The sequence below is a fragment of the Rattus rattus genome, chromosome 4 (genome assembly GCF_011064425.1).
Source record: "Rattus rattus isolate New Zealand chromosome 4, Rrattus_CSIRO_v1, whole genome shotgun sequence".
NCBI classification, from domain to species: domain Eukaryota; kingdom Metazoa; phylum Chordata; class Mammalia; order Rodentia; family Muridae; genus Rattus; species Rattus rattus.
Genome location: NC_046157.1, coordinates 133,168,987 through 133,412,779, shown reverse-complemented (window position 1 = coordinate 133,412,779; position 243,793 = coordinate 133,168,987). Strand labels below are relative to the sequence as shown.

Genomic DNA, 243,793 nt, shown 5'->3' with positions numbered 1-243,793 from the left:
TCACGTGATAGAGGGCAGAAGTATAGAACTGACCAAGTCCTGCGGAGTCCTACAGGAATTTCACCTGCCTGGGTCTTGATTTGGTCAGGACATGATGTTCCGAATGGGGCAGAGTGCCCCCTAAACCCCCATGGTGTGAGGAGAATTGACCCCCACAATTTCTTCTGATCTTGCTATGCCCATCCACACATGTACACAAAAAAGAAATGGATATTAAAGAAACTTAAATTTAAAACTCAAATATGTAAGAACCAAATGAAATATGATTTTATTGTGCCAGGAAGCATTTGTGAACCCCAAAAGACCACCACAGAGCCATCCCTGATGTAATAGCATTAGGGTCTCTTTATTACAAGCTCAGGCTTGGGCTCTCCTACAACCCAACCCTGACACAGCAGGATGGGAAGGGAAGGCAGAGCAGCCCTGAACCCTCAACAGGATAAGTTTTTATAGGAAAGTAGGAGCAAGTGAGGGGTTGTCCAGTCTGGCAAGCAAGTAATAGAATGACTGTAAGCCGACAGGCTCTGAAGCAAAACCATATACAATCACAAACAGTCTGAAGGTACATCTGAAACAATCAGACTGATCTTAACTAACTGTTGCTAGGGAGGATCTAGGGAGTAACTCTGGGCTATGGGCAAGGACAAACCCCAGGGTCCTTCCTAGTACTTGGGTGCACCTTGGATTCAGCTGTAGGTCAAGTTCTCAGACTGTTTTTGTTTTGTTTTTGATTTTTTTTTTTTTAAGATGGAGGCCAGTCCCAAGATGAAGTAGATTTGGTCTCTCAAATTTCATCTGAGGGACAACTAGAAAAATTCTAAAAATGAACTGGATCTTAAATATTGTGGAATTATTTTTTCTAGTTGCTTTAATGATACTTACTGTGCATTCCTAGAGATATGCCCCCCAAGACTTAGAATAAATTTCCCTTGAAAAGATTTTGAAAGAAAAAGAGTTGGGGGCATTCAAAAGTTTAACATTAAGCCTAACCTGATATCTCACAACCCTGTGTTTTTAAAAAATCTCCAAAGCTCCAGTGAGGAGGCTGGGACTTGGTCGAGAGCCCCTGCAGCTGTCTCAGAGGACAAGTTCAGCACTCAGTACCCACCCTGGACAGCTGACCACGTCTTGTAGTTCTGGGAGTCTAACACTTCTAGCCTGCAGAGGCACCCACATGCATGTGGCGTGGACACACATTCACGTAAATAAAAATAAAGCTTTTTTTATTTTTTTAAATTTTTTTAAATCGAGCTGAACTGGTGAGCTGGTTCAGCAGACAAACATCCTTGCACGAGTCTGACGACCCAAGTTTGATACCCAGAACCCATATAAATGATGAAGGAGAGAACCAACCGCACAGAGTTGTCCTTTGACCTCCATATTGAGTCTGTGGCACAAAACCCTTCCCTATCATTTATACACACTGATGATGATGACTATGAAAATGAAAGGTTTTTTCAAGTTCTAAGCTCATTCACCTTTCTGGCTTTTTGGTACTCATCTCTACAAGGAAATGATCCATTTTATAAAGCCTCTGCTTACATCTAACTTCACCTACAAACCTTTTCTAGGTCCTTCCATTCCCAGATCTAAGTAGATTAAGAGCCTCGTCCTCTCTTCCCGCTGCTCCCATAAACCTAGGCTTCATCCTCAAAAATTCCAATTTGACAGGTCTGATATTCTCATCGTAGCAATTGGCCATGAATTAACCAATGGGGCTCTTGTAAAGAACTTTCCTAATCACGGTCAAAAGAATCTTTGACGTGCACTGTTGAGTTGTGGTGGTGAAGGACTTGTAGATTCCGTCATCCTCTCAGACCTGACAGAATTCAAAGATCACTCTCCCACTGTCAGTTAAGACGTTATTAACACAGTCAGCTTCCTCCAGCCGCAGTGCAAGGCTGCATTCTCCATGCCATTTGGAGCAAACCTAGCCACTTGGCTAATACGAAGCTGTACCTGTCTGTATTTCAAGTCTGGTACAGATATAACTGAATCCAAACCAAAGTACCACAGGGACGGTACCACTTCCTGGAGGACTGATTCCTTGCTCGTCCTTGATAGAATTCATGAATTCCATCTCTGTTGGCTACTGGGTAAGAGTCTGTTTCCAGCCTTTCGGGTCACTAAAGGACCCTCCTCCTTTATAAGCAGAAATATCACAATTGACCAACAGCTCTTTGATGAAATATAAAAGGGTTTCTTTAATCCTTTAGAAAACATCAGCCACCTCACAATGGAGGATACTCTCCCCATTTCAGGGCTCTTATCCCTACTCACATCTGCAAAACCACTTTTGATGTGAAAAGTCATATTATCGTGGACTCCAGGAATTAGAGGGCCATGACTCAGTCAGAAACAACCCCACACTGAGAGCGCCTTTCCCCATTTCTCCTTGATGACACAATTCAGATATGGTCAACTTCAGCGCATCCCTGCAGAAGCTGCAAAACAGACTATGAACTCCTACACTTCCAGCTGCTGCCGACATGAGAACCACCGCTAATCAGTGAAGACTAAAACTGGCAGGAATGTCAGAACTGCATGTATTTAATATTCTATAACACGGGTAAATACCCGTTCAGCAACTCTGGCCTTACAGATAGTAAAGGACAGTTTCACTATGGTGCTGCAGAGACAAGAACACCTCACTTAACAATCCGTCCATCATCTTCTATACAACATTCAGTTGTGTGCTAATGTGGGAGGCCCAGTAGTTTCGGGGATGTGTCCAACAGCCTTTGAGTCACCTTCTCTTCTAGCAGGTCTTCTCACTGACTTAAGCTGTCGGACTTAAGCTCACAGACACCAGCTGAAGAACCATTTGAAATGTGTTAGGGCAGCGTTTTTTTTTTCTATGCAGAACCCACCCCAAGAGTGGAATTTTCCAAAAACCTGAGATATCCGATAGAGAGTGAAAATGAGGACGGTGACCTTCCATTCATGTTTCCTGTGACTCACAAGAAGAACCCCTTGATCGCAGCATTCAAGAGGCTGGGGAAGGAGGATCAAGAGTTTAAGGTCAGTCCGAGAGACAGCACAAGACCCTTTCTCAGCAAACTAGCAGAAACAGAAGGACTGGGGAGGGGGCTCAGTGGTAGAGTCCCTGCCTTCCAGAATAAAACCCCAGGTTTGAAACCCATCAACTGTACGAAGTCAGAGCAGAGACTCAGAGGTCAGCCCCCGATCACACGCCTGAGCTGGCTATTGGTCCAGCTTCTCCTTGCTGTCTGACTTTGTTGTTGCTGCTTTTGGTTTCGGAAATGGGCTCTCAAGTCTCTCAGGCTGGACTCAAACTTGCTGAGTAGCTGAGGGTGGCAATGACCTCGTGATCCCCTGCTTCTGCCTCCCACGCCCTAGGTTACAGGAGGTGTGACCCATTCTCCCAAAGCTCCCTACATGATTCTGAGGGGCAAGCAGGAGAATAACTGGTGCCGATTTTAAAAAGGAAAAATCTTCAGTTTATAAAGCTTCTCAAAGATAGGTATTTCTGTTTTATTAGCTATAAAGCATCTTTCAATTCAAATGGCAAATAATTATTACATGAGCTATAACACTAGCCAGATTCAGAGACAACGAATCACATTCTGCAGCGTGTTCCATAGAAGACATCAAAAATATAAAATGAAGACATTTTCCCATCTTCCCCATCCACTAAATTTACATTTAAACTTGGTGTATATTTTATAACACTGAGGTTAAGGCTTTTCTAAATTGGTGCTCTTTAGCTAATAATAATCATGAATTTTGCAAATTTGAAAGGACAGGAAACAAACGTGTTTTTTTGTTTGTTTGTTTGTTTGTTTGTTTTAGCTCATCATCTCCTGTGTTACTAAGGTGAAAATAATAAAGACCCTAATGTTTGGTATAAAGACCAGATATAATTTAAACATTTTTCACAATCTACAGTAGCATTTCAGCATTATGTAACAAAAGCTCGATTATAAATACATGTATCTTATAAAAATACACTTAAAAACGGGAGTGGGGAACGCAGGCCGTCACTGCAGGGACGGAGCCGGCCGGCGCTACGGAGACGCTTTGATTCCTCTCTCGGGGTAGTCGTCCACATCAGAGAAGAACATCAGCTCTGGAGAAGAGAACGAACACATCATAATTAAAACATTTCAGATTCTCAGAATGGTTTTGCAGCTTAGTCGCAGTCTGCTGGAATACAGATTTATGCATAGTACTCATACAAGTATGAATTATTCAGGGAGTTTTTAATCTAAAAGCTAAGCTAGTAGCAAGTGGGCATGTTTCATCATTTTTTTTTTTTTTTGGTTCTTTTTTTCGGAGCTGGGGACCGAACCCAGGGCCTTGCGCTTCCTAGGTAAGCGCTCTAACCCCTGAGCCAAATCCCCAGCCCATGTTTCATCATTTTTAAAAGTTCAGGCATTAAATTTATTATAGACCCCTTAAAAATAAAATACACATAATGAAGACAATATTAATACATTGTACCAAGAAAATTAAGTCACCTAGGGTCATTAAAAGAGCTAAGAGATCTAATTCTACAGTGATCAGATGAGTTAAGATGCAGGGGAGAGGGAAGGATTCAGAACCAACACTAAGTGTCTACAAGAGCACCTCCACTACACTATCCCACTTCGTCTCCAAAAGTCCCAATAAGCTAGGCATTATCCTCATTTGTCTTCACGTTTAAAATCACCATCCTTAAAAGACAGCGGGTTTCTGGAATTCTTACTATGTATCATGCACACTGCAGTTGAGATGAACCCTGCACAAGTCAGCAAGGGACAGTGTCAGTCCCAGCAACAATACAATGATTTTCATAATTAAACTATTATTTAACATAGAAATTCAATTTATTATTAAATGCAAGGAAATATAAAAATTAGACCTTGAGATTACAAACAATAAAAGTCCTCTGATAAAAACCATTAGATTAAAAAACCATACCTCACGAGAAAAAAAACTAGCAAAACACACAATGTGCAACATCTTTGTGTGTGAGCAGGTATGTCGTATATACATGTTCATATGAGTGTGTGCACATACACATAGGTGCTGATGTCAGGCAGTTTCTCTATCACCCTCCACATTATTCTTGAGATGGGGTTTCTCACTGAATGTGGAGCTCATCAATTTGGCCAGGCGACCGGCCATGAGCTCAGGGATTCCCCCTTCTCTTCCCTCCCTGTGCTCAGACTGCAGGTGCACAACACTGTGCCTGGTTTTCACACAGGCACTGGAGATATAAATTGAGCTCCTCATGTTTTTATAACAAGCATTTTGCCAGCTGACCAACTATCCAGGCCCAAAGTCCACGATACCGCAAACTGAATGAAGCACAGGGCATTTAGTGGGAGAACATGAGAACTGCAATGTAACAAGTACAATCCTGAATGAAATGCACAGGGAATGGCACTTTGGTTTGGTATAATGTGGTACACACATATGTGCATACGGAGAATGCCACCTGGGCTCAATAGGCTGTATGTCTCTGTATATACCTACATATATACATTTACATCTATAAATGGAACAAAAACTATAGGAGAAAAGATCCTGGGATTGGAGGAAGGGACATGAGAGCAGTTAGAAGGGGAGAGGGATCGTGGAGACAATGCAACCACAGTGCTCACGAGTGAACAGACGACAGCAAGGAAGCCCTGTAAGGAAGTACAGTGCACAGTGAAAACCAAGTGTTCCTAGAGCATTTGCTGATGAGCTAGCTAGTCTGCTAACGCGAGTGTTCTAAAAGACTCATGGGTCTAGAGATTAGTGACTTCACTGGGCACTGGCACATTAAAGGTAAAAAAAGAAAGCGCTGTTAGACAATGAAGTGAGAGTCTGGGTCAATGTGACAAGAATGGCTCGCTTCTCTGAGTATGACAGAGGCTGTGCTGATGACGACTTAAATAATTGGATGCTAGTGTCTTCTATTCAATTGCCTTTCTGATGCTCATCTAAACCTAGCTACCTCTCTGAAGCCACTCCAGAACTTCAGGTCTCTATGTGTCTTATTAGCACAGAGAGGAAAAGATCTGATCAAAACGAGCTTCAAAGATGTAGGGAATATGAACTGACTTGAAAGTGTATCTTTTGACTAGCCAAGATTACATTTTTATTTTGTTGTCCACGTTCATAAAACTTCAGTCTCCAAAGCAAAGGCTACACTTCTGTGAAATCAGCTCCATTTTGAAGACTAATGTTTCCTATTTTTGACCTTCTTCAGCTGTGACACAAACATTCAGGGGACGTGGCATATACCTGGGTGTCTCTCCATCATCTGCATGCAGAGCAGAGATGAATAAGGTCAGTACGCAGAGTGCTCTCACACTGCATCTTAAAATGTAGTAGATAGTAGTTATTTAATGTTGTACGAAGTAATGGAGCAAATTAAGCCCAGCACTTGAGGTCATATTCAGCAAAATGGTTAAATAACTAGGTTGTTAAGTGGAAAATAAGCAAAAAATATCTAAGGCTTAAAATAGGGAAGTGAATATTATTAAGTGGCAATTCTCCATAGCCTCAGGTCTTTTTCCTTTTTAGTGGTTTAGGATGCAGGGAAATTCCCTAGCTCTTTATTACCAAGCAATGTGTTGAGAACATTTATTATTAAAGTGAATTATTTGTTTTGTAGTATATATGTCAAGATTAATTTTACATAGTTTGGTTAAATTGTTTACTGTCATATATATGATATACACCTATTTTTATATATCATATATATATAAATATATGATAGAAAATATATATATCATATATATCGTGAAGACATAACTTGATGAGAGCAGAGCCTTAGCAAACCCTCAACACTCCCAGAAGGCGCACCTTCCGGGAGCCTAAGGATCCCCAGGAAATGTTTTCAGGCTCTGACTCTAAGTCCTCTGTTGGTTGCAGCCCGTACCGCGCCCAACGTGGGGCCGATTTCCTGTGAGTGAGTCAACAGGGCACAGCTGTTTTCCACCCCAAAGGACGTAGTGCGCATGAGCCAAGCATGTCACAGCCCGCTCTCGGGGCATGCAAATTGGGCATTGGGGCTTGCACTAATCGGGTAGCGACACGAGTCTCCTAAGCATATATAAGCAGTGCCTTTTCCTCCCTCGGGGTCCCCTGTCCCTGTTCAAGAGAGCTGTACAATAAAGGCTTGTTTGCAGAAGAATCCTGTTGCCGCGAGTTGTTCTTGCTGGCGAGACGTTGGGCACTCGACAGTCCTCCATATTCCTTCTGTCATCCTGAGACCTTCTTAAAATAAGGTCCTTCTAATTGTTTATTTTAAGTGTGCTTATTATTGAAGTATTATGGCAAGACTGATCATGAGAGAAATTGCACAATACCCCTATCTTTTTTAGTTCAATACCTTCACTAAGATCCATGCCTGGCCTGTAAGACAAAAAGAGCCAGGCTAATCCAACCAGAAGCGCCACCACCAGATTCACTATGACCCATGGCATGAGAACCGGTTCCTCCACTTCTGCTGGCCTGGAGATGAGAAGTGCTCATTAGAAATGCCTTCGTTTTTGCCCCCAAGTCCAATACAACTATTTTATATACTTTTAAAAAGCAGTCCTCTCCTAGAGGAATACCAGGTGTGACAAAGCATGATCTTCCTAAAACAAGCAACAGAAGAAACCCAGCACACGTCTGCAGACGTGTGAGTTCTACACAGATCTTTGTAGAGCAGTGTAATGAAAGTTAAATGTTCCCCTCAAGAGTCCAAACAATTTCCCTCACAATATCACGGCAATATTCTTCAACTGATAATCTCCTTTCTCTCTTAGACCATACCTATTCACTCTCTCAAAAGAGACTGTCATTCATTTAAGCTGGACTTTCAGCCATCTGGTCAACCCATTAGCTGGCTTCTTGTCTGTGAATGCTGCTTCTCCCACACTGTCTTCCTAGTACTTCTTGCTCAGTTCTTGGGCTGTATTCCAGCCACCCTCTCACCACCATTCTGTGATATTAGGCTCTCTGCATGGGGTAGAGCCATAGAGCACCTCCAATCCATTGTCATACTTTTTATAAGAAGATAGCTCATTTAAAAACCTAGGTATAAGTGGGGTATAGGAGCTCATTCCTATAATCACAGCACTTAGGAGGGACAGGCAGTATGATCAGGAGTTCAAGGCCAGTCTCACCTACATAAGAAGTTTGGGCTACTTGAAACTACATGTCAAGAAAAACAAAAATATAAAATATAAAAAGGTCATTCTCCAATAACCAACGGAACAGTTATTTTCTTCTCATGGTTTATTATAAACAGAAATGTATCCTTGGTATGATCTATGAGTGAAAATGTGGAAAGGCATCATTACCCTCCTGCTCCCCCATTGCTGCTGTTAGCATAACTGCTAACATTACTGTGGAGTCTTACCAGAGGCTTCCATTGACAGAAGGTTCGTAAAGGTAGATTCTGTCACTTGTCATTTGCTGACTCAGAGATAGTGTTAAAGCAGTAAAATACACTGAGGGGGAAGAAGTGAAATTACTAATAAATTTAACTGTTGTTTATATTTAAATTTAAGACCAAAACAATCCACACTTTGGTGATTGATTATACAAATAAATTCACTTAACTCCAATACGCAGTTTTATTAAAATGTGGGCCTGGATACAATGTAGAGTGTAATAGATGAGCACAATTTTATCATCAGAACTGGCAAGGAGGAGCCTAGGTCTTTTAAAAATTTAAATGTTCAGGTCTTCAAACTAGCTTTAATAGAATCTTGTAACCTACAACAAAATGTATTGTAGATTGCCAAAAATACATAAAATGGTATGTCATGCCAGGCCATCTGAGTCTGCCAAGGGGAAACACAGAAGCTAAGTAAGTAATGAAGGCTAGAAAGTTTAACTTTACTTATTATTTTTGGTGCGGGGCATTAAACCCAGGACCTCTTAGATGATCTTCAAATGAGAAACACTTGTAAGCCAGGCACAGCAGAGGATGGATGCTTGCAAATCCCAGCACTTAAGGGAAAGCAAACAGAATGAGAAGTTCAAAGCTATCCTCAACCACACAGAAAGTTCAAGGCCAACCTGAGCTATGTAACAGATCCTGCCTCAAAAACAAAAACAAAAAACAGTTCTTAAAAATTACTCCTGGGTTGGGGATTTAGCTCAGTGGTAGAGCGCTTGCCTAGCAAGTGCAAGGCCCTGGGTTCGGTCCTCAGCTCCGAAAAAAAAAAAAATTACTCCTACCACATTTTAAACTATAAATTGTACAATATTTTTCTTCTCCTCAATTATAACATAGTTATTAAGGTAACTATTACTTACAGAAAGAGGCTAAAGCTGTTGGCTCCAGGGCCAAAAAGTTCCGGGTTGCTACTGAGGTTTTAGCAAAGTCGATCCTAGAACGAGATGAAGACTCTGTGTCACTGTGCAGCTGAAACACAACAATATCTTCCCTTGCTGGGTCCCCTTCTCTATTCTACCGCCACCAGTTCGTCTGTCCCTTACCAGTCTCTAGTTAACGTCTGAACTTCAACAAAGAAAGTATCTACCTGATTTACAAAGCCTACGAAGAATATCTAACACGAAGATGAGTATTAAGACACATGAGGAAACAGTTTAACCTTAATTGGCAAAAATCATTAGCTTCCTCCTCTTCCCGGTAAACTATTGGACTACAGTGCTGCCTAGTTTTTATCAACTGGTCTTTACCTAGAGTCATCTGGGAAGCTGAGGGAACCTCCACTAAGAAAATGACTCCATAGGACTGGGCTGTAAGCAAGTCTATGGGGGCATTTTCTTGATGTGCTCAGGGACGGGGTGGTGCACACCTTTAATCCCAGTCCTCAGAAAGCAGAGGCGGGTGGGTCTGTCAGTTTGGGGCCAGCCTAGTGTACAGAGGGAGTCCAGGAAGCCAAGGCTACTCAGAGAAATTCTGTCTCAAAAACAAAATAAAACAAAAAAACAACCAAGGAACAAATCAAGACTGTGGGAGGGCCCGGCTCACTCTGGGTGACACCATCGCTGGGGCAGGCCCGTCGCTGGGCAGGTGTACTGGGTTGTATAAAAAGAAGGCTGAGCAAGCCATGGAGAACAAACCAGTACGCAGCACCTTCCAAGGTCTCTGTTCACAACTCCAGGTTCTGGCCTTGGTGAGTTCTAGCTGTGTGTTCCCCTGACAGGGGACCATACAATATGTGGTAAAACAAATCTGTTTCTCCCAAAACTGTTTTTGCATAGTGTTTTATCACAAAAACAGGCTAGTCATGACAATAGGCAGGGTTTGTTTGGGTTTTTATGAGGGGGGTGTGATTTTATGTAGTTTGTATGGGCAGGTGGGTACACGCCCATGCACTCACACACACAGGAGCTATGTGAGGTAGGAGTTGGTTGTCTCCTTCCATAGCGTGGCTCTTGGGTAGCAAACTTAGGACAGCAGGTTTAACAGCAGCATCTTTACCCACCGAGCCATCTCTCCAGCCCTGCTGATATTTTTAAAAATGGGTTGACCTGTGTTCTCCAAAATAAGTGGTGAAGGTCTAACCTTAGTCCTTATGAAAGTGACTTTATTTGGAAACAAGATCTCTATGAATACAGTGAAATGAAGACAAGGCCATACTAATCCAAAGACTGGTTTAAAAAAGGGTCATTCAACCTTGAAAAGCCATAGTGACATATATTGCTTACTATTTCTTCCTGAAGGAAGGTTAGAAGAGCCCGCATTCACAACAGCCTTACCTGTCAAATGCTGAAACTGTACTTAGAGCCAAAAGCAAGTAAAGAAGGCTCTGGAAGGGATATGCCAAGGGCTTGTACTGCTGCAGAAGGTTGGAGACATTAGAGAACTGGTCTCCCGCGAGAACACAGATCACAACAATATTCCACACAGCACAGCCAGCCAAGAAGCCGTGAGAGAAGAGGCCGATCATCCTGCACAGAAGATTTTAGTTATGTATTAGCCACTAAAATAAAAAGCTAAGGTATTTTTAAAACCTCCTCAAATATAATAAAGTTGAAAAGCACAAATGGAATGTCTACAAGAATAAATCTACATTCCATTTTAAATTGTTTACAAAGTATGGAACAGCCAAACATTTTTCTTTTAAACGATGCTATCCAATTAACATTTGCTTAATGAACACCAACAAAAGGCAACCACCTGAAAGCTCGGTGCACGGAAAGTGCCACATCGCGGGTAGTCCAAGTTGGCTTCATGTCCATTGACACATCTATGTTTTCTGTGGTCTTTATCAACTCCGAACGGTCCGCCGCCTGAAATCTCCCTGGGAGTGTGGAGCAGACAGAACACAATCACTGAAGGCTAGCAAGCAAGCGCCTGAAGCTGCAGGTCCAGAAGGACCTGGCGCCTTGGCCTCCACGAGCACGCACATGTAAGTGATTGGAATAAAATAAAATCTTAGAAAACAGACCAGGAGCCTGCAGAGTGGAGTAAAGGTGCTGCCTCAGATCAAGTCTGCTGACCTAAGCTTGGCCCTAGACCCACAGAGGCAGCAGGACGGAACTGGCCCCACAAAGTTGTCCTGACCTCACACTAATGTCACTCGTCTACCTCACACCTACAAGCACATGTGCTCAAAACCTAAATAAATAAATAAATAAATAAATAGAAGGGGTTGGAATTTGCTATTTTTTTTTGTATTCTAAAAATTACACTGGACTGTAACTTTCCTTTTCTTTCACCTTTGACTACTTAGATATGTAATTTCTTCATCTTTATTTTTAAGATTTATTTATTTATTTTATGTATGTGAGTATACAGTCTCTTTCTTCAGACACACAGAAGAGGGCATCAGATTCCATCAGATGGTTGTGAACCACCATTTGGTTGCTGGGAATTGAACTCAGGACCTCCAGAAGCAGTTGGTACTCTTAACTGCTGAGCCATCTCTCTAGCCCCAATGTATTCATCTTTTAAAAAAAAAAAAAAATATATATATATATATGCTATTTTTTATTTACATTTCAAATGTAACCCCTTTCCTGGTTTCCCATCCATAAATCCCCTATCCCATTCCTCTTCCCCCTTCTACTATGAGGGTGTTCCCTCACCCATCCACCCACCCCTTCCCTCCTCCCCGACCTGACATTCCCCTACACGATGGGGGTAGGGGGTGTCCGGTCTTGGCAGGACCAAGGGCTTCTCCTCCCATTGGTGCCTGACAAGGCTATCCTCTGTCCATGTGTACTCTTTGGGTAGCGGTTTAGTCCCTAGGAGCTCTGGTTGGTTGGTATTATTATTCTTATGGGGTTGCAAGCCCCTTCAGCTCCTTCAATCCTTTCTCTAACTCCTCCAATGGGGACCGCATTCTCAGTTCAATGGTTGGCAGAGCCTCTCAGGAGACAACTCTATCAGGTTTCTGTCAGCATGCATTTCTTGGCATCAACAATTTCGTCTGGGTTTAGTAGCTGTATGTATATGGGATGGATCCCCAGGTTGGGCAGGCTCTGAATGGCCTTTCTTCAGTCTCCATATCTCCTCCTATGAATATTTTTGTTCCACCTTCTAAGAAGGACTGAAGCATCCACATTTTGTTCATCCTTCTTGAGCGTCATGTGGTTTGTAAATTGTATCTTCGGTAATCTGAGTTTTGGGGCTAATAGCCACTTATCAGTGAGTACATACCATGTGTGCTTTTTTGTGACTGGGTTACCTCACTCAGGATGATACTTTTCTATTTCCATCCATTTACCTATGAGTTTCATGAAGTCATTGTTTTTGATAGCTGAGTAGTACTCCATTATGTAGAAGTACAACATTTTCTGTATCCATTCCTCTGTTGAAGGGCATCTGGGTTCTTTCTAGCTTCTGGCTATTATAAATAAGGTTGCTATGAACATAGTGGAACATGTGTCCTTATTGTATGTTGGAGCATCTTTTGGGTATATGCCCAGGAATGTTATATAGCTGGGTCCTCAGGTAGTTCAATTTTCTGAGGAACCTCCAGACTGATTTCCAGAGTGGTTGAACCAGTTTGCAATCCCACCAACAATGGAGGAGTGTTCCTTTCTCCACATCTTCGCCAGCATCTGCTGTCCCCTGAGTTTTTTATCTTAGCCATTCTAACTGGTGTGAGGTGGAATCTCAGGGTTGTTTTGATTTGCATTTCCCTGATGACTAAGGATGTTGAACATTTCTTTAGTTGTTTTTCATCTTCTAAAATAATAATGCAATGCCGATAAGCTTTCCTCTTAACCCAAGGCCAACATTAAAATAATAACGATTTTAAGATCAACTATATTTAAATCAACAATAAACTTTCAACTCAGAATTAAATTTAAAAGCAAGACAGTCTATAGAAGTAATTTAAAGACTTTAGGAATATTAAGATGAAAAGGTTGGGGACTAGAGAAATGGCTGAGAAGTTCAGAGTACTTGCTGTTCCTGTAGAGGACCTGGGTTCAGTTCCCAGCACCCACATGGTGGCTTACAGCCACTGTAGTTCTAATTCCAAAGATTAGGTGCCTTCTTCTGACCTTTGTAGGCACAAGACACACATTTAGAACACAGAGGCAAAACACTCATACACATAAAATAAAAATAAATAAGTTTTTAAAATATATTTTTTAAAAATTATTTTAAATGTTTACACTATGAAGAAAAGCTATTATTTGAAAAATTCTTTACAGTTCTTGAGAAGAGATGCCCAAGTGTGCCGCACAGACTCCTGTGCTGACAGGGAAGAGAACTTCAAAAGGCTCTCTTGAGACTCCGGAGTCGGCCTGGGGCACCGCACATATGCACTGTGGTCACTTTCTTCTTTAGGTGTTGCAATCCAGAAATGGGTCAGGAAGCAGGCTGACGCCATCTCAATTACCTTCACAAAACCCATTGCTCAGATATTTTTTTCTTTTTTTTTTTTTTTTTTTTTTTTTCGGAGCTGGGGACCGAACCCAGGGCCTTGCGCTTGCTAGGCAAGCACTCTACCACTGAGCTAAATCCCCAACCCCTGCTCAGATATTTTTAAAGGATGAAAGAATAATTAATTTTCTCAAAAAAAAAAAAAAAACTTTCCTGGAGAGCCAAAAAAAAGCATTTGTGGTTTTCTTTATTGGTCAGTCAAACAGAAAAGTTTTTATACCAAAGGAAACAAGAATAAAATAACTGTTCACATCGCTCTAAAAAAAGAGGGAGTCGGGGGGATGGCCCAGGTAGTACAATGCTTGTCTTACAAGCACAGAGACCTGACTTGGGTCCTGACAGCCTACCTAAAATTGCTGTGCATTTTTAGCCCAGTGAGTGGTCCTGTCTCAAAAGAAGCAGATGGTAATTACTTCAGAGTAACACCTGAGTTGGGGGTAGGGAAACTGAAATCAGAATATACTGTATAGGAAAAAATAATCTATTTTCAATTAAAAACAAAATCTAGTTGGGAAAAAAAAACAATAGTATAATGACTAGATTTGTCTGTCAATTTTCATTCATATTTCTTTATTATTTCCTTCATTCAGGTCATCAGAACTATAATTACCAAGTTAAAGATATCCCTTGACAATATTCAGAGCAATTGTATTCCAAAACAAGGAGTTACTTACGGCTTTTTTCCACAAATATTTTGCCAACAGGCTGGCTAACTCCGGTGGGTGCGGTGAACCTAGAGTGGTGTTCTAGAGTGCTCTGCTCATCCGTAATTACGTCTTCATCTTCTACCCCTAGCTCGCTGGCATACTGTGGTTCCGCTGGCTGCGTTTTCCTGAAATCAGGGGAAATCTTTGAAACAATAAATAATTCTTGAATTTTTAAAGACCCACGTAAGAAATTACCCATGAATATAATAGACAGAATCCTGAACTTGGAGTGAAAGAAATATGCTGTTAATAAATCTAATTAATAAATCTAATTATAAATCTGTTATTAACTGCACACGTTCCTGTGAACCTCGGACTTCTCATTTGGAAAATGGACACTCACTGGACGAGATTTCTCCTGACTTCAAATTATAAAATTCTAAACATGACTGGTTATTGTTTGCAGTAATTTTTATGTACAAACATTAATGTTATGTAACTTCCAGCATATTTTAAGTATGCTGTTGTATTTTATATGATTATAATGATATGTTATTTATAATAAATAAAGGAATAACTATATGATAGTTAATTTCCTATATTAAAACACAATGGTTAGGCTTATTTCCTACTTCAAATCCATTAACATGGAGAAATGAATCACAGTACTTATCCTTAATGACGGGTTTTGTAACTTATATGAAAATATTCTCTCTGATTGTGCTTTCTTCGAGATGACCCCTTGGGCTAGTTCCATACATTACTCTTCTCTTTTCTTTAGTGTTCTAGTCTTTTCAAATTCCTCATAGCATCGGTTCATTTCTGTACTACTGCTTATCCTGACACAACACACGGTGTGGTGAGACCCAGCGAGGACTTAACTAAACACAGCACCAGCTCCGAGGAGGAGCTCCATGGATGAATAAACTATTACTTCGCCTTCCTTCGAGGTTTTGGAATAACCGCTTCCTCACGAGGCTCCACGTCCATGCCGTTTTCATTCCGTAGTAAAGACGGACTGGATGGCTTTTCAGTGAAGGAAGTCTCCGACTCTGAAAGTAAGATGTGTCACGTGACTACAAGGTAGAAATGAAACAGTACACACCTTTGCGAGATAAGAGAACTGTCAGACTTTTGGTTGGACCAATTCTTTCGCCAAGGGCAGTGTTGTTTGAGACGGAGTCTGACTATGTCGTCTCAGCTTCCCTGGAATTTGTTCTGTAGACCAGGTTAACCCTAAACTCAGAGAACTGCCGGCTAAAGGCGTGTGCCAACATGCCCACTGGGATTAGATTTCTTAATTTTTTTTCTATACTGGTTGACAGTAAAACTTGAAATTCTATATTTAAAATAAAGAAGTGTAAATTTTTTTATCTGAAAAATTTGGCTGGTGTGGTGGTGCATGTTTTTAATCCTAGTACTCAGAGAGTGGAGACAGGCAGATCTCTGTCAATTTGAGACTAGCCTGGACTACACAGTTAAAGTCTAGGCTGGCAAGGACCACATAGTAACACCCTGCCTCAAACAAACGAAACCAAACACTAGCCTCCAAGTTTGGAGTACCTCCAGGTTTGGCAACTTGTTGGCAGGAGTCATGGAACTCAGATGTCATTACACTCGCGGTTAGTTTATTAGCAAAAGAACAAAAGCAAAATCAGCAAAAGGAAAAGTGGAGCGGACCCAGGTGAATGACAACAGTCCTTCGCCAGAGCAAACCGTGCCACGAATTCCAGCAGCAGGTTATGCCAACACAGGGCAGGCAGATCCGACAAGGAAGCTCATCACTCAACATCAGTCACACAGACCTACACTTACCAAAATCCCAGAGTCCCAGAAGGGAAGCGGGTGTTCGTCATCAAGTGCGAAGGCACAGTGAGCCGCCCTTACAGGTTAGTAAAGGTTTTCGTGAGTGGGGGGAACCGTTCGTCATCCAAGTTGCCCAAAGCCACAGACAACAGGCTTTCCGAGAGTGCAGGGATCTCAGTCATATGACCTCTGCTCTCCTGCACCCAGTGGAGCCATTAAGTCCAAACAAGTCGACAGGGCCACCTACCCATTAGCTAGTTTTCCCACCTGAAAACACTAGATCCCGAGACAGCCTCAACCCTTCAAACGTTTGACTAAAATGCAGCCCAGGCCTGAAACACAATATAGGCAGAACAGTACACAACGGTCATTCTGGGTAAAGCAAAACCAGAACCAGAGCTTTAAACTCCTAGAAGTCAGAGCAACAGACATAGCTCAGATGGTACAGTGCTCGCCTAGGGCACAAGGTTCAGTCCCCAGCACTGGAGAAAAAAAGAAAAACAGGCGTGGTCACCATAATCCTAGCAGCTGGGAAGCGGTGAGGAAGGAGGAGGCTCACAAGTTCAATCCGCAGCTACACATCACGGCAAGTGTGGGTTACACAAGACCTTGCTTCAGAAGAGAAGAGAAAAATACTACACCACCAGACCGGCAAAGCTGGTGCGTTTAGAATGGCTAGAGCAGGCTCCCCGGAGCGCAGATCTCCTTTGGTCTGATTCTTCTCCGGCTTGTTTTGCAGTTTGGGTTTTTGTTGGTTTGGTTTTTCTTTTCTTTTGTGTTTTGTCTTTTTGAGACACTTTGTCCACACTGACCTGGAACTCATGGACCTTCTGCCTCAGCCTCCAAAGTGGTGAGCCTAAAGGCACGCACCACCGCTCAGCTGGGTCAAGAATGTTCTGAAAATGGCTAGGCCAGTTTTATGCAGCTATTCTTTACAGTCTAGGAATTGGTATCATCTCAATTTTCAAATTCTTATCCTGACCAAATGATCAAAACTTTATTGTCATCAACCTACATTCATGCTGGTGATTCCTAGGTCGAACGGAGGGTGGGCTCTCCCCTGGGAGTCACCTGGGTCTCCTTCCAACTGCTTCTGCTCTTCCAGCGCCCAGGTACTGTGACACCCACTTCAATGCTTCCCAAAACTGGCCTGTGTTCTCCTCAGTCCTAAGTCCTGCCACTCTGCTCCTGTAACTTTAATCAGTCAGTACCTGCTGCTCTCTAAGAGCACAGTCATTAATTAGTCGGGAGAAACACTGTTAAATTCTCCTCAAGGGCTAATCTGTGATAACAGTGACCAGCTAACCTCACAGTTACTCCTTCCTCTCCTTTGTTTAATATTAATAAAGTCAGTCCACTGTCCCTTTCTAATTACCATAAAACTAATATACGTTCTTAAATGAAGAAAATTAAAATCATATTTTGTTCTTCCTTGTTAAAAGACAATCTAGTCAGTTAGCACCGCTGTTCTCCACTGTCTTCACTGTGCTCATGTGTGCCTATACCTATGGTCTAGACTGAATCATGCTCCTGACACACATGCAAGTCAGACATCCAGGACCTGCCAGCATAACTTTATGTGTAAACAGAGCATTTGCAGACATAAACAAGTTAAGATAAGGTCATGCTGGGCAAGGATGGACCCTAAATCCAATGACTGGTGTCTTCAATGAAGAGAATCAGGGAAAAGGCAAAATGAAACATGTGAGATGGGCAGAGATTGGCATTATGTGTCCACAATCAAAGATGCTGAAGATTGGCCATCCTGCCAGAGGCTGCAAGGGGCAAGGAAGGCGCCTTCCTCAGAGCCTCTGGAAGCAGTCCAGCCTCTGAACACCTTGATTTTGAACTTCTATCCTTTATTTTGTCTTTTTTTTTTTTTTTTCGGAGCTGAGGACCGAACCCAGGGCCTTGCGCTTGCTAGGCAAGCGCTCTACCACTGAGCTAAATCCCCAACCCCAACTTCTATCCTTTAGACCCATGAAAAGAATAAATGTTGATTGTTTGAGGTCTCCGAGTTTATAGTAACTTGTTACAGCAATCACAGGAAAACAATAAAGTATATTTTGTGAGAGTGAGGTCCTCTCCATGCACACTGTTTCATAACCTTTGTCGTTCACTCAACAATACTTTGTAGATGTCTTCCCAGGATACTAGTTCACTGGAACAATCCTTCTAACCTATACTTGCTTTATGCTTATTTAGATAAATTGTCATTATTTAACCAGGATCACAGTGTTCTGGTGGTTACCCGTTTTTAGCTAATATCCTTTGTTTGAAATTATTATAGCTGCTTCCATTCTTAGACATCGGGACAGGCCAAGGCCATTTATGCTCCTATTTCTGTATTTCTGTGTTTCTGTGCCCATTATCAGTAGATTTTATTTTTGTACTATGGTCTTTTTTGAGACAAGATCTTGCTTTGTAGCTCAGGCTGGAATTCATTATGTAGCTATCCTACACCTTGCAATCCTCCTGCCTTACTCAGCGTTGTGAGTGCTGATTACAGGTATATACTATGCTCAGCTCAACACTAGATTTTCAAATTTAAAAAGCAAATAGCACTGCCAACTTGATACTCTCTCTCTCTCTGTTTACATTGAGAGCACTAATGTAGGTCACAATTACACAATAAATGGTGACTATTGCTTTATTAGATCCTTGCTAGTACAGAATTCACCCTATCTCTACTAATCTGAAATTTTCATTTCACTAATTAAATTCTTGCATGAACTAGGAACTGAGCTTTCTGGTTTAGACCTGATATCTATCTATCTATCTATCTATCTATCTATCTATCTATCCATCCATCCATCCATCTCTATCCCTCTCTCTATCTCTCAGTTCTTCTCTCTTAGACTACATATTAATGACCAAAGAGACCTGAAAAAGGGTCTGAGTCATTGGACTTGAAATGGTAGGTATTTTAAGGAAGAAAGCAAGAACCCACCTATGGGAACAAGGTTCAAAATCACAACTTCTGTCACAGTCTAACAGTTTCCTCACGTACCAGGAGGTGGTCTTATCTTCTTCTGTTTCCTTTGAACAGGAGCCTCTGGGTACTCCTTGAGTTCTGCAGCTGGTGGCTCGCTGCCCTCAGCCCTCCTGTTAACAACGGGCTCAGCAAGGCCTTCTGAAGAAGCAGGAGCTACCGATGGACAGGAGAAAAACGTGTCAACTCGAGCAGAGACCATTGAGTTAGAAAAATGGGTCAAGGGTCCCTACAATGTTTTCTGTACATCAACACCCCTCTTCTGGATTGTGCTTCTATACTGACTTCGTGCCTCCTCTCCTCTCACTACAGGCTCTATGCTGAAAATGAAATAAACATGGGAAGAGGCAAGCTGAGAAGGGGGAGGGCTGAAAAGAAGACCTGTTTAATGCCGAGGACAAGAAATTACTTCAGAATATTCAGAGCTTTCAAAAGGGTACAGAGAAATTAAAACTGACCTCATAGACAACACTGTCATCTCCGACCCTAAGAACTATAGCTCATTCTTTCACATGTAAGTTAACACATGGAGGTGACAGGTCATTTAGGAGTTTCAACTTTTCCCCTAATAACCAAATATCAACATTATTTGGGAAATTGGAAACATTCTTGACTACTTTCCCTTGCCTACTGCTATTCCTTGAAAAGGAAAAATATGCTGAAAACAAAGGGAGAATGTCCTTAGCCTCACTGCTATTCCAAAGGCCAACTCTGGGCTGCAGATGAGGGTTAGTGGAAGACATCGGCATAGTATATGGTGGCCAGGGTTATCCTAGAACTGGGGAAAAATGGCTGAGAAATGCAAACGGAAGATAAACTACCTTTCATTCACTGAATCAGTGACTGACATTGTCCCATTTTGTCAGGGACTTAGAGAAGGTGACACTCCCATGGGTCATGGTGACAGAAAATAGGAGAAATTTTTCCTTGAAGGTGAGTTAGCAGAATCCATATGATCAACAAGATAAATCCTTCCACTGCTAGCAATCTACACTGTACCCTCGCCATACCACCCACAATTTTATGTTGAACTGTAACACTCTTTAGAATGAAATCTTTACGTAAATTAAATAATATTAAGTTAAAGATTAAACAATACTGTAACATCACAAAATCACCACTTAGGTATTAGGGATCCCTACAGTGCTCTATAAAGAGCCAAGACTGTGCCTATAGCATATGGTTCCTTTACATAAGAGAAAACCAAACAACATCAGCAACAAAAATCAAACATCACCACGACAGACCTTTTAGGCTTGGGAGAAATGTTAAGTAAAGAGTGAAGTTAAGAGCCCAGGACCAGTGGGTTCAGTATAGAATTCTATCAGTCCTTCATAGACCTCATACCAATACTGTCCAAACTATTCCACAAAATAGAAACAGATGGAGCACTACTGAATTCCTTCTATGAAGCCACAATTACTCTTATACCTAAACCACAAAGACCCAACAAAGAAAGAGAACTTCAGACCAATTTCCCTTATGAATATCAATGCAAAAATACTCAAGAAAATTCTTGCAAACTGGATCCAAGAACACATCAAAATGATCATCCATCATAATCAAGTAGACTTTATCCCAGGTATGCAGGGATGGTTCAATATACGGAAATCCATCAATGTAATCCACTATATAAACAAACTCAAAGAAAAAAACCACATGATCATTTCATTAGATGTTGAGAAAGCATTTGACAAATTCAACACCCCTTCATGATAAAAGCCCTGAAAAGATCAGGAATTCAAGGCCCATACCTAAACACAGCAAAAGAAATATACAGCAAACCAGTAGCTAACATTAAACTAAATGGAGGGAAATTTGAAGCAATCCCATTAAAATCAGGAACTAGACAAGGCTGCCCACTCTCTCCCTATTTATTCAATATAGTACTCAAATCCTAGCCAGAGCAATCGAATAATAAAAGGAGATCAAAGGGATACAAATTGGAAGGGAAGAAGTCAAAATATCACTATTTGCAGATGAAATAGTATACCCAAAAGTTCCACCAGAGAACTACTAAGCCTGATAAACAAATTCAGCAAATGGCTGGGTATAAAATTAACTCAAACAAATCAGTAGCCTTCCTCTACTCAAAGGATAAACAAGATGAGAAAGAAATTAGGGGAATGACACCCTTCACAATATTCCCAAATAATATAAAATACCTCGGTGTGACTTTAGCCAAGCAAGTGAAAGAGCTGTATGACAAGAACTTCAAGTCTCTGAAGAAAGAAACTAAAGATCTCAGAAGATGGAAAGACCTCCCATGCTCATGGATGGGCAGGATTAATATAGTAAAAATGGCCATTTTGCCAAAAGCAATCTACAGATTCAATGCAATCCCCATCAAAATTCCAATTCAATTCTTTATACAGTTAGAAAGAGCAATTTGCAAATTCATTTGGAATAACAAAAAAAAAACCCAGGATTGTGAAAACTATATTCAACAATAAAAGAACTTCTGGGGGAGTCACCATCCCTGACCTCAAGCAGTATTACATAGCAATAGTGATTAAAAACTGGTATTGGTACAGAGACAGGCAGGTAGATCAATGGAATAGAATTGAAGACCCAGAAATGAACCGATACACCTATGGTTACTTGATCTTTGACAAAGGAGCTAAAACCATCCAATGGAAAAAAGATAGCATTTTCAACAAATGGTGCTTCAACTGGAGGTCAGCATGTAGAAGAATGCAAATTGATCCATTCTTATCACACTGTACTAAGCTTAAGTCCAAGTGGATCATGGACCTCCACATCAAACCAGATACACTCAAACTAATAGAAGAAAAAGTGGGGAAGAGTCTTGATCACATGGGCACTGGGAAAAATTTCCTGAACAAAACACCAATGGCTTATATTCTAAGATCAAGAATTGACAAATGGAACCTCATAAAACTGCAAAGCTTTTGTAAGGCAAAGGACACTGTCACTAGGACAAAACAGCAACCAAAAGATCTTTACCAATCCTACATCTGATAGAAGGCTAATACCCAAAATATACAAAGAACTCAAGAAGTTAGACTGCAGAGAGCCAAATAACCCTATTTTAAAAATGTGGTACAGAGCTAAACAAAGAATTCACAGCTGAGGAATGCCGAACGGCTGAGAAACACCTAAAGAAATGTTCAACATCCTTAGTCATCAGGGAAATGCAAATCAAAACAACCCTGAGATCCCACCTCACACCAATCAGAATGGCTAAGATAAAAAAATCAGGTGACAACAGATGCTGGTGAGGATGTGGAGAAAGAAGAACACTCCTCCATTGTTGGTGGGATTGCAAGCTGGTACAACTACTCTGGAAATCAGTTCCTCAGAAAATTGGACATAGTACTACCTGAGGACCCAGCTATATAACATTCCTGGGCATATACCCAAAAGATGCTCCAATATACAACAAAGACACATGCTCCACTATGTTCACAGCAGCCTTATTTATAATAGCCAGAAGCTGGAAAGAACCCAGATGCCCTTCAACGGAGGAATGGATACAGAAAATGTGGTAAATTTACACAATGGAGTACTACTCAACTATCAAAAACAATGATTTTGGGGTTGGGGATTTGGCTCAGTGGTAGAGCGCTTGCCTAGGAAGCGCAAGGCCCTGGGTTCGATCCCCAGCCCTGGAAAAAAAAAAAAAAAAAAAAAAAAAAAACAATGATTTTATAAAATTCATAGGCAAATGGATGGAACTAGAAAATATCATCCTGAGTAAGGTAACCCAACCACAGAAAAACACACATGGTATACACTCACTGATAAGGGGATATTAGCCCAAAAACTTGAATCACCCAAGATACAATCCACAGACCACATGAAGCTCAAGAAGAAGGAAGACCAAAGTGCAGATGCTTCAGTCCTTCTTAAAAGGGGGAACAAAAATATTCATAGGAGGGGATATGGAGACAAGAGTTTGGAGCAACAACTGAAGGAATGGCCATTCAGAGCCTGCCCCACATGTGCCCCATATATATGCGGTCACCAAGACTAGATAAGATTGATGAAGCTAAGAAGGGCATTCTGACAGGAACCGGATATAGATGTCTCCTGAGAGACACAGCCAGAGCATGTCAAATACAAAGGCGAATGCTAGCAGCAAACCACTGAACTGTAAACGGGAAAGGACTGAAAGAACTGAAGGGGCTTGCAACCCCATATGAACAACAATGCTAAACAACCAGAGCTCCCAGGGACTAAACCACTACTCAAAGACTGTACATGGACTGACCAGCTCCAGCTGCATATGTAGCAGAGGAAGGTCTTGTTGGGCACTAATGGAAGAAGTCCTTGGTCCTGCCAAGGTTGGACCCCCAGTGTAGGAGAATGTCAGAGGAGAGGAGGGAAGAGGGGATGGATGGGGAGGAGAACATCCTTATAGAAGAAGGGAAGGGTGATGCGATAGGGGGCTTATGTCCAGGAAACCGGGAAAGGGAATAACATTTGAAATGTAAATAAAGCAAAATATCCAATAAAAAGAAAGAAAGGAAGGAAGGAAGGAAGGAAGGAAGGAAGGAAGGAAGGAAGGAAGAAATCAACTAAGTGGGGTTGGGGATTTAGCTCAGTGGTAGAATGCTTGCCTAGCAAGCACAAGGCTCTGGGTTCAATCCTCAGCTCTGAGGGGAAAAAAAGAAATCAACTAAATGTTACTCTGAGGTCTCAAGCCCGCTAGGAAAATAAAGAAAACCCCAAACTGACCATTGAAGGTTATGTACTCCAGATGTGTTGGGTCTGAGTTACTAATAGGCCACCCAAGATTATGGGGATGGCAGAAGGGCTTCATGGGCTTGCTTGCTATTAAAGCTTGAAGACATGGATGATGTGACCCTGCCTTCAGGGTCTTGCTCTAACACAGAATGGGAGAGTTAAGAATCCCAGGTCTCTAAATCTATTAATGTATGCAAAGGTCTAGAACCAAGTAGAGCTTCTAGGGACAAAGACCCGAAGAACCCAGCAACACTGTAAACGTTAAGCACCTATGCACAGAACTTTGTTCTATAAACACGTGTAGTTAGTCTCAGGTTACCATGGTCTTGCCCCACTGATCACAACACATGGGTGATGTGCTGCCCTGGAACCTGTCTCTCTGTAATTTGTAATGCTGATCATGCTTAGTGCTGGGAAAACTTGTCATCTCCCATAATACTGATATCTTACCTGGGGTGCTCTTTGTTCTGGATTTCTTTTTCTTAGGGTGACTAAGTGGAATCTCATCTATAAAACAAAGAGCAACAACAAGAAAGGCAGACAATCAGCTAGAACAGGATTTCTGGTAAGGAAGGCTTTCCCCTCTCTTCTCTGGAGTCGACCAATGTTTACGTATAAGGGGAAGAAAGGTAAGAGGCTAACAAGCCAAAGGCAGCCACACACGGTGTCAGTATACACCTGCTGCCCAGCGGTGTTTACAACTGTCACTTAGAAAGCTGGCTCAAGGCATCATGGACCATGAAGAGGCAAGACAAAAACATACAGGAGAGAAAATCCTGGGATTCTTAACTGTAAAGTGTAAATAAAAAGCCTCTGTGAACTGTGGGGAAAAAAAGAAGAAAGAAAGAAAGTTGGCTCAAGAAATGTCCACATGGTCCCATACAGTCTCCAGTCCCTGGCACTGAGGTACTATAGTCTAGACTGGTTCTGGCCAGGTGGCTGAATAGATGTGGCACGTGTCTGTCTGCAGCACATAAGAAGTTAAGCAGGGTAAAGTGCAGTCAGTGCTTGGATTGGTGCCTAGAGGACGAGGACTTTGCAATTAACCTACTTGGATTTTTCCTTTGGAGAAATAAACTTAACATTTATTTATGTTATGTATATGTGTGTGTGTGTGTGTGTGTGTGTGTGTGTGTGTGTGTGTGTGTGTGTGACAGAGAGAGAGGGTGGGGGGAGAGGTGGGTGTAGGTGTGTATGCCTGGAAATGTGCACGCCACATCTTGTATGTAGATGTCAGAGGACAACTGCAGGAGTCAGTTCTTTCCTTCTGCCTTATGGGTTCTGGGACTCTAACTCGGGGTTTCAGCTTGGCAGCAGGTACCTTCTTCACCCACTAAGCCATCCTGCTGGTCCAACCTTCAGTTATGTCCAACACACTTGGAAGACGATAAGTGAATAAAACGCTTTGAGTTGTTAGTGCAGCATAACCTTGCTTATCCTGACTAAATGAGAAAAGTGCAGTCTATTACAGAGTTATTAGCAAGCCAAGAGGACTACAGAGAGCAACCTATTACGGTATATCACACATAACTTCCAAATGACAGTCACTGGAGATGGGGAAAACAAGTAAGCACTGCAGATTTACAGACTGTACACTTAGATTCAATTCTAAGTAGAATACTCTAAGGAATCAAAGAAAGTATTATTATTATTATTATTATTTTGAGGCAAGGTCTGACTGTTACCCATTCTGGCCTTCAACTCCTGGGCTCAAGCAGCTCTCCTCCCTCGGGCCGTAAGGGCCGGCGATACAGGTGTGTGCTACTGTCCCCAGCTTGAGACCTACGTAGTCCAGGCAGGCTCGTAAGAGCCAGTGTGCTCATCCTCATACTTACTTTACAACACCAAACACATTTAGGACTGTTTACACTAAGAGCAAACTAACTTGGGGTTGGGGATTTAGCTCAGTGGTAGAGCACTTGCTTAGCAAGCGCAAGGCCCTGGGTTCGGTCCCCAGCTCTGAAAAAAAAAAAAAAAAAAGAGCAAACTAACTCACCTTGGATAGCACTTCGAGTGACCCCGGCCAAGTTTAATCAGAAGGGGGAAAAAGAGAAAGAGAGAGAAAGAAAAGAAACTATTAATTAGATATCTATTTTATTGTCTGGCTAAAAATCAACTTACATCATTACATCATTACAACCTTAAAAATAAAACTAGCTTCTGCATACTCTTAGTCAGTTTACAAACTAACTACTTATTCGTCAATAGTATGTTGTTTAATAGCACTGCTAACAAATATTTTGAAAGCACAAATACACATTCCCTACTGTCTGTTAACTACAGGGACTAAGCAGATTAAGAATTCTCCTTTGTCTCTGGTTATAATCAGCTCAAGCGCTGACAGAATATCCCACAAACACAAGGGCCTCGGAGAATCCTGGTAAGCAGGACGCTAGGACACTCAGAACAAACCCATTACTCTATCGTGCTAGATTAAGGGGTTTCTACCATTTTTCTCATTGCTCGAATTTAACTTTTGCCTCTAACTTTTTAGGAAGACTTCTAAAAATTCCAAAAAGGTTTTTATATGAAGTATTGTAGGTTTTCAACCATACTATTCAATTTTTTCCTACTCACTTTACATTTTTAAAGTTCAATAATTAAATGACGTAAACTGTTTTTACCTTGGCACAGGTGGAAGTGCTCGTGGAGGACGCTAGAGGGGAAGGGGAGAGGCAAAAATCTCATCAATAAAAGCTGGGTGATTCTTACCTTCAATTCTCTCACGTGCCACAAAGCTACTCTTTTAAAAGCCCACCATCCAGATGTTATGCAAATAAGATGGGTCAGCAATTATCTTCAAATCGAAGATTGTTTATCGGTGAAACCTGGGAGGTGGTGATGGAAACTGGACTGCTGGCTTTAGATCTGTTCTGCCATTTCTACGCCCCATGTAAAATTCTTTTTTCTTCATTGTCAACCAGGCTGGCCCATTATGAGCATTCAGACAAGGATTTGAACATATATCGCCTCCCTTTTCAGGCCTTCCGTTAGTGGTCAAGTATTGGCAGATAATGTTGCATGCACAGATAAAGCCAGACCATGCCATATAAGTCTGTGTGTGCATGCCTGTGTGTGTATGTGTGCATGCCTGTGTGTGTATGTGTGCATGTGTTTACGTACGATAAATAACCATATGTAAGGAATGAAGAGTGACACTTTTCTTAGGGAAAGCCTCTCTGATGTTATCTGAGCTGAGACCTTTGTGGCAGAGGAGCCAAATTAATAGGCAATGATGAGTAAATGTTAAGGCTTGGACACGAAGTGCTCCAGGTAAAGGAGAGCAGCAAGGCAGAAGCCACATTAATTAAGGCCTTGCAGACTAAGAGGAGTATGGATTTAGTTTTATTAAGTAGGAAGCCACCTAAGGTTTTATGCCACAAAGTAACATGCTATTTTAAAAGTTACCTGGAATAGAAATAGATAACATATTTAAGAACAGAAAGCATTTGGGGTTGGTGTAATTTACACTGTCCTACCAGAGTAAGAAAAGTTGTGCTTGTGAGTTCAGGGAGCATTAGTTTAAAAAGCATTCGGAAGGCTGGAGAGATGGCTCAGCAGTTAAGAGCACCGACTGCTCTTCCAGAGGTCCTGAGTTCAAGTCCCAGCAACCACATGGTGGCTCACAACCATCTGTAAAGAGATCTGATGCCCTCTTCTGGAGTGTCTGAAGACAGCTACAGTGTGCTTATATATAATAAATGAATAAATCTTTTTTAAAAAAGCATTCGGAAATTTTCAAAATAGAATGCTAATCATTGAAGAGATGGCAGCCGACCTGGGTTTAGTTCCCAGAATCCACAAAGCAGCTCACAGTCATCAGTAATTCCAGTTCCAGGAAAACGGCCAGCCTCTTCTGGTTTCTTTGAGCAATAGGCAGGCACACAAGTGGTGCTATACATAGATGAAGGCAAAACACTCATAAAACAAATACATCTTTAAAAGAATTGAACACTAAGAGCAGTGTCTAGATGTTGATTTATTATCTCATATTTCACGCTGCTTAAAGAAGGCACTGATTCCAAAGGTTTAAATTTTAGATACTCTTGCTTATCCCACTTAGCAATCCATGGTTGTAGTCATTCAAACAGATTCGTGAAAATGCTACAAAATTAGGACACTATGATGGCCTAATGGTATCCAGCAGTCAAAATGACAACTGGGATAGAATAGTGGCACTACTATTCTCAAGATGCTATGAAAGTGGGACGCAGCGCTGTTGATATTTCATAAGTCTTGCAAAAATGAGACATCTCACCCATCTGAAAACCGCAACTCTAAGCCCCTCAAAAGCGGAACGGCTGAACAGAAGGAAACTAAATTCCCAACAGCTCAAAAGTACCTGAGGCTCGCTAACCACTTGCTTCTTCCCCATCACGTCTCCAGGGACGGCGGTAGAGCACAGAGAACAGCGGCCTCCCGCCCCGCCCCGGCCTGTCCGCCCAGGCGCAGGCGCAGAGCGTCATCGGGCTGCGCCTCCCTGGCTCCTGGACCCGAAGCGTCCCCACCCCTCCCGCCAGAGGTTTTGGGGCTACCCGGGCCGAACCTGGTCTGACCCCTTCAAACTAAGCTCAAAGGAAAACCTCAGCGTATGTCGACGTCCCCAGGAGCGGAGGGGGTTCACCCAAAGTTTCCCGGGAGGTCATCACGGTTTGCGTGGGGATGAGCACCGCTTGACCAGACCAGGATTCAAGCTCCCACCGGAAACAGCCTCCTCTCCCGCTTTGCCTGCAGCCGAGAGCCGCCCAGAGGTGTCGTCATGGCAACGCTGACGGGCACTGGGATGTTGGTTGGGACTGATCGCCTTTTGGGGGGCCGCCCAGCCGTACCCCTCGGGCACAGCTGTTCTCCGACTCAGGGCTCGGCGGTGGTCACTGCTGGTTAGGACACCTCCACAGTGCCACACTCCGGGTCATGCGCCCCTCATCGCTCACCGCCTTGTCCTCTTCCAGCGGAGGCCCTGAGTCGTCCCTCATGATGCTTTCCTGCGGGCCTCCTTAGGCTCAACCGCTGGAGCCCGAGGCCAGCTCCCCGCGACGCCGGGCCTCCGGGGACCTGCAGGAGGAGGCGGCTTTGTGGAGCTGGAGAGGCCGCTGTTCCCAGGCCTGGTTCCGGCCTACCATGGTGCCTCCTGGAGGGAGAGCCCTGTGACTGACATAGGGAGGGTCGCTTTCACTGGCAGGCCCAGGGTCCCTGCTGGCCCAGGAATATCGTTTGAGTGATCAGTTCTGATAGTTTCCTCAGTGGGAAAAGTTATAGTTAAAAAAATAGATAGGATGGAGGGAAGTGTGGATACAAAGATGAACAAGGAATCAGGGAAGCTTCAGATCTAGGGAGACCAAGACTCTGTACCAACATCCTTATTTTGGAGCACATATACAGGCCTCCAGGACTAGTCCACTGCCCTTTGCTAATTTGGAAATAACAATGTCATAGGTTTCCTTATTAGACCCGTTCTTAACTTAGTTGGTCAACTAGGCACTTTTGTAAAAATAAAGAGAAATAAGACAAAGTATTTTACAAAGTAAAATACAGCTTCTGTCATTAGTCTGATTTATTTAGAAGAGATTTTTGAAAGCTGTCTTACAACATATGAAATCTGTAATATTCTCACATACAGAGACACCATTGTTCACATCCCTACCTTTAGTTTATATGGGGAAACAGCGGGGAAATGCCTGAGAGCCAAACGAGTAGCTCCCTATAAGTATACGATGCTAGTTAGATGCTAGTTAAAGCCGTTCCATAAGCTGCAGCCTTCGTAGTTGCAGTTGTCGTGCTCTCAATGGCAGCTGTTAGTCTGGATCTTTTAAGATTCAGCGCCAGGGGACACCCATGCCTCTGGTACCCACTGCAGTTCTTCCTGAGCCTTCTGTATGGCGGACAACAGCTGGGCACAGGCATCTTGCAAGTTGTCATTCACAATCACGTGATCAAAAAACTGGCCAAACTGACTCTCCATTTTCTGGGCTAGCTCCTCCATCTCTTGTAGGTCTTCATCCTTCCGGGGAGATTGAAGAGTGTGAGTGGCACGGGCAATAAGACATCAGGCGTCCTACTGGCAAAGCCGTGAGGGTATTTATAAACAATTATGTCAATTACATATCCACTCTATTCTTTGTGTGCCCCACCCCTTTCTCACTGTGGGTTTTTTTTTTCTTTTTTTCTTTTTTTTTTTTTTTTTTTTTTTTTTCGGGGCTGGGGACCGAACCCAGGACCTTGCGCTTCCTAGGTAAGCGCTCTACCACTGAGCCAAATCCCCAACCCCTCACTGTGGGTTTTGGAGGCAGAGTCTTGCTGTCTAAACCTGGCTTTCCATCTGTGATGCTTGTGCCTCACCCAAGTGCTGGGCTTTCAGGTGTGCACCCCCGTGCCTAACAAGGACACAAACTTAAAAGCCCCAGAGACTTAGAAAACAGATTGTCCTGTCCATAGACGTCAAAAGGTCAAACCAGAAAACCAGAGTTTCATGGTAATTGAAAAATAAAGAGAAAATACTTAAGGGTAATATAAAAATACTTTCGACTTGCTTTGACAAGACATCCTAAAACTGGAACAGTATGGAGATTAGCAGTGGCCTCTGGCCGAAAAGGACATGCAGATTTGTGAAGCTGTCATATTTTTTTTTAGTTTTCAAGGCAAAAATTCTATTTCACAGCAATATAAATATAGTCAGTACTACTGAGCTGTACAGTTACTATAGTGGTTCATTTCTAAAATGTATACATCTGTTTAATCATGCATGTGCAAAAAACAAAGGACAACTCCACTATGTGGGTCCTAGGGATCAAATGTCATCAGATGTGGTGACAGACACCTTTAACCAGTGAGCCAGCTCACTGGCTCCAAGACAATAAATCTTGTCTGTCTGTCTGTGTGTCTCTCTGTCTGTTTCTCTCTCTCTCTCTCTCTCTCTCTCTCTCTCTCTCTCTCTCTCTCTCTCTCTCTCTCTCACACACACACACACACACACACACGGGGCTGTAATGTCTGGATGATTATCTAGGGGCATACATATAAAAATTCACTGAGCTATATGCACTTAAGATTTCTACATTTTGGGGCTGGAGAGATGGCTCAGAGGTTAAGAGCACTGTCTGCTCTTCCAGAGGTCCTGAGTTCAATTCCCAGCAACCACATGGTGGCTCACAACCATCTATAATCAGGTCTGGTGCCCTCTTCTGGCCTGCAGGCATACATGCAGGTAGAAAGCTGTATGATGTATACATAATAAATAAATAAATGTTAAAAAAAATAAAAAAAAAAAAAAAAAGATTTCTACATTTTAGTAAGTCATATGCTATGGCTTAAATTTTCCAAGTGGATTTAATGTATTTAAATACACATCCATTGATAAATAGAAGACCTCACTTAGAATTAGTTCTCCTGACTGCGCCTCTTGTATCATTATTAATAAACATTTTTGTGAATATCTTATTTTACAGATGAGGTATACTCAATACAACATTTTACAAATTATTTTAGTAAAAACACTTCAAAAATAGAAATAGGCTATACATATATTTGTTTAGCTTTGCAGTGGCTTCTTTTGCTAAGCTAAGAAAAAAATAGCATTTATTAAACCTTATTTTAATAACCGTAAATGAGATCTAATAATAATCTTGAGGGGTTTTGTTTGGTTTGGAGTTTGATTTGTTTGTTTTTCAGGTCAAAGTTTCTCTGTGTAGCCCTGGCTGTCCTGAGACAGCCTGTACAGACCAGGCTGGCCTTGAACTCAAAGATCTGCCTATGCCTCCGGAGTGCCGGGATTAAAGGTGTGCACCACCAATGTCTATCAAGGAAGGGGAATAACATTTGAAATGTAAATTTAAAATATCCAATAATAAAAAATGGAAAACAAAAAATTAAGGATAAATTGAAAAGTCATTACTTGTTAAAACTTTCAAAGGATTCTGTGGAAACAGCAGTGGTTTTTATTTTTTTAAAAACCATTTCCTTGAAGTGCTCCTGAGAAGAGGGTCAAACAAAGAAAACAGAGAAAGGCCTTCAGCTCAGCCGGCCCGATAGCTCTCCACCTCCCCATAATGAAAGGAACACCAGGATTCTGGTGTGATTTACCTTGAACTTCATGTCCACAAAGTAGTCAGTAATAATCTTAGCATTCCTCCTAGAGTGTCTCATGGAGCTCATGCTAGGTGGCTTAATAAATATGACATAGGGCTTCAGTTCACGGGTCCGAGTCAACTGAATATCCTACATAGAAGAATTAAATGCACAATTAAAAGACAGAAGCGGGCAGGAGGGTGGCTCAGCTGCAGAAGCAGTTACCAGGCAGGCCTGATGGGCCCAGGCCAGTCCCTGCAGCCCACTGTAGAGGAGAACTGACTCTGACTCGTGAACATCGTCCTCTGGCTTCGACACCAGCACATTCAAATACCCATTATACATTCTTAAAAATTAAAAATAGAGGGCTGGAGAGATGGCTCAGTGGTTAAGAGCACCCGACTGCTCTTCCAGAGGTCATGAGTTCAATTCCCAGCAACCACATGGTGGCTCACAACCATCTGTAAAGAGATCTGATGCCCTCTTCTGGTGTATCTGAAGACAGCTACAGTGTACTTGTATATAATAAATAAATCTTAAAGAAATCTCTCTCTCTCTCTTTCCTTCTTTCTTTAAAAAAAAAAATTAAAAATAGAAGTCCTAGCTTCCTATACTCAATGTGATCATAGTCTCATGTGCCCCCAAGTCCTCAATGTAAAATCCAAATACTTTAATTATGGTTCTAGAATCAAAATCAAGTTAGAAGCCTGGCTCTTCCTCTTTCCAGCTATTGATATATTGAAATAGGTCTCAAATATGACAAAATGCTGTTCACTGAGCATAGACTCCTATATACAACCTCATGACAAAAACAAAAGTTCAGGAAAGGTCCAGTCTGCCCTCTTTCCCTTTCCTCTCTAGCATGTGACCTTCGACACTATTTCCATCCTGCTGACCACCAGCTCTAACCCAGGGAAGAGCAAATTGCTTTTCCCCTGATTTTCTTTACCACACAAAGTATATTCTTAAGTGAATAAAGAAAGGGCAAGAATCAAAAAACTGGGTCTGCACAAATAGTATTACTCATCCCTGCTCTCCTCACGCGTGGTTCAAACGTGTAATTTTGCCAGCACAGAACATTACCTTTTTTTTTTTTTTTTTTCGAGCTGGGGACCAACCCAGGACTTTTGCGCTAGGCAAGTGCTCTACCGTGAGCTAAATCCCAACCCTTACATTACCTTTTTATATAAAGTATCTGCCTCTGCAAGAAGTTATCTTGACAAGTCTGTGCTCGGTATTCAAAGCAGGAGCGATTGGGACATTTTCTTTTATGACTATCCACTCAAGCTCTGGTTCTGGGTGTGAAAAGTAAAACTTTCTCTCCAACTTTAATAAAATTTTCCCATTTACATTTCAAGGAATGGCCTGAGATGTGAGAGGCGGTCTTATTCTTAAACATAGAGCTGAATAGGATGTCTCAACTCTAGCCTTAGGCATGTGCGTAACATGGATGGTGTTACATGCATTTGTGACTTAGCATGATGGGAAATGTGCTACTGTAGACCTACCTGAGGCTCCAAGTCCATGACACAGATCTTCCCTTCATCAAGGACTGCAAGTACAGCGTTCACACTGGTTCCATACAGGTGGCCTTTGTACTCACCAAACTCCAGCATCCTAGAAGAACAAGACAAAGGAAACGACTTTCCCAAGTAAATTACAGTGATCGGCAGTAATTACATGAGTTGTCCTGGTTAGTTTTGTCAACCTGACATAAGCTAGAGTTACCTGGAAAGGGACTATCAGCTGACGGATGGCCTCCATCAGACTCCCTAGGAGGCAAGTCTGAGGGTGAGCGGTGTCACCTCTGAGCAGGTGGTCCTGGGTTGTGCTAAGAAAGGTGGCTGAGCAAGCTAGGAGGAGCAAGCCAGTAAGCAGCACTCCTCCATGGCTTCTCCTTAGCCTCTGCCTCCAAGTTCAGGCCTTGAGCTCCTGTCTAGACTTTTCCTCAGTGGTTGCCTGTGATGTGGAAGTGTATGCCAAATAAACCCTTTCTTCCCCGAGCTGCTTTGGTCATGGTGGTTTTCATAGCAGTAGAAAGCAAATTTGGACATAAATGTGAATGGTGTTAGGAAGAAATATGCCGATCTCGACAATACGAAATCGTTTCTCTGAAGCTTGCAGCTCTGGCTCTAGTAAATCAATACATGCTGCTTTCTCAGCCCTTCAGAAATGAGGACTTAACTGCTGAGAGCTTTGGCTAATGCAAAAAAAAACAGACTACTGTCAAATAACCAGAAGTAAGAATTGACTTCTGAATCTTACCTGTGTCCATACATGAGGCTTTCAAATGTTTCCCTTGACACATAGTGATACTCACGCCCGTCCATTTCATAACTCTTTGGGGAACGGGTGGTATCTACCAAGGAAGATAATGAAAACTTTCAGAATCTTCTATTTTTGATTACTTGGATAGAGATGCCAACTAAAACAAATAAATGAACACCTAAACAGGTAAGACGCTGGGACCAGGAGAGGAACCCTGAACTGTAGTAAGAAAGTGAGCACCCCCACGTCACATTCCACCAATTACAAACCTTTACTGGTTGCTCAGTGTGGGAAAGAACGTATCACACTATCAGACAGGACACCTGCTGTTATTTAGGAAATACGGAACTAAACGAGAAGCTCAAAGTGCCCCCTTGTAGCAATAACAACGTCTGTGTTTGGACAATGTACTTCTGATGATCTCGCTGTCTCTCTCACACTGCTCGCCAGATAGGATGTTATTTTACTGAGAAGTAGCTGCAGCTTTTGAAGAGTAAGCGACCTGCTCACATATCAAGATGGATGCTTCTCCTAAACTGCTTTTATTACAACAGATTGTCTCAGATTTGAGAGAGAGAAAACCCAGGACATCTGCAGTGTTGGCAAAGCATGAAGACCAGAGGAGAGGTTTTGGAGATAAAGTAAGGGGGAAACTTGCCTAATATGTTCAATTTGACTCTTTGATGTGGACTATTTAATTTAGACCAGATGTTTTCAACCTTCCTCATGCTGCGGCCCTTTGACACAGTTCCTCATTTTGTGGTGACCCCCAACCATAAAATTATTTTCATTGCTACTTCACAACTGTAATTTTGCTCCTGTTATGAATCACAATGCAAATGCCTGTGTTTTCTGATGGTCTTAGATAAGCCCTGTGGAAGGGTTGTTCAGCCCTCAAAGGGGTTGTGACCAAAGGTTGAGAACCACTAATTTAGATTTAGACTCCTCAATGTTATGTTTCAATGGCTTTGGTATGGAAAAAAAAAACACACGTTCCAGCAAACATCTAAAAGTGACGTATTGTCTATTAATAACAATGAACACAACTATGTATCTACTATTTTCCAGTTATTAGTTTGGGTTCTAGAACTTAAGAATGATACAATGGTGTTCTCCCCACCCTCATGTATTGTCAGCTGATAAGGTCCATGAGGGCAAAGGGAGCAGAGGCTAATGACAGGGCAGGGGAAAGGGTGGGGAAGGGGGGTGGGAGGTCAGAAGCCCTGTGAGTACTTACTGTGAATAACACACACCAGGACTAGCTGGTGACTCAGAGGATTGTGCGTAGAAACATCCGGGGAGGGCAAAGGTCATTATTGGCTGAAGGCTTAGGGTACTGAAGTACCTCATTAGTGTGGGGAAGCATTTCAGGAATCTCAGGTGCTAGCTGAATGAGTTATCAGGAAAAGGAAATTGATCCTGTAATATAACTGAGGATATGTGACATTCCCCAGGTTGAGGTGTGTATGTGTGCGGGGGCGGGGGTGAATTCCTCAGACAAGCTCAGAGAAAGCGAAGCCCTGTAATTAGGAAGTCTTCCATTACACTCTGAGTCCAGAGACTAGCTGGTCACTGGTGGACTCCGACCTTCTTTCAGGAGTTTTCCCACAGTGCTCCTCTAATTCTATATCCTACATGCTGTAATGCTCGATCTTACTCTCTTTTACAACAAATTCCCCTTGTTAATAATAAAAAAAAATCTGTTCTTACACTTGACAAAGTTTCAGGATAAAACAGATCAATGAAATTACATGTGAGGAGCTTGCAGCAGGCCCTCAGTGACCAACCTCCAAGGTTGGTAGATATCGCCTTGGGGCCATTTTGTTTTTTCTTTATTCAGATCACTCTTCAATGTCCTTAGACATCTGTAAGTATGCAATTTCTCCTGCAGTTTCCTACTGAGGACAAGGAAAGCCAGCAAAACTTAAGGCTCCCAAGAGGTAGTGAGTTATATACTGTGCATGGAATGACTCCACCATTGCCCCAGTGGGAATGCCATTTCTTTTTTTTTTTTTTTTGGTTCTTTTTTTTTTTGGAGCTTAGGACTGAACCCAGGGCCTTGTGCTTCCTAGGCAAGTGCTCTACCACTGAGCTAAATCCCCAACCCCGGGAATGCCATTTCTTAAGGCGGGCTCCTCTGTGAACTACAAGGTATCCATTTTTAAAATGTTGGTGATTAAAAAAAAATACAAGCAAGTTTTTTCATGTTTTTAATGATGGCTATCTGTGCACTTAAATGTTCACATTTTGTAGGTATTCTACTTTTATCTAGACTACTGAAATCATTCATTGTTTTCTCTGAAATTAATGCCCATTCTTATATAGGTAAGCCATACTTGAGAAACATAGCCTAGCAGAAGGGATCACAGGCAACAAGGTTGGTCTTCCTTCCTTGAGACAAGATCCTTCCACTTTCCTGCCTATGAAAATCTGACAATTCCCATGATTCTCTTTCCTTTCCTTCATTTCTTCCATTCCTCTATCTGTTTTTATCTCTCTAAGGCTAGAGGGTAGGAGAGGAGAAAGTGGGGCAGGAAGGTGTTCTGACTTGGTGATACCAAGGCCTCTGTGGTGGTTTGAGTATCTTGGCCCATGAGGAGTGGCACTATTAGGAGGTGTGGCCTTATTGGGGAAGGTGTAGCCTTGTAAAGGAAGTGTCACTGGGAAGGCAGGGCTTTAAGGTCTTGTATATATGCTCAGGTCTGGCTAGTGTGATCTAGACCCTCCTCCTGGCTGCCTTTAGAAGACAATCTCCTCTTGGCTGCCTTCTGATCAAGATATAGCATTCTTGGATCCTCCAGCACCAAGTCTTCCTGCATAATGCCATGCTTCCCACCACAATGGTAATAGACTGAGCCTTGGAAACTGTAAGCCAACCCTAATTAAATAGTTGGCTTTCTAAGAGTTGCCTTGGTCATGGTGTCTCTTCACAGCAATAAACTAATAACTAAGCCTACAATTGCTTCCTTAGATTTGACAGATAATATAACTGGCTCTTTCTCTCTGAATGCTGTATGAGGTTATGCTGTAACCTCTACCACATGATCAACAAGTGACCATTTCAAACCTAATCTCTACACAAGTCAGTCCTTTCTGATTCCTTCCTGACCTCTTGAATCTGGAAGTCCACTTCTGGTGGTGTTTGCTGGAACTTCCTTTTGAACAGGTGCTATGATGACCCCAGGCCGACTTTTCCCACATTACCTACTCAGATATGATCCTTGCAAAGCATCTCAGAACTTTCACTGTGACAAGCTCTGAAAGGGCAGTTGCTTTCCAAACCCCAGCCATCGGCCATACCCAGGAATCTTTTATCCTTTAGAGTTTTAGTTATTATTCTGACAACAGTCTTATTCTTCCCCAGTGAGCAGGGAACACATAAGAAGTTCTATAGTCTCCCAAACATCCTCGACTTCTTTGAAGCATGCACACTCACTGGAAACCATCCTGCAGAGTGGCTTTTTCTGATTAAAAACAAACCTCCATGAGTATGCTTATTAGGTTCTTTCCCCGGGCCTTTCATTCACTGATACATCTCAGTAGTTGACAGATTTTTCACATTCCTCTTTTAAAGAGTTTCATCTCAGTGCCTCAAACAAAATGCTAACCTCCTTTATTCTACAGACATTTGCCTAAAATTAGGACTCTTGATCCAAATCTTCTCTATTTTATAATAAAGTAAGTGTTATTGTGCGATTCTTAAATTATTTATTGAAAATTAAACCCTAGTAGAAATACACAATAATGGAGCTAGAGAAATGGCTCAACAGTTAAAAGCACTGACTGCTCCTCCAGAGAACCTGGGCTCAATTTCCAGTACCCACACAGCAGCTCACGACTGTCTGTACCTCCAGTTCCAGGGTATCTGACACCCTCAGATAGACATGTATGCAATCAAAACATCAATGCACATAAAATAAAAATAGATAAACCATTTAAAAATACATGGTAACATAGACTTGGAGTTTTCCAAGGCCTTAAAGCTTAGAAAGACATACATAGATCTCCATGGGCAACGGAGGAGCAACAGGAAAACTGTTTCTCAGAAGTCAGGGTGCTGACAAACTGGGAATTCAGTAGAAAAAAAGTAAGTAAAAGGAAATAAGAAAACATGGCTTTCAAAGACCAAGAGTATGTGATAATAATACTTAGAAGTTTATATAAAATTATATATGGACATATTAAATTTTTAGATGAAAAACTAAATAACATAAAGGTGACAGAAATAGTGTGAGGAAGACGATAAATACTATTCTAACCATTATTACAAAAACCCTGACTAGTCACAGGTTGTAGCGTGTGGTCCTTCCTTTCACTCCTTGCTCAACCCCTTACATCTGCATTAGTTGCAGTTCTAATCTCCTGCCCGGAAGGCAGCCAATGGCCCCTCCACCTCCATCACATGGCTGGTGACTCTCCCTCCTGACAAAGCATGGCAAATTCCTGTCCTCCTGCTGCTTCTTTTAGCCTGCCTGTGGGAACTTGGAAGTCCTGCTTCTTCAGTCCAGACATTGGGTGCTGCCATCTTTATTGATTGATCAACAACCAACTGGGGAACAGGACCTTCAGTGTTCACATGCAGATTCCTAATCAAAGCATCACAACCACCCTCCTCAATACAACTAAGAAAAGAAGAAGAGCCATGGAGATGGCTAAGTGTGGATAGATGCTTGCCACCAAGACTGACAACCTGTGTTTGAGTCTCAGAAGCCAACGTGGTAGGAGGAGAGAACTGACTCCCACATATTGCCCATGGCCTTCTACTTCAAAAGGAAAAGATGTAAGAATTATCTTTTGAAAGCCTAACCTAGCACACTATGCTATTATACTGACATAGTTAGTAAAGCAAATAAAGGTAGAATTGCTTAAGGACTGGTCCTTACACTTTTACAAGAAAAGATGTGACAGAGTAAAGTGATACCAGCACATTCAGAGACAAAGTTTTACCAAAACCTGAGCCACCAAGAAAGACAAATTAACATACGTGGCACAGCACTTTGAAAACAGCTGGGGTTACATCCAATGAGTTGTCTTCTCAGTTCATTGACTCCAACACCAGAAGGTCCTGAAGACAGAAAGCCACAGCAGAAATTATGAGACGTGGATGCACAGGATTGCATGCTTCAACCATCCCTGCAGCTATGCTGCTGCAAGAATGTGACAGCAAAGGCATTTTTAGGGAAACTTTGTAGTAACCCTGCTTATGAACTGGAGCAAACCCAGAAAACATCATTCTCCCAGTGACTCATGAAGTAACCCACACCACTCCAACCTTCAGAGAATAGGTGCGGAATCACAGGATCTGTCACTTCCAGAACATTCCACCACTGTTGATGCTCTGACTTCCCTAGTGCACTGGCTGGTTCTGTGTGTCAACTTGACACAAGCTGGAGTCATCACAGAGAAAGGAGCCTCAGTTGAGGAAATGCCTCCATGAGACCCAGCTGTAAGGCATTTTCTCAACTCGTGATCAAGAGGGGAAGGACCCAGCCCATTGTGGGTGGTGCTGTCCCTGGGCTGGTGGTCCTGGGTTCTATAAGAGAGCAAGCTGAGCAAGCCAGCTCACCTTGGCCTCTGCATCAGCTCCTGCTTCCTGACCAGCTTGAGTTCCAGACCTAACTTCCTTTGGTGATGAACAGCAATGTGGAAGTATAAGCTGAATAAACCCTTTCCTCCCCAACTTGCTTCTTGGCCATGATATTTTGTGCAGGAACAGAAACCCTGACTGAGACACCTGGATTGCAACAGATAATCAGAAACATGGCCCTTCTATTTAAAAGTTTCCATCGGAATGCAACTCTGTCACCCATGGATGTGGTAACATTTCTTTTCTTTTTTTTTTTTTTTTTTTTTTTTTTTCTTTTTTTGAGCTGGGGATGTGGTAACATTTCTAATAGGTGGTTGAGTAAGAACCATCAGGCCCTGCTGGAGGTGTGATTCAAGCTATCACTGCTTCAGAGAGCCAACTTTGCAGAGATCTTGGTCAGGAAACCAGATCACCCAAGTCCTTTATAGTCCAAGGCACATCCAGAAGATTTAGACAGTTTATAAAGAATGTGGTTAAATGTTTCTTAGAGAAATGGAATTTCTCTTAAGCTGTTTTCTTAATATGAACTAGTGATGAAGGCTGGGGTAGACCATGCATGCTTCTAGACTAAATTCTAAACAGATAAAAGTATAAATCCAGTATAACCTTATTAGATTAGAGACTGTTAATACACAGGTTAATGCACATCATAGCACACCATGTTCAACTGTTGGTCAAAGGAGAAAAAGAGGCAGAGAAGACAAAGGAAACTTGCCTTTGAAAGCTTTCTTATAAACACTGACAAGCAGGCCTTTAAACCATTTCTAGATGAAACTCTACCAAGAGTCCCACCTTACTGTTACTATCAACACAAAACATTAAATCCAGGAAAACTCCCAGAGCTGAGCAGAGCATGACATACCCACAAGCACTATGAGGCGGTGTTTGTCTGCCGGCTGACGCTGGTACCTCACGACCTCCTCGTAAGGGGCACCCACAGCACTGTAACAGCTGCAGGTGCAACGCATGTTGGCATGCAGCTGGCTGAAGTGAGACTTCCTGCGACACAGGCGCATGCTGCGGCGGAAGCCAGCTGAAGAGGGAGAAAATGCATGAAATTCCAAAGCAAGGATGGGACAGATAGCTGCTTTACAGCAGATAGTGAGCAGGGCATGGCGGGGCACACACCTCTAATCCCAGCACTCAGGAGGCAGAGGCAGGAGGCTATCCTTGAGTTCAAGGTCAGCCTGGTGGACAGAGTGAGTTCCAGGACACCCATATTGTGAGACCTTGTCTTGAAAGAACAAAATAAAACAAGAAGCAGCTAGTGATGGCCCATAAGGTATGTGAAGCCGCATCTAGCATCCACCGTATGTCAGGGATTATGCTGGAGAGATCAAATAATCCAGGTCATCTTCTCAGGAAAAGTGCAATGCATGGAGGAGGAAACACAAAACAATCAACAAGAACAATAAAAGTAAAGGCTTGGGAAAGGGTGAGTGGTCAGAGAGTGGCGGTGGTTTATTAGGATGGGCAGTTCAGTAAAAGGATCAGAAAAGCTGACCGTGAGAAACTGCCTGAGTGCAGAAGGGGCCAGCTAAGGTGCGGTCTACAGAGTAGAACAAATGCCAAGACAGTAGATGGTTTGAAGCTGCAAGGTAGTGAGCAACGGGAAGGTGGTGAGAAACGGTGCTGAGGGAGGAGTCAGAGCCAGATCACAAGGGGGACAGGGGGACTAATGCTGAGTCAGCTGTGAGCGGCCGGCTGTGAGCGATGTGTGAAGAGGCCTTCCAACAGTAAGGCTATGGTCTGCCTTGTTTCTGAAGGATTCCTTTGGTTGCTGTAGAGAGGAAGCAGGGCCTCGGGGAGAGCAGTGGTGTCTCTGCAGAAGCTCTGTGGCCAGGGTGGGAACACTGGGTAGTCTTATGGCTCCCACTTGTCAGGATACACAATCACAGACAGTTCAAGTGACTACATAGGATGGTAGCATTGTCTGCAAAGTTAGGACCCCTTCGTCATTCAGTCCCTGGCTGAATTCTTAGAATCCTTTTCTTGCCACAACATCAAAAGTGTTTTTTGTATTTCCATAGCCATTTTCAGGTCCCCTCTGAAGAAAGAGTAGAAACCATATGTGTATCTATAAACACAGAGACACAGTGCTATTCGTATCTATCTACACTGAGAAACCATGGACCCTCACCAGCATCTACAATAATGCCACTCTACAGAATCCACTGTAAACGTCCCTCCTCCTCATGTGCAGCTCCTTCCTCAGCCTTGCTCTCACTGTCCTCAAATACTCACTTATGTCAAGCAACAGTCCCAGAGCTAGGGTGCACCTCGATGAAGGTTGTGGGGTATCAGAGGCTGATGATCAGCTGCCGTTCTCGCTCCTCTGGCGCTGACCATGGTACCAGGTCACCACTGTCCACAGACTGCCCCCCTGCCCCGCTTGGACTCCCTATTCACCACCTTTGTGCAGCGGCTTCCCATGCTCAGCCTTGTTCAATGGCTTAAGGGTCAATAATCCTAGAAGCAAGGCACAAAGGCAGCCCCTTGGGTCTTTAATCTCCTCCGACAATCCCAAAGTCCACCTAGGCTTGGCGCTAACATTCTAGCTTTTAGACTACAGCTCTGTGCTGCTCTCCTGCCCTGTGAAAAGGGAGCTCCAGGGCGATTTTATCAGGGAGGTCTGCTCCTTTAGAGAACTTTTCTCAGGTGACAGATCATAGAATCTGGACAGAAAAGATGGTTTTAATAGCCATGAAACTGATTTTCTTTACAGTAAGACAGGCTATAGAATGGTCTGGGGAAGAAACGAGCAATGTATGTTTGACCAAATAATTAAAAGCTATCCAAGTTAAATTAGATCAGTAACAATGAGGAATCAATAGGTCAGATTACTGATAGGAAAGTCGGACAGAGGGAAGTGAGAACAAGAAACAAGTTGGAGAGATTCATCGGCAAAGGCATCTTTCAGCAAGGCACCCAGATAGTGGGAATAGCACTCGAGAGCAACAAACACGTAACTCTTACCGATAAAAACCTGCTGCCCATCGCCGACAAATTCCTCTTTAGCTGGAACAGAGAGAATGGGAGATTATGTGAGAACCAAGACAGGAATGCAGCAGCACCCAGACGCATAGCATCATCTTCTGGTTTCAAGTGATGGTCTCCACAGATGGCAGAGCAGCCCCTGTGCCCCTGGCAGCCTCTAGTCCTCTCTGCACTCCCCACCCCACTGCTCTTATGCCATCTCTTTAGCATTGCATCATAGGGTTTGTCTAGAAAGACTGAGAGTTGAAAACTAGTTCAGGCTTGTTTAAAATTGTAAGAAAGAAGCTAGACATGGGACACACCTGTAATCCCAACACTCGAGGGACATTTTGTGTCCAGCCTGAGCTGTATATTGAGAACTTGTCTTTAAAGAAATATGGTCACAGTAAAAGATATGATTATGCATTCTCAAACACACCCTTTAAAAGCTGATATTACAAAAATAAGAAACAAGCTGAGTTTGGCTTGCTCTTGCGGACCCTGTAGTAATGCTGGGATGTAAAGTTTCCATTGTCAATGTGAGACAATCTAGTCACCTGGGAGGAGCATCTGGCCTATGGGCACATTGGGGGAATGATCTTCACTACATTATCTGAGGTGAGGAAACACCCATCTGGGGCAACACTACTCCTTGGGTTTGGGTCCCAGACTATGAATGGAAAAGTAGGCTGAGCACAGCAGACACATATGCATGCATTTTCTCTCTGCCCTTGACTAGGGATGCGATCAGCTGCTTAACGTTTCTGCCTTAACTTTCCCACAATGATGGACCGCAACCTAGAGTTGTAAGCTAAATGGATCCTTTCTCCTGTAAGTTGCTTCTGACAAGATATTTTCTCATAGAAACAGGTAATGAAATGAGAATAAAGGTTTTACTAGACTCTTATTTCCTAAAAAAAAATAAAATTAAAACTGTTCATTATAGCATTACTATAGAGTCTGCAAGACCACTGTCTTCACAAAAGCCAAAATTAGATTATTTCCACTAAAAAAAAAATCAGCACTTGGTCTATGGAGGCCAGGAACACCTGAGAAGAAGAGGAGGAGGAGGATGCCCAGCCTCACAGCCTTGGGGGCTGGCCAGTCTCTTGTTTCTGCTTCTACTCAGAAGCCAGAAAAAGTTATAAAATCCTTGTAAAGAGAGCTGTTCTGATTATTGATATAATGAATAACAAACATTTGTTTATAGGATTAACTCACATATATAAATTTCTTTAACCTTATTTTTGAGGTTTTGTTTTGTCTGTTATGTCATGGTCTCATGAGGTCTAGGCTGGCATCAAACTTGCTATGTAGCTGAGGGTGACCATGAACTGATGATCCTCCTGCGGCCACCTCTCAAGTGCTTACGACATATGCTACTGTACCTGGCTTTAATAATGCATTTGAAAATACAAAGAAAACACCAGGATCTGGAGAAATGATTCAGCGGTTAGGGGAGATTGCTGCTTTTCCAGAGGACTGGAGTTTGTTTTCCAGCATCCATGTTGGTGGCCCACAACCACCTGTAACTCCAGGTCCCAGGGAGTTGATGCCCCCTCTGGCCTCTGCAAGTACTCAGTATATAAATGGAATACACTCCTTCAAGCATGTACACATAAGTAAAGCATTCAAGTAAATCTGAAAAATTACCAGCACCAACTCCATCTTCTAGAAATTAATCACACCTTTCTACGTTATGTAAATACACTCACAAGGAAATACTCACTAACATATAGACATAAAGCTTAATTGCCTTGATTTAAAATGTATCCTATGGGGCGGGTCCGTGTGGGCCTCAGTGCCACCCGCCAGGCGTGAAGGTGTAGCCGCTGTAGCCGCGCCCGCTCCCTCTGCGAGCTGGGAACGTTGAGAACAACCATGTCCTACTGCCGGCAGGAAGGGAAGGATTGGATCATATTTGTGACCAAAGAAGACCATGAAACTCCTAGCAGTGCTGAGCTGGTGGCTGATGGCCCCAATGATCCCTATGAGGAGCACGGGTTGATACTGCCTAATGGAGACATTAACTGGAATTGCCCATGTCTTGGGGGAATGGCCAGCGGCCCCTGTGGGGAGCAATTCAAGTCTGCCTTTTCCTGCTTCCACTACAGCACAAAGGATATCAAGGGATCAGGCTGTATAGACCAGTTCCAGGCCATGCAGGAATGCATGCAGAAATACCCAGACCTCTATCCCCAAGACAAGGAGGAGGAAGAGGAGGCAAAGCCAATGGAGCCAGTGGAGGAAATGGCTGACACTAAGGCCTCTGCAGCCAAAGAACGGGGGGCAAGCTCCTGAAGGCCTGGGGCCCTGGCTGCCACTCACCATGGGACCTTCTATACAATGCCTTTTGGTCACCTCTGTGAAAGTTCTTTCCCTCTGTGCACTGTAATATACAAAATAACTTATTTTAATGATCAAGGGTCTTGGCTACTTGCCGTATACACTGAAGAAAAGGGGGTGTGCGCACCTGTGTCCTGCATGAACCTGTCCTTAAACGTTAGGCCACTCCTGGATGTACTCTGTGATTGCCCTGGATTTTGCCACTTTGAAATAATGTGCTGAGGCTTCTCAGCAACCAAAAGTTGTTACTCAGGAAAGTTTATTGTGAGAAAGCTGATGTATTCTGGTCCATGGTATGTATCCCTTTTGGTAGATTTTTCACCTCTTGGGAAAATTAAGTAGATGCCAAAACTCTCAAGAGTAGGTCCATCCCTACTGGAAGAGGCTGGTGGTCAGGTACTGGAGCTGGAGGATGAGGCTGCTGCCGTTCCTGACAGCTATGTTTCTGTGTTTGTAGGCCAGGCTCCAGGGCCTATAGCTGCAGGTGGGATTGGACTCTGTGACTCCCAGTCCCTCCTAAGTGAAAGGAGAGGCTGGCTCTGCAGTTTATTGTTTTGCTGTTCTGAGAGCCCTGGTTTGGGGCCCATGTTGACTCAGTTGTGATATCGAGGTAGGGACCTAGCTGCTTTCAGAGCAGAAGCCAACAGAGGAATGTCTGAATGAAGTACTCAATTAAAGAGAAACAATTTCTATTTAAAAAAAAATAAAATGTATCCTATGAAAACGCGTTTCTGAACTGGGCTTAAAAAGTCGTCTCTTCTAGGAAGCTGTGCTGTTGCCTTGTGGCAGTGAGAGACCTTGAGCACAGCACTCGGTGGTATATGCAGGGGATAAAAATGAACGCTCACCTTCTGCGAGTTCCTCTGGACATTTGAGCATGCGAAGAAAGAGACACGAAGAATTAATCTTGGCAAAGATCAAGCTAACCATTAAGGAACGGGAAAGGCACACATAGCAGGGAAGTCATGCCGCCATTTTAGCAAAGCTGGTAACTTGGCATGGCAGATGAAAAGCACTCTGTTGGGACTCAGAAACTTGTTTGATCGGACTCTACTGCTGGGGGATGGTGATTCATTTGTCTTGCAAGTTGTGTGTCCCTGAAGTGTCATTTATCCATAAGACTACAGAACTGTACTTGAGAAATATATACAGGAAGGCAATGGCTGAGCTTCCTTCTCGTCTCTCACGGCCGTGCCACTGCATTCCTGGGAAGGGTGACAGGCGGGGGGCACACTATCCGGCAGTCCGACACCTTCCCTCCTTGCCTGTGGCCGGCCTAACATACCTGCTTTCTCTCCAGCTGCTCCTGTGAAGACTGGGGTACTTGGGTGGGGGTTGGTGCTTGTTTGGGTATTTTTGCTTGTTGCTATCTAGACATATTCAAGTGGCTGGGTTTTCTGCTAATGTTGTTACAGTTTTTCTAGTTAAATAGACTGTATCACTGACGCTGGAGAAATCCAAGAAGGTCACATTATATCTCACTCAGAGAAAGAGAGGAAACTGAAGAGCTGTAACCATTCACTAAGTGGTCCAAGTAACAGGAGTTAAGTGTCATGAACGACTGCCAAGGCTTATCTACTCAGAAAACACGCCAGCTGGACACTAACTGTTCTTAATTGAGCTCTTATGAGAGTCAAATGGGAAACATTCTTGAAAGCTTTGGGACAGCTGCATGTTTTCCCCAGTAGAACTGGTCTTAGAGAGCCAGCGGCTGGCCACCTCCTATGAACAATTTCACAAGCACAGCACCAGTCAGCACACATATGGTGCTTACTGTATGCTCAGCTCAGCTCTGAACACCTTATGTGTGTACAGTGCTACCATATGCACAGTTCTGAACACCTTACATATGTAGGGTGTTCACTGTGTGCTCAGCTCAGCTCTGAACACCTTACATATGTTCAGCGCTTACTGTATGCTCAGCTCTGAACACCTTACATATGTTCAGCGCTTACTGTATGCTCAGCTCTGAACGCCTTATGTATGCAGGGTATTGCTCATCTTAGAAGTATGGGACCTGATGGTCAGAAAGGTGAAAGACCACAGAGCCCACAGACACCCTTGGGCCCCATCGCTCCAGTGTGCAGTGTACCTACTCCACATGCTCACCGCTTCTCCTTTCACAGACACTGTGAGTATCTCTGGGTCTCGGGTATCACTTTGGAGTGCAGAGCATTTTCCAGAAAAAGTGATGAGATAAGCAGAACAAATAAAGACGAATATAATCTAAAGAAGAAGTCAATCACAAGCTCTGAGCCAGAAAATTAGAATTATCCCAAATGGGTTAGCCATCTGAGGGAAAATGGGGATATAGAAAAAAATATAGTTGGTAAGTAAGTTGATTAGGTCCCAACACCATCTGTCTCCATGCTATCTTTTAATGACGAGTTCATATGTGGCATCTCTAGTTGAAATGATTTACTCCTTTATGCATATGACCACTTGCCTGCATGTACGTGCATGCACCATGTGCAGCCTTGTTGTAGGGGGTTGATCTGGTGTGGCTGGTATTCTAATGCTAGCACTGGTTCCTCAAGAACTGGTTGTCCCAGAGACAAAGAGAGTCCCCGAGACCTATGTTATATCTTGCCCCCAAGTTTATTTATGATTGGTGAATAAAGATGCTGACAGTGGAAAAAGAGACATAAGTGGGGTTTAGGGTTCCGGGGCTTGGGGGGTTTGGAGAACCACAAGAGAGGGGAAGGTGAATGGAGGAGAAGCCTCCAGATACAAAATAGTTAGTAATAACTCGGGGTTGTCGATAGGAAAATAGATTCTCATGGCATAGAGGATAGATATCTGCCCAGCTCTTGTGCTGATTAAGGCTTATAGTAAATAATAAAAGTGCCTTTTATCCGGAAACTTAATGATCAAGGCAGGGTAGAAACCCCAGGTTGAGATTAAAACTTTCTACAACCTGGTGCATGAGAAAGCCAGAAGCGGGCTTCAGATCCCCTGGGACTAGAATTACAGATAGTTGTGGGTCATCATGGGGTTGTTGGGAATAGAACCTAGGTCCTCTGCAAGAGCAGCCAGTGCTCTTAACCTCTCAGCCAGTCCCAGGTCTCTCTATATGTATGGAATGAATTAATTGGAGAAATAATCTGTCACATATTTCAATGTGTGATACAGTGTCCTAACTATTGTAAAGGAAAAATTAAACAAGAAAAAATTTAAATGCATGCATATCAAAATATAAATTCTTTGAGTTTTCTAGGAGACAGAAGAAACTGCTAGACATTAATATCTACTTCGGGTGATGAAGCACTGGGTTTAAAAGAGAGGAGCTATGGCTCTTCCTCACGGAAGGACAGAGAAGCGAAGAGCAGAGGGGCAGGTGGGCTTTAACATCCAAGCGCTGAGTGACACTAGTCTGGTTTGTGTCCATGGTAAAAGAAGGAGCTACAGCGGAGACAGTAGCCGAGACCCTAAACTTCAGCCTAGGAGACTCGGGTCTCGTCGCCTGCCCATTTAAACAAAGAAACCAAACATGCTATAGACTCTGTTCTGCTACCAACACAGTCAATGATGTTCTGAAGAATAGACACTGGAAAAGTGCCATTGTTATAACAAGTAATGTGCTAACAAAAGAGAAAGCTTATTCGGCATAAACACTGGATGTATTGACTCTCCACATGGAACAGAGTGTGGGAAATAAGGGCTTCAGAAACTACAAGACAAGTCTTTATTCTGTGTGTCTTCCAGCAGAACTGGCTCTGTGTGTGTGTGTGTGTGTGTGTGTGTGTGTGTGTGTGTGTGTGTGTGTGCTCGTGCCACAGCCATGTGTGACCATCTGAGTATAACCTCAGGTGTAGGCCCTCACCTTCCACCCTGGTTGAAACAAAGTCTCTTCGTAGTTCTCCACTATGTGTCAGGCCAGCTGGTCTGCAAGCTCCCAGTGATTCTCTTGTCTCTGCCTCATGCCTCAGTATAGGGGCAGTTGATTACAGACGTACACCACTGTGTACACCTGGCTTGACATGGGCTCTAGGGAGTCAAACCTAGGTCCACACTTATACGGCGTTTACCTTATCCATGAAGTCATCTCCCCGGCCTTCTACACATATGGCTTATAAAGTTTACATCACTATCATGTATTAAAGAGCTACCTGGGTTGGAAAGATGGCTCAGAGGTTAAGAGCACTGACTGCCCTTCCAAAGGTCCTGAGTTCAAATCCCAGAAACCACATGGTGGCTTGCAACCATCTGTAATGGGATCTGGTGCCTTCTTCTGGTGTCTGAAGACAGTGACAGTGTACTTATATATAATAAATAAATCTTTAAAAAATAAAATAAAGAGCTTCCTATTTAATCTTCAATTATCGTTGCCCAGTAGGAACATAGATGGTTCTAGAACTGTGGTTCTCCACCTTCCCAATGCTGAGACAGTTCCTCAACCATAAAATTATCTCACTGCTACTTCATAACTGTAATTTTCCTACTGTTATGAATCATAATCTAAATATCTGATATGCCGGGTATCTGATATGAAACATCCAAAGGGGTCACAACCCACAGATTGAAAACCACGGGTCTAGAGACAACCCTTCATAGTGAAAACCACAGGTCTAGAGATAACCCTTCAGAGTGAAGACCACGGGTCTAGAGACAACCCTTCATAGTGAAGACCACGGGTCTAGAGACAACCCTTCATATTGAAGACCACGGGTCTAGAGACAACCCTTCATAGTGAAGACCACGGGTCTAGAGACAACCCTTCATATTGAAGACCACGGGTCTAGAGACAACCCTTCATATTGAAGACCACGGGTCTAGAGACAACCCTTCATATTGAAGACCATGGGTCTAGAGACAACCCTTCATATTGAAGACCACGGGTCTAGAGACAACCCTCATATTGAAGACCACGGGTCTAGAGACAACCCTTCATATTGAAGACCACGGGTCTAGAGACAACCCTTCATAGTGAAGACCACGGGTCTAGAGACAACCCTTCATATTGAAGACCATGGGTCTAGAGACAACCCTTCATATTGAAAACCACGGGTCTAGAGACAACCCTTCATAGTGCAAGCTGGTTGTGTACTCTTCAGGATATCGGCATCCCTAATCCTATCATGTAAAGGATGCTACGCCTCTTACTATATGAAACTATCAAACACTGCCCCTGCAGAAATCCAAATGCCCACCCCACCCCTGGACAGTCCTGGTCCTAAGAGAAGTGACTGGCTAAATGAAATTTACAGTAGCTCAAAAATAAATCCAGTGTTGATATATATGTGAAATCTGAAGTATATTTGGGGATATGCATAGGGAGTGAAAGCTGCTGCAGTGAAGGAAATGACCCTGTCACCTCACATGGCTAGGATTCTTATTTTATAATCACTTTGCTATATCTCTACATATGCTTAAATTACACCAAACCATGGAAAATACATTTAAAAGTTGGTACTAAATATGCATTTTTTAACTTACCAGATTCAAAAGTTTCTTCATCTGTGGTTTTCAGTGGAGGTGAAAAGCAAAATTATCATTACATGACTGTCTACACCAAGTCTATATCTTAGCAGTGCATGCCTAGTCCATGCTTCTGCTCACACACTGCCTTTAAAATGTTTACATTAGATCAAGAGCAAGTCAGCGTCCGCTCCATGGCATACGTATGTCTTTAAGAGATGAATAACATTTGATAGATGGGCTGTGATTACCAAGAGGGATGAAGCAGGGTATTAAATAGATAACAGGAGAGAAGAGAATAAATTAAAAAGTGGAACATGGACTAGAGAGAGGGCTCAGTGGTTAAGAGCACTGACTGCTCTTCCAGAGGTCCTGAGTTCAATTCTCAGCAACCACACGGTGGCTCACAACCATCTGTAATGGGATCTGATGCCCTCTTCTGGTGTGTCTGAAGACAGCTACAGTGTACTCATATACATAAAATAAATCTTTAAAAAGAAAAAAATATTCCTTTAATAAAGTACTTAAAAAAATTAAAGGTCTGAGGCCTAGTACCACTGCCAAATTTGAGAAAAATCTTTTCAGAATTCACAAAAACCATTAAGTACAGAAATATAAAATATCTTATTTATTTATCCGAGGTTTAGAGCCCATGACTATCTACCTACCCTGAAATCATTACATGTGATAGCAAAAGTACATTTTGCATTTTAAGTATTTGGTGTCACCCTCTTCCCATCTGTCTCACAAAGAGCATGGGTGTCCCCACTGTCCCTCAGGCGAGACACTGCTTATCTGTGTCCCGAGATAATTTCCCAGAGGACGCTGGAGACACCCCCAGCTTCGCTTCCCCTTTCAAGTGTGGAGTCACAGTAAAGGCACACGGGCTGGACTCAGTTTCCAAGCCCCGGGACACCTCTGCTTCTGGTCATCTAGGGCTGAGGTGCCTCATGTTTCTTCTGGTGGTGACTCAGTCAGGAGGAACTGTTACCTGCTTCCACACACTTCTCGTCAATCTTCATGCTATCTTCTACAAAAGAACATAGACAGGGGGCTTAAAATATGCCCATATTACACGCAAAGCCCTGTTGACAAAACTCAGACTACCTTTCAGTGTCACTCTTAGAACTATTGCTCACTTGGAAAGATAAGACAAATTCTGCTGCTTCGGAGAAGAATGCACTTTGTGAACCGTAGAACATAAAAAGCTATGCTAGCAGCACCGGCCAGAGCTCACAGTGCCAGATGAAGTGTGCAGCCTGCTGGAAAGGGAGCGCATCAGGGGCGTTGCCCAGCGTGGATCTTAAATACTACGGTACTGACAAGATGGCAACCACTGGGGCACAATTGTTTGGGGTTGGCCATTTACTTTTTGATTGGATTTGAAGACTGGTCCTTGGGAAGAAAATGCAAAACTGATACTGACACAAACCAATAGCTTGGAAGCCATAGGTCCTAGGGCATAATTTACTCCTGGTATATGGCCAGACTGCCTTCGAAATATTTATGTTTATACCCTAAGGGTGACGCAGCTGTTCATCTTTGCCACAGGAAAACACTTAATACAGAGACTCATCCTTGGTCAAAAGGCAAAAACCACTTCCCTCACTGCAGCTGAGAAGAGAGACAGAGACAGGAGATGGAGACAGACAGACAGACACATAGCATTAACATGCACATGGCTGAACATAAACCAATGGGAAGGCAATCCCTGAAGGTCCCATTTAACCTCCAACATGGGGCCCTCCAGAAGGAAGCTTGAATCTCTAGACTGCCTGTTTTCAATTTCAGGCAACCATTCCCTTTTCCAGAACCTCAATTTTTTCTACACACAAGATAAGAATAATAATTTCCTTACAATGTCATGAAATTTGTATAAACACTTGATTCAAAACCCTGCTGAACTGAACTCCACTGAGGTCTTAGCCTGTGCTCCTGTCAGACTCTAGAGCTGTGAATAAACATTGCGTTACCTCCTTGATCTCTTAGATCAGAATAAACACCCTTCGTGTGCTACACACCGCAGGTAGAAATAGCTTCACAGAGCTGAGCGAAGCAGAAGTGGGGTTTGAGGACTGAGGAAATTCCTAGGAGTATTTGGAGATAAGGGTGTCTTCCTGAATCCCATTCCTTACCTTCTTCCATAGACAGTGCTGGCCACAGGGAGAGAAAGAAACAGTAGTTCACATTCTGTGCCTTTCAAAAGCACGAAGCACCAACATTGTAATTAGTGTTCCGGGAATTCCTGGAGACACCTAGTGACCGCCCTTCAGAAATAAATGCATGTTCCAGAGTGGCTGGAAATGAGGAATTGCTTGCTTCTAGCAAATGCACTATCTGCCTTCTTAACACGCTCTGTAGGAGTCGTGGTCTTCTCAAGTCTGAGTTAGGGCTGCATTTCTTAGGAACTCAAATCTAGGAGGGAAGGGAAGGGGAGTAGGAGAGGTGAGGGTGAGGAGGGCACGGAACAGGGATGACAGTAAGTGCACTACAGTAAACAACTCTTTGCTGACCATGCATAATCTAATTTAGCACCGGAATTTTCAAAACCTTGATTAATTAAATGGCCTATTCCTCTTCACTAGTAGCCTGTCCATGTCCCCTGTTTCTACACGATAAGATTTAAACAGAGCAAAAAGAAATAAAGTAGTGTTATCATCGCATCATGCATGACAGCTAGAAGAAATGATCTAACGTTTCAGGGCATGATGTCACTCAGCACTGCCTGAGAAAGGTGGTCCGCTAAGTCATGGCTCCAGCCTCTCTGTTCCCAGATTCAGGGCTGCGTGCCAACACTAACAGGGCCAAGCAAACAACTATCTATGTGAACTTTCCAAAATACCTAAAATAAAACATATTTGAGCACACGGGTAGGTGTCACATCAGCCTCTGTCACTCTAGATCAATAGCATCTCCACAACCTTTGATAAATGAAACAGGAAAGTGAACTAAAGGATTCTTTTCATCTACATTGGTTATGTATTTTTTTCAAAATAAACTATTACTAGGCAGATTATGATGTGAAAATGCTTCTGAAGAAAAGCTAAGAGAGAAAAGGTGGTATTACACTTGTTGCTGGAGCCAGGCAAACAGGCATCCGTAACTGAGAGGTAACACAGCGTCAGGGAGTGGGCACTGCGTGGACCACTCCACTAGACCAGCCTGGGCTACCCGAGACATTGTCAAAGACAACAGACAAACAACGGCAACAAAAACCATTTGTGGTCATCGAGGGAAACAGTCTTTGGCTTGGAAAACATGGGAAATAATATTCAGGGGCATGTGCTGCTTACACATCTGTGATACTGGTGCTGCTGTCTGTGGTCTACACTGGGTCTCCTCTGTGCCCCTTCTGTCTCCGTAGGTCCCCCCCTCTCTGCCCTGCCTTAACCCCTACAGGGCCTGACAGGCTTCTGCTCGCTTCTGTTGTCTGACATTCTCCTTTGGTCTCTGTCTCCCAGTGTCGGCAGCTTCATTAAGCCTTAAGTAGTTCACAAGCACTCATGGCCACGGACCCCTTCCTGACTACCATTTGAAGAGTGGTATCATGATCACGGTGAATTCCTTAAATGGTAACAGTCTCATATTTAGTCAGAAAGGCCCAGGACTGGAGCTGAGGACAGAGCCCAGTGAAAGAGTGCTTTCTAAGCATGCACCAAGCCCTTGGCTCAATCTCCAGTACAAAAAAGGAAAAGAAATGGGAGCTGGAGAGATGGCTCTGCTAGCTAAGTCTGCTCTTGCAGCACTTAGACGATCTTATCTACTGTCTCAGGGGTTCTTCCGCCCTCTTCTGGCCTCCTGGTGTACTGCATGCATGTAGTGCAAAGACATTCAAGCAGGCAAAATCCACCCCCCTCACACACACAAAATAACACAAAGAAAATAAATCTTAACATTAAAAAAGAGAGGACACGAGGAAGACTATGCATCTGTGTAGCCACAGATATCCGTCGAGGTATGGCACGCAAGAGCTGTGGGGGTAGGGGGCCTTGGAGGACTTGAGTTTGGGGGGAAATGACTTAAGCCGTGTTTAACCCAAGGATGTATTTAACGTCTGTGCTAGCTGGTTCCTGTCAACCTGACATAAATGTAAATGTATCTGAAAAGAGGAACATTTAATTGAGAAAAATGCCTCCATCGGATTGGTAAGTACTGGGGTACTGTTATGACTGAGAATTGATGTAGGAGGGCCCAGCTCACTGTGGGTAGCACCATCCCTAGGCTGAGGTCCTGGAATGTATAAGAGAGCACAATGAATAAGCCATAGGAGCCAACAGCATTCTTCCTATGCTTCAGTACCTGCCCCCAGGTTCCTGTCTGACTTCCTTCCATGACAGACCGTGATGCAGACGTCTAAGCAAAATCACTTGCTTCCCTTGCTCACTTGCTTTCGGCCATGGTGTTTGTCACAGCAGCAGAAATGCTAATGGAAGAGGAAATGGATGCCTGTAGGAGGATTTCGGATGGCTGGTTGTGGAGGAGAGCATCATGGGACAATTAGGATATTTAGGGTCCTCTCTCAGGCAGGATGCTAGCCTGAGACATGGATGTGGGACATTGGGTGTGCAAGCTGAGTTTGAGGTCTCTGCACACACTCACATACGCACACTCACATCGGGTGGATTTGAGGCAGGTATGAGGCTGGTACGGCTGAGACCACCAGAATTCCCGCTGTTTCCTAGGCAGAGAGAAAGCAAAGACTGGCTGACTCGTCCAGCGTGGGCTCTCCCGGGGCTGTGGCACTGGCAGTGCATTTCAGGAGAGACACGGAGGGGGGACTTTGTCATCTGTCTCAGCACACCATGGGTGGCCGAGTCCACTGGGCCCGGGGCAGTGACTGTCCTGGGTCCCCCCCAGTACTTCCAGGACACCCTTCCTTTCCTTTAGGAGTCCCCCACTTGGGATGTTGAGCCCCATTCTTCCTGACAGTTGCCATGTTCTCAACCCTGGCTGTAATATTGGATGGTTTTATTAAGCAGGCAAATGTCCCTTCTAACACCTCCATCTCTTATCCAACGGACTTTGATTCACCCTTCCTCTGCCGCCACGCCCCAGGGCCGTGCACGCCAACTGCTGCAATCTCTCCAGGATTTTCATTTCTCACTTCTCTGTTTCCTGGCAATACCCCCCTCTCACAATACCAATATCCTGCTGATGCTGTGATCCATGGATCTTCATGACCTCATCAACCCCTAAAGGCCTTGTTTTCTTATACAATTGCTCTCTCTGGGGGATTGGGTCAACATATTCAGACCATAGAATACTTAAGTTTAATTTAGTCTCACAAGCACTTTTCTACCTGACTAATATAACTCCTCTGGTCCCCTTAGTGTTTAAGAAGCTGAAAAATCTATCAGTAAGTAGACACTTTGGTTTATAAACCAGGGTGTTTATGTTCTTCCATTTGCTTGTATCAGAGACTTGATGTCCCAAGCATTGCCTAGTGATCCCCCTGTTGCCAAAAGTGGCCTTCCTTACCTCTTCAGAAGGTGGTTAGAAGGGATTAGCCCAGCACAGATTGCAAGGTCTGAGATTTTCCGGGCCTGCCACCAGAGGGCATCATTCTGGTCCACAATCTGGAGAATATCCCCTTTCAGGAAAGGCAATCCGGCATCCATGCAGGGGATGTCAGGGTCCTCTTGGGGCCAGTAATCAATCATGGCACGAACATAAACCTGGCAGCAAGTGCAGGGCGGTACAATCAGAAGAACGCTGACCAAAACCAGCACGGCTTAAAACCGTTGCCCTTACTCCCCTGCCTGCTGCTCTCCTCTTTCTTTTCTACCCGAAGCATAAAAGAGAGTTGTTCTTCTAAACCAAATGCTGGAGGAGGAGGGATGCTGTTGGCATCTCAGTCACAGGGCATAGAGAACTCATGCTGGAACTAGGCTGGAAGCTTCCTCCCTGCTGGCCAGCACTAGAAGGTGCTAAGAAGACTGCTGGGGAAGAATTATCATCAACAGCCTTACCTTCTTGTGGACCTGTGTGTAGTAATACCAAACAAGCAAGCAAAGTGAGCTCTTTGGAGCACCAGTGGAAAGTCCGTTATGGCCTTAATCAACCACTTTCCCCTTGGATGCGATGCCCACTCCAGAAAGAGAGTTCACGTTCAGTACTACAAACACAGTTGAAAGGCCTGTGGCTGAGGAGGTCATGGGCCCTAGTAGGAAGCTCCTGATGATGTTTTGCTAAGTGGGTATGATGTGCCTGACAAACTGCTTTCCCAATACCCATAGATTAGTGATGCTGTCAGCTCTGGCCATAGGAGTTACTGCAAAGACTTTAAGTAGTTGAAGTGCTGAGAGCAGATGATTCTGAATGAGTATGCACAAACAGGACACCTGCACCTATCCGCTCCAAAGCTCAGAGAACACTGTGGAGGAAGAGGCAGGATAATGTAGTGATGTAGGCTAGCAGAAGGGCGTGGTGTACACTGACTTATACACCCGATGCAGCTGGTACACTTGAGCTCACAGCCACTGTGATTACCTACACGATTGGACAGGTCAGCGCCCTGTCAGAGGACTTATGGGATCCCCCTCCCAACTCAGGATTTAAAAACAGTCAATAGTTGAGACATTTGCTTCAGTGTTCTTGTTAATAGCACTGATGAATCCCATTCATACACACACATACACACACACACACACACACACACGCAAGCATACATACATACCCACACGTGTTCACATGTGTGTGCACAGACACACATAAGCAGAAATGGGGCTAGTTGGAAAGACTAAAGGGAAGACTAAAGGGAGTAGAACATGAGAGAGTAATGAGATGGACTTAATATGATCAAAATACAGATGTAGGTATGAAAATGTCATGATGAAACCCATTATCACAGCACTTTAAAATGTGTCGTGGAACAGAATTACTTAGTTTAGAACTATTTTTGTTCAATGTTCACTGTTTTTGACACAGCTTCTTGATTTCATGGTGGCCCACTCCCTTTACCCATTCTGCATTTCAGATCAACAGCATTGAGAAGCACCCCGAATACTGAACCCTTGGCTAAAACAGTCTAGCGGCTAGGATTGTCATACACCATACTGTTGTGTGTTCTTACTGTTGTCTGGCTGCTCACAGGCGGGGCAGAGACTGGAATCACCTTGAACATGATTGTACCACACGACATAGCCTAGAGGACAGCAAAGAGGAAGAGTGGTGAAGCATGGACTCCACAGTGCATTAGATAAGGTAACATCTCAGTGTATTCAGCCCTGAGCTCCAAGGTGCAGGAGACAGAGTAACATTCTACCCAAGCTCAGTTTTCTACTAAACACAGATGAGGGATGCGTGCGTGCGTGCGTGCGTGCGTGTAGGGGAGGTGCTTGGGAAGGGATGATTCCCAGCTTGGGCTAGAACTCCTGGAGGTTAATGAGGAAGCTCTTTGGGTTACAGCAGTAGACAAGTCTGGGACCTGAGATGGGAAGCTGATGTGAGGGACTTAAACACCGTCACATGATAGTGCGCACCACAGGCACGGCATACCACTACATCACTAACAAAAAGCACAAGTAAGACAGTTACCAGAATATGGATCACTTGCTCAGGGTCCAGGCCCTCTACGGGAACTCCATTAACTTCCACCAGTTTATCTCCAGCATAGAGCAACCCTACGTTACAAGAACACAGAGGAAGGACCAAAGAAATAAAACAGAGGCCACTATTCCAGTGTCCACTAGCTCATGACCCCAAGCATGTTTCAAAGTTTTAAATTAAAAAAACAAAACTGTTTACCCCAACTTATGCCACCATAACTGTCTGTGAGCACTGTATTCTCTACCTCTTTGCCAACACCAACAGTGATCTGTTTGTTTTGCTACTCTGGAGTTGTAAAATGGAACCAAAATACTAGCCAGAAGAACTCTAAAGGGAGAGTTTGGGCCACAGGTGGAAGATAGATGTTCCAATGCTGTAAGGAATAGGGGCTGTCCAGGTGGTCAGCTGTCTCTACCACTGTTTAAGTTTTAGCAGCTGTGTTTGGCGTGTCCTATACACTCAGGTAATATTTAATTCCTTCTCAGATCTCTGACGAAGTTGAAGACTAGTTATAGTCTCGCAAGTAAACTTAAGTTATTTAACGTTAAAGACATGATATACAGCGGAAAGCATGGTTTTCAGACGGTGTTACAGGCTAAAATCAAACATAATTCTGGTATAGAATCCTAAACTCTTTAAGTTAGGAACAATGGTACAGTACTTTTATCTAGTTGACAAATATGACAGACTGGATGTTAAATGTATGTTATACTCTGATTTACATCATTGTTGTGGTGGTATTCTATGTGTGAGAGAAGTTTTTTGTTTTGTTGTTTTTAATTCAGACAGAAAAAGTGAGATGTTGGAGTTGGTTCTAATGCTTTGATTCAATTAGGAATCTGTGTGTCCAGACACTCAAGGTCCTTGTCCCCAATTGTTTTTTGATTGATCAATAAAGATGCCAGCAGCTAACAGCTGGGCAAAGGGAGGCAGGGCGGGACCCTTAGGTTGGGCAGGCTGGGATGTAGTGGGGAGGAGGATCACCATGATGCTGTGGGAGACAGAAGAGATTTAGAGCTGCAGGAGAGAATGCCTACACGCCGTGTGAGAATCCGGGTGAGTGGCCACTTTCCCAATTGGGCCTCAGGTAGCATGGGGAAGGTTTAGGAGTGCCTAGCCTCTGAGGTAGCCAAGGCATTTCAAAATTAAGCTTAGGCAGGGGTGTGTGTGTGTGTGTGTGTGTGTGTGTGTGTGTGTGTGTGTGTGTGTGTGTCTTTCATTCACAGATCTAAAGGTTCCCTGGATGGGTGGCTGGAGGTTTGACACCGCTGGGAGCAAACTCTCCACTACATTCCAATCTTGTGTTTGATGAATTTTGCTTGTGTGCTTCTTATGCTTTTCCTTTTTATTTATTTATTTATTTATTCCGGTTTATTTTCTTTATTTGCTTGTTTGCTTTCTAAAGAAAGAGATAAAAAGGCATGGAGTTGGATGGGCGCAGATTGGGGAAGGATCTGGGAGGAGACGGGGGAAACTGTGGTCAGAATATACTGTATGAAAAAAAATGTTCAATTTAAAAAGAAAGAAAGCAATGTCTTGATCTATTACTACATGTTGTGCACATGAACTATATTTTCACACTGAAATTTGTTAATGTGTATGATTGCTGTGCGTTGAGGCTTTTAAAAGCCTTGAGAAATACGAGAGAGATGGGAGTTTCAGAGAGCGGAGACAACAGCAGGATGAGCATCTGGAGAAACATCGGGGAGAGGGATGGCCCATCAGGGAAGAGCCAGAGAGGAAAGGAGGCCGAAGGCCTGGGGCCTTGCAGTGAGGGCCTCCTTGGGATTTTCCACCGGGTGTCAGGGGCCGCATGCAGGAGTCAGGAGGCTGTGGGAAGCAGGGGACGGGGCAGGTGTGGATGCAGCTGATGTCATGGAGGGTGGAAGCACAAATGAGAAGCTGCTCACGAGGAACAGAGCTCCGCCATTTTGGAAGCAGAAGAGGCCGGGTCCTTCCTTCCATCTGTAAAATGTCATGACAATGCTTGCTTTGTTTGGTAGCCTTAAGGATGTTAACAAGAATGTATCCTCATGGGGTCTAGCACGTAGGCTCTGGACCAGGGTGCTGGCATCCCTTGAAACGATTGTTCCTTGTTCCTTTACTGCTTTGGCCAAGCAGGAGCATCTGAGTGCCTTGATCTAAGTGGAGAAAGGAACCTCTCTGCTCCTGGAAGAAAAGCTGCAGCCATCATGTTCCCTGTGCCTCGCTTACCCCTACCTGAAACCCCAGCTTACCACTCCTCTCCACCAGCCCACCGTGGATGACTCTGGCCACCAGGATATCCCCTGTTATCTCGTGACGCTTGATGGTAGCTCCCTGGAGAGAGAACACAGTAGGGCGTCAGTTAGTTCTTACTTGCCTTCCATTAGTACAAGAGAAGAATGTGGGCTAGTGTATTAGAACTGAGTAAAATGCACAAAGGCCAAATAAAACATGTAGTACAGATGTCTCGCTCGTTTTCACCAAAAAGAGTTTATATCTTGTCTTCTCATAAAAGAAAGACACTAAATAGAAGCCTTTGCATCGTGAGAACATTATGACCTGAGTGAGTGTGAACCACAGGCAAAGTTATACGGGCTCTCACGCCACCACCCACTCTCCGTGTGACTGAGATGAAATGGCCATTCAAGCACCTATTAGCTATCACTTACATCACAACGAACCCTGGTGTAACCATAAACAAAAGACGAAATGATTTCCTCACCAGGGGCTGTTGGTTTTTCACCAGACAGACAGTCCTCATTGCTTCTTCACTGTCGGGGATATTGTCTGGCAGTGGAGGGAGAAGGGGTTCAAAGTCTTTCTGAGCCACTGTGTCATGGGCACTCAGCAAAGCCTGGGGACAGAAGACAGAGGTGAGCAAATGTCTCGTGCAGCACCCATGCATCTCCAAGTGGTGACTGGATTCTGTGTAGGACGTAACCGTGGACGTCTACCCGCCAGCCTCAGCTCTAAGCAGGCTCACTCACACTCACTTTCTGAGATAGGGATAGTTGTTGTCCCTTTTTTATAGACAAGGAAACATAGAGGTTAAAATATAGATGGGGGCTGGGGATTTAGCTCAGTGGTAGAGCGCTTACCTAGGAAGGCACCCTGGGTTCGGTTCCCAGCTCCAAAAAAAAAAAAAAAAAAAAAAAAATAGATGGGACACAGAGGTTTAAAAGTACTCAGTAATCTCTTTTAGGGACTGGAGAGACGGCTCAGAGTTCCAGAGATTAAAAAAGATCCGGCTGCTCAGAATCCAGTGCACCTGGACTCTGTTCCCAGCACCCACAGCGAGCAGTTGCCGGGGATCTGATGCCTTCCTCTGACACCGTGTTCAACATTCAAAGCCTTCCCCGCATGAGAGAAAGCATGCAGATTATTTATCTATAACCAGATGCTACCCTGGATGCTACCCAGAGTTCAAGAGGGATCGTATCTCTTTAGGAGCACAAGACACCGAGAAGGTTCTGGGTGCCTCCTGGTGCATGTGGCAGCACCTGCTGTGTGATTAGTCAATGGCCTGTGAGCCCCAAATCTTCAAGGGAAATCTGTTCATGTACAAAAACAGAATATACATCCAGAGACAATGTTTTCCATCACTTTTATTTACTCTTCCTCACTCTGTCTCTGATAAAACTTTGTCCATTTTAGCAGGTGCTTACCTTGCAGTGCGGAGCCTGGAGGACTTGCCTTAGCTCTTGGATCTCAGGGGAGCTGGAGGCTTTGGGTAACAGCTCCAAGACCTGACGCATGATGGAAAAATATGCAGCATAAAGTATTTTTAAGCCACGTGGCTCATGCCTGTAATTCTAGCCCTCGAGAGGCTGGGAAGTGGGGATTACCAAGTTTGAGGCTAGCTTGGCTACAAAGTGAGTTACAGACCACCCTTGGCCTGCAGGGGAGAACCTGTTTCCAAAAACCGAAGTGAAATAAAATAAAATACTTAAAATCTTCGTCGCCTGGGGCTGGAGCGATGGCGCAGGGCTATGAGAACTTGCTACTCTTTTAGAGGACCCACATCTGGTGGACCCACTTAGGTGGGTCACAGCTGCCTGCTACGTAAATTCAGCTGTTACATGTGTGTGAGGGAACCAGCACACATGTAACATACACTTAATCTTTATCCCACAGCCAGCATCACACAGGTTGAAAAGTAGATGCTCCAATGTGATGTTGACTAAGAGATAGATGTAGTTTCCTTTTCTGTCTCCAGACACAGGGCCCGGTATGTTTCCTTAGCTACTAAACTTTACCACAGCAGGCAGAGCCAAGGCTCAAGGCAGATGAAAACCCTAACAGTCTTTGTAACAAGGTCCAGACCTGTCATTGACTGAGACAGGAACGGCTAGGAGAGGCGTGAGTTCAGGGGATATGTTGAGGACAAGCTAAGTTTGAGGTGCCTGTCCAAATTTGAGTAAGAGGAGGAAGTTGACTAGCAGAGACTGGAATCCAAACAGGATCCATGTTAGGAACTAGAGAATCATTGTTGCTGAGTCACTGTGTTGACCAAAGGTCAGTTAAATGCAAAGGGGCAAAGGGAGAGACAACCATGTGGTAAAACTGTGTTCATGCACGCCTATGTATGTACATGAGTGTGTTAATTTTGGAAGACAAGTTTCTTTATATATTTTTTAATTTTTAATTAATTTTTATTTATATGAGTACACTGTAGCTGTCTTCAGACACACCAGAAGAGGACACTGGATCCCATTACAGATGGTTGTGAGCCACCGTGTTGTTGCTGGGATTTGAACTTAGGACCTCTGGAAGAGCAGCCAGCGCTCTTAACCACTGAGCCATCTCTCCAGCCCCAAGTTTCTTTATATTAAGTTCAATTAAGAACTCTTATTAAGGGCTGGAGAGATACCTGGTGTGTTCAAAGATAGCTACAGTATACTCATACATAAAATAAATAAATAATTTTTTAAAAGAGAGAGAACTTTTATTAAAATGCATACTCATTGACCAAGTTTTCCCAACAGAAACTTCTATTCATTTAAACAAACTGTACAGGTCAGAGGACATCAGCGAGGGCTCTATGACTCCTGGATAGAACTACCTTACCTCACAGGATAAGATCTGTGCATGAGTTGTAGCAGGAACAAGCTTCTTCTCTTTAAACTTCTGGAGGCAGTCATAGACCTGCAGAAGAGTAAAAAGGGCAAGTGATGGAAGACGTGGTCAGGAGCATTTTAAAGTAAAAGTTCTCAAAGGAAGAAGCAGCCTAAGGCAGCCATGCAGACAACCCAACAAGCAGCACTGCGTGACTCTAGGCAGAGTGACGTGTCCCCCCCCCCCTGCCGGAGGGCCCAAGGCTTCAGAAGTGTCACTTCTGGCTGCTACCAGGAGAAGAACAGCCCTAGAGCAATTTCATTAATGAAAAGTGTGCACATTTCCCTCTTTTTAAAGTGAGGGAAATAAAGGAAAGATTCCTGGGACCGACCCCAGCAGGGATCCATACACAGTGTACACAAGGGCTTCTCAAGGGAGAGTCTATGGAGTAGAGACCTCTGTGCTGGGCAACTGTGCAGGGCATGAATTCTGCAGCTCACAACCCACCAAGGGTCCTGAACAAGAAGCCAGATATTCAAAACGTGCTCATCCACACTCTGCTCTGACCTTCGAAGCTGCTCCGTGCTCCTTCCTCAGGCAATTCTCCAGAGCCAGTTTACTCGAACAAATTCCAGCTTCATCCCTCCCTATCCCTGGGGATCGTTCTTGTACAGGATGAAGTCAGGCTAAGTAAGCAAGGCTTGCTTTGCTTGGCTTCACAGTGCTGCCCCTCATCTTATCTGGGGAATCAGATTTCTCTTACAGATGGAGAAAGGAGGTCCAAGAGGCGCTTTAGCCTTTCCCATCTATATCTGTGATGCGTGAGCTTCCTGCTGTACTGTAGGGCTGGTACTCAAGTATGTGGACGTGATCTATGCTGATTGATGGCTGAAGGGAGCGCTAAGTAAAAGAACCCGTTGAGCATTTATAATGAGAATAAAACTCCCTGGCACCGGGAAGGTGTTGGAAGGGGGTGGAGTGTAGGCAGCAAGGGCTAGCTAGGTATAATCTACATCCTGAGTTCCAGGCTAGCCAGGGCTAAACATGAGACTCTGGGTCGAAAGCTGTAAAACAAGTGATGTGTCCTTGGTCATGCAGAAGATGTTACCACTTCAATTCTATAGAATGTAATATTAGCATACACCGTAAAGTTGGCCATATTTCATGCTTAATTAGAAGAAACACTCACATTCCCAAAAATAACTTCAAATGGGTTTTTCTTAAGAACATTTTTTCAGGAAATCTACTTTATATGGTGCACATAATTTTAATCAAACTAAAAGGATTCTATCAGGGTAAGGAAATTGTGAGTTCCAACCAAAACTATGGGTGTTTTACTTAATGATTTTAACAAAAGACAAATGATGTTTTGTTATATTTTTTTGTTTTGTCTTGTTTTTAGAGACAGGGTTTCACTCTCTATCCCTGACTTGCCCGAAACTTACTACGCAGACAAGGCTGACTTACAGACACACCTGCTTCTGCCTCCCAAGTGCTGGGATTAAAGGCAAATACACCATTCCCAGCCAGGAGTGACTTTTTATAAAAGCATTATTTGTCCAGAGTTGTTGGCCTTAAGGCAAAGGATTGTGGGGCCATTGCGGATATAGTGGTCAATGTGGTGACTTATTTGTGATCGTAGGGGCCTCGGAAACCAGTTGGGGGCAAAAAGAAAGGAGCAGACATAGTTTTTCATTCTTAAATGTTTCCAAAGTGAACAGGGGTATGCCCATGTATGTCTGTCTCTGTCTCTCTGAATGTATGTGTTTGTCTGTCTCTGTCTTTCTGTGTCTGTATCTGTGTGCACATGTGTGCTTTGGAGACATGGCTTCACTGATTCCAGGCTGTCTTCGAATTGACCTTGCAGCCATAAATGACTTGAACGTCTGATTATCCTGCCTCTGTCTCCTAAGTACTGGGATTGTAGGTGTGCACCATCTCACCTGGGTGAGTGGTTTGAATGAGAATAGCTCTCGTAGGTTATTGGAAATGTAGTCACTAGGGAGTGGTATTCTTTGGGAAGGATTAGAAGGTGTAACTTTGTTGGAGTGGGTGTGGCCTTGTTGGAGGACATGTGTTACTGGGGTGGGCTTTGAGGTTTCAAAATCCCATGGCACACCCAGTGTCTCCCTCTCTACCAGGATATAAAACTCTCAGCTCCTGCTCCAGTAACATAGCTGTCGTCTCCCGTCATGAAGATCCTGGACTAACCATCTAGAACTGTAAGCAAACACCCAGTCTGCTGCTTTGTAAGAGCTGCCTTTGTCATGGTGTCTCTTCACAATAGAGCGATAGCTAGCACACCAGTTTCACAGTGATGGGGTCTAACCTACAACTTTGTGCAAGTCAGGTAGGGACTTCACAGAGCTCCCTGTACCACCAAAGTGAGCCCAGACAGAACAGAGAAGAGTCACCCCATTGCAGTGCTGGGCCACCCCATTACTCTCTGGAGAAGGAGATCAATGATGATGAGGCCGAAAAAGAGAAAGGAGAGAAAGATAAGGACAATGGGAAAAGACCTAAGCTTGAAGATGCGGGATCAATGAGGTGTCCCCAGCAAAGATAAAGAGAAGAATAAGGACAAATGCACTGATCAGAAAACGGAACAAGGCAAAGCCCATTTGGACCAGAAACGGAGCTGATGTCACTCAAGAGGAATATGAGGAATTCTGTAAGAGCCTCAACAATGACTGAGAAGACACTTAGCAGCCAAGTGCTTCTCTGTAGGCTAGTTGGAATATGCGACATTGCTATTTATCCGTTGGCTAGTTGCTCCCTTTGACCTGTTCACAGCCATGATAAAGTGATAGCCAAGTATCTCAGCCTCATCTGTGGCATGATTAATTCTGCCCTTTATCATCTACAAAAACTGCTCCAGCATAGCAAAGTCTTCAAAGCCATCCAGTTCTTTTTTTTTTTTTTTTTTTTTTTTCGAGCTGGGGACCAACCCAGGGCCTTTAAACGCTTGCCAGGCAAGCGCTCTACCACTGAGCTAAATCCCAACCCCGCCATCCAGTTCTTGAAGCTGGAAGAAAACCCACAAGTTTTATGAGTATTCTCTAAGAACCTAAAGCTTGGAGTCCATGAATGATCCACCCACCAGCAGTGCTTCTTTGAGCTACTGAGCTGCCATACCCTCTTAGCCTGGAGAAGAGATGGCTTCCATGACAGGGTGCATGTTTGACATGAGGAGACACAGAGTCTGTCTACTCCATCACTGGTGAGAGCAAAGAATGAGAGGCCAACTCCACCTTCATTGAGAAGGAAGGGAAGAGGTCTTTGAGCCTGTTACCAGTTTGACAGCTCCAGCTGCTGATGAGAAGAGCCTGGACTCCTGAACAGAGATGTTCTGGAGCTAACAGGAAGAAAGTGGAGGGCAGTAAAGCAAGTTTTGAGAATCTCTGCAAGATCATGAAGGAGATCTCAGAGAAGAAGGTGGAGAAGGTGACGATCTCCAATAGGCATGTGTCCTCACCCTGCTATATTGTGGTGAGCACAGTAACTAGACAGAAAGGCCCAAGTACTGTGAGACAACTCTTCTGAGCCAAACAGCACTTGTAAATCAACCCAGACCCCCCAGTTGTGAAGACCCTGCAGCAGGACCTGGTGGTGATGCTGTTAAAAGCTGCATTCCTCCTTTCTGGCTTCTCACTTGAGAATCTTGAGATCCACCCTATCCATGATCATGGTGGGCCTGGGCACTGATGAAGATGGGTGACAATGGAGGAGTCCAGTTCCTGTTCCTGATGATGTTGAGAACACATCTCATGTGCAAGCAGTTTAGAGTTCCCCCTGGAAACCCTGTGACCTATGCACAGTTTTTCCTATGGCTCCTCAAGCAGCCATGATTGGCCTTGGTTCATCTGGCTCTCTGTTGCTGTTTTCCTCCTTCCTGTTCTTTTATAGTAAGACAGGAAGTCCTCCCCACCCTGGCAGTAAAGTTTGATGTGCTGAGTTGGGCTTTTATGGAAGTTTTTTTTCTCAAATTAAAAGAATGCAAAAGGGGTTGGGGATTTAGCTCAGTGGTAGAGCGCTTGCCTAGCAAGCACAAGGCCCTGGGTTCGGTCCCCAGCTCTGAAAAAAAAATAAAAAAATAAAAAATAAAAAAACATAAATAAAAGAATGCAAAATAAAGAAGATACAATTTTATTTTTAAAAGCAAACAAATAAACCAACACTTTTTGGCATGCTTTTATAGCAACCTGAATAGTCCAAGACACTGGACTATTTTGCTAGCCAGAGTGAGGAAAGACTTTAAGCACTCACTTTTAGCAGAGCCTGTAGCCACGGTGAATGGAGGAGGTCATATAAGAGACACAGACCATGCACATCCCGGCTGTAGAAAAGACTCAGTTCCTGCAGTAGGAGCCTCAGGATCCCAGAGAGACCTAGAAAAGGTCAGAGGCCAGCTGGCGGGTAAGGTCAGCAAGGAAGATGTGCTGGGGCTTCTGGGACTGCTGAGCTTACCAGGCATTCCGTATGAGGGGACAACACAGGATTTAAGGCACAGGGGTGGCTCCACACCCTGCCCATTATTTATTTACTTCAGAAGACTGTGTGACTCTGTGAGAAAAAAAATTTTTTTGTAGATTGCAAATGAGCTAGCTTTCTCACAGGGCTGTGACTAACAAACAGGAGATACCAGAATAACGCAATGGTTCCTCTCTTCCACCTCACCAGACGGGAACTTGTCCCTAAACCATCAGGTGTGTTCAGGACCTTCTTTTTCCAACTCAAACATAGTTAGTTTTGTTCACCTTTTTAAAAAAAGATTTATTTTATTTATATAAGTACACTGTCACTGTCCTCAGACACACCAGAAGAGGGCATCGGATCCCACTACAGATGGTTGTGAGCCACCATGTGGTTGCTGGGAGTTGAACTCAGGACCTCTGGAAGAGCAGCCAGTGCTCTTAACCACTGAGCTATCTCTCCAGCCCCCATTGTTCACCCTTTTTAAAAACACTTATTGAAAGTGTTACTGAAAACCTCCCCCATTAGACTTTAAAATTTTAAAGTTACGCTGCTTTATTTATTTGTGTGTGGCAAGGGACATGCAGGCCACAGCCATTTGGGCGAAGGTCAGAGGACAGCTTGTAGGAGCTAGATCTCGCCTTTGGCCACGTGGATCCCAGGGAGAGAGTTCATGTTGTAAGTCTTGGCAGCAAACGTTTTTACCCACTGAGCCATCTGGCCAGCTCTTCTATTAGATTTTCATTCGTTCGTTCATTCATTCATTCATGCATTCATTCACTTATTTACCTAGTTTCTGGAGATCAGAGGACAATCTGAGGGAGCTGATTCTCTCCTTCTAACTCAGGTCACCAGCTCTAATGATACACATCCTCACTCACTGAACATTCTTGCCATTTCCTCATTAAACTTCCTGATATAAATATCAATATTCTACTGAGTAAAGGAACTACATGTACAGTAAAGCCTTGACTTTTTTCATTATAAAACACATCTCCTTTAAATGTTACTCTGGATGCGAACAAGTTGTGTAGTTCTGAGTTTGATAGAAAGCAGTGTGGCCTGGTGGGGCTATGTCTCCCTTGCACTGACAGTTGCTTTCAGAACTATCAACACTAAAGCTAAGGGTAAAGGTGCAGGGATCACAGCAAGCTACGCCATGTACCTGATCATGTGTGTATTCAGGTATTATGGAAAGTCTCTCCCAGTCTAGACAAAGTACTTTGGAAACACATACCGTTCTCAGGATTGGGTGCTGTGGAAAGAGCCCTGTCCTCGTCGGTCAGCTCTGCTCCTCTGTCAGACTGCCTCATCCTCCCTGCTGGAGCTTGGGAAGGAAAGTTAGGAATAAGACGCAGATTGACAAATGGCATTATCGTTACTTGGCCACACCAGCCAGTGTTCGGCATGCTGGAGAATATTTTCAACAATTATTCTGCAAGCCTAGCCCTAGGACACACACACTAGGAAATGCATCAGGTAAAACAGCCATGTCCTATATTTCCTCTCCAAATCAGCCACTACTAGCTGTGTGAAAGAGAAAACCATTATTCCACAAAACATTCCCCTACTCCACCTTTTTTCTAAAATATATTCTTTTAAATAGTTTACATACACACTCTCACTCATGTGTATGGTTCAGTTCAAGCTTGGAGGTCAGAGGCTAGGGCAGCAATCAGTTCTTTTTCTCCACCATGTGGGTCAGCCTTGAGGGTGAGTGAGTGCCTTTACACAGAACCATCTCAGCAGCCCATCCATCTTGTACAATAACGGACAGGTCATGTTCTATCTACCTGCTTTCCATCTGGTTGCCTAGGTGAATTATCCACTGTTGAGTGCTCAGAGGGTCTCCCTGGTCTGAATACACGCTGATGCTCCATTCTGTATATTATGCTCTGTGGTTCTTCACGGAACCCACTGATCAGTCGCACAATTCCTGTTAGAGGACTGTATGGAACTCTGTGACATCCAGGTCACTGTCCTGGATGACCCCTGTGACACAGTTTACTGTCCTGGCATAGTCTTCTAACCTGGAGACAATGTAACAGTGATCTGGCTTTTCCCCCCAGTCTTCCTGGTCCACCTTACAACCTGTCTAAATCCTAGGTGACGGTTCCTAGTATATTTTACATAGGTTGAAACACGTGGTAGCTCATTGTATCTTACCCTGTCAATTTCAATACTCATCTGTAGCAAACAATTTGAACTACTTAATTTTTTAAAAAACACTGCTCTAGATTTATTTACTCTCATAAAATGAAATCCAAAATAAGAGTGGCCTAGTGGAACAGGAGTCTTTGCACTGCCCGACTGACAGCGTTGAGGCAGAGACAATCCAGACTTGGGTCAGCCCTGCCCCTGCCCTGGGGTGCACATAGCACTGGTCTATCTGCTTGCTCCAAGATGGTGCGTTTCCCGCTGTCGTGATTATACCTCAGCCAGCAGGATGAGGACAGGGTGAAGAAAGGGCAAAGGGAGGGTAGAAGCCCCAGGAACGTCTTAGAACTTGATAAATAACCACTGTCCCTACAGAACACGTGAGTCAAACATAAACCAACCCAGAATGACCTGTACGTAGAGCTCAATTTTGCAAGCAGTGGTGGCACAGGCCTTTAATTCCAGTACTCAGGAAGCAGAGGAAGGTGGTTCTCTGTGAGTTTAAGACCAGACTAGTCTACAGAGCAGCTGGGGTTCCACAGAGAAACCCTGTCTTAAAAAACACAACCCCCCCCTTTCTTTTACAAACACAAAATAGTTTGCAATTTTGATTGAAACCAATGAGTTTGAAGAAATGCTATCACCATAACTGAAGAATTAATTTAATTCAGCTAAGCCTTACCAAGTCAGAAAATCATTTTATCAGCGCTAATCCTGCTTGTGACTCAGGAGACCACTACAACACACCGCTCTTGGATTTTTATCTACACCACATTCAAAGTCACTACATTCTTTCAGGGTTTTGTGTAGATTCAAATGTATGTTATGATGTTATTCCACATGCTCATGCTTAAATACACAGTATCTTATGATCAGCTCTTTTGTTTTGTGGTTTTCTGTTCGTTTGTTGTTTGTTTGCTTGGAGACAGAGTCCTGTGTAGCTAGCCCACGCTGGCTTCAGACCTGCTGTGTAGCCAAAGATAACCAGATGCTCTCATCCTCCGGCCTCCACCCCCAAGTGCTGGGATTACAGGCATGTGTGACCACGTCTGGCTTATGTGGTGCTGGGGACTGAACCCTGGACTTGACACGTACCAGACAAGCATTCTACCAGTTAATCTATATACTCAGCCCTGTACCTTTCCTCTCTACCTTATCCTTTTAATTACTGGTAGGGCATCGTGTGGATTTAAATAATAACCTTACATGTTTAAGTGCCTTGGTTTGAACTGACCCGGAATGCAGGATTCTAGACAGGTAGTTAATAGGGTAAAGAGGCGGGGAATATGAAAAGGTAATTAAAAGCTGTGTTATAAAGCAAGTGATTACCATGAATACCTGGAATGTACGCAGTACCTTAAAACTCAGCTTTGGGTCTTTGCGGTGGCTCAGCAGGAAAATGCATTTGTTGCCAAGCCTGATGACCTTGAACCCACATGGTAGGAGGGAACTTTTCGGTTCTCTCACTTCCACAAGCACTCTGTGGCACTAGGGCTTCCACAAACATTTGCACACACAATTAATTAAATTGTAGTTAAATATTGTAATTAGAACATTTTAAGTATTTCCTTCTGCTTTAAAACAATTGCTATTACAAGTGCTGACCTCCTACCCACTTGGTTTGTTTTCTAAAATATTTTTCAATATGGAAATCCTGTAAAAGCCCTGTGCAACCAGGAGAAAATGACTGCTGGCTTCTGCATCCAAGGTCCTCAGGACACTTAGTTTCACCTGAACTCCATGGCTCTACCCTTAAAAGATGGTACAGTCTGCTAGTGGACCACTTTGAAACAGACTACCCAAGTTTATCTGTGCAGATGCCGCAAGTGCCTTCAGAAATGCAGGATTGCAAGCAGACTCTTACCTGCAAGGATGGAAATACGGTGTTGCTCCTGTCAAGAGAGAAGCAAGCAGGAAACACGAGCCGGCCGTTAGCTGTCACAGTCACCTGATGCTCTAGATAAAAGCTCTGAACATCCTCTTTGACGTAATCCTGCCCTTGCAGCCTAACCGTGGCCCTCTAAGCCTGGGCAGGGCCCTTCGTATCCCTTCGTGGGAACATCTCATTTGTGTTATCCTCACTCACACTGGACGTCCACACTAGTACTATGCTCTGCTACAAGTCCTTAATATCGTTGACTGTTTCTAGATAACGAACACCAAACATTCCTTCAAGTTTTCTTTCCTACTTTAAATGTTTCTTTTTGAGACAATCTCACGTAGCCCAGGTGAGCTCAGACGGTGTGTACGCCCACGCATAGCTGAAATGCCTTCGCCCTCCTTTCAGGGACTCAGATGACAAAGGTGTGGCGCCATATTCACTGGTTTGTTTTTAACTTCAGTTTTTCAAGGCCTAATGCAGAGCTTATATGCGGGGCATATAAGAAAGAAGTAGGGGAGTCAGGAAGCTCTGGGTTGGAGTCCCAGCTCAGACACAGAGCAAATCACAGCTATTCACTGACAGGAAATGGGGAAGGGCCTGGACTGGTACATGAGGAGAGGGCTGATGTGAGCAGGATCTCCTCATCAGTTACATGGGTGCTGGGCTTTCTAGTCACCAACAGTGCCTGGAGATTTAGGGGTTTCCACACACACGACCTGAAAATGTATTGTTTTAACTGCAGCTGAAGAACTGCATGGAATAAGGAACACACAGTGGTCAGCAGCTTCACTTAAAACCGAAATAGAAGGTTAAACTTCTCAGAGATGAGATGGCGTGCTGCCCTTGGAGCATTTCTCTGGTTCTATTGTCTGAGTTTCCGTCAACTCTTTCTCTGAAGGAGGTAGATGTTCAATTACTTTGGCTTTACTAGCCAAATCTGGCATTTGTGTGTTGATTCACAAACTCAAAAATATGGAAAATGTGCAAAGGGAGAAAGAGTTGGGACCTCTTCACAGGGAGCAGCTCATTCTGGAGGAAGGTGGTTAGCAGAGATGTGGACAGTGCAATCCTCCCACTACCCTTCCCAAGAGACAAACAAAGCCCATGACTGTTTTCCTTCAACACCTTTGTCCTTGGGTTATCAGGATCAGAATTCACTTGCTCTTTGCCAGCACACTGGCTTGTAGGGGCCTGACTACTGAACTTAAGTGAGCTAAAACCCCATGGGGTCCCGAGTTCAGAGGCATGGATCACAATGTGGACAAAGAAATTCTGTGAGCTGAGCACCCTTTAAAGTTTAGTCTGTCCCATGCTATTTCTTCTACAGTCATAGAACAGCTCCGTAGAGATGAATGTCATTTATTATGAAAACTGCTGTTACATTACAGCCAACATTCCAAAACAGTATGTTAACAAATGCTTGTCTTGATTATAAAGTAGCTCGGAAATCATGATCCTTTTCAAAAGTAGTTCCCACCTGCTGAGCATTTCACATGAGTCAGGACACTGCTCGTCTAGAGTCCAGCAGATGAGACACAAGAGCACCTGTGACATCCACACAGCTATGAGTGTTACTGCTACAACGTAAACCAACAACCCACGAGAGGATGTTTGTAAAGAAGCAAACCGTGGCTATGCTGTGTGTCAATACTTTTGAGGTGGGAGAATCCCAAGGGCCTCTGTCCTTCCTTCCCCTCTGAGTTCAGTGAGAGGCAGAGGGAGGGAGGACACGCACACTGGGCTGAGGACCACTGCAGCTCCCTGCTTCCTCACACTTCCCAATCTTCAGTCTCCACACGCAGCTTGTGCTAAGCTCATGGGCCTCCTGGGAATGAGTGCAGTCCGCCTCGGGTCGGTGAGGTTTGTAGCAGCTCAGTGCGTCAGTGTTTGCATTCCAGTGTTCTTTTCAGTCAGCAGGCAGAAGACCCTATTCGGATGCATTCCACGTGGGGACCAGGATGTTGTTGGCACCCTGTGGGAGGTCTCTGACCACAAATGCCCTGGTGGAGGGGCTTACAAAAGGTTAAAATTACAGTTTAAAATTTCTCCTTCTTCCCCCTAGCAAAGTAGCATGCTGCACATGTGCCTGCAAGAGGTCTAGGAAGGCAAGGTATGGCTGCTTCAGCTTCAAGTAAAGCCTGCTCCTTGCCAAAGGGTATGGGGTAACTGCAAATGGATTTAGACAAACCAGGAGCTTAAAAACAGTCAACTTCTTTTCACCTAAGCAGCTGTCCTGGAAATGTTTCCTGGAACTCCATGGAGCTGAGAACTTTCACTATAGGAAAGGGTAACCGGTTTCCTTTTCCAAGTAGAGGTGTGGATCTCAGCACAGGTCAAAGACCGTCTACTCTGACCCTATTCCCTTTTCCAGTCTCCATTTGAATGATACCGTATGTTTCCTATGCTGGGCTCTAATTATTAGTAAGGCTCAGGAATTACAACAGAAATAACACAGAAGTCCATTCCAATCTCAACACTGTTGTCTTTTGCCCCCATCAGACTCCAGATGGTGCTGGAGCTTCCGCAGCGGATAATCCGTCCTCAAGCTGTCAGGTGCCCTAGTTAAGCTTCTCACGCTGAATCTGGTAGTAACAGGCCTGAAAAATCAAAACAAATTCAAATTCACCTTTTTAAGACTAGGGAAGGAACAATCCCTCACTGCACCTCACTGTCTTACTCACCAAGCTCTCCCGACCTCATTGCTCCAGCCAGTGGCTATGGGTAGCCTAATCGTAATGAACAAGAACAAAAGCTTACACACCTCCCCTCTATTTCGAAATGGAGACTATTATCAGCCATGTGCTGGTCTTTACTGATTAGAATGAGACCACCCAACCACCTACTAGTGACTGGGAAGTCTGAAGGCACACAAGGACAATGTGATCAGAGCTCCTCGACTTTTACTAAGCAGGGGCTAAGCCTCACCACACAGCAAGTCAGAATCTCCAAGACTGCATTTCTGAGAAGCATCTTCACCGCCCCCACAGTTCTTGTGTGCTTAGGACTCACAAACCGCAATGAACGCACACCAGGGTGGTGCAATTTCCACTCCACCTCTAAGGATAAACGCCAGGGAGTGGGACTCCAAGTCAACACACCAGCACTGTGCCAAGACAACCTTGCAACTGTTCTTAAGAGAGCAGCCTAACTACTTTCTGCCCTGTTACCAGCAATGTGGGAAAGGACCCCCTCTATAAACCGGAACAGTTCTGCTGGTATTTTAGGCCCGATCTTCAGTCTGGACGTCTATGGTCTTGAGTGAGCCCGAGCATCTGTCCTCATGGAGGTTTACTGATTTCCCTGGGAACACTTCATAGCGACGCTGTCAAGTCAGTTGTACACATGTTACCACTGACTTGCTCTTCACCTCCTCCTAAAAGTTACCCTGGGCCATGAACCTGACGTTCAGTTCTAAGGTTTTTGACCCATTTCAATAGACACGTCTTTCCTTTGCTCATCTAATCTCTACAGACCCCAAAGAACACTTCTCTACCTCAGCCTACATCTCAAACTGCTACACACTACAATAATACCTTTTAAAAAATCTATTAAGTAATTTATATTTTCTGGTTTTAGTTTGCATCTTTCTTTTCTGGTATGCAAATTGCACTACTGTATAGTTAATGTGAACATTATCCTTCCCATTAGGGACTGCCTATTCATGTGACCATAACACGCTACTTCATATGAAAAATATATTTTTATAAGATTTTATTACCTGGCAAGGTAGGGCTGACTTGCCCTAATTTAATACATGCTTTTAGAAACAACAAATATTCTAAAGGTATTTAGTCTACACAGAAAGGCAACTCAGACCCAGAAAGACAAGTATGATATGTATTTGCTTATACGTAGATGTTAGCTATTAAGTCATTGATAAGCAGGATACTTCTCCACAGATTAAGTATAGAGGGACTAGGGTAGGGATGGATCTCCCTGGAAGGGGAGATAGAATAGTTATGGATGGGGGAGGGGGCTAGAACAGGAGGACAACACAGTAAGGGATAGAAGGGACTGAAATAGGGGTACAGGAAGGACAGCTAAAACTAAAGGCCATTTGAGGGTCCCACGGATGGACACACACACACACACACACACACACACACACACACACACACACGAAGGCAATTTAAATGAAATCACCAAGTTACAGGGGAGACAGAGCCCCAAACGGACATTTCTTGTCACCAAATGAAGCTTCCAATACCAGGAATGGCTCCAGGCCAGAGCGACCCATGGGAAGGCCCCAGCCCCTTCACAACTCAGGCAATTGCCAAGGCCATTGGAAGTTCTTCACAACCTGAGGTTAAGACCCTACTGCTCAAGACAATACTTACACAACTCACTGAACATGGAGGGCTTGAGCTGGTGCCTACCTAGAGCTTCCCCTAGTGGCTAGTGTTCAGGGTTCTGCACACTCCCAAAGGAGAAAGGCAAACACCAACCCTGCAAACCCTCTGGTCAACAAGAGTGACCTGTCTGTAGGATATGCTGGTGCAATGGTGGCACAAATCTGTGGGAGTGACAAGCCACTGTCTGATCTGAGTTGAGCCACTCCATGGTGCAACCCACGCACAGTGCTGTTTGGTGGCTGAGAACCTGAGCCTACACAGGCCAAGCCTACATAGGTCCTCAGCCTAGAGAACACCAAAATACAGCTGCTGGCTGAAGGAACATAGTAATAAAATGAGTCTCAATGATATGCTGCCACACTCATGATCTGTGCCTTGCACAGCCACCATCACAAAAGCTTCCTCCTGTAGCAGATGGGAACAAATATAGAGACCCACAGCCCAGTGTAGAATATAGAAACTACTGTTATCTAAATCAAGGTGTGTAAGCTATAAAAACATATAACCAACTGCCTGTTATTCCCTAATTAACTACATGCAGCTGACCGAATCCTTTGTCCCCTATCACTGTGAGCTCCAGACCTAATGTCTACAAGAATAAATTAGGAACCTTGAAGCCATATGCCCTGGATACAGCCAAATCTCCAACGGGCACTCCCTAGCCTAACCCGTAATGTCCAAATACAAGTGGGTAACCCTGCAGCTCCCCCTCACTTTGTGTTCAAAATGCTGTACAAACTCCCTTCAGGAATGAGGTTCAGATCCAGAACTGGACACCATCCTGAGCTTTCCTTTTTAAGTTTCCACTTCTAAAGTGAGTTTTCTTGGCTTCCACCCCAAACCCAACAACACCTGCTTGATTTCTAACAAAGACAGAAACTATGTGGCTCTGGATGGAAACTGGAAAGAATAGGGAGAGGGGAAACCATAATCAGAATATATTGTATGAAGGATCTTTTTTTAATAAAAGAAGAAAATAAAGTCTACACTGAATTTTTCCATAAAGAAGAAAGTAGGTCCTGTATGGCAGCTCACACTTGCCATCGCAGCCCTTGGGAAGAACTGGCAGGAAGGTGACTAAATGTTGCAGGCCAGCTTGGAAATAACAACCCCCCACCAAAAGAGAAACCAAAGAATAACATACAGAGAAGGTTCCCGAGCGATTTACAGTAGGTAAAGAAAGGGGGACAGACTTAATGAGAACTGCTCAGTGATGCGCTCACCTTCAAGGTGGTGAACATTATGCCTTGCTCCCCGTGCTGGAGATAGGGGTCCATCAGATCCTCAATGAGATGAACTTCAGAGCCTAAATTCCGAATCCTGTCCCAGACAAAAAAAGGATGGGAAGTTCATTCTGCCTCTAAGTGGACCGTCCTTTTGAATCAACTGATGATGGCAGACAAAGACCAGCTTAACCCAAGTGAAATTCTGTTCTGATAGGAGCAGACGGTTACCATCAGTTCAAGAGGAGCGGACTTGGTAAACAACAAAGACGTCAGAAAAGACTGGATACCTGGCCCGCAGCACCACGTATAAGAAGACAGGGAACAAGTCATCCATGGACCAAAGGAAGTCCTCCTGCAGCGATGCCAGCACACTCTGAGAGATCTCTTCGAAGGTCTGCTGGATCACTTTAAGTTTGTCTGATGGAGTAAATGTTGTGCTGTTGTGAAAACAAAGTGTAAAGAGATATCCTATGATTTTCCTAATAGAGTCATCTCTTACTTATTAAAAAGAAATAGCTCCTCTAGGTCACATGCCTCAGATTAGACACACTAGACAACCAGAGTGTGGAGGGATGGCCTGGACTCCTACAATGTTTGGGAAAAGGAGCCTGCAGCTGTCAGAGCTCTGGTGGGAGACCCTGACTGTTTCCTTTGCCCTGGTGGAATCCCTCTTCAGAATGAAAAGTTGGCTAAACATAAGTGTACACAGACAACATAGGCTCATCTTAGAGAAAAGGAACCCAGATGTTTCCAAAGACACTTTCTGATCTGCACATTATTCTGACAACATTTAGGAGTGGGAAGGAGAAAAATACAGCAAGATTCTGTCTGGGAAAAAAAATGGAGAGAAAGGGGGTGGGGATTGTGTTCTTTCTCCTCTCCCAGTACAGGAAGCACTACTTTCATTTGTCTGACTGTTCAACAGCGTGAGGCCATTACCTGATCTGCTGCAGACATTCTACTGCAGATGCAAAACAAGCATCCTTTGTGGATGGCAGTACCTGCATAGGGAGAATGAGTGTCAGAAGAGAGGCACCTTCCATAACAAGAACATGAACCATCCTGGGGAGAACCCAGCCTGCTGGGGGGGACCCAGCCTGCTGGGGAGGTCAGGCATTAACATGAGCACTGCTCACACAAAATGCAATCCTTCACAGCAAAGAAAAGCACGTTTGATAAGAAACTAAAGTCCACACTACCTTTTTACTCTCTCCAAGGATTGACAAGGTTGCTGGCCAGAATTTCCTACAATGAAACCATAAATTGTCAGCATAAGACATCAGTATGGCAGACGCACCCCTTATAAAGGTGATAGTTATCTTAGTTTCCCTGCTGTCATCAACAACAACAACTTGTCTCCAAATTGGTTCTGGGTTTTATGTTTTTTACTTACCTTTCCCCTAAGTTTTAGTAAACATCCTGGAAATGGCTTAATAGTATGAACAAGAATTCCTGAGAAGAAGCTGTATCTGGCTGTGAATGAGAACTCCCGGAAGGAGTCTATGTCTGCAGAGAATAAGGGCTGACTGGAAGTCAGTGCCAAGAGATTGGAATTTGTAGGTTCAAAGGCTAATTACTTTATCTTGGCTAATTTCAGCCTTCTAGAATAGCCACTCCTGGCTCTAAATCTGAAAAAACACCTAATGATAATAAATAAAAACCTCTTAGACGCTTTTAACTTAGCAGAACACTTTTCCAGAAATCCAAGAGTTAAGAATGTCATGAGATGGTATCTTGAGCCTATACAATAGTTGTAAGATAGCAGCACATCCCCAGCCCCCTCCCACACTGTCTCAATGTGCCTGCCTCTCTGGTGTACCCAATACATTTTAAACTCTCCTCCACTGATGACCTTCTTTGTTCTGAAAACTATAAAAACCGCTTCCATGTTAGAGCACAGAATTTGGGATAACCTAAGTCTGTGTTCCTAATGCATGGTCACTTCTAAAGGCTCTAGAATGAACTATCTCTTATTCGCTCTAGGATGAGAGCTGTGGTTTCTAATGTTGGTAATAGCAGCTACTGTATCCAAGGGGCTTTATCATAATATAATCTCAATCCACATCAATAATCACACGCTACAGCCCAGAGTATGTCCATTTACCTGTATCACATTTTTATTACTAAATTATTAAATTACTAAATTATTCCATTGAAAAAATGGCTTCCCAATAGAGACATACACATTTTTTGATAGTGCGAGTACATGGCTCTGGAGTGGGCTGCATTACCACTCTAGGAAAGGATGATAATCATTCCCTAGAACAAGAACCCGTGGTCTGAGACAATAAGAACACTTTTAAATCTAAAACTTTAAATTGCAAATGATGGGTGGGGGGAGGATAAAAGACAAGAAACACCAAAGATTTAAAGCAATTACCTTTTTGTAAGGAATGTGAGTATAAATTATACATCTTTATTAGGTAAGGTGAGCCATTTAGTTTATACATGATAATGTAAGAAAAAGCATGTTCAGATGGATAAGCGACTTCATAACCATCTTGGAATCCTCTCAGAAATGAAAACCACTAGTCTACTATGTGCTGACAGGCAGAAGAGCAAGCTGAGAAACCACACAAGCCCACATAAGTAGATGCCGATAAATTCTTGGCAGTGCTGAAGGATTTTTCAATTCAAACTTTTGGTTCTGCTCACCACTACAGTACCTACCTCTGTACTCCAAGAAAGCCCAGGAGAGCAATATCTGGCTGCTTGTTTAGTCGAAGCACACATTCCCAGTAAATGTCTTCCTCTCGGTCATTGTCCAGGGCATAGAGCATGAAGAGAGGCGGGTAGAGCCGAGGCAGCAGCACCGGAAGCAGTAAGCCAGAACTTGTTACTACATAACTACAAACACGAAGTGGGAAGGCAGGCATATTAATACTCATCAGAGATGGAGCTTCCGTATGGACTGCAAGGTTCACAGGACGTGCTGCTCTATATGCCTGTCCGGAACCAACTGCCAATTCTTTTAGATGACCAGAAACCAAACTGAGAATCTCTCTGGAGTCCATCTTGAGGCTGCTCTGGAAGGGTCACCTAACTCAGCACAAGTTGCCTTTGCTCAGCAGCCCTCATGAGTAACCATGTGTGGCTGTTCCCTTCCTGAGAGCAGCTAGGACCGTGAGTGACCTCAGAAGGGGTCACTGAGGAAATGGACCAGGTCTGGGGAAAGCAGCCATCTTTGAGGTTCTCTGGGAGTCCATGCAGCCTGCATACCACTCCTTCACCACCTCACCCGGGTCAACTCACCCTGGCTCTGGTGACTCGGATCTGGAATCTGATTTCCCAGTGCAGAAGGATCTTCTTCCAGTGGGCAGAGGAGCAGAGAGAGGAACTGTGCTGCCCTCTTCAGGAAGCTCAGGAAACAAGAACCTAAGTGAAAATAGAAAACAAACCCTAAGCTCTAGGTCCCGGGCAGTTGAAAACAGTAAATATGAACTTCCAACAGCTAATCTACCTAAGGGCCTATGAAAGGAGTTTAGCTATTTTATTTTAGTTCCTTGGGAGTTTCAGATGATGCGTCCTACAGACTGGGAATGGAGTGACTGAGAAACAGTTCCAAAACCCTTCCCAAGCAGGGGTTTATCTGCCTAAGGAACTGTCTACCCAAGGTCAACTTGCATCAGCTCTAATCAGAAACTCAATATAACCCCAAGTGAACAACAGAGATCTCAATGTAAATTTCAAAACTCTTCTAAATGCAGACTTGCTGAAAGTTAATTCTTCAAATGATAAGGGACTAAATTATTGACTATTTCCTGGGTTTGCTTTTTGTCCATGCCTTTATTTTTGTTCTAGAGAAGTGGTTCTCAACTTGTGCGACAGGAGTCTCACATCAGATAGTTATGCTACAATTCATAACAGTAGCCAAATTACAGTTGTGAAGTAGCAACAAAGTCATTTGGGGGTGAGGGAGGGGTCACCACAACAGGAGGAACTATATTAACAGGTTTCAGCATTAGGAAGGTTGGGAACCAGCCTTCGAGGGTTTTAGCTCTGATTTCCAGTACGTTGCTGGGCCTACCATGTTTATTGTCTGGTTTATTTCAAAGACTTAAGACTTTCAAAGGCAGCTTGCAATTTTCTCTGTTTTTTGTGGAGTTACATCTTGCCATCCACCTCTGATCTCTTTATAGTTGGGAATACCAAAAGAAACAAAGTAAAGAAAGTTCTTTTTAGGGCACATACCCAGCCAAGGCTGGAGCTGAAACACTCCATTGCAGGGATGCTTTTCACAGACATGCTGCTCCTCAGAACCTGACACACTCCAGTGTGCGGAGCACTCTGAACTTGGTAATATAGGGCATCTCTGGGGCAAATTCCTAAGTGACTCCGTAGGGAACTCGTTCATTAGTTTAAAACCCAGCTCACGAACTGCAGCTGGCTGCTGCCAGAACCTCTTCTCTACGACAGTCCCTGGCACATTTAGCCATGTGTCGTCTCTCAGTACTTCCTGGTCAGTCAGGTGCCCAGACCTGACCCAGCAAACACTTCGTTCCAGCTTCTGCCTCACTGTCTTCCTTTGCTGTTCTTGACAGAGATAATCTCACTGATATACTGCATGTACTCACTGATATACTGATATACTGATATATCTGCTCTTCCTTACACTAGTTCATTCGCTGAACTCTTCTCAGCATTTTTGTTTGGTTTAGACTGTAGGGCTCATCTGGCTCCTGCTGATTAGATGAATGTATGTGGTGCTGTTGTGAAGGGACAGGACTGGATATCACTAGAGAATGAAATGTAATGAACTCTATTGTGTGGTTAAGGTTTTAGAGGCATGGTTAAGCCTAGAAGTTAAATACAAATATAACTACTATATTTTACAGCAAACTAGACTTAGAAAACCAGAGTTTATTTTAGCCTTCAGTTATATTAAATGAGAACACGTATAAGGTAGTAAGTATCACATGAACAATTAAAAATGCACTTCCACTATTGAGTCTATTTATGGATCTGTAGCATAACGCCATTTTTGGATGACTACTTCCTATGATAAAGGGGGACACTTGAGCACCTCACAAGGCTGCAACATCTAGACTCAGGTTAAAGCTGCCACAGTATTAACAGAACACCCTGCAGCTTTCGAACATCAGTGTAACGATCTTACCTCACAAGTTGGAAAATCCTCTTGAGATAAGACTTAATCTCCTTCACAGCTTCCTGCAGTAACCGACGGTTGGCCCCTACGCCCACATAAGTCATTCTGTACACTGCAACCAGGGTCTCCACAAGCCTGCCCAGTGGGTGCAGAGGAGTGTCACAGGCCTGAAACCAGATGCAGGGAACACGATCAACAGGCAGCAAGAGCAATAACGCAGAAACCAGTTAATAATAAACCATTTCCACAGTGTCAGGAGTCAGTCTGGGGTCAGGAAAGCCCAAATACCTTAGCTTTCCAAATCTTTAGTCTATTGGAGTTGTATGGAGCTGGGGTTGGGAATACTTGCTGTGAGACGGGTCCCACACTGTGACCAGCAGAGGCAATGTCAGTTCTTGTGTTTCTTCAAGGTAATATCGCATACACATCCTATGACATGTTTTATTTTTGCTTTTCTTCTTATATATTTTAAAGTTTCTTTAAAAGTGATGTGTGTGATAGCGTGCAGACACCCAGAGAGAGGCCAAGCCTCAGAAGCCCGGGGTAGCCGCTGCGGGCAGTTGCAGGCAGTCTGATGTGGGTGTTGGGAGAACTCAGGTCCTCTGCTCTCAACTACTGAGCCAGCGCTCCAGCACCTTTTGTAGTTTGCTTTGGAAACAGGGTCCTGATATGTAGCTTAGGTTAGCCTCAAACTTGTGATCCTCATGCCTTAGCTTCTCACGGCTAAGATTACAGGGATGTGCTTGGCTGATCTGTGTTGAGTTTGATGTTGAACTCTTTCTTGTGATGGTACTCTACACCAAGAATTCCGGTTTTGGCCTTTTTTAATGGCTCAGGTATTTTACAGAGGAGGATTATGGCTAACAATATTGTACAACTCAATACAGACAGAAGAAAGGACTTTGTTTTTCATCACAAAGATATCTAGGTATCCTGAATTGATCAATATAAATAAAATACATAAATCTATGAGAATGTTATACTGTTTCATACAAAATGTAATTATTATCTATCAATTACGAACAAACTAAATTAAAGCATAGTGGCTAAAACCTATAATCTCTGCATTTGAGAGGCTCAGGCAGGAGCATTGCCCTGAGCTCAAGGCCAACCTGGGCTACACAGTGAGACCATTTTTTTTTAAAAGTCAGAGATTTAGCAAATGAAACAGAGAAAGTAAAACCCACATTAGGTTAACACTTGAATGATGATTGTGTTTGTTTTGGAGAGTCTACAGGTGGAGTAGAGATGAGACAAGGCTTCATGTAGCTCGACCTGGCTACGTATTTTTTTAGCAGATGGCCTAGAAGTCCTGGTCCCTTCCATGAGCTGAGATTTCAGGTGTACATGACCACACCCAGTTCTACAGCTGTTTGATCACTAATTCACAAAGCCGAGGTCGTTCTGACTTGTTTACCTTTATCAAATACTTCTTGATGTCTTCATATTTCTCCACAGAGAAGGCGCCAACGTGCTGGGGAATGTACTCCAAACTCTCCAGGGTCTGAGTCTGTGAACGGCTTAGTATTTCTGGACTGTGAAGAGGAAGAGAAAAGGCCAGCATCACGTTAGAAAGCAGAACAGTTGTAAGTGTGCACCTCAGTCACCAACTGAGGAGGAAGTGGACCCACCTCGCTCACCATGAGCATCCAACTGACCTAGCACGGGCCTAGCACGCTCATCACTAGCAGGTGACCTGAAGTTACACAATCCACTCAAAATGTTACTGGCTGAGCTGCTACTCCGAGCATAATATTCACCTGAGGTACTTCCCATATCTGACCTGCTACTCAAATGTGAATCAAAGAAGCATAAAACCAAAAGATTTCTACAAATCAAATGTAGCAGCTATACACAAAGATCAAAGTAAGCACTTCGTGTTTTAAATTTTTAGGTATATTTTGTGTTCAAATGTTACCTGAAAAAATATATGTCTGTATGTCTGCATGCATCATACGTGCATATGACCACAGGTGCCAGAGGAGGATCCTATCCCTGAGAACTGGAGTTAGAGACAGTGAGAGCCACCATGGGGTCTTACAAGAGCAGCGTCTTGTAGAGGCTCTGAGCTCTTGCAAACCTGTGTCCTCTCTCCAGCAGCACACCCTGGTGTTTTAACAGTAAGGTTCAGAGCACACTCGGGACTGTTCCAGGGGGACTCCGTGTACATGCTCAGTAAGGCTTGTGAGTTAGGAAAGGCTAAGACAGTCTGATGGAGAAAGGACAAAAGCTAAAGAAGAACGGTCGAAGTCCATCCGTAATTTTCTCTTAGTGCTTAGAAATGTTGGGCCATTTCTCCCCGGGCTGCACACGCCCACTGTGGGGGCTCTGTGCGTGGTGCCCACTTTTCTCTAGCCACTGTCACGATCTTCCTCTTTGAATGTGACTGTGCACTTCTGAACACACTTAGCTCCTGAGTTTGCAGGTTCATCTTTTACTGAACCTTGAGCCTTTCTCAACCATTGTTGGGAAATTGAAAAATGTTCACATGCCTTATCATTATTATTTCTCCTGTTCTAGAATTCTGTGGGTTTTGTATCCTCTGGAAGCGTGTACATTGGTCTTAACCACTGAGCCATCTCTGCCGTTCTTCTCTTCTAGAATTCTAAGTACAGACATTTAGGCCCATCAGTTCTCTAGGCTCTGCATTCATTCCCACCCCACCCCGGTTTTTCCTGAGGTTTTCCAGACTGTCCTACTGGCCTACTCCCAAGTTCACCGCCTTCTCCATTAGCACCTCAGCTCTGCTTCTGTGCCCATGCTGAATTCTTTAAGTGACTGTGCTTTTGAAATCTAAAGCTTATTTGGTTCTTCTTCATGTCCCCTACATCTGAGGGTAATTCCATGTGAAGACCTATTTCAAGGATGGCTGTGGCTGCTCGTTAGTTAGAGCATCTCTGCCATCGCTGTGCTAAAGTTTGTGCCAGCTAACTCCAACACCAGCCACCTCTTGCCCATGCCTGCTGAACATCCACTCCCCAAGGAGCGAAGCTACCTCTCCAGAACAGTGTTTTGGCCTTTAAGCAACCTCGGCAGTAAAACTGTGAATGCCAAGGCAGTAATGCACTTTCTCTGTTTTCACACAGAAAGACTCAAAATACTGACTGGGCTGGAGAAATAACTCAGGGGTTAAGAGCGTGCACCACCCTTGCTAAGGCTCTGGGCTAGGTTCCCAGCACCCACATAAGGTTGTTAACAACTGCCCGTAACTCCAGCTCCAGGGCATCCAAAGTCCCTAGCCTTCACAGGCACATGCATTCACTTACACACACACACACACACACACACACACACACACACACACACACACACACACACCCCAAAAAATATATCCTACCAAAAAAGAAGAGCCCAAAATATTAAGTAAATATAGTTCAAACCAATTCAGACTAAAGATTAAACCACTAAGTCCTGTGCACAGCCCTTGCTTGCCACTCTCAGAAGAACACATTCTGTGCATCCATTCTATAGAATGCAGTAAGGTGTCTCCATAAGTAGCCTATAGAGTCTCAGGATGCCTAAATCAATACTCTGAGAATATCTAAACTAAAAATGATGCAACTGAGGCAATCCAAGGAGAGAAAGGGCAGGGTGGGAAGGAGAGAGGGAGAGAGGAGGAGAGGGAGAGAGAAAGGGAGAGGGGAGAGAGGGAGAGCACATATGCATGTTTGTATGAGAGCTGGCATAGTGACCCATGCTGTATCACACATGAACAAACACTAAAGTTCAAAAGCCTTGGAGGAAGATTACCAGTTTCTCTAAAGAAAACTTACATTTTCGCCTTATGACTCTCTGCAAGGTCTGAAGAGAAACTCCCTGACTATGCCCCTGTCCTAAGTCTGTCAGTAGTGCTTGGATAGTTACGTCTAGGTGTGCACACTGTCACCTTTGCCCAAGCTCCAGGCATTTCCCCATCAAGCTCCTTGTCTGAGAGAGTGGTTCTGCAGACAGCCTGCAGTGCTAATTATCCCCTGCCTAGTGCACAGGGCTGGCAGAGCCCAGGAGGGACAGAAGAGGCCACTACGCCTAGCACACTAGGAAGTTCTGCCACCCTCGTTTCTCTTATAACTGGCAGAGCTACAGCTCCCCAGATCGCCTACATGATTCAGCTGTGACTGATACTGAACTTGGTTCCAGGCCCAATATATGCAAACACATTTTCTTCCTTCCAAATGAGGGTCTTCTGTTAGGGACAAACCAGTCCAAGCTACAATTCACTCTGCCTAGGAGCTTCCAAGCTCACTGACTTTCAAATCATATTACACATTGCAATCATATTACATCTGTAGTGGAATATGGCAAATGTGACCACTGTCTGGTTTCAAGTTCCCGACTCAGCATGCTGTGCCACGTGCTGTGCTGTGCTGTGCTGTGTGTGCTCACCTGTCTTTATGCTGGCGACGGTTGGTGGTCAAGGCCACAGCAATATTATCCCACGCTTTCCAAACCTCCCCTTGACCTGGGCTCTCACAGCCCAGCTGGCGCCAGCATTCGTCAAACACTGCTTTCCATTTCTCATCGGCGGCCACGGCCAGGTTTCCCAGCTTCCTGCTGATAGAGCCGCACCAGAAGTCACCATTTCTGCTTTGTGAATAATCATTCCCAAGGATAAAAATGGCCTACCATAAATTTCAAATACTTCCATAACCCAAACTGTGTGTACGTCGTATGTGTGCACGCACTCCCACACATGTGTATATGCACTGTGTGTGTGCATGCCCATGTAACGTCTGAGCTTTGCCTGACAGTTCAGTTCAGAATGCTTTTCCTGTCACCACATCTGTACCCTTCCAGCAGGATCATTTCCACATCTGCAACTTTAAACACCTGTGCACTAGGGCGTAGACTTCAAGCTAGGGCTACAGATGTGGCCATCTATATAGGTGGCAGCCGACATAACTTCAATGGAAGATATAACTTCATAGAAGTTATATAGTGTCCAGTCATCAGAAAATTCTCCTAGAACTTCACAGAAGTTATATCTTGTTTAAAAAGAACAATTTTTAAATTTTGAATTTGCTTTAAAATAGTAGCCTGCTTTGATGAAAGCAAGACAAGTCAACATTCAGTAACCACCACCCAGAGTCAGTACTCACAAGGCTTTGGGCCTGTCCTTATCGCTCTCATATAGGCTAGGTTTGAAGTAGGTCCCAGTGATTTTTATCCCAGATCCCCATTCTCCACTAAAATAACCTTCAATATAATCTCCATTTGGCATAGTCAGTGTTCCCTGGATAAAGCAAAAGAGAAGCGGCGTTAGACAAATGCTTAAATTTACAGAATTAGGAGGAAAAACAGTATCACACACTTAACATTTTCCTTTTTAACCTGCTTTTTTGCCATTCTCAGTTCTGATAAAATAACAAAAATGCATGTGTGCACATGTCCAGGAAGAACACACGAAAACAACTCTGGGTAAGGTAAAAAGAAAGAATAGGAGATGGGAAGACTAAGTTATATGAAACACACTACCCAGTTACAGGCCACTGCTGGCAGTGCTCAGGTCAGAGGTCACAGCTGCTAACATCTATCTGTCTGCCTTAGAAAATAGGTCCCTGCCAAAGGTTCTAAATCACACTCTGAGAGTCTATCTTGGGAAAGGGGGGGGGGAGAGGAGCAAATTAAACCAGCATGAGAAGGAACAATATGAAGAACAGACACCACTGAAACAGAAACCCAAGTTCTGCAGGAAAACACACATACACTGAATCATACAAAGCATTTGAGTATTGTGGTACATTCCTTTAATCCTAGTTTGAGGAGATGTGGGCTGAAGGACAAGAGGTAAAGGTTATCTTTGACTACATAGGGATTTATGGCCAATTCCTTCTAAGAGGTATTAGAGATTTAATGGGAAAATGTAACGAGGCAATTGAATATTAATGCACAAAATGTATTTAGACTTTTTTTTTCTTTTTTTTGGAGCTGGGGACCGAACCCAGGGCCTTGTGGTTGCTAGGCAAGTGCTCCACCACTGAGCCAAATCCCCAACCCCTGTATTTAGACTTTTAAAAAACTTTCTAAAGTCAAGAAAAATAAACGAGAGCATGGAAACAGAGAACAAAGTTGTTTCTGACCTTTCCACAAAGTGTCCAGTCATCAGAAAATTCTCCTTCATAGATAGTATCATCTTCCGAAAGCAAAACCCCATTTCCCTGTGTGAAGAAGCAAAACACAAGTCCCAAGACAAACCTCAGAAGACCTGCAAGTGAACACAGCCATACCCAGAAAGCCTCCCACCATCTGCAAAGTAGAAAATAGTACTAAGAAAGTCACACAGGGCCAGGCATGGTGGCTCAAGCCTGGTGACTCAGCCCTGGGATTCCAGGATCAAGAGGCAGAAGCAGTTTTTCCACAGGGAGTCCCAGCCTGCCTGGCTTAGAGTACAACCTCAGCTCAAGAAGCCACAACAAAAGTAGAACATTAATTAATTAATTAATTAATGAAAAGGTTAGGGACATAGGAGAGTTCCAAAGCTGAGGGGAAACACATATAAACAGCCCACTCACCATCATTTTATTAAGGTGGAAGTTGCCTTCGTAGTATAACCCAAACTGGGTGACCACCACCCCGTTCCCTTGGCATGCATCGTCCTGCCACATTCCCATGTACTTTTCTCCCCTGCATAGAAATAAGAAGAAAGATGAAAGCCAAATAAAACAAGGACAAAGCGAGAGAAACTCTTATAGGGCCTGAATTACACTCCTGGTCTGCACTGCTGCTGTCACCTTGGTCAAAGCGGCTCAATCCACCTCCACAGAGAAGGCGGTATGACGGCGAAGGACACACATGTGGCACTTGCACAGGAGCCTGACGCACTGCCCAGCAGACTGAGAACACGCTACATGCTTCTTTGACAACTTCAAGACACATTATTAAGTCGGGTATCCTGGCATGTCCTTGAATCCCCAACACAGGAGGCAGATCTCTGAGAGACCGAGACGAGCAGAGCTACACACTATGACTCTGTCTCACAAGAAAATATGTAATTAAAAAAGAACGCCACTGGGGTTGGGGATTTGGCTCAGTGGTAGAGCGCTTGCCTAGCAACCGCAAGGTCCTGGGTTCTGTCCCCAGCTCCGAAAAAAAGAAAAAGGAAAAAAAAAAAAAAAAGAAGAACGCCACTAAGTTATAATATACTTGAATCAAACCTTTGATTAATTAATTTTCCTTCCCAAAGTTCCTTGTCATACAAGGTTTAAGTTTTACCCACTTGAACTTAGAAGGTTTTTTACCATCTCTACTAAAAAATAAAACATGTTGTTACAGTCCTGCCACTTGGAAGGATAACTCAGGAGGATCAGTTAGAGCCAGACTTGGGTCAGAGAGAGAACTTTTTCTCAAAGAGAAGAAAAACATACAATAAGGCAGGCCGTAGCTTGTGGTGCATGCTCAAAGCCCTGAGTAGAGACAGGAGATAGGTAGGAGGGGGCAGAGGTGTATAAACTACTTGTTAAATCACAGTTTGCTGGGCATGGTGGAGCACACCTTAAACCCAGCACTTGGGAGGCAGATCTCTGAGAGTTCCAGGACAGCAACATCTACAGTGTGAGTCTCAGGCCACCCAAGGCTACACAGTGAGATCTTGTCTCAAAAAAAAGAAAAATATCTATAGTTTAGAGATTAAAAAAATAAAATTTTTTACATTTTATATATTCAACTGGGGTGGGGGCATGAATGCCACAGCATATGTGTGGAGATCACAGGACAATCTGTGGAATCAGTTGTCACTTCTACCACATGTGTCCAGGGATGGAACTCGGGTCCTTAGGCCCAGTGACAAATGCCCTTACCACGGAGTCATCTTGCTGGCTCATAAAGGTAATTTTAAAAATTTCACATTATGACAAGACTAGGTGGCACATGCCTATAATATGAGAGGAAATGCTGGAGGGGATCAGGAGTTCAAGGCTAGCTTTAAGGCTATCCTCAATTCACTCAAATAAACAAACAAACAAAAACACAAAAAATTCCCATTTTATAGAAGCTGTGGTGCTTAACATAAAGGGGGGTAGTGCATTAAATCCAAAGTAAATTAGACCAAATCAAACATGAGACCAAAAGAAATGATACTGCTCTCTAAGGCCTGAATTTAAGGAGGTGGGCTCAACTCCTGGCTTGTGAGCATGACAGGAAGACCTATTACTTAAACATAAACACAGTATATATCCTGCCCCAACGGTGCTGCCTGTCACTGATCCCTACTGCCCATTCCCACTTCCTATCGACTTTCACTAAAGGTTTTCTTCCATACAATAAAGATTTGGAAGGCACGGGATCTAAGTCAGGTGGTACAACTCTTGTCTGGTACCTAAAGCTGTGGTTTTGAGCCTCAGGACGGCATAAACCAGGCATGGTAGCACACGCCTGTAATCCTAGCAGGTTTACAAGTTTTGTCTGGATTAGAGTTGAGTAAAAATTTAGACTTACAGGTAAGACTTTTGTAGAAAATCAGGATATACACAAGAGGGTCTGAAATCTAGGTTCACCCTTGACTGTATAAGGAAGGTTTTTTGAGGAAATAAAACTTTTGTATATGTAAAAATGTTGGAAGAACAGTACTCATGTGAATTCTGAATGACCCTGACTTTGTGAAGTAGTCTATTGTTTGGCCCATAAGAAAAAAAAAAGATTCCTGAAAACTGTTTGCTTATGGTAAGTTCTTTTTCTTCTAATTTGTGTGCTTCTAATTGTGTGCGAAGTGAACTAAGTCTCACTATGTAGCCCAGGCTGACCTCAAACTTTAAATCTCCAACTTCCTGCCTCAGCTTCCCTCTGCTGGGATTACAAGCACACACCTCTAAGGGCCACCATCCCAAACCAGTAAGTTTCCGTAATGCTGTCAGATTAAGAAAGCACAATTGGTGCTTCTCGGACTTCCGGCTAAGACTAAGTGTAAGACGTTCAAGTCTTCATAGTCAGGGGGCTAGAGACGCAGCTTAGCAATAAAGAGCCTGTGCTGCTCTTACAGAGAACCAGAGCTCAGTTCCCAGCCCCACATCTGCAGCTCACAGCCACGGCGATCTCCAGCTCTAGGGGATTATCCAGTGCCCTCCTCTGTCCTGCTGAGACATGGCACTCACGTTTATACGCACGCACGCACACACGCACACACGCACGCACGCATGCACGCAAGCACGCACGCACGCAAGCACGCACGCACGCAAGCACACGTGCTCAAATACGGGTGTGAGGGGTAGGAACCTTATCTGCTCACTGTACACACTGAGACAGAAGCAGAGCACTGTACCTGGTGATATCATCGAAGACGCCATACCCTGCTTTCTTGTCCATTACCCACTGGCCAATGAACATGCTGGGAGAAGAAGAAGTCAGTTTTCCACTCCGGAGGAGACCGTGCCCATGGCGCATGTTATCTTGAAAGCAGCCTTCAAACACTTCACCAGAGGCATAGCTGTGGTTGAAACGGACAGAAAGATAACATGCACATTACAAAGGGCTTATGGGTAGCTATAATTATGTTTACTATTACTGAGCATTAAAGAAATAAAAACCCTCTAGTTTGAAGAACTGAGCCTCGAAAATTAAAGGCAATATGAATAATATTTTGCATTAACATGAAAAATGTGTTTGGTCTCATAGGAAATAAAATGAGCTATCAATGAGAAGAAAGGAGGCATAAGGTTTTGTCTGGATTAGAGTTGAGTAAAAATTTAGACTTACAGGTAAGACTTTGGTAGAAAATCAGGGTTTATTCTATAGGTAAAGAGGAGTTATGAGCCACATTTAGTAATACTATCATCATGCCACAGAGGGGATGCTCTTTCAGTGAAGACTTTGCACACAGTTTTGGTTATTAAAGACAAAACCTACTCCTTAGAAACTGCCCACACCAGCCTCTAAGGAGGCAGGGAGAGCCCAGAGCCTGTGCGACACGGGTTATTACCTGTACACTCCTTGCCCACACATTTTCCCCTCCTTCCAATGGCCCACGTAATGGTCTTCTTTGTTCAGGGCCTTGTTTGGGATTCTGTATTCACCATATCTGCCAAGGGAATGAACAGCATGAGGAGATGCCCAGACGCAGAGTCTGAGAGGAGAGGACTGGACCACAGGCTGCCCTGAGTCACTGGCGAGAAGCTTTATTCTAAAGCTAACGAAAAGCCAGGCATCTGTGTCCTCACCTGTCTCTGTCACTAATTCCCAGCATCCCTCTGGGCAAGTCATGGTAAACCACAGTTCGTGCACCCTTCTAGTAAGTAGGGCAAAGCAAATAATACAAAGTCCCCTTTCCTTCTAAACCTATTTAAGATCTTGAAATCACAAAATTTGACATTATCGCTCATGTACATTTATGTATATTTTTTTTCTATTCTTTTTTTTCGGAGCTGGGGACCGAACCCAGGGCCTTGCGCTGAGCAAGCGCTCTACCACTGAGCTAAATCCCCAACCCCCAAAATTTCCCTTTTAACAGGGAAACAAATTTGAAGCTACTTAAAAGCAGGCCTAAGGCGCAGCACAGTGGTAGGGCAGTTACCCAGCATTCCCAAGACCCTAGAGTCCATCCTCAACACAGCAAGTCGGGGGAGCAAGGAGGATGAGATGGGGGATGGGACTATTTCTGTAAAACTGAAAATAAAATTCCTCTGTGTCCTCTGCGTAGAGGTGACACTGCTGTGTCATTGGCTCGCATAAGTATCATCGTCAATGTCTATGAGCCCGCATATCTTCTGCATGGATCCCAACACAACAAATGCCTACACAACAGAAATCAACCGCTTGTTTGAAAAGCAAACAAGACTTAAACTCATCTCCTCCTCTACACGTATCCTTACCCGTCTTCCAAGCCATTCCTGAACGTGCCAGAATACACCTTCCCATCAGGCCACTTCAAAACACCCCTGCAAGGCATCAGCAAAAAGTAGTAACTGTCAACTAATGGTCCAGAAAACCAGAGCTCTTTCCATCACGTGAAAACATGAAGCATCTGTCACCTTCCGTGCGGCTTCCCTGAAAGCCAGCGCCCATTGTAAGTGGCGTCCTTTAGGCGAGTATCCTTGTAGAAAGTGTATTTGGCACTTCTTGAGATGGGTGGTTCCTGCCTCTGAACAGTGCTGCTGCCTCCGTAAAGTGGGAAGTCGGACGTCCCCCTCAAAGCCTGGTCCACAGCTTGGCTGATAGCCCGAAGCCACTTGGTCTAGAAGCAAAGAGTCCATGTGAGGAAGCTTAAAGCAATAACCCATCCAGCACCACACTGAGTGCTGCTGGCTCTTCTGCAGTTCCTTTTCTATCGCCTATCACTGTGCTTACTGAGAGATGTGAACCAGGTCTTAGAACTTACTGTTCTTAATTTTAACCCACACGCCTATGGTCCCTTGATCTTTGACAAAGGCACTAAAACCATCCTGTGGAAAAAAGCATTTTCAACAAATGGTGCTGGTTCAACTGTCAGTCAGCACATAGAATGCAAATCAATCCATTCTTATCACCCTATATAAAGCTTAAGTCCAAGTGTATCAAGGACCTCCACATCAAACCAGACACACTCAAACTAATAGAAGAAAAAGTGGAGAAGAGTCTCAATCACGTGGACACTGGAAAAAACTTCCTGAACACCAATGGCTTATGCTCTAAGATCAAAAATCAACAAATGGGACCTCATAAAACTACAAAGCTTCTGTAAGGCAAAGGGCACTGTCAATAGGACAAAACAGCAACCAACAGGTTGGGAAAAGATCTTTACCAATCCTACATCTGACAGAGGACTAATAGCCAAAATATACAAAGAACTCAAGAACTTAGACTCCAGAGAATCAAATAACCCTATTTAAAAAAAAAATGGGTTACAGAACTAAACAAAGAATTCTCAACTGAGGAATATCGAATGGCTGAGAAGCACCTAAAGAAATGTTCAACATCCTTAGTCATCAGGGAAATGCAAATCAAAACAACCCTGAGATTCCACCTCACACCAGTCAAAATGGCTAAGATAAAAAACTCAGGTGACAACAGATGCTGGCAAGGATATGGAGAAATAGATGTTCACAGCCAATCATTGAACTAAGAATGGGATTCTCCAATGAAGTGTTAGAGAAAGGACTGAAGGAGCTGAAGGGGTTTGCAACCCTATAAGAAGAACAACAATATCAACCAACCAGACCCCCCCAGAGCCTCCCATGGAATAAACCACCATTCCCAAGAGAACCCAGGAATGGACCTATGGCTCCATCCGCATATGTAGCAGAGGATGGCCTTGTCAGGATCAATGGGAGGAGAGGCCCTTGGTCCTGTCAAGGCTCGATGCCCCAGTGTAGAATGCTAGGAGGTGGGAGTGTGTGGGTGGGTGGGGGAACACCCTCATAGAAGGAGGGAGGATGGAATGGGTGTTTTTGGAGGGGACACCGGAAAAGGGGATAACATTTAAAATGTAAATTTAAAACGTCCAATAAAAAAAACAAACAAAGCAAGGAGGACTACTGTGAGAGTTCCAGGCCAGCCTCGACCACAGAGTAAGATTATAAATTAAAAAAAAAAGAATAGACTAAATAGAGTAGAACAGACTAGACTAGACTAGACTAGAATTACAAAGAACCATCAGGCATCATGGAGTATTCCTACACTCCTGACACTTGAGAGGTTACAGCAGAAAGAATTCAAGGCTAGACCGGGCTGCTACACGACAAGATTGTTTCAGGAAAACAAAACAGAAAGGCAAAAATCTAGTTTTGATTTAGTGGTCATTAATGAAGCAACAATGCTTATGTCTTTTTTACTAACAATAAAGACAGAAATGGCCAAAGTTAAGAGCAATCACTAACCTTTTCCTGGGGTGTTGAAGAAATGAGCGTGAACTGTTCTTCAGGTGTGGTTATCTTTAAGCCATTCCTAAAATGTTCACATGGATAAGCACCAATAGATACGGCAACCTGTCCTTCTTACTGGAGGACATGCTCCCGCACTCCTGCCCCACCCCACTGGGAGGAGAACTAGCTCCTGCTGTAATCTCAGCTCCACAGGGGACAAGATGCTGAGTGACAGTTTTGTCACCACAGCACAGAGCCATGGGGATGCCCACCTGCTGCTCACCATGGTCCTCACAGGACATCCAGTACCAAGGGGCACTTTGCTATCTCATGTGCTGGAAAGTGAGGACGAGAAGCCAGCTTCCTAAACCCACCACCCCACTTAAGGAAATAAGAAGAGGAGGCACTTACACGCCACCAGTTTCTTCGGAAAGTGGCTCTGCCCAGAGTGTGGCCAAAGGGAACACGTGGTGTGTGGAGAACTGAAAGAGAACATGAAGGCTCGTCTGTGACGAGTCCGCTCCACCCTCAGGTCTGCCCCCTGAGAAGCTGAAGAACGGGTGGGTGGCACCGTCTCTGCTGTATCACTGTAACACTGCCACCTCTGGTGGGTCTTCCCCCTCTGATGCAAGGACCCCTCACATGGCTGACATTCTCAAACTAGAAAAAAAAACCTGGCTCAGAGAGGAGGTGTCTCTTATTTAAGTGTTCCTGGATTCAATGGCAACTAGCAACCACAAAAACAGAACAAAACACCTTGAATACAGCGAAACCAGAGGAGATAATTAAACATTCTCTTTTATTCAATAATTACAAATAAATCACAGCAGTGCTTAACATAAATAGACAGTATACAGCCATGTGCTATATAATGACATTATCAGTCATGAAATTCCTTCTGCCTAGTGATCTCATAGCTTCCATAGTACACCACACACTCATGTGTTTATATATATATTCAGATACACTAATGTTTACCATTGAGTTATGGCTGCCAACAGTCTTCAAGAACAATGACCCGCTGTGTGGGTCACAGCTTGGAAGCGCTAGGCTATACTGGATAGCCTGGTCTACAGTAGGCTAGACCTTCCAGGTTTAGATAAGCACACTAACATTCGTGTAACAGTGAAATTGCCCAATACCATATTTCTTGCAACACAGCCCATCATGAAGCAGCTGACTACTGTCCACTTTCCAAGGTTTCTTTTCAGCTAAGAATCCAACCTACCTGAGCATGGACCAGGGCATCATTGAAGAGAATGAACCAATTCACAGAAAACCTGCCAGCATGCTGCAGGGAGAGGGCTCGGTTACTGCTCTCACACAGCAGCCGGCGCTCTGGCTTCCTCAAGGAATCCTACAGCAAGTGAACACAAACTTCAGTGAGCCAGAGGAGGATGAACTAGATTCAAGGAATATTTAGGGGAACTTTTAGCCAGAGCTTACTGCTGCATCAGATGTTTCCTAAAACCAGACTTTAGGAACACACAGGAGATTAAAACAGGAGCAAGCATAACAAAGGGCAAAGGCTGCAGAGCACTCCTGGGAACCAGGGAAGGTGCTGGGATTCAGAACACTCATGACTGCATTCTCAGAAGGGCATCACCCAGGGCTACTGCTACCAACAAGCGAGGAGCAGAGAAGGAGGGCTAGAGCAAGCAGCGACAGTGGGCAGGGCTACCGTCATTTTTCCAGGGAAGGTCTTCCAGAAGCTCAGCGTGTACTCTGCTTCCTTCCTCTTCTTGCCAAGATGGAGAGCAAGAGACTCATAACAAGAACTGGAATCCTGCAGCTTTTGATACTCTGGCGATGTCTAGAACCAATGAACAAGGGGGTAAGAGCATAAAACACTGTCCATGAGCTTCAGCCTATGAGCAGTTCAGATGAGTTACAGTCAACACAGGAAGACAATTCAGCCTGAGAACACAGGTGGCACAGGAGCCAGGGAATGGGCTGATCTCAGAGAACTCCAGTAAAGTACATGTGAACAGGAGCAGACACTTGTGGCAGTCCTGGGAAGAGAGCTGCAGAATTGCAGGACTCAGAGAGACGCCTCCTGCTTTGTTCTCAGGGTCCTTTGGTGTTGGACAGGTGGACTGGATCTATCAAAACTATCATGTTAGAAAATACAAATATAAAAGGCTTATTGACTTCAAACAAGATTATAAATAACAACTTCTTCATGTTTCCATTTCCCAAAACATGAAGAACTCTTACTGAGAAACGTGGCATTGGCTCACACTATTTAAAAGTCCCATTATGACCTGGCTTCTGAGACAGTAGCTGTGCTTTTGCTTTTAATCTGTTACACCGCTTAGATGAAATAAACATAGAAAATTTGATTTTATAAAGATAGTTTGAAAATGGAGTATCTTAATAACCATTTCAAACAACTGTTGATATTCTCCTGCTACACATTTAAAAAAACAAAAAACAAAAAACAAAAACTTGCTAAAGGGTAGTCTCCTAAAAGGTATTGCAATCTGTAATCTGGAACACTGGCAATCAATGTTTCCATGTTAATTAAATTAACTAATTGAGCTAATGATATGGTACAGTGGTAAAAGTGCTGCAGCCAACCCTGATACCCTGGAACCCACTTGGTAGAGAGAACTAACTCCTGCCAAGTTGTCCTCTGACTTCAACTTGCACATGTGCGCACGCGACAGACAGACACACACACACACACACACACACACACACACACACACACACACACACAGAGTCAAACAAATTTAAATGTCATTAACAATTAATATGATACAAAAAATTTACTGTGTTAAAATTTACAGGTCTACCTTGGCTTTGAATATGTGATTTTGTAACACTGTGGTCTGAGAATTTGAAAATTATATACACCATCCAAATGATACCTTTTATACACCAAAAAATAACATTGGTACTTTTCTCATCAGAAAAATATTCTAAGTATTGAGAAACTGTCAGGCTCAAATTACAAACACATGTCTCCATGTATTTTGCTCTTAAAAGTTTGACAGACATACACTTCCAGCACTTTGGAAGCTGACAGAGGGACTGTCACAGTGCAAGGACAGCCTAGAGTACAGTGTACAGTCATTTGTAGGATTCCTCCTGAACACATTTCAGGAATTAGTAGTGTTGGTCTTAACTGCAGGCTTAAGGCTGGTGTCACTTGCCTCTGTTCCTGCTTGTGCATTACCAATGTGTACACCACAGAGAAAAAGCAGTGTCCTCCTGTGTCAGGAAAATATTCTGACCTTGCAAACCCTCAACAGTATCTGGGGACTGTATCTGGGGACAGTATCGGGGGACAGTATCTGGGGTCTACATGCCAAGCTTTCAGAGCTAAAGCATCTGTTAGCTCAGTTTCGGGGACTCTGATGCCCTTTTCTGACTTCCACAGTCCCCAGTTAAGCACACAGTGCACATACATACATACATACATACATACATACACACACGTGAGCAAAATGCTCACACACATACTATCATTTCTAATTAAAAAAAAAAAAAGCAAAGCCTGAGCTGTGATGGCACACACCTTTAACTCAGAAGGCAGAGGCAGACAGATCTCTTAGTTCAAAACTAGCCCGGTCTACAAAGTGAGTTCCAGAACAGCCAGAGCAATACAGAGAAACCCTGTCTCAAAAAGCTAACCAAACCAAACCAAACCAAACCCGAAGCAAAGCAACTCCATTAGAAGGTGCAAGTGCTGTGCATGTGTGATGAAAGGGCAGTCCCTCCCGTAATGAGTAATTACATTCCAGGGCCTCACAGTTTGACACATTCATTTAAGAAACAATGAGTTTCTAAGTGACCAAAGGCCATGATCTTTGTCTCCTGGGAATTTATAAAGACACAAAAGATGGTAAGCACACCAAGACAATGCAATGTTCTTGTTAGTAGCTTGCATAAGAGAAAAAATAATCCTGTAGGTAGAGTGGTTAAAAGAACAGACTGATGTCAGAGTGCCTGGATGTAAATTCTAGCTTGTCACTTCTCAAGTGTGCCTCAATTCTCTCATCGGTACAGTGGGATAAGGGTCACACCTATTCTACAGAGTTGATGTGTGGATTAAACGAAAAGACAGAGCACACTCAGAACAGTGACTGGAAAGATGGAGTTGACTGCACATGACTTTAATCCTGGCACTGGAGAGGCACAGGCAGGTACATCTCTGAGTTCAAGGCCAGCCTGATCTACAAAGCAAATTCCAGGATATCCAGGCCTACACAGAGAAACCCTGTCTTGAAAATCCAAATGAAAGACAAACAGAAAGACAGGAAGAGGGAGGGAAGAACAAATGACAGTGACCAAAGTGTGAAATGCACTAAATAAAACATTAGGAATAATTAACATTAGATATGGAGAAGCTTTATACATACACACACACATATATATTCTACATGCATACAATATACCATCTACCTTATACCTCAGCCTTGTAAATTATAATCTGCAGTGATGGAATGTGAGTGTGCTCCGTGCTAACAAGGCTTTCAAAGGTGACTCTGATACTTTATGATGAAGACAAAGACCGAGGATGGACCATGAGTGAAACTGAAGAAATAAAACTGGCAAAGCACAGACAGGGTAGCCACGCCAGAGACGGGCAGGTTGGACCCCTGACTTCGTGAAGTGTCCATGGACATAGCGTCAAAGGCTGCCAGACTAAAGGCAGGGTTAGCTGTGTTTCCAGAGGATATGCCAAGCACATAAACACAACACGCTGGAATGGGAACTGACAAATCAGAGGGAGGGAAACAGTAAAAAACAGAAGAGGGTGTCTACTATGTGGGGCCTTGATGGCAAACTAAACGAACTCATCAGTCTCTGGAATACGCCCTTCAGACTAGTTACAGGTCTTTTTGGACAAGGTGTTACCATGCCTGGCCTCAAAATCTTCATCCTTCTGCCTCTCAGCCTTCCATGTGCTGGGATTGCAGACAAATTCCCCCACACTCTACTTTTCCTGAATAATTCTTATCTGGACTAGTACAGATTTTTTTCTTTATTGACTGAGATGACGTCTATAACCCACTGTGTTCAGGTCCCTCAAACTTGCATAGCCAAACTACATCAGTTTTAAATTAAAACTGGAACCAGACTGAAAAAAAGAAAAGATCAAGATCACAGGAGGATCTCATGGAGAAACTCTTATGAGTGCCTCCACCCTGTGATCTGAAGTCTGCCTAGGTCAGGAGGCAGGCCAGGATGTGAAGGTTTTAAGGAACCTTGGGGTTGGTACAGTTTCTCTGGAAACAAAGTGAAATCACATTTCTTGGCATGACTCTACCAAGAGCCCAGGCCAGCTGGCAATTCTACCTCAGCAATGCCTTCTTTCCTCGCCAGATTTTATGTGACCCGTAGTCAGCGTGTACTCCACACACCCTGACACAAGGAAGGAGCAGCTCTCACAGCTGCACAAAGTGAGTCTCAATAAGGCCCTGAGCAGAAGTGAATCCACAGCGTGGAAAAAAAACCTGCTCCAACCTGCATATCCTTTCTACATCCACTACTCCACAGAGAAAGAAATCGTAATTAAACACACAAATACTAACTTAATGGGGCCCAACATCTTAAGGTGACTTAATCCAAACTTTTGACTCTTGGCTTCCTGAGTATTCAAAGGGGCACAGAGGACCTACCACTTCAAAGCAAGTGGCGAGCTTTAGCAAAACTTTTGCATAATTATGAAGTCGTCTGATTGGCAAGAAAAACAGCGCATTCAGTATTTCCATCAACTGAGTGTTCTCATCATTCACTTCTGACAAATCTTGCAAGAGTTCTTGGTTTTTATTTAGGAAATCACTGGAAAAGAGGGAAAAAGAATCAGTGGATCATCTGGTTTGAACGATATGCCACAGAAAGTTTCACTGCCGTAACTTCTGAACACACGCACACTGCCTAGGTGTTATAAATGAATATAGATGCAATAACAGGACTGAGGTATGAATAGCAATCGTAACATTTTTACCTATAAAACAGGATTTTAAAGTGCAAGCTGTAGCACTAGTAGCAACATAAGAGAAATGGTTAGTAACAGATCTTTCCCCATGTTCCAGGAAAGGGGATAAATGACAAATGGCACCATTCTATTATTTTCACAGATCTGGTAGGTCTGGCCACTGCTGAACAGAAATACCGGTGGAAAAGCAAGCTCCTTGTTCAAAGCACTAGCATGGACCTAAATCCTTCTAAGCTCCTCCTTTCCCTTTGCGACGTCAACACGAGTTGACCACTGGATTATAATCACAGGACTAAGACGAGCCCGGTGTGGTGGTGCACACCTGTAATCCCACAATTCAGGAGGGAGAGGCAGCAGGGTCAGGAGTTTAATGAGAACCTCAGCTATAGAGCAAGCTAAACCCAGCCTAGGTCACTCTGCCTCAGTAATAGTAATAATAATAAATAATAATAAATTAATGAGCTCTCTAAATTTATGAATTGGGAAGACTAGTAGGTGAACACAAACGAAACAGCAGAAATTGATGAACTATAAAACAAGAGTCTCCACCCTTCACCAAGGACTCTTAATAACTAATGGTTGGTTAATATGGAAGGAAGAGGCATTTTCTTCACTGGAATAGTCACTAGTGTGATGCCCTGGAATAGCCCTGCTCCTGGGAAAAAACAATAACGCTGGGACAAAAAGAAAGACATGAAAACATTAAAAGTAACATTTAAAGGAGCCACAGAAGAGGAAGGGTAGTAATTAAGAAGAGGAACTGATAGAGGGAGTGAGAAGAGAGGGCAATTTAATCAAAATACATTCTACACGGGTATGTAAATATTGTAATTAAGCTTTATTATGTATAATTACTATATGCTAATGGACATTTTACAAAATGAGAAACAGCAACCACTCTTTGAAAATATTAAAAGCAAGAGAACTTCTGATTAAATTTGAAAATTATAAATAAATAGACTAGACTCTATCCAGGAAAGCAGATCACCCATGTTGTCAGTCTCCACTCACAGAGAACAAGTGACTGTTGCTGGCCTAATTTTTACCTGTAGGTGGATATCTATATATATAGTCGTCCCTCCAAGTTTGAGGGATCATTGAAGAGGGGACAGGAAGAAACTAATAGCTGAAAGAAGAGAAAAGTGTCACGTAACAGTTTCCTCTGAGACTGAAACATTCCGTTCTGCAGGGAAGGTCCTAAAGCAGGAAGGTAAACAAGTCCAAATACTTGCAGGAAGTTCCTGAAACTGACCAGATTCTCCAGGCCCCTTCGTGCCAAGAGTAAATAAACTTAGCTGCAAAGAAGACTCTTGAGACCAGACCAGCTATCTAGAAGAGGCTTAGACCAGAGTCACTTGGAAGGGACACTCTCCAACCTGCTGAGCTGTCTGCAGACTATGTAGTAAGCTCTAGGTTCCCAGCTTTGTGAACTGTCACCCATGCTGGGAAGGGCTTTGGTGATGTAGCTGTCTTTCAGTCATTTCTGCTTCTGTACGTAACTCCTCACCCATATTTCTATTAAGTAATCCCTACAAAAGTCATTGGTTCACAAAAATAAGCAACTAAAGAAAAGATAAAGGTCTAAGTATGTGACAGCAATGAACAAAGTAGGAAAAACTGCACCCGGGACAGTGCCAGAGGTTAGCAGAGCTGAGTGGATGAAATGAACAGCTTCCAAAGAAGTAAGCCCCAGACAGACCTACTCCTTACAGAACCACACCAGTAGTTTGAAAATCCCCATAGTAAACACTGCCATTGCAGAGTACACAGTTTTTTACAGATACATTCTACCCAGTCTTCATAATATAGACAATCCCTGATTTGTACAAATTATTCCAGAAAGCAGAAGAGGAGAGAATGCACCTCAACTCATTTTATCATGTCTAGTGCCATCCTTTGCTAAAAAGTGGCAAAGTTCAGCAAAGAAGGATATCCACACTCCATCAGCATCAAAGAGTAACAACGACCCTGCCAGACACAACTAGTGAGTGTGGGTGGTGAGTGAACATTTGAAGTATTTTCTTTTCTTTCTTTCTTTTTTTTTTTTCCGGAGCTGGGGACCGAACCCAGGGCCTTGCGCTTCCTAGGCAAGCGCTCTACCACTGAGCTAAATCCCTAACCCCTTGAAGTATTTTCTATTAAAATATAGAACGCTTCAGTTAGCCTTATTATTAGGTCAGTGTACTATATCAGAGGCTTTTGTATTATCCATCTAAAAGCTACAATGCAAATATACTGTGCGAGCTAGGTTTTTCTGGGACCACCACGGACATCTGCTCTTTACCAAAAGGTGAGAAAGCATTCTTGCTTTCCAGATGGAAATAAAGTAGGCTTCCTGCTGTGAAAAGAGTTGCTCAAAGGGTGAGGGCTAACAAAAAGCAGTGCTTCAGAAGGACCTGGATCTCACACCTTTGACTTTAGTGCTCTTTTAGAACTCTACTATACCTAATGACAGTCAGGGCTAACAGAGCCTGTCCTAAGAGTCATGGAACTCTACACTTTGGTTCAATGGGTAAATGACCATGCCAACACTTCCGATGGCACTCCCAAATATCCAAACTATAGAACATAGTTTAAGATATGGAAACCTACTACTGTAGAAGTTTCCTAATATGTACAAAAGGAGTCCAAATGAAGTTATCATATAGTGGGGGAGACAATACCCCAACTAGACATCATATTCTACCAAATGAAACCCCCAGTATCAAGAATAGGTTACAACTTTTGGAGTTTTGGCTCAAGAGGTCTTACAGATCCTCCTGGACATTATAGGATATTGCCAATGTTATTGGTTATCCTTCTACAACCTGACAGGAAGACCCTATTGCTGAAAACAATGCATTGTGTAGGTTACTTACATTGCAGGCTTAGCAAGAAGCTGGGATCCTCCCATAACCAGAAAATTTGAAACTGATGTACAATACCTTGGGTGGAAAAAACAGACACATAGGCATTAATTAGTGAGGGGTTTCAAATGCATATCTAGACACTTTTGAAATCTTCTTCATGAACTTGAGAATGTTGTGTCACTGCCATTGGAGAAGACAACAGGCCGATGGATGCAGCAAGAAAGTGAGCAATGCAAGGTCAATAGGAATATTAACATAAAGGGATTTCAAAAGCACTGTGCCATTCAGACCTGCCTGGCAGGTGCCACTTGCTAACCTGCTGGAGAAAGCATGGTGAAACTGTAGGATTTTTAATGACAATTGAATCTTCATTTCAAGTTCTCCAATTAAGTCTTCAGAAAAGGAGTGGTGAAGGCTAAGAACACTTAGGGGGTGAGGGAGGCCGACATTAGAGCATCCTGATTAATGCTACCAGTGCTCTGGGGCAAGCAGAGGCAAGCTGCTCTGAGCAGGGACGCTCCATACACACTCCTGGGCTAGCAAGCAACTGATACGGACAGAGAGAGTTTTCCGAAAAAGGAGCCACTGTGGAGAGTCCTTCAAGATGCAAATTAGTTTTATTTATCCTACCGATAGGGAAACTAATCTGTTTCAAACAGTAGCCCAAGGCATCAAAAACTGCTTTTTAAAGCAAAAGGACAAAAGTAATAGAAAGAGAGATGGAGGTATAGTAGTAAACACAGGACAAAGACAGAAAACTGCACAGGTGAAACCTTCACACAAATAACAAAGCCTAATCGTACAAATAAATTAGTGTCAAGTTCTATCATCTATCAATTTTATGTTGGATGAGTTAGAAGAATAAAGCAAAGATATTTCTTCCTAGACAACGAATTCCAATAAAATTTTGCCTGAGGCTGAAGTCACTTAGACTAAGTCTGAAAGGAAAATACTAAGGTAATTGCGGGAGGCTATTTCAACTGGTGTGGGGAAAGGGCAACTTTAAATAATCTTTTGATTAGATTGCCTGTAGCCTTCGATAATAAACACATGTTCATTATTAGTCCTTGGGATATTTATAACCCAAGGAAAACACTGGCATGACAGGAACTCCCTGGCAACAGGTGTTTCTCGCTGACCCCAGGCTGTAACTCCGTGCAGCGCCTGGCACGTGCGGACACTGAGTCAGTTTCTGTCAGATGGTTGGAGATTAAATAAAGTGCATATAAAAACAACACACATTTCAGACCAACATCGTCACCTGGTCTACATTAAAATAACACTTAAATTAATACTTTAATCATGATACCAAAATACAAATCAAGAAAAAACAAGAAATACTTTAAGTTTACAAATATACTTGGTATATTTTTCTTACAAAACACGAACAGATCCTTGAGTAGACAACCATCCATGGTGCTATTCAGAAAGCACTGTTATGTTATATGTAGCTAGAGTGTCCCATCACACAGCAGTAACAAGCAGGCTCAGAACAGCTTCAATCTCACAGCTGCTCTGTAAATAAGTTTGTTCTTTATTTCCTCATATTTTGGTATAATTTACTTAAGTAAACAAAATAAGCAGGCTTAGGACAGAATATTGTGTGTTAATAAAGTATGCTATCCCTCACTGCTGGACATAGAAAGGAATATGAGAACTCATTGTCATTATTAGCCTTTCCCCCTTCAGGAGGAAAACTGATCTTGAGCACTGCAAAACTATCGCTGGCTAAGGTTAAACACTGCTTTTCAGTCCTACTGCCTAGCGGCACTGTCCCCGTCCACTCTTGTGATTGAGGAGTGGCTCCCCTTGCAAATTCCCCTTGCCGAGGCTGAACATGACCTCAGACTGATACTTGCTCTGTGTAACTGTCCAAGAAAAGACTCGAGTGCTTCATGATGACCAGGTTCCTGGCTTCCTTCATGCCCTGCAGGTAGCTGCTCAGTGAGGCTCCATGCTGCCCAATGAGGTAACACAACTTGCTGAACCGGCTGGCGACTTCCTGCAACAGCTGGACAGTGGTCACAGTGCCCAAATGTTCTGCAACAAAATGATAACACCATGAAAACCAAATGCTTTCTTACAAGTTTGCCCTTTCCGAGAATACTTATTCTGTTGAAATAAATTCTGATCTATGGAACCCAAACCACTTCCAAAATCGTTACAAAATCAACTCCAGTAATCCCTGAGATGGCTCAGTAGGTAAAAGTGCAAGCAGGAAGACCTGGGCTGCAACCTCAAGTGGGAAATGGATGTTGGAGACAAGAGGAGCCCAGGGCTTGTTGCCACCAGCCTAGCTAAAAACTGGTGAGCTCCAGATTCAGTATAAGACCCTGAATCAAAGGTGTAAGACAGATAGTGACAGAGAACTCTGGCTCAGTACACTCATGCATAGGCCACGCACAGCTCTGCACACATGTGCACATAGGCCACACCCACGACCTTGTCAATAGGAACTGTCAGGTCTCTGATTCAGCAGGTTTGATATTAGCTTCTCAGGATGAATGCTTCTCTTAAAAGTTTCCCAGGTGACTTTTTTTTTAAAAATAACAAACTGGAGACCCAATAAAACTAATACCTGTTAAGTTTTGAAAATAAGTAATATAAAACAGAGAGAAATGAATTATTTAATTTCACATAGTAGTAGTAATAAGGCAACAGCCAAGAATTAAACTCACTCCTACAAATAGATGTTGTTGTTTTTGGAGATGACTTTGAACTTACATATCCTCTGACTCACTCTCCCTCCCTCGAGCTAGGTTACAGGTATATGCTGCCATACCCTGTCCTATGCAGTGCTGGGAACTGACTCAGGGCCTCAGGCATGCCAGGAAAGCACTGTGGCAAGTAAGCTCCACCCCAGCTTGGCCTTAGCGCTTATTTAGCATCTTAAACTCTTTGCACTGGCTGCTGACCCAATTGACCCAGGGAGAAGCCCAACTCTTCAGCACCCGGGGAACCTACACTTCAGGTGGCCAAGGCAACTCTCAATTCTAGAGGGCAATGGTGGATTTTCTGACTTTCCCAGGCTGCAGTTCCTCATTTCTAGCAATGAGGCTGACGAGAATAACCAAGACCAACAGAGAAATCAAGACCCGTTCAGACAGTAGTCTCCCCTTTCTTCAGAACAACCCAGGAAGTACCTGCTGTATCTTTTTCTTGCCTAAATCCCGTAATTCCTGAGCCCACCCTAGGGAGATTTTACACAACAGGGGCTCTACAACCCTTACAAAGCAAACCAGATTACAAACAAAAAATGCAAATCCTCAGGGTATATGGGGACCGTATTCCCAAACCTGGTTACATTAGTCAGGAGTGGTGGTCCAAGCCTGTGGCTGCAGTACTGGGGAATGTGGAAAGGGAGTACAGGCATGTGGAAAGGGAGTTCAGTCATCTTTAGAGATTTGAAGGCTAACCAAGACTACATAAGACCCTAACTCAAAACTATAAAACAAAATCCAAATCAACAAAAGCAAATTGGACAGTAGGTATTTCCTATTAGAGACAATGAGCTCAGCACACAGGCCCACATTTCCTTACCGCGGTAAAACTGCTATACTGGACCATTAGCCTAAATCCTGAACCCTAGCAGTGGCTACAGGGTAAGAGAAGAAATCTCTGATTTCTGTACACAGGCCAAACCTAGAAAAACTGAAGGGCAGGCAGGGAAAGGTCGTTTTGCTGGCTGAGAGGGTTGTTTTTGAGACAGGGACGTATCATATAGCCCAGCTCCCAAACCTCACTATGTATGCTATGCTAATGTCCTAGAGACCCCAAAAACCCTAGACACAAGGATGGGGCAGCCCAGGGACTATGGGAACTTCTTCCTCTGCCTTACTGCATCATTTCCAATGCCTCTCTGTGACTGAATAAACAGCAACTTAATTGACTCACATATATGAATGATAGAATTCTAGCAAAAATTAGGGGGAAAAAATTCCTGGAAATTATACAGTGTGTAAGGACTCGGAGTCAGAAGTATTACTCAAGTCTAGTTCCTAGGGACAACTTTCCCAAAGAATCTACTTTTCTCTTCTGCCACATCTTCCAAAGCTCCAGTCTCTACAAGTATAGGAAGAAGGAGCTCAGGGGACTATGGAAACAGAGCTTGGGGCCTGGGAATGGGATGTGGGAGCAAACCATTACCACAGTTTCCTCAGAGCAAGGCACAGCGGTTCCTGCTTATGGTCCCAGGTAATGGTGAGACTGATGGTTTGAGGCCAGCCTGGGCCTTCAACAAACAAACCAACCAACCACGAAAAGGACAGGCATGGTAGTTTACACTGCAATCTCAGCAATTGGATGGTGGAGACAAAAGGATCAAGAGTTCAAGATCTTCCTCAGCTACATAGTGCATTGGGCCTAACCTGGGCTACAAGACACCCTGTCTAAAGCAAATGAGCAAACAGACAGATAAGCCTCTTGACAATGCAGAATCACAGCTAAACCAAGAGCCCTGGTAAGCTGGGGAGGCAGGCAGTGGAAGGTGTCAACTTACCCAGACTGAGAAGAGGCCTAAGTATCTGTGACTTGATTTCGCTTAGTTTTGAGTAAAACCGTCTTTCTGTGGTAGCCAACTCATGGAGGCTGGCGATGTATCCCATGATGTTCTTATCCACCAAGGCTAGGTAGCTATCTTTTCCTGCTGTCACTCTGCTGATATATCCAAGCTAAAACAGGTGGAAATAGAGAGCGAAGATAAAATATCATTCATAAACAGTGATCTGACATGTTGTATGGGTCACAGTGGCAGACAGGAACCTTTCAAAGGTTCGGATGCCCAGGAGCTGGTAAGCAGGTTATTAAACTGCCAATCGCTTACAAGTGCAGATTAACAACAGTGCATGTTAGAGCTCTTCTCGTTTGCTTTGGAGCTGCTGTATTCATACACCACTGTTCAATGTGAGTAACTGTACACACCCACTTCTATTCATCTCCAAGATACCTTAGACATACAAGACCCAAATGATAAGTTACACATCTCGGAGCCCTTTAATCCCAGCACTCTGGAGGCAGAGGAAGGCAGATCTCTGTGAGTTTGGGGCCAGGCTGGTCTACAGAGCGAGTTCTTGAGGGGCCAGTCAGAGTCACACAGAGAAAATCCTGTCTCAAAAAAGAAAAAAGAATGAAAACAAAAATTAAATAAAAGAAAAAGAAGAGCTAAATATCTCAAGCCTCACTTTACATGAACAAGATTAGTGAGGAGGAGGAGGAAGAAGAAGAGGAGGAGGAGCCCTGAGCCATATCGAGGCCTCTGCACTATCTCGTCTCTTGTAAGTGCCAACACGGGGCCAGATGTGATGGCTCAGGCCTATAATTCCAGCACTCAGAGGTGAAGCTGGAGGAATGCTGGCACCTCAAGGCCATCCTGGCTACACAGTGTGAGACCACACATCAAGAAAAAAAAAAAAAAAAAAAAAAAAAAAAGAGCTGGGGTGGTGCAATCCCAGACAGATAGAGGATCGAGGATGGATCTGAGGCTGGTCTTGAATGTGAGACTCTACTTCACAAATCAAATCAAGAAACAAAATAAGGAAAACACAGAAGTGCCTCAGGATACTGGCCTGGACAAAGAGTTTTCTGCATATGACCCTAAAACACAAGCGGCCAAGGAAAAGCTGACAAATGAGACTGTATTACACTAAAAGCTTTGGGGAGGCTCAGCAAAGTGAAGAGAATCTACAGGAGAAAATGCCTTTGAACTGCTTACCCAACAAAGGGGTAATGCACAGAGTATAAAAGAACTGACTAATCTCAGGAGCAAAAATTCCCAAATAATCCAATTAAAAAGTGGGAAAGTGACCTGAGTAGAATCTCCCAGAGGATACTCAAACAGCCTAAGAAAGAAACACTTAGGCTGGCCATTACCCAAAAGACAACAATAAAGTGCTTACAGAGAAAAAAAGAGGGCCCTATGCCTTGTTGATAGGAACTTAAAATAGTATGGCCAGGAAAGAAAACAGGATGGGGCCCTCAGCGAGACAAACAAACCTATAAAAAGAACTACTACACCCCAGCAACCCCACTACTCGGTTATTCCAACAGAGCAAAAACCAGTTTGTCAAGATGACATCTGTAGTCACACGCTACTCACAATGGCCAAGATAGAGAATCACATAGGCATCTCTTGGCAGAAATATGCATAAACAAAGTAATGTATATATAATGGAACACCATTCAGCCCCACGTGAGCTTTTGATATTTGTAATAACACGGGCAGGACTGAAGGGCAGAGAGTGAAACAGTCAGGTGCAGAGACACAAGGCATGGCCTCAGAAACTGACTAGAAAGCAGTAGTTACCAAAGGGAGCAAGGACAGAGGGACAGTGCGGGCAAGGACGAAGAGACAGTGAACGTGAGCAAGGGAACTGCAAGAAGGGAAGAAAATGTCTGATGTTGAATATGGTAGGATACGTATTAGGATGATGACAATAATCAGATAAAGAGCCAAGCATTGTGGCACATGCCTTTAATTTCAACACTTGGGAAACGGAGGCAGGAGGATGTACACAGTGAGCTCTGAGACAGCCAGGGCTATGTAGAGAGACCCTAGCTCACAAAACAAACAAAAGAATTAACTGAATATCTCAAGATAGCCAGTAGAAAAGAATTCTGAATGTTCCTACCACAAAAAGAATGTCTAAGGTGATGGACATGCCACTTACCCTGCTGTGGTCATTAACCATTGTACATATGTGATGAATGTCACGTGTAACCCACGACTGTCTATAGTTAGCATGTGCTAAGGTTCTTCTCTGCAAGGAACTTTTTTTTTACATTTGCCCTTCCTAGAATGAACAAAATTAGTTGATATCTTTATTCACATTTCTTCATTAAGTCGGGCAGGCAGGCTGTACACTGTGGCTATTAACTTTTCAAGGAAACTGGTGACATACACCAGAGCCTCATCCTTCATCTACACTGAAGTCTTCCAGAGGGCATGTGGTGACAGGCCAGCTACTGCCCAGGGCCAATCAGCACGCCACAAACAGACTACATGTAGGTCAAGAGCCAACGCTTGGCCAATGCTGCCCTTGGTAATAATTAAGGTCTTGTCTCAATACATTCAGAGCTTACTAACAAGAAAGCTGAGGACTAACTACAGCCCATACAACACTTTTCAATGAGAACAGAAAATCCAGAATGTACCAGCACTGAGGGCTATACCCCGTTGACATCCTCTATGAAGATGTGAGGAAAGCAGTATATAAGTAAACGAGGCAGGAATTAGAAAAGTAGACATGAATATGGACCTTCAAAAGAAAAAGCAGCAGCTAAGCTAGCAGAAATGAAAGCCAATGGGCCCCAAGGTAAGTCCTGCCAGCGACTTGTTGGGACCGTCTGTCTCTGTGAGCTCAGTTCAGAAGCCTCAAGTTAGTACTGTCCCCAATAGAAAGAACTCCTGATATAATTCACCTGAGGGCCCTGGGAGACTAGGTTCCAGTCCTAGCATGGCAAAAGAGAAATGAAGAAAAACAGCTCAGAGGGCAGGGTGTGGGAACTAGGGGTTAGTTCAGGAGGTGAGTTCTTGTCCAGTGCACACAAAGCCCTGAGTTCCAACCCCAGCATCACATCCAAAAGCAAGCAAACAGAAAGCACAGCCTTAGTATAAGGCCCCTAGAGTGCTGCCTCAACACTGTGTATAAAGTATGCACCGAGCAGAGCATGAGGGCACACACCAGGGATGGATCCCAGTTCCTCAGGAGAAGGAGGCAGAAGGTCTGCACAGCAAGTTCCAGGTCAGCCTGGGCTGCATGCTTGTCAAGACCTTGCCTCCGAAAGGTAACAAAACAGCATACGCAGACACAGAGGTGAACGGGGGACCCTACCCCATGGCCTCACATTACAGTATGGCACAAAGCAGACAAGAACATCACACCATTTTACATGGTGACAGGTGCCATGGGGAGAGTACAGCAGAGAAGGAGAAGAGGAGGGAAGAGTGAGAAGGGCTTTGCGCTTTACACATAGTCAGAGTGCTTAATCAAGGTAAGGGACATTATAATCACAGCAATATTCAAAGACTCTCCATGCTACAGAATGTGGGCCTTAGGATCCAATTCCTACTGGAGTTCACCTTACTACAGGAGAGAAGTACCGGAGTCTTTGTACCACTGGGATTCTCTGGCAGGGTGTCACCTTCTGCACGGTCCTGTCGGCCACTGTAATACAACCCAGGCTGGAAGTCTTCCGTATCCACTAAAAACAGGGAATAATCTTGGCCTGCAGCTATACTCCAGACTCCATTTTCATTGCTAACCTGAAATGACAGAAAGATACCGTCCATCCAAGGGAACCAAGGAGAACTCAAGTTGCACGGAACGGATTACTTAAGCCAGCATGAGGTAGTTAGCCATGACTGTGAGAGAGGACCTCTTCCAGCAATGTGCCCATCTACTGCAGAAGACAGCAAAAGAAAGATACCTCATGTTCAGCTTTTAAACTGACTCATAAAAATCTGAAAGAGTAGAATATGGAAAGGGAAAAGCACAGCTCCTGGTTTTTAACGTTGTTTTTGTAGGTGTTTATAACAGGCTATTTTACAATGAGGAGACTCTAGAGCCCTGCTCTAACAGTAACACCTAGAAAGTACCTTTGCCCATCCACATTCAGTCATGTGCCAAAAATCTACCTAAAAAGAAAAAAAAATCTAGATAATGAAAAGGCTAGATGTCATTATTGCCAACTACACCCTTAGATTCAGTTTCCCACTTGTAACTCACTATCTCTCTGATGCCAGTTCACTGTGCCAACTCCCAGGATGCTGAAACAGGCAGGACCCCTGAGAAGCCATCTACGTGGACCTAGACCAGTGGCTCTCAGAGAGTGGTCTTTGCAGCAGCAGCAGCAGGACCTGGAAACGTGTTAGAAATGCAAACTCTCAGCACAGATTACCCAGGAGGGATCCGGCTTTCAGGTGATCCAACAAACGCAAACAAATGCTTGAGAACCAAGCTCTGAACTGCTGGTTTTCAAACACTAGGACCCCCACGTCGTAATCTAGGAGCTTCCATCAAAAGGCAGTAGCCAGGGTTCTAGGTACCCTGCAATCTACCACTTACTATTATTCATCACTGTCTGTCTGATGCACAGCCTTCCTCAACAAGACTTCATTAAGAAAGTGTACAACAAAATACGGCCCCCAACCTCCAGCTTCCTTCAACCTCTATGCAGGTAAACCCTGTGCATCACCAGATGACTGTGAGTGTGCACACACTGCTACTACTTATGTCTCAGCTACTGTCTCTGGACATGGCACTCTGTTCTCAAGATCAAGTCATGCAAATAATGGACTTCCAGTTCATTGTGAGAAGAATGAATTAAAACATTTACAAGAATCACCAGTCTGTGCGTTTGAGATAGGGTCTCTGCTGTCTAACCTAGGCTGGCCTTGAACGCCCCCACTACCTAAGTACTGGATTTCAGGGGTATACTACCAACTCCAACCAAGGCCAACAAGCCAGCAAGTGTTGACTGCACAATCTCCAGTCAAAACAAATTCAGGAGGCTGGAGAGATGGCTCAGCTGTTACGTGCACTTGCAAAAGATCCAGAACCGGAATGATGGCTGACAACCATCTGCAAGCCCAGTTCCAGAGGATCTGAGACATGCATGCCATGCACTTACATACATACCCGTGCAAACCATTCACACACATAAAATAATTTTTAAAGAGGCTTACATAAGAGGTCCTACAGGTCCTACAGTGGCTCAGAGGACAAAGATGCTTGCCTCTAAAGCCTGGTGACCTGAACTCAATGCCAGAAAACCAAAACCAAAACAAACCAAAACAAACCGAAACAAAACACCCAACAACTTCAGAACTGGGCATGGTGGCACATAGCCAGGAGTAATGCCAGTAGTCTGGAGGCTGAAATAGGGGAATCAAGAATTTAAGGCCGGCCTGGGCTTTATGAGAGAATGTCTCAAAAAATCAAACCAAAACAAAAACTCTAACTCAAATCTCACTAGACTTTTAGCTCTCATAGATTAAGATGATTTCAAACCATCTGTGATCATCTCCAGACCACAAGAAACAAACAGATACACACCCCATTTCCAAACACAACCAACCTCCATGCTGTATTTTGTATACAAAGTTCTGAGACTAACCTTGTACCAAATTCCACAGTGCCAAGGCTAAGACAAGCCAGACTTTCAGGTCCTCTGACCCCATAGTACAGCATTTTCTTTGGTGAGATTTCCATTTGTTTGCCTTTTGTTACTCTGCTGGGAATGGAACTTGCAGCCTCAATGATCGCTGGGTGACTAGTCTAACAATGACCTCGAGCTCCAACCCTTTCTGGAGTATGTCTGAAATAGGCTCTCTGCATTGTCCAGGTTGCTCTGTAGCCCAGGCAGAACTTGAATTTCAATTCCCCTGCCTCAGTCTTCCCAGAGGCTGGGACTGCAGGCTTGTGCCACCAGGTCTAGCCCCAAAACCTTTCCCACATTAGTAGGGGTGCTTCTACTTTGTTTTTAAGATGACGGGGCAAGGAATCTTTGTGTTTAAGTAACAGGGGCTGGGATGCATATTGAGGAAATGCTATATGCTAAATGCCCAGCTGGAGAGATGGCTCAGCAGTTAGGAGTACAGACTGAGCATGTACAGACCACCTAAGAACCCATGCCCAAGCTCACAGTTCCCTGTAAGTCAAACGCTGGGACATCAGATGCCCCTGTTGGCCTTTGTGGGTACCCATTATATATTCACAATTAAAATTTTCTAATTTAAAAGGAAACATTTACTACTGAAACTAGAAACAGTAACTTAACATTCCCCAATGTTTTCTTCAGTCTTTTCCCTGGAGTGGAATTGAGCTCAGGTAAGGAAGAGTCAGCACTGTGGGCCTTAAGCAGAGATGCATGCATTTTGGCTATTTGAACCACATTCCCAAAATTAAGGCAGCTACCCCCTCCTCATATTCTCTATTACTCTCAGCAGGGAGTCTGTCCTGGACAGGGAAAGGCAGCTCTAGTACCATATCCCATTCTGATGTGCTCCTGCCTCACACCATCCTGCCTCTCAACAGCATAGCAGGAACCAGCACTACTGGTTGGTTGTATACAGGCCTTTCTTCAAGGTGTTAGAGCAAGGGAAAGGCTGGGAAATGCTGATCTGGACAGAAATAGAAGGAACTAGAAACTACTACTCTCTCAACAGTGTTACATAAATGACAACCAATTTATGCAACAGAGCCATCTAAACCTTTAGCTTTGCTACAGAAAAGGGTTAACATTAGGTCTATTCTGGTCTAAGCTATAAAATAAACATATAACACCAGAACATTATGGCTTGTCAAATTTAGGTTTAGAGAGAAGCCAGAGAAGACATTATTTGATGGAAGAAAGAAAAGAATATACCAAAGAAATAAACATTTGCTTAAAAGGAGACATCTTTTTATTTCTTTACTTAAAAAAAAAAAAGACAGATGTATTATAAATATTCAGTTAACAGTTAAAGCTATAAAGTAAAAACATTTTTAAAAATTGCATTTAAGCCAGGGGGTGGTGGGAGAAGAGGTATGGGATGTGGAACAGTCAGGGGGTGGACTGGGAGGGGAAGAAAATCTGCAGGGTAAAAATAAATTTAAAAAAAATTTATAAATAAATAAATAAATAAATAAATAGAATTACACTTAAGTAGAAAAAGAATGACTTTGTGTCATAAAGCCTTTTTTAAAAAAAATCAAAAAATTTTAGGAAAATTTATAAACTAAATTTGGCTACAGAAACAATTTCCCTAAACGTATAAAGTGCTACAGCACAGAATCCCAGAATATATTGCTATTAGGTTTACAAAAGTACCTTCGAGAGTCGAGGAACCGTTGTTGGAAACTCAGAATGCCCCAGCTGACCGAAGGTATTACTGCCCCATGAGTAAACCTATCAGAAACAAGAGGGGAACAGAATGTAAGTTTAATCTTAAATGTTTATTCTGAACCTTCTCAAGTACCTAAAATCACAGAAATTATTCACACTAATTTTCTACTCCTTAAAACGACAGGTGTTAGCTGGACACAGGGGCTCCTGAGACCCCACCACTCAGGGGGGGAGGAGGTGGAGGTTTATAGTCTGAGCTAACTTTTCAGTGCAGGCAGCCTGGATTACAAAGGGAGAGCTTGTCTCATCCCATTTCAAAAGAAGAAAACTGAAATGAAACCTGGCCTGCTGGTACAAGCTTATAAGCATAGCACAGTCAGGCGGGAGAATCTCAACTTTGAGGTCAGTCCACCTCCACAAGACTCATAGCATAGAGAGGAGGTCATGGGTCCCATTCACAGACACCTTTTCCTCAGTGGTGCAGCCACTGGTAAGGTGCATGTGTTCCTGTACTCTAAATAACCCTACTGAAACCCACTGGGATGTGTGTATGTATACATGTTATGTATGTTTATGTGTGTATACCCCATATATACTTCATACACAAACATTCAACACACACATCACACATTATGCAGATACCCCTATACATATATCATACACATACACACAAATCATAGACATTCCACATATCATACAGATACCCCCACATTACATAGATACTCACACACATATACTTTCCCATACACATACAACATATACTGACATCCCATATATACTCACAAGAACAATACATTTTCTTAAAAAAAAATCCTTGAATAACTGGTATGTATGTATGTATATATGTATGTGTATATGGATGGATGGATGGATGGATATTTTTTTCCTAGAAAATTCATGAGCAAGGAATTCTGAGTCAATGAATATGTACATCTTTCAGCAAGGTCCCATTTAGATTTCTGCCACCACTGCTTTTTCCTGTGTCTTGAAGATATATGTGATATCCTCTATTAGGAGAAAGTAGTTTTAAATTTGTTGGCTAAATTATCTTTTGTCACTAGCCATCCTCCTTTTAAATTCTTCACATGTGAACATCAGGGTGAACATGTGGAAGTCCAGAGACAACTTTCAGGAGTCATTCTCTCCTACCACCGTAAGGAGGCACCCAGAGGAAGCCAGGTTTCAAGCCTGAGGATCCACGAGGACCTCTCCCTCTCCATCCCTCCCTCCCTCCTCCCACTGCACCTCTCTTCAACCTTGCTATGTAACAGAGGATGGCCTGGATTCTTGCCCCTCCTGTCTCCTGAGTGCTGGGATGACAAGCATGTGCCACTAGGCCTGGTTTACGAGCTGGAGACAGAAGCAAAGGCCTTGAGCACTCCAAGCACACACTCTGCCAATTGGTAGGTATTTGGGGGCCTGTTAATGTTTGCTGGTTAGGACTGCTGAATTATTATGAAGACAATCATATCTTGTTGTGATTTAATGTCAAATCTTTTTTTCTACTTTTAAGGTTTCCGGGGAAAAGTCACCAAATATTTGTTCTTAAACACTTATGATTCCATTTGTTCGTTTGAAGTCTCTGCTCCATTTACAAATAGAATATACCAAATTCTAATTCTTGCCCTACAAAAAAAAACCAGTCAATAACTCTGAAAGCGTCTACTGCATACTTGGTCTTGCTTCCTAAACTATTACAACACACCTGTCCTGAAGACATCCAAAAGACTCATATACGTGGGTCTGTTTCTACTGTCAGGGTATTTCTGTTCAACTGAAATCTTAACATCTTAAGGCAATTTCTTTTCTTAAGGTTTTGTATAAATAGTATTCAAAACAAAATTGGCTTTTTTTTTCTTAGTGTCACACTAAGAATCTCCTTCATGAGGGAACTGAGGCCCTACTCTACCTGGAGACTCTGGCTCCATTTAAGAAGGGCCCTGGTCTGGCAGCTAGAGTTAAGTGGAAGCTTTACTCCAGCCAGACCAATGCCCTTCAGATGAGCTGGATAACTTCTCTTGCTCCCTTCTCCTCATCTATAAAATGGAAATACGGCTCTGCCTGACAGTACAGTAGTTCAGAGACAGTCTAACCAGGACAACCTCCCGTCAAACCATGAGCATCACTCACTTAGCCTCTCACCTGAGATTTCGCAGTCAGTGCGAGAGAGTGGGAGCCACCTGCCTCCAAGTGGATGACCTCTTTACCATCCAGACACTTGACACACAACGGCTGAAGCCTTAAAGGAAACAAATGTGCACAAACACAAAGTAAAAGTGTTTTCAGCATGAGTCATAGCCTTTATCAAATTATACAGCCAGTACTGTTAAATAAAAATAAAATGTCAAAAATAGTGTACATATGCTCAAACTTCTTCTGAATATTATACCTAATTTCCATTAGTTTTTAATTGCAGTGTTGTCTGTCATCACTAATTAACCCCTGTAATGCAGAATCCATTAGGAACCATAAAATTGAGCTGGAAATGGTACACCTGCAGACAGGAGGATCACTGCAAACCAAGCCCAGACTAGACCACACAGTACAACCCTATCTCAAATAAAAATAAAATAGAAATGTACAAACTGTAGAACTGTGAAAGAGAGAGCACCACAGGGAAGAAAGACAACTTCTGATTTCAGTCCCCTTCGCTCTGCTGAGGAACGTTAGCCCACCGCTTCAGACAATCTACTCATACATCTTCACTCTTCATATATCAAGCATGTTAATACTGGGAAAGCCTATTAATCAAAATGACAGTCTCCCTGGTGTACATAGACTTTAATGCTTTAGTGACAGTTATCTTAAGGAGCACAGCTACATCTTTTGGGGTCAGAACCCTGTTAAAATGTAACTACTCAAATCTTTCAGTGACATACCACCTTATCCTAATAGCATGTTCTGCATTCCAAGATGAACAAACATCAAAACAGATATGTACAAGTGTGCACAGACACGCCAGTCTTTTATTGTTTTTTGTGTGCCACCAAGCCCAGCTTCTAGTCCTGTATCATTAGGCACTGAGGGCTAAGGTGACAGCTTTTTTATCAGCACTAATGGTACATGGTAATCTGTCCTGTTGGAGGAAATGGGTGTGTAGAGACCTCAAAAAAAAAAAAAAAAAAAAAAAGGCTACTGTGTAAGCTGATCGCCATCAGTAAACGCTGGCAGCACTCACCTGGGCAGGACATCGCCGTGCCCCAGCTGCCCTTCCTTGCCTTTCCCCCAGGTCCACACCTCTGTTCTCAGCGAAGGCAGGAGGGCATCTGCTTCTCCACTGTACGTGGGAGTCAGAACCACGGTCCGTGTTTTCACCCTGGCGGCCTTCCTTAAGAGCCTGGGGGAAACTGAAGACAAGCAGGAGCCAGGTCAGGGCAGGGAAGCAGAAGACCCCGCTTTCACCAGAACACCCTACAGCAATCACCAGCGTGGTATTTATAGAAACACTCCTAGCTCCTTTGCAGCAGAGTGGCTCTACTGGTCAATGAGGTCGGGAACGGCTCATGAGACCTACAATCAGAAGCCTGTTTAAAAGTTTAATCTGTCACACTGCCAAACATTTGGCTGCAGAAACCCTCTCTGTGTAGCATTTATCAACATCATAGAGAGCGTATATTCCAGAGAATATGTTAAATAAATGGGTGTTGTGCTGATGCTCACGTTGCTTGCTGAGCGAGAAGACTGCTGAGGCCCATCCTGAACTACACAGAGTTCCAGGCTAAGACCTTGTCTCAGGAAAACAAACAATAAAAAACAGAATATGCTCTAAGAAAACTACTGCAAGGTTCACAAATACTTTTCTTTTTTAAAACATAGTTCAAAGCTAATGTTTTCTATGCCAAGTTTTAATTTTAAATATATAACAAATAAATATAATAATGGTTTAGTTTTAAGACATAAAAACTTAAACTTCTAAGATGGGAAGAAAGTTTTAAAAGGGGGGAGCTAGAGAGATAGCTCAGCAGTTAAGAAAACTGGCTGCTCTTCCAGACAACCTGGGTTTGATTCCACATGTAATCCCAGTTCCAAGCCATCTGATACCTTCTTCCTGCCTCCATGGGGACCAGGCTTGCACATGGTGCAGACATAGATGCAGGCAAAACACCCATACACATAAAATAAATTAAACAACAAAGCTTTTACATATTTGGATGACTACATAGATTAGTGGGGTTTTTTTTCCCCTCGGGTGTGTTGTTGTTATTTGTTTGCTATGAGACAGGGTCTAGCTATGTGGCCTTGGCTGTTCTGAAACTCACTATGTAGACCAGGCTATCCGGCAACTCATAAGAGTTCTGACTGCCTCTGCTTCTAGAGTGCTGGGATTGAGGTGTGGCTCACTATACCTTACAACAATGTATAACATGAAGTAAATCTTAAACATCAATGTGGTATAAGGCCCCAGCAGGACAATTTAAATAGTTGTTAAAAAACTAAAGCTAGGGGGTTGGGGATTTAGCTCAGTGGTAGAGCGCTTGCCTAGGAAGCGCAAGGCCCTGGGTTCGATCCCCAGCTCCGAAAAAAAGAACCAAAAAGAAAAAAAAAAATCTAAAAAAAAAAAACTAAAGCTATATCCTGTAACTATTTCTGAAGCAGAGAAACTGGTAGCTTTCTCTCAAAGCCAAACACCATTATAGAAACCTCAGAGTCAGAATATGCCAGCCCTGATAATTAGGAAGACTAACTTGCTATATCACAGCATGCAATGCTGGAGCACTCAGGACTCTCCGGAAGTCAATCCACCAAGGCATTACCTTGCGACAACAATCCTGGGAGGGAGAGTCTTCGACTCCCTCCCTCCGACTCCTCCTCTCTGATATCCATGAGGCCTGATCTTTTCTTCCCTTGTAGGGGTTCCTGTTTCACCTGCTCTGCTCTGAGATCTTTCAGACTTTCTGGGCCTGTGGAAGCAGTGCCTGACGGAGCTCCTGGCTCACAGGGGGCAGTGCTATAAAAGTTCATAACTTTCTTGAGAGACAAGGCCCCTGCTTCATAGGTGGCGGCCACTCTCACACCAACAGCAGATGCACAGGAGACCACCAAGCTGTTGAGGGCTGAGGTGCTTGTGGTTGGTGGACTGTGAAGATCAGGAACTGCTTCTTCTACAAGAGGCTAACACATATACAAGCATAAGCAGTCAGTAGTAGCCATCTGCATAAAAAAAATCTAAAGCGGAACCAATGACGAGGTGCCTGTCTGTAACCTTAGCATTAAGGAGGCTGAGGAGGAGGAGGAGGAATGAGGCCAGCCTGGGCTACACAGCAAATTCTAGGACAACGACAATAGAACTGCTTATCTTTGGTCTCAAACCATCCCCTCCTGATTGCGGAGTTAACATACTGTAAGGAAATGGTGCTTGAAATACAGTTCTTCACCTATGTGCTTCCTCTTGTCTCAGTGTCATGCTTTTTAGTGGCATGTTAATATGATCTCTAGCCACTTTATAAAACCAAGCACAGAAAAAGGAGAGCAAGACACAGAAAGTTTGAAAGGTCCTGGCTGCGGCCCTGGGGAGGCTGAGGCAAAAGGAGCTCAAGGTCAAAGCCAGGGAACCTGGCCTTTCATAGTAAGACCTTGTCCCAAAAAATAAATAGACATAAAACAAAAACAAAAATGAAACAAAAAAACTGGATTTAATGCAAGATGCCCTGAGTAGAAGGTTGGAAAAACTCAAATTGCTATTACTTGAATACTATTAGGAAAATTTAAACTGATTACTTGCTACTATGAAACAGAAGAAATAAGCTATTCAAAAAAGAAGGTTTTTTCTAAAACACTTTATAATGAAGATTTAGATGTAGGCTATATAGGAGAAAATTGTATTCCCTGGCCTACTACCCCTCAAACCACATTCTTAGGCTAAGCCATCCGTAACTCATCTCCTATAACTCAGTAGCTGGGCAGGCTACAACCTTTGCTCTGGTTACCACAGAGGATAAATGGAACAGGTTAATAATTAAATACATGGAGCTAGTGTTCTTAGCATGCTCTGTGGGACTATTAGAAAGTTCAACAAAAAATTCCCAGTATCAGTGAAAAATTAGGTTGAAATATCAAATACTGTTTACTAAAAAGGAAAAAAATCATTAGATATACAAAAAAGCTTTTGACATATAACCATAGTTACACTGAAAAACTATTGCTTCTTATAGGGGTTGATGGCTGAAAAGATAGCTCAGTGGTTTAGAGCACTTGGCGCTCTTTCAGAAGACCCAAGTTCAGTCACCAGGGCCCATGCCAGGCAGTTCACAATACCTGTAACTCCAGTTCCTGGAGATCCAACAACTCTGACCTCCATGGGCACCTAAACTCACATGCACATACTCACATGCAGAAACACACACCTACACATAATTAAAAATTATATAACTCTTTAAAAAATGCTTTTTATACCTGAAGACCCCAAAGATGTGCACATTGTTTCTTAGTTTATCCTGAATTCAGAACCAAATGGCAAAGCACGGTTGTAAAGCTGCAGACCAGCCTGGGCTACACAGCAAAAGGCTATCTCAAAAACAACAACAAACCAAATAGAAGTAACATTGGCGTCTAATCTTCTTGAAGTAATTCCCAGTGCCTACCACAGTATCTGGCACGCCGAAGGTGCTCAATATAGTTTGTCAAATTACAAATTTACATATTACAAACATAGAAGTTATTTCTATGCAAATAAGTAATCTAATGAAAATATTCAGCAGAGGCTTGAAAACTACATACAATTAAAGGCAAATACTCTGAAGACTTAGTTCTCATGACAAGGTGTTCAGTGCTACTGGGATTTCTACCCTTTGTTCATGCTATCTCTGTAATGCCCCTAGCAGGTGCCTTGATGGTCTCTGAGAGGGAGATTCTTACCATTAAGGAAAGGCAGAGATCACTGCCAATAGACTTAAGCTACTGTTAGTGATGTATTATATATGTGTGTGTATGTATATATGCATGCATGTACATGTATGCATATGTACATGAGTATATGTGTATATGTGTGTATATGTATGCGTGTATGCATGCATATGCATATATACATGGATGTGTGTATATATGCATTTTTTGTATCTTTCCTTATTTTAGGTGCTGAAAACCTCAGACATGCTTGGCAAGTGATCTACCACTGAGCTACATTCTAGTCATTCAATTGTATTTAAACAAATAAAGTAGGGAGAAACTAATTACTAGCCGTTTTGATTGAAGATATAATTTTAGAATTTACAGTCAACCAATAATAAAGACCAGCATATAAATTTTCTGTTTAGTGTAAGGCTAAAATGTTACTTACATAGATTAAGTTAAATTTAACAGGAACACAACTGCCAAAACCAACATATATAATAAAAACTTCATTTAGCAAAGTAAGTTCAAAGGAAAATGTTGGGGGTCGGGGAATACAGACTTTTAATAGTGGTAATTCGATACCCAAATGAGCTGTATACAACAAGTGTTTAACCTTACATTTAATAGAGGAAAGACTTCTAAAGGACAAAAAGGTCTTCTATGTTTGTTTTTGAGACAAAAACCTCTGTAGCCAGGGGTGGCCTCAAACTTGAGATGAGACAAGGTCAAATTTTTTATAAACACATACAGTCTAAGAATTTTTTATAAACATTCTTGATAAATTAATGTTGCTTTGTTTAATCTTTTTCTTATAAACAGTTTACTCTTAATTGAAAAAGAAAAAGAGATCAAATACCAACAAGTTCAGAGAGTTTGTGTGAAGCAGAACTGTTTCTAAAAACACCCAGCTTCTTACTCAGACAGTAGCTTTGGGAACAAAGAACTCAGAGTTCTCCTGGCTGTAAAGACCCTGCGTGGAAGAACAGAAACAGCTCTTTCCTGAGTACACGCTTTGCTTCTTCCCCACCACCACCTTTGGCACAAAGCAAATCACAAGTAATTCCAAGAGAAAACCAGAAAACTGCCTTTTTGGAACAATGTGTCTCCAGCAGTGGTATCACCCCTTCTGAAGTCTTCAATGAGAATATTTTAAATAAGACAATAGAAAATATTTCCCCACCTCAAATAAAGCCCAGTAAGGACCAGTTATAACTGAAAACAGCAACTAAAAATAGAACAAACCTGAAACATAATGTAAAACCTCTAAGTTTCTTTTCTCTCTTTTTGTTTTTACTTTTGTTTTCGTTTTTGTTTCCTTTTATGAGATAGAATGTTAATTGTTGCCCTTGCTAGCTTGATACTATGCAGCATAGCCTAGCCCCAAACTCGTAGCAATCCTCCTGTTTTGACCTCCTAAATCATGGGCATACACAACCTAGTCCAGAAACTAAGTTGTTATATGTCTGCTTACAACTACATTCTCCACAACCTAGTACCCTCACTTGATGGGAGAAAACATCTAGAATAGTCCAGAAGCAGCCCTGTAAGCCCCTCCTTATACTGGTTATATTCCTCTGGGGACTTCCAAAATGTGGTGACTCGCCAGGATGGCAAAATACAAGCAAGGAAATAAACAAACAGCAGTTGGCCATTTACAGAGCAAGCCAAGCATGATATCTTTCTGAATTAACACTCTCCCTCCTCTCTAGGCTTGCTTAGAGCCTAGAGACAGAATTAAATAGCAGCCTGATTTTGGGTGCACGCCGGGGGTGGGGTGGGGGGGACACCTGCTGGCCTTAGGACTTCAGTTTCCTGAAGGAACACAAAAACAGACTTTTAACTCCAAATAGCCTTTACATTATAAAATGTAGCAGCTACCTGGACCTGGGGTAGCTTTTCTCCATGCTCATGGTTCTCCTTCACCGAATGCTCTGATAGCTTCTGCAGGTATGCAGTTACCGTCTGGGTGTCTGGGTATGAGGGAGCTGTTCTGGCAGAAGACACTTCAGCCATTCCCACGATGTTCTGCTGGGCGGAAATGGCACTGCCACTTGTGGTCTGATCGCTTCCCATATTCAGTTCAGCTTCTACTACTGTGTTCTCAAACACCTCTCCTTGCCCATCCAGCGTCTCTGGGTGAGGGCTGGTCGCAGTGCTGGCGTGCTTTTCTGCTTGAGATTCAGACAGTGTCACACCTAAAGGGCAGCAATGGCTGTCTGATATTATCACGTGGTCCTCTTTGTCTGTCATGGTGATGAGCAGCTGGCTGCACTGATTGCATCTCTCTGGGACTGGCTTCAGATCCTGGGGAGGGAGGCACTGCACAAGTGCAAGGCTGTGGAACGCACCACAGGCCACCTGGAGCACCACTCGTCCAGCAAGGTGTTCCACCTTTTGTGGCTTTGTCACTGGGAAGGTGGTGGTGATGAGACCCAGCTGACAGCCGGTGCCCCATGCCCAGATCTCTCTGCTGATTGACAATGCCAGTGTATGTTCCTCGCCACATGCCAACTGCAGAATCCTAACTGCTAGCAAGGGGCTGGTCTCCGAGTCAGAAATGCTGACGGGACTTGGTTCCGACACATACTGCTGGTTAGCTACCGCACACTGCCCAGCAGCGTTCTCCCCCCACATGTACACCACTCCACTTTCTGTCACCGCTCCACTGTGGAAGCTCCCTGTTGCCACAGTAACAACATGATGCCCAACCAGGGCACTTTCTAGAAGGGGGCTGCTTGGACAAATTTCTGCTGCTTCACTTTTCCAGGGAAGGGTCCCAAAGCTGTAGACCTCACCATCTACGGTTCAAAGGAGAAAGAGGTGAGGTTAGTGAAGTAACGGAGCATTTCACCAGCCAAGACCTTCAGAAGCATGTTGTAAAGACTCAGACAAGCAGACGGCGTTTCGCTCTGCTCCTCTCACGGCATTCTGGATTGAAGTGAGAATTTACAAACCAACCTTAAGGAGCAGGGGCTCACTCACAGCCAGCATCACAGGCCACTACAAAAGCAGCCAGCAAACCTGAGACAAAATTCCTGCTGTGACAACCTGGAAAACACAGCTCCACATGCCATGCTGTGAGAGGATATTTTCTTTCTTTTGTAACTACAGATTGAGCCTTTCGTGCTAAGCATGCACTGTACCACTGAGCTCCATCCACCCCCAACTGAAATGAGTGTGCACTCTTTTTGTAATTTGGACACTCAGAAACATGACACTGCTTAAACATGAGAACAATGAGAGGCTTTCCCTCAGCTACCCCAGCTTTTGTGAGACAGGATCTCCCATTGAAACCTAGGCTGGCTTGGAACTAGCCATGCAGCCCAGGCTAGCCTCAAACGTAGGGCAACGTTTCCTGTTTCAGCCTCCTAAATGAGCAACAACACTCTGGCCTCAATTCTACATGATTTTTTTTTATTAAAAACATTATTATTAATGTGTATGTGAGATGTTGGGGGAGGCTCAGTTCACAGCACGTGTGCAGGTCAGAGGACAACTCCAAGGAGCTGGTTCTCTCCTTCAACCTTCATGTGGACGAGGGAAACCAGACTCAGGTGTGACAAGGGCCTTTGCCTACTGAGCCATCTCACTGGCCTAACTCTAGACTTCAATGATGCCATGTTAGTAAAAGGCTTCCAATATCTTACTTAATAAAAGTTTTCAGGTATCTTAATTAACATATCCCAAATACATTACTTACAATGAGGGCTAATTCTATAGCTCGATGCCAGAGTATTTTCTTAGGCTTATGTGAGACCCCCAGTTCAATCCTCAGTACTACCAAAAACGAACAAACACCAGAATTCTCCCAGATATTTTTGAGAATTATACATTTTCAAATCCATAGTATAGATATTGAACTTATAGTTCACATTTTTCAAGTATTTCCCAAAACCTTAATAAAATATATCATCTTATTAAATAAAATATTAATTTAAAATGTGTCATAATAAAAGCAACATAACAATGCACTGGAAAGAACTCTCATATGCTCATGTTTGTTTTATAACTCCTCTAAATCCAGATTTAAACTGTTTCCTAGCGTTTTTCTTCTCAGTTCCTACAATAAAAATATAAAACATTATTAATACTTAAATGTCTACTATTCAGAGATTTAAAATTAGAAATCAATGAGACCCAAATCAAATTCTCTATGACGAGGTTGATAAACTGGCAACTTTAGATGGACGATCTCCACACAGCTTTTCTAAGCTGGTTGTTCTGTCCTACTGTTCTGTTCTGAGACACTGCGGCCTGTGGCCTCAGGGAGTAGGAAGAAAGCTCTGACAAGACAGAGCTCCATTCGGGTCTGTGCTAACGCAGCTGAGCCCCATGGGGAACGGTCAGCCCTGGCACTCCACTGTGCTCAAAGCCCCAGCTCTTTCTATTAGCATCACTGTTCTGATAAGCCAAACAGTCTCTAAGAAACTTTTCATGAGGTCAATTATGTGTTGCGCACCATAAAAACTTTAAACCACAATTCTCCCTTTTATTCCAGTTCATAGAAAGTGTTAACAAATGAATACAAGTTTTGTGGAGGGCGTTGCAGAAAGAGCCTGCAGCCGTCAGTAACCCTTTCCTGATCTCAAGCACAGACACGAGCAGGGCTGTCAGCAAGGCTAAGCCACCTCTCACATACCTTCAGTCAGAAGAACTCCATGCTTCACGCCAAGAGCCGCCTGAAGAACTGATTTTCCTCCCCAGCCTGGCAACCTCTCTGGTGTTAGAGAAAAGGATCCTGCCTGCCAGACATGGACTAGGCCTCTTTCTTTGGATCCTTCTGCCTCTGCTGAGCTACAAACATTTAAAAACAAAATAAAATAAAACAATTATCCCCCACAACTCAAAGCTGTTATCTTTTGCCCTCAATAATTCTTGAGACTGTATCTTTCTTCTTCTTTATGTCTATGTATGCACTGGGGGGGTTGGAGGATGAATTTGATATTGCACCTTCTACCAGCACAGACATAGGAATAGCTGCATCAGGTAGTTTAATTAGCATTTGCTTTTTTACACTTTGGTTATGTATGACACCAGAGCTGGGATAATATCTCTTATATAAAAGGCTAGAGGATAATCTAAACCCATAAATTACTTGCCTCTAAGCAATAAATAAGGCCTGAGATTTTTTTATGTTTTATAATTTGGGAGCACAGACTTTCTAACTTGATGGAAAAGATATGAGGAACTGAAATCTTCCACTTTATGTTGACTTTAAAGCTAAGGGATTTACATCTGTTTGTGTGCTGGGGAGAGAACCCAGGGCTTGCATGTAACAGGCAAGTACTGTACAACTGAGATCTGTCCTCAGCCCAGTACTTCTTACAGTTTTTAAATATTATTATTTGTATCTGGCATGTACTTGAACATGTAGAGTACAGCAATGTGTTAATTCTACACATGTATGTATATGTTGTGGTCAGTGTAACTACCATATTCTTTACATCAAACAACTATTTCTTTGCATTTGGGACATTCAAAATCTTTTCTACTAGCTATCTGGAAATACACCGGGTGTGGTGACACTGGACTGCAATCCCAACACCAGGGACACACAGGGCATGGAGAGAAGGAGAAGGAGGGAGGCAGGGAGAGAGATCATTCACCCTACAGCCTGACAGAACATTCTAAGGTCCCTATGCAAAGACATTCAATACATTAACCACATCCATTCTTACCATGTTCTGGAAACCATTGTTTTGCCCTCTAGTTTCAAGAGATTGGCTTTTTACCTTCCACATGTAAGGAAGGAGATGTGGTAGGTGGTGACAGGCTTTTTATACCTGACTTACTTCACTCAACAAAACATCCATGCATGTTGCTGCAAATGACAAGATTGCATGTTTTTTTTGTGGCTGAATATAGGCCACTGACCGTATACACAACTTTTTAAATCCATTACTTAAGCTGACTTCATAATTTGCCTACTGACAGGAATGCATGTTCCTTTTCAATACACGGATTTCCTTCTCTTTGGATATATGCCCCACAGTGAGGCTAATTTTGATTTTACAGCAATTCCATGTTGGGGTGGGGGGTGGTGCTAGGTGTTTGCTTTTGAGACAGGGTCTATGTACCCAGGCTCGAATCAAAGTCCTACTTCTCAGGCCTTCACCTCTCCTGTGCTGGGATGACAAGTGTATGCCACCATATCTACCTATTTAAAGTTTTTTCAGGACCCTCTATTATTTTCCATTATTTAGACCTTTTTAAAGAATCAAATTCGTAACTGACAACAGTCTTCTCTGCCTTATTCTGTTAAGAAAGAATCTCTACACCTCCCACTGAGACAGGATCTCAATGTGTAGCCCTGACTGGCCTGGAACTCTCTATATAGACCAGGCTGGTCCCAAACTCGGAGATCTGATTGCCTCTGTCTACCAAGTGCTATGATCAATGATGTGGGCTACACATTATATTTTTGTTTGCTTGTTTCTAGCAAGCACATATTCTTCTATTTTAGTGAAAGCAGAAAATATTGTTTAAATGTCTCTACTTTTGCTAAACAGTATTTCCTTACATTATAATTGGGCTAGCTGCACAGTGGTGGCCTATGCCTTTAATCCCAGCACTTGGCAGGCAGAAGCAAGCAGATCTCCAGCCTGGTCTACAGACTGAGTTCCAGCACAGCCTGGGCTACACAGAGAAGCCCATCTCAAAAGAAAATAAATAAATAAATAAATAAATAAATAAATAAATAAATAAATAAATAAAATATAACTGAGCTTAATAGTCTATGGAAGAAAAGACACAATTTAATCTTCTTTTTAGTATCTTCTATGAGTAGTTTTTTTAATTAATTTATTTATTGTATACACTATAGCTGTCTTCAGACACAGCAGAAGAGGGCATCAGATCCCATTACAGATGACTGTGAGCTGCCATGTGGTTGCTGGGATTTGAACTCAGGACCTCTGGAAGAGCAGTCAGTGCTCTTAACCACTAAGCCACCTCTCCAGCCCTATGAGTAGTTTTCTAAGGAGAGATTGAAACTTAAAATAAAAAGGAGGGGTTGGGGATTTAGCTCAATAGGTAGAGTGCTTGCCTAGCAAGCACAAGGTCCTGGGTTCGGTCCTCAGCTCCAAAATAAATAAATAAATAAATAAATAAATAAATAAATTAAATTAAATAAAATAAAATAAAAAAGGGTATCTACAAGAGTTTTAAGATAGTAAAATACCTTTATAAGCATAAGAAACTAAAAACAAGACTTTTCTCTAATCACCTTTATTTAAATAATTTTGTCTCTTTATGTACCACCTATAAAGGCAACTGTGTGTTCCTACTTAATATCACTGAAAAGAATATCAATCTCAAGAAATATTAATTTCAGCCACGTGGAGTTGTTTGTTGTGCTTTCCTAGAAGGACAGGGGAGGGAAAAAATGTACCTTTTCTTCTTTGAGTCCATCGGTCAGGAGGAATACTCCATCACCAAATCATTCCATTAGCAGAAGCTCTCTCAAAACCTAAATAGAGAACACTAGGTAAGCACAAAGAGTAGCGGAAGGATACTGGACTACTCTGCCAGTGTATCTCTGAAAGGAGAGGAAGAGGCAGGGCAGGCCTCTAACAAGTGTACATTCACTGAGTGACAAGTATTCAGAGAAACTATTCAACTATTCCAAACCCCGCCTACTCAAAGTCAAATACCAAGCCTGAGTCTGCCCACTGAGCTTATAAAGCGCCTGCTGGGGGTTGGGGATTTAGCTCAGTGGTAGAGCAAGGCCCTGGGTTTGGTCCCCAGCTCCGAAAAAAAGAAAAAAGAGAAGAAGAAGAAAAAGAGAAAAAAATAAATAAAGCGCCTGCTGACCATCAAGTGTACTGTCAATTAGAAAAGGCTGGAAGCTAACTGTTCCAGAAAACAGATATTTCAGGTTCTTAAAACTATTATAAAGGAGGGAATTCAATTTGAAAATCAATATATTCACTACAAAAATGTCATATAGATTGTGTTGTTTTCAAAGAGATGTTCCCCATTTATGTGAATACCTGGTCCCCAGTTGGTGGAACTATTTGGGAAGGATTAGGGGGTGTAGTCTTGTTGGGGGCAGGCTTTGAGGTTCCAAGAGCCAAGTGGCATTCCCAGTGCAGTCTCTACCTTCTGCTTCCAGTTCCAGATGTGAGCCTTCAGCTGTTGCTGCCACTCTGCCTTTGCTCATCCATCATGAATTCTAGCCCTTTAAACCCTAAGTCCAGGGGTTGGGGATTTAGCTCAGTGGTAGAGCGCCTGCCTAGGAAGCGCAAGGCCCTGGGTTCGGTCCCCAGCTCCGAAAAAAAAAAAACCAAAAAAAAAAAAAAAATTAAACCTGTTCCTGTTATAAATAAGCTGCTATAATCACAGTATTTCATCACAGTGATAGAAAAGTAATACCCATATTAAGGTTACTTTTTAAGTACTCTGGGACACATAAAAACTTAAATTCCTACTGGGAAAGATTTTTTAAAATCTCAGTAATGTATCATATCCAAGTCATTCTAATTTTCAGTAATGAATACAAATGTTAATTATTAAATTTCTTTTCGTGTTTAACTAAAATACAACATTTTCCATTTATGGGAACTTCTGTGGTAATTTCCCCCAAGTCAATCTCAATATTAACAAGCTTCAAACCCAGAAGGATTAGAAGAAATGTGAACTTTAAATGAGCTGTTTCTAGGCCCACCATTTGCCATTTGATCTACACAGGCTAAGAGTACTGGTGTGGCAGAAGCCCTTCACCTAACCAATCACCAGTCAGCATCTCTGTGACATTACTGATGCCGGCATGCTGGCTGTAGGAAGCACTGACCACTAGGCACCTGTGCCCACAAGCTGACCATTCACCAGCATTCACTGCTACTTCTTTCTAACAGCAGGCCACGGTGCCTGGAATGCCAACCAAGTTCCCATTTTAGTCTAATAAACTAAAACTGCTGGGGATGTAGTTAAATGGTAGAGCACTTGGTACACATGGGCTCTGGATTAGTTCTCTGGTAGCCATGCCTCCAAATAAAATAAAATAAAATAAAAGCCTCTACCCAAAACCCAGGCATAGAATCTTATGACCACAATTCCAGCTCTAAGGAAGCTGAGGCAGGAGACTGAAAATTCAAAGTCAAGCTGGTCGTGGTGGCACGAACCTGTAACCCCAACACTTGGTGGCTAGAGGCTAGATGATCTTGAGCTCAAGGTCAGCCTAGGCTACATAAACACTACCTCAATAAATAAATATATTAATTAGTAATAAAGGAAAAGTTCAAGGCTAGCCTAGGTATACAAGACCTGTCTCAAAATACAATAATCATCCAGTGAAGAGAGCCAAATGAAATCATTGTATGAAAACAATGCCCACAAGTTTAAAACTCAATGTTTAAAAAACATGGAAGTAAAACAAACAAGCAAAGGGAATGCTGGGTCCATTTCAGTGTAACAACTTCAAGTCTCAATAGCACCAAAATTTCAAAAAACACAAGCAACAGCGCCCTATTTCCGTGGACCTTATAAAACTTGAACCACATTTATAATTTTCTGCAGAGGGTATAGAATGGTCACTGCTCTGCAAACAGCCCAAGCTGGCAGAGCCATGTAGGTCCATCTGTTTATTCCGGACTGCCTGGAATTCTCACTGCTTCCCATCTGTGTATCCGGAGGAAATTACTTTCTACCTTGTAAGTGTTTAATTTAGAACAGTTTGGGATCAAATTTGGATGAAAGGTACTATAAACAGATGGTACATTTGAATAAACTTAATGTTACTAGTACACAGAGTTATTAACTGCTACTAACTCTCTGTCTGTGATGGTAACTAGCTTGAGTAGGATGCTCGTTTCCTAGTGTGCAGTGGAACGTTTACTCTGGGTTCCTTTGTACAGGTCAAGGGCGCACTGCAGATTCCGGTTTAGCACTATCTAGCAGGAGCCAAGGGACCCTTCTAGGAGGGCATGGGATTGTACAGCCACACCTCATTTCCTGAAAGAGATCTACCACATCAAGACTCAACAACCAAAGAAACTGCTGTAAGCTGAGTATGAGAGTACCTATGATCCCAGCTATCAGGAAGCTGAGGCAACAGAGCTGTCATGAGTTCAAGGCCACCCTGGGCTGCAAGAGTGAGTCCCAGTCTAGCCTGAGCTATATAGAATAAGAAGCCGTCTCAAAAGGACGTGGTTTTTTAAAAAAGAAAAAATATCCAACAAAAATGGAGGCTCATGAGATGGCTGTGCAGTTAATAACAAGCACTGCTTTTACAGCACAGGACACAAGTTCCGTTCCCAGGACCCATGCCAGGCACTCCTGCACACGCATGCACACGCACACACTTTCCTAATAAAAAACAAAAAAGGAGGGCTGGTAAGATGGCTCAGTGGGAAAGGTGTTTGCTGCCAAATATGTCTGACTTGACCTGAGTTCAGTCACTGGGACCCACATAATGAAAGGAGAAAATGTACCCCTGCGAACTGGTCCTCTGACCTACATATGCATGCATGTCAATGCATGCATACACAGGAACACACAGAATAAGTAAATTAAAAGCACATACAAAGACATTTTTTAAGGAATGAAAGAAAGAAATGATAACGAAAGCTGGGTGAAAGACGCTACACGGCTGACCCTCAAAATGTGCCAAGGCCAAGGAAGGAGGAATGGCACTTAACCAATGTGGAGAAAACCTGCAGTCAAAGAGCTTATTCTGGCCTAGTTAAGCCCATAGCAGATGTTTAGCGTACAGGCCAGTATGGCAGTACATCAGTAGTGGTGCAGGCCAGTCTGTAGCAATGTGTCAGAGCAGGAGTAGAAAGCTAACACACAGAGCTGGGGAGGCAGCTCAGGTAGAACAGGGCTTGCATGTTTTATCCCCCACAGTGCACAAAAAATGGGCATGTGCCTCTAATCCAAGCACACACAAGGTAGGAGCAGAAGGTCAGGGAATTCAAGGTCACCTTCAGCTCCGTAGAGAGTGAGACTAGCCTGGGTTACAAAGGTGGGGGTGGGGGAATTGTTTTATAGACATTTTTCTTTATTAATATTGTTATAGAAGCCTTTCCCTTCTTTCTTCTTTAATATGGTTTTTCTATGTATCCAGGCTAGCCTCAAACTGATCATCTACCTCAGCCTCCCAAGTACTAATTATAGATATGCACCCCAAACCTGGCTTCCTCCTTCTGAAGGCTTTGAGATGTTTGACTTTTTTCAGGAAGTCATGTATGCTGAACGATGAAAAGAAATGACAACTAAGGAGAACATGCCATCCAAAGCTCCACTAACACCTTTCCTCAGTTATGCACTAACAGTAAAAAAGCGTAAGCCAATAACAACGAGAATGCTGTTTCTCTGGTGTTTCTATGAATGCTTCTCCGTTCACACAGCATTTAAATTGTGCTACATGGAGACAGGAGCCCTGTACCCTGTTGTTAACAGTATCTCTTCCTCTGGCCTGTGCTGGCTTAACTAACTCTGATACGGACGCTATATAAACAGTACTTACCTGAAGTTAGAAACTGTGGGGTTGACTTACCTTCAAGGCCTTTCCACAGATCAACATTCTCCATAAGACTGGCAACTAATGATGCTAGCTGTTCTAAGTTCTGTGAGCAAAAGGCCAAGGCTATACTAGTAGATAACACTCTGCAAACTATACTCTCCTTCACAACAGAAAGATGCAACCCGGAGAAGGAGAAAAAAACAAAAAAAGAAAAAAAAAAAGAAGAGAAAAGAAAAGAAAAGAAAGGAAAAGAAAGAAAGAAAGAAAGAAAGAAAGAAAGAAAGAAAGAAAGAAAGAAAGAAAGAAAGAAAAGAAAGAAAGGAAGGTAGGTAGGTAGATACAACTCTCAGATGATACAATAAAACTAAGAGTTTTGGTTCTCAGAAAAGTGACAACACATTTAGGTTCCACTGGCTACACAGCTTCCTGTGAGGAAGAAATGGGCTGCACACAGTTAAAGATGCTATTTTAATATAAGGATCTGCAAATGTCCAAAAAGAATATCATCTAGTCTAGAATCCTAATCATTGCTTAAGAAAGTGAGGAGGAGAGGAGCACTGTAAGTCACCTTGGTGGTATATGCCTATAATCCCCCATAACTTGGGAGGCTAAGACAGGAGGATTGCCTTGAGTTTGAGGTCAGCCTGAGTAATAGTGCAAAATCCTGTTTTTAAAAAGAAGAGCTATGAACCATCTATTATATAAGAATCAAAAATCTAAAGTCCAAAGACTCTGAAAGCTACCTTTCTTTTTTCTGTTCTCACAGCAAAAATCCAATATGACCTCGATTCAGTCAACTATAAAATCCGACCTGAACCAATGAGGGGCTGTCATTTGTCTGGGGCAAATACTGCCCTGCCTCTCTTATTGCAGAACTATCAATATGATCACAAGCTGGCACAGCTCCCCAGGGAGGGACTACATAATACAGTTTATATACTGTGTTCGGAGAGAAAAAAAAGCTCAGTTCCAAAACATATCCCAACATATCCAAATAAGGAACTTGGAACCTATATTCTTTTTTTTTTAAATCACTATAATTTTTAGTACACATCTCCCAGATTTTAACTTCTTGTAGACTTCATTCTGCTTCTTCAGAATGCCTGGTTTTTATTTAGGGTAGGGAATGTGGATAGATGAAGTCTTACATGTTGCCCAGGCTAGCCTCAAACTATTGAGCTGAAGTGATCCGCCTGCATCCAAGGGTCCCCTGTACTATCTTAAGTTTTTCTAATATGATAGCACTCTATAGAGCAGACAGTATCAAGACAAAAGGAAGCTAACCTGTGTTCTCTCTCCTCCCCATCATCTTCTGCGACTCTTTTAGCCCTGGCTGGCTTAGAGTTGGCTATGTAACTAGGCTATTCGCACATCTGAAGAGGCAATTCTCATCTCTGCCCAAAGAGAAATGAGAATACAAGAATGTGCCACTACGCCCAGCTACTTCTCCTCACGTTGGTTTCTAACAGGTATCTGGGTATCTGGAAGCAGGAACATAATTCAGAAGTAGTTGTCTAATAAGTCCAAGGCCATGGGTTTGATCCCAAGCCCTGCACAGGGTATTTTGATTAAAATAATAGCAACCATTTTTACAAGAGTAATGATAATTAGTGGTTGAAACTGAACAGGACCAGTGAGATGGTGAGTAAACCTGCTACCAAAGCTGACAACCTTAGTTTAATTCCTAGAGCCCACAGGGCAAAAAGAGAAGCCTGGCTCCCAAGAGTTGTCCTCTGATCTCTATATGTTCACCATGTCACACACAGACAGACATAAAAATACATACACATACAAAGAAATAACATACAGAATTTAATTTTTTAAAAATGACTACATATTAAGATAGTAAACTGGGCGGGTTGGGGATTTAGCTCAGTGGTAGAGCGCTTGCCTAGCAACCGCAAGGCCCTGGGTTCAGTCCCCAGCTCCGAAAAAAAGAAAAACAAAAACAAACAAAAAAAAAAAGATAGTAAACTGGGCACGGTGTACACTCCTTTAATCCCAGCAAATGGAAGGTGGAGACAGGTAGATCAAAAGTCAAGACCAGCCTCAGCTATAGCAAGTTACAGGCTACCCTGGGCTACACCTGACTCTTGACCTTGTTCTAAAATAAATAAGTAAATAAATAAACCCAGGGACAGGAAAGTGGACTGAGCAAACTGTATCCTGAGCTCTGAAAGGGATTCCCAGATTAACTAATGGCACTAGTGACTTGAATACAAAATTACCAGATTTTCCAGTAGCCATCCACAATTTGTTTCTTTTTGTCTTCATAGGTAGGGTGGAATTAGGAAACAACACTTCACACTGTAGCCCCAGGTTGCTTTGAACTCTGCAATTCTCCTGTCTTAATCTTGTAAATCCCAAGATTTTATATATATATATATATATATGAGTCACTACACCCGACTAGTGTTTCCTTTTTGAAGTTTGAGTTATAATTTGTTATAATGAAATAAGCCAGAGTTCACACTGTGGATTGAGAAATCATGAATCTGATATTTTACACAGGGAAAATACTTAATAATTATTTCCTTTAAAGTCTTGGTCACTGTGTTTACATGTACGCTAAGGTGCTCTTGGACTCTATTGTTTGACTACAAATATTCTAGATACCAACAGCTTCTTTCCAGACACCCTGTCACTGACACCTTGACCAGGCATGCAAGGCTAAGGACAACTCACCTACAAGAACAGACATGCTAACCAACTGCAACTGTCAAAGCCACTTCAAATTCCAGCCTCGCCTCAAGAAACCCTTTGAGTCGCCAGAGTAGGGGAACTCAGTAAATTAAAGCAGGAATGAAGTTATTATTTTTAACTTTGTACTTACAGGATAATGCCCTTACTAAGTCTTGGCTCATTTAAGTCCCTGAAGGTCAGAAAGCATGAAGATTTTATGCTTTGTACCCACACTAACCACTACAAACAAGCCAACGACACTTAAGGGAGAACCTAATGGGAGGCACAGCCCTTGACCTGAAGGTTGCCCCAATACTCAGTTTATAGTTTGCTTGTTTTTCTGTTTTGTTTTGCTTGCTTTTTCAACACTTATTTAGAGAGATCAAGAATGTGTGTGTGTGTGTGTGTGTGTGTGTGTGTGTGTGTGTGTGTGTGTGTGTGCGCGCGCGCGCACGCGCGCGCACGGAGTGGAGAATAGTGCATGAAGATCAGAAGACTAATTTTGGAAGACGGTTCTTCCACCATGTGGGCAGGGGACTGAATTAATGTGGGCAGGCTTGGTATCTTTACTCTTTGAGCCTCTCCCCACAACAACCCTTCTCCCAATGGCCTGCTGCTTACCTAGACCTGCCAGACCTGAGCACACTTCTGACTGTGAGAGTCCTCTAAGAAGTAAGGGCATGTGGCCATTGCACAAGAAATGCCCACCAACACCCATTTAGTTCCTTTTTGTACCTACTGTGCAGCTTTAAAATTTGAGTTTTCCAAACCATAAAAAGTTCCCATGAAATATTTTAAAATATTGCCATGGTATAAGAGGCATAAGTTGTTACAGTAGCTTGAGAATTTGACATTTAACTGTTAGAATTACAATATCTCAGGATAATGCATTTACTAACTAATATAATTAACTCAAATTAAATAAAGAGCTTATTACTTCATGACCATATAAAATCTTGATAAAGTCAGTCTATATCCAATTCCTTCCTTAATGAATTTGCTCCCTAACATAAGATTTCAAGATGGTTTTATGCTCGACTCTCCCCAGAATCCCTATCATTCCCACTCCTCTGCAGTCCGTAAACAGGGCTCACTCCTTCCTGCCTGGAGAAAGCACGTCCCAGGACAGAGTCTGGCTCCTGTCTGCAGACACCCTGCTGTCTCTCTGCAGGAGACAAGAGCTGTTTCAGACTCTACTACTTTAAAACTACAACGCAAACTATCATATATACAAGGAAAGAGCCCTGGTTATAAATAAAAAAAATTAAAATGTAGTTCCCCAAACCATCTTAGTCATTTATAAAAATAAATTATCAAACCTGTCTTCACCACCTGTTTTTTAATAATAAAATATTTCAAATTTGTTTTACTCCACCACTGAGGGAGGCCTTGAGCTTGCAATTGTGTTTAAGCCTCCCAGGAGCTGGATTAGAGGTATGAGCCACTGCCTAGGAAGCTCCTTTTCAGTTAAATTCCACATGGGGCTGAAGGCAGTGACCCACCATCTCTATAAATACGCTCTTACAGTTAGGTATATGCACCACACCTAGCTCGCCACTCCTGTTCACTCTCATTAGCTAAATACATACACGTGAACGATGTCCCCGTGTGCAGCTGAACAGGAGCACATCTTACTGTGCGTAAATACCCTCTGGCCCTTGCTTCCTTCACTAAACATGTCCTTTCGGTAAGTACAGACAGAATTCATTCACTTTACTCGGGGATAAGTACATTCAAGTGCATGAACAACCAGTTTACCTGTTTTCCTACTGGTGTGCATTGGACTGTTCTACTTCACTGCTATTTTAAAGAGCTCTATCATTCCTGTCACCTTTGTTAGGAAAGCTGCCCAAATTTAAATTGAAAACTTGGCTCAAACATATTTAGATGGTCGAAGAAAAAATAATACTGAAGTTAGCACTAGCCAGATGGCATCTTCTGGTCAGAGCTACCAACAACATCTAACACAGGGGTCATGTGAGCAAGAAACTGGGGATGATCCAGAAGGAAAGCATTTATAAATACCTGACAATTATGAGAATGATCAGTCAATTTGTGGACTCAGAGAGACAAAAGCTAATCTCTCTAGGTATAACTCACTGGCAGCAAAATGAACTGTCCAAAATCCCATCTTTTGGAAGGAAAAAAAAAAAAAAAACAAACCTGTGTATCTTCTTCAAACTTAAAAAGATTATATAACCACTCAAAAAAGTATCAATAACTTACTGATTTAATTATCTGTTTTAGCCAGGCATGGTGCTGCATGCTTACAGTCCCAGCACATAAAAGGCTAGGCAAGAAGATCATGAGTCTAGGACAGCCTACACTATCTATCAAAAAACAGCAAAATCAAACAAAGGGCACAAACTAAACACATCCATCCCACGTGCAGAAGACTGGAGTCCAGACAGGAAACTGAGTGCAACACCAAGAAGAACAGCCTCTGGGGCTGGAGAGATGGCTCAGCGGTTAAGAGCACCCGACTACTCTTCCAGAGGTCCTGAGTTCAATTCCCACCAACCACAACCATCTGTAAAGAGATCTGATGCCCTCTTCTGGTGTGTCTGAAGACAGCTACAGTGTACTTATATATAATAAAATGAATAAAAAAAAAAGAACAGCCTCATGCTTTGTTGTGGTTCACCAAGATTCTCTTAAGGACACACGAAAGCTGCCACTTTCTATTACTTTAAAAAAAAATTGTTTGAGGCTGGAGAGATGGCTCAGCGGTTAAGAGCACTGACTGCTCTTCCAGAGGTCCTGAGTTCAATTCCCAGCACCCACATGGTGGCTCACAACCATCTGTAATGGGATCCGATGCCCTCTTCTAGTGTGTCTGAAGACAGCAACAGTGTACTCATATATAAAATAATTCCTTTTTAAAAATTATATATATATAAAATAAATCATTCTTTTTTAAAAAAAAAAAAACTGTTTGATGAGAAAGTAGTAAAAAAGTCTCCTAAAAAAGAGAAACACCAGGCTAGGGAGAGACTATTCAATGGGTAAAGCACTGGTCACACAAGCACGAGGGTCTCAGTGCAGATCCCCAACACCCGTGTGGAAGTCAGCTCAGCCACACATATCTAAAACCCAGCTTTGAGGAGGCATGAGGGGGATGTGGGGAAACTGCATACCATGTAGACAGGAGGATCACTGGGCCTTACTGGATAGCCAGCCTGCTGTAATAGTGAGCTCTGGATTCAAAGAGAGACCCTATTGGATGGATGGATGGATGGAAGGAAGGATGGATGGATGGACAGATGGACAGAAGGTCAGGCAGACAGACATGGAGGAAGACAAATGATGACCTTTAACCTACACATACACACACAAGCTAGGTGTGGTCCATATAACTATGATCCAACAGTTGGGAGGTAGAGGCAGGAAGATCAGTCACGAAGCTATATAGCAATCTTTTTAAAAAAAATTCCTACCAATAACAAGCTGCCTTTACTGTAGTTGGAATCTGCAGTAAATGGAATTCTGCAGACACTCTGAAAGGAGCTAATGGTCTGGAAGTCAGGATGTGTCCACAGCACTCCTCCCAGTGACTATAACCAGGTTCACATGTGCCATCAAAGCAGGCCTCCTATGCCATCTCCCCACCTCCTTCCTCCCTGCTTGCTCACCTCACACTTACCAAGTCTCACATTAACACTGAGGTACATTCTGGGGTTAGGTATAACAACCCCAAATGCTTTACTGTTTATACAGCTTTATGTCTCAGGTACTGCCTTCTTATCTCCCAGATTCCTACTGAAAATGGTCCTCCAAGCTCTGAGCTCCACGTTTTCATAAATCCCTGAGATCATGTAGTTAGAGACCATCCAACCTTGGATGAGCAGGATCTACAACCCTGATCAGCACCAGGAAGCCTAGAAAACAGAACTTCCGGAGGTGAGAATACATCTCGGTCATACGATGGTTGTTCTCTAAGCTCACTTCCACTGGCAAACACGAGCACACACCATAAATAAATATAATTTTTAAAATGTTTAAAACATGGTCTAGACATTCTTGTGCCTGCAGAAAGGATTCTTTTGACCTTTTTATATTACCAAACTGCTAACCACTTTTAATCTCATTTGCCAAAGAAAAGTTCTTTAAATGAAGTAAGTATATGAAAATGCACTTACTTAATTAAAAAACTTTCTTGAAAGTTGAGATGTTATCTTGTGTAGCCACAGGCTAGCCTCAAAGGGCTATATAACCAAGAATGACCTTGAACTCCTGACCCTCTTGCCTCTATGCTGGGATTACAGGAATGCCTGGATTAATATTTTTTTTTTTTTTTTTTTTTTTCAGGGGGAAACCCTTTTGCTAAAGCTCTACCACTGAGCCAAATCCCCAACCCCTGGATTAATATTTTAAACCCTTTGTAACTTCAAAAGCCAAGATTATACACACACACACACACACACACACACACACACACACACACACACACACACGACACTTAAACACAACCCTTCTTACTCTGTAACTCGACTCAGGCTGGCCTAGAACTATGTTGTCCTGGCTGCTCTACCACTTGAAATCTCCTAATTAGTGCTGGGATTGCAAACAGACACCACTGTGTGCCCAGCTTGAAAAGCTGTTTTCTTTCTTTTTTGTTGTGGGGGGAGGGGGTCACTACGTAGTTCTAGCTGTCCTACAGTTCACTTTATAGATAGACCAGGCTGCCCTGCAATTCACTATGCAGACTAGACTAGGCTGTACAAGATCTGACTAATGCAGGCTAGGCTGCACTGCAACTCACACTCTGTAGATCAGGCTGGCCTTGAACTCACTAGGTTATCTCTCTCAACACCTGTACCTGATTCTCCACTAAAATCCTTTCTTGAAGGCAGGCAATGGTGGGACACAGCTTTAACCCAGCAATCAGGAGGTAGAGGCAGGCAGATCCCTGAGTTTCAGGCCAGCACAGAGCAATTTCCAGGGCAGCCAAGGATTACACAGAGAAACCCTGTTTCAAGAAAACAGGGTGTGCTGGTCCGTTCCTGCAATCCAGCCCTGGGAGACTGAGGCCATCTTAAGCTACAGAGTGAGTCCCAGGCTAGCCTGGGTGACAGACTGAGATCTTGAACTGGTTGGTTTTGTGGGAGGTGCCAGCCCTGGGCAAGTGTAAGATCTAGGAGATGTAAGAAAGGTAGCAGAGGGTGAGCCTGAGCAAGTCCGTGAGCAGCTTTCCTCCAAGACTCCTGGCCTGAGCTCTTGGTCCTTTTGCCTCTGGAGTGTTGGAATTACAGGCCTATACCTGCCCATGCCGCCAGTGCTGGCCAGGCTCCTGACTGCATCCCTGCTCTGACTGCCCTCAAGTGATAAGGTGATGTGAACCACACAAACTCTCTTTTCTCCCCAAATTGCATTTGGTCATGGTGTTTATCACAATAAGAGAGAGCAGACCAGGAGAGACCCTGTCACAAAAGGAAATATCCCATTCTCCAACATCACTTCTGCTTCATTAAAAGAAATAAGGACCATTGAAAGCTCTTACAGGCTGCTGCTGTTCTTTAGAAATACTGTTGGAAGGACTGTGGCATGGACGGATGTAGTCCTGTAATCCCAACACTCCAAAGACAGAGGCAACAGAACCAAGAGTTCAAGGCCAGCCCGACTACTCCACTGTATAGCAAGTTTCACACCGGTGCTTAAATCTGTGTTGTAACCTTTTCTTGGCCGCCTAAGACCTCAGACTCAGCAACATTTACTACTTACTTTAGACTCAGCTAATCACACAGAAACTAAAATCAGAACTCCAGCAATATTCTCACTAATCTCTTCTCTTAAAGAAGACAATCCAACTGCCTAAAGTGGGGGTATGTACAGTGGGACACAGGTGTAATCCCAGCAGTCCAGAAGAATTCAACACTGGTCCAAACTACAAATCAAGACCTTATCTCAAAAATAAATAAATAAATAAATAAATAAATAAATAAATGTAGTTTTTGAACATTTTTTAATTTTTCTTCCCAAATTACCTGTCTAGTAGTACTACACTTATTTATGTGCGTGTACTCTGGAGGTCAGAGGCCAACTCGCTGCGGTCCAGTCCTGTTATCGAGGGTTTCAGGAATTGAACTAAAGTCATCAGGCTTGATGACAAGTACCTTTACCTGCTGAGCTACCTTAGTGGCCCATGCTTTCAAATTTTAACAATATAAAACAGCTTTGAATTTTTTTACTTAACTATGAACTCTAAATCTGCCAATATAGCCATAACCTATGAAATAATAAATTTAACTAGGTATAGATTATATCAGCGTATTTTTCATATTAAAATACCTTTATGAAATACCAAAGCTACTAGAAACAGCTTGAAATCATGTTTTCTTCTAAATATAAGTTATAAAACTATGTCTGAAATGAACTTAGTAGTTCTATCAGAGACTGACAATAGTAGCCTGTGTCTACTGTAGGGTCCTACTATCTATTGCTGACTACAGAGAAGCTTGCCTCATTCGGGTGCTAGCTACCACCTTCTTACCTGTCACTCTCCCACTCTTTTCACACCGGTGCTTAAATCTGTGTTGTAACCTTTTCTTGATAAACCCAACTCTGCCTCATTCAAAATGTCTTTCCTACTTTTAAAAAACTAAAGGTCACTATGTAGCCTGGTTCATGATATACTAAAAGAAAGTAGTAACTATAAAGGGTTAATATATATCGGTCACCCCAGGATCCAGGCACAGTAGTAAATGATACATAAACCATACCATAGGTACTAATACCAGAAAAGCCCAGTATAGAGATAAAGAAACTGAGGCAAAGAGGCTCAAAGAAAGATGTGTTCAAGGCATTTCCAGATCCGAAGCCTAGGCCTCATACCACTATGCCTGTATTAGTAAATAGAATAAATAGTAAAATATTACAATCCACTCTTTGTATGGAAACACCCACTTGTAACCCCAATACTTGGGATGTTAAGGCTGGGCTACACAGTGAGTTAATGAATCAAAAATATAAAATAACCAGCAAATTCTTCACTGATCTCACTACCAATGACTACGGTGATGGCTATTCCTGGTTGTCAACTTGACTACATCTGGAATGAACTACAATCCAAAAATGGATGACACACCTGTGATCCAGATCTAGAGGCTAGAATACACAAGCTTCTGACCCAGTTCTTGACATGGGACCATATAGATCTTGAGGCACAGTGGCCATGAAAAGCTTAAGGCCGGGCAAGGTAACACACGCCTTTAATCCCAGGAGACTAAGGCAAGCAGATCTCTGAGTTCAAGGCCAGCCTGGGACAAAGCAAGTTCCAAGTCCAAGTGTGAAGGTGCACACCTTTAATTTGGGCCACACCTTCTGCTGGAGGCCTACTAAGGACACTGGAAGAAGGAAGGCCCTCTCCTTTGCCTGCTTGTACTTGTTAGCTCATCTCTTGGTACCTACTTCAGGATTCCAGCTTATCCGAAAGATCAGCTGAAACAACTACCCTCATGGAACTGAGAAACTATTAGATTCTTGGACTTCCCATTCACAGCTGCTCACTGTTGAGTTAGTTGGACTGCAGACTGTATGTATATCTTACAATAAATTCCCTTAATATGTAGAGACATCCCATAAGTTCTGTGACTCTAGAGAACCCTAATACATACACACAAATATATGACAAAAACAAAATAGTATGACCTACAGCTTTGTTGCATTTTTGTACCTGCTCCGAATAAACCTACATCACACAAGTTTGTCCTAGACAGCCATTTAAAGAACAGGTACAAATATAAGAGCAATAAAGTAAGAACCTTAATGTGGGTACAGCAGTCAGTTAACCCGTAAGACAAGTGCTGTTCTTGACCAGCCAAATTCAACCAGTGTTGTTTTCCCTCTTTGGTAGCCACAGAAGTACTAACCAGTAGCTTGCTTCTACAAATCTACAGTTGCACATAGTTGTCTGCAAATAGCCCTGCTGCCTGGAGGACCAACATCTATATTGAGGACCGTTTCCTCAAGATCGCTCCTGTGTTCTTTCCTGCCTTCACGATGCTTATCTCTCCTTTGATGGATCACTTGATACATTAAAGGATTTGGTCAAACTGCCATTGACCGATAATACCAAAGTCCTTTTCATTTTCCGCAAACGCAGTTTCAAGCCACTAACAACACCCCCCACCCCCTTCACTTTTCACCGGGATTTGTATCCTGGGGCAAACCCACATAGGACACTCAGCAAGGTTCACTGTCTTGCCAGCTGGGCGCCCAGTGTGGGCATTCAAAAAACCCTCTGAGTGAATGGGCGGAAAGCAGCGTGGGTGGAGGCGGGAAGAGGGGACCCGAAGGAATGCCACACAGCTCGGACCACGGCAGTGGCGCCGGGACCCGGAGGGTGGGACCGGGGCCGAGCCACCACGTCCGGAGCTCTTCCACAGGCAGGCGCCATCCCCGCATGCCAACCCAGCGCAATCCCGCGCCTCGGCCGACCCGCCTTCGAACCCAGGGACCGCCCGGACCCGCGCGGGCTCACCTGACGCTCCCGCAGCTCCGCGCTCTTCGCCCGGCGCGAGCCCGACTGCACGGCGGGTACGCGAGATCAGCTGATTCACGGGGGCGGGGCCTTCAGTTAGGGGCGGGGCCTCAGGCGGCGGGCTGGAGAACAGGCCCACAGAATGGGTAGGGCTAGGCAAGAGCCTGTGACGGTGTCCGAGAAGGATCAAGATTGCTCCGAACGCATCAGCAACTGCAGGCAAGCCATTTAGTCATTTAGAAACAATTATCCTAGGGCGCACTTTAGAAGCAACCAAAGACTTAGTGAAAGGACCTAGCTCCATGAGCGTTTCCATGGTAACGATAGGCTGCGCTTGAGTATGGAAGCCACGGCAAGTTTTGTTATCTCCTCAAACTGCGAGAGATGAAGAGAAAAATCTTACCTCTTAGAACATGACTGCACACGTCTGTAATCCTAACGTTTGTAAGATGAAGGCAACAGAATCAAGAATTCGAGGCCAGCCTTGAGACCCTGTCTCAAGACAAAAGTGAAAATACGAACAATCTTTAAGCTGCATGTTCATGAATTGTTCCCTAATGAGGATAGCTTCCTCCCCCTCCCCACCATGACGTCATCTCTTCCCGAATGTGCGTTTGCCGCGTGTCCACCCCAAACGGTAGAGTGAGGTAGGAAGAAATTATTTCCTCAGGGCTCTTCAATAAACAACGTTAAAATTGTTGTGTTTGATTCACAGTCTCACAACAATCCACACTTGTCATGGTCGCAATCCTCCTGCTGAACCCCTAACTCCTCCCTTGAATATTTTCTGTAACAGCTGCTCTTGGAACACAAGCAAGAGAGAGAAATCTGCTGCTACAGAGTGTGCATCGCTGAACCTACAAAGTTGCATTTACTCCATTAAAGACAGATATATTCCCTGGATCTAATGCTCCTGTGTACAATTCCTCCAACTCAGAGTCCCTCACCAGAGCCTTATCAACTTCAGAACCAGAGCAGACAAAATTTTGTACAGCCTTGAGAATGGCGCCACCAAATGGTACAAACCAGAGATGTCTTGCAGTGAATGGTGCCTGGGCTCTTACCGCCCTAAGCTACCTGTCCTCCATACCACAACTAAAAAAAGACAACCGTGAAAGAGATGTATTCAATGAAGCTGCACTAGGAAGAAGAATAAAGGGGCTGGTCCAGCAACCCCCCACGTCTATCTCTGGGGTCCTGACATGAGGTTTAAATAGCCTCAAGGTGTTATCCTGCCCGTGGTAAACACATCTTGGTTGGTCCTGCAAAGCAAACTGTCAAGTTGTCAGAACCAGGAAACAAGTTCTCCCGGGAATCCCAATCTTTTCCTTCCCCAGAGAGACTCTTGAGGAAATTCTAATTCTAATTATCCTGCTAGTCCAATAGTCAAAAGAGGGGCCCACGTGTCCTCTCAAGATAGTCACACAGCTTCTGCTGAGACATCCGTGTAGCCAAACATTATTTCAGAACCTAAACCAGTCATTTGTACACTAATACATTATCTCCTAGTTCTCTCCCTGAGTAACCCCATTGCTACCAAAATATCTACCTGCAACCAAAATATCCACCTGCAACCAAAATCTTCCTTTTCCTGTCCTGGAGAGAAAAAAAAAGAAAGACATTTTGTCCTCTCATGCTAATCCTGCCCCTTGAATTAAGGCATCACCCTTCTAATCCACTTAGAGGCTCGCCCACTCTTTTTTTTTTTTAATCAATTCGATTCCTCATTCTTTCTCAACAAAATAAGTCTCTGTTGTTTCATTTTGGTTATTTTTCTTCTACCTCACCTCCTGTGCAACCTAACATTCTACCTCTATGTTTTTGTTCTGTTGTTTTTCAAGACAGGGTTTCTCTGTGTGGCTAGACGCTTAGTTATGTTAGTTTGCTAATTATGTATCACCCATGTGGCCTTTCAGAAATTATACAGAGTGATGAATATCACACTTATCCTTATAAAGTACATGTCTTGGCCCTGAAAGAATAGGTTTAAGAATGGCCCCCCCAAACAACCAGACTGTTGGCATTGCTCTTGGTTACCCACTCACAGAAACAAGCTGGTAAGATACTATGGTTGAAGACACTGTACACTTTCACCACAAGAAATGAAGAAATCAGTATGGAATTCATCAGGACACTTATTCCCTAGTGGCTAGTTCTCAAGGCATCAGGACAGAATTCTACTTATCTTATTATATTTATGTGCAGGTCACTTCAGAAGAAAAGGTACCGGTTTTCTTACTCATCACTGGACCGTGCATGCTACAACACACATTTGCCAGGCAAGCTATGCCCTTGGTGTAGCAGTGGCATTGCTGTTTAGGGCATAACCAACTGCTTTCTGGTTTGAGTTGGAACCTGCTCCAATGGAGGGAGTTCGTTTCTCATACTACAAAGCCCATGGCTGCAAAGGTAATAGGCCCCGAGGGAAATCTACTACTGTTGTTTTCCTGATTGCCAAAACCTGCCTTCTGTGTTTGTGTTTATACCCCTAGATTAGTGGGTCTCTTAGGTAAGAGAAGCCTCTCTTTGCTGAGAATTAGTAACCATTGAAAGCTCACTCTAAGTGGGATGTCTACCCAGGTGCAGAAGGAGCAAGAGCCCGAGGATGGTGAGGATGCTGTGAAAGGCTCTTCTAGACATGTGGCTGCCTTCATGAACTCACAGCACGAGATCAAACAGAATTTTAGCACAGATTGGAGAGAAGCACACAAGGCTCCACCCCTAGCCTAAGACTATTGGAAGCTGATGGCTGCTGAGGGAAAGAGGGTTATTTTTCTTTGGGGACATAGCCACTGGTAGATTGCCCATTCTCTAGTGAAAAGCCCCCATGCCCATGCCCATAAGAGCAGCACCAGTTGGACTCAGTGGATATATATAATGTTTATATATATATATGTATATATATATATATAATTTATATTTTAAAGAGGACATGCAGTTAGGAGAAGGTCCAAGGGGAGTTGGAAAGAAATGAGGGTGACTATAATCAAAATACAATAATTAAAAATATTACAAGAAAAGGGCAATAGGGCTAGAGATGCTCAGTAAAGAGTGCTTACTGCTCTTGCAGAGGACCCAAATTCACTTACAAGAACCCACATGGGACAGCGCACAGCTGCCTCTTCTGGCCTTCACAGGGACCTTCATACACATAACATTCATACCCAGGGATACACACATACACATAAAATAAAATAAACCTTACAAAAAAATGGCCACCCCTGAGAGGAGGACCGGAAACAAGAGCATCAAAAGAACTGACTTTGCTCATTCTTTGACTTAATCATGTGCTTTTTAAAAATCTTTCTTTTGAGGATCTGTTTGTTGGCTTTGGTTTGCTTTGGTTTTTGGTTCTCTAGACTGGGCCTCATACAACCCAGGGTGCCCTCAAATTGGCAGTGGAGCCAAGATCGGCCTTGAATTCCTGGTCCTCTTGCTCCCTCCTCCTGAGTGCTGAGATTAGAGATGTGCTCTGCCTCGCCCTACTTCAAAACTGGCAAACATGAAAAAGATGCAGTAGCTCAGTGACACAGAGCTTGTCTGTTGCCCATAGGGCTCCGGTTTTTATCCCCAGTGACCATGTTCGAAGGAAGCCTCACTTGTGTGACGGTCTGAATATGCTTGGTCCAGGGAGTGGCACTACTAGGAAGTGTGGCCTTGTTGGGCTAGGCGTGACATGGAGGAAGTGTGTCACTTTGTGGGTGACCCTCCTCCTAGCTGCCTAGCAGTCAGTCTTTCCTTAGGAACAAGATGTAAAACTCTCAGCTCCTCCAAAACCCTATCTGCCTGCTTGGACACTGCCATGCTTCCCTCCTTTATGATAATGGACTGAAATGCAGAATCTGTAAGCAAGCCCAAATAAATGTTCTTTATAAGAGTTGCCTTGGTCATGGTGTCTGTTCACAGCAGTAAAACCCTAACTAAGACACCTTGCTTTAAATAAACAAGGAGCTATTTGAATAGAGAGGCCACAGGGAGGATCCCTGAGGTGCCAGGTATGGCAGTGGAGCCTTCTGAGACCTTCTGTGCCAACCTTGTCACCAGCTGAATCAACGGAAAGACACCAGCTAATGGCAAGTGATCCAGAAAAAACAGCTTTGTCAAGACGTGTCTGAATTCCTGACCAATTCTCCAGACATATCTTGCTTCTCTAAGTCAGTACATTTGGAATGTTTGGTTATGCAGCAACAACTGAAACAAGGGCAGAGTGACAGCTAATAAACAAATAAGGTGGTGACAAAGACTTCAGATGTGGGCGGCAGCTTTCTAGCTATTGTCAAAGACTGGATGGAGCCTAATTTCAACTTCAGCACTTGTCTTTGTGACCTTGACTTGAGTCATTTTAACCTCAGTGTGCCTTGATTTCCTCACCAATAAAACAGGGATGGCAGCAGGCCTAGCTTATTAGCAAAGCGAAGGTCAAATGATTCACTGAATATATAGAGTTCATCATTCACCACGGTACAGAGCAAAAGCTATATGTGACCAGACATAATGGTACTGACCTATAATAATACCATTAAGAAAGACTGAAGGAAGAGGATTATAAATCTAAGACAAGATTATATAGCAAGATTATATAGCAAGACTTTGTCTCAAAGAGGGGAAGGGCGAGCAGCCAGACATACACCTGGGTAGCCTTCCTGAGGCAGAGGTAGGAGATCAGGAGGGTCACATGCCTCAGTCACAAGTTGGAGGCTAGCTTAGTTCCACATAGTGTGAGACTCTGGAGAAGGAGGAGGAAGAAAAGGAGGGGGCAAGGGGAAGAGGAAGAAGAGGGCAGGGAAGGAGCGATGGAGTATTGATAAGTCGGGCTAAGTTCTTTGTCTACTCAAACTTGGAACTTGAGGTGGGGGCCAGGGGAATGGTGTTGCAGGGACCGCAGAAGACTTGAGAAAACACAGGAAGGCTCTTCAGCACCGCCCAAAACACATACGTTACAGAGAGAATAGGAGGGGAGGAGGGAAAGGTATTTCCTTGGAGAAGGAGTGTTGTGAAGTATAATTTTTTAATGGAGTAGCAGTTAACAGGGTGTGAGGTGAAAGTGTGGAACAGGTTTCCAGGACTAGGAGTGTAGCTCAGCGGCAAAGAGCCTGCCTAGCGAATGCGATGTTCCAGAGCCCAGGAAACAAACAATAACATCCCAAAACCAAACACTAAAAAACAAAACTGCTCTTCCAGAGGTCCTGAGTTCAAATCTCAGCAAGCACAGGGTTGCTCACGACCATTTGTCGTTTTTTTTAAAGATGTATTTATTTACTTGTTTATTTATTTACCTACTTATTTTATGTATATAACCACACTGTCCTTGACACACCAGAAGAGGGCATTGAAAAGTTCTCAGGGAGAACTTCTCCTCGGGATGGAGGTCCTCTAACTCAATGACCAGACCGAGACCACCGGATGTAATTAGCAAGAGGATTTGGTTTATTGTCGGGATACACAGGCACAGACACCTGTGGGCGCTTCAGTCACTCGGGGGACTGGCGCGCCCCACGGAACCAAGGATGGGCTTTTTATAGGATTCTGGGGAGCAGAAGCAAGCATACAGAAGCAGATGCATGGTTACAGGGATATAATTGGTGGATTCTAATGTGGCAAGGGTTTAGCCCGGGGGCAAGTTCCCTAGCTACCTTTTTGCTAGCTACCTTCCTGAAACATAACGGCTGACTCGGCCCCCCACCAGGGTGTGGGACCTCTCCCGGGGCTTTTCTCCTTGTCAGGTGCTCAACCGCAGTCGTCCTGTTGCCATGCCTTCAACCATACACATCTTGCTTGGCAGCCGCTGTGTACTCAGTGTTCTAACCTTTCTCTGAACCAGTCATCTTAAGTACAGCCTTGCAAAATGGCGTTACTGCTGCTAAGCTGGGGTCTTTCATTCCCCCATTTTCTTTTAGACTTGAGTAAAATCCTTTACTCAAATCGAATTCTAAGGAATCTCTTCCTGTTGTCTTACCCTCTGGTATTGTTGGGTGAGAACAAGCGTCTGAATGACTGAGAGTCTGTTCTTTATGAACTGCATCAATCTGTTTAGAATGCAGGGGCCCAAGAGGAGGATTAGGAGGAGAATGATTAAGGGTCCCATCAAGGTGGACACCAGGGTAGCAAACCAAGGGGATCTACTAAACCAGCTCTCGAACCATCCCTGATGGGCTTCTCTGTCTGCCTTTTGTCTAACCTTTCTCTAAGTTTATTCATGGAGTCTTTAATTACTCTTGAATGGCAGTTCTGAATTCTCTATAAGCCTTGTATTGCAACAGCAGATGTCCTTGTGCTGCCCTTGCAGCACCTAGATAGCCTTAGCCCTAAGTAATTCTCAACTCCTCTTTTGTGGCTTACTAAGTCTTTAGCATCAGGATTCTAATCTGGACACTATCTAAACCTATACACCAAGGTCATGACCAGCTTTTAGAACTTCTAAACTTATACAGATTGTGATCCCCGAGGCACAGTCCCAAGAAGTGTTAGGAGTACTAGCATATGCAATGTTATATCATTTGTAATGGAAATCAAGCCTATCCCACACCTATCTTGATAGAACCCAGGACAAACATGACTGAATTTCCCTCTAGGTCCCAGCTCTCAGCCCCAACAGCTAGTACACGGCTGGTGAGGGCTGAGAATTGACAGCTGTCAGTGTGGTCAGCAGCACCAGGTACAGTCCTTTCCAGCGAGGCTCGAATGTCTGGGCTCAGTGTAGCTGCAGTCTCCGACCTGGAACTCAGGGTCTCCGGGGCATAGGCTGCTGTCAGCTGTGAGCAGATTTCTTTCTGTATCACCTGTAGGTCTTTTAGCCTGGCACACAAATCATTATTACTATGGCACTATGACATGTTGGTTCAGTAACATCATCTAATACAGTCAGGGGGGCTGAGGCCCCATTTAAGATCTCAAAGGGGTAAGGCTGAATCTGGAAGGGGTATTTCTTGCTCTGAAGAGAGCAAGAAGGAAGGAGTATCACCCAGTCTGTGCCAGTCTCCATGGTCAATTTGGTCAGGGTCTCTTTTAGAGTTCTATTTATTTACTCTACCTGTCCTGAACTTTGAGGTCTGTAAATATAATGTAATTTCTAATCGACCTCTAAATACTTGGCCACACCCTGGCTTACCTTGGCAACGAAAGTAGGGCTGTTGTCTGACCAGATTACCTTGGGCATTCCAAATCGGGGGAAGATTTCTTCCAGTATCTTCTTCATGATTGTAGAGGCCATCTCTCGTTTGGTGAGGAAAGCCAGTTGTTGGCTTCACCAGGGCATCCAAGAGATGGCAAAGGCATCTGCAGTGCTGATGTGCTGGGGGCGTAGAAGTTCAGCCATCCCAGATGACATCATTTTGTCCACCATGGCAGCACCCACTTATCTCTGACTTTTATTCATGAAGAGAACTGTAACGAGGTCCTCGGTTTTCAGCAGCGGTCAATCAGCCAGTCGCAGAGGTCTTTTTTTTCCACTCATGGGCTTCTGCCAGTGCTTGACACTTTCGTGCTGTGGTGGCTCCAGGTCCGGACTGGGCAGCAAGGTGACCAGATTGTCCCCACCCGTGGAGAATCTAGTCCATGGCAGCTGACCAGTGGTCCCATCTTTTGGGACACTCTATTCAAAGGCAAACATCAGCCACTCTATCACAGTTTAAGTCCTGGATTGGGTGATGATTGTTGTGCCCGACTGGCAGGAACAGTGTATTCCAGGCAGAATGGCACTAAGCCACACATCTCCCAGCATCAGGTACTGATACACTGAGACAGGTCTTAAGCTCCACATACACAGTCTGTAGATATGCATATACATGGCCTCACCCAGCCATCTCAGCCCACACAAGCCATTTTGGAGAGCAAATTTCTCATGAGCAAGGGATAGGGGCAGGCAGGGATGACTATGAACTAGTGGGTTACCCAGCCCACGCCAAGGTCCACTGTTCTTGGCAGTCCATAAGTATTGTTCGTTGTCAGTCCTTTGCACTCAAGGTCTTTGGATATTGGCCCACTGGGGGCATAGGAGCACAGAGCATTGGGTCCCTGTATCCACACTTCCCTTTTATCTCTGTACATAGCCAGCACTCTAGGACCAAGAAGCTCTCCAGTGGCCCCTCTTGTTCTTTCTTGGGCAGTCCCTGACCCAGTGTCCTTTTTCTTTGCATTAGGCACACTGATCTTTAGCCAGGAATTCTCTTCTGTTGCCAGGTACTATCTTCCTAGGTTCTCTAACTACTGTGGCCAGTATATGTTCTTCTCTCGTCTTTTATCTCTCTTTAGCTCTCTAACTTTTTTTTTTCAGCAACTTAGCTTAACTCTTTATATCTTTTCTTTATCTTAGCCAGATTGGTGGGGCATTTTCCAGCCCCTCAGAGACCCACCCTTGAGCCTGGCGCAGACCTGAGCACTCCCTACCTTCAGGCGTCTGAAGAGAGCAGGCAGAAGTGAGGGCCTTCCATCCGTGTCTGGAACCTTCTTTCTGGCCTCCAGTAGGATTCCGTCTTTCCTCAGTGGTAAAGAAGACTTGTAACAGTTACTAACAAGCATCTCAAATGGGATGGTGAGAAAACAAGAGAATCTTGAGAATAGAGGTCTACTGAAGAGGGCAAACAGCATTTAGTCACACAACTAAACCAGGAGGCTCTCTTGGGACAAAAAGGCCATTGTAAATATAAGCACAACTTTGTCTATGAAACAGAAAAGGCGAGCAGAGGGCAGCCTATCTGTTACCGGGCTGTCTCTGACTTAGATTTTCCTTCAGGAGTACCTCTCTTCAGTGTCAGCTTGGTGGCTTTGCCTCTCAAGAGAACCAGCCTCCAAATGACACTAGGCTTCTCAAAAAGATTAACAGACAAAAAACAGAAGTGCACACAAAAACAAAAACAAGTCACCACAAGACTGAACTGATTCAGATGGGAGCTTCCATGAGCTCACCAAAGAAAGATGAAGGGGAGCGGATTCCACATCACTCTTCTTTCCCAACCAGAACACAAAACAAAGACCTAAGACACACAGACAAAAACCACTCTGAGAGTACAGATGGCCAAGAGGGCAGGTCTTTTCTCCAATCCAGGAGAACCACTGAATCCTCACAGGCACCTAGATGGGAATCTCCCAGGCGTCCCTGGGGTCCCTCCTCACCTCCTGGGACGTCTCCCAGGGCAGTGCAATCAGTGAGCCCCAGGAACGTCTACCGCTCACACTCGCTTCTCTCCTGAGAAACAAGCCTCCCTCTCAGCCCGAGATGGGAGGACTGCAAACCAGAACTCCAGAACTCGAGAGCAAATACAGACCCAGAGTAGCAAATACAGACCCAGAGTTTAGCCGCACAAAACACAGACACAGACAAAGACACAGATGTTATCTCACCTCCAAGTGGGTCTTTGGAGACGAGGGTGGTCACCCATCCCGGATTTGAGCCCCCCAAATGAAAGACCCCAGAGTGGGGAGACCTCACCAAGTCTCTGGATGACGCAACCCCCAAGAACTCACACAAGACTGTCCTTGTTGTAATTACATGAGGTTTATCGAGGCAACCAGTGCACTGGGGGTGAGACTCGTATCCCACACAGGGGCAGTGGAGTTCGACCCTGAGAGGCTGGGAGAAGGGGTATTCAAAGGGAGAAACCACAACCTGAGGGGGCAGGGATGGCGTCATAGAATAACAGTGAAAAATCACAAGGAAGAACTCTCTGTCTCCCAAGATTGTTTCCTAGGAGAAGCTGTCTCTTACTTCTCAGATTGTTTAACTTCATGGTCCGCTAGTTCTTAGGAGACGTTGTTTCCTGCTTCTCAAAATTGTTCTCTAAGATTTATGGTCAGCTAGTCTCTGGGAGAAAGCTGTTGAACTGGCCAATGTAATTATAATAGGGCTAGCAGATAAAAGCAGGCTCCTTAAAGAACTTTTCATAATGAACACTCTCCTTCTGTGAGCAAGTGTTGAAGGTCTGGCTACTGAAAGCAGCAACTGGAATTATTATTATTTTTTTTTAGGGCCAAAAGTCTCATAAAACAACCACTAACTCCACGCTATCTTTTTGTTGTCAAAGCGTTAACCCTGGCAGGCCTCATCACCTTGAAACTCCTCTTACACTGACTTGGCCTGAGCTGCGCCACTGCCCACGTGCAGCCCGCAGCTTGCTAGCAGGCCTGTATGCTCACCACCCTCAGCCCCTACATTTTTCTACTCTGTGTTGTCCTTTCCTTAGAAGCTGTGAATGTTTAAGCAACAGGGAGAAATTTTCTTTAGGATCTAAGGTAAAGCTTTCAGGCTCTTGTTAATACCTGTTGTAGACGGGGGGCACTCACTAACCTGGAGTCCTTCATACACAACTGTTAATAGCAGCTCGACTGGACAAGGGGAGCAAAGGGAGGGGCATCTCTCCTTGGGGAGGAGGCTCAAGAGAGAAAGACAAAACTCCCTGGCAGAAAACAATTTCTCTCAAGCAAATTATTTTTAACTTTTAACTTAAGCACCAGGAGGACCAAGTAAAACTCTTTGATGAACAAAGCAAACAGTTTCATGATTTTCAACACAGTCATCGGTACAAGATTTTAAACACAGTCGTCAGTCCAAATTCAAACACGAAACAAAAGTCAAAAAGACACTAACAGACACCAACACGTCCAGAAAACCACAGTCAGGTCACAAAGAAGACAAACAATTCCAACAGTCAAACAAGTAACAAACAGACGCGCCGCACGGCTTTGGTACCAAACTGAAAGCAAAAAGTCAGATGGAGGTGGCAAAGGTCCGGGGCCCTCTGAAAGCAAAAAATACAGACAGAGGTGCCGTAAGTCCGGATCCTCCTCCTCTAACCAGAGTCCCAGATTGAGCCCCGAAAAGTCGGGCTCCTAACACCCTTGGAACGTCTTCCAGGGCTGCGGGGCGAGAAGTCCGAGCTCGTCAGCTCCTTCTTCGTCCCGCCCAAATTCCAAACAACCTGGCTGAGCGCTCACAGAAAAGACAGAATAGGGCAGAACGAGACAGAATCAGACAGACGCCGGCCGGCTTACCTCCCAGTGGGTGGTCGGTGGTCCCTGGGTAGAGGATCTCCTTTCCCGGCCAACGCACCAAATGAAAAGTTCTCAGGGAGAACTTCTCCTCGGGATGGAGGTCCTCTAACTCAATGACCAGACCGAGACCACCGGATGTAATTAGCAAGAGGATTTGGTTTATTGTCGGGATACACAGGCACAGACACCTGTGGGCGCTTCAGTCACTGGGGGACTGGCGCCCCCCACGGAACCAAGGATGGGCTTTTTATAGGATTCTGGGGAGCAGAAGCAAGCATACAGAAGCAGATGCATGGTTACAGGGGATATAATTGGTGGATTCTAATGTGGCAAGGGTTTGCCTGGGGCAAGTTCCCTAGCTACCTTTTTTTGGAACATAACGACTGACTCGCCCCCCAAGGGTTTAGCCCGGGGCAAGTTCCCAGCTACCTTCCTGAAACATAACGAAGCTGACTCGCCCCCCCACCAGGGTGTGGGACCTCCCCGGGGCTTTTCTCCTTGTCAGGTGCTCAACCGCAGTCGTCCTGTTGCCATGCCTTCAACCATACACATCTTGCTTGGCAGCCGCTGTGTACTCAGTGTTCTAACCTTTCTCTGAACCAGTCATCTTAAGTACAGCCTTGCAAAATGGCGTTACTGCTGCTAAGCTGGGGTCTTTCAGGCATCAGATCCAATTATAGATGGTTATGAACCACCATGTGGTTGCTGGGAATTGAACTCATGACCTTTGGAAGAGCAGCCAGTGCTCTTAACCATTGAGCCATCTCTCCAGCCCACAACCACTTGTAATGGAATCCAATGCCCTCTTCTACTGTGTCTGAAGACACCTACAGTGTACTCACATAAATAAGTAAATAAATATTTTTAAAAGTTATCCCACAGGGAACAAGAGAGATGGTTCACCAATTAAGAGCACTTGCTGCTCTTGCAGAGGTTTGCTTTCCAGGACCCATATAGTGACTTTCAACATATATCTGAAATATCAGTTCCAGGATGTCTAATGCCCTCTTGTGGGCTCTTTGGGCACCAAGCACATACGCCATGCACATACGTACATGCAGACAGATCTTGATATATGTGTCAAAAATAAATAACCCTGAGAACACACACATTGATTCTCTTTTTTAAAGACAACTCGGGGTTGGGGATTTAGCTCAGTGGTAGAGTGCTTGCCTAGGAAGTGCAAGGCCCTGGGTTCGGTCCCCAGCTCCGAAAAAAAGAAAAAAAAAAAATAAAAAAATAAAGACAACTCATTATTTATTTTTTGCTTTTTTGTGCATTGGTGTTTTCCCTGCATGTATGTCTGTGTGAGGGGGTCAGATCCCCTGGAACTGGAGTTACAGATGGTTGTGAGCTGCCATGTGGTTGCTGGCATTGAACCTGGGTCCTTTGCAAGAGCAGTCAGTGCTCTTAACCACTGGGCCACTGCTCCAGCCCTAATTTTTTTTAAATATTTGTTTGTTTTATGTATGTGAGTACACTGTCAGTGTCTTCAGACACACCAAAAGAGGGCATTGGATCCCACTACAGTTGGTTGTGAGCCACCATGCTGGGAATTGAACTCAGGACCTCTGGAAGAGTAGTCAGTGCTCTTAACCACTGAGCCATCTCTCCAGTCCCTGTGGACTAACTTTAATAACAGTACAATATACATTTTATTACTAAAATACAGACAGGATTGAGTGATTTGTTAAATGAGTCCAACATTCCTAAGAGACAGAACACAATCTATGTTTCCCAGTTCCCTAGACACAGTTTTCTCCTTACTCAAGGTTTTAACAGCATTCAGAATTAGCACTTAGAAAGGCTGGAGACAGCACTGCAGAGAGGGCTTAGCTGGCAAAGTGCTTCCCTTGCAGGCCTGAGGACCTGAATGTGGATATCTAGCACTTAAAAAGGCTCAACACAGCATCTGGGTGCTGTCATCCCAGGACAGGGAGAGGGAGACAGGACCCAGGGCTTGATGGCCAGCTGGTCCAACAAAATTGGTTAGCTTGGGGCTGGGGACTTAGCTCAGTGGTAGAGTGCTTACCTAGGAAGCGCAAGGCCCTGGGTTCGGTCCCCAGCTCCGAAAAAAAGAACCAAAAAAAAAAAAAAAAAATTGGTTAGCTCAGGAGTCAGTGAGAGACTCTGTCTCAAAAAACATTAAGAGGAAAACAACTGGGGAAGACATCCATTGTTGACCACTGCCTTTCACATGCATGTGCATGGGCACCCTCCAAACATACATGTGCACAGGTGAACATTCAAACGCAAAACAGAGTGAGATTGACAGAAGGGAAGAGCGTGGTGCACAGAGCTGCATCTCAGGTGGGTCAGAATGACAGACAGACAAACAGCTCCGGCCCATCTTTGCTGTATCTGTATTTGTGATGTGCATTCATGTTTGGATATAAAGACGGTTATTTATTACTCGAGTCATTTTATTAAGACTCTGAAAGTGGGCTGGAGAGATGGCTCAGCGGTTAAGAGCACTGGCTGCTCTTCCAGAGGTCCTGAGTTCAATTCCCAGCAACCACATGGTGGCTCACAACCATCTGTAATGGGATCTGATGCCCTCTTCTGGTGTGCATGAAGACAGCTACAGTGTGCTTACATATAATAAGTGAATAAATCTTTTTTTTTAAAGACTCTGAAAGTATATAAGATATAGTGCAGACCCTGAACATGACTCTAAGTGGCTGACACTTTGGAGGAAGGATACACACCTCTCACTGACACCAGGAAGCACTTTCCTTGCAGCTGATCTTTATACAGGGAGACACTGACTAAGACAAGGAGCTAAGAGCCCCTGGTGACATGTGATAAAGTAGGAACTGACTTAAACAGAAGCAATTCCAACTCATCTCAAACCCAAGCCTAATCAGGCAGTGGATCAAGGAGCTGACTGCCACATGTAGGTAAGCAGAAGTTCTTTTAGAGAAAGCACGTGCAACATGAGAATACTTAATTCTTATATTCAAAAGGTCTACATTATAACATCTGCATAATTAAATGTTAGTGATCACAAATGTTAATGAAATCTAAATAAATGTCTGAATTTCTAGGGGGAAAGGTGTTTCAAGACAGGGTCTCTCTGTATAGCTCTGGCTGTCCTAAAACTCATTTTTTAGATCAGGCTGACTTTGAACTCACAGCTTCTCCTGCCTCTGCCTCCCGAGTGCTGGAATGAAAGGTGTGCACCACTGCACCCAGCTTTGTTCTGAAAATTTTTTATACAGTCTGTACTTTTTTCTCTTATTCTTTTTATGTCTTAAGGGGTTTTTTTCCCTGACAAAATCCATGATATATCCTAGCATTCTGAAAATATTTTTAAAGCACTAAGCTCCAGGCTACCAAAAAAAAAATAACAATAATATATCAAAGATGTATTGGCAATTGAACTTATTTAAACTTAGAAATCGATTTCCCTTGGACCACCAGGTTAATAATGGCTCCTTCCCAAACTGACTTACGAATGTTTTTGACCTATGGTGCCATTCTGAGCAGTGTTCTGTGATCTTTTGTAGTAAGCAGTCATTTTTTCATGAATTCTGGTTCTCAGAGAAGAGCATGGCTGAGGAGACAAGATGAGGTCCTCACAGGAGCTGTGACAGAGAGGAAGACTAGAGGACAGAAAGCAGTGCCCCTGTATCCCGAGGCCAAAGGGAAGAACGTGTGCTCCATACAGTGTGGACCAACACATCTCCTAGGGGATGGCGAGATGGCTCAGCCAGGAAAGGTGCTTGCTGCACAGACCTGAAGACCATGAGCTCAAGACCCCATTCCTACTTTAAAGTGGAAGAAGAACACTGACCTCTGTCCTCTGACCTCCACATGTTATTTTTCTCCACACTGAAGTTTTATTATACACACACACACAAAAAAAAAACCAGAAATTGATACGCAATATACACAACATGATAAAATCCATATCCAAGAGGTAATTCAGTGGTAGAATGTTTGTCCGATATGTTCAAAGGCCCTGGGTTCAATCTCTGAAAAAAAAAAAAACCATAAACATCTAAAATGAGTCTGAAACAGTTTACCAAGAAGCTAAACTCTAGGAATAAGACACTAAGAAATGGTGTCGGTTTAACCAGAAGCAACCTTTCTCCTCAATGGGGCATGAAGCAACCAGGCAACTTAAATTCAGTGAGAAGCAGCCATGTGCCTGGCTCTTAGAAAACTCATAGTCACCTTTTTAGGTGGAGATGTGGGCAACAAAATCACTCTGTTTTCACAGGGCTGCCTTGACACCTAGGTGGAGCATTCCTTTGCTGTTTCTTTCAGATTAAAGTACATGTGATTTAAGTGCAGTATTATTTAATTTTATTAGTTTGTACTAGTTGTGGAAAATAACTGATTATGCTATGACATTTGCACTTATGCACATAATCACACCTCGATCGCGTCCACTGTCCCTATCACCATCTCTCGTCTGTCTTCCTTGCACTGGCCATCTGCCTTCCCAAATGGCACACATTGCTTTCAAGTTGTATGTTCATATGCCACATGGATTATGTACAGATGTATGTATGTATGTATGTACATACATACGTACGTATGTATGTGTTTTGGTTGGGTTTGTTTTAAGTCAGAGTGTAGCTTTCTGGCTAACCTCAAACTGATCATATCCCCCTGCATCCACCTCTCCAATGCTGACAGGTGTGAGCCACCACACTTGGTTTAACGTTTATTTGTGTATTTAATTATTTATTTATTGCTGAGATATAACCTCAGTATGTAGCTCTGTCTGTCCGGGAGCTGCAGCAATGCTTCTGACCATCCTCCTGAATGGTTATTTTTTAGTCCCCTGAGTTAATGAGCTGAGAATCATCGGTGTCTGCTTACGCCTCTCTTCAGTTCCAGTGCTGTAAGCGCAGAGAGGACTCGGAACGTGCCTTCCACCAAGGAGTGAAGACCAACCGTCCTTTCTTTGCCTGTCCCTCCTTCGTTCCATTTTCACTCTTTCTCCCCCTTGTTCCTTCTCTTTTCTCTCTTCCTATCTTTCCTTCTCCCTTCCTCTCCAGTTGTATCTTCTTTCCTTGTTTCCCACCTCCATCTCCCTCCTTGGCTTTAGAGATGATTGTTATGTCGGGGAACACACTGAAAGGGACTGTATCTGAGAGGAGACTTGCATTAAAGGTTTCACACAATGCTTTGAACCGCTTGGTTCTCAGGGTCCTTGTTCATGTCCGTACATTTCAGGCACGGTGGGGTGCATCGGGGGTGGTGTGGCATTGCAGCCACCGTGGCTGGGTTGATTCTAGTGGCAGCACACGCTGAAGACAGTTGGGAGAGTCAGAGAAATTTAGGAAGCAACTGAATAAGACGAAGAAGAGATTTTTAAAAAGATACATGTAAACGTGGAAAAGGACTACAAGAGGTAGGGTCAAGCCAGCTACGAGAAGCAAAATTCTAGGAAAATTGGAGTTCGTGCTGAGACTTGGAGTTTGGAAGAAAAAGTTGACCTGGTCAGGTCTGGTCTTAGCCACCAAGTGGCGCTGTTGGAACGAGGCTGTCCTCGTCCTGTACCCAAAGTCAGCAGGGGCTCAGGCACTGGAGAATGAGATTGGAGCCTCCTACGATCTCACACAGGGTCCCTGGGGATCAGATTTGACGTCTGATTTTTTAAAATCTGCATTTATGCATATATATCCACAATACATGCATCCTAGAAAGCAGCAGTAACTTCTACTGTATATTTTTAAAAACAGACCTAACCCTACTGCTTACACTGGAGAGTACACTCTGGTGTCAAAGACAAGAGGCTCCACGCTAACCTCTCTCCCTCCACAGAGCAAGAAGCTTTAGGACAATGCTGAAGACAATGGGAGCATTTTAAAGCGCAGAAATTCACTAGCACACAAGCACACCAACACTATTGGTTTTGTTTTACAGTTTTCACATTATTTAATTATGTATTCATTTAGTGTGTGTGCGTGTGTGCACGTGCGTGTGTGCACGGTGCTTGTTCATGCCATTTGACTCATCACAATGTAGTATAAAGCTGTATGTTTTCAAGGTTATTGGAACCTGTTTGACAAAACCAGGTGCTTGGACTGTACCTAGGGAATTTAAGTGACCATTGCCTACCTGATGGGTAAGTATCTCAAAATGTGTGGCCAGTCTTTGTCAGATTAGCAGACAGTTGCTCCCACAGTTTCATGCACAAAATAATGTTTCTTCCCAGTATTAGAGAAACATAGCTTGTGTGTCAGCAAAATCCACAGCAACCAGAAAGAAAAAGCTCATGCTCCTTTTAAAAATATTTTTTTCATTTATTCTTTGATATTTTCTCACAAGGATACAATGTATCTTGATTATATCCACCTCCTACCCCCATCTCCTCCTGGACACCACAACATGTGCCCTACCCCCCACCAATCTTCACATCTTTATGCTTCACTAAGTTCAGTCAGATCCAACTACAAGCTCATGGATGTGATCAGTTTACCAGCAGCCACGCCCCCAAAGAGAACTGACTCCCTTCCCCAGCAGCCATCAACCACCAGTGGTTTTGTTTCATTTCAAGTAATAGCCCATGTGTATATATGTGTTTATACATAGCTTCATATATATCCTTCATATATATATCCTATAAACATGGGATATGGATAGAAGGATAGGTAGACAGATGGATGGACAGGCAGACAGACAGACAAACAGATGAGATATAGACATGGGATTGATTAGAATGGTTTACAGGCTATGGTTAAACAATACCTGTCTCCCAATGGGAAGCAAGGGCAAGAAAGCGAAGAGCATGAACTTCCTTCTTCTATGTCATTTCTGTCGTTTGCCACCAGAAACTTCCCACCTCAAATGATCTGGATTTTGGGTAGGTATTCTATTTTCAAGTAATTCAGCCAGCCACTCGAGTTTAGTTAATTCTCGATGTGGTCAAGTTAACATCCATCACACTCAGGGTCTCCCTTGTACCTTGGCTCGCACGTGTGCTTCATGTTTTGTATTATTACTGGATATTGATGTGCTGTTTACTTGTGCTTAGTTTTCGTTGTGAAGTTGGTGTTATTACTTCCCACACTGTCTTTTATTCCACTACCTTAAATAAAGAGTAAGATACCCACTGGTGGTGTTCAAAAGCATATGTGAGGCAAAACGACCATGTTCCGCAATTCAGGAATTCTGAAGTATTGGACATTGTTTGCACAAAAATGTCAAATATCCAATACTATGTTTAGTTTTATAGCTTTAAATTCTATTTTCACAGGGGCTAGAAATATAGTTTAGGGATAGCCCCTTACTTAGCATGCACAAGGCTATGCAGGAAAAATATATTCCATGTTCCTTGCCCTGATAATAGATTCCTGCCTCCTATTCTGGCTTTTCCCATACTCCGAATCTCACCTCCAAAACAATATTTTACCTGTTGAGGGTCAACCATGTTGGGATGCCCAGGAAGGAGTGCTAAGTGACTCTGTGTGTGTAGATCCACATGCTAAAAGGACTGGAAAGCAATGGCCTAAAAATCACCTCCCAGGCAGGGAAGTGTGCTTACAAGGTGTTGCTGTGAGAGATAGCTTGGTTTATACAACAGTGCAGTTATACAGGACCACGGCCTAAGGCAGTAAGGGACCCTCACAGAGATCACAGAGATCTGCCTGCCTTTACCTCCCAAGTGCTGACATTAAAGGTTTTCACCCCCATGCCTAACTTTGATTTTTTAATTACATTTTTTATTTTGTGTGTAAGGGGAGGGCTGGGGAGTGGGGGCGCAAACTGACTTTCATGGAAGTCCGGAGGACAACTTTTGGTGATTGTTTTAATTTTATTGAAAGCCTACCTATTATGGTCAGAAATGGACAGGGAGATAGATGCTAGACAGACAGACAGACAGACAAATAGATGTTATATGATACATAGCTATTAGATGGTAGAGATGATAGTGATAGTTGATATAGATAGATAATTGATAGGTGAAGGATAGATAGATAGACAGATAGATAATAGATGTGTATAGACTCTGGGTGAATGCTTTTAAGAAATATTGCTTTTTAATTCAGGACATTCTGGTTTGTTTGTTTCTAAGTTGTCGTTGGTTGGTTTTGTGGTTGTTTTTGAAACAGGGTCTGAATATGTAATCCAAGTTGGCCTTAAACTGGAAATCCTCCTGCCTCAGCCATCTTGTGTGTTACAAACTTGCACCACCAGCTCCTTTGTGTCATTCCCCACCCAAGGTCTAGTTATTTATCCAGGCTGTCACCAATCTTATGAAGATCATCCTGCCTCAGCTGTTCCACTGCTGGGGTTGCATGCATGAGCTGCATGAGAGTTTTTGTCTCATTCTTTTACGACAAGAGTAAGACTTACAGGCATCATTCTTGGTTTTGCTTCTTCACTTCACCGTGTACCCTGGTCATCACTCTGTCATTAAGATATCATTCTATTTGTATCGAAGTATTAGCATTCCATTATGTGGGTACTAGGGCTTATTTTCATCCTTTCTGATAGTATTTTTTTAATGTTAGTACTGTGGAACATCTGAGATTACCCACATATTAGAGAAAAATTATTAGATGATATTTGTTATGAAATATAATGCAATATAATGTGTCGGGAATGCTTGAGTACCTGACAGGCCCGTGCTAAGGTGTTCCCCTGAGAAATCATACCAGCTAACAGACCTAGTATAAAAAAGATTTAGAGGGGGAACAAAAATACTCACAGGAGGAAATATGGAGGAGACAAAGTGTGGAGCAGAGACTGAAGGAAAGACCATCCAGAGACTCCCCATCTGGGAATCCAGCCTATATACAGACATCAAACCCAGACAATATTGCTGATGCCAAGAAATGCTTGCTGACAGGAGTCTGATATAGCTGTCTCCTGAGAGGCTCTGCCAGAGCCTGACAAATACAGAGGTGGACGCTCACAGACAACCATTGGACTGAAAACGGAGTCCCCAATCCAGGAGTTAGACAAAGGACTGAAGGAACTGAAGGGGTTTGCAACCCCATAAGAAGAACAATATCAACCAACCATACCCCCCCCCCCCCCCCCCCGCCAGAGCTCCCAGGGAATCAACCACCATCCCAAGAGAACATAGGGATGGACCTATGGCTTAATTTGCATATGTAGCAGAGGATGGCCTTGTCAGGCATCAATGGGAGGAGAGGCCCTTACTCCTGTCAAGACTCGATGCCCCAGTGTAGGGGAATGTCAGGGCGGGGAGGTGGGAGGGAGTGCATGCATGGGTGGGTGAGGGAGCACCCTCATAGAAGCAGGGGGGAGGGATGATGGGATAACGGGTTTCTGGAGGGGAAACTGGGAAAGGGGATGACATTTAAAATGTAAATTAAAAAATCCAATAAAAAAAGATTTATTGTGGGGGAAGGAAGCAGGGACCTGGAAAAGGGATAGAGGCAGAGAAAGAGGGGAAGAGAAAAAGAAAGGAAGAGAGAAAGAGAGGCTAGCTAGGAACACACAGGAACAGAGGGAGAGAGTGGAAGAAGAGGAGGGAGAGAGCTGGAGTAGTAAGCAGTCTTCTTCTTTTTTATAATTTATTCACTTTACATTCTGCTCACTGTCCCCCTTCTGCTCCTCCTAATCCTTCTCCCATCCCTCCTCCCCTTCTCCTCAGGAGGTGGGGGACGGTGCTCAGTGAGTAGCCTTTTTATAGGTTGCCACATCTGACTCTTAGCCTGACCTGGCCACTGGGTGATGACGAAAGCCGTTGCTAGGTAGCTGTTGGGCGGAGCCTAGCGGATTTGTCTGAAAGTCAATAATACCCCCCCTCCGAATATTAAATTTAATAAAAACAGAGCACCCAGGAGAATATGCAAACTTCCAAATAAACACAGTGGTTTGAATTTGAGAAAGGAAAAGTACCGCCAAAATGTGATAGAAAAACTAAACTGAAATTATCAATAACCTATAATTATATTGCTAAATTAAAAAAAAAAAAAAAAGCAGAGTGGCTGTGGTGCACACGCCTGCAATCCTAGTACTAAAAGGTGGAGGCAGGAAGGTCAGGAATTCACCTGCATCCTTGGCTACAAAGCGAGTTCCAGTCCAGCCCACGTGACACTTTCGCAAACCATCAAATCGATAGATAAATAAATAAGTAAAAGAATGAATGGATGAACCATTTGTATCAACCCAGCTTCTCTGCAAAGAGGCTGAGAAGAAAAAGGAGGGACGGTAAATGCAAGCCCAGGGAAGGCCGGGAGGGGGGGTAGCGCAAGGGTGGGGGGATGAGGGGGAGGACGAAGCGCGGGGGAGGGGTGGGGGGTGGCGTCGATGCAGTTAAGAGTGAGCCGCGCTGAGCTAGCCTGAGGGATCTTGCAGCAGTCTGAATGGAGCTACAGTCCGTGCCTGTCCATTTAAGGGGCCGGATGAGGGGGCTCTCAATTCCAGGAGCTTCGTTCCAGCAGTTCTCCGCCGGCGTGGGCGTGTGGGGGAGGAGCAACAGTGTGCAAGCCCCAGGCGGGCAGGGCCTAGGATGTCCACCAGGCTACAGAAGGCACAGCTTGGTTGGTCTCAAGTGTGAACTGCTATGCTGCAGTTTGCAAGGAAATCATCTCGATCTCTGTCCTTTTTCAGAAATCTCTGGTAACAAAAATGATTGTTCTGGACATAGAGCTAAAAAATAATCTTAAAGAGGCATCCAATGTTTCTCCTTGACCTTCAGCAAACCATGAATTATTAAATTTTGAGAATTCTGAAGAATATTTTACAGTTTCCCTTCAGGTGTCCTCTCTAGTTGGTAAATAACAATTTAATCCTTCAGAAATAAGCCATCTACACACACACACACACAAAGAGAAGTTAATTAAAATAATCCTCTATTCAAGCATGTTTGTGAGTTAACTGCAAAATCCCTTCAGCTTACACAAATGCTGGCCATTTTGAATTTTTAAAACTTCTTTGGTATATGGTATGCCATCTGTAATTCTGGCAATTGGGAAATTGAGGCCAGAGGTTTGCCACAAGTCTAAGGCTTCTGTGAGCTACATAGTGAGTTCTGCTAGCCTGGGCTACAGAGTGAAATACTCTCCCACCACTCCCCACATCCCAGTCTAAAATCCAACCTAATCTTTCTTTCTTTCTTTCTTTCTTTCTTTCTTTCTTTCTTTCTTCCTTCCTTCCTTCCTTCCTTCCTTCCTTCCTTTCTTTTTTTTTTAGTAAGGTCTTAATACGTAGTCGAGGCTGGCCTCAGACTTAGGATCCTTCTGTCTCAGGTCTGTGTCACCACATCCAGCTAGGATGTAATTTGTCTATGATAAAATCTGCCATCTTCTTTGAGGAAACAGTCAGCAGGTTGCGTATGCCATGGCGTGCATGTTGCACTCAGAGGACAGCTTGCCAAAGTCAGTCAGTTCCCTCTTTCTACCTTTGGGTCTCAAGGCAAAGTCAGGTCAGTAGACTTGGTACAAAGACATTTACCCAATGAACCATCTCACCAGATCCAAAATGAGCATTTCTGACAAATTTTATTGTAATGAATAAGTGAAAGTTTATTGTGATAACAAATAATTTCTCTCAGTTGTATGTCAGTCAAAAGTTTAACTGTTTCCCTGCCTACTCCTTGTCCTTTGTGCATCATTGGTCTCTCTTACTTTCTATCTCTCTCCTTTTAAGTGTCTCAAACGTTAGTAAATCTTTGAATGGACTTGTCTTAGATAGTATGTAGCAATTTGTTTCTCTTTTTGTCTTTGTTTTGAAATACAGGCTCACTCTGTAACCCAGACTGACCTCTAATTCATGGCAATCTTCTTGCTTGCTTCCCAAGTGCTGACCATACAGGCAGGGACCCCATACCTTGCTTGCTTGTAGCAATTTTGAAATAAAACTTAAAATATATGCTCAAGGTTAGTGTCTTAAGGTTTTTTTTAGAAAGATTTATTTATCTATTTTGTTTATGTACACTCTAGTTGTCTTCAGACACACCGGAAGAGGGCATCAGATCCCATTACAGATGGTTGTGAGCCACCATGTGGTTGCTGGGAATTGAACTCAGGACCTCTGGAAGAACAATCAGTGCTCTTAATCACTGACCATCTCTTCAGCTCCCTTAGTTAGAGTTTCTATTGCTGTGAACAAACACCATGACCATAGCCAACTCTTACAAAGGAAAACATTTAAGTGGGGCTGACTTGCAGCTTCAGAGACTCGGTCATTAGCATCAAGGCAAGAAGCATGGTGTCATGCAGGCAGACTGGAGCCAGGAAGGAGCTGAGAGTTCTACATTCTGATCCACAGGCAGCAGGAGACTGCTCTACTGGGGCCAGCTTGAGCATATGAGACTTCAGAGACCACTTTTACACTGAAACACTTCCTGCAACAAGGGCACACCTACTCCAACAAAGCCATACCTCCTAATAGTTCCACTACCTATGGGCCAAGCTTTCAAATGCATGAGTTTATGGGGGCCATTCCTATTCAAACCACCACAGTTAAATCACGTAAAAGTTAAGATTTAATGTCTGAAAGTTCGGTTGTTAAATATCCATGATACTGTTGTGATAACAGACTTAGCCCTTTTTCTCACAGAAATTGTTGTGCATGTTATTTGTGTCACGGAATAGGGGATGGGGGTGAGGGTGGGGGTTAGGGGTGAGGGTTAGGGGTGGGGGCTGGAGAGATGGCTCAGTGGTGAAGAGCACTGACTGCTCTTCCAGAGATCCTGAATTCAATTCCCTGCAACCACATGGTGACTCACAACCATCTGCAATGAGATCTGATGCCCTCTTCTGGTGTGTCTTAAGATAACTACAGTGTACCCATATAAATATTAAATAAAATCTTAAATTAAAAAGAAGTAATGCCATATATGTATATATATATATGTATATATTTAAATGTGCCACCATACCCAGCTCAAACTCCTCTCTCCACCATTGACTCTGCACTGTTTGTAGAGTTTTATCAACACAGGTATTTATTATATAGTGTTTGAAGGAATGACTGCTCTGTCAGACTGAGACGGACTTCTGTTTGGAGGCAGAGGTAGGAATCCTCAGCTCCCTTTCCATCCCACCGTTCTGTGGTTCCTTTGACTCTAAAAGTTGGCTAGGTTGCACACTCGTTTTAATGTTGGAAAACCAATCTGAGTCAGATGGCACACATCTGCAATCCCGGACTGGGGAAACTGAGGCAGGAGGATTACCTCCACTTGGAGGCTAGCTGGGCTAGCCTTGTGAGAGACAAGGACTCAAAAGAAAAACGTTTGAAAACTAAGAGGTTTCAGGAAAGCAAGGGATAAGACACCCCTCGGCATGACCACTTTAGCGTGGGGAAACCCAATAGACACTAGTCGAATTCTGGAAAAGTGAATGTAGCCACAGAACTGACTGGTGGCTGGGGTAAGCTGGTGTACCCAGTTGTATTCTCTCCGTAAGAGCCTCCTTGTTTTCGGGTGTGCACACATGAGCGCCAGCCGCTGCGGTTCTGATGCATAGTTCTTTGCACTGATGAGCTAAAACTGCTGAAGTCATGAGGCTGCTCCAGGCAGAGCCCTCGTGTGAGTCACACGAAAGCTCCACTCTGCTGACCTCTGGCAGAGCGGGGAGCGAATGAGGAGAGAAGAGACGGATGGGAAGAGGTTCAAGTGCGGGTTTTCTCCTTGAACCTGGACTAGTATGGGTCAAGAGCTGTGTGCAAAGAGCCGGCAGCCAGGATGCAGTTGCTACCACCGTTCGGAGGGAGGCGAGGCGCACAGCTGTCGGAGGAGCCAGCCTGGAAGCACCTCGGAGCCTGCTGTATTTGAGGTACTTGTATCCCGGGAGGAGCATCTTTAGTAAACCAAGCGATTCAGACAGACACTCCCTCTTGTAGCAGGGTCTGATTCCTCTGCGGTAGGTCTAAACTCATAAAAAGAAAATTCTATTAAAGTCACAGAGGATTTATGACTGTAGTTATCAAGTTTGGGGATGTACTTGTAAACCAGACGAGGGGAATAAGCCTTGGGTTTGGCCTCTTTTGACTTGAAACAGAGAAAGTGGTTCTTCTCTGGACATCTCTGAGCCACTAAATTGTAGGGCTGAACTGTAGAGGGCAAGCCGCCATACCGGTAGGTCCGCTGTGGATTCTCAGTTTCAGTAATTAGCTCGTGATCATTAGCAGTGTCTAACTAGATTCTTCTAAGGTGTTACATTAAGTACCCAGGAAGGTGGGCAGGTATGGGGCAAACTGAGTTAAATGAGGAAAATGGAAAATACCCTCAAGGAGACTGGGTTAAACTGTGCAGGTGAAGGAAAAATTTAGTATTTCAGTAATTGGTACCATACATGGTTGTCTCTAAGATCTGACTTTCAGGAAACCTGCTTTTCATGGGTGTGGGAAGCCTACACAACAACAACAACAACAACAACAACAACAACAACAGCAACAACACAAGAAAAAACCAAAACCAAACAAACAAAACCAGGCAAATAAAAACAAAGAAAAGGTTTGCCAGCCACCAAGTCTGACTGCACACATTGTGCGCGTGCTTTCCTCTTCCTCCAGCTAACAGACCTAAAAGAAGCATCATGTTCCTCGGCTTCATTTCACCCCAGGGGACTCCAGGCTGCCGGAGTCCAGAAGTTGGAGAGTAAAAGGCCACGGAGTAACAGTGATTCTTTTCAGGAAGAGAATCTGAGGCAGGGGCTGCCATGGGTGAGTGAACCGCTGACAGGCATCAAGGAGAATTTCATGGGTGCCTGTCTAGGGAAGCTAGTCTAGCCTTTACCTTCCAGGGATGCCTGTGTGGGCTTGCATGTGCTCTCACACATACACACACACACACACACACACACACACACACACACACAAAACACACACACACACTCAGGCATACACACACACACAAGACATACACACACACACACACACAGAATACACAGGCACACATGCTTGCACAGACACACACAAAGACACACACACACATGGACACATACACACAGATACACAGACACACGTGGTCATTCACATACAGATACACATACATACAGACACACACAGAGAAATACACACACACATGTACACAGACAGACAGGTAGACAGACACACATGCACAGGCACACATACATGCACAGACAGACAAGCACACACAACATAGACACTTACACACACACACAGACACACACACAGACACTTACACACACAGACACACACACACACACACACACACACACACACACACACACACACACACTCTACTGTCTAATGTCCCCGGGGAAAAGATAAGTCAACATATTTTTTATATGTTCTTTCTATCTTCCCACCTCTCCACCTCTCACCCCACCCTTGGAGCAGAAGAAGAGCTTCCCTTTTGGGGCAGCCTCATCTTACTTGAACTTGGAGAAGCTGGGTGAAGGTTCTTATGCCACAGTTTACAAGGGCATCAGCAGGTAAGTGACTTGCTAAAGACTTTTGATAAGGGCATCTCCCTATTTTGATAAGGGCATCTCATCTATTGTATTATAAAGCCAACTGACATAGTAGAAACATTCACAGCTTTTGGGACTGTGGCAGGATATCTGGGCCAACGGGATGGTAGACATGGTGTTTTTTTGTTTTTTGTTTTTTAGATTTTATTTATTTTATTTATATGAGTATACTGTAGTTGTCTTTAGACACATCAGATGGTTGTGAGCCACCATGTGGTTGCCGGGAATTGAACTCAGGACCTCTGGAAGAGAAGTCAGTGCTCTTAACTGCTGAGCCATCTCTTCAGCTCTAGACAGGGTGATTTTAGCAACCTTGAAAAACAAAATAAACAAACAAACAAAGCGACATCAAAGAAAAAACAAAACAACAAAAACCTAGCTAAAATCAACCACTGACGAGGGTAGACTTTCTCCACTGTTGACCTCCAAATCAGTCACTACCCAGTGAGAGCCAGTTGGTGTCTTTAGAGCTTCTCTTAGCCCTTCCTGACTCTCACGGTGTGGGCTATCCAAAGGCCAACGCTCTGCATTCCTAAAACATACCGAATGGCTGGGAAAAAAGAATGCGTATCCAAAGCCCAAGTGGACTTGGTTTGAAGATGAGGTTCTGGCCGTCCATCTACCCTCTAGTAAGGGTAGGAGAGTTGGAAAACCTTACCCCTTAGCTTAAATAATCCAATGAAGAAAATAATGACTACTGGTACTCATACTTTAAAAGTGCAAGTACCATAAAACTAAATATTTGTGTTTATCTTAGAGTGTGTGCATTTGTGCTGTCTTTGTTAAAATAAGATTATCAGGAAAATACAATTTTAATTGCATAGAACCAGGATTTGATTCATGACCACAGATTACCCTGGGAACTAAGAATATAATATATTGCTTTCAAGAAACTCAGTTTAGTAATAGAATGGAAAATTGTGTCAGAAACACTTCCCGACCTGAGTTCAAATCTCCACACCCATGTAACAATCCAGGGGAAGCTATGAGTGCCTTAACCCCAGCGCTGTGAGGACAGGAAGGAGTGGAGACCGGAGGATCAGACCAGTGGAGCTTGCTAGTCACTAGGCTAGCCCAGGTGTGGTGAGACCTTGTCACAAAAGGACTCCAGGTTCCCTTTTGATTATCCTGTGAATCTGCATCCTGTGAGCCCAGCCCCTTAATTCTTAGGAGATAGCAAGCACACATTTTCTTTAAATATTGCAAAATAATTCGGAGGTCTGTCTGCCTCTGTTAAGCACAGACAATAAGGTAGCTGGGTGGGACCCCATCATGAAATTAGCATTTCTACCACACCTGAGTCTAACCCTGCTCTGTCCCAGGCCAACCCTGAACTCAGCAGTCTGTCTGCCTTTGTAAACATAAAGAAAAAAAAAAAAAAACCTAGCTGGGAGGGACCTCCAGTGACCACCTTTCCCTAAAGCTCTTTTTCTCCTTTCTTAGTATATGAGTACTCTATCTGCATGTACACATGCATGCCAGAGGTGGGCATCAGATCCCATTATATGTGGTTGTGAGCCACCATGTGGTTGCTGGGAATTGAACTCAGGACCTCTGGAAGAGCAGCCAGTGCTCTTAACTGCTGAGCCATCTCTCCAGCCCCCTATTTTAAGTTCAAAATTTGAAAGACAAGTGAGCGCAAAAATCTGGGTAGAATGTTCCTGTGAAAAGGAGAAATAAAGGTGAGATAAATAGAGACTGGGAAATGCAGTTCCAAAAGTAATGAAGTTGAAGTTAAAATTGATACCCACAGAGAGTGAACTGTGAAGGAAAATCCAATTTAAGCCAGCACTTGGGAGCGGTTTGGCGAAGCCACAGGGGCATCAATGGAAGAGTTTCCAAGGGGCAAACCTGCCAAAACCGGGGCACAAAATTAAGTGGTATTGAGTTATAACCCGAAGAATAAAATATCTATGAGTTTCTGCAGCTACAAATGAATGGCTCAATAAATTAATAAAGAAGAGAGAAGAAATAAATCTCCCATGCAAAAGAACCACAGATACCTTACGTGGATCTACTCTCTCAGAAGTGGATCTCAATGGATCCATGCTCAAAGTGCAGGTTATACTTAGCAATGTTGATCCTAATATAGGGGTGGTGGATAGTCGCTTCACAATAGACACTCAACAAGAACTACCTCAGACAGGCAATTTCTCAAGTCATGACAGATGTCCCCATGATAGAACCTGGTCAAGATGCTCTGGGCCTTCCCCCAAACTCAGAATTCCAGTTTAATCGTAAGAGAAACATCAATGGGAAATGAGTGTCATTGGGGTGCATGATGTGAAATGCCCAAACAATCAACACTTTTATGGAAAAATCAAAAGAAATATCAGGAAAACACTCTAAGAGAGGGTCATCCTTCAAAGTTCTTAACCTGCACTCCTCAAAACCATCCAGGAGATCAAACCCAAGGAAAATGTAGCAAACCGTACAGCCATGAGGTCTAGCACAACTCAACAACTGAATATCGTCCTGCATAGAATCTGGACAATAAGAAGGACATGAAGTAAAAGTTAAAGAAATCCTGACTAGAGAGATGTCTGAGCAGTTAAGAGCACTGACTGCTCTTCCAAAAGTCCTGAGTTCAATTCCCAGCATCCACATGGTGGCTCACAGCTATCAACTATCTGTAATAGAATCTGATGCCCTCATCTGGTATGTCTGAAGACAGCGAGGGTATACTCATATACGCAAAATAAATAAATCTTAAAAACAAAAAATCCGGGGTTGGGGATTTAGCTCAGTGGTACAGCGCTTGCCTAGCAAGCACAAGGCCCTGGGTTTGGTCCCCAGCTCCGAAAAAAAGAAAAGGAAAAAAAATCCATTAGATTGGAGTGTTAAAAAGTTTAAAATCCTAATGAATTATGAGCTGTAATAATAATGTGTCAGTTGGTTCATTAATTATCGTTATTGTACAATCTTTTAGTTTAGGTTTTTTGTTGTTTTGCTTTGCTTTAGGATAGCAGCTTGGTGTCCTTCAGGCCAGCTGTCCTTCCCGTGTAGCTGAGGCTGACCTTGAACTCCTTGGTCTCCTGCCTCCATTTCCCAAGTGCTAGAAGTCGCCATGGTGTGGGTTGCCATGCCCAGTTTGGTTCACTAACTGTAACAACTGTGCCTTCCTAAGTCAACAGTCTTAAGTCAACAGTCGAAGAAACAGCAAGGATACAGGAACTTTCTATACTGTCTTCTTAATTTTTCTTAAGTTCTAAACTCGTTTTTTCAAACTGAAGTTTCAATCAATAGAGCTGAGACTGAGCTCAGCAGTGCAATGCTCTTCAGGAAGCACTCTGGGCATGGCTTCACTCTAATGAAGACATGTGCAATGCCTATTCTATGACTTTGCAATAATGGAATAATTCTCATTATTCCAGGAAACAATGGGAGGCAATGGAACATATTTAACTGCAGAAATGATCACCATGGTTTTTCATTGAGAGAGGCTCATGCAAGCCCAAGTTGGTCTAGAACTCACCATGTAGCCCAAGCTGACCTTGGGGCAACCTTCCTCTTACCTCAGCCACTCAAGGGCTAGGGTTACAACAGGAGCCACCATGCCCAGCACAGTATTCTTAAAATAACTGCAAACTGCAGTTTATAAGAATTTGGAATTGGCAAAACACATTGTGATGTATTTGTATGATAAGATACTATAACATTGTTAAATTCCGCATTCTGTAAGATGGAAATGATAAAACCAACCATGGTGGCTGGCACTTGAAAAACTGAGACAAGAGCATTATTATGAGTTCAAAGCCAGCTGGCCCATTAAAAAATACCAGGAAAGATAAAAGAAAATATGGAACAGAGAGAGAAGAAGCCATGATATATGGATCTCACAGTATTAGAAACACCATGGTTGTAAAGAACTTGCACAAAATCTTCTTGGATAAATAAATATAGAATTAAAGGAGGGAGGGAGAGAATAGGAGAGGGAGTGGGGAGACCAAGGCAAATCTGAGGGTGCTTTGGAAGCTACTACATGACTCTGGCTGTTAACAGGTTCACCCAGGAGAGTTGAAAGTTGGAGGCCAGCCTGGGCTATATTGCAAGACCCCGTCTCAACAAAACAAAAACTTGCATCTCCTCACCCTCTGCAAAAACAAAAATTAACAACAACACAGAGAGAGAGAGAGAGAGACAGAGACAGAGACAGAGACAGAGACAGAGAGAGAGAGAGAGAGAGAAAACAAAAGAAAAAAAAAAACAAAAGAAAAAAAGAAAAGAGAAGGTGGCTGTTACCTGACATGAAATGTGGAGATTCTGAGGTCTGAAAACTAATGAGGTGTTGACTCTCACTTTCAGATGATGTCCCCAGCTACTCTACTGAGAGTAAAAAGAGGTACAAGTGTTCAAGCAAGGGGACAGTTATGAAGTCACAGCCAAAGTTAGGTGACACACAAGGCTGGCTTAAGTGCACCAGAGGGATCAGAAGGTATTATGAAGGAGATGGTCACTCTGTGCCTCTCTGCTTTCTCTGGTTGTTCTATAAAGAAAACATCACACCTTAGCAAAGAGAAGGATGTTTCAAAATACATATGCAACATGTTTTATACATAATGAGCTTTGTGTTTTGAGAAAATTCTAGGTTTAAATAGTAGGATACATTGTAAAGGAAAGGTTTTTGTTTGTTTTTTAATAGAATCTCTACTCTAAGCTGTTGCTTTGAACCTCTCAGTGAGTATGTGTGTCTGCCCCACCCCTTTCTAGGATAAATGGACAACTAGTAGCTCTAAAAGTCATCAGCATGAACGCAGAGGAGGGAGTCCCTTTCACAGCCATCCGGGAAGGTAAGAGGGGGACAATATGGACTCCAGGGATTGTTTTGATTATTCAATGTGGTAAAAACATCGTGGAGGATTCAATCTATACACTCAGCATGTGGTCTCTGATATCTCCAGAAGTGATGACTATAATTTCAAAGTTCGATTTCATTGCCAGTTTCGAGGATTATTTACAGTATTATCTTCTTATTTGTTCTTGAAGAGAAAGTTCAAAACTGCTGTCCATATTATGATCTCTGTGAGCGTTTACTAAATGTTTTCCATATGTTTAGATTCTTGCTCAAACCATGTCTATACAACTCAGAAATTCATTTAAAAAAGAAGTGTAACAGCATACCAATTTTTGGTGGGTATTTCCCTGATTGTGGTTTGTTTTCTTGTTTCTGTTTTTCCTGCAGTGTTTAGGTCCAACACACACACACACACACACACACACACACACACACACACACACACACACACATTTTTTGAGATAGGATCTCACTAAGTTTCCCAGGCAAGCCTTGAACTTTCAACCCTCCTGCTTTAGCCTCCTGATAGAAGGTACATTCTTTAAGCATTTTCTCTCTCCCTCTGGGGCTGTCTCATTTATTTACTTTTTTTTTTTTTTTTAATGAGATAGGGTTTCAATAATTTGCCTAAGCTAGCCCCAACTCTAGTCCTCTTGCCTCAGCCTCCTGAGAGCTGAGATGACAGGTGTGCCTCACCAAGCCTCACTTTCTGTGTTTTCTTTGCACTCTGGGCAACATAGTGAGGTAGTAAGTAGATCCAAGTTTTCATCATCTGGCTGCATCACTGGTTGCATCAGTGAGGTGATATTGGGCCAGTTGCTTATCTAAGATTGGGCTGATCAGGTGGTAGTGCCTGCCTTTAGTCTCTCTGCCTGGGAGGCAGAGGCAGGCTGATCTCTGTGAATTTGAGGCCAGCCTGCTCCACAGGCTAGTTCTAGGACAGCTAGAGCTACATAGATATATCCTGTCTCATAAAAAAAAAAAAAAGTGGCTGATAATAGCATATAGTTCATGGAGCTATTATGCAGATCAAGTGGGAGTACATAACAGTCCCTTTTCAGGGTTCAATGATTAGTCATTGCTATTACTTTGTTCTTGATTTTTATTTTATTTTATTAGTTGTGGGCCATATTTTACTGATCAGTGAGAAGATTTATACCACAGTATTTAGTACTATTAGCTTGTAAATTTAAAACTAACATAGCAAAATTAAAGAATACAATTTATCAACATTTCATTTAAGGCTTGTTTGCTTGCTTGTTTGAGACAGTGTCTCCAGAGAGCCCAGACTGGCTCCGAACTCGTTGTGTAAACCAGGATGATCTTGAACTCTTGATCCTTCTGCCTATCCCTCCCAAGGGCTATGATTAGAGCTGCAGCACCACACTCAGTTATACAGTCCCTGCTGGGAGTTGAACCCAAGGCCTCAAGCATGCTAAGATGTTAGTTACTTTTCTGTTGTGGTGATAAAAATACCTCGACCAAAGGCAACTTAAGGAAGAGTTTATCTGGCCCACAGTCCCAAGCAGATAAGGGTCCATCGCAGCAGGGGGTTGGGAGAGGCAGAGCGGCAAACAGCAGCCTTGGTAGCAGGAACAGGAAGCTAAGAGTTGGCACCTTCAACCGCTGTAGGAGCAAACCGGAAGTAGGCGACACTGCGCACTCTCAAAGCTAAGCCTGAAGCAATGTACTTCCTCCAGCAAAACTCCTCTGCCCCCAACAATGCCACCCACTGGAAACCAAATATTCAAATACCCAAGCCTATATGAGGTATACTTCTCATTCAAACCGCCACATTAGGCAAGCACTCTTATCAACTGAGTTAAATCCCCACCCCATGAGAGCCATTCTCGGCGCGGGGGGGGCGAGGGGGGGGGATATGGCCTTTCCTCAGCCTGACTTTTCTGGTCTTGGCTATTTGTCTTCCCTTCATTCTTGAGTATACGCTACTTGCAAAAAGATAATGCTGAATGCTTGAGAAGTGAGCAGAGAAAGCCCCATTCTTCATTCTGTTGTTTTCAGCCATAACAGAGCAGATGATCCAAATATTAAGTGTATAGAGGCTGTTGTAAACAGAATGACTCAGGCTCCGCGTAGCTAATGGAGGCAGGGTTTAGACTGAACTTTGAAGACTGGGTTATGCAAGCGGGCATTTAAAAAAACAATTCTGAAAATGAGTTTATAATTCAATTTGATGCCATTTTCAAAAGTCTCTGAAGCCCCTGGGAAATATTTTACATTTAAATAGAAAGGCCAAAAGGCTATCAGTGTAAGTGGGGGATTCATCCTGGTAGGATCAGGTGCAATCTGGGGGAACACGTGGTTTTGAGCATTTAACATGATGGAAGCTGCACTTACTGGTGTACTTATTAGTGGTCCAAATGAGAACGCGATCACGTTTGGAGACAGATGTGTGGATAGGCGAAAGAGTAATTTTGAGTGCAATAAAACAGAACAGAACAAAAAACACCAAGTCACCAGACTAGAGGAGGCTCTCGGGACGCGGGCTCCCCTCATTCTCTGGGCGTCGGCTTTTGTGAACCTGAGTTCACCGATGGCTTACACTGGGCTTTGTTGCTATTTTCCCCAGAGCTAAGTTCTCCAACTCCGCGCATCTGGCAGTCACAGTGAAACGAGTTTTGCAGCAGGTTTTGCTAACAGATGTTCTCGGCCGGCTCAAAGCCCCCGGGTGTGTATTGTTCTATATGCGCGACCATTCTCGAATTGCATGTTCGCCGAGCGCTGCCTCCCACACAGGTGTTCACAATTACAGTTAGCGTTCCTGTGTGGACTTCCTGGGTTTGTTTTATGGGGCTGGCCCTTACTGAAAGCTTTGCTTGTATGATATGAAAAACCACAGAAGGGTTTTGACACATCGGAGGAGTTCGACTTCCAGTTTCCAACAATGGCTGCTTCTTTTTCCTCCAGGGTAAAAAGCTTGCAGCCTTGAAAGCAAGGCCTCACTTAAGAACTTTGGCACTGGCTCATTTTTCCCTGGTTAAGATCTGGATGCCCATGAGACCAGAGAGTCGGAGGTTAAATGGGAAGGGCTGGGACGCAAGATAAGAACAGCTGGAGTTCATTAGTTCAAATCCAGGGTCATTAGCTAAAAAGGCAAGCAAAAGCCATGCGCGGAGAAACTCAAGAGTAAGGCAACCTTCTTTCCAAACCCCTGAAGCAGGAATTCTTTTCCTGAGGGAATCTGCTTGCTCTGAAGATGTGGCAGCCCAGGGCTTGGAGAGTGGGATTCTGCTACGGGACGGCCTCTCCACGTAGAATGTCTGTTTGTTTTTATAGGATCTTCATATGTAATATCATGAAATTAACAAACGTCTGAGCCACTCTAAGGGAAACTCTTACTAAGCATTCATGAATCCTTTAGTCCTTTTAATGCCTTTAGAGATATTATATCGTACGGCCGAACTTTCAAGCAATATCTGATTCAAACTCAGAACATTAATGTGCATTCACACTACGATCTGTGCTGGGTGTCTGAGATGGCCAGGCACTTTGCTGACTACTAGATCTGCAATAGCACACAAATCCCCGCTACCCTCACTTGCTTCTCCGTGATACCGAGGGTCAAAACCAAGGCTGAACACATGCTAGGTAAATAATCTACTGCTAAGTTATTTGCCCCGCCCTCTTTTTCATTCTTTATTTTGAGGCAGGGTTCCTCTGAGTTGCCCGGGCTGGCCTTGAACTTACCTTGTAGCCCAGGCTATCTTTGATCTTGCCACTTTCCTGCCCTGGTCTCCTGAGAGAGGTGGAATTTCAGGACCAGGCTATTACTGTCCTCATCCTTCTGCTAATTAAAAGACAAAAGAGCTGGGTGTGGCCATTCAAACTTGTCATCTCAGCACTCAGGAGGCAGAGGCAGGAGGATCACTGTAAGTTGAAGGCTAGCATAGTCAGCAATGCCAGTTCTAGGCAAACAAGGGACACCTGGTGAATCCCTGTATCAAACAAAACAAAATGGAAAAAAAAGAAAGATAAAAAGATTGGAAGTTTTTGTAGCAATTTAAGAGTCTTTTCATTATTGACATAGAATCACGTTTCGAATGTTTATTTTTATAACTGGGAGAAAATATTTTGAGTAGGTTAATTATTTTTATGGATTTTATATGAATGTACCTTAGTTTCATTGAATTCTATATTGACATTCTAGGAATGGACCTTAAATACCTTTCTAAAAACAGCCAGCTTGGGGCTGGAGAGATGGCTCAGTGGTTAAGGGCTCTTCTAGAGGTCCTGAGTTCAATTCCCAGCAACCACATGGTGGCCCACAGCCATCTGAAATTGGTTCTGTTGCTCTCTTCTAGTGTGCCTGAAGACAGTGACAGTGTACTCAAATAAATAAATAAATAAATCTTTAAAAAAAAAAAAACGAAACGAAATAGCCAGCTTTTGGGTTGAACCTAGGACCTCCAGCCTTTCTTTAAGAAGTCATAGATCTATCCTTGTCCGAGAACCAGGCATGACAGGCCTCCTTCCACCACAGGCTTTAACCCTTTATCCCAACACCTGGAAGTACAAGTGTTGTTGTTGTTGTTGTTGTTATTGTTGTTGTAGAAATGAAGGGGTCTGAGCCTCAAAGAGGTCGAGTAACTGGTCTGATGTCACAAAGCTACTCGGCATGTTTGGGTACTAACGTCTGTTATATTTAAACTCCCCCTGCTCTACCACATAAAACTGCAAATGCTTGCACCATTTAAGCATCTCCTTCAACACGAGCTAAAGTGGGTAGCAGCAAGGGGCTCTCGGGTGCTCTCTGTGTAAAAGTGGGGGCAGGCTCAGAAGCAACTCTCCAGAAGAGAATGTGATAGTGTGTGTTCAGCCCCTCACCCGCTCATCCTACAAAACCCGGAATGGTGGAAACAGTTGCCGCCGAAATCCTTTTGAGATCACTGTAAAGCAATTACTCCTAATCCATTTGTGAGAAAATTCACTGAAAAGGGTTCAGGGACCTTGCTGGGGTCATCCAATAAGATCAACAAAGAGTCTGATTAAAATCTCAAGTCAGCTATTACCACAGATGGATGAGGGCAGGCCCGGCTGACAGGACTCTGACCACATCAAGGACATAACACATTCAGCACACGCTTACAGCTCTGTGAGAAACAACCCCAGGGTGATGTCATATGAGAGGGATTTTTTTAATTTAAAGTCATCATTATTATTATCACTAATGTATGTGTGTATCTGTGTGTGTGCACATGCATGTATACAAACTCCAAGCTGTGCCACGATGCCTATTTGGAGGTCAGAAGACAGCCTTGTACAGTTGCTTCTCCTTGTCAAATTTTACACAGGTTCCAGGGATTCAACTCAGACTTGTTTGGCAAGCACCCTTGTCCACCATGCTATCTCACCGGCCTTCGAAGAGTATATTAGCATATATCAATTATGCATAATATAGGTTTTATTGTGACATTTTCGTTCTTGTATCTATTTCGATCATGTTCACCCTCTCGGTATTTCTCCACCACCTCCACTTTTGTGTCATTTTGTGAGGAGTGAAGCAATGAGTTAATTAAGGTCACTTACAGGAATATGAACAAATCACCAGTGGCTATACCAGGGAAGATCTGCCTTTGTCCCTTAGGAACTGTTAATCACATGTAGATCCTCAGGGAGGTATGGAGACTTGTGAGCTCCTCTGCTCCATCGTGGAAGGTTGATAGGCCAGTGTCTTGCAGGCTGTCACAGTGACAGAGTTTCATGGCAATGGCTGTGCCATTCCCTGAAGATATCATTCTGCAGCACTTCCAGCTTTTGCGTTATTTCCATTCTCTTATTCTTTTATGTTCTCTGAGCCTTGGAGAGGGTAATACAGATGTTTTATTTAAGGATGAGCATCCAATAGGCGTTTATTCTTAGCACTTTGACCAGTTATGAGTCTCTTCAGTGCCTATCACCTGGCACATACACAAAAAGAGAAGCTTCTCTGATCACAGCTGACAGCGTCATTAATCTATGGATATAAGCAGAAATATTCCAAGGCAGTGTAACGTCATACCGTGTTCACTCAGTTAAGCAACTGTGACTTTCCTACATGAGCCTATGACCCGAACCACAGACTTCCGATGGGGTTTATAGGACCACTCTGAATTCCTTACTTTGGAGCAGGCTTCACATCTCAGCATGAAGTTACCCATCCCCCAAAAGTACATGACTATTGCACCAGAGGACACAATATGACGGGAGTGGGGGGCTCAACTTCCAAAGAACTGCTCCTTTGCCCTTACCCTTGCCCTTTCTCTAGGTCATACTGTTTCTTGGGGTTCATAACTCGACTGCCCATCTTGGTTTGTGACTCTTATGCCAGAGAAAACGTAACATAAGGAATTGTAAATCCTTTATTGTTCAGGGTCTAATGGAGTTGGGACGGCTCCATTATTGACTCCTGCATAGACTCATTAGAAGTGGCCGAGTCTTTATCGATTCACAAACATTTACTGAGCACCACATGCCAGGCCTGTGTTAGTGCTGGAAACGCAGTCAGGAGGTGGGGTCAATCTGCGTCGTTAAGCAGCCTATAGACTTGAGAAAGCTTGGGTTACCAGGGTTACCAGGATATACAGATATACTCCAGACTTTGGGAGACAGACGTGCTTTATCTGTGACTATTATGTTTCACATCTTTTCCTAAACTAAATGGAACAGTATAGAATAACATCAAAATATGAACCACTGTGCTGGCAAAACATCCATTTTCCTAAAAATCAATCAAACGCAGATCAGAATGAATAAAGAATCCCTTTAAATTAAATATTTGTATGACATTGTGAGATGGAAATATTTTCCCTGAATTATTAGATATCTCACATATAATATATAAATGTGCTACATTTTAATACATAATTAATATTTCATTAATTACATAGTGGTTATAACTAATAATATTTAATTATTAACATATTAAACCACATTATATTGTAGCTAAATATATTAGCTATCTTTTATATTGAATAAAGATCAGCACTGGCCATTTACCTTTGGAATGTTTTATTCATCTTTTTGATTTTCTGGTGTTTTCATGGTTAAACACCATGGTTAAACCAGGTTATGTTTATATATATATGAGATTCTTACAGCAATGCCTGGTATATCTTAATAGTCTAGGAGTGTTAGCTGTAATCAGTTACTATCCTCATCATCACAGGGGCAGGATACAGCTCAGGAAGACACTCTCGAGGATCTAGGATGATCTGAACATGTGCCCCCATTGTGACTCATTTACACCCCCAATTTATCTCTATGCCTTTTCTTTGGAGAAAACAAAAGTAAGTAGGCTTATGCATACAGGACGTTTATTTGGTTTGTTTTGAGACAAGGTCTCATGTAGACTAGACTGGCCTTGCCCTTACTATGTAGCTGAGGATGACCTTGAACTCCCAATCTTCCTACCTGGCTACATCCCGGAGGTGCTGGAATTATAAGCATGAGTCACCACATCTGGGTTACTTGATAGGTGTGAATATGGAATCACCAGACTCAGCGTGCTGGTTTTAGCATCCCTCCTCTTTCCCAGGTGACTTTCGTATCCTTAACCTTCAGATCCGATCAGATCCTGTATCCAGCTCTAATGACCAGAGAGCCCTCAAGAGTAGAAGAAAGAAAGGCCTTTTCTCCGAGTTTCCCTCTCACACAAGCCTGGAAGCTAGAGTATGTTAGACCCTCTGGTGTGTGGACCCAATCAATGCAACAGTACTTCCATGAGCCATGGCCTGCTTTTCATGCAAATGCCCCGTTAGTTGCTCAGTAAAATTCCATTTCCCCATGGCTTTTCAGTCTCCTGGGCTTTGTCAAAGCAATGGTAAACATGAGCAGGAGATAGAACAATTTTTGATCTAGGTGAGGAAGGAGCCGAAGCATCTTCAACAGAAACACTGCCATCGACCCTACACATACGGATGATACTAGGGAAGACACGATCACAAAACCAATAGTAAGTAACATTGCTGACCCTGTCCTAATAAGCACCAAGGGTCCAATAAGCAGAGAAGGCAAGAGTGGCTGTCCTCCATGTCGCAAAGGGGAGTGTGACAACCTGCAGAGGTATGCATGTGTGCATGCGTGCATGCGTGCGCACGTGTGTATAAGTGCATATCTGGTGGCAGGCACTGATAAGTGTGACGGAGGGGAATAAAACAGAGCTGAGGAATGGAGGCTCGCTGGGGTGTGTGAGGTGGAAGGCTGTGATTTCGTCTGCAGTGAGTGGACAAGGAAGCCCATGTTACATGAACAGTTTGAGCAGAGTCTTAAAGGTGAGGGAGAAAGCACGCAAACAGGAGGAAAGAGAATTGTGGGTGGGGAAAATGACATGGCATGAGGGGTCGGGGTAGGCCGGGGTGTGCTTGAGAATGGAAGTGTCAGAGGAACAGTTAGAGGCCATTGTGCCAGAACAAGAGGGTGAGAATGGGAGGAGGTGAGAGCTAAGGAAGGGCATAGAGCAAGTGTGGGGGATGGGAGGAGACTGGGCCTGGAGGTAGCTGGGCAGGACAACCTCTGGCCTTGGGATTTCTTTGAGAGGAGAGGTCGCTGTAGGGGTTGGGAATCAGAAGGGGTTTGATTTGATGCTTACTGGAAAGAACCATAGTTTCAGACTGTTGCAGAAGGAAGAGTCAGCAGGACAGACAATGGAGACTACCGGGGTGCCTTTGCTAGATGCCAGCACGGCCCAGCCCAGGACAGTAGTCAACCACACTGAGAGAAGGGAGGCTTGGATGTGTTTTGCAGAATTGAGGGTAGATTTTCAGGTGGGTTTGTGGAGAGCATGAAAAAGGAAGCAGAGAGGGATTGCCGTTTGCATGGCACTAAACTGTGGAAAAGGCGTGAGTCACTTCAGCTCACGTCTGTAAAGGTTTGGTGAGTGAAGATAAGACTGATAATACAAATAAGTCCACACAGAGATAACCAAAGGCACTTTCCCCTTTCCTGCAAAACCAGATCACGGAGCAAACGACAGTTCAGACTGCTGCCCACGGTTGTTGGCAGTCAGCCTCATCCTTGTCCGTGTTCTCTGAGTATCATTATCGTTGTGACTGAGAAAGCGTGCCGCCATGATTTTTAAAGTAAGCCCGAGGAGTTTTAGTAATATAATTATGTAAGAACAAAATTACATTAAAGATGAAATTAAAACCAGGTGTGTTAGCAGGTATCTGCAATCCAAAAACTTGGGAGACCGAGACAGGAGAATCATTACAAGTCTGAGGCCAGCCTGACCTATTTGAGTTCTAGGACAACCAGGGCTGCAGAGAGACCTGGTCTTGAAATAAATACGTAAATAGTAAATTAATTAAACTATTTTTAATATTCTTGGCAATTTGTTTTTCCATTTCCTTTGGAGGAAAATGTGATTTTGAGTGTATGTTAAGGATCAAATCCAAGGCCCTGGGTATACTGGGTAAACACTGTGTCACACCTGTGGATGCCTTGTCCTGTATAAATACGTGTGTAGAGAAACAAAATTATGAAATGATTCATAAATAAAAGCACACCTAAAATGCAAATGTTCTCAACTTATGGTCAGAAGTCATTGCTATAAATCCGGAGGTACTGAAAACTCCAGCAGAAGGAGAGATGGCTCAACAGTTTAGAGCACTGACTGCTCTTCCAGAGGTCCTGAGTTCAATTTCCAGCAACCACATGGTGGCTCGCAACTATCTGTAATGGGATCCTATGCCCTCTTCTGGTGTGCATGAAGACAGCGACAGTGTACTCACATACATAAAATAAATAAGTAATAATAATGAAAAGAAAACTCTGTTAGAAACATACAGAGAATAAAACTTTATGACAGGGAGTGGGGTTTTAACAGACTCAAGGTGAAAGGAGGGTGGGAAGCAGGTGTGAGGAATTAACTGTAATTTGCATCTCTGTAACATTTGCCATTTACCAAGGGTTTTAGGAATGGAGTCTGAGTCAATTCATAAGAACCCGTGAAATGAAGTCAGGAAAGATGGTATCTCTCTCCATACGGTGGGACATTCTCGAAAGTTCACTGAGAGGGTGTCGGGGCCAGGATTCCTGGGAGGACTCCTGGCCCCACAGGCACCTCTCCCTTAAGAACTCGGTAAAGATGCTTGATGAAGTAAGTGCTTACTCTCGGTGTAGTGGTTGGCTGAGGTGGGGTGTGCATGTGCAGATGTCAGTCTGGGCCGAGAAACATTAAACAGTGCAGTGAAATTGGTCTTCCTACTTAAAACTTAAATCACAGTTGAAACTGAAATAGTAAATTTGGTCCAAAAGGACCTGGTGGGCACAGCTCAGAAGAACACAGTAGACGGGTAGACATAGCAGAATTCCTTCAAGTGTGAGACTGGCTCGCCCCAAACTGACTTGTTTTTGTTGTTGTTGTTGTTGTTGTTGTTGTTGTTGTTGTTGAACCAGGTCTTTCTGCCATAGCTCTGGCTGTCCTGGAACTCACTATGTAGACCAGGCTATCCTCGAATTTACAAGGATCTGTCTGTCTTTGTCTCCCGGGTGCTAGGATTAAAGGCATGCATTACTTCTCACAGCTCAACCCAGCTTTAAAAAAGGAATAAGAGTAATGGCTACTTTAACAACCACAGGCTTGCACAGCACTGTCAACCACACTACTAAGCCTCTGATAAGCCAAACTGGTTTCTTTGCTTTAATGGGTGTGTGTGTGTGTGTGTGTGTGTGTGTGTGTGTGTAACAGAGAAAATTTGTGTCTGTGTGAGAGTGTGGATGTGTGTGTGTGAAAGTGTGTGTCTGTGTGGTGCTGAGGACAGAACCCCTGCACTTGAGCCAAGTCTTCTACCACTGAACTACACCCAGCTCATGTCGGTCTTCCTTCTATGTGCAGGCGGCTCCAAGGAGAATCCCACACAGGGAAAGGAAAGCAGCTCTTCCCTAGTGGTTCAAGCCAGCAGAGGAGGGCTTTCCCTGTCTTTTGCCTGCCCTTGAACCAACCGTCACTGAAACTAGGAGGTGTGTGAGGTGTCCAGTCATGGACACTTCTAGGTCGAATGGCAGCTCTTGGGTAAAGGCAGGGTAGCTCAACAAGAAAGGGTTGGACTAAGAAGTGTTGGCTTTTTGAGGACAATGATGGCATTCCAACTAGAAGGGAGACCAGCCATCAGGAAGCAAAACCAGTAACAAGCACAACAGGTCAGGTTCCTGAGGGAATCGGTGTGTTCCCAGATGGCAGAGAATACTTGAGTTTATTTGGGGAGGGACAGAGCTGCACGTATGTGCACACACCTGTGTGCGATTAGGTGTGGAGGCCAGAGATTGATGTTGGGTATTTTCCTCAATGGCTTCTCTGCCTTATTTTTTGATCCAGGATCTTTCACTGAACCCGCAGCACACTAAATGCTAGACTGTCCCACAAGCCCTTGCCTTATCCTTGCCAGTGGGGGAATTACAGGACTACACTGCCACACCCAGGTTTTACTTAGGTTCTTGGCATCCAAACTCAAGTGCTCATGCTCGTGGGATAAGCATTTACACACAGAGACGCCTCCACAATTCGCTCTTAATCTTGTAGAACTCTAGAGTAGGAAAGAGTGGTGCAAAGGTTCATCAAGTAGAAATGTAGGCACGAAACCAGGACACTGATTTTGAGGGTTTCTTTTCAATATGCTATTTTTCCTTTTTTAATTAGTGTTTTTTTTTAGAGGACAAAATAATGGGTTTCAATACACATGCACACATAGAACACACATAAAACATACTACATACATACACACATATATATACATACATACGTTTTGTATGTGTGCGTTTGTGTGTGTTTGTGTGTGTGTGTGCGTGTGTGTGTTGGTTCCACGAATGGCCAGAGGTTGACTACTCTCCATGATTACTCCTACGGCATTTAGGGGAGGCAGAGCCTCTCACTGACCCGTGTCTGCTGACTCAGTTGGTCTATGTGGGTGACTTGCCCAGAGATCCCTTTTGCCCTCCTCCTGGGTTTTAGGTGGGCTGCCTCTTGCTCCTACATGTCTTTTACGTGGGTGCTGGTCATCTGAGTCAGTTCACATACTAGTGTGGCAAACACTTTACCTGCTGAACCATATCCCCAGCCCTCTATGCGTTTAAGTCTTGACTCTGTGAGAGAGAATGTGTGATATTTTGTCCTTTAGCTCCTGTACTCTGTCTTGTCCTTCTTTTCTCTCCCTTCAGAGTTCTTCTCCTTCATATTCTTGTTTCTACTTTTACGTCCTAAACATACACGTACATTGATGTTTATGATTTGAGTCTTATACTATTCCATTCTTTTAAGCCTTTTGTCTGTTTGTTTTTGACAGAGTCTCACTCTGTAACCAAGCTGCCCCTGAATTTGCAGAAACCCACCAGCCTTAGTCACCTGATTGCTGGCATTACAGTCGTGACTGTTGCATCAAACATCACCCTCAGTTCTAAGGATGCTGATTCCTCATGCTGAGACTTACCTCTTCGTGCCTGTCAGGGGTCTTCCATCTCCCAAAGACAGCCTTTCTGGGACTTCTGAGGCAATCACTCCTCTTTAATTGGATGCTTTTATAGGGTAACAATGGGGCAGGTCACTGGTAAAAAGCCTTAAGCTGAATCCCAAGCACCAACAAATAAGCAGCTACTTTTAAAAACCTAACAGTGACCTGTTTCTTAGTAGGCAAGCGGCAGCTGTCAATTGTACTCCTCAAGGTTCCCCAAGCCGTGGTGTTCTCTGTTAAGCTTGATTTCCATAGAGAAGGTTTGCAATAGTCCTGCAATAAGTCCGTTCCTGTTGTGTGGCTTAACACAATTCTTTACTCCATGCTCCTGCCCCCCCACCAACCACACCTATTAGCCTCCTTGGCCCCTGGCTGTCTCAACATTTTAGAGCCAGGTCACTTGTTACAAACTCCTGCTCTAAGAGGTGAGTCAGCCAGTTTCCCACTCTTCCAATGGCCTGTGCTCTGAGCCCAGGCTCCTATAGCTCAGAATCTGGGACGGTAAGAATCTCAGATGAGAGCCTCACACAATGCCCAGAGTGCTCTGAGAAAATGGATTACGTGGATGAAAGAGATGTTGGCAACCATCAATCTGGTCGGAGAGGGCAGTTGTGGAAATGCAGTGGGTTACCATTTTTAAAATAGTAAAGGTCTGTTGTCATTTCAAATAGTCTTCCAGAAAAGATTCATTTCCAGCAGTAAAAATCTATGACTGCTTGATTTGAAATGTTTTAAAAAAAATATTGGTTAATAGGTACAAAGAGGCACTTTCATTATCAGTGATTGATGTAATATCTTGTTTAAATCTTTCTAGCGTCTCTCCTGAAGGGCTTGAAGCACGCCAATATTGTCCTCTTGCATGACATTGTTCACACCAAAGAGACTCTGACATTTGTGTTTGAATACATGGTGAGTTCTCTAGACTCTTACAGCACATGGGGGGGGAAGCCTGGTGCTTGTATAATGAATCTGTTAATATTTTATGGCATGATAAAACTTTCATTACGGTGTGGAAGGTATGATGGATCATTGATGTGCTAAGTGCAGCCTTGCTGCTCTCGATGGCAATTAGTTGTACTTCTTACCTGGACGTTGTCTGTCCCGTCCCCCTCACCGCCAGTAGCAAACTAGGTGCTTTCTCAGAAAAAATGTGGCGCTTCTTAAAGGCTATTTCAATTGCTAATAGAACCTGATTGTTTCTTTGACTTAATGAATAGATATACAATACAAGATATTTAAAGACCACATATACGCTTTCTGAAGAGTAACTCAATTTGTATTATGGAAAGAAAAAAAAAAGATTCAAATGAACAAAGAAATCCCAAGTGTACTTGACCTGCTTTCAAGGATGCTTGAAAAGTGAAAATTTGCTTTGCTGTGTGGTGTATGCCAGTCACTCAAATGGGTGTCTCTGTGCCAAGGAACAGGCTCTCTTGCACCAGCAGCCTACTAGAAAGACACACTATATCTCATCTTACCAATGGGATATCAGAAGATTCTGGCTATGCCCGTTTTACACTTTAAAATACTCATTTCTTGTTGTACTTCACCAGGTCTGTGGTGTGGTTTAGGATACTAAGGTCCACTGACTTCCCCCTTCTTCCTCTGCTGGTTTATTTAGCATACGGACCTGGCCCAGTACATGTCTCAGCATCCCGGAGGGCTTCATCCTCACAATGTCAGGGTGAGTACTTTAAGTGTCACGCTCTCTCTGGCCTGCCCACAGCAGAAGCATCTGGAATTAGGTAACCATCACAGAGCGAAGTCTGTGATACAACAGCAGAAGATGGAACCAGGTACAGTGGTTTACACCTTTAATCCCAGTGCTCTGGAGACTGGCTCAAAAGGATTATTGTGAATTCAAGGCCAGCCTGGCCTTTGTAGTGAACTCTAGGTTGCCTAGACAATAGCGTGAGACCCTGCCTCACAACAACAGCTAAGCAAACCCAAAGAAAATAGACATCATTGATACTCTAGGGGGAAAAGGTTGTTACTGACAATACAAAGATGTATAGTTGGACAGTGTACAGTGTAACCCACTGTGTGTCTTTATAGACATAAAGACCAACTGAATATAATTCCATCCAATGGAGAGAAGTAAAGCTGGACCAGCATAAATAGACCCTTTTCGTAGTGGGTTTCTGGACCTGGGGTGAAGTTTGCAACGCCTGTTCTAGCAGATCCTGTTATATACAAGAGACTAAATCCCATTTTCTAGTTCCTCAGAGTTGAAATCATAAACCCTTAGCTAGCTGCAATTCTAGAGACCATTGTATTTCAAACTCCTCATTCTCTAGGGTTTTATTGATATCAGTGAGATGATCAACTCTTAAAAATAACTATATGAAAGTTGCATGTGATGTAATTATTCATTTAACTAATATTTATGTGTTTGTTTATTAAATAAATAGATATTGAGTATTTAGTGTTCTGATGATGAAAAGATTGCATTTCTTATTTTCAGTGAGTTTGAAGAGCAGCATAGACTCTCCCAGGTAGTTAGAAACAGTGTTTAGTGCTTAGCCGTGTGAATGGGGGACTCTATGGGATGCTTAGTAAGCAGAGATAGCCCAGTCTGTAGAAGTAAACGTTTAAGAAGGAGGCTTGAGGACAAGGGGTGGTGAAGAGTAATAAAAATTAAGTAGCACTGGGGAGACGGGCTGGTGAACGAGGCAGAGATGAGCTGTGTGACAGCTCACACCTACAGCCCCAGCATTTGTGAGGCAGAAGCAGGAGGAGCTCGAGGTCAACCTGGGATATAGAGATGTTGTCTCCACACCACCACCATCACAGCAGGGAGTGGTGTCAGTGAGAAAGGGAGGAATCGAGAAAGAGAGGTACACAGGGAAACAAGGAAGATGTGCAGTAGATTGTCAAGGACGCTCACGAGGATAAAGCACATTACGTTGTCTTCATGCCTATGTTTTGTGTGACTTATGTTATTGTTGTTTAAGAGATTTTATTACTTTTTAAATTGTATGTGTGATGTGTGCGTGTGTGTGTGTACATGAATGCAAGGATCTACAGAAGACAAAAAAGGAATTTGATCTCCTGGTGTGGGAATTACAGATGGCTGCGAGCTGCGTGGTAGGGCTTAGGAGCCCTAACTCCTGTCCTCTGAAAGAGCAGCCAGTGCTCATAAGCACGGAGCTGCCTGGAGGGCATCACCACCCTTCTGGTTTAAAATGGCAGTACTTTAACAGTCTCAGGAGAGGCGTGCGGGAAAGCATTTGGACTGATTCAGAAGTGGAGTCTTGCCAGGCCTGTGGGAAGAACAGCCAGTGGGATAGGAGTGTACGAGAAACTGACAAGAGAAGTTAATGTGGTTTCATTGGCTTCTAGGCTGGGTCTAGCCTCAGGTCACCATGTGAAGATGAGCAGGATGCTAAGGAGAGCATGGACTGCTTAAGGAACTAGAGGTCGACTAGATGGAAGAACGCTTGGAGAAAAACAGATTTTTGAGGCTTGAGTAACTCACCCAGCAGACACCAAAATGCCCAGAAGGATAAAGACACAGAAGACATAATTCTTACCCTCAAGAGCCTTACTGCAAAATGAGATGAGAAGACATTCTGACACTATTACACTATTTAAAAAAAAAAAAAAAAAGAGTCTAGTAAGGGCTGGTGACACGGAAGGCTCAGTGGTTGCTCTTACAGAGGACCTGGGTTTCGTTCCCAGGTCCCACATGGTAACCACCTGTAACTCCAGGTCTACAGGATCTCCTGTCTTCTTCTGGTGTCTATGGGCCCTGTATGCAGGTGGTACATGGTCAAAAGACATGCAGGCAAAACATTCATACACGTGAAATAAAAATAAAAAACTGTTTAAATTTCTGATAAGAAATAAGACCTATTCCTGTAGCAATGCAAAGAAGTACATGTTTTCTTGTTTGTTTGATTATTTTCATTGCATTTTGTTTATTAGTTTTGTGTGTGGTGGTGGGGATGCGCACATGCCATGGCACAGGTACGCGGCGAGAGGACATCTCCTGGGAGTTGGTTCTGTCCTTCCACTAGAAAGAACGTGAGAATCAAACTCCAGTCATCAAGCTGATGGCAAGCTTCTGGCTGTGGAGTGGAGTTGTGGGAGGGGAACAATATGATCAATTATATTGTGTGTGGGGGGGAAGTTTTATGAGGAAGAAGAGGCTAGAGGCAGGGATCTCAGTTGGAAATTGCTGGGTGTACACTAGTTGAATTCATCAACTTAGCGAGGAGATGACTGTCTGGGGATCGGGCTCAGTAAATCCAGGGTCAAGTCTGGATGGGTTTCTGGCGTTATCCACAGTGATGCAGAGGTGTGCCGACTCTGAGTGGCAGGGCCTCCTCAACCTGGAGTATGGTAGCCATGGCAGAAGTGTAAGGGGAGGTGACAGAGTAAGGAGTTCAGGGAGGGTTTGATGACCAGGGCATGACGAGGAAAGGGGCGGGCAGGCAAGCATGCTGGGTTTTTGAGCTTTGTTGACCAGCAGAATTACAGCTGAATTGTGGAAAATGGGAGAAGTTGACCTGGAGAGGAAGAGGAGCAGCTTTAGAGTGTCCGGCAACTACTTGGGGTGGGCTGTCTGTGGGGAAATGAACAGTAGGCAGGTGAGGAGGAGGCTGGGGGGCTGGGAGTTCAGGTTTAGGCCTGCTGCTGGCCCTTGGGGTTAGGAGTGCAGGGTGAGAGCAGTTGGTCGAATGAGCACAAAGACAGGAGGACTCCTGGTAGCATTCTTGTGCTTAGGGGTAAGAGAAGCAGTGGATAAAAGCAAGCTGCTTACAGAACTGTAAGATGTTATACTGTAAGGTTATAAGTGTCCACGCACCAGGGGCGTCACAACTGTCAGGCGGTGTGACTGGAGACACAGCAGTACCTTAGTTCCCATCTTTTAGGGCCCACCTCTTGGGTGAAACCAGGTCCTTGACTTTGCCACAGAAAAGAATTTTAAAAGGATTTCATGTTGAGCCAGCATGAGGCAGTGTTAGAGTTTATTGAAAAATGTGTGTGTGTGTGTGTGTGTGTGTTTGAGACAGGGTTTTGATATGTAAGCCTCACTCTATGGGTCAGGCTGACCTTGGATACAGAGATCCCCCTGCCTCTGCTTCCCAAGTGCTGGGATTAAAGGTGTGCACCATCACCACCCAGCTATATGGGATTTAAAAGCGTTTGGATTTTCATTGATTTCTGAGTTTCTAAAAGATCTTCCCCTCTCTCTATCCATTCCCTTTTATATATAACTGAGGTTATGGAGTGGCTCTAGAGATAGTATTACGATTTGTAAGATAAGACTAGGAGCCACTAGGATTTTTCAACACGGTTGGGATACGTCCTTTTACTGTAAATGAGCTTTCTAGTGACATTTCTGGAGTATGCATTTGGATAAGGATAAAGTCCGTAAGCAAATCTTCATTGTGTTGGAATTCTTGACCTCCAGCCAGTGAGAGGTTTCAATCAGACTCTGGATGGAGACCTCCTATCTCTTCTCATGTCTGCAAAGTTGTCCCTGTTTTTGTATACTGCCATAACAAATACAAATTAAAAATCAGGTTCTTTATCGCAAAGACTTTGGGAATTTGTTAGCAACACATTAATAAATATAAGAATTTATGGGGCTGGTCTGTGGAGTCAAAACACTCGGCTGAGGTGGGGGCAGAAGTGAACTTCCCAGGCAGCAGCAGCCATGAAGCTGAACAGTGAAATCTGAATGTGCAGTTCACAGGATTAGAGGCGGTTAAACATGAGACTCCAGGAAGTAGGAGCCACTGTGGGAAAGGTCTCTTGTGCTGTGCTGCTCCATAGGAGACCCATCACCCATCAAGGACATCTGTCGTTCATTTATTATCATACGGAATAAGGGACCCCATCGGGACATCTTTAGAAGCATATTGGTGTCTTCTAATGGCATTAGGCAAAGAGAGAGCAACTCGATCTTTTTTTCTTTCTGTGTAGTTCACTCTAATGATAGTGTGGGAAGTGGACTGGAAAGAGGGGAAATTCTCGTGTGTGTGTGTGTGTGTATGTGTGTGTGTGTGTGTGTGTGTGTGTGTGTGTGTGTGTGTGTGTGTGTGTGTGGTGTTATATTCCCTTAACTGGGCATTCACCTACATCCATCCACTGTCACCTCCAACTCCCACACTGGCAGTCCCCTTCCTCGGCTGACTCTTATGTGCTGGGTTTCTGCCTGGACAGCAAGGCTGGCTAAGACAGCAGTTACAGATGTGCAAGGATGTTGAGAAAGTGGCTGGGTCTGTGATCAATTAGCCAAAATTGATGGGTGAGGGAAGAGTCAGCAAGAATATCTCTGGCTTTGAGCAATAAGACGGATGGTGGTGGATTTGGCGAGGGAGGGACAGGAAGGAAATGGATTTGGGAGGGATACACTGAATTCCATTTTAGCTTGCTGAGTAAGGGCATTATGGGATGTTTAAGTGAACTTCAGACTGTGTGAGTCTGAAAGTCAAAAGAGACTCGGGGGCTAGGGAGATGGCTCGATAGGTAAAGTGTTTGCTGAATATGCATGAAACACAGAGTTCTTTGATTCCCCAGCCGCCATTTAAAGGCCTGGCATGGTAGTCCACATCTGTAACATCAGCACTGGGGAACTGAAGACATCCTGAATCCCTGGGGCCTGCTGGCCAGCCAGTCTAGCTGAGACAATGAGGTCTGGGTTCAGTGGGAGACCTTGTCTCAAAAGCTAAAGTGGAGGGGCTGGTGGTTTAAACACTCACCACACAAGCTAAGGATCTGAGTTTGATCCTGAGACCCACTGTGGAGGGGAGAGCAGCCTCTGAAGAGCTGTATTCTGACTGACATACACAGGAGCACCGTGACACACATGCACCTGTGCATGCACGTGTGTGCGCACATACACGTTTTAAAAAGAAAAATTTGATTTGGAGTTGAAGATTTTGAAATGCTCGCAGGACAGTTGTTAGCTGAGGCCATCATAGTTAGGGTGGCTAAATGGAGAGAGCAGGGATAAGAATTCTGCAGCGGGCCAGGGACAGCCACCAACCTAGACGCCATTAGCAGTGGCATCTATAAACAAACAGCCAGAGAAATTAGCGGATGGAAACAATTAGAACATGGTGGAAGCAAGGAGAGAGAGAGAGAGAGAGAGAGAGAGAGAGAGAGAGAGAGAGAGAGAGAGAGAGAGAGAGAGAGCGCTTTGGGGAGGAAGGCACAGACTGGCAGCATGGCCAAACGCTGCAATGGTAGGGAATGGAGCTGTCCACTGGGCTATGACAGAAAGCATGAATGGACTGAACACGCAGACACCTCCTAAACGGGATGTGAGCTTGCATTTCAGAGGACAAACAATTCCAGATGACCCAGCCCATGACGGTGGGAGCAAGTAGCTAGAGATGATTGGGGTAGCAGATACTAGGAGCTACGCTCTGGACAAGGACATCACGCGGGAGAACTGTGGCACCAGTGAATGTAGGACAAGAGTTGAGCAAAAAGAGGGACGGAGGGATATGTAGCTGGGATCATGAAAATCTAAGGAGTACTCAGAACTCAAAGTGGAGAGGTAATAGTTCTGAAATGGGATCAAGGAAGACAGGAACACAGCTTAATCCCACCTTAAGTCCAATGGGGTCAAGAGGAAGCTGGAGAAAAGCTAACGTCCATTCAAGAATGTTGTGGGAAGCATCCGCGTAGCCTTTTGAGACTGCTCAGGTAGCGTCAGTGTGATGAGCAGATGGGTTTGGAAAAGGGAAGATGTAGCAGCTCGCGCCTGAAATCCCAGCACCACCCTGAGCTGTGAGGTGACACTGTCTTCAAAAACAGGAAGAAAGAGAAGAGTAACAGACACTAACCTCGGTGACAGAAACACAGTGTGGTGTGGAGATGGGTTACAAGATGAAAAACGAAACCTTCCGGTTATTTTAAGACATGGCCAAGGAAGGTAGAGGACGCTAATGAAGTTATCTTATTTCTGATGTGTGCGCGCGTGTGTGTGTGTGTGTGTGTGTGTGTGTGTGTGTGTGAGTTTGTACATGTGTGTGCATGTGTAGAGGCTCCAGGTTGATGTCAGGTGTCTTCCTCAATGGCACTCTGTCATCCTTGTCACTGTCCTATTACTATAAAGAGACCATGGCCTCGGCAACTCTCGGGGCCGGTTCTAGTTTCAGAGGTTTAGTCCACTGTCATGGTGGGAGGATGGTGGGAGTTTCAGAGGTTTAGTCCACTGTCATGGTGGGAGGATGGTGGCACACAGGCAGACATGATGCTCGAGAAGGAGCTAAGAGTTCTACAGCCTGATCCCCAGGCACAGAGGGGACATGGGAGGGAGAGAGAGAATGCACCTTGTGTGGGCTTTGGAAACATCAAAGCCCACCTTTAGTGACACCCTTCCTCCAACAACCTCCTAGTCCTTTTAATATGTTCAAATTGTGCCACTCCTTGGTAGCTAAGCATTGAAATACATGTGCCTATAGGGGCCATTATTATTCAAAGCACCACTTACTTTCTTAATTTTTTTTTAAAGACAAAACCTGTCACTGAACCTGGAACTCACAATTCAACCAGGCTATCTTGCCCGTGAGCTCTGGGATCCTCTTGTCTCTACCCACCTCCACCCCCAGCACTGAGATTATAGGTACATGCCACACCCCGGCTGCCATATGGATGCTGGAGCTCTGGACTCAGGTCCTCATGCTTGCACAGTAAGCACTTTGCTGACTTAGCCATCTTCCCGAAGCCTTGTTTCTGATTCCTGATGGAACAAGGCTCAGGGATAGATACTTCAGAAGTAGAGGACATGGCTTTCTCTGTCCAGACTTGGTTGATCCCACTGCAATCCATCTTTTTTTTTTTTTTTAAAAGATGGTGTCTTAATATGTAGGTTACCCTCAAACTTACAAACATGTCATCCTCCTGCCTCAACCTCTCAAGTGCTAAGACTCCACTTGTGGCTTTAAGGGACTTGTATCCCAGATGGCACTAACTCAACAGAATTTCCTCATGTGCAAACTCCAGGGTGTGGGAAGCTGCTCTGGGAAGAGGAGCCAAGATCTAACTTGACGTCAACTGTGAAAGCACCTTCAGGTTTGACTGTACCATACCTGTTAATGGAAGAAACTGACATGAGGAGGGAATGTGAGGTTTGGTGAGACTAGAGTTTTAAGATGCTGTGAAATACTGTACTTAAATACGGGCTTTACCCCTTACAAAAGCCAGGAGGAGCCCGAGGAAGCAGAGAGGAGAGGGACTGAACAGTGAGTAGGAGGGAGGTGGCTAATTAGTGTACAGTGTCTAGGTTTGACCCACTAAACATCTCTGTCTCAGCTTCTGGGAGCTGCTCTCTTCCCTTTTAACACACACTAGATATTTCTTCCACTTTCAACTTTGAATTTAAGGGTTTAAAAGCAATTGACGAAGACAATGATTCATTTATTTCTTTTTCTCATACCTAAAAGCAAAACAAAAATCCATCACTTCTGTGTGCCTACGGAGGCAGGGGTGAGAAGAGAGCTTTGCGGAGTCGATTCTCTCCTCCACCTGGATGTGGCGTCCGGGTACTGAGCAGAGGGTTCCAGGCTTACACAGAGAGTACTTTCTCCTACTGAGCCACCTCACCTGCTCCTTCCTCTCTTCCCTTTAAAAAAAAAAGGTTTATTTATTTTATATGCATTGATGTTTTGCCTGCATGCATGCCTGTGTAAAGTAGTCAAATCCTTTAGAACTGGGGTTACAGACAGTTTTTTTTTTTTTTTTTCGGAGCTGGGGACCGAACCCAGGGCCTTGCGCTTGCTAGGCAAGCGCTCTACCACTGAGCTAAATCCCCAACCCCTACAGACAGTTATGAACTGCCATGTGGGTGCTGGGAACTGACCCTAGGTCTTCTGGAAGAGCATCCAGTGCTCTTAACCTCTGAGCCCGGCTTTATTTCTTAAACCATTTAAAATCAGTTTCCCAGTGGTGTGTACTGGTGTCACAGGTTTAGAAGGGTTTGACCGGAGCCTGGAAAACGAAGCGATTGTGAACTCCAGAGTGTTGTCTCCAGGTCAACCTTGACCTGACATGCCAAGTTCATCTGTGGGAAAATTATCTTTCACATCTAAATTAACACGAGCGCTCCTAAGGAGACTCAAGATTTCACTTTAGATTTCTTTGGGGAAGAGCAACTCCTTCAGTATCAAAGGAAAAGCCGGAATTCTTTGGGATATAGTCTACCTGATTCACGTGATTTCTATCCTCCTTTCTCAACAATTCTAAAAACAATCTCTCTCTCTCTCTCTCTCTCTCTCTCTCTCTCTCTCTCTCTCATCTCTCAAGAGACACTTTCACTATATTCTTTTGGAGGAGTGTTTTTGATTTACAACACACAGTGGTTCAAATGTCCTTAGGTATGGTGTTCATTTCTTCCAGCTTTTCATGTTTCAACTTCTGCGGGGCCTGGCATACATCCACCACCAGCGTGTTCTCCACAGGGACCTGAAACCTCAGAACTTGCTCCTCAGTCACCTGGGAGAGCTCAAACTGGCTGATTTTGGTGAGTCGCCCCCCAGGTCTCCTTCTGGCCTATGAACAATGAATCTTTTGTGTGCACTTGTTTGAGGCATTCGCTAGGCTTGCCCTTTGAAAGCCCAAATGTGATTCTGTGTGTGGATGTCAAACTGACAGGCAGGAAATGTGAGGCAAGAAGGAGGGAGAGTGTGGCAGTTTCTTCAGATTCCATTAAGACTCATCTAGCCAGAGGCCTAAACTAGGTCTTTGTACCATCCCGATGTCACGTCTGATGTAGTGACGTCTGTGGAGTAGACTGTACTTAGGAAATGTCCCTGTGTCTAAGTGCATAATGACAACTCTGTCAGAACAGATCACTATCCCAGGATGGCAGAACAGAGAGGTTGACCCTGGAACGTAGCATAGCTTCCTACATAAATAGAAATGACGCTTGCTCTGTACCCTTACACGTCAACATCAGCTTGACTACATTCCTCTATAACTCTCTTTCCATTTTAGCATGTATCATAGTTTATATCCACGATATCTAATACAGAAATTCATAAGCACATACTATACACAAATACTTATATGTGACTTTAGATTTTATTCTTCATTAGCAGGTAGTTGACAGTCTACTTTTGCTTATCATTGTATTCCTAGTGTAGTAATAAATGTTCAGTAATCTTTTTAAAGATGGGATTTCACTGTGTAGCCCTGGTTGACCTAAAGCCCACCGTGTAGACCAGGCTTGGCCTTAAACTAGCAGTAATCCTCCTGGTTCTGTGTATGTACCACCACACTGGACTGACACACAGGGTCTAGTGTTTTATTTGTTTGGTTTGGTCTTTTGGGGTCTTGTTCATTTGTTTGTTTTAGACACTGGGCTTTGTGTATGCTAGGAAATTGCTCTACCACTGGGCTGTCTCCTCAGCTCTGACACATTGGTTCATGAAACAAGAAACCAGTCTTGGGGGATGTCAAATGACATCTGGAGGACTTTCTTTGTGGCGATGGCTCATCCCAATACACGGGCATTTAGCAGCTAGTCATTTACCAACTCTCCACAAGCCAACTCCTCTCGTTAAGGTTTCCCCAGCTGTGGGTGCTGCTGTTCTGAGAGACGGGCCACTGACTCACATTCTTGTTTTGCAGAGAAGCACTTGAGAGGAAATGACCTCAGTCATTTGGACCAATAATCCTCTCTCTTTTTCTACTAAACTGGTAGCGAGTGTCCTAGACTACAGAAATGTAAAGCAGACACATTCATCCTGAACCAAGCTATTTCACTGCTACTGTAGAGACCCACGGTACCGGGATACAGTGTTCTAGAAACAACCTTCACTCACCAGAGCAGTCAGAGCCATCACAGTACCCCGCAGTGTCATTGCCCAGTCTTTACCTGTCACGTGGCTCCACCATCCTACAGATATTGCCCAGATATTTCAACACAGTTGTCACTCCCAGCTCATCATAGCTTGGAGCAAAGAGAAGGAGGAAGCAGAAGTCAAGGCCATCCATCCACTAAGGGCATGACCTGGAGGATCAAGATCACCTATTCATACCAACTAGGCAAGCACTTAGTCAACTGACCATACTTGGCTGCCTCACCTAGTTACAGAGCAGGTCAAAATTAAGACATCTGCTTGCTGCAATACACACAAGCCTCAGGCTAACTGAGTGCTTCTGGTGAGAGCACCCGCCATTGGCATGTTGCCCTTCATGTTGTTTACTCTGCCATTTACACGGTCCCTGTGTATCACCATGCCTCCCAGAAAGACCCAGGACAATGGATGCTATCTTCATTCTCTTTGGACAGGTCTTGCTCGAGCCAAGTCCATTCCCAGCCAGACATACTCTTCAGAAGTGGTGACACTCTGGTACCGGCCACCTGACGCTTTGCTGGGAGCCACCGAGTACTCCTCTGAGCTAGACATATGGTAAGAACTAGCACCCCAAAAATGGAGACGCCCGTGATGGATGAATAATCATTGCTTCTGCACTGAAATGTTGAAATATCAGGTGCTTTGCAATACTTGACTTTTGAATCTCATGGGTTTTATTGTTAAAGAGACAATGGGCTAAAGAGGACTTGCCCACGGCACCTTCTGTCCCCAGTGCTCTTTCGTCACAACCCTCCTAGCTTTCCTATTGACTCCTTTGCCTTTTCACCTCCTTAACCACTCACCATCAGATAAACAGACATACACCTTCAAACTAATGACAGACAGGCAGACAGACAGACAGACAGACAGCAGGCAGGCAGACAGACAGACAGCAGTCATGCAGACAGACAGACAGACAGCAGTCAGGCAGGCAGGCAGGCAGACAGACAGCAGGCAGGCAGGCAGAGACAGACACGCATGTAGTAAAAATTAATATTAAAAAATAACTCTCCCCATCAGAGGTTGAAAGGGGCCCATGACACAAGCCGGAGAATTGGGGCTTGAGGATGAGGAGGGTACAGTGAGTGGTGAGCGAGTGCTCTCAGGCCTTCCTGGAGCAGGGAGGCTACATTGTGGGAGTTTTACATTTACTTGTTTATTGGAAGGTTCCTGTATAGGGGTCAGAGGACTACGTAAATCAGTTCTCTCTTTTCACTACGGGGTTCTGGGGAATCAAACTCAAGTTGTCAGGCTTAGCATCAGACTCCTTCCCTCACAGAGTGGTCTGCCAGCCCCATCGGCTTCTAGAGCTGTCCCAGTTCTGTGAGGACTGCACTAGATGTGAAGTGACCTCACAGGCCTAGCCAACTCTTCAAAGATAATAAAGCAGATGTACCTTTCCCAAGGCTTTAGAGAAACAGCATCTCTATTTTTAAAAATCAATAATAGTGTTTTTGTGTTCAAAATTTTATTTTCAAAGTCCAACTGTTACTTGATTTGAAATGTGCCAAAAATAGCATTTTTATTTTATTTGGATAGCCAAAGAGTTTTTAAAAATTGATTAAATATAATTATATCATTTCCCCCTTTCCTTTTCTCATTCCAACCACTCTTTTTTTTTTTGGTTCTTTTTTTTTGGAGCTGGGGACCGAACCCAGGGCCTTGCGCTTCCTAGGCAAGCCATTCCAACCACTCTTATGTCTCTCTCCTTATACCCTCAAAAATTCATGGCCTTCTTTTCTTTAATTATTCTTACATATACGTAAGAGCATGCTGATTGTGTGTGTATGTATATTACATATGTATCTTAATATATTAAATATATCTTAGATATATACTATTTATCTACATGTATTAAATATGTAAAAATAACCTGCAGAGTTCATTCAGTGCTGCTTGTATGTGTATGAGTTCAGTGCTGACCACTTGATATTGGATAACCAATTATGGGTCTAACCCCAGGGGACGGCTAATTTTCCAGCTCTCAGTATCATTTCTTAGTTTCCCTGTGAGACTTGCTCCTTCTGTGTTAACATTTCTGTTGGTGTTCTCATTTGGGTTTTGTTTAAGAACTCATATAATTAAAGTGTTGTGAGATAAAGCTTCATTGTCATTTCTAGGACTGCCAGGTCCTCTGGTTCTTACAGACTTTCTGCCCGTCTTCCTCCATGCTGCCTGAGCTTCAGATGTAGGAGTTGTGTTGTAGGGGGGATAGGCGCCCTTGATTCACTGTTCTCTGCATCTTCACAGTTGTGGTGGCCTTTTTGTTGCAAGGAGAAGCTTCTCTGACGAGCAACAAGAGCTACAGATCTTTGTGACTATAAGGACAGGTATTTAGAAGGCAGTTAAGCATTATGCTGGTTTAATAAAAGGAGGTTAGTTGATTCTCCTGTAAGACCCGTGACCTCACTAGCCTCAGTACTTGACTAGGTTTTCAGTGCCACACATGATTTCCTTCCGGTGAAGCAGGCCGTAAGTCCAGTGAGAGAGCTGTCAGCTGCTGCCAAGACGTGCATGGCACTATTGCACCATTCGGGACAGCTTGACTTGATAGCCATTGTTCTGGGTCACAGGTGTCTCAGCTGGGTAGGACTGTCCTTGCTTCCCTCCCTTAGCAGCCTGCATGCACCTTCCAGTCTTATCACAGCTCATCTTCAGGGGAGGGAGCTTTCAGATCAGACTCAGTATCTGCAGCGCAAGTCAACAATAGATTTTTTTTTTAATTAAGCAAGTAATTTAAAAGCAGGATTAAACTTCCAGATTTCTCAAAGAATTAAGAAATGAAGACACCCCCACCTCCACCCCCGTGTAACTAGTTGTAGGCTTCTGAGACTGAGCGCCATTTCTAGAGCAATCACCTGCTACTCAACTCCTCTGGAGCTGTCAGCCTCACTGTTCCGTAGACTTCAAAGGCCTTCGGCAGGCTCTGCTGCGCTCTGCTCTTAACAACACCTTCCAGCTTGTGTTTCCCAAGCAGTGGAGGACATACCCATCAATTTGAAACCTTGTTTTATTATAGAACATTTAAAACAATTATATATTATATAAATACACACACACATGTATAGGGGCCATTTTGTCCTACCTACCAGGGGACATTTGGTAATGTCTGGGGAATCTTTGTTGTCGTAGCTGGTGAAAGGCACTGGCAGCAGGAAGGTAGAGACACTAGGAATGCTGTAAGGCAAAAGACAGCTCCCAAGTAAAACATTTATCCAGCACAGAAGTCAGTGACGTCATACCAAGAGCGCCGAGGCAGCTTCAGGAGCATGCGCACATCCTCGGCACCGCCTGCAATGGCTGTATCCCAGTCAGTGTGGCCCCGTGGTTGTGGGTGCCTTCCTTCCCTGCCTGCCCTCTGTGGAAGGGGGAATCTACCTGAACTTTTAGTTTCCAGTCCTCATCCCCTTTCTGCCTTTAGAAACAATTCTTTTCTGTTTTGTTTTTATTCTTTTAAAAATATTTTGACTACTTTACTTTTACCTACTTTTAATCTTTTAAAAGTAATTTTTAAAAGTTACTTTATTTATTTATTTACTTATTTATTTACTTATTTATTTATTGGGGCTGGAGATGAGTACAACAGCTCAAATATGAGGTCAGAGGACACCTTGCAGAAGTTGGTTCTCTTCTACTGTCTGGGTTGTTCAGATCGAATGCACGTCATCGGGCTTAAGCAGGTTAGCCATCGTGCCAGGCTTAAGTTTGAGCTTGTGAAAATAGTGTGGTAGTGTTGGAGGGGGTAAAGGAGAGAGGGGTGGTGGAGAGAGGGGTGGTGGCATGTGTGGTGGTGTGTTGGGGGAATGGCGGTATGCATGGTGGTGGTGGGGTGGTGAGTGTGTGGGATGGTGGTATGTGTTGTGGGGGCATGTGGAGGGGGGGGGTTGGCAGTGTGCATGGTGGTGTGTGTTGGGGGATTGGGGGACCCATGGTGTGTGTGTGTGTGTGTGTGTGATGGTGAGCTGTAACGCAGCACTGAGGCTCATGTGTGCTGGGCAAGGGCTCTACTACAGAGCTACATCTGTTGCACCTGTTCCTGATAGTTTAAGCAGAACTGGTGTTTGTATTTCAGGGCTTCAGGGATTTTTCTCTTTTGATTTTGTTTGTTCCTTCATCCCCATTACCAAACCTCCTCCTCACAACTACACTCTAATTTCTCTAAGGTATTTACTATGGATGTATGTGTTTTGTCCCAGAGAATACGTGAATGTTCAAATTCACAAAATAGTGGAAGAGTCAACAGGCCAGCATCGTATGACAGCATCTTGGGGACATCTATACCAACTTCATCTCACTGTGTAGAATCTGTCATTTGCCAGTCAAGTGCTTAAAGAGAAATCATGTTGTCACCTAAATTTTCACTCCCAACACTGTTGAGATTGAATATCTTTTCCTGGAGTATTTGTTATTCGTAAACTTTCCTGTGATTTATTTACATCCATGTCATTGGTTTACTTTCTGTTGGTCTCTCTGTCTCCCTTTATCTCTGTCCTGATTGGTTGCTCTTCATTGTTCTTCATTTATGTCGGATGTTTTAGGTAGTTTATCGGTTACACATATTGCAAGTAGCCTCTCCTAATACAAGATTTTTTTGGTCTTCCTATCTTGATGTCCTCCTTTTGAACAAAGTTCTTTAAAAAAAAAAAACTAAATTACATTTTAATTAATTGATCTGTTTTGTATGTCTCTGCCTGTGTACATGCTGTTTCCACAGTGAGTATAGAGGGTCCTGAGTACAGATTGCAGGAGTTGGTTTTCCCTATGTGGGTTCTGGGGACTGAACTCAGATCGGTAGTTTCGGTAGCAGGCACTGAGTACAGCCCTTACACAAAGTTCTTAATACTGGTGCTTTGGTGCTTTTATTGATATTTTTCTTTTTGATTCCCCCCTTTATTTCTTGTTTAAAAGTCTTTCCTTGACACCAAAACAATACGACCTAATAAATCCTCTTAAAGGTTTGGGTTTTTTTCAAGCTTGGGGGGTTTTATATTTCTTGCTCTATGTCTGCGTGTGTATCTGCTAATGAATCGAGGTATCTGAGGAGGCCAGAAGAGGTCAGATCTTCTTTAACCGATGCTATAGGCAGTTGTGAGGTACCTAAGGTAGGTGCTGAGGACAGAACTCAGTCCCTTGTAAGAGAAGTACACGCTTTGACCTGTGGAGCCATCTCTCTAGGCCCAGTTTCATATTTGATTGATTAACTGATTGACTTTGACAGGGTCTTGCTATGTAGCCTTGATCAACCTCCTGCCTCAGCACTCTGAGTTCTGGTATTACACGTGCGAGCTGCCACGTCTGCCTTCTATTTTGACGTTGACTTTAGAACATGTTAACCAGTTGTCTTGTTCCCATTTCTCATGCTGTTTGCCGTGCCAAATTTCTCTTTTAAAAACTATAACTTTATTCATTCTTGGAGAAGTTCATATGCAAATGCAGTGTATTTTAATCATGTTCACACACACTTCCAGTCTCCCCTTCTCTCCACTCAGCCATTCCTCAGCTCCCGTCCCAACTTCACGCATTGTGTAACTCATAGGTGTGATGCCATGCACTGGATGGTCAGCACAGGACCACACCCCTTAAGGAAGACTGACTCTCCCTTCCCCAGCACCCATCAACCATCGATAAGTCCAGCTAGGGGTAGGCTTGTGAGCCCTTCCTTCTCCAAGCTGGCAAGTTACTGGCTTGACCTTGTACGAGACTTGTGAACATGCCAAATTTCTTCTATATCTAGTTTCCACAAATGCCTGGTCTTCTGTCATGTGAGGTCAATGTATCTACTCTTGTACCAATGTATTAATTACCATAGCTTTATAGTAATAATTGATGGTTCATAGGCCATGTCTCACCCTTCAAGAATCTTGTCTCCTCCTTCATAAATCCCTCAAGGGCCAGGGAGATGGCTTCACGGGTAAAGAAGTGCTTGCCACACTAACATGAGAATGGGAGTTTAGATCCCTGGAACCCAGGTTTAAAACAAAACAAAAGCCAGGCATGATAGCGCTTGTCTATAATCTCAGTGCTGGGGAGGCTGAGACAGAGGGGTCCCCAGGACTTGGTGGCCATCTAGGCTAGCTGAATCAGAGAAGTTTCGGTTCTGTAAGACGCTGTCTTAATAAAGAAATCGGTGAATGATTGAGGAAGACACGTGATGCTGACTCTGGAGTCTATGCCCTGCCCCCCTCCACTATTCCCTGGCACACAGGAACACTACACACACACACACACACACACACACACACACACACACACACACACACGAACTCCTTGACTCATGACTCATTAATTTTTGATTTTTGATGTAATCAGACACAGTGCCTCCAGTTACATAAAAATCCCTAGTGGGCTTTTCACTAGAATTGCATAGAATGTATAGAATATTATGAAAATGAGTAGGCTATTTTTATAGCTATGTAATATATATATATATATATATACATATGTATTATGTATTATATGTATCATGTACTCTTGTAGCCCAGGTTGGTCTCAAACTGTGTATAGCCGAGGATAACCTTGAACCCCTGATCCTCCTACTTCCATGTCCTTCTAAGTGTGTACGGCTTACGGCTGTGCTTGACTTCCAAGGTTTGAGCATAACCTATCTTTCCAGCTGCTTAAGACTTCTTCAATGACTGTGGTTTTATAAAGTGTTATAGCTTTTTGCTTAAGGCTGTATGTATCTAAAGCAAAGTCCTTATAACTCTCTTTTATTATCCTTTCATATGCTATCTCTCCCCGAGCATGTGGCATTTGATAGTTATGTGTTAATTTTCCTGGAATTATATCTGTGATATTTTTCATGTGTGAAAAGTGGCAAGGAAACTTTACCTAACACAAGACAGCAGAAAAGAAACAATCAAAGCACACAGCAAAAGAGCATCAGGGCGCATGAGTGGAGACATACAAAGTCATTTGTGGAAGTTTTTGAGGCCTTAAATATTGATGGGTTCCCTTGGATAGGATTTGCACTTGAAAATGCTGGATATCATACCTATATACTTCCTAAATTAAAACTATACTTTATGTATAGCAATGCACTTCATATTATATAACATTAAAATGTTATGTTTTATATAGTTTTAAACCAAGAAGAAAGGCAAATTTTCAGGTTCCTACCCCCTACACTAACCCCAGAGGCTGGAGAGCTGACTCAGCAGATAGGAGCACTGCCTGCTCTTCCAGAGGGCCAGGTTTGATTCCCACCCACATGGTGGCTCATAACTGTCTGTAATTCCAGTCCCAGGGGATTCAAAGCCTTCTTCTGGACTTCTTGAGCACTAGGCATGCATGTGGTGCATAGATACACATGTAGGTCAAATGCCTGTATGATTACTTTACGTTACATTTGGTTGTTTGGTTATTTTTTTTTTTGAGACAGAGTTTTTCTATATAGCCCTGGGTGTCCTGGAACTTGCTGTGTAGACCAAGCTGGCCTTGAACACATAGATCCACCTGCCTCTGCCTCCCCAGTGCTGGGATTAAAGGGTGTGCACCACCATACCGCCCATCTTTTCAAAAACAATTTTTAAATTATGTTTTTCTAAGTGGATTAATATATATTGTACATATATTAATATGTATAATATATTATAAATATATTCAGTGACATCATGTCCAATTCCTACTGCACTATAGGCAATGAAATTTAATAAAAGTCCAATTTTCACAATCATTACCTCAAAGGAGGAGCACATGTTGGATTCTTCTGGAATGTAGCTTGAATATGATGTTTTCTTTAAGATGATTATTAAAGGTGAGAAATGCAGCTCAACTGGTAGAGAACTTGCTTAGCATGCACAAGTCACACAGATCGGCACCTCCCATCCCCAGCACCCCGGCAGGTGTGGTGGTGCACTTTTATATGCCCAACACTAGGGAAGGGGGAAGATGGCAGGGAGCTAGAGTTCAAGGCTATCTCCAGCTACATGGGGAGTCTGAGACCAGCCTGAATGGTGGAAAACAAGCCTGGGTCCTCTGCAAGAGCAGCAAATGCTCTGCCGAGCCATCTCTCCGCAACGTTTAAAACCTTTGAGACCCTTTTAGCTATTAGTGCATCTTACCTAAGCGCCAGGCTAAGACCTAGATCTTGAATTCTTTATATCACTGCCTACTAAAAGAAGGAGGACTTGTCTGATTTTAAGGTGGGAACAAGGAAGTGTAAGAGGGACTTGGGTCATCTTTTGGACCAGACTGTATTCTCTTTCTTCCCCGTTAATTTATTCATTTATTTACTTTACATCTGATCACAGCCTCCTCCTCCTCCCAGTCCTCCCTTCACACGGCCCCTTCCTAACACACCTCCCCTTCTTCTCTAAGAACCAACCCACCTTGGCACCTCAAGCCACTGCAAGCTGGGCACATCCTCTCCCACTGAGACCAGACAAGGTAGCCCAGCTAAGGGAACAGGATCAGGGTAAGCCTCCACTCCAGTTGTTGGGGGACCTGTGTGAAAAGCAAGCTGCACATCTGCTACATATGTGGGAGGGGCCTAAGCCCAGCCTGTGTGTGCTCTTTGGTGGGTGGTTCAGTCTCTGAGAGCCTCAAGAGTCCAGGTCAGTTGACTCTGTTGGTTTTCCTGTGGAGAACCTCTGCCCTTCAGGTTCCTCAATCCTTCCCCCAGCTCTTCCATAAAACTCCCAGTGCTCTGTCTAATGTTTGGCTGTGGGGTCTGCATCTGTTTTAGTCAAGTGCTGGGTGGAGACTCTCAGAAGACAGTTATGCTAGGCCCCTGTCTGCAAGCATAACTAAGTATTATGGACAGTGTCAGGGAATAGTTTTTGTCCGTGAGATTGGTCTCAGGTTGGGCCAGTCATTGGTTGGCCATTCCCTCAATCTCTGCTCCATCTTTGTCCCTGTACGTCTTGTAGGCAGGACATTTTGGATCAATGTCCTTATCCATCTACTAGGAGTGCTTACAAAATGATATAAAATAAATGGGGACATGTCAAAAGAACATGGGAAGCAGTCTGAAGAAGCTTCCTCTGGCCAAATCTGGGGCAATTTTAACATCAAAGTAAATTATGAGGGAAATTAATTATAGCCTAGAGAGTAAAGTAAGAGTCCACACTGGAGACAGCTGGCTACCTAGCCAGAGGGCTGGGAAGAGAAGTCCCTCTCCACCCCAACCCCCCAGTAGAATGCCAACAAATGACAGAAGGAGAAAAAACCTAATACAGTTGGCAAGTCACTATTTTGCAACCAACACAGCAGGAGTTGAGACAGGATTCAGCGATGTGTAACTTAAAAGGGGGCAGTTCGCTGAAGACCAAGACATTCACAAAGCACAGCTTCACAAACTACTTATCAACTACGAAGAAAAAAATAGTAACTTTATGGCAGAGAAACTGGTGGACCACACCTTACAGCAGCAATTAAAGGGACATAATGAATCATGGGAAACCTGATGTGTGCCTCCGAATAGGATATGCTGAGAACCCAAAGCCATTTACGTGGCATTGCTGGAAGAAGAAATTCTACCCAGCTCTAATCATGAAGAAGCCAGAGAAGCCCAGTATCTACTACAGCAATTGGCCTGGAATCTTTGAAAGATTGAAGGGTTTGTTTTTTTTTTCAATTATTTTTCTTTTGGTGGTGCTGGGACTCAAACCCTGCACGGGCCTTGTACATGCTAGGCAAGCAGTCTATTGGCACACCATGTACCCAGATCTGAAATCATAGTTTCAAAAAGTCAGGGAAAAGGAGAGAACGATTCCAGATTGAAGGTGCCACAGAGCGTCTCATCTACATACAGTCATGGCCTTAGGTGGGATCCTGGGGGAAACTGACCAATAAAGAATCCTATCCAACCAGTGAGATGGCTCAGCAAGTTATGGCACCTGCGGTCCATGCCTGACAAGCTGGGGTCTGATATCCAGAACCCACATAAGGTGAAAGGAGGGAACTGACTCCATGAAGTTGTCCTCTGACCTCCCTATATTCCCCATGACACACATCCCACCAGCAAGATAAATACACAATTATAAATTAAAATCACTTCTGTTATGTCTACTCAATCCCGCTATTGTTTGCTTAGTAAACTAAAAAGTAACACAGGAACAGAACAGCCAGCATTGCCCCTGGGTTTACTGCCTGCTCACTTTAAGGCCTTGCTAAAAACTGGGGTCCACACGGTGGGTGATCCTCCCACTTCTCCTGTCTCCTTTTCAGGATGATAAGAGGAGGAGTGGGCAGAGAGGAACACAATCAGGGAGTGGAGAGGAGTCTATCCTGCTAGGCGCTGTATGCGGCCCTCCAGCGCTGGACTGGGAACCTTTGCAGGCAGTTGCTGACCAGTGGCAGCTGCTCTTGTCTTAGGGGAAGCAATCATCACCTCTGGGCACACCGTAGGACACACAGCCAGTGGGAGCCCAGAGCAAAGGCGCATGGCTCTGTGAATGATAACAAAGGTTCTTAGCCAGTGTTCTCTAGTCTCCCAACACTTCCTCTCTCCTGCTTGTCTTTCCCCTTGTCCTCTTCAGACCTTAAAAGTCCCTTATTAAGGACTTCGAGGAAAAGAGATGTTCACACACAGAGTTGTAACTCTATGTGGTGGGCTTTTGTTTCTTTGCTTGCTTTTGAGGGGAGGAACTAAACAAAACATAAGACGGCATATTTAGCCATCTGAACCAATCTAGCGGCATTCGGTACATTCGTATTGTGTGAAACTGTATCCCGCCAAACTTTCCCAGCAGCCCCTGGGAACCGCTGGTCCACTTCCTGCGCCTCGGTGAATCCGACTGCTCAGAGCACTTCACATAACTGGAATCACTGATGCTTGCCCTTGCACGTCCGGCTTTTTTCATTTAGTATAATGTTTTTAAGGTTCATCCTAGCCTATTACATTGAGGATTTTAGTGTGTATTGGGGGCAGGAGAAAGGAAAGCGAGAGGGGGAGGGGGAGGGGGAGGGAGCGAGAGAGGGAGAGGGAGAAGGAGAGGGAGATGGAGAGGGAGAGGGAGAGGGAGAGGGAGAGGGAGAGGGAGAGATGTGGATACCCATGGGGGCTGGAAGAGGATATTGGATCCCCCAGAACTGGAATTATTGGTGTTAATGAGCGGCCCAGTGGCCCAGTGTAAGTGCTGGGGACAGAACTCAAGTCCTCTAAAAGCAGCCAATGCTCTAATCACTGAGCCACTCTCCAGGCCCTAGCATACTGAGTTTTAAGGGTGGCTTAATTTTGAAACACAGGGCAGGATCTTTGCTGCTGACTTCAGGTGACTGCAGCTTTCCAATTATAGAAAGCAGTCCCTGCCTGGTTCTCCACTATCAGGCTTCTTGCCGAAAACCTTCAAATATAAAACGTGGCCCAAGGAAAGTAACTGGAAATGTCATGTTATTGGCATCTGTCACGGCATGCCGAATTAACTTCAACAGTAAAAAAAAAAATGAAATATGAATTCATTTCGCCCAACAGAATTTTTATATGTTCCTCACATCTCTGAGAAGCTAAAACCTCCTGAGATGATTTCCTCCCCTAGGGGATTGCCTAAGGAATCTGAGGAATCTTTTTCTTCTGGAAGAATTTGTTCATGCTTAGAATGGGGGGGGGGAATCGGAAGAAGCCAGAAAATGCAGAGAAGATTGTAGCTGTTTGTTCAAACTTGACTGAAGAACCACATTTGGTGCCATAAATTGACCCCTGCCAACTCGCCCTTCTAGAAGGATGCACTGTTTGAGGCCACCTGCTCTGTTTCCCATTCAAGTGACACCTCCACCACAGGGGCTGCTTCTCCTACCCCACACCACCCACCCTTGGGCATCTACGCACTGAAGCCCCACTGGAAGCCCAGTGACAGGCAGGGTGTAAGAAGAGTCACAAGAATGAAGACTGAAAACAAACCGGAAGAATTGAAGGAAACGGGAGCTGGCTCCTTAGCTGCACCTGCCTGTGGAGAAAGCTTAAAGCCGGGGTGGGGAGGGGTTTTTTGTTGTTTTGTTTTGTTTGCTTTTTGTTTTTGTTTGTTTGTTTGGTTTTGGTTTGGTTTGGGTTTTGGTTTGATTTGGGTTTTGGTTTTTGGGCTTTGGGCTTTGGTCAGTGTGTGCATGCGTGTGTGTGTGTGTGTGTGTGTGTGTGTGTGTGTGTGTGTGTGTGTGTGTGTAGAGAGAGAGAGAGAGACTTTAGAATCCTCACTCTGTAGACCAGGTTGGCCTCAAACTCATGGATCAGCCTCTGCCTCTGCCTCTGCCTCTGCCTCTGCCTCTGCCTCTGCCTCTGCCTCTGCCTCTGCCTCTGCCTCTGCCTCTGCCTCTGCCTCTGCCTCTGCCTCTGCCTCTGCCTCTGCCTCTGCCTCTGCCTCTGCCTCTGCCTCTGCCTCTGCCCAGTAATCGAACTAAAGGTGTGTACCACCACACTCTCGGCTCTCAAGCCCAGTTCTTAAACTGAAGAAACAAATAAAAATTTACTCAGTTCTGGAAACAGATTGCATAACAGGATGATAGACAAATTGCGAAACGGGGATTATTTTCAGAATGACAGTTCTGAAATGCTTTCAGAACCCAAAAATGCTTTCAGCTTTAAAAACTTTAGCTCAAACTCATTGAGTACAATACTCATTGAAGTATTTAAGAATCAGCCTCTTTGTTTTAATGAAAGCATTAGATTAAATAATTAAATATTTATTTAAGTATTGATGGTACTTAATGGATCTTCCAGGTACTGAAACATAATTGAATCAGGGTTTTGTCTTAAAATGATACACAGCATATATAGAAACATATACACTTGATACACATATTATATCCATGTGTATATAATGTATACACACTATATATACTGTGTATAATATGTATATGAGGGGTTGGGGATTTAGCTCAGCCGTAGAGCGCTTGCCTAGCAAGCACAAGGCCCTGGGTTCGATCCCCAGCTCCGAAAAAAAAGAAAAAAGAAAAAAATATGTATATGAGTGTCCTTAGACTCGCAATCTGTTAGATAAAGGTTTCAAGCTACTTAAAATGCAAATGGAAATTTTTTTCTCTACAACAGAAAGACCTATGCCACTTTGTGATGCTTGCATAACAGCCCAAATGTTCTTGATTTTGCCGAAATACCCTTTATGTAACATTGTAATCATCCTTGTGTAGATGATAAAGGGTAGCATGAAAGTGTCTAACAAAAAGACTTCTTCCTCAGTTTCCCATAGTCACAAGTGAAAAACACCAAGGCAGGTCCAGACTGTGGCTTGGCGGCAGCATGCCTCCTTAACATTCAAGAAGCCCAGGGCTGGCTCTGGCACCACGAAAAGAAGATAAGGAGATACCATGAAAAGAGACTTTGTTTTAAGGCAATGAAAAGCTTTCTTGGGAGGATGGGTAACTGAAGTAACTGAAGGAAAACCTGCAAACAAGAAGGGTTTGCCTTATTGAAACCCCTAGGAACCAAACAATAGAAAAGTGAATCAGACATGTTTAGTAACCTTCTTCAAGCAGGAGTCCAAAGTAAACTAGCTGTGTAATTGTAGAAGCTCAGCACCAATGACGCTTAGCCCTTTTATGGCTTTTTTAAAACTTGCAGCATCACCAGCTCTTAACATAGAGGATGACACCGTGGGTTAGCACGCCAGAAAGTCTGGATCAAATGCTGAATGTGCAGAAGTTTTAGGAACACTTAAACCAATTTATTTCATTTTAATCTTCCATTTTTTGCATGCATAAGTATGATATATTAGAAAGTAACTCATGCTTAATTAAACTTATAATGACCTTACCAGTAAGGATAATATAAGCATTTTGACTACATCATAATAGCATAATAGGATTTGCAAAGAATGGGTGTGTGTGTGTGTGTGTGTGTGTGTGTGTGTGTGTGTATGTGGTGTGTGTGTGTGTATGTGTGTATGTATGTGTGTGTGTATGTGGTGTGTTTCTGTGTGTGTGTGTATGTGTGCGTGTGTGTATGTGGTGTGTGTGTATGTGTATGTGTGTATGTATGTGTATGTGGTGTGTATGTGTGTGTGTGTTTGTGTGTGGGCGCATACACTTATGGTTTGTAATCTTTTTTCTGCCTGCTTCAGCCTCCCAGAGCTTAGGAATATAACTACACTTGGGGTTGTAGTCTTCAAAAATTCTTTTAAGTTTTTAATTGATACAAAATAATTGTTATGTAGTTATGAAATAATGTGCCTTTCCCCCTCTCCAAGTGGCACATACACTAACATCTTACAGGGGTAGCAGCTTAAGTTTAATTATTTAAATTGGGGTTCAGGGCTTTCCTTTTCCACAAAATGGTGAGCTTCTGTGACTTAAGGTTTACAACTGGAGCATGCCCCTGACTGGCTGGCTTCACTGTACTCGAACCATCTCTTGACTGTCCTCACTTAGGAACGTTTCTGGCTCTGGGTTTTTAATAGCGCATGACACCCATTTAACAGTGTGACACCCATTTAACAGTATCCCCAGTGTTGCTCAGGAGACGCTGTAGATGTCCAATTTTATATGAACAGCCTCCTAATGGATAACCTTGCTTCCTTTGCTAGGGGTGCAGGCTGCATCTTTATCGAAATGTTCCAGGGCCAACCTCTGTTTCCTGGGGTATCCAACATCCTTGAACAACTGGAGAAGATCTGGGAGGTGAGACAAAAGTTCCTTATGAGAAAAAAGAAAGACCTACATTATAAACTTGGAGACAAATTTGCCTTAGGGATGAATGAAGCGCTCTATCTGCTCAAGAGCTGCACCCAGGGTGGTAAAGCTATGATGTTTGCCACAGAAAGGAGTTCCTTCCGGATGAGGCGTTAGGAGACTCCTGCTGTCCCACACCAGCCTACCAAGTCTCACTACTAAAGACACTTGGGTGTCTGGCTTTGTGTGTTTATTCGTATTTTCTTGGTGCCCAGCAGCATTTTCTGGGCAGTACTACTTGGCCATTCCTGTGCTGGCCCTGAATCCTCAGCACCAGGAGACAGGACATCTACTTTTCCTAAAATTTCATAAAACAGATTTCCCAAGTTGTGTAAAGGAGTATGGAATTGGTCATGCTCCTACACATGGCGGAAGATGTTAAGGACCCTGGTGAGGATGCATTCGTGTGAGTGTGTATTTGAGCATGGGTACATAAGTGTGTGCATACATGTGTATGGAAGTTTTCATGTGCTCATGTTTATGTGTGTGTGATGAATGAGTGTGTGCATGCACATCTGTATGAGTGTGTATGCATATGTGTTTTTCTACTTCTTTCCTTCATTTGCTCTGCTTCATTTGCACTCTGGTGTGCTTTGCTTTGCTTTCTTTTATAGACAGTGACATAGCTGCACTGTCTACTCACCTCTCTTTCTCTTTTTTCATGATAGCCACATTTCCTATTTCAGTAAAGTATACCTAACATTTGCCAGGCTGGCCAATGTATACCAAGTTACAAACAAGTTTGATAAATTAGGTCTGGCTGTCTCTTGTCCAGTAAATTACAAGTAACCATGAATGTTCTGTGCATACATGTGTGTTCATATTTTATAAACATATTACATATGTGAAGTGGAAACTTAAGGGTTCTTTGGGAAGTCTGTTGGATGATATTTTGCTGGGGCAAACAGAAGAAGAAACATTAGCTAAAGTGGACACAGGTGAAAGGCTAAGGCAGATGTGTGAAGGAACGTTTCACTGAAGCAGACACAGGTAAAAGGATGTTCTGCTAAAGCACGCATGTGAAAGGACACGTGATGAAGGGTTCTTCGCTAACCACATGTGTATTGGTTCACCTTACATGCGCAGTTGAGCTCTATTTGTTGGGACTCCACAGAGAGAAACTTCTGGTGGTGTGCTGCAATTTCCTGCTGCTTCCGAAGACTTGGGCTGACTGGAAGCACGTGCTGAGGCGGCACGTGTGGTAGACACGTTACGTGTGGAGGGAGTATAAATAGGACCCGATGGACAGTGACCAGTCGGAGACAGAGCTCAGCTTGCAGGTACAGCTAGCTGTGCAACACTTGTTAGTCTTGCATCTTCGCTGATCTTCACTTCCCTGAGAGAGGCACAGCTGAGAACGTCTCCTGTCATTCCTCCTGGTCCCTCCTGCTGACTTGTGCCATGCTGAGGCAGAGGCCTGTCTCTGCTAGGTAGTGCATCCACTGCTGATTCATGTTTGCTATCCAGACTCAATTGAACCGGACTGCTGGTGTATCCATGAGGTGTTTGTGAGTGGATCGAGCTGCTGACCTGTGAACTAAACTGCCAATTTCCAAACAACACAGACGGGAGTTCCTCCAAAGAACCTTTCTAAACAGGTTCGCTTCCCCTGTATCCTTTCTTTTCCACTACCTCTGGTGGGAAGTTAAAACATTTAAGAACTATCATTAAAAATAGAGTTTTGAAAAAATTAAGTACATAGGTAAAATCTTTTTTTTTTTTTTTTTTCCGGAGCTGGGGACCGAACCCAGGGCCTTGAGCTTGCTAGGCAAGCGCTCTACCACTGAGCCAAATCCCCAACCCCATAGGTAAAATCTTTTCTTGCATTTTTAACACACATATGCACATGTATATTTGTGTAATTTTTCTGTGATTAAAAACATTTAAAATTCTTACATGTATGTGTATGTTTTGCATATGTATATATGTATATATGTATGCAAGAAAGAGTTTTAAAGAGTTTTTGTTCAATCACAAAAATATGGCCAGTGTTTAAGTAGATGAACTTTCCTGATACTAACATTTCACAGTGCATAGATGTTAAACTGTCAGGGGGACAGCAGGATGACTCGCTGGGTAAGGGCAGTTGCTGCCAAGCCTGACAACTTGAGTTGAGTCTCCAATCCACATTGTAGAAGGAAAGAACTCCCACAAATTGTCCTCTGACTTCCACGCATGTGCCACCCCCAACATACTCAATAAATAAAAATCACATAGCACCCAGTGAGCCCGAGGGACAATGAAAATGAAACCAGGATGTTGCTATGTCGACAACCAAGCATACAGTCCGCTGCAGCCAGTGCACAGCGTCTCTGTGATTGTCTCCAGCACCTCTGCGTCACCCGCAGCCAAGGCTCTGCAGTCATAAACACAGTCCCCGCTAGTCTGCCGACACAGCCCCTGAGAACCTCTCGTGCACTGTCTGTCTCCCGGACTTTGTGAATTATCACACACCTGACATCACTGGAGTCGTAGGACACTGGTCTTTCTGGGTCTGGCTTATTTCACTTAGCATGCTTTCACGGCTCGTCAGACACTTTACATGGGGGTTTTTATCCATTGCTTAGTTCAGCTCCCTGCCTTCTGGTGAAGATAAGCTGTACCGTGAGAAACAAAGACAATGTGTACAAATTAATCACTAACATTAAATTGTCTTCTGGCCACCTGGAAGATATTATGGGAAACTCGAGACAAAATAGGAAACATTCACAAACAAACAAAAAGTGCCCCCACCCCCAGCCCCTAGCCAAAGGGCATATTCTTAGAAAGAGACATAAATGTCACTTTGGGTCTTCTCTTTGGACACTAAAACATCATCTGAGCTGGAGGTGGCTAACGCAGTGGCTTTTCTTGCCACTTAAGTAATTATGAAAATGGACAACGTTCACATAGCATCTCTTGAGCTTTAGTTTTTCCATCTACAAAATGAGATTGATTGTATGATTTTGTAGCCTCGTTATAGGGATTCTGTAAGATAAAATGTACAGCAAAACCACTTCGCTGTAAGTGCTGGCTACACATTCGTAGGGCTGAAGAGATGGCTCAGAGGTTAAAGCTTGCCAACCTTGACAGCCTTGGGCCACAGGGTAGAGGGAGAGAAAGGTTCCTATGGGTTGCACACACACACACACACACACACACACACACACACACACACACACACACACACACAAACATGCAGATGTGAACATATATATTCACTTCCTTCTTTCATGGACTGCTATACAGATGCTTCAATAATGCGGCTGCTATTGCTCTGCTCACAGCCAAGAGAGCACAATTGGTATTGCTCTCTTCACCCTGAACACATCTGTGTGCCACCGTACCGGGCTTATGCATTCATGGGGGATTGAATCCAGGGTCTCTCCTGTACTCTAGGCAAGAACTCTACCACTCCACTCTCTGAGTCATATCCTCAGCCCTTTATGGACTTTGTTTTTCAATACCTACCCCAACAGACACACAACGACATTTCCATGGTCCTAACTACAGTTATTGTCCCAACTTGCACTTCTCTGGTAATTAGTGATGTTGAACTTTTTTTTCATACCTTAGGCCATTTGTACGTCTTCCTTTGAGAAATGTCCACTGGAGTTCTTTGTCCCATTTTTTAAACTAGTAGATGTGTTTACTTGGTACTAACTTCTCTGAGTTCCCTATCCATGTTAGATCTCAACCCCAACCAAAAAGATAATACAGATTCTTTCTTCGTTCCATTATTTCTTTTTCTAGATGCCTTTTGTCTTTGTGTGGTCCTGTTCATCCATTTTTGCTTCCCTCACCTGTGAAATAAGTTAGAAAATAAAACAGATTATAAGGTTTCTGTAGTCGTATCTTAACTAAATGAATTTCTGCTAAATGAATAATTGGATTTTTTTAAACCTCTAACATCTCAGTTCAATAAGCTTTTAGCATAAAAATTTTCCCAGAAAATTTGGTGTCCATCTGGCCTCAGTTAAACATGGTACAAAGTAACCAACAAGTCTGGTAACTTTCACCTTCCAGAAAATGAGAATGTGTTTGCGATTCATTTCCTGTGTTGGTTTCTCCTCCCGGGCTCTGCTTTCTTTCCACTGTGCTTCGCCAACCGACAGAAGCTGAATGGGTCGCCATGAGTCACACCCACTTGTTTACACACGCATCTGTACAAACACGGATGACAGTGGGCTGAGGAAGGATTGGCTTCCCCTCCTCTGGGCTTTACCCACAAAAGAAGAATTAGACTAGTTGGCTTTTCAAAATGGAACCAAGGATTCTCAGTGTCCCCTCGGGCTTGGGTTGGTTCCTAGGACAAGCTTATATACATATAATCCTCTCACTCACTCACTTTTTAGTTTGTAAAGAGAATGGATCAAAGCTTGAAGCCTTTACTCAGTGGCACCACTTTTCAAAACTTATTACGGGAGGGAAAATAGTGCTTTAGTGTCTTTTGTGTGGAGACGAGCACAACAGACCCCACCAGAGACCTAGTCACCACACCAGTGGATTTAAGTCCTACATCCCTACTAGTAATCTTCAGCCAGCCAATCAGCTTCCTGCTGGACCAGTGTCTATATTCAGTGTTTTACAGGAAAATCATATTCAGAGAAGAGCTACCACGTAGTGATGCAAAGCAAACTACAAGGACAGGTCACAAAGAATCATGCTACTCAGTCTCCCACACGCACTGGCTGTGGGATCTGTGGTCACCCTCAAAGAACGGTGGTAAGATGGTGTCAGTAGAGGGCTGCAAACCCCACTTGGCCTCACACCAGAAGACTTTCATTTTCTTACTACATCCTCATTAAGAACAAGAACTTCAATTTGGACATCCAAAGCATGGGTCAGGACCAGCAAGATGCCTCGGTGAGAAAAGGCTTGCTGCACAAGCCTAGAGACTTGAGTTCGATCCCTGGAAGCCACGGAGAAATGAAAGGAGAAAACCAACTGCACAGAATTGCCCTTTGCCTTTCACACTCACGCACACACAGTTTTTTAAAAGCATAAGCCAGCTCCATCTCTCATGGTGCTACCATTATAATCTTCCAGTGGAAAACCAAATTATAGTGTAAGTTGCTGGCTGGCCGTGGAGAAAAGTAGAAAATGAGACAAATTGAGCAGAAAAGACGAAGGCTGAAGCGGGGTCATTTTCGGCCAGTGTTCTTCTGCCTAAAGGTCAGTAATCTTTGTAAACGTGAGCACATCCAAGAAGAGCTGAACGCCTGTGCTGAGGCGTAATTCAGCCCAGCAGCATTTCCTGCAAACCAGCTTACAGGACTGGGACAAGAGGCGGCCAACAGTCACTCCGGTTGCTTCATACCCTAAACACTTGGCAATCGTGCAGACTGAGTTGGTAGAAACACAGGCTCAGGGCTGTGGGGATGCAGTGCTTTGCACAATAAACTGGAGGAGAAGATGTTAGAACTGCTACCAAAAAGAGTCTCCTGTGTGTCAGGTGGAACCATGTGACAGCACCAACCTCTTTATTCCTCCCCACTCTGGACTTTGTGTCTCTGGGCCTGCTGTACCCAGCCGGCTTCTTCTTACCTTGGTTCTCTTTCTCTGGCTCTGTGTAGGTACTGGGAGTCCCTACGGAGGACACCTGGCCTGGGGTCTCCAAGCTGCCTAACTACAATCCAGGTAGGCACGGTTCCGTATGTCCCAAGGACTGGCAATGCCAGGACAGTGAGTATTGGTCACAGAGTGTTCATCTCTTATTAGACCCAACAAAGGTAGACTACCAGATTTGTGTATTTTCCAATGGTTGTTTTTGTTGTTTTCTTTTCTTTTCTTCCTTTCTTTCTTTCTTCCTTTCTTTCAAGCAAGGTCTCACTGTGTAGCCCAAGCTAGCTTGGGACTTGCCGTGTAGACCAAGCTTGCCTTGAACTCACAGAGAACTACCAGCCTCTGTCTCCCAAGTGCTGGGATTTCAGGCTTGTACCACCATGCCCAGCTTAATCCTTTTATTAAAAAGAAATTGAAATGGCAATTAAGGTTAACTCAGTTCTCCAGTGCTATAAAGCCCAGGTAGCAAGGTGAAAATAATTAAAAAGGACTGTTACCATGGAGTCCACAACTATTCCCAAGTACCCCATGGCTTAAAGGAACAGCATGCCTTGAACCCCATGAGCAAGGAGCCCATGACAGTCACTGACTTTATTTCCTACATTTTGAGCCTTGTATAGAAGGAAAAGCTAAAGCAAGAGAGGGAGCTAGAGGCACGCAGGACCTAGGATAAGCCAGGAAAGATGCAACTAGAGAATTGTCTCTCTGCCTGACAACTGGTCATTTCTGTCACACATTGCCTGCCCCCCATGAGTAGCTGCTGGGGACAGATAGGAAGCATTAGAAATACGGTCCACAGGGAAACTCTTTGAGAAGTGGTCCCCAAGCCATGGTGATGGTCAGATAGATAACCAAGAAGTCACTACAAGGCATTGAGATGGAAGTGAGGTTTCCAATGAGCCAGGGGATGAAGATCTGAAGCCCTGGGAGCCAGCGAATCGAGCAAAGGCTCTACTGATGCTAACCTCTCCCTGGCAGGATTAAGGGGCGGTGGGGCGGAAAACTATATAGTCTAAGCTAGACTATATAGTCTTTATTCTTACACTGTCCCATTACTAAATCCCAAAATTTCCCCAATTGTCATTATAGATTTTGGTATGAAGTTTTCCTGGAAGAGTTTCATGGGAGTGAGAAATTGCAGGGAGACTTCAAACGAGATTAAGGAGGAAAACAAGCAATCTGGGTGTGGTGGTATCAGCCCATAATCACAGCACTTGAGAGACTAGAGCAGGAAAGCATGAGGACTTGGGTCTAAAAGGCTGAGAGAGAGACAGAGAGAGAGAGAGAGACAGAGAGAGAGAGACAGAGAGAGAGACAGAGAGACAGAGAGAGAGGGAAAGAGACAGAGAGGGGGAGAGAGACAGAGACAGAAACAGAGAGACAGAGAGAGGGAGAGACAGAGACAGACAGAGACAGAAACAGAGAGAGAGAGACAGAGAGAGACAGAGAGAGAGAGAGAGAGACAGAGAGAGAGAGAGAGAGAGAGAGAGAGAGAGAGAGAGAGAGAGAGAGAGAGAGAGAGAGAGAGAGACAGAGAGAGAGAGAGAGAGAGAGAGAGAGAGAGAGAGAGAGAGAGAGAGGGAGAGACAGAGAGAGGGAGAGAGGGAGAGACAGAGAGAGAGAGAGGGAGAGAGAGACAGAGAGAGACAGAGAGACAGAGAGAGAAACAGAGAGACAGAGAGAGGGAGAGACAGAGACAGAGAGAGACAGAGAGACGGAAAGAGACAGAGAGAGGGAGAGAGACAGAAACAGAGAGAGAGAGGGGAGAGACAGAGAGAGAGAGAGAGAGAGAGAGAGAGAGAGAGAGAGGAGGGGGAGAGAGGGAGGGAGGGAGGGAGGGAGAGGGAGAGAGGGGGCAGCTGCACTTCCCCTCTTTATCCCACATCTATTCCCTTTACTGAAAAAACCGTGCGCTCTGGAAAGCTAAACACTAACTATAAAGTCCTTTCAACTTCTTTGACAATGATCCTAGTCCTTGCTAAATTGCTCAGGGTCATTTAGAACTGCTTTACTATTTCTAGCTATTCCTTTTCTCAGGCATTTAACACACTGGTCTGAGGTGTAGTCTCTCCCTTTGGAGTGAGATGGAGATAAGGAAGGAAAGCTGTTTATGGAGATCATGGTCCAGTCTGCAATAGCTCCTGGCTCTAGTTGCCATGGTTTCCAGGAGAATCTCATTCTCATCATTTCTCATCAGGCCTGTAATCCCCCCATCCACTCTTCTTTGCCTGGGTGAAAACTCTCCTTCCTCAGCTCCCTAACATAGCTACAAGCAGAAATGTAGACTCAGAAGCCATTCATGTGCATATGAATACAAAGTGGCCATGGTGAGCATAGGCAGCTACCCCACACATCAAATACTTGGGCTGCAGGTTGGTCCGGGCACTAGTGAGATATCCCCGTGACAGATGGTCATCAAAGCTAGGAACATGGCCAAACACTTCTCTGCCAGATTCCATGCTAAGAAGGTAACTGGGCTGTGTGAAAACGGAGAAATATGTCATGTTGTTCATTTTGCTGTCAAGTCAAAGTAACGAGCAAGTTTTTATTTACAAAGAAAATTCTCCAGGCCCAATATCAATGGGACTTAAACGTTTGCATCGTTGCTCCCTTCTGTTTAATTCAGAGAAGCAAAACTGATTTTGAGCTCTTGCTGTCTGCTAGACTGGTGCAAGGTGCTGCAGTCCCTGGATGGGTGAACTGTGTTCTTGGGTCCGAGGAGCATGGGTTTGGATTCATTCCCCGATTCTCACTGTGACCGCAGGGTGAGGGCTATTTCTGTGGGTTTGGGAAGCTTATGGTTGTGGGTCAGGCTGAACATGAGAAGGTAGCTGTAACCTTAATCACAGCCAGGATTTCTAACCCCACCTTTGTAAATCTTAAGACTGTGGTGTATCTTGGGCATGGGGTTGGTACCATATTCACAACTTAGTCAAAAGGACCATATTTTAAAGGGTTCATCAAGATTCCTGTCTTATGCAAGTCTTATGAAAAAGCAAGTCTCTCTTGAGGCAGGCCCATCCACCCCATTCCTGAGCTACTGCTGTTTCCACAGACTTGAACTGAAGTAACTTAAGAGACACTGAAGAGGAAGAGAGCGTTGGAACATTATGAGTTACCGTCCCTATCTAATGTACCCCTAATCCTATCAGCCACCCCTTCTCCACCTCCCCTTCTCCACCTCCCCTTCTCCACCTCCCCTTCTCCACCTCCCCTTCTCCACCTCCCCTTCTCCATCCTCCCCTTCTCCACCTCCCCTTCCCCACACCCTTCCCAGCCTCTGGTTAACTACTGCTTTACTCTTTTCTTCCCCTGACGTCAACATTTACTTTCTGCAGAGAAGTGAGAGTATATGAGATTTCTCTCCCTGTGCTCAATTTAGTTCAGTTAACAGTGTCTTCCAGTTCATCCATGTTACTAGAAATGACCAAAATCCCATTATTTTTATGAACACATAGTATTCTGTTACGCATATAGCAATTTCCTGCTTCCGTTTTTATGTCGAGCGATGCCTTCCATGTCCATTAGGCCTTGGCTAGTACAAGCAGTGCTACAGTGAACAACAAGTACAGCTGTGCACACGACACACTGGCTCCAGCCCCCTGGATACTTGCCCAGTAGTGAGATTGCAGGATCCTAGGGGTTTTGTTCCTGGTTTTCCTTTAAATAAAGATTTGTACTGCTTTCCATAGTAGGTGTACTTGTGTACATTCCTAGCAGTAGTGAAAATAGTGAGAGTTTCACTTTTTCCCTAACCTTACTAGTATTCACCATCATCATCACTACCACCATCACCACCACCAACACCACCACCAACACCACCACCATCACCACCACCACCACCAACACCACCAGGAATTCACGTCATAGCCCATGCTGGCCTCATACTTCACAGTGACCTGTCTCCCTCAGCCACCCAAGTGGCATGTGTCACCAGGCCCAGCTTACTTTTTGTCTTTGGATAGTATCTGTTTTAACTGGCATTTGATTCAGCCTCCTGGTTCTGATGCTCATTTCTCTGAGGATTACTGGCGACTGTTTTTAGTGTATTCCTTGGCCAGTCACATTTTGTTTTGTTTTTAAGAATGTTCATTCCAGTCGTTTGGTCATTTAGAATCCGTGTGCTCTGTACTACCGAGCTAAAGTCCTAACACACTCTCCACCCAGCACCATCGAAGGTGTTTGACTGCTTTGCCCTTGGGCGAACAGTCCATTTGCTGCCATTGCTAGGCCCCACCTGGATCGGTCTTGAGGAACCAGACTCCAGAAAGAACCAGCTTTCTCCCAGTTCTAGTGAGCTGGGCTGTAGGTTGTGGCTGGTTGTAGCTACTTGTACCTGATTAAATCTGGAAGGAGAGAGGGGTGTGTCATGTTTTCTCCTTCCTTCCCCCTCCCTCTTTCCTTCCTTCCTTCCTTCCTCCTTCCCCACTCCCCACGTTAAGCAAGCTGGCTGAGAACTGTCTGTCCTCCACTTCAAAGGGCCAGTTGTCTTATTTTGATGTGGGCAGATTGAGAAGTAGGCTTTGAAAAGTAGGCTCTTTTGTTGTTGTTGTTTAATCTTCCCTCCCGGGATGGCTTTCAGAGCGGTATATCCAAGTGTCAGTGCGGGGTTCTGACGAGCCTGGATTCCCAGACTCTCAGCAGGATCATCCTCTAACAGAAATATAAAAGTGAAATATTAAAAACCCTGCGACGTGAACTCCATCTGCACAGTAGCCGGGGCCTTGCCTGCTTGTGCCATGGGAAAAAAAAAAAAAGATCTTGAAAAAAGAGGGAGGAGAAAAGGGTCTTTGACTAGGAGGTTTACAGGGTTAGCAGAGCCCAGTAACTTCCCCTCAAAGGAGTGGGTGTTGCTCCTCGCCCCCGCCCCAAAACTCTCATCCTTTGACTCAGCCGGCAGAACTCACTAGCCTCCTCCTGCAAGGCACCCCCTTTCACATGCTAACTGAGGTGCCTGAGATTGGCTGAACAATACACTGGTCACACTCGCTAAAGGGCTGCTATCTTTCACACAATTAGCCAAGACACATTAATCAAGCTGACGGGCACTGAGGCTTCTGGCCTCCTGCAGTGGGGGAGGGAGAAGATTTTGATGCCCCCCCACCCCAAGCAATAACAGAGTCCTAAAGGGGGCTCTTCTACCCCGATGTCTGAAGAGGTTAAAGCCCCAACTGACTGGCTATCTGGGATGTAGCAGTTTTGTGGCACACGAGATCCCAGAGGCTTAGGACAAACCAGATGTTCATCTTGGCTGAGCTCTACTAACCCAGAGACAGTAGTGTGCATTTGAGCAGCAGGCGCTGTAGATGTTTTTAAAAAGTTCCCCCAGCCTTCATACCTCCTCCCTCCTTCACAAGAAAATGCACTGAGTCATTCGAACCCCAGGCGTTCTGAGGCCAGCTAGACTATGCCCACCCACACAGTGTGAGTTTCCCTATCCAGACCGAATAAAGCCTACCAGAGAGGAGAAAGACTTAGTTAAGACAATGTAACAACTGGCCCCGTGTTGGTCCGAAACACTTGAAGAGCATTAAAATATAGTTCATTCTGAGAGAAAAAGAAATGTAAGCATTTGTGCTTTTGATCACAATTTTTTTTTCCCAAGTCCCCTTTTGTCTAGATTTTCAATGGCAACAGATGACAAAGGTCTTACCTTGGAGACCTGTTTGCTACAAAATCACATAGGGCTTTTCAGGGAATCGGCTAAATATTTAGACGTGTCTCTGTTAAAGTAAACGGAGGCCTGCTCCTCTGGAGGCTGTCCAGGCACCGTCTCATTAGATGCAAAGATCTTGTGATAAAGAGGAACTTTTTCTTCTGCCCACATGATCGTAGCACAGTTGTGGTTTTTAATGTGTCACTGATTGTTCCGTCCAACTCTGTTTGCTCCCCTGAAAGGGTCTGTCAGGCTCTGTTTGCTTCCTTAAACACAGTTTTTGAAAGCTCTCGTGCTGTGTGAGCTCAAATCCTAGCATTAAGGTACTGCTGAGTTCATTTCACCACGCTCAAAAGCGCTGAGTTTAAATCCCTCTCAATTCCATTTGAGGCACCAGAAGACTTTATCCTTCTTCACTAATGGTTCCAAGTTTACATCTAGATACTGGGGGTCAAGGACAGGAGAGGATTTAGAAATAACAGTGCGTGACATTAGTCAATGCATTTGCCAAATTGGCAATTAGTTCCTGATGTGCGTGCAAAGCACTTTACTCCTGTCTCTTTGATGCCTGTTCCCATAGAGAAGGGAGCAGCGTCCGCAGAGGCAGTTAGGACTTTTTAAAAAAATATCTGCTGAAAAGCACGCCTGATTTGCTTCATGAGCTCAGCCACAGGGAAGCATCCGGGATTAGGCTGGGTTTCAGTTCCAGGAAAGAACACCTCATCTGGGGAGTTTTTCTCATTGGGGGAACTTAGTGGAAGTCAAAAAGGCAGGGGGTGGGAGGGGAAAGGTGCACAGAAAAAAAGAAAAACCCAGAGGCACAGGAACCCGAATCTGGGCCCTAGACCAGAGGGTAGATGAACCCACACCCTTTTGTTTTTTGGTACACTTGCTTTTGCAACTTTTAACCACTAGGTGGAAGCAAGAAATAACTGGGATGAACAGTAGCTATCCGGTGAATTCTCCTTCTGACTGGGGAACAAGTCAGAAGATGTGTATGATCTCAGGGCTGGTTGTACATACGGGTAACATTAAATGGACTAAGCATGTTGTATTTATGGATTTATGGATAGACCATGAATTTGAGAGAGGGAGAAAGAGAGAGAGTTGTGGGGAGATACATGTAAAGGGTTGAAAGGAGGAAAGAGGAGGGAAACACACACACACAGAGACACACATGAATGACAGTGTAAGAGCTCACTGTGGGAATCATGCAGGAGACAAAGATTGGACTGAAAATCACCCTCCCCTCAAATGGAAGAAAGAACCATTATGCGTTGGCTCAAAGAACTCTGAGGCAATTGCAGTGAACCCAATCTAACACTGCCTCTGCTCTGGTGTCAGCTCTAGCCATGAGTTATTTGCTGAGAGACAGATTTACTGGGCTGAACTATGAGGGAAGGAACTACCTTCTGAATGAAAAAGCCCACTTTCCTCCATTTATTGTCTGGGAGAACTTGAGGGAGTTTTTATTTTCAGTTCTCTGAGCCACAAAATGGGAGCTATCCTATCATTTAAAACATATTCCCCATGTACCAAGCAACACATAAGTATATGCATAATGTGTAATGATACATATATACAGTATATTATAGATGATATTCATTGCACATAATTACTAATCTCTACTGCTGCTTGCCTGGGTCATTGTTGGAAGAGGTGGTCCTAGCTTACAGATGAGGACATTTTCCCCCAGGCTCACAGAGAGATGTCTCCTGACTGGGACAAACAGGAATCAGTACCCAACTTTGCTCTATTTCTGTTTCTCATGTTGTTTCCCGTCCCGTTTTGCAGCACAGTGCTGAAAAGTCGTTGGACTGCATCTGCCACCGAGCCTAGCTTCTCAGAAAAGCCCGACCAAAGTTATGCTTCCACTCTCGTCACAGTGTCCGAGTTCAGCTGCTCAGTGATCCACTGTGGTATAGACACCACGATGGGTGTGCAAGAGTACACTGCCTCTGTTTCTTTATATTTAGAACCTTAGGAATCCTGGCCTCTTTTGGGATGCCTAGCGTACCTTGTGGCACCAAAACTGACTTTTGGGTTGGCTTGCGTGGGCCCAAATGCTGTCTGGATTCCCACCTTGTTAAAGTTGATGTTTGGGTTTTTAAGCACCTACCTACGTATATCTGAGTGCCTGTTAAACCTGTAGCTGTCTGCTCCCCACATCTAAATTGCCATTAGATGCCTAACCACCCTGCAGAGCCTTCCCTAGGAGAACCCTCGTTATCCACCTGCCAGGAGCATAGCAGGGCCCCAGAAATCCGCTGTGTCAGCATCCATGCTGCTTTTTCTTTGCTCGAATGTGTTACAAGAAAAAGATTTCTAGAATTTCCTAGAGGCCAAGCCAGCTCCTTCTAGTCCTTCTAGTAGAATTTTATACATGCTCCTTAACCAGTTCACAAAATTAATCATTGGATAGTCATGAAATGAAGTCATCTCGCTTTGATTCATAACCACCTTGTCAAATGGTGGCAATGTTACCTTCTTTATGTTTTGGTTGCGAGCCTAGCCTTTAATGGCTGAGCCCAACCCCTATCCGTACTTTATAAATGAGAGCTGTAGTTTTAAGAGTCAGATATCTATCCCAGGCTCACCTAGCTAGGAAGCAGTTGACCCAGAATATCCAGACTCGTTGGACCCCAAGGCAATCATCATAACAGTTTTCTGTATGCATTCATTATTAAGCATAAATATAGTTTGGTGATTAAACAATGCCCCGCATAGGGGACAAGCTAGGGACACTCCTCAGGCAATATCTTTCCACCAAGCCTGGATTTCTGAAGCTGAGCTGGCCTTCTAGAAATCCTGTCAAGCGCAGTCGCTTTCCTGAGACTCCAGTGGTCCTCCCTTGCTACTGCTAATGAAGCCATGGGCATTCATGGGATCTATGAGCTCCGATTGGATTCATTATGCTCTCACTTCAGGACGGCTGCAGAAAGCTCCTGAGGAGTTTCTATTAACATCTTTATTAACCCGTCCCCCACACCAGTCAGTGAAATTAATTTAGATACACAGCCCACTTTGATCTTTATTAATAGTTTCTTCTAGTTTCCACATTTATTTTTGGCTTTCTCATCTTTAATTTATTTGGTAGCAATTATTAGTTTTTATGGAGTGGGAGTAGAGGATCTTAAAGTAATTAAGGTTAGGAAAATTACAAGCAAATGCAGGTAGAACTATTTTTAGTATAAAACCATGCATGTATATGGACAGTATTTTATTTGTTTTGTTTTTAAAACAGGGTCTTTCTCTGTAGCCCTGGGTAGCCTGCCGTTCACTCTGTAACCCAGATTGGTCATGAATTGACAATCCTCCTGCCTCAGCCTCCCGAGTGCTGGGATTACAGGAGTGAACCACTATAACCAGATTACAACTTTAATCTATTAATTAAGATGCGTGCTGTCAAGTATTAAAAAAATAAACACAAAGTTGAGGCCTGCCTTGTTCCTTCCCAGTTCCAGGAATGGTTTTAAAAGCACCAAATGTCATAGAACTGGCTCAAACCAGAGGTCCCTTTCCCACCCCCGGAAGACACAGAAATAGACACACCTCAACTTTTCTCAGTCATTAGCAGATTTTTAGTAGTGGTAGGAGAAATAAAACAACATAGTATAGATTCTCGCCTTCAAGAAATAGAGAAGCGAACCGGTCATACAGTGTGGAGACCGCACAGCAGCGGGGTCCCAGGGGTCTTCAGAACTCTGAGGAAGGCACCCTTAACTCCAGGAGTCTGCGGGTGGTTTCCTGAGAAAAGGGTATGAATGTAGATTCACAGTATTAGAGAAAAGAGACAGAGGAGGACAGCTTTCCCCAGGTGAGCAAGAATATATATGCCAAACAAAGGAATCGGGCTGGGAACAGGATGTACTGCACATGACACCTAGAACATGTCAACTGCACGTGACACCTAGAACACTGGTTCCATGGAAGGTCACTGCAGAAGAGGAGGCTGAAGAGAGGACGGTGCCAGTTGGGAAGTCCCTGGCAATCACTTAGAACTTGCATGATGACCTAAGCAGAGAGCATAGGATTTCTTTTTTAAAGCAGGAGGGTAATCTAGTAGGCCTTACCTTACAAAAATAATCACTTGGAAACAAAATGCAGAATCAAACTGGTGGTAGGCAATGTGACAATGCTCTCTAAACCCTAGAAGACAAATTTGATGTCAACACTAGAGTGGTGACAGCCAGTGAGGAGAGGTGGGGCACATCTAAATCCTTTTAGAAGGAAGTTGTCACTAATCAGATTTGAATTGTGAAAGAAAAACAAATCCATCTCAATGGTGAGAGAGACCCTTTTTAGTGGAACACAGAATAAAGGGAGGAAAGAATCGGGCTTCTTCAAACCAGATCAAAAGCCAGCCTATGATAAGACCCCAACCTAGAAATACAGAAGAGGAAGGCCTTGGCTTAAAGAGGCCTAGGGAGGACTGTGCAGAGAAACAAGAGAAAGACCTGGCCAGACAGCAAGTAGTCCACCGAGGACAGGGGAAGGAACCCTTGGGCGCTGAGAGGAGAACCAGAGAGGCCGGAGAGGCCGAGAAGGTAATCATTAAAAACAAGGCTGCAGAAACCACACGACCATAGGCTTGCTGGGGGAATGCTGGGTGTGTGCTCCGTGCTGAGCACATGGAGGCCCCTAAATAGATGTAGAGGCTACGGGGAGTGGGAAGTGTCCAGCGATGCATCATTAAGTAGGATGCTGAAAGGTGTGATCGAGCTCAAACGTCATTTGTGAGAGTGGATAGACAACAGCCAGAGACGTGCCTCTAAGTGTGGGGTCACCCCTGACTACTGCGACCTCCAACCCCGGGAATCAGGCTTGGCTTCTCCTCCTTTACCCTTGGAACCAGCCCCAGAGGTCCAGGTAGCCTTACAATCACGGGACGTTTCGATGCAGGGTTGCATGAACCATAAGCCACACACATATGATCTGGAGTATGAGCCTCAAATGTCAGGGAGCTCATCCATCAGTGGCTTTTCGAGCCTAGAAGGTGCTCCCTCCCAGAGGGCCTGGAGGCCTGAAGGTGCTCCCTCCATGTCAGCACCATGAGGAAGAGTAAAACCAGCCTCTTAGGACATGTGGGAGCAGGTAACCCAGAGGAGAGTGCAGTACAGGTGGAGGAGAATGCTGCAGACTTTTGCAGTATGCTCTTAACATAATTGAGATAGCAAAATCAGGCCAGCTGGGTTATCACTACATAAATACGGGGGTATCTCAAGAATGCATTGTGTTCAGGAAATTCCAGGGGTGAAGTTCAATAGAAAGCACTATAAGATAACCTTAGGGCAACAGAGGCAAAACTATAGTGACCAGAAAATGTCTCACCCTGAGCCGAGGCTCAAACCATTCAGGTGCAAAACATTCAGGTGATGTTTTCTCAATTGATCAATCAGCAAATCTCTAGGGACTGAAGGCTCCCATCCCTGAGTCAGTTGTGGAATGAGTCCTAGTCAACATTGATGAGAAAAAAAAGCAAGAAAGCAAACAAAAATCCTGTGGTAATCTTTTATCGGGGTAGCAGCTGCTCTGCCCTCATTTGAATTTTGCTTCATTCAGAAATTTAAATATTCTGCTTTTCCAGTACACTTTTGCCTTGAATTCCAACCGAGCTCAAACAAGAGCTCACTTAAGAGAGCAGCCGTGGAAGGAGATGGAGGGAAAGCCGTCCTGATGACTTGTTATTGTCTTTGGAAGGATGCATGCTACCTCTAGGCCTATTATTTTTAGAGGCTGCTGAACCCTCTTGAAATGGTGCTGTGTACGATGCCTGTTTGTCTGTGGCCCTTTCTCTCATTGATCGCTCGAAACTTAACTACTGCCAAAAAAATCAATGGCAGAGAGGCAAGGTCATCTGACATGAGGATTTCTGCATCCAAGTGGGAGGGAGGGTCACAGATAGGCTGCGGGCATGGCTCTGCTCCCCAGCAGATCCCCAACTGACCCTGGCTGCTTTGCTGATGTAACTACAGAATAGATGTGGGGGGAGTCGGGATTTCAGTCTATACAGAACCAGAGGGCTCAAGCTCAAAATGTGGCTTGCCCTCCTGGGGTCCAAGGGCATCCATTTGGAACTCCTGCGAGCCTCGTTTGCTCTTGTCACATTCTCTCTTTTCTGTTTAAACTGCACTAAGTAGGAGGCTGATGTTGTGTTCTGAAATTTTTATATACCCTGGTTAATGGACTTCTCACGACAGTCTCCCTGGGTTGCTGCAGTTGCAGAAGCTCAGGGAAGCATGTTGAGTTGCTGGCAAGTGCTAGACCCTGCTTTCTTGGCTGGATCAGCAGCCCTCCAACCTTAACCTCACTAGAAACATCTGGAGCCTATTAAAGACATAACAGCACGACTAACCAACGTGCGGCCCCTCCCAGACCTGTTAAATCAGGCTCGCTAGGGGGTGGAGCCAGGCTGCCTTCTTTTAAAAGCTCTGCAGGTGAGGCCACCCTACCATGTTGGCCCAAGCCCCATCTCCTGAAACTCTGTTCAAGAGCAAAAGGAAGAGAGGAAAGAAAAACAATGAGACCAGGAGCTTTTGAGCCTGTACCACATGCCAGAGGCCTTATCTAATCTTTCCGGAAACTCCAAAACGCTTCTCATTTACAGTTCCGGAAACTGTCGCTTCACTAGACAGTCTGAGCTGTCCTCACCACCTGAGTCCCAGAGTACCTGAATGGCAGAGAGACTTGAGCTGGGACTCTGTGTTTATGTTGCTAAACCACACCATATAAAGAAATACCTGGGGCTAGGGAGAGATCTCAGAGGTCAAGAGCTCTTACTGCTTTTCTAGAGAACTTGGGTTAGATTCCCAGCATCCACATGGCAGCTTACAACCATCTGTAACTCCAATTGCAGGAGATCTGAAACCCTTGCCTGTCCTCTGTAAGCATCAGGTACATATGCAGTACACATATATATGTGCAGGCAAAACACTCATATACATGAAATTAAAAAGGACATCTCTGGGGCTGCAGGATGGCTCGGCAGGTAAAGGCATTTGCTGTGTAAGCCTGGTAACCTGCGTTCAATCTCTGGACCTGGTGGTAAAAGAAAAAAACCGGCCCCCAAAAGTTGTTCCCTAAACCTCCACATACACACCACGATGTGCGTACACATATATTGTGTGGGTGTTCACACAAACAAACAAACAAAAACAAAGGCAACAGCCCTTACACTGACTATACAAAACAAACCAAGGCAGATGGTCGCCATGCGTTCACAGTTTAGGTGAGAGTGGCCCCACCAGCTTGTACACTTGAGTGCTTGGTCTCCAGTTAGTGGACCTGTTTGGGAAGGATTAGGAAGTGCTGCCTCATTGGAGGAGCTGTGTGACTGGGAATGGGCTCCGAGGTTTCGAAAGCCCACACTAGTCCAGTTAGCTCTTTCTGCCTTGTGATTGTATCTCGAGCTGTGAGATCACAGCTACTCCTCTAGCACTGTGCCGGCCTCCCGGCTGCCATGTTCCCCACATGATGGCCGTGGACTCTAACCCTCTGAAACTGTCTTGGTCATGGTGGCTGAGCATGGCAATAGAAAAGTTGAAGTCACTGTTGGACCCCAAATGGAGCCCCCCCACTCAAGTCTCGGAGAGACCCACCCAGTGGACACAGAGACCGACCTGCAATCACATGAGGAAGTTTTATTGTAAGCAAGATGATATGAGAGCTCAGGCCAGCATGCTGGGGTCGAGACTCATACACCACACAGGAGTAGAGGAGTTCGACCACGACCTGAATTTTCACAGAGCTTATAAAGGAAAAAACCACAATTTAGGGGGGGAGCAAGAGGGAGGGAGGAGGGGAATTCCAAGACCATAAACAGCCCATACAGTTAACACCAGGCAACACACCTAGGGCTTTGTGACATTCTACAGGGTCATTAGAGCATTGTGGCCGGAGGCTATGGGTCATTGTGGCTGTTCCAGAAAACTTTTCATGCAAGAATGTTCCGGGAACCATTGTACAGCAGGGGAGGGTGAAAAGTTCAAGCTCTTACAGACCCCACTTCTTCTTTTGGGGTAGTTAGGCGGCTTATTATTAATTTTTTAATTCTTCATTCCCCACTTTTTCTTTTTATCGCTCTAATCCTAGAGCCACTGTTCATCCCATTGTAGCTCTTGGTACTGTTGTCGCAGGACCAGTACCTGAACAGCACTCACTCTTTCTTTTATAAAAGTCACCAACCTATTGAGTATGCATGGCCCGAATGTAAGTAGAAGCATGAGAATTACGATGGGCCCAACTAAAGTAGAGAGGAGAGTGGTTAACCATGGGGACTTATTAGACCAACTTTTAAACCATCCCTGATGCGCTTCTCTGTCTGCCTTTTGTCTAACCTTTTTCTAAGTTTATTCATGGAGTCTTTAATTACTCCTGAATGGCAGTTCTGAATTCTCTATAAGCCTTGCATTGCAACAGCAGATGTCCTTGTGCTGCCCTTTGCAGCACCTAGATAGCCTTAGCCCTAAGTAATTCTCAACTCCTTTTTTTGTGTCTTACTAAGTCGTTAGCATCAGGATTCCAATCTGGACACTATCTAAACCTGCACACCAAGGTCATGACTAGCTTTCAGAACTTCTAAACTTATATAGATTGTGATCCCTGAGGCACAGTCCCAAGAAGTGTTAGGAGTACATCATTTGTAATGGAAATCAAGCCTATCCCACACCTATCTTGATAGAACCCAGGACAAACATGACTGAATTTCCCTCTAGGTCCCAGCTCTCAGCCCTAACAGCTAGTACACGGCTGGTGAGGGCTGAGAATTGACGGCTGACAGGGTGGTCAGCAGCACCAGTCCTTTCCAGCGAGGCTCGAGTGTCTGGGCTCAGTGTAGCTGCAATCTCCGACCTGGAACTGATGGGATGTCTCTGGGGTCTCCAGGGCATAGGCTGCTGTCAGCTGTGAGCAGATTTCTTTCTGTATCACCTATAGGTCTTTTAGTTTTCATTATTACTATGGCACTATGACATGTTGGTTCAGTAACATCATCTAATACAGTCAGAGGACTTGAGGCCCCATATAAGATCTCAAAGGGGTAAGGCTGAATCTGGAAGGGGTATTTCTTGCTCTGAAGAGAGCAAGAGGGAAGGAGTATCACCCAGTCTGTGCCAGTCTCCATGGTTAATTTAATTTGGTCAGGGTCTCTTTTAAAATTTTATTTACTCTACCTGTCCTGAACTTTGAGGTCTGTAAATACAATGTAATTTCCAATTGACCTCTAAATACTTGGCCACACCCTGGCTTACCTTGGCAACGAAAGTAGGGCCGTTGTCTGACCAGATTACCTTGGGCATTCCAAATCAGGGGAAGATTTCTTCCAGTATCTTCTTGATGATTGCAGAGGCCGTCTCTCGTTTGGTGAGGAAAGCTTCTATCTATTCCTGGAAAGGTATCTACAAGCACTAGGAAATACTTGATCATATTTTTCTGGTTTTATCTCAGTGAAGTTCACTTCGACTTTTCACTAAACTCTCTAGGTCTCTTTGCCCTGTTTGCTTGCTAAGCATTCACTACTGACATACCTTATATTTTTTTTACTGTCTCTCTGGCTAAAATCTTAAAGTCTATTACATACACTTAACTACTTGGACAAACTTTTTATCTCCTAAATGAATCCATTTCTGTATTTGGCAAAGTGAGTCTTTTCTTTGTTCTCTGGGGAGTATAGCTTTCCCCTCAAGTGTGTCATTGTCTTTTTTTTTTTTTTTTTCGTTTAAGCAATTTGAGCCTTTTCTTCTGTTTTACATTCTAAGTGAGGCCATCCCTTAGTCCAATCCCAGTTCCCAGTGGCTGTCTCTTGCAGGCCTGTAACCAGGATAGGCTCCTGCATAGCCATTTCCCGAGCCACTTTATCTGCTTTGTTACTGCCCCATGTCACTGAATCTCTTCCCTCCTGTTTTCCTGGGCAATGAGTAGTACTCACAGTTGTTGGCTTCACCAGGGCATCCAAGAGATGGCAAAGGCATCTGCAGTGCTGATGTGCTGGGGGTGTAGAAGTTTAGCCATCCCAGATGACATCATTTTGTCCACCATGGCAGCACCCACTCATCTCTGACCTTCATTCATGAAGAGAACTGTTTCCGTCTGTGACAAGGTCCTCGGCTTTCAGAAGCGGTCAATCAGCCAGTCGCAGAGGTCTTTCCTCCACCCATGGCTTCTGCCAGTACTTGACACACTGTGGTGGCTCCAGGTCCGGACTGGGCAGCAAGGTGACCAGATTGTCCCCACCGTGGAGAATCTAGTCCATGGCAGCTGACCAGTGGTCCCATCTTTTGGGACACTCTATTCAAAGGCAAACATCAGCCACTCTATCACAGTTTAAGTCCTGGATTGGGTGATAATTGTTAGTGCCCGGCTGGCAGGAGTGATATGTTCCAAGCAGAACAGCGCTAAGCCATTCATCTCCCAGCATCAGGTACTGGTGCACTGAGACAAGTCTTAAGCTCCACATATACAGTCTGTAGATATGCATACACATGGCCTCACCCAGCCATTTCAGCCCACACAAGTCAATTTGGAGAGCAATTTTCTCATGAGCAAGGGATAGGGGCAGTCAGGGATGACTATGAACTAGTGGGTTACCGCCAAAGGTCCACTGTTCTTGGGCAGTCCATAAGTATTGTTCGTTGCCAGTAGCCCCTTGCACTCAAGGTCTTTGGATATTGGCCCACTGGGGGGCATAGGAGCACAGAGCATTGGGTCCCTGTATCCACACTTCCCTTCTATCTCTGTACATAGCCAGCACTCTAGGACCAAGAAGCTCTCCAGTGGCCCCTCTTGTTCTTTCTTGGGCAGTCACTGACCCGGTGTCCTTTTTCTTTGCATTAGGCACACTGATCTTTAGCCAGGAATTCTCTTCTGTTGCCAGGTACTATCTTCCTAGGTTCCCTAACTACTGTGGCCAGTATATGTTCCTCTCCCGTCTTTTATCTCTCTTTAGCTCTCTAACTTCCTCTTCTTTTTGTCTCCTTTCTTCCCTAGCTTTCTGCTCTTTTTACCTTCTTTTTTCTTTTTCTTTCTCTTTGTTTAACCTTATTTTCTCTGTAACTTACACTAACTCTCAGCAACTTAGCTTAACCCTTCAAGTTTCTGTAACATTCTCTTCATATCCTTTCCTTATCTTGGCCAGATTGGTGGGGCACTTTCCAACCCCTCAGAGACCCACCCTTGGAGCCTGGCGGCAGACCTGGAGCACTCCCTACCTTCAGGCGTCTGAAGAGAGCAGGCAGAAGTGAGGGCCTTCTATCCGTGTCTGGAACATTTTTCTTTTAGCCTCTAGTAGGATTCCGTCTTTCCTCAGTGGTAAAGAAGACCTGTAACAGCTACTAACAAGCATCTCAAATGGGATGGTGAGAAAACATAATGGATTCAAGAAGCCTGGTCAGGCCTGCAGGATTTTCTGAAAAGGAAGGGTGATTATTTTTCCAATTATATAGGTCAGCTGAGGAGAGAGGCCAATACTGCAAAGGGACTAGTTCATCGGGGCCCGGTGGTGGGCCATAGGCGCGGAGGGGCAAGGCAACCGTGAAATCTCCCTCTGGGCTGCGGCCTCTCCGGCTCCTCGTCCCCGCCGCAGGCCCCTCCACCCCGTCCCTCTCGGTGGGTGCTGGGTCCGGGGGTGCAGATGGCCGCGGCAGAGGGTAAGGGGGAGGCTGTGGCTCTGTCCATGAAGGGTCCTCGATCTCAGGGTAGATCTTCGGGGGTGCCGAAGGGCCCGCCGACGGTTGGGTCTGCTTAGGTTTAGCTGCCGCAACTTGTCACTCCGGACCCTCTGGTCCAGGGAACAAGGTGGGGATTCTGGACCAGGTCCTGCCAGACGGTGATATAGGGATCTGGTTGTCCTCCTACTTCCTGAAAGATAATGCTTGACAGCGAAAATGAGAGACAGGTTAAAGGCTCCCTCTGGTGGCCATCCTACCTTAAAGGTGGCCATTCAGATGAACAAAAAAGTCTGCCAGGGTCCTTTTTAACATCTACTGAAAAAATTGTGAGCTCTAGTCCTTACTTCAGTCCAGTGATCCAAAGTCAAAGTCAAAGGAGTCCCTGTCCCATGTCGAGCTCGGCAACACACACCACACACACGAACACAAACAAAAAGACAACAGAAAACAAAACCGGCGTGACCTCGTGGTCCACCAGAGGCACTGAAACTGATCGGCAGGTCCCAGACCTTGCCTAACAAATCGGTTTAGTCTCCTCTGGACCTACCAGAAGGGGTCCACCAGGCGTCCCTGGTCCTCCCCCGTATCCTCCTGGGACGTCTCCCAGGGCTCACGGACGGTGGACACCTGGACACGTCTATCCTTATCCACCCCGCTCTCCTCCTTGGAGTGCGGTCTCCCTGAGCGTCCGCAAAACCGAAACCGCGATCGCACCTGATTCCCAGACAGAACACAGACACAGCGCTGAGACAAAACAGAGAATCTTACCTCCAAGTGGGTCTGGGACCCTGGGTGGTCAAAAGCCTTATCCCGGATTTGAGCCCCAAAAAATGTTGGACCCCAAATGGAGCCCCCCACTCAAGTCTCGGGAGACGCGCACCCAGTGGGACACAGAGACCGACCTGCTGCAATCACATGAGGAAGTTTTATTGTAAGCAAGATGATATGAGAGCTCAGGCCAGCATGCTGGGGTCGAGACTCATACACCACACAGGAGTAGAGGAGTTAGACCACGACCTGAATTTTCACAGAGCTTATAAAGGAAAAAAACCACAATTTAGGGGGAGCAAGAGGGAGGGAGGAGGGAATTCAAGACCATAAACAGCCCATACAGTTAACACCAGGCAACACACCTAGGGCTTTGTGACATTCTACAGGGTCATTAGAGCATTGTGGCGGAGGCTATGGGTCATTATTGTTCCAGAAAACTTTTCATGCAAGAATGTTCCGGGAACCATTGTACAGCAGGGGAGGGTGAAAAGTTCAAGCTCTTACAGACCCCACTTCTTCTTTTGGGGTAGTTAGGCGGCTTATTATTAATTTTTTAATTCTTCATCACTTGTTGGACGTCTCAATGATTCTGTTCTGTTAGCTGGAAACTGGTATGCCTTGAATATAGAGCCATTTTTTCCCCATTTCTTCTTCTTCTGGCTGGAGAGAATAGCAGCAGGCAACAGTAAGCAATTTGTTGTAAATAAACACTACACAGACACCAGATAGTCTTGTTTTTACTGGTTATTTTGAATGTAGGCAGGCTAGTAAACAGAGTAGCCTTATACTAACTGACCCTTTGGTGCTCACCTAGGGCACCAAACGACCTGCATGGTCCCCTTTGGTTACATCTGACCTTGGAAACTGAGTTTCCACAGCTTGCTTGCTTTTTTGTTTTGTTTTTCAAAACAGGGTTTCTCTGTGGAGTCCTGGCTGTCCTGGAACTTACTGTTGACCAAGCTGGCCCTGAACTCATAATCTGCCTGCTTCTGCCTCCCAAGCACTCAGATTAAAGGCCTGAGCCACCACCATCGCCACGTTCTTTGAACGCCATGGCATTCTTTAATCACTCTTTAAAGAAAAAAAGAGATTTATTTATTATATATAAGTACACTGTAGCTGTCTTCAGACACACCAGAAGAGATCCATCCCATTACAGATGGTTGTGAGTCACCACGTGGTTGCTGGGATTTGAACTCTGGACCTCTGGAAGAGCAGTTAGTGCTCTTAACCACTGAGCCATCTCTCCGGCTAATCCCTCTTTTTTACTCTACAGTTTGGCACTATAAATAAACTTTTAATTGAACGTACTTTTGAAATTAAAAATAATAGTGTCCTCCTTGGAATCCTCAGGGCACGGCTCCACTACCTAACAGGGTAAGCGCTGTGTAAGGAAGCGTCACCATTCCCGTCTGAAGAGTGAGCCCTACTCACCCTGTCACGTCAGGACTACCTAAATGGCTGTTGTGTACTGTAAAGTTGATTAAAACCTTAGTCCCAACACACAGTCTTGGTTTATTCCATTTACACAGAACCTGGAAGGAGAGGTATTAAAAACCACAGTCATCCTACTTTAAGTCCAAGAAGTGCCGTTTTAAGTTAGAGTTGGAATGTCTCTCCTCAGTCTGGATCACAAATTCGAGGCCCGTCTGAGCTCCTCACCTCAAGAGAGAAGGAAGGAAAGGAGAGAAGGGATGGAGAAAGAGCAAAGGATGGAGGGGAAACGAGATGGGCAGCATCAGCTGCCTCCTCCACAGCTCCTCCTGCGGCCCTTCATGATTAGACTTCCAGTTACTAGTTCCTAAATGCTTCTTTTTCTGGGCTCCATGCGTAGTCTAGGCTGGCCTAGAACTCTCTGTCTTCTTGCTCCTGCCTGCCAAGTTCAGGACCATGGGCATGAGCCACCACGCCCAGAAGTCAATTACTACTTCCTGTTTGGTTTTGTTTGTTGAAACAGAGTCTCCCTATTTAGCCCTTGAACTTATGGTGACCCTCCTGCCTCTGCCTCCCAAAAGCTAGAATTAGGTGCTAATTCAACCACCTTAGTCTCTTTTCATTGTGGTTTTAGTTTGGGTTGACCCAGCTGTTTATGTCAGTCCTTGGATGGAACATGGGTTCTTCAGCTCCCACAGTAGGCACTTTACCCACTAAGTCATCTTCATCGTGATTTTGAATTATTTAAGCTAGGATTCGCCTCTATTTTATCACAAGGAGCGCATACAATTAAATATACCTTACTTAAAAAAAAAAAAAAAACCAAACGTTTCTGAGGTTTGTTTGTTTCTAAGGTTTTCTTTTAAACTATGCATATGTGTGTGTATCTTTGTGTTGGTGTGTGTACAGAGCTGCTGGTAGGGGCCAAAGGCCTCAGGTCTCCCTTGAGCTAGAGTCACAGGAGGTTGTAAGCCACCTCATGCGGGTGCTGGGAGTCTAAGTCAGGTCCTCCGAAAGAGCAGTAGGCCCTCTTGACACCGAGCCATCTCTCCTGTCCCAACGTTTGAGTTTGAAGACTTTGCCCAATCATTTGCTTTTGTGTTGTTGTTGTCATGGTGATGATAGCTGATTTTGTTTTTGTTTGTTTGAGACATAGTTTCACTTTGTAGCAAGGCTGCCTCTAAAAGTCATATTGCTTTCCGTTTGTGTGTGTGTGTGTGTGTGTGTGTGTGTGTGTGTGTGTGTGTGTGATGTGTTCTCTAGCACTTGGCACACACGCTCCACGCAGTGTTACATGGTTGTTAATCCAACTGAATGTTTTAACTGCACAGGTCTGCAAAGACCACAAACTGAGGAGCTCAAATAACAGAAGTGCCTTGTTCTTCTTCCGGAGCGTGGGGGTCTGAAAGAGTGGCACTGTCATGATTGGGTCTTTCTAAGGACCGAGGCAGAATCTCCTCCAGGTGCCCATCCTTGATCTGGACATACTGTTCTTGTATTTCTCTGTCATCATTTCTTTGTCCAACTTTCCCCTTGTATGAGGATCCCAGTCAAATGACATTAGGACCCCCCTAATGAGAATGTCACATTGTTTCCATATGAGTTCCTATTCTATGACACTGTTAGGACTTCAACACCGGGATCTAGGGACACAAACCTCATGCCTGCTCATTCCTTTCAGTGGCTCCGTAAACACAGAGAAGAGGCCTTCAAAGCCTGCAGTTAGCTTGCCTGGTTCTAGAATCCTCTTTTACCCTCAAGCCAAGATGAGCATTTGGAATTTTAATAATGTTTTTGGCAACAGACTGGAGAGTTGCTCTTGATTTTAAAGTTTCTCTGTGTGCCTTCCAGAATGGTTCCCGCCACCTGAACCCCAGAGCCTGCAGACCGTCTGGAACAGGTGAGCACCACATTGGCAAGCTCTCTTGTCTTTGGACACAGAGAAGAGACCTCGGGGCACTGAGCACCAGGCCCCCCCAGCACCCCAACACAAGGCCCCGCCTGATGCCTCTGAGAGAGCCAGCCCACTGGGAGGGTGTTAGGTTTTCTTTATGAACCATTTTACTTTCAGTGAGTTTGGTCATTAAAATTGTTTTGTGCCCCTCAGCCATGCCTCAGGCCCTGAGAGCAGTAGTGTTGGCCTCAGAGAAAACCTAGTGGGTTTATTATTCTCTGACACAGAGAGACCAAATAACATCATTGAGCGGCCATTGGAGGGGAACTTGATTCATAGAGGTCATGCTTTCCCAGGCCCTCTCAACATGGTCTCAGCTCAGACCAGGGCAGACGTTTATTACCAGCTTTCAACAAATCCCTAGTTTCTTTTGCAAAGTAAAATAGATAATAGAGACATTCCAGGAATAGCTGGCTAACTATGCTGGGCCAGGCAGCCTCTGGGCGAAGAAGAGCTCAGTGTTTTCGGACAATGACCAATTACAATAACCAGTATTATTTGATCTGAGAGTAATTAGCAGAGGCTCTGTTCTTTTTGCTTCAGTGAGGAGGCAAAAAGGGCAGTGAGGGAAACATCAGAGACGGGGTAAAGGAGCTCAAATGTCAAAGAAAAACACTCTCGCAGGTGGGAGAAGGAAAGAGTTTCCCAGCCAAGATCCCAACGGAACATTGGACCATTGGCCTCGGAGTATGTAGAGTGGTTTAATCCAACCATATGTGGGCTGAGTGTTCCATAGGCACCATTTGTGCCTTTAAAGCCACCGTACAGAGTGAAAAGGGGGATACTAAGGACAAGCGTGAACCGGGATGCCAGGAGACCTTTATTGGGAAAGCCACGGCTCCCCAGAACACCACATGCAATGCTCTTCCTTCCAAGCCCAGGATGACTTGGTCGAGCCCCCTATTATTTTGTGGGCGTCTCCCCAGGGGCTGCTGTTTTTGATGTCCTTCAGGATGTGCAAACTCGTCACAATCACTTCGAAGCTCGCACAGCAGCCTGTAGGCTTGCACTGTACTTTATCATGACATTTTACAATGAGAAGTCATCTCTGCTACAAGCCATTCAATCGAGTCGCTTGGCAAATAAAAACACACCTTTTTTAGGTTCGGGTATCGATGATTTTAAGATACTCATTCAAAAGCTATGGCAAAGCCGTCAGAAGCTTTGGTCTAACCCTGAGTGCTCCTTGGAGTCCTTAGAATGTCGCTGACATGTTTCTGAGGTCCTGTGGAGGAGCTGGGTAAGCTCTGTTTTCTAGGCAGAGCAATGCCAATTTTAGTTGTTTCAACTTTGAGGTTGGAATAAATGTAAACTTGCTAAAGCACAACGATAAAAGGTGCAAGGATCCTCTGGCGGGCATGTTGGCCCCTAACCCTAACTCAGAGGAATCTGAGTCTCCATGCTGCTCCAGAGTTTCCTTCTGTTCCTAGTGGCCTTTTTAAAACTCAAAACCACAAAGTGCCTTAATTTTCTATGCCACT

The 243,793-nt window shown here is 43.9% G+C and overlaps 5 protein-coding genes across 8 annotated transcripts in view; 2 read left to right on the top strand and 3 right to left on the bottom strand.

The window, feature by feature from the left end:
• Positions 1 to 322: 322 nt before the first annotated feature.
• Tmem237 (transmembrane protein 237) lies at positions 323 to 28,706 on the bottom strand. Its single transcript, XM_032901154.1, has 13 exons — positions 28,546 to 28,706; positions 26,587 to 26,618; positions 25,959 to 25,969; positions 24,413 to 24,469; positions 19,271 to 19,408; positions 15,389 to 15,506; positions 14,482 to 14,639; positions 11,087 to 11,210; positions 10,666 to 10,857; positions 9,253 to 9,326; positions 8,348 to 8,438; positions 7,331 to 7,452; positions 323 to 4,090 (listed from the first exon to the last, which is right to left on the bottom strand). The coding sequence occupies exons 1-13, from the start codon at positions 28,606 to 28,608 to the stop codon at positions 4,029 to 4,031; spliced, it is 1,242 nt and encodes a 413-aa protein (XP_032757045.1). The 5' UTR covers positions 28,609 to 28,706; the 3' UTR covers positions 323 to 4,028.
• A 795-nt stretch (positions 28,707 to 29,501) lies between these two features.
• On the bottom strand, positions 29,502 to 69,001 carry Mpp4 (membrane palmitoylated protein 4). Its single transcript, XM_032901153.1, has 21 exons — positions 68,920 to 69,001; positions 67,476 to 67,597; positions 63,222 to 63,299; positions 61,820 to 61,900; positions 60,877 to 61,008; positions 60,407 to 60,488; positions 58,158 to 58,243; positions 57,694 to 57,765; positions 56,100 to 56,296; positions 55,235 to 55,299; positions 52,757 to 52,774; positions 51,613 to 51,651; positions 50,640 to 50,660; positions 46,052 to 46,066; positions 42,858 to 42,899; positions 40,744 to 40,914; positions 39,279 to 39,359; positions 34,292 to 34,385; positions 33,535 to 33,643; positions 32,042 to 32,176; positions 29,502 to 29,963 (listed from the first exon to the last, which is right to left on the bottom strand). Exons 1-21 carry the CDS (start codon positions 68,993 to 68,995, stop codon positions 29,772 to 29,774), a joined length of 1,908 nt encoding a protein of 635 aa, XP_032757044.1. The 5' UTR covers positions 68,996 to 69,001; the 3' UTR covers positions 29,502 to 29,771.
• LOC116899414 (mitochondrial intermembrane space import and assembly protein 40-like) lies at positions 44,680 to 45,158 on the top strand. The gene has a single exon (XM_032901152.1). The coding sequence runs from the start codon at positions 44,739 to 44,741 to the stop codon at positions 45,156 to 45,158; it is 420 nt and encodes a 139-aa protein (XP_032757043.1). The 5' UTR covers positions 44,680 to 44,738.
• A 4,063-nt stretch (positions 69,002 to 73,064) lies between the features above and the next one.
• Positions 73,065 to 145,457, bottom strand: Als2 (alsin Rho guanine nucleotide exchange factor ALS2). 2 transcript variants are annotated; one of them, XM_032901150.1, is made up of 34 exons: positions 145,249 to 145,448; positions 130,014 to 130,091; positions 127,263 to 127,417; positions 124,502 to 125,421; positions 120,547 to 120,904; positions 118,971 to 119,139; positions 117,935 to 118,031; positions 115,778 to 115,855; positions 112,047 to 112,229; positions 108,468 to 108,639; positions 105,829 to 106,009; positions 103,979 to 104,044; positions 100,801 to 100,963; positions 96,852 to 96,983; positions 96,399 to 96,527; positions 95,582 to 95,652; positions 95,186 to 95,252; positions 93,362 to 93,564; positions 93,203 to 93,268; positions 92,314 to 92,412; positions 91,657 to 91,821; positions 88,916 to 89,027; positions 88,484 to 88,561; positions 87,503 to 87,636; positions 86,790 to 86,957; positions 83,824 to 83,941; positions 82,416 to 82,573; positions 80,552 to 80,674; positions 79,970 to 80,146; positions 78,499 to 78,544; positions 78,239 to 78,300; positions 77,587 to 77,736; positions 77,297 to 77,393; positions 73,065 to 74,318 (listed from the first exon to the last, which is right to left on the bottom strand). In XM_032901150.1, the coding sequence occupies exons 2-34, from the start codon at positions 130,031 to 130,033 to the stop codon at positions 74,280 to 74,282; spliced, it is 4,956 nt and encodes a 1,651-aa protein (XP_032757041.1). In that variant the 5' UTR covers positions 130,034 to 130,091; positions 145,249 to 145,448; the 3' UTR covers positions 73,065 to 74,279. The 2 variants fall into 2 exon arrangements, with proteins under 2 accessions (XP_032757041.1, XP_032757040.1); XM_032901149.1 differs by lacking the exons at positions 73,065 to 74,318; positions 77,297 to 77,393; positions 77,587 to 77,736; ... (21 more) ...; positions 108,468 to 108,639; positions 112,047 to 112,229 and adding an exon at positions 112,271 to 112,823 and having other exon boundaries at positions 145,249 to 145,457.
• Positions 145,458 to 169,763: 24,306 nt separating this feature from the next.
• Positions 169,764 to 243,793, top strand: part of Cdk15 (cyclin dependent kinase 15) — a 91,041-nt gene continuing 17,011 nt past the window's right edge. For 2 of the 3 annotated variants that reach the window (XM_032899551.1, XM_032899549.1), the window contains exons 1-11: positions 169,764 to 169,949; positions 170,689 to 170,838; positions 171,478 to 171,572; positions 176,322 to 176,401; positions 189,664 to 189,758; positions 190,471 to 190,533; positions 199,209 to 199,332; positions 201,106 to 201,226; positions 215,146 to 215,239; positions 220,846 to 220,909; positions 242,210 to 242,258. In XM_032899551.1, the coding sequence (XP_032755442.1) occupies positions 169,821 to 169,949; positions 170,689 to 170,838; positions 171,478 to 171,572; positions 176,322 to 176,401; positions 189,664 to 189,758; positions 190,471 to 190,533; positions 199,209 to 199,332; positions 201,106 to 201,226; positions 215,146 to 215,239; positions 220,846 to 220,909; positions 242,210 to 242,258 (1,064 nt within the window). In that variant the 5' untranslated portion in view covers positions 169,764 to 169,820. The remainder of the gene's footprint in view (positions 169,950 to 170,688; positions 170,839 to 171,477; positions 171,573 to 176,321; positions 176,402 to 189,663; positions 189,759 to 190,470; positions 190,534 to 199,208; positions 199,333 to 201,105; positions 201,227 to 215,145; positions 215,240 to 220,845; positions 220,910 to 242,209; positions 242,259 to 243,793) is intronic. The other variant, XM_032899550.1, reaches the window with a different exon arrangement.

Excerpts from the sequence above, each read along its gene's own strand:
- LOC116899414 (XM_032901152.1), top strand. The coding sequence starts at position 44,739 with ATGTCCTACTGCCGGCAGGAAGGGAAGGATTGGATCATATTTGTGACC.
- Tmem237 (XM_032901154.1), bottom strand. The coding sequence starts at position 28,608 with ATGACCTCCCGGGAAACTTTGGGTGAACCCCCTCCGCTCCTGGGGACG. Across the intron at positions 15,507-19,270 it reads GAAGATAAGACCACCTCCTG|AGTCGGAGACTTCCTTCACT; the intron begins GTACGTGAGGAA and ends TCTTACTTTCAG. Across the intron at positions 11,211-14,481 it reads AATATTTGTGGAAAAAAGCC|GGAGATTTCAGGCGGCGGAC; the intron begins GTAAGTAACTCC and ends CCACACTCCCAG.
- Mpp4 (XM_032901153.1), bottom strand. The coding sequence starts at position 68,995 with ATGAGGCAGTCTGACAGAGGAGCAGAGCTGACCGACGAGGACAGGGCT. Across the intron at positions 57,766-58,157 it reads AGCAAGTGATCCATATTCTG|GCTATGTCGTGTGGTACAAT; the intron begins GTAACTGTCTTA and ends GCTGTCCTCTAG. Across the intron at positions 40,915-42,857 it reads TGGGCAGCAGGTTTTTATCG|CTGGCTTCCGCCGCAGCATG; the intron begins GTAAGAGTTACG and ends CTCCCTCTTCAG.
- Als2 (XM_032901150.1), bottom strand. The coding sequence starts at position 130,033 with ATGGACTCAAAGAAGAAAAG. Across the intron at positions 86,958-87,502 it reads AAGGACAGGCCCAAAGCCTT|CAGGAAGCTGGGAAACCTGG; the intron begins GTGAGTACTGAC and ends CGGCTCTATCAG. Across the intron at positions 83,942-86,789 it reads CGTCGCCAGCATAAAGACAG|TCCAGAAATACTAAGCCGTT; the intron begins GTGAGCACACAC and ends TCCTCTTCACAG.